General features: G+C 38.7%; 5 protein-coding genes across 14 annotated transcripts; 2 read left to right on the forward strand and 3 right to left on the reverse strand.

The window, feature by feature from the left end:
* The first annotated feature begins 20,218 nt into the window (after nucleotides 1-20,218).
* caskin2 (CASK interacting protein 2) lies at nucleotides 20,219-96,864 on the forward strand. 7 transcript variants are annotated; one of them, XM_077211599.1, is made up of 22 exons: nucleotides 20,219-20,752; nucleotides 27,635-28,195; nucleotides 53,013-53,064; nucleotides 63,334-63,431; nucleotides 64,463-64,608; nucleotides 66,096-66,191; nucleotides 71,035-71,165; nucleotides 75,927-76,035; nucleotides 78,219-78,327; nucleotides 80,707-80,801; nucleotides 82,273-82,390; nucleotides 84,473-84,658; nucleotides 88,429-88,506; nucleotides 89,027-89,166; nucleotides 89,680-89,743; nucleotides 90,774-90,868; nucleotides 91,071-91,181; nucleotides 91,280-91,381; nucleotides 91,471-91,609; nucleotides 92,274-93,920; nucleotides 94,653-94,902; nucleotides 95,040-96,864. In XM_077211599.1, exons 2-22 carry the CDS (start codon nucleotides 28,102-28,104, stop codon nucleotides 95,134-95,136), a joined length of 3,957 nt encoding a protein of 1,318 aa, XP_077067714.1. In that variant the 5' UTR covers nucleotides 20,219-20,752; nucleotides 27,635-28,101; the 3' UTR covers nucleotides 95,137-96,864. The 7 variants fall into 7 exon arrangements, with proteins under 7 accessions (XP_077067714.1, XP_077067715.1, XP_077067716.1 ...); XM_077211600.1 differs by having other exon boundaries at nucleotides 91,474-91,609; XM_077211601.1 differs by lacking the exon at nucleotides 88,429-88,506.
* A 1,977-nt stretch (nucleotides 96,865-98,841) lies between these two features.
* On the reverse strand, nucleotides 98,842-137,974 carry nherf1b (NHERF family PDZ scaffold protein 1b). Of its 2 annotated transcripts, XM_077211630.1 has the most exons (7): nucleotides 137,228-137,974; nucleotides 123,884-124,000; nucleotides 120,296-120,466; nucleotides 111,558-111,711; nucleotides 105,791-105,834; nucleotides 102,084-102,194; nucleotides 98,842-100,748 (listed from the first exon to the last, which is right to left on the reverse strand). In XM_077211630.1, exons 1-7 carry the CDS (start codon nucleotides 137,714-137,716, stop codon nucleotides 100,602-100,604), a joined length of 1,233 nt encoding a protein of 410 aa, XP_077067745.1. In that variant the 5' UTR covers nucleotides 137,717-137,974; the 3' UTR covers nucleotides 98,842-100,601. The 2 variants fall into 2 exon arrangements, with proteins under 2 accessions (XP_077067745.1, XP_077067746.1); XM_077211631.1 differs by lacking the exon at nucleotides 123,884-124,000 and having other exon boundaries at nucleotides 137,228-137,901.
* Nucleotides 137,975-140,989: 3,015 nt separating this feature from the next.
* LOC143721342 (ras-related protein Rab-37) lies at nucleotides 140,990-180,220 on the reverse strand. 2 transcript variants are annotated; one of them, XM_077211636.1, is made up of 9 exons: nucleotides 177,922-180,220; nucleotides 167,859-167,969; nucleotides 151,696-151,737; nucleotides 151,097-151,163; nucleotides 148,895-148,947; nucleotides 148,665-148,730; nucleotides 146,246-146,302; nucleotides 146,084-146,160; nucleotides 140,990-142,047 (listed from the first exon to the last, which is right to left on the reverse strand). In XM_077211636.1, exons 1-9 carry the CDS (start codon nucleotides 178,120-178,122, stop codon nucleotides 141,945-141,947), a joined length of 777 nt encoding a protein of 258 aa, XP_077067751.1. In that variant the 5' UTR covers nucleotides 178,123-180,220; the 3' UTR covers nucleotides 140,990-141,944. The 2 variants fall into 2 exon arrangements, with proteins under 2 accessions (XP_077067751.1, XP_077067752.1); XM_077211637.1 differs by lacking the exons at nucleotides 167,859-167,969; nucleotides 177,922-180,220 and adding exons at nucleotides 160,699-160,809; nucleotides 163,649-164,277.
* xylt2 (xylosyltransferase II) lies at nucleotides 178,393-207,452 on the reverse strand. Of its 2 annotated transcripts, none has more exons than XM_077211633.1 (11): nucleotides 207,242-207,452; nucleotides 196,173-196,695; nucleotides 195,415-195,590; nucleotides 192,041-192,243; nucleotides 190,332-190,412; nucleotides 188,531-188,747; nucleotides 187,231-187,407; nucleotides 186,005-186,261; nucleotides 185,369-185,564; nucleotides 184,525-184,858; nucleotides 178,393-182,052 (listed from the first exon to the last, which is right to left on the reverse strand). In XM_077211633.1, the coding sequence occupies exons 1-11, from the start codon at nucleotides 207,395-207,397 to the stop codon at nucleotides 181,730-181,732; spliced, it is 2,643 nt and encodes an 880-aa protein (XP_077067748.1). In that variant the 5' UTR covers nucleotides 207,398-207,452; the 3' UTR covers nucleotides 178,393-181,729. The 2 variants fall into 2 exon arrangements, with proteins under 2 accessions (XP_077067748.1, XP_077067747.1); XM_077211632.1 differs by having other exon boundaries at nucleotides 178,393-182,049; nucleotides 207,242-207,397.
* Nucleotides 207,453-207,946: 494 nt separating this feature from the next.
* Nucleotides 207,947-232,399, forward strand: LOC143721372 (uncharacterized). The gene is made up of 6 exons (XM_077211682.1): nucleotides 207,947-207,988; nucleotides 208,129-208,548; nucleotides 209,792-209,901; nucleotides 219,436-219,534; nucleotides 219,799-219,969; nucleotides 231,939-232,399. The coding sequence occupies exons 2-6, from the start codon at nucleotides 208,470-208,472 to the stop codon at nucleotides 232,104-232,106; spliced, it is 627 nt and encodes a 208-aa protein (XP_077067797.1). The 5' UTR covers nucleotides 207,947-207,988; nucleotides 208,129-208,469; the 3' UTR covers nucleotides 232,107-232,399.
* The last annotated feature ends 55,959 nt before the right edge of the window (nucleotides 232,400-288,358 follow it).

The raw sequence follows: 288,358 nt of genomic DNA on the forward strand, positions 1-288,358 counted from the left end.
CTTTCTTTCTAACTAATCTATCTTTCTTTCTAACTAATCCATCTTTCTTTCTAACTAATCTATCTTTCTTTCTAACTAATCTATCTTTCTTTCTAACTAATCTATCTTTCTTTCTAACTAATCTATCTTTCTTTCTAACTAATCTATCTTTCTTTCTAACTAATCCATCTTTCTTTCTAACTAATCTATCTTTCTTTCTAACTAATCTATCTTTCTTTCTAACTAATCCATCTTTCTTTCTAACTAATCTATCTTTCTTTCTAACTAATCTATCTTTCTTTCTAACTAATCCATCTTTCTTTCTAACTAATCTATCTTTCTTTCTAACTAATCTATCTTTCTTTCTAACTAATCCATCTTTCTTTCTAACTAATCTATCTTTCTTTCTAACTAATCTATCTTTCTTTCTAACTAATCTATCTTTCTTTCTAACTAATCTATCTTTCTTTCTAACTAATCCATCTTTCTTTCTAACTAATCTATCTTTCTTTCTAACTAATCTATCTTTCTTTCTAACTAATCCATCTTTCTTTCTAACTAATCTATCTTTCTTTCTAACTAATCCATCTTTCTTTCTTTCTAACTAATCTATCTATCTTTCTTTCTTTCTAACTAATCTTTCTTTCTAACTAATCCATCTTTCTTTCTAACTAATCTATCTTTCTTTCTAACTAATCTATCTTTCTTTCTAACTAATCTATCTTTCTTTCTAACTAATCTGTCTTTCTTTCTAACTAATCTATCTTTCTTTCTAACTAATCTATCTATCTTTCTTTCTAACTAATCTATCTTTCTTTCTAACTAATCCATCTTTCTTTCTAACTAATCTATCTTTCTTTCTAACTAATCTATCTTTCTTTCTAACTAATCTATCTTTCTTTCTAACTAATCCATCTTTCTTTCTAACTAATCTATCTTTCTTTCTAACTAATCTATCTTTCTTTCTAACTAATCTATCTTTCTTTCTAACTAATCCATCTTTCTTTCTAACTAATCTATCTTTCTTTCTAACTAATCTGTCTTTCTTTCTAACTAATCTATCTTTCTTTCTAACTAATCTATCTATCTTTCTTTCTAACTAATCTATCTTTCTTTCTAACTAATCTATCTTTCTTTCTAACTAATCTATCTTTCTTTCTAACTAATCTATCTTTCTTTCTAACTAATCCATCTTTCTTTCTAACTAATCTATCTTTCTTTCTAACTAATCTGTCTTTCTTTCTAACTAATCTATCTTTCTTTCTAACTAATCTATCTATCTTTCTTTCTAACTAATCTATCTTTCTTTCTAACTAATCCATCTTTCTTTCTAACTAATCTATCTTTCTTTCTAACTAATCTATCTTTCTTTCTAACTAATCTATCTTTCTTTCTAACTAATCTATCTTTCTTTCTAACTAATCCATCTTTCTTTCTAACTAATCTATCTTTCTTTCTAACTAATCTATCTTTCTTTCTAACTAATCTATCTTTCTTTCTAACTAATCTATCTTTCTTTCTAACTAATCCATCTTTCTTTCTAACTAATCTATCTTTCTTTCTAACTGATCTTTCTTTTTTCTAACAAATCCATCTTTCTTTCTTTCTAACTAATCTATCTTTCTTTCTTTCTTTCTAACTAATCTATCTTTCTTTCTCTTTCTTTCTTTCTAACTAATCTATCTATCTTTCTTTCTTTCTAACTAATCTATCTTTCTTTCTCTTTCTTTCTTTCTAACTAATCTTTATTTCTTTCCAACTAATCTTTCTTTCTTTCTAACTAATCTATCTATCTTTCTTTCTTTCTAACTAATCTATCTTTCTTTCTTTCTAACTAATCTATCTATCTTTCTTTCTTTCTAACTGATCTATCTTTCTTTCTAACTAATCTATCTTTCTTTCTTTCTAACTAATCTATCTTTCTTTCTTTCTAACTAATCTATCTTTCTTTCTTTCTAACTAATCTATCTTTCTTTCTTTCTAACTAATCTATCTTTCTTTCTAACTAATCTATATTTCTTTCTTTTTAACTAATCCATCTTTCTTTCTCTTTCTTTCTTTCTAACTAATCCATCTTTCTTTCTAACTAATCTATCTTTCTTTCTTTCTATCTAATCTATCTTTCTTTCTTTCTAATTAATATATCTTTCTTTCTTTCTTACTAATCTTGCTTTCTTTCTAAGTAATCAATCTTTCTTTCTTTCTTTCTTTCTTTCTTTCTTTCTAACTAATCATCTTTCTTTCTTTCTTTCTAACTAATCCATCTGTCTTTCTTTCTTTCTTTCTTTCTAACAAATCTATCTATCTTTCTTTCTTTCTAACCAATCTTTCTTTCTTTCTAACTAATCTTTCTTTCTTTCTTCCTAACTAATCTATCTTTCTTTCTTTCTAACTAATATATCTTTCTTTCTTTCTAACTAATCTATCTTTCTTTCTTTCTTTCTAACTAATCTATCTTTCTTTGTTTCTAACTAATCTATCTTTCTTTCTAACTAATCTATCTTTCTTTCTCTTTCTTTCTTTCTAACTAATCTTTCTTTCTTTCTTTCTAACTAATCCATCTTTCTTTCTAACTAATCTATCTTTCTTTCTTTCTTTCTATCTAATCTATCTTTCTTTCTTTCTAATTAATATATCTTTCTTTCTTTCTTACTAATCTTGCTTTCTTTCTAAGTAATCAATCTTTCTTTCTTTCTTTCTTTCTTTCTTTCTAACTAATCATCTTTCTTTCTTTCTTTCTAACTAATCCATCTGTCTTTCTTTCTTTCTTTATTTCTAACTAATCTATCTATCTTTCTTCCTTTCTAACTAATCTATCTTTCTTTCTTTCTAACTAATCTATCTTTCTTTCTTCCTAACTAATCTATCTTTCTTTCTTTCTTTCTAACTAATATATCTATCTTTCTTTGTTTCTAACTAATCTATCTTTCTTTCTTTCTAACTAATCTATCTTTCTTTCTTTCTTTCTAACTAGTCTATCTTTCTTTCTTTCTAACTAATCTATCTTTCTTTCTTCCTAACTAATCTATCTTTCTTTCTTTCTAACTAATATATCTATCTTTCTTTGTTTCTATCTAATCTATCTTTCTTTCTTTCTAATTAATATATCTTTCTTTCTTTCTTACTAATCTTGCTTTCTTTCTAAGTAATCAATCTTTCTTTCTTTCTTTCTTTCTTTCTAACTAATCATCTTTCTTTCTTTCTTTCTAACTAATCCATCTGTCTTTCTTTCTTTATTTATTTCTAACTAATCTATCTATCTTTCTTCCTTTCTAACTAATCTATCTTTCTTTCTTCCTAACTAATCTTTCTTTCTTTCTTTCTAACTAATCTATCTTTCTTTCTTTCTTTCTTTCTATCTAATCTATCTTTCTTTCTTTCTAACTAATCTATCTTTCTTTCTTTCTTTCTAACTAGTCTATCTTTCTTTCTTTCTATCTAATCTATCTTTCTTTCTTTCTATCTAATCCATCTTTCTTTCTAACTAATCCATCTTTCTTTCTAACTAATCTATCTTTCTTTCTTTCTTTCTTTCTTTCTTTCTATCTAATCTATCTTTCTTTCTTTCTAACTAATCTATCTTTCTTTCTTTCTTTCTAACTAATCTATCTTTCTTTCTTTCTATCTAATCTATCTTTTCTTTCTAACTAATCTTTCTTTCTTTCTAACTAATCTTTATTTATTTCTAACTAATCTATCTTTATTTCTTTCTTTCTTCCTTTCTTTATTTCTTTCTACTTAATCTATCTATCTTTCTAACTAATCCATCTTTCTTTCTAATCTATCTTTCTTTCTAACTAATCTTTCTTTCTTTCTAACTAATCTTTCTTTCTAACTAATCTTTCTTTCTAACTAATCTTTCTTTCTTTCTAACTAATCTTTCTTTCTTTCTAACTAATCCATCTTTCTTTCTAACTAATCTATCTTTCTTTCTAACTAATCTATCTTTCTTTCTAACTAATCTATCTTTCTTTCTAACTAATCTATCTTTCTTTCTAACTAATCTATCTTTCTTTCTAACTAATCCATCTTTCTTTCTAACTAATCTATCTTTCTTTCTAACTAATCTTTCTTTTTTCTAACAAATCCATCTTTCTTTCTTTCTAACTAATCTATCTATCTTTCTTTCTTTCTAACTAATCTATCTTTCTTTCTCTTTCTTTCTTTCTAACTAATCTTTATTTCTTTCCAACTAATCTTTCTTTCTTTCTAACTAATCTATCTATCTTTCTTTCTTTCTAACTAATCTATCTTTCTTTCTTTCTAACTAATCTATCTATCTTTCTTTCTTTCTAACTGATCTATCTTTCTTTCTAACTAATCTATCTTTCTTTCTTTCTAACTAATCTATCTTTCTTTCTAACTAATCTATCTTTCTTTCTAACTAATCCATCTTTCTTTCTAACTAATCTATCTTTCTTTCTAACTAATCTGTCTTTCTTTCTAACTAATCTATCTTTCTTTCTAACTAATCTATCTATCTTTCTTTCTAACTAATCTATCTTTCTTTCTAACTAATCTATCTTTCTTTCTAACTAATCTATCTTTCTTTCTAACTAATCTATCTTTCTTTCTAACTAATCTATCTTTCTTTCTAACTAATCCATCTTTCTTTCTGACTAATCTGTCTTTCTTTCTAACTAATCTGTCTTTCTTTCTAACTAATCTATCTTTCTTTCTAACTAATCTATCTATCTTTCTTTCTAACTAATCTATCTTTCTTTCTAACTAATCCATCTTTCTTTCTAACTAATCTATCTTTCTTTCTAACTAATCTATCTTTCTTTCTAACTAATCTATCTTTCTTTCTAACTAATCTATCTTTCTTTCTAACTAATCTATCTTTCTTTCTAACTAATCCATCTTTCTTTCTAACTAATCTATCTTTCTTTCTAACTAATCTATCTTTCTTTCTAACTAATCTATCTTTCTTTCTAACTAATCTATCTTTCTTTCTAACTAATCCATCTTTCTTTCTAACTAATCTATCTTTCTTTCTAACTAATCTTTCTTTTTTCTAACAAATCCATCTTTCTTTCTTTCTAACTAATCTATCTTTCTTTCTTTCTTTCTAACTAATCTATCTTTCTTTCTTTCTTTCTAACTAATCTATCTATCTTTCTTTCTTTCTAACTAATCTATATTTCTTTCTCTTTCTTTCTTTCTAACTAATCTTTATTTCTTTCCAACTAATCTTTCTTTCTTTCTAACTAATCTATCTATCTTTCTTTCTTTCTAACTAATCTATCTTTCTTTCTTTCTAACTAATCTATCTATCTTTCTTTCTTTCTAACTGATCTATCTTTCTTTCTAACTAATCTATCTTTCTTTCTTTCTAACTAATCTATCTTTCTTTCTTTCTAACTAATCTATCTTTCTTTCTTTCTAACTAATCTATCTTTCTTTCTTTCTAACTAATCTATCTTTCTTTCTAACTAATCTATATTTCTTTCTTTTTAACTAATCCATCTTTCTTTCTCTTTCTTTCTTTCTAACTAATCCATCTTTCTTTCTAACTAATCTATCTTTCTTTCTTTCTTTCTATCTAATCTATCTTTCTTTCTTTCTAATTAATATATCTTTCTTTCTTTCTTACTAATCTTGCTTTCTTTCTAAGTAATCAATCTTTCTTTCTTTCTTTCTTTCTTTCTTTCTAACTAATCATCTTTCTTTCTTTCTTTCTAACTAATCCATCTGTCTTTCTTTCTTTCTTTCTTTCTAACAAATCTATCTATCTTTCTTTCTTTCTAACCAATCTTTCTTTCTTTCTAACTAATCTTTCTTTCTTTCTTCCTAACTAATCTATCTTTCTTTCTTTCTAACTAATATATCTTTCTTTCTTTCTAACTAATCTATCTTTCTTTCTTTCTTTCTAACTAATCTATCTTTCTTTGTTTCTAACTAATCTATCTTTCTTTCTAACTAATCTATCTTTCTTTCTCTTTCTTTCTTTCTAACTAATCTTTCTTTCTTTCTTTCTAACTAATCCATCTTTCTTTCTAACTAATCTATCTTTCTTTCTTTCTTTCTATCTAATCTATCTTTCTTTCTTTCTAATTAATATATCTTTCTTTCTTTCTTACTAATCTTGCTTTCTTTCTAAGTAATCAATCTTTCTTTCTTTCTTTCTTTCTTTCTAACTAATCATCTTTCTTTCTTTCTTTCTAACTAATCCATCTGTCTTTCTTTCTTTCTTTATTTCTAACTAATCTATCTATCTTTCTTCCTTTCTAACTAATCTATCTTTCTTTCTTTCTAACTAATCTATCTTTCTTTCTTCCTAACTAATCTATCTTTCTTTCTTTCTTTCTAACTAATATATCTATCTTTCTTTGTTTCTAACTAATCTATCTTTCTTTCTTTCTAACTAATCTATCTTTCTTTCTTTCTTTCTAACTAGTCTATCTTTCTTTCTTTCTAACTAATCTATCTTTCTTTCTTCCTAACTAATCTATCTTTCTTTCTTTCTAACTAATATATCTATCTTTCTTTGTTTCTATCTAATCTATCTTTCTTTCTTTCTAATTAATATATCTTTCTTTCTTTCTTACTAATCTTGCTTTCTTTCTAAGTAATCAATCTTTCTTTCTTTCTTTCTTTCTTTCTTTCTTTCTTTCTAACTAATCATCTTTCTTTCTTTCTTTCTTTCTAACTAATCCATCTGTCTTTCTTTCTTTATTTATTTCTAACTAATCTATCTATCTTTCTTCCTTTCTAACTAATCTATCTTTCTTTCTTCCTAACTAATCTTTCTTTCTTTCTTTCTAACTAATCTATCTTTCTTTCTTTCTTTCTTTCTATCTAATCTATCTTTCTTTCTTTCTAACTAATCTATCTTTCTTTCTTTCTTTCTAACTAGTCTATCTTTCTTTCTTTCTATCTAATCTATCTTTCTTTCTTTCTTTCTATCTAATCCATTTTTCTTTCTAACTAATCCATCTTTCTTTCTAACTAATCTATCTTTCTTTCTTTCTTTCTATCTAATCTATCTTTCTTTCTTTCTAACTAATCTATCTTTCTTTCTTTCTTTCTAACTAATCTATCTTTCTTTCTTTCTATCTAATCTATCTTTTCTTTCTAACTAATCTTTCTTTCTTTCTAACTAATCTTTATTTATTTCTAACTAATCTATCTTTATTTCTTTCTTTCTTCCTTTCTTTATTTCTTTCTACTTAATCTATCTATCTTTCTAACTAATCCATCTTTCTTTCTAATCTATCTTTCTTTCTAACTAATCTTTCTTTCTTTCTAACTAATCTTTCTTTCTAACTAATCTTTCTTTCTAACTAATCTTTCTTTCTTTCTAACTAATCTTTCTTTCTTTCTAACTAATCCATCTTTCTTTCTAACTAATCTATCTTTCTTTCTAACTAATCTATCTTTCTTTCTAACTAATCTATCTTTCTTTCTAACTAATCTATCTTTCTTTCTAACTAATCTATCTTTCTTTCTAACTAATCCATCTTTCTTTCTAACTAATCTATCTTTCTTTCTAACTAATCTTTCTTTTTTCTAACAAATCCATCTTTCTTTCTTTCTAACTAATCTATCTATCTTTCTTTCTTTCTAACTAATCTATCTTTCTTTCTCTTTCTTTCTTTCTTTCTAACTAATCTTTATTTCTTTCCAACTAATCTTTCTTTCTTTCTAACTAATCTATCTATCTTTCTTTCTTTCTAACTAATCTATCTTTCTTTCTTTCTAACTAATCTATCTATCTTTCTTTCTTTCTAACTGATCTATCTTTCTTTCTAACTAATCTATCTTTCTTTCTTTCTAACTAATCTATCTTTCTTTCTTTCTAACTAATCTATCTTTCTTTCTTTCTAACTAATCTATCTTTCTTTGTTTCTAACTAATCTATCTTTCTTTCTAACTAATCTATATTTCTTTCTTTTTAACTAATCCATCTTTCTTTCTCTTTCTTTCTTTCTAACTAATCCATCTTTCTTTCTAACTAATCTATCTTTCTTTCTTTCTTTCTATCTAATCTATCTTTCTTTCTTTCTAATTAATATATCTTTCTTTCTTTCTTACTAATCTTGCTTTCTTTCTAAGTAATCAATCTTTCTTTCTTTCTTTCTTTCTTTCTTTCTTTCTTTCTTTCTTTCTTTCTTTCTTTCTTTCTTTCTTTCTTTCTAACTAATCATCTTTCTTTCTTTCTTTCTAACTAATCCATCTGTCTTTCTTTCTTTCTTTCTTTCTAACAAATCTATCTATCTTTCTTTCTTTCTAACCAATCTTTCTTTCTTTCTAACTAATCTTTCTTTCTTTCTTCCTAACTAATCTATCTTTCTTTCTTTCTAACTAATATATCTTTCTTTCTTTCTAACTAATCTATCTTTCTTTCTTTCTTTCTAACTAATCTATCTTTCTTTGTTTCTAACTAATCTATCTTTCTTTCTAACTAATCTATCTTTCTTTCTCTTTCTTTCTTTCTAACTAATCTTTCTTTCTTTCTTTCTAACTAATCCATCTTTCTTTCTAACTAATCTATCTTTCTTTCTTTCTTTCTATCTAATCTATCTTTCTTTCTTTCTAATTAATATATCTTTCTTTCTTTCTTACTAATCTTGCTTTCTTTCTAAGTAATCAATCTTTCTTTCTTTCTTTCTTTCTTTCTAACTAATCATCTTTCTTTCTTTCTTTCTAACTAATCCATCTGTCTTTCTTTCTTTCTTTATTTCTAACTAATCTATCTTTCTTTCTTTCTTTCTAACTAATCTATCTTTCTTTGTTTCTAACTAATCTATCTTTCTTTCTAACTAATCTATCTTTCTTTCTCTTTCTTTCTTTCTAACTAATCTTTCTTTCTTTCTTTCTAACTAATCCATCTTTCTTTCTAACTAATCTATCTTTCTTTCTTTCTTTCTATCTAATCTATCTTTCTTTCTTTCTAATTAATATATCTTTCTTTCTTTCTTACTAATCTTGCTTTCTTTCTAAGTAATCAATCTTTCTTTCTTTCTTTCTTTCTTTCTAACTAATCATCTTTCTTTCTTTCTTTCTAACTAATCCATCTGTCTTTCTTTCTTTCTTTATTTCTAACTAATCTATCTATCTTTCTTCCTTTCTAACTAATCTATCTTTCTTTCTTTCTAACTAATCTATCTTTCTTTCTTCCTAACTAATCTATCTTTCTTTCTTTCTTTCTAACTAATATATCTATCTTTCTTTGTTTCTAACTAATCTATCTTTCTTTCTTTCTAACTAATCTATCTTTCTTTCTAACTAGTCTATCTTTCTTTCTTTCTAACTAATCTATCTTTCTTTCTTCCTAACTAATCTATCTTTCTTTCTTTCTAACTAATATATCTATCTTTCTTTGTTTCTATCTAATCTATCTTTCTTTCTTTCTAATTAATATATCTTTCTTTCTTTCTTACTAATCTTGTTTTCTTTCTAAGTAATCAATCTTTCTTTCTTTCTTTCTTTCTTTCTAACTAATCATCTTTCTTTCTTTCTTTCTAACTAATCCATCTGTCTTTCTTTATTTATTTATTTCTAACTAATCTATCTATCTTTCTTCCTTTCTAACTAATCTATCTTTCTTTCTTCCTAACTAATCTTTCTTTCTTTCTTTCTAACTAATCTATCTTTCTTTCTTTCTTTCTTTCTATCTAATCTATCTTTCTTTCTTTCTAACTAATCTATCTTTCTTTCTTTCTTTCTAACTAGTCTATCTTTCTTTCTCTCTATCTAATCTATCTTTCTTTCTTTCTTTCTATCTAATCCATCTTTCTTTCTAACTAATCCATCTTTCTTTCTAACTAATCTATCTTTCTTTCTTTCTTTCTTTCTTTCTATCTAATCTATCTTTCTTTCTTTCTAACTAATCTATCTTTCTTTCTTTCTTTCTAACTAATCTATCTTTCTTTCTTTCTATCTAATCTATCTTTTCTTTCTAACTAATCTTTCTTTCTTTCTAACTAATCTTTATTTATTTCTAACTAATCTATCTTTATTTCTTTCTTTCTTCCTTTCTTTATTTCTTTCTACTTAATCTATCTATCTTTCTAACTAATCCATCTTTCTTTCTCTTTCTTTCTTTCTAACAAATCCATCTTTCTTTCTAATCTATCTTTCTTTCTAACTAATCTTTCTTTCTTTCTAACTAATCTTTCTTTCTAATCTATCTTTCTTTCTAACTAATCTTTCTTTCTTTCTAACTAATCTTTCTTTCTTTCTAACTAATCTTTCTTTCTAATCTATCTTTCTTTCTAACTAATCTTTCTTTCTTTCTAACTAATCTTTCTTTCTTTCTAACTAATCTTTCTTTCTAATCTATCTTTCTTTCTAACTAATCTTTCTTTCTTTCTAACTAATCTTTCTTTCTAACTAATCTTTCTTTCTAACTAATCTTTCTTTCTTTCTAACTAATCTTTCTTTCTTTCTAACTAATCTTTCTTTCTTTCTAATTAATATATCTTTCTTTCTTTCTTACTAATCTTTCTTTCTTTCTAAGTAATCAATCTTTCTTTCTTTCTTTCTTTCTTTCTTTCTTTCTTTCTTTCTTTCTTTCTTTCTAACTAATCATCTTTCTTTCTTTCTAACTAATCCATCTGTCTTTCTTTCTTTCTTTCTTTCTTTCTAACAAATCTATCTATCTTTCTTTCTTTCTAACCAATCTTTCTTTCTTTCTAACTAATCTTTCTTTCTTTATTTCTAACTAATCTATCTATCTTTCTTTCTTTCTAACTGATCTATCTTTCTTTCTAACTAATCTATCTTTCTTTCTTTCTAACTAATCTATCTTTCTTTCTTCCTAACTAATCTATCTTTCTTTCTTTCTAACTAATATATCTATCTTTCTTTGTTTCTAACTAATCTATCTTTCTTTCTTTCTTTCTAACTAATCTATATTTCTTTCTTTCTAACTAATCCATCTTTCTTTCTAACTAATCTTTCTTTCTTTCTTTCTTTCTTTCTATCTAATCTATCTTTTCTTTCTAACTAATCTTTCTTTCTTTCTAACTAATCTTTATTTATTTCTAACTAATCTATCTTTTTTTCTTTCTTTCTTACTAATCTCTTTCTTTCTAACTAATCTTTCTTTTTTTCTTTCTTTCTTCCTTTCTTTATTTCTTTCTACTTAATCTATCTATCTTTCTAACTAATCCATCTTTCTTTCTCTTTCTTTCTTTCTTCCTTTCTTTATTTCTTTCTACTTAATCTATCTATCTTTCTAACTAATCCATCTTTCTTTCTCTTTCTTTCTTTCTTTCTTTCTAACGTATCTATCTTCCTTTCTTTCTAACTAATCTTCCTTTCTTTCTAACTAATCTTTCTTTCTAACTAAGCTATCTTTCTAACTAATCTTTCTTTCTTTCTAACTAATCTTTCTTTCTAACTAATCTATCTTTTTTTCTAACTAATCTTTCTTTCTAACTAATCTTTCTTTCTTTCTTTCTAACTAATCTTTCTTTCTAACTAATCTTTCTTTCTAACTAATCTTTCTTTCTAACTAATCTTTCTTTCTTTCTTTCTAACTAATCTTTCTTTCTAACTAATCTTTCTTTCTTTCTAACTAATCTTTCTTTCTTTCTTTCTAACTAATCTTTCTTTCTAACTAATCTTTCTTTCTTTCTAACTAATCTATCTTTCTTTCTAACTAATCTATCTTTCTTTCTAACTAATCTATCTTTCTTTCTAACTAATCTATCTTTCTTTCTAACTAATCCATCTTTCTTTCTAACTAATCTATCTTTCTTTCTAACTAATCTTTCTTTTTTCTAACAAATCCATCTTTCTTTCTTTCTAACTAATCTATCTATCTTTCTTTCTTTCTAACTAATCTATCTTTCTTTCTCTTTCTTTCTTTCTTTCTAACTAATCTTTATTTCTTTCCAACTAATCTTTCTTTCTTTCTAACTAATCTATCTATCTTTCTTTCTTTCTAACTAATCTATCTTTCTTTCTTTCTAACTAATCTATCTATCTTTCTTTCTTTCTAACTGATCTATCTTTCTTTCTAACTAATCTATCTTTCTTTCTTTCTAACTAATCTATCTTTCTTTCTTTCTAACTAATCTATCTTTCTTTCTTTCTAACTAATCTATCTTTCTTTGTTTCTAACTAATCTATCTTTCTTTCTAACTAATCTATATTTCTTTCTTTTTAACTAATCCATCTTTCTTTCTCTTTCTTTCTTTCTAACTAATCCATCTTTCTTTCTAACTAATCTATCTTTCTTTCTTTCTTTCTATCTAATCTATCTTTCTTTCTTTCTAATTAATATATCTTTCTTTCTTTCTTACTAATCTTGCTTTCTTTCTAAGTAATCAATCTTTCTTTCTTTCTTTCTTTCTTTCTTTCTTTCTTTCTTTCTTTCTTTCTTTCTTTCTTTCTTTCTTTCTTTCTAACTAATCATCTTTCTTTCTTTCTTTCTAACTAATCCATCTGTCTTTCTTTCTTTCTTTCTTTCTAACAAATCTATCTATCTTTCTTTCTTTCTAACCAATCTTTCTTTCTTTCTAACTAATCTTTCTTTCTTTCTTCCTAACTAATCTATCTTTCTTTCTTTCTAACTAATATATCTTTCTTTCTTTCTAACTAATCTATCTTTCTTTCTTTCTTTCTAACTAATCTATCTTTCTTTGTTTCTAACTAATCTATCTTTCTTTCTAACTAATCTATCTTTCTTTCTCTTTCTTTCTTTCTAACTAATCTTTCTTTCTTTCTTTCTAACTAATCCATCTTTCTTTCTAACTAATCTATCTTTCTTTCTTTCTTTCTATCTAATCTATCTTTCTTTCTTTCTAATTAATATATCTTTCTTTCTTTCTTACTAATCTTGCTTTCTTTCTAAGTAATCAATCTTTCTTTCTTTCTTTCTTTCTTTCTAACTAATCATCTTTCTTTCTTTCTTTCTAACTAATCCATCTGTCTTTCTTTCTTTCTTTATTTCTAACTAATCTATCTTTCTTTCTTTCTTTCTAACTAATCTATCTTTCTTTGTTTCTAACTAATCTATCTTTCTTTCTAACTAATCTATCTTTCTTTCTCTTTCTTTCTTTCTAACTAATCTTTCTTTCTTTCTTTCTAACTAATCCATCTTTCTTTCTAACTAATCTATCTTTCTTTCTTTCTTTCTATCTAATCTATCTTTCTTTCTTTCTAATTAATATATCTTTCTTTCTTTCTTACTAATCTTGCTTTCTTTCTAAGTAATCAATCTTTCTTTCTTTCTTTCTTTCTTTCTAACTAATCATCTTTCTTTCTTTCTTTCTAACTAATCCATCTGTCTTTCTTTCTTTCTTTATTTCTAACTAATCTATCTATCTTTCTTCCTTTCTAACTAATCTATCTTTCTTTCTTTCTAACTAATCTATCTTTCTTTCTTCCTAACTAATCTATCTTTCTTTCTTTCTTTCTAACTAATATATCTATCTTTCTTTGTTTCTAACTAATCTATCTTTCTTTCTTTCTAACTAATCTATCTTTCTTTCTAACTAGTCTATCTTTCTTTCTTTCTAACTAATCTATCTTTCTTTCTTCCTAACTAATCTATCTTTCTTTCTTTCTAACTAATATATCTATCTTTCTTTGTTTCTATCTAATCTATCTTTCTTTCTTTCTAATTAATATATCTTTCTTTCTTTCTTACTAATCTTGTTTTCTTTCTAAGTAATCAATCTTTCTTTCTTTCTTTCTTTCTTTCTAACTAATCATCTTTCTTTCTTTCTTTCTAACTAATCCATCTGTCTTTCTTTATTTATTTATTTCTAACTAATCTATCTATCTTTCTTCCTTTCTAACTAATCTATCTTTCTTTCTTCCTAACTAATCTTTCTTTCTTTCTTTCTAACTAATCTATCTTTCTTTCTTTCTTTCTTTCTATCTAATCTATCTTTCTTTCTTTCTAACTAATCTATCTTTCTTTCTTTCTTTCTAACTAGTCTATCTTTCTTTCTCTCTATCTAATCTATCTTTCTTTCTTTCTTTCTATCTAATCCATCTTTCTTTCTAACTAATCCATCTTTCTTTCTAACTAATCTATCTTTCTTTCTTTCTTTCTTTCTTTCTATCTAATCTATCTTTCTTTCTTTCTAACTAATCTATCTTTCTTTCTTTCTTTCTAACTAATCTATCTTTCTTTCTTTCTATCTAATCTATCTTTTCTTTCTAACTAATCTTTCTTTCTTTCTAACTAATCTTTATTTATTTCTAACTAATCTATCTTTATTTCTTTCTTTCTTCCTTTCTTTATTTCTTTCTACTTAATCTATCTATCTTTCTAACTAATCCATCTTTCTTTCTCTTTCTTTCTTTCTAACAAATCCATCTTTCTTTCTAATCTATCTTTCTTTCTAACTAATCTTTCTTTCTTTCTAACTAATCTTTCTTTCTAATCTATCTTTCTTTCTAACTAATCTTTCTTTCTTTCTAACTAATCTTTCTTTCTTTCTAACTAATCTTTCTTTCTAATCTATCTTTCTTTCTAACTAATCTTTCTTTCTTTCTAACTAATCTTTCTTTCTTTCTAACTAATCTTTCTTTCTAATCTATCTTTCTTTCTAACTAATCTTTCTTTCTTTCTAACTAATCTTTCTTTCTAACTAATCTTTCTTTCTAACTAATCTTTCTTTCTTTCTAACTAATCTTTCTTTCTTTCTAACTAATCTTTCTTTCTTTCTAATTAATATATCTTTCTTTCTTTCTTACTAATCTTTCTTTCTTTCTAAGTAATCAATCTTTCTTTCTTTCTTTCTTTCTTTCTTTCTTTCTTTCTTTCTTTCTTTCTTTCTTTCTAACTAATCATCTTTCTTTCTTTCTAACTAATCCATCTGTCTTTCTTTCTTTCTTTCTTTCTTTCTAACAAATCTATCTATCTTTCTTTCTTTCTAACCAATCTTTCTTTCTTTCTAACTAATCTTTCTTTCTTTATTTCTAACTAATCTATCTATCTTTCTTTCTTTCTAACTGATCTATCTTTCTTTCTAACTAATCTATCTTTCTTTCTTTCTAACTAATCTATCTTTCTTTCTTCCTAACTAATCTATCTTTCTTTCTTTCTAACTAATATATCTATCTTTCTTTGTTTCTAACTAATCTATCTTTCTTTCTTTCTTTCTAACTAATCTATATTTCTTTCTTTCTAACTAATCCATCTTTCTTTCTAACTAATCTTTCTTTCTTTCTTTCTTTCTTTCTATCTAATCTATCTTTTCTTTCTAACTAATCTTTCTTTCTTTCTAACTAATCTTTATTTATTTCTAACTAATCTATCTTTTTTTCTTTCTTTCTTACTAATCTCTTTCTTTCTAACTAATCTTTCTTTTTTTCTTTCTTTCTTCCTTTCTTTATTTCTTTCTACTTAATCTATCTATCTTTCTAACTAATCCATCTTTCTTTCTCTTTCTTTCTTTCTTCCTTTCTTTATTTCTTTCTACTTAATCTATCTATCTTTCTAACTAATCCATCTTTCTTTCTCTTTCTTTCTTTCTTTCTTTCTAACGTATCTATCTTCCTTTCTTTCTAACTAATCTTCCTTTCTTTCTAACTAATCTTTCTTTCTAACTAAGCTATCTTTCTAACTAATCTTTCTTTCTTTCTAACTAATCTTTCTTTCTAACTAATCTATCTTTTTTTCTAACTAATCTTTCTTTCTAACTAATCTTTCTTTCTTTCTTTCTAACTAATCTTTCTTTCTAACTAATCTTTCTTTCTAACTAATCTTTCTTTCTAACTAATCTTTCTTTCTTTCTTTCTAACTAATCTTTCTTTCTAACTAATCTTTCTTTCTTTCTAACTAATCTTTCTTTCTTTCTTTCTAACTAATCTTTCTTTCTAACTAATCTTTCTTTCTTTCTAACTAATCCATCTTTCTTTCTCTTTCTTTCTTTCTTTCTTTCTTTCTTTCTTTCTTTCTTTCTAACGTATCTATCTTCCTTTCTTTCTAACTAATCTTCCTTTCTTTCTAACTAATCTTTCTTTCTAACTAAGCTATCTTTCTAACTAATCTTTCTTTCTTTCTAACTAATCTTTCTTTCTTTCTAACTAATCTATCTTTCTTTCTAACTAATCTTTCTTTCTAACTAATCTTTCTTTCTTTCTAACTAATCTTTCTTTCTTTCTAACTAATCCTTCTTTCCTTCTAACTAATCTTTCTTTCTTTCTTTCTTTCTAACTAATCTTTCTTTCTTTCTAACTAATCTTTCTTTCTTTCTAATTAATCTTTCTTTCTTTCTTTCTTTCTTTCTTTCTTACTAATCTTTCTTTCTTTCTAAGTAATCAATCTTTCTTTCTTTCTTTCTTTCTAACTAATCTTCTTTCTTTCTTTCTTTCTAACTAATCTATCTATCTATCTATCTATCTTTCTTTCTTTCTTTCAACCAATCTTTCTTTCTTTCTAACTAATCTTTCTTTCTTTATTTCTAACTAATCTATCAATCTATCTTTCTTTCTTTCTTTCTAACTAATCTATCTTTCTTTCTCACTAATCTATCTTTTTTCTTTCTAACTAATCTATCTTTTTTGCTTTCTAACTAATCTTTCTTTCTAACTAATCTTTCTAACTAATCTATCTTTCTTTCTTAACTACTCTATCTTTCTTTCTTTCTTTCTTTCTTACTGATCTTTCTTTCAAATCGATCTTTCTGTCTTTCTAACTAATCTTTCTTTTTATCTATCTTTCTTTTCTAACTAATCTTTCTTTCTATCTATATTTCTTTCTAACTAATCTTTCTTTCTTTCTATCTTTCTAATAAATCTTTCTTTCTAACTAATCTTTCTTTCTATCTATCTTTCTAACTAATCTTAATTTCTAATCTATCTTTCTTTCTTTCTAACTAATATTTCTTTCTTTCTAACTAATCTCTTTCATTGAAACTAATCTTTCTATCTATCTATTATTTATCTATCTTTCTACCTAATCTTTCCTTTCTAACCAATCGTTTTCTTTCTTTCTAACTAATCCATCTATCAAACTTCAAACTACTTTAAACTTCAAACTACTTTAAACTTATTCAAACTCTCTGGTCTGGCTTTCTCAAGCCAACATAAAGTTTGTCTCATCAAACTTTTTTTTCTAGTTATTATTATGCTTTGAACTATGCTGTATAGCTGTGTTTTGTGGTGTGTTTGTTGTCAAACTAAAAAAAATGTTTATTTATTCTTTCTAACTAATCTATCTTTCTTTCTCTTTCTTTCTTTCTAACTAATCTATCAATCTTTCTTTCTTTCTAACTAATCTATCTTTCTTTCTCTTTCTTTCTTTCTTTCTAACTAATCTATCTATCTTTCTTTCTAACTAATCTATCTTTCTTTCTTTTTCTTTCTTTCTAACTAATCTATCTTTCTTTCTCTTTCTTTCTTTCTAACTAATCTATCAATCTTTCTTTCTTTCTAACTAATCTATCTTTCTTTCTCTTTCTTTCTTTCTTTCTTTCTAACTAATCTATCTTTCTTTCTTTTTCTTTCTTTCTAACTAATCTATCTTTCTCTTGCTTCTTTCTAACTAATCTTTCTTTTTTCTAACTAATCTATCTTTCTTTCTTTCTAACTAATCTATCTTTCTTTCTAACTAATCTATCTTTCTTTCTTTCTAACTAATCTATCTTTCTTTCTAACTAATCTATCTTTCTTTCTTTCTTTCTAACTAATCTATCTATCTCTCTAACTAATCTATCTTTCTTTGTCTTTCTTTCTTTCTAACTAATCTATCTTTCTCTCTAACAAATCCATCTTTCTTTCTAACTAATCTATCTATCTTTCTTTGTTTCTAACTGATCTATCTTTCTTTCTAACTAATCTATCTTTCTTTGTTTCTAACTAATCTATCTTTCTTTCTTTCTAACTAATCTATCTTTCTTTCTTTCTAACTAATCTATCTGTCTTTCTTTCTAACTAATATATCTATCTTTCTTTGTTTCTAACTAATCTATCTATCTTTCTTTGTTTCTAACTAATCTATCTTTCTTTGTTTCTAACTAATCTATCTTTCTTTCTTTCTAACTAATCTATCTTTCTTTCTTTCTAACTAATCTTTCTTTCTTCCTTTCTAACTAATCCATCTTTCTTTCTAACTAATCCATCTTTCTTTCTAACTAATCTATCTTTCTTTCTTTTTTTCTAACTAATCTGTCTTTTCTTTCTAACTAATCTTTCTTTCTTTCTAACTAATCTTTATTTCTTTCTAACTAATCTATCTTTCTTACTAATCTCTTTCTTTCTAACTAATCTTTCTTTCTTTCTTTCTTTCTTTCTTTCTTTCTACTTAATCTATCTATCTTTCTAACTAATCCATCTTTCTTTCTCTTTCTTTCTTTCTAACGTATCTATCTTCCTTTCTTTCTAACTAATCTTTCTTTCTAACTAAGCTATCTTTCTTTCTCTTTCTTTCTAACAAATCCATCTTTCTTTCTAATCTATCTTTCTTTCTAACTAATCTTTCTTTTTTAACTAATCTATCTTTCTTTCTAACTAATCTTTCTTTCTTACTAATCTTTCTTTCTAATCCATCTTTCTTTCTAACTAATCTTTCTTTCTTTCTTTCTAACTAATCTTTCTTTCTTTCTAACTAATCTTTCTTTCTAATTAATCTATCTTTCTTTCTTTCTTTCTAACTAATCTTTCTTTCTTTCTTTCTTTCTTTCTTTCTAAATTCTAACTTATCCATCTGTCTTTCTTTCTTTCTAACAAATCTATCTATCTTTCTTTCTTTCTAACCAATCTTTCTTTCTTTCTAACTAATCTTTCTTTCTTTCTTTCTAACTAATCTATCTATCTGTCTTTCTTTCTTTCTAACTAATCTTTCTTTCTTTCTTTCTAACTAATCTATCTATCTTTCTTTCTTTCTTTCTAACTAATCTATCTATCTTTCTTTCTTTCTAACTTATCTATCTTTCTTTCTAACTAATCTATCTTTCTTTCTCACTAATCTATCTTTTTTCTTTCTAACTAATCTTTCTAACTAATCTATCTTTCTTTCTTAACTACTCTATCTTTCTTTCTTTCTTTCTTTCTTACTGATCTTTCTTTCAAATCGATCTTTCTGTCTTTCTAACTAATCTTTCTTTTTATCTATCTTTCTTTCTAACCAATCTTTCTTTCTATCTATCTTTCTTTCTAACTAATCTTTCTTTCTTTCTATCTTTCTAATAAATCTTTCTTTCTAACTAATCTTTCTATCTATCTTTCTAACTAATCTTAATTTCTAATCTATCTTTCTTTCTTTCTAACTAATCTTTCTTTCTTTCTAACTAATCTCTTTCATTGAAACTTATCTTTCTATCTATCTATTATTTATCTATCTTTCTACCTAATCTTTCCTTTCTAACCAATCGTTTTCTTTCTTTCTAACTATTCTTTCTTTCTAACTAATCCATCTATCAAACTTCAAACTACTTTAAACTTATTAAAAACTCTCTGGTCTGGCTTTCTCAAGCCAACATAAAGTTTGTCTCATCAAACTTTTTTTTCTAGTTATTATTATGCTTTGAACTATGCTGTATAGCTGTGTTTTGTGGTGTGTTTGTTGTCAAACTAAAAAAATGTTTATTTTTATTTATAAAAAAACGCCATTATTTTATACAAAAAAGTTAATCATTTTATTGACAAAATATTTTAGTGTGGGGCTATTTGTCTCATTTCGCTTCCATTATTTCTAGGTAAATCAAGATTAAAGTAGCCTACACTGAATTAATCAAACAAAGCCACATAATTATACTAGACGTGTAAAATTTATGTGGGGAAAAAAATAAATACTAAAATATTAAAAATAAAACCCCAAGGGGATTTATACAACTGATGCCCCACTCTCCTCTACTATTTTGCATCAGATTTTCCCAAAACCAATTGTGACCCTGGATCACAAAACCAGTCACATGCAGTAGCATATTTGTGGCAATAGCCAACAATACATTATGGTCAAAATAATCGATTTTTCTTTTATGCCCAAAATCATTAGGACATTAGGTAAATCTCATGTTCCATTAAGATATTTTGTAAATTTCCAACGTAAATATATACAACATTTGTTTTTGATAGTGGATGCAGCACAATCGCGAACATAAATGGACAACTTTAAATGTTTCGATTTTTTTGCACCATCATTCCAGATGTTCATTTAATAGTTGTATCTCGGGCAAATATTGTCATATCCTAACAAACCATACTTCAATGGAAAGCTCATTTATTCAGCTTTTAAGCTCATTTATACATCTCATTTAAAAAAAATCGACCCACGTGACCCATGGTTGTGGTCCAGGCCAGGGTCACATATCTCAAGAGCTGTTCTCTCCACACCTAATTTTATAGCTCTGTAAACAACGAACAATATTGAGTTATTTTTAAGTATCTATAACTGTGCTTAACGAATGCACCAGATAGGATGAGGGTGAAGGAGCTCAGGTTAGTGTCGGCGCATAGGTCCCAGAGGGCGGCAGAGCGGCACAGCTGATGCCCCGGAGCGCGTCGCGTCGGGCGGCAGGGCAGCGCTGCTCCCTCCCCCAGGAGGAGGGCCGATCCCCCGCACTCGAGCTGCTCTGACTACCTCTCACACTCACAGGGCTGGAGCTCTCCAAACACGCACATGCAAATCCATGGATTGCAGACGTTCAGTTTGGGAGAAAATACTGTCGAGAAAATAACTCGAGACCGAGATTAGCAGTAGTCGAGGTTGTTCTCACTTAGGCTACAAGCGTGTTTATCGGCTAGGAGTTGACTAAAGGTGACTTTGAGTTGGCTGTTGTTGAAGAAGTGTCTGGACTGGAGCGAGTGAACGCCACTGATCCTGAACCCGCTGTTATGAACTCTTTACACTAATGTAATGGTAAGTGTGTTTATCATAATTGACGGGGAGGTATTGTTTGTCCTGAACATTGGGTTAAAGTCTTACAATGTTGTTTAAAGCAAGGTGTATTTTTGTTCGTTTGTGTTTAAATCGATAGATATCGCGCCACTTGATGTTATTTCAACGCATATCGTTTCACTTTCGTGTTTTCTCAAACTAAATCACCGTACTAACTAGTTCCCGCGAAAACACAATGTTTATTGTTTTTGTAGTGAAGTTTATGAAGCTTTATGATTATTTCTTTCAATACAGCGGCAGATACCAATTTACCTTTCAGTTAGCTGTAGTACTGGTATTTTGGCGGACACTAATGTTACAATGTGATATTAGATGTAGGCTACCTTAACTTTGTTTATGGTTGTATGGTGGTGTTATGAAGAAAAGTGTTATGTCATTGTTTGTTTATTTTGGCACATATGTGATGTCCGTCCTCAGGGACTTGCTGACTTACTATATGGATTGAAGGGGTTGTGTAGTGAACATCTAGGCTGGTAACCTAAAGAATATCTGTAAACCCCTCAAGAGCTGATCCTTCATCAACCTCAGGTTACCTTTCAGAGATATCTGTTCACAAGGGCCTTGTTAAAAATAGGGTTGTAACAGTATGACATTTTCACATTATGATAATCTTCTCAGAAAATATCATGATTTCACGATATTCGGTATTAAACAATCGATTATTAATATAATCATCAGTTAAAATGACCGTTAAATGAATGAAAACAGTTTTTTGGTTGAACAGATGCTTCATAATAGCAGACTTGAAACCATCTCTTTGTTTTGTTTATTCACATTTCTATAATCAAAATCATGTCTAATCAATTGAATGTAGGCTAATAATTGAAAATGGATTTGATTAACAACTTATTTTAATCAATCATTTATTAAAATTATTAAGAATAATAAGAGTCCTAATAATAAGTGGGTGTATTTTATTTAGAAAATATTTTTGTTATGATTTAATACAAATATATTATAAATGACGGTGATAATCAAATTAATGCATACAACTAGGGGTGTAATGATACCCTTGTCACGATTCGATACATATCACGATACTGAACTCACGATTCAATATTATTGCGATACTCCTAGACACATGATAAAAGTTAACAGAAAATATACTGTTGATTAAAATGCTAAATTTGGTTTTACATTGTGGGTGTAAATGAATAGGTTTGGACTTGGTGCTGGAAACCGAATGCACAGGACAATAGTGACACTAGAATAAAAATATACATGATTCTTTCAGAAGCTGAAAATAGAATTATTTTAGATGAATAAACTTGCACTCTTTCGCTGACTAGATATATTTAAAATAATGTAGGCCACTTTTACGGGTAACATAATACATTTGGCATTATCAGGACCCACAAATATGCCCCCATTGCATTATTATACATTATATTCAACATTATATATAGAAGTTTAATATAGTACGGACACTGAAACTCTGAAAACTTGAATTTTATCTCATACAGTAATTTTTATTTTGGGTGAACTATCCACAATACATATGGTCACTATCCACTATCCATACATATTGTTGTGATACAATATATTGTTACACCCTTAAAACTAACAATTTAATTAAGACATTTAAAATGTAATCAAATGAAAATTGAACAACTTTTATCCTTTTTTTTGGCAAAGTGCAGCACAACAGAGATAAACATGGACAAAAAAGTATATTCCTTTAATAATGTTTAAATAAATTGTTATTATTATTGTTGTTAGTATTATTATTTATTGTATTATTATTATTATTATTATCATTTTGAGAAGTACATTCTATTGTACAATAGTAGGCTAATATTTCTGTCATGATTTCTTCAAGTTAAACCAAACTATTTTTTGACGGGTTCGTTGTAGTGAAGACCTTCGAGTTTCAGGGTGTATTTGACAATGTTTGTTCTCAAATAAAATGCTGAAATGCTCCTCAAGCGTTCTCTAAGAGCAGCTCTGGATGTGCTCATGTGTTCACATCCTCATATTGAGAGACGGCAGACGCTGAAAACACCATGAGCGTCAACTCGTACTTTAGTAAGTAGTAGATGAAACGGCACAGCTCTTTCACACAGAGACACGCAGAACAAGCAGATTATATGTTAATAGCAGTATTTTTGCGTTTTAATATTCACAAACCATGTCACGCTTTGATTTATTTTGCAGCTCTACTTTCAATTTATTCATCCATCAATCAATTTGCACATTCTACATGACATCTGCGTTTATAGACCTTATTCACATCAGCGCCATCTTTGATTTTTAACAGGAATGAAAGCGAGGCTGTGAGGGATAGACATGCATCTCTTCAGTGGATTGACCTGTTATTTAATGTGTTTTTGGATTGTTCTGCTGACAAAACACTGCAAAAATATCTTTCAAAGAAATTTCAGTAGACAAAAAACCCCAGGCAACATGAGCTGTTGAAAATTATAAGTGATCTCAGAGCTTTATACAGCTTTTTACAGCGGATGCCATTGAAAACATGGTAAGTCTATCCCTCACAGCCTCACTTTCATTCCTGTCATGGGGCTGCTCTGAATACGATCTATTGCTGTAAATTTCATTTTCTCTCAAAATTTCATTTTGAAGTGGAAAGATGCTGCTTATGCAGGTGAAATTCTCTGCCTGATTAAGTTTTCCCCCCAATAAGAAATTGTGCACGATATGATAATCGTATACCGTGATAAATACCGGTATACCGTTACAACCCTAGTTAAAAATAGAGATTTCGGGATATTAATAAGCCCTATTCGGACGTTAATTGTTTCTCATGTGGACGTCTGTAAAAACAAATTTGCATGGCACCTCAGTGATAAAACTCAAAATGCATTCGGATGGCGATTTATTGATGCTGATTTATTGATGGCGCTGCTCATGTGGTCAGTCGCATGATTTTCTGCTTTAAATAAAATGTCACATGCTTGGAATCATACGAATAAATTCATATTTAACTTAATAATAGGAAAATAATGTTCTATTTAATTATTTAAATCTCGTTTTTAAAAATAGAAAGCTAGACGCGCTTGAAATGGCTTTCTGTCTTGCATTTTGTCTCAAAAGGTTGTCATTTTAAAAATATGGAAATAAGCAAAAACAATTTAATGCAGTCTCTTATTTACATGAGGTAAAAATAAAAGCTGTACAATAACGGCCCATTTCAAATGTTTACATGCTTTTTTTCTCTTCTGAGGTGGAGCGGTGATGAAATATTGTTCTTGTAAATACTTTCCATCATTTCAATAATATAAGTGTAGAGTGTAGCCCTACTTCTTTAAAATGCGTGCAAATTACAGTGAAGCGCAACAGTAATCGTACGTATGGTGCTCGGCATTGATCAAAACATTTAAACAGTGAATTTTGAAGTGATCTCTTCTTGTAAACTCAGAGATGTGATTCGGACAGCAATTAAATCAACACGCGATCTTGGTGTTTGTAAAAAAAACAGTAGGTAATTCGGCCTGGGATTTTTACACGGGTGGTGGGAGAAAAACCCTGACATTCTGGATTCGGACGGCAATAAAATCACCAACTAACCCCTCTAAATGTTGAAAATACCATGAGAAACCATTACCATCCGAATAGGGCTTTCGATTCTCATTTTTAAGAACCGATATTGATTTTTTTTAAATTCCAATTACTGATCTTTTAGTCTATGCTGTTTTTAGATGGTGCATGAACAAAACTTCACTAAACATTATTTGTAGTGCGCATACGATTAGATCTTTTAATCTAAAAAGTGCTAGTATCATACAATTGAGTTTCAGTTTACAGCACCTTCAGAAACCGCAGAAACACACCTGATGTGCATTCTTCATTCAGCATTTTGTAGAAGTAGGACTACATTTTCTTGCTGTATTTTTCTAGAAAGGGTAAAGTGAAAAGTGATCTGAACGCACCTGACTTCGTAGGCTACTTACGGCTTCCCACACTGAAAAAAATTTGGAGTAGGATTTACTTGAAAAATCTAGGCAACTTTTTCCACTCAGAAAATGCTAGTAAATTTACAAAGATTTGCCAAGTAAAAACCTAAACATATTTATCAGTAGCTTTAATTAGAAATCTTTAAGTTAAAATTTACTTGGAATATGGAATTAAGTAAACTTTACTTAACTTAGTTAAGTGAAAGTAACAAAGAAAATAAGTAATTTAAACTTGGCTAGTAAAAGGTTGATTAATATCGATTTAGTTGAAATTTCCTTTGTATTACATTTCACTCAATCAATTTTATTGAATTATACCAGTCATTTATAGTATGTGTTTTACTCAGAGTATCTAAGTAATTTATACTTCATCATGTCAGATGTTAAGCATGATGTGAATGCAAAGACCTCAATACTTGGTAGACAATACACAATGACAGTAACATTTGATGGATCGTTTTTGTGTTTGAATGTGTCATTTTGAGCAGAAAATTTACTCGAAATGTTACAAAATGGCAAGTTACTAAATCCTGACAACAAAAGCAATGATAAAACAGTGTAAATACAGCTGGAAACCAGTGAAAAATGAACCTCATTAATTATGCAAGGTCCAGTGCATGATGGGAACCCCAGTATCAGAAAAGCTGAGTAATTTTTACTTAATTTTATTGAGTTGATATTTACGCTTTCATTTCTACTCGCTTGAATTAAGTACTGATATGAAATTTACTTAGTTTTTTTTAATTCTTGCCTTAACTAACTTTTTCTTGTAAATTACATTGTTTTTTTTTCAGTAGTATTTACCTCACCAAAAAATATTTTTTTACAGTGCAAAAGGACTTGAAAGCACCATGAACAGTGACCACCTGTTCAGGCAACCCATCACTTATTTCTTTTCATCTCTAAAATGCATGGTTCATATAAACGAGGGCCAGTTACTGGGCTTTTTCGACCATTATTACTGTCTGTTAGTTGTTTTCATTACTCAAAGCTGATTCATCTACCGTACCTTCACGTTCACCTGTCCTGTTTCTCTTCTTTCTTTTTTCGAATGGTGGATTTCCTCCCAATAAAGAGCAAATTTCAGGCAAAACGTTAAACCCATCATAACAGCACTCCACCCTGGCTCAAAAACTCACATTATCAGCGGTTTGGCAGCGGCGTGTGAAGAGTTATTGAGAGCACATCTATTGAGAGTGGCAGCTTTGCTTACTCCCTCAGAGTGTTTTGGGTGTGTAGGGAAGCCAAGATCGTTCAGGGTTATGCAATGGAGGAGTGATTATGAGACGGCATTTACTGCTCACGCTGTGACCGAGACACCGGGCAGCCTGACCGCTGAGTGTGAAGTTGCCATGTGCTGCGCTGCATATGGTTATCGTTGTTTTTTCCTTTCTTTCCTTTACTGACCACACTTACCATTAAGCTTGTGCTTTTATTCACATTTTTTGTTGCTTTGACAGCATGTTTGAGATAGTATGCTATCAAGACTTTTTATTTCACATGTCATTCTTAGACTACGAGTCTCAGCGTTTTTAAAATAGCGGTGTTAAGGGAATTACTACTACTACTACTGCTCATACTTAGGGTTAGGCATGCAAATGCAGATACAAATGCTTGGCCAACACATTTTAAATGTGTAGGCGCATACGTAAATGCGAAGTCTCACTGGCGATGGTTACAGACCGTTTTTGCAAAGATCCCATCTTCTTCTGTCTGGTGTATGTGACACATAAAGATTTAAGCTGAAAGTAGGGTGAATTTTGGCTGCACCACATTTACAACCTGAACTTACATTGCTTTGTTGATAAAAAGGTCAAGTAATGTTATATTTTTAGAGGCTTATTGATCTTGACACACATTCATGCGGGTCTGCAGTCTTTTCTGTGATACTTTGATTTGGCGGACAAAACTTTTGATGGTTAACTTTTGAAGACTTCAGATGTTTATAATAATGGAATAATATTTTCTTTTCAAGAATTATTTTTTCCCTCATTATCCTCCCTGACATTTTTTATTTTATGCCCCCAAAAAACATCAAAATGAATTGCATGAGCATCATGTCATTGACACTGACAAGACAGATATATTGGCAGGTAAAGTTAGCTTAAAGGTTTAGTTCACCCAAAACTTGAAATCCAATCATCATATTATGTAATAATAAAAAAGGTTTTTGTCAATGCAATAATTGTCAATGGGGTACAGTGTTATTTTGAACCTCACTGACTTTAATTATGGACAAAAACAGTTCAAAATAAACTACCATTCAAAAGTTTGTGTTCGCTAAAATGTTTTACACTTTTCTAAAAGAAGTCTTCTGCTCACCAAGGCTGTTTTTATTTGATCAGCAATACAGTAAAACTATAATATTGTGCAATATTATTACAATTTAATATAATTGTTTTCTATCTGTTAAGATGTAAGTTATTCCTGTGATCAACTCCAGTCTTTAGTGTTACATGATCCTTCAGAAATCATTCTAATATTCTGATTTGATGCTCAAGAAACATTTCTGATTATTATCAATGTTGAAAACAGTTGTACTGCTTAATAGTTTAGTGGAAACAATGTGAAAATCTAATGTGAGAGTCTTTTTGGATCATTAATGCATCTTTGCTGAATAAACCTTTTCAGCAACATTTTTGAACAGTAGTGTATCGTCTTTTGTGTTCAACAATAGAAAGTCATACAGGTTTGAACTGACATGAAGGTGAGTGATGGCAGAATTTACATTTTTGGGTGAACTATCCCTTTAAGCATGAAAAATCGACCTGCAACCTTTCCTTGAGAAGGAATTAATCAAGTGTGAGAGGTGAAAAGAGTCTCTAAGGCTTGCTCTTTTCAGTGTAACTTTCCCTGTCTTGCTGCTTTGCTCATGCACTGTAATTGGCTGGTGTATTAACAGTGCTATTTTTCTTGCCGACTCCTTTTTCAGGTCTTGGTCTGCTGATCCAAACTGTCCAAAACTCCAGTCTTAGTTCTCAACCGTCTAAACCACAGCATCAACAGGGCCCCTGCGTTCCCAGAATCTGAGCTCCACACGACCCAAACCGACTCGGTTACTCTGAAAAGGCTCTGGAAAGTTGAGAACGAAAAACCGGAAGGCAATTCATAAGGCAAAATAGATTTTCCATTCCTCCGGCCTTCCGCATCCATAACCAGACGGAGAGCTGAAGTAGACGGTCTGTTGATTTTGATGACGCGATTGTTGGAGAAATACGGATATCTGGTTGCTTGTGGTTCGCTCAGACGTCTGGCTGTCACGTACCCCGAGTGAAGAAAGCACTACCGAAAGAGAGGATTCTGGGATAGGTTCATGCCACGGTTGCGCCGCTGTATGGAGGTGTGAGGGAGGAGCGGGACTCTTGTGGGACGCTGGTGGAGTTCTGGCTGGTGGAGATCATGGGAAAAGAGCAGGATCTACTGCAAGCAGTCAAGAATGGAGATCTAGCTACTACACAGAAACTGCTGGCCAAGGTCAAAGCCAGCAAAAGCAGTGAGTAACAGTTCATTGCTATTCTAACACAGCTTTTGATGTGTCTCCATGAGGGTCTTTGCTTTCGCAGGCCCTCGTCGGCAAATAGGGAGCTAAAAGATGGGCTGTGAGACGTTTGAATATTTCTTCTGATGATCCTGGTTTGATATTAATACACACATGACTAGGGCTGGGAAATATTCTTGATATGCATGTATTTGCTCTAAAATGGTCTGCAGTGGTAAACTGTTGAACAGATTCTGCGTCTTTTTCACATTTTCTCCATGAATTGTTAGAGACATTATGCAAGATTTTAAAGAGTAGTTTAACCATAATTCTGAAAATTGCCATTATTTATTCCCCCTCATGTCCATTCAAACCTGTATGACTTTCTTTCTACCATAGAAGTTTAGCATAATGTCCATGCTGCTCTTTTTTAATACACTGAAAGTAGATCATAATAGTCAATTTTATTCATAGACTATATTCAGAGTTTTCTTAAGCCATACAATAGCTTCAAGTGAGGAACAGATATTTAGGCTCAAATTCTCCTGTTTTGTTCCACTGAAGAAATGAGGTCATGCAGGTTTGGAATGATGCAAATAAATGATGAAAGAATTTTAATTTTGAGTTAACTAGCCCTTCAAACGTGGTTAAGCATGCTAATTCATGGTAAAAAGCGTGATCAAATTATCCACAATATTTACTTAATAAGCATGCAATGTGGGAATGAGAAGAACTTTGAATTCAGCGCACGCTTTCTACAGAATTGTTGCAGAATTCATGTAGACATACTTATGACAAAAAAAAAAAGCCATTGGGAAACACATTTGCACATATTTACTTACACATAGCCCAGTTACACAGATTTATTTCAGGAGGTCAAAGTTCAGGAACCACTTGTCTGCTCAGCAGGGATCAGTGGTGACTGTTGTTTTGGTTATGCACTTGAAATGATCTAATAATCTAACATGAATGAATGAACTCACTGCTCGGAGAGCCCCATTCATGCCTTTTTTCCCCCAGCCCCACCAGTTGGTCTTTGTTTGAGGTTTATTTTATCTCCTGGTTTGTGTTCTTTAAGAGCAATGCGATTGGCCTTTGGAACATCTTGCCAACCGGGTCCTGATAACATCAACAGACTCTGCTTCGTGTTTGCGCTCTACTTTTATCTCTTTATGGCAGCCCATTTAGAGAGAGCTGTATGCACTCGACTCCAGTATAAAGAGCCTATGCTCTCTGTGATGTGGTCGAGTCTGTAGAGGGGAAGAGAGACAGATGCTCCCCCAATAAGACCTCACAAACTGCCAGGCATCAGAAGAGAAACGGGGTCTTTTCTGTGGGATAACATATAAAGACAGTTGTAAAAGCAATATGCCACTGAAGTAGGTTTGTAGGTTTTAATTATGGTAAAGAAGTGTTGTTGTGCAAATCAGTTGTTACATTTTAAATTGAAATTTTATTTTTTTGTAGAAACTTGGGATGTTGATGTTTAAGCGATGATTAATCAATGACTAATGATTAACAATCGATTAATTGGTACTCAACCTTAAAAGTTGAAACACGTAAAGCAGACATGAGAAAAAAATGGAGCGCTGGAGTTATGTTTGGTACCATTTTACCTTAAAAGACTAGAGTTAGACCTTTATGACTTTGCAGGTGCATTCAGAATTTTAATTTCGATGTGTCCCTAGTTTAATGTATCCTTGCTGAATAAAAGTATTCATTTCATTAAAGGTGACACATTATGCCCCTTTTCACACGATTTTATATAAATCGATGGTGTCCCCAGAATGTGTCTGTGAAATTACAGCTCAACATATAACCCAGATCATTTATTATAGCTTGTCAAAGTTGCCATTTTTTGGCTGTGAGAAAAATCGTGCCCTTTTTGTGTCCCTTTAAATGCAAATGAGCTGCTGCTTCCCGCCCCGTTCAGAAGACGGACGATCCTTTACATGAGCTTCGGATACTCCATCAATAACAAAACACTAGGGCTGGGTAAAAATATCGATTCATCAGTGCATTGCAATTATCTGTTTCTCAATTCAACATCGATTCATCAAATCCTATGAATCGATTCAGCCCACCGGTCAGTGGCGGCGCTGTGGGCAACACTCTAGTGAGAGCGTTCAGCGTTGTACAAGCTTTGTCTATTAGGCCTATTATATAGGCCGTCGTTAGGCCTATTTTAGGGGGGCTGAAGCTACCCCAAAATGTTCCTAAGCCCCCCTAAATGATAATAAGAACAACAATAAGTCTCTGGGAGTCTCCAGGATATTGATAGCGGCTCCCTGATGTACGCAAATTAGTTCAAATCTCCCGAAATCTAGAGCTCGCGAGCTCCAAACCACGTAGCGTGTGCACGACAGAGAGGGAGAGAGAGTGTGTGTGCAAATGTGCGCCCGTGTGCCTCACAAAGCGCATTTTTTTATGAGTATGCAAATTTTGTTTTTCTGTTTACATTTCTTTTATAACTTGAATAGGAAGAAAGAAATATACTTTCTACTACTTACAGTTACATGCACTTTAGAGGTGTGTTAATAAAGCACCTGTTTGTTACAGTTGTGGTTTGTATTCAACACATGTACAATATTGTACAGTTTGTTCTGCTAAATAAACCATGACAGGAAACATGCTGGGGTCAATTTGTTCTTAATCATTGGTAATACTGCACATTATTTTAAAATATACTCAGGTACTATAATTACTTGTGTATTTACTTATTATTGAATCGATATCGAAGCTAATAAATCAAAATCGAATCGAATCGAAGCCTCAAGAATCGAAATCGAATCGAATTGTGAAATTCCTAACAATACCCAGCCCTACAAAACGCGCAAATTTCAGTCAAATTTCAGAAATAAGAATCGGAGTACGGCCTTACGGAGAGACTCAGGAAGAGGTTGCAACTTTTAGACTTAACCTGGACGTTTCTGAATGGTTAGTGGATACAGTTATGTAGGTGTTGTGGAGTTACATTGATTCACCTCATCGACTTGCATGTGCCGTCATGCTTAACTTTTACACAAGTTGACACAGTTCCCTTAGGTCTTTATAAGACAGCTGTGACATTTTTTGGTCAAATAGGGCTCTGTGCAGCCAACGACAGAACAGTTGCATTGTTTGCTCGAACTTTTGCCATTGCGTTAGAACTGGTTACCCTGTTGTCGCTCACGAAAACCAAATCGCAGATTAAGGGGGATTAATATTATAACAAGATCCCCTTCCTACGTCAGAAGGGGAGCGAAATCTGATCGGCTTATTTCTTGACATGCTTGCAGAGAAAGGCTTACCAACCCAAAGTTACTGTGTTGTCACTTTTCATGTTTTCTGGGTTGGTAGATGCACCGGGGACCCGATTATGGCACTTAAACATGGAAAAAGTCAGATTTTCATGATATGTCCCCTTTAAAATAAAATGTGCTATTCCTAAACTTTTGAAGATTACTGCACTGTGTATACACATCATAAGGTAATTGCTGCCCTGAAAGGAAAATACTCTCATGTGACTTCACACCTGGGGCGACCTTAGCCCTAAATATACCTTTGTACCTTGCAGGTGACATTTTCACATGTTTGCAAACGTACTTGTAATTATCCATTAAAACACAGGGAACTTTGTCTTTTGAAGATTGTGTCCTCTTGTTGGAGAGGTGCCTGTATTTATCACTGGTAACTTGGCAGTATGTTTGTCTGGGGCTCATGGGAAAGAGTAGGTCTAAGAAAAAGGCTGAATCTGAAATCGCCCCCTTAACCCTCAATCACTATTCCCTACGTTAGTCCACTAATACAGTTCACTTGAAGGAGTGAATGAAAACAATGGAGCGAATTCAGACATCATTTACATTGCCTGTACACTCGTTATTGCAGTGCAATGTGGGATTGAATAATATACTCAATAACGTCCACTATGGTTTCGGACACCACTACAAATGGCTGTCCCCTCAAATAATGCCCTACTTGAGGGTATAGGGGGGCGATTTCGGATTCAGCCTTGGGGTTTTTTGTTTTCTCTACACCTTGCCGTCTTAACACCTGGTCATCGAGACTTCTACCTTTACAATTGACTGTTGGGTTTTTGTTTGAATTTAAGCTTCAGGATTTGATTTCCAAGGCCAGCGAGAGGTCAGTATGATAACCCAACACCACCTCAGCTATTTTTTACCCGAGTGTGTGTAAACACACACAGATAACACAGCTACTTCAAGGCAGGACAAGGTCACAAGTCGATCTCGTGTATACCCTTCTCTTTTGTCTTTTCAGGCCAGAATCAAGACCCGAGCCATTGTGTGAGTGGCACACAGGCTGAGTAATTGCTCTATAATGTCATCTTTAGTGCGCTAAGGGTCATAATTGCTTTCATACAGTCATTAACGTGCGGCGGGTTTTTGTGGCCCTCATCCTTCAGGCTGGGGAAGACCCGGCCAGCTGACTAGCCTACCCAGCATGCCTCCGCCCCTTCGTTCCCGCCGCTTTGTCTCAGTCCCTCAGGGGCTGCGCCGCAGCCTGTCAGATTACCCACGACCCTTTGTTCCAGCTCGCAGCTTTACTAATTCATCACCTTGCGCTAAACACACGTGCTCACCAAGGCTGCGCAACCCAACAAACATTTAATGCATCCATTGATGATGAACGCATCCGTTGCTCCCCTTGACATCTGCCACCGCAGGTTTGCTTTCACCCCACTTCAGACTCTCATAAATCATGATGAAGATCCAGATGGTGGCCAAACAGATTATATGGTATTACATGAGACCCTTCTTATTATGTCCTGTTCTTATCATGACATATTTTAGATCTCCTTGTTTGTATGTATGTATGTTGATAAAGTTCTCATGGTGAGTCTGGAGCACGTCTGATATATGCTGACTTTGGTTTTGGTAGGATGGATTTTTTTTCTTCTTGACCTTTTTTCATTCCAATAAAAGATGGAAGTCTGAGGTTTGGGTGGAATTGTAGAGTAATTTGTTTGTGTGTGTTAGTGTGATAATGTTTTGGGTTAAATCCATGGAGTAATCCTTTATGATTCCTGATTTATGGCAGATGTTTGATCCTCTAAGTCCTGTTGTTTTTAGTGCTGGGATGTTTGTAGGCATATACATGTTTTTCAAAGGAACAAGATACAACATGATAAAGTGACAAATATTAAAAGTTATCTCTTCCATGTAAATCTGAGTTTTTGTCCCAGCCTGCCGTGACAGGCACATTTTGTCGTTTGGTTTGTACTTTTGCTGCTTCAACCAGAGTGAAATTTCATCTACATAAATTATTTCCTTTGTCTTTCCAGAAAACTGTGTCATAGTGTTGGGTCAGTAGGATTTTTTTGTTTAAAAGAAATTAAAAAAAGAAATACGTTTATTCAGCAAGTACACATGAAAATTATCAAAAGTGACAAAGACATTTATAATGTTACAAAAGCATGCATGATGATTATCGACAATTTTGTACATGCATCTACAACCGAAGTGTCATTTACAGTCTTTAAAGATTGTGTTTCTAAATACTTCTTGAACTTCTATGGTTTCTTGCTCTCGGCACCCAGTAATTCGCAACACAAAGCACATTGTGGTCGGCACAAAGCATGTTTATCCTCGTTGCTGAGAATGTACTCAGATTAAGTACCATTGTGAAGTATTTAATTAACTGGATTATCCAAATATAGGCATTACCTCATAGTTATTTGAAAAATAAACCAATTTTCTTTTTAAGTTCCTCAGAGTTTTTACAGAATAAGATTTTGGTCATACCACCCACCACTAACCTCCAGAAGTTCCTCATCAGTCTTTTCTCTTGTTTAATACTCAGTTCAGTTAATGTGGTTTTGACCTCAAAGAGCCGGTGGTGGTGGTTTCTCAGTTTGTATTGACGCCACTCAACATCAGAATCACAGATGATTTCATTTGATCCTCTGAAAGAGCCACTGTAGTGGTTTTTCATTCATTACTTTGTGGTTAAACTGCATGTTAATGATGCTCCTTAATATCAAGCAACCCCCATCACAACTAGTGAAGAAAACTAGGGGAAACTAATGAGATTTTCTCCTGTTGGTTGGGGGGGACATATTAATGGGGACGTGTTAAAACCCTTTTTGACAGACTGTGAAATTCTGTCTCTGGATGGTGGTTGTCTGTCAAGTCTGACACTTGCCTGCTAAATGTTTAATTGGCTCGCTAAAGAGAAACGTCCTGAGAGCATGTCAGGTGCTGTTCAGAAGATGAGAAATATTCCTATATAAGGCTAAGGCATCTGCTGTCACTTGAATTATCTCTGATCATTTCAACCAAACAGCCATATATATATATATATATATATATATATAGCCTATGATATGATGCTAAAGAAACTATGGAAGCTTGTTTCCGTCACAAAATAAAAAATAAAGTAAGTGCGATTTTTTTTTGGCGAAATTTTTACCTCGCAATTCTGACTTTTTTTCTCAGTATGGCATGATATAAACTTGCAGTTATGAGTCAGTCTTTTTTCCCTCAGAAATGGACTTGCGAGTTTATATCTCACTATTCTGACAAAAGAACTCGCAAATTGTGAGAAAAAGTCTCAATTATCTTTTTAAATGTTTTATTCCGCTGCGGAAAAAAGCTTCCTTAAGAAACGCTTCTTTTCAATGTGAAAACAAGTTGTGCTACTTAATAAAGGAAACTGAAACATTTTTTTCAGGATTATTCGATTAATAGACAGTTCAATTTAATGTGTCAAATAAAAGTATTAATTTCTTAACAAAATCTTACTCACTCCATACTTTTCAATTGTAATGTATATCTTAAATATTTGATATAGACCACATAGATTTATTGACAATACCACTTTTTAAAAAATATATATTTTATTGTTTTCTGAGAATATCAGAAAAAAATGAGTGACTCTCCACATGAAATGTGTCTGTTAGAGGCCTGAACGCAATCGTATTACATTCTGAAAGTAGTAAGCCATCTGAACAGTTGATTAGTTGAAATCATCCTGTTTGTGTACGTGTGTGTGCATTTGACCCATGCACTGTTTATTTTCTGTAACGGTCTTATCTCCTTATCCTGCATTTGTTGTGTCCGATCAGACTCGCAGATGCAGTCTTTAGTGTGTCACAGAATAGCTTTGAGATTACGGCAATTATTCTCTGCCTATGAATGCGCATTCAAACGTTATCTTCCTGACACAGAGGACTCGTGCTGAGAAAAGTACTACAGTCTTGCCTGAGGCCAGAATAATGCTGAATAAACCCCTGAATAAACAGAACAGTCCCTCAAATGCCGCTTTGCTGTCGTTTAGCTTACATGCTCAAGCAGCCTGCAGTATCCCTGCTTGGGCCGGGGTTTTTTGTCTGTATTTAGGAATGGAAAGTTACTATAAGTGCCCACAGCTTTTTCTAAAACCCCAACAGAGCTTCATAACACTAAAGTCAATTAATGCTTAAGTCCCGTTGCATACGACCAGTGACTACGCCACGTTTCTTTTCCACACAGGAATGCGGGAGCAGAATCTGGTATGATTGTGGAAAATAGGTCAATCTTACCTCAGAACAACGTTTGCAGTGACTTATGAGCCACAGCTGCCTTGAGCTGGAGCTTAATAGTGTTTCACAGATACTTTTCTGGCACTCTTCCTTCTCCGAGCATGCCAACCATTGTCAAGGCTTCGACATAACACTCCAAACTTTGAATGAGGGGAAAAAAATGCACAAGAATAGGAGAGATGATGTCAGCTAGAGGGAATGTACACCCCACAGCGCTCTCTGTGTCCTGTAATAGAGATTGAATGAGTGCGTTCAACAGGTACTGCAAGACTTTCTGTGCAGAGACAGTCGTCACAACACAATACTAGTGTTCTGCACTGCACAGGGTGATATTTAAAAAAAAAATAATGGTTGATAATGGTAATCAGACAATGTTATGCCGAGTGTGTTTTTGGGTTTGTACTTTGGCTGGTTTAAGCCTGTCATTTATTCAACCAATTCATTAAAAAATGTTGATTCATTTAAGAACGAAATAGAGAAATTTTAACCGCTCTGTTGTGGCTTTATTTGGATATATTTTTGTTGGCAAAATAGAGCAAAAACAGACAATATTGGGTCTAAAATGTAACACAAAATTACATTTTTGTGGCTATCTGGTTCTCTTTGCGTGGCGGTCAAAAATTACCCTTTTTTTATTATTTCAATGAAAGGAATGTACTATATTTTAGTTTGATGTTTTTTATTTAATAATTTGTATTTTTAGGGGATTTTATGCTACTTCATTATATTTATGCAGTAGTTTTGAGCATAGACCTGAAAATTAAATGTCCTAATTAAACTGTGATAAATCTTGAATGCTTTAGACCACAGACTTGAGTTTGATCTCTTTTTAAAGGTGAACTTAAAAAAAAAAAAAAACGAATTTTACGTTTATTGTTATGAAAATTGCAAATTTAAATGTACTATTTAAATGTTTTATATGAAATCTATATTTTCAAAAATGCTTTTTACTCTAAAACTGCAAGAAAATCAAAGCCACAAATCTAAACAAGTTGTGTTCCAAATTTGAACTAGATATCTAAAAAAATTAGCTTTTCAGATTTTGTTTGGCCGCAGTACCAAATGTCTCCACTAGATGAAATCTGTCTACCATTTTATTAATGGCGTCATTTTTGACCGCGAGCACAAGTGTGGCTATTTTTTTCAGGACCATTTAACCTTTTCGAATCATGTCCATGATTTTTTGTGTGTTCACAGCAAGTGCCAAAACCTTTACCAAATTTCGTACCATTCCCATGAAGTAAAAAAAAAAAACTTTCCCAAGAGCACCAGTGGGTTAAACTGCTGTTAAATTGCCCTGCACTCTCAAGGCGTGTCTGTTTTTTGCAAAGTAAGTGACATACTCGATATTGTCAGCTTCTGTATCGTTAAAACAACAATTACGATATTATCGTCGATGATACATAATGCACATCCCTAACGATAATGGTGATATCAGGGTTGGGGAGTAACTAAATACAACAGGTTTACATGCATCAAAGGTCAAAAAAGACTTTAATTTTTTTATAATATACATTGCAAATCTCTTCATTTCTCAAAGAGTCTAAAATTACTTGCTCGAAGATCCTCTAAACTCTCTAAACCACTCCTTTCCTCGAGTCTACTCTGCTCTGATTGGTCAGATGGCCCAGTCTGATGTGATTGGTCTACTTTGCTCTGATTGGTCAGATGGCCCAGTCTGTTGTGATTGGTCTACTCTGTTCTGATTGGTCAGATGGCTCAGTCTGATGTGATTGGTCTACTCTGCTCTGATTGGTCAGATGGCCCAGTCTGTTGTGTTTGGTCTACTCTGCTCTGATTGGTCAGATGGCCCAGTCTGTTGTGATTGGTCTATTCTGCTCTGATTGGTCAGATGGCCCAGTCTGTTGTGATTGGTCTTCTCTGCTCTGATTGGTCAGATGGCCCAGCCTGTTGTGATTGGTCTACTCTGCTCGGATTGGTCAGATGACCCAGTCTGATGTGATTGGTCTACTCTGCTCTGATTGGTCGGATGACCCAGTCTGTTGTGATTGGTCTACCGCTCACAGCTTATGTCAGAAATAAAATGCCAATTACATATCTGAATTTTAACTCCAGAGGTCCCGGAATTCTCAGCTATTGTACACACTGTAAAAGCAGTAACAATAGCTTCGATTTTTACCATGTCAATTTGAGCGCAAGTCTGATGATGAAACATTGGAGGAACTAGTTATTCAACTCAAACCTCCATTGCAAGGACAACTTGAGCAGGACGTTTCTCAGTGATACGTTATTACTCAGTTTGTTGTACATTATGAAATGATTCAACTGTAATTCCACTTTATCAGCATTAACCAATATATACCGATATATAATATACCGATGTGTATATTTCTGAATTATTGAGGTGCACCTCAATAATCGTTTTCTTTTTCTTTTGGGAGACAAAAACTTTATTTTTTGTGCCCTTTGATCTTGATTTTACATACATAAACGGCTATATTACACAGTGCATGAAAGGCAAAATCTGAAAAATATGTTATAGGCACTTTAAATGCTGCTCCTTTTTTTGAGAAAGTCATACAAATTACAACTGTCTAGTGGTGTTTGGTGTTAATTGAGCTTTTCAAATGTCGTTTAATTCAATGAATGATGTTTAATTTAATTCTGTTTAATTAATTTGTCAAAGTGTATTTGCAGCAAGGAAGTTTGAGGCAGGATTTAAATCCAGCAGTAAGACTTTATTAAACAATAAAGCAAAATAACAAACACCCAGGAGATTATCCACACGCAGAACAACCACTTAACACAGACAAGAACGGACAAAAACAAAAAACAAACTGAAAATGAGGGCTGTATATAGCAATCATTGAGCACATATGAGCACAGGCATCCAAGGAGACAGAGAGGGATAACAGGAACACAGGAAAACTAAGCAGAACATAATCCTTACAAGTTACTAAAGATAGATATATTTTATTTCAACAAAAATGTGTGTACAGTCCTTCGAAAAGATCTGTATGTTTGGTCTGCTTTCCTGGAAGAGAAAATATCTATGCTAAAAGTTTTTTTCCTTTTCAACTTCAAGAACTACTAGTTTATAGATGACCTAAAAGCTAATAGATGTGGACTAAAATCCACAAAATACCGATTTAGATTTTATGGGCTCTCTAATGTATTTTAACGGGAGAAATGGAAATGCTTAGCTCTTTTCATATGTAGATGAACGGACGTGAGCCAAAGCACAGATATGGCAGGAGAAGCGCTCTGTTGTTAATCTGTCACCTTATCTCCTGTAGCGCCTGCGTATCTGAGACGGATACGGTCAATCACATGCCAGCAGCACGTGATCTCTGTGGAATAGAGTGGGAGTGGATTCTGGGTAAACCAATGAAAGTTTTGGATAGAAGGAAAAAAGCCATTCTGAACAAAGCTTGGGGTGTGAATTTCCTTTTCATCATTAGAACAAAATGCATTCGTGTGTGTGTGTGTTTGTGTGTGTGTGGTGTTAAATAACAGTTTTAGCTGCTGTATGCATTCTAAAGAAAAATACTTTTCTGGCCAAGAAATTAATTCTAAAATATTTTATATTTTTAATAAGTGAATCTTGTGAAAACAGAGTATTCGTATTACTGTAAGTAATACAAAGTGTCTGTTTTTTGTCATTTAAATGAGCACAAATTGAAGGACATTCAACATATACTATCAAGGATGTGCAGTATAAATATCTTTATAATCAATTTAATATGTATTTTTTTGTGTCACAGTAATGGGAAATTAGTACTTTAGCTTTGCTGAAAATGTGCTTATTTGTCATGAAAATGTCAGAAAATATAATTTTTTTGTTGCTTTTTGATATTTCTAGAAACTAAAAATACATTTGACAGCTGTATGCTACACAATTTACAAACAGTGAAGCTTATGTCAAAGGGAGTGTGACGTAGCGGCCAAAACTCTGATTTGCTTATTTGGGTGTACAAATTACACCCATTATTGATTGGTCAGTTCTTGATGAAGACACTTAAAGGGATAGTTTACACAAAAATGAAAATTTGTCATCATTTACTCCCCACCCTCATGTTGTTCCAGATCTGTATGAGTTTCTTTCGTCTGTTGAACACAAAAGAAGATATTTTAAAGAATGTTGGTAATCAAACAGTTGACGGGAGCCATTGACTTCCATAGTAATAATAATACTATGGAAGTCAATGGCTACCGTCAACTGTTTGATTACCAACATTCTTCAAAATATCTTCTGTGTACAACAGAAGAAAAAAACTCATACAGATCTGGAACAACATGAGGGTGAGTAAGTGATGACAACATTTTCATTTTTGGGTGAACTATCCCTTTAACCTCATGGAAGACTGAACCAGCAATAAGCAAACTGTTAGTCAAGTTGGATAAAAGTCTTAGCTAAATGACTACTGGCTGAACATGCTTAGTAAACCACCTTCATATTCAGCAGTTTTGATTGGTCTCATCCTCCATCATCATCATCATCATCCTCATCATTAGTGTCATCACCTGTGCTAAAGTGACACTTTGAGTGTTTTGCTGAGTCAACAAACCGTGAGAGAAGCCACACAGAAACAGGCCTGTCATGGTGTTGCAGCTGTTCAACACTGGAGCTGTGACTCTCTTGTATTTGCCTTGTCCACGTGTATCAAACACACCCACATTCAGAGCACTGATCATTTGCATGCTACGCAGCCTCTGATATGAGGCTTTGCATTCTACCTTATTACCCCTAAAATATGGTTTCAAAATCTAAAGCGGTCTCAAAATGTTAAGCTGTTTAATTTGGGCCAACATTTGAGGGATTGCATCACACTTCTCTTTCAGAAATACCACAATTCTTGACATCACACAGAGGTGAAAACCATTTGTAGCTCCTGCTAATTGAAGATACATTATTTCACTCAATTCTTTGTAGTTTAAATCTAATCCTAGATTGTTTTCTCTAAAAAAACACAATAAATGTTGCAGATTCAAGATCAATGACTTAATGTGGAGTGCTGCATGAATATGAGTGTTATTTTCAGGTTATTCTCACATGCCTCCAATGCTATTGTCCAGATCCTCTGGTTGTAGTGGGAAAACCCATGACTGAAACAGATGTTTCCCTCTTGTTGAATAATCTCCACCTCTTCTGTTGTTGCCTTTGAGACATAATAGGAAGCAGCAGGAGGAAATTACGGCTTGTTTGAATCCTAGTTGAAATGCATTCCCCTTGTGTGCACTGGCACAACCTTGGACCTGTGATCTGGATGGTGGTTTTGGCCATTACAAATATTAATGAAAAGCAAAGTTTTTCCGCCATTCTAAAATTCTTTATTCAAAGCGTTGGTTCAGAAAAGCAGCTGTAACTCTTTCACGTAATTTGGAATGACAGCATCTTATTTTTCTCTGTCTTGACAGGCTGCACTTTACATTTATGGTTTGTTTTATTACTAGCTTCATAACCTGTTTGCACTTTACTCATCAAATTGTAGTTTTGGAGCTCTTGCACACATATAATTAAGGCGGCCTCTTGTCATGAAGTTGGGAAGTTTTTTTTTTCTCTTTTGGAATAGCGAGAACATTTCCTTGAGTCTGCTAGCCTATTTCTTCATCAGATGTTATGGGTCTACTCTTGAGACATGCAGAAACACCTCATCAGCAGCCCCAAACTTTTTTCCAATTTTTCTGTTCTGATTTTTAGGGAAATTCTGCCTAATATATTTAGGGCTGCAACTAACGATTATTTTGATAATCGATTAATCGGACGATTATTTTTTCGATTAATCGATTAATCGGATATAAATTAAATTAGATTTTTTTTTTATTATAACTAAATAAAACCGTAAATCAGGGTATTTATGTGTAAAAGTGTACTTTAAAAAGTGCAAAAGCCACACATTGAGTTTTACTAATATCAATATTTGCATTGTTTTTAATGATAATTGCTGATGGCAAGTTGACAAACATGATTATTGTTAAAAAAATGATATCCAACATATTATGTTTTAACACAATTTTTGTTAAAACAAATTTACACAGACATGTTGTTCAGATGTGAATATCTGAACTAAAAACAAACTAAAAACGTCTAAAATATATAATTCATTTAATTTTTATTTAAAATTAATTATATATAAGGAATATAAGGATAAAGAATATAATATATATTATATATAATATATTAAAGAATAATATAAGGATAAATTGATTAAATAAATATAGAAAGACTGAAAACAATTGTGTGAACGTAGAGCCGCAGTAGATCGCGTTTGAAAAACAATTAAAACTTAGTAGACAAATGCTATAAAAAGAGAACGGAATGGAGGTAACGTTACCCAGCAAGCTAACAGGCTTGAGTAAAGGACAGGAGAAATTATGCATTAGTGCACAAGCATTCGCTGAAAACCACTGAGTACAGTGACTAAAAAACAATATTTTACTGCTGCTGTTATTAACTGCCTTTATATTTAGTGCTTCGCTTTGTAAAGACCGTTTTAATTTAACCTATTTCTGCGGTAGCGCTATTTTAATCCATCACTTACGTTGCGAGCGAACTGATTGCGCAACCTGATGCTCGAGACAAAATACAGACATCCCAAGATCCCGGAAGTCCCGGGAGTCTCCCGCATATTGATTGCGGCTCCCTGATGCCCGCGAATTAGTTCAAACTCCCGAAATCTAGAGCGCGCAAGCAAGAGCGCGCATGCGAGACAGAAGAGACTGCTCCAAACCGTGTAGCGCGCGCGCTCGGCAGAGCGCCTGAGGGAGAGAGACCTTGCGTGTGTGTGCGTACCAGTAAACGCTCCCCGTGACGTAAGCAGACCAACTAATCGATAATGACATTCGTTGACAACGATTTTCATAATCGATTATAATCGATTTTATCGATTAGTTGTTGCAGCCCTAAATATATTTAACATGGCACATTGTGTTAAATGAAGTGACAGTAAATTACAACGACAAAGCACCATGAAGTCATTCATTTTTTTAATGAGATTTCTTGAAATTATTTATCATTCTGATACCTGGATCAAGTATCTTCACAGGAGTTCAATGCAAATTCAATACTGTCAGTTGACCGATTCAATCAAGGTACAAATGTGACAGAAAAACACCATTTGCACTTTGACGCTTCAAAAAGTTCATAAAGAGAACGTCAAACTAATCCATATGAATCGAGCGCTTCAAACAGGTTCGGTTGAGCTTCTGTTTATGTTCGCTGACCAATGTTTATGTGAATAATAGACTGAATAAATCTGTTTATCATATTAAGCGAAGAAGCATCGGTTCTTGTTTAAGCACAAACGTGCAGCATAACATGAGAATAAACCTCGTTGATTCTTGTTGAAGCACAAACGTGCTGCGTAAATGAACCTCATTGGTTCTCATGCATCAAGAGAACATGCTTGAGCTTCCGTTTCCCTCAACTGATGTGTGAGTTGATGAATGTTTATATGTGAATAAAAGTCTAAATGAAATCTGTTCGTCATATAAAGTGATTGTGTCTCTTTAGAAAATTTGGACTAAACCGCTCAATTCATATGGATTAGTTTTACGATCAAATGGTAGTTGCATAGAATGTCAATAGAGGGACAGAATTGTCTCGGATTTCTCCGAAGTTAAAAAAGATCTTCATTTGTGTTCTGAAGATGAACAAAAGTCTTGCAGGTTTGGAACAACATGATGGTGAGTAATTAATGACAGAATTTAAATGTTTGGGTGAACTATTCCTTAATATCCTATCCTAACCCTAACCCTTATAATACAAAGTATCATTTTAATACAATACATATTTTTCCAAAATTAAATTTAAATAGGATTTTCGTGAAGTGATAGTGAAGTCTGCAACAAGTGTGACATAGCCATGTGCACTTACTGGACCGTCCTATTCTAGCATTTAATGCTGAGGAGGACTCTGGACTATGAAGGACACAGCCACACTATGATGCAGCCTTCTATTTGAGAAGACCCTTTTTTTTTACACACCAGGTTCCGATCATCAGCTTGTTTGGAGAGAGCACCATGAATTTAACTGTGAATGTGTCAGATAAGAGAGACACTCCTGTGCAGTGGTTCCCCAAGACCAGGACTGAAAACCACTGCTCTCCTACACTTAAAGAAGCAATATGTGAACAATATGTGAAGAGCAGGGAATGTGTAGAACTTGGTGAATGAAAGGCATTCCAGTTTGAAAATTGGCATTCAGCATGTACATATTTGCAGAGGACCTGCTCATCAGTGATTTTACAGTTGTTTAAGAAGTGTTTTGCTCTCTTGCGAGTTTCAGAGCCTCCTCTCTGCTCTCCCCAGTGGCCGGCCCCACAGCTGCCGGGCCCCATCATTTGGCACAGAGATGAAAGCGTGTCTCACACTCTGCTCTGTCCTCTGTGACACGGCCTGACCACAGTGCAGTCACAGACGTGCCCATTAACTGCACCGCTAGCCCTGTGACAGCACGACTCCGCTGACACAACAGACTCCCCGAGACTGAGACTGAGCTGAGAAATCTGTCATGCATGCAGTCTGCGCACCCACGGACTTCTATTACTGATTTATTAGTATGAGATTGCTTCCTCCGTCTCTAGAGATCATTTTGTTTTTATCTGAATTTAAAGGAAAACCAGGATTGGTTTCTTCAGGACATAAAAACATGGAATGTGTTTGGTTTGGATATGCATAGCCTTCCAGAGGCCACAGATCCAGGCCTTGGCAGCGGCAGTCTGCCACAGTCTCTCTATAGAATGGCAGCGCTCTTTGAAACGTTTTGTGATTTGATGCCATTTCAAAAATGCAGTCTTGTGTTTAAAGTTGAAGGCGTGGCAAAAACCGAATGTGAATTCTATTACTTTCCTCGGTGCATGTAGAACTAGATCTCACAAAGGGCTTTTGGTGAAATTGGATGCTGCAGCTGTGCATTTTATCTAATATTCTAAAAGGTCTTAGCTTGAAAGCAAATTTAATCATTGCAAATTACTTTGGCATTTGCGTTAAAGTAGTTTGTTACAATGTGAGAGACTTCATTGAGGAGACAAGGATTGGGTCGAACTTTGAGTATACTCTGTAGGAACAAAACGTTGAACTTTTACATTTTGTTGAAAAAGGCCAACGGTCATTTGATTTGTTTGTTTTAGCATTGGTTTGTCACCATGGAATGAGTTTGAACACTCTCCCACAAAAGCAGTTGGAACTTGCTTTCCTAAGCTTAAGACTGTGGTGTTAAAACTAATCTTGTGCTCAACCTTTGCCCTCTGACTCCTGAGATCAGCTCCAACCTACATTTACTGACCCTTTTAGGGGACGTCGCAACCCTGTTCCTAACTCCTCTTCTGCTGTGGATGAAATGACTCTAATCCTTCAAAACTTACAATATGAAAGCCAAGATGAAAGTTTTCTCTTTTTCTCAATTATCTAGTGAATGGTTTTTCTTTCCACATTTAGAGCCCTGTTTTATTTCTTGAAAACCTTTTGAGACTCTAGTGGCCGATTACACCCCCGTAAGTTACTATTTAGCTTAGCTGTGGTGGAAATGGGCTCACCAATATATTAGTAAAATTGTATGTAAATGAATAATTATATTATTTCATGACTATTTATGCACCGTACTTCAATGGAAATGAATAATAATAATTTTACCAATTAAAGATTTTCTCAATTTCTGTACAGAAATTTGATGGCTTCTTATTGTATAGATAAATATAAAAGTCATTATGTGACTACAAATTACTTAAAACCCACTAGCTAAGTTCTACCTTCAGAAAAAAAAAATGGTGGAACCAAATTAAGAACAGAGCTGAGTTTGTTACAAACTAACCAAAGAGTTCGTAGTAGTCCTAGCATGAACTGTCTTTCCTGTCTTTTCCAACTTTAGCCTTTTCTCCAACTTTTTTCAGAGGACTCATACGTATGTTTAAAGGGAGAGCTCTGTGGGGTGTTTGAGTTGGCTGCATGCGTGACCACATGTGCCTCTGGGACCATCTGCAACGATTATTTATTTACACGCTGTGATGCTTAACCCCGAGCAGGCAAGGGCATCCCAAACCTCAGCAGCAGCACTGCTGACGAACTCTGTACGTTCTCTTTAAACTTTATGGCAATCCATCCTCTGTACCTCCCTCAATCATACTCTGAGCCCTCTTGATTCTTCCCAGACGTCATTGTTGATATTCTCAAGGCTCCAGAGTCAAGAAAAATGAGCCGCTGCCTCCTAAAATTACTTTTTTGTAGTAGGCAAATTACAGAATAGCGCTAAATAGATGGTGGTTAAGAGGTAGTGTCATCTAGGGGTGACAAGAAAACACTAGGCTTAGGGTTATGTTAGTGGTGTAGAAAACACTGGAAGTAACTAACAAAACAGCTTCTTACCAGATGAAATATGTCAAAATAATGTGTAGACACAAAGTTTTCCTGACTGTCATCATTGACACGACTTGATTTTAAACTATAGTTGCATATATTAATTTTTTATTGCATCAACAGCCATTTTAGTTGCAAGTAATTTAGTATGGGGTTTTCTTTCTTGCATGCAAAGTTTAAGGCCTAAAATACTGGATAGACAGATATAACACAGATAAAGACCGGCTTTATCTCTCACGGATGACCTGACTCTTTGTTATCAGTGCTTCATCAGGGTTCTTGAGAACAGGCTGACGTGAGTCGTAGAGAGGTTTAAGTGTGTAAAAGGTCTGCCATCCCTCCTAAATGTGAATCACTATGAGCTGGGCCAGTTGTTCACCTTTAGCTCCTTTCACAGGCAATGTTTTGCCGGTAATGCTGCGGTGATCATCTCAGGGGAACTGCTGGGGATAGTGTGGAACAAATTACTTGGCTCAGTTTCCTCTAGCTTTGTGTTTCATTTTCCCCCATTTTTTTCTTAGCTGCATATGAAATGTAGAGTATGAGTAATCCAGTGAGAGCACACGTGGCCAATTTGTGACACAAGGAACTGCCATGGAATAAGTTCAAGCCATAGATAAGTGCCATGGCACATGTGCTAACCACTAGAAGCAAGAATAACAAAAGTGTTTCTTGAGTGAGCTCACCAGGAGATCTTCTCACCCTCTGGATGGAGACCTGGAAGTGTTTTACTGGGGAAGACTGAACGTACACAATAGTCTAAGTGATCCTACTTTTTGGAACAATGGTCTAGGGAAGGAAGTGCAATAAGGGGCCTATCCCAAGTCCTTGAAAGCCTGGCTGCTTTCGATGGGGCCTGTGTCAACAGACCCCCCACCTAATCTCACCAAGGGTCACACTTGCTTTTGCACCCTCTGTCCCCGCTCTAACAATCCCTTCGTCTGTGCGGACACCCCCTCTTCCCTCCCCACCTCTGGTTTGGGATAGCACAAACCGGAAAAGTGGCTCACAAAGGGAAGTGTATTCTTCCATGAAGGAAACAACGTGTAAACAATAAAGACCACCAAAGACATGGTAGGTGAACTGAAATGGGTTTGTCTTTGCCCGCTGGTGCAGAAGTGCACTGCGCCTCCCTGTCTCCCGTTGTGCACGGTATCTATGTGCGCTTCACAAGAGCTAGAAAGATGACCAAAACAATGAAGATGGGTTGGAATTTGGTGTCATTACGTAACTTGAGACTGGTTAAGAGAAAGAGCTTGACGGTGAGAGGGATGATGCATTTGGCCTGATCAGTGTCTAAGAATTCTGTCTGTAGATGTGGAAAAGATCCCAGATGTTCACTGAAGTGCTGGAGGAAGTCTTGATGACAGGATATGATTGTTACCTTAAGTACATTCTAGGGCTACTATAGGAAGCCTAATTCCTTCTTCTTATGATCTCATGCTTCCGGTGGCATAATCAAGTAAGTGCTATGAAAATGTGTACTATATGGCCAAATGTGTATACTACTATATGGCTAAACGTGTATACTATATGGCCAAATATATTTTGTAGTGTACATGGTAGGGCTGTAATGTCCCAGTCGATTAATTGGTCAATACGTTCTGGTTCGACTTAAATTCTGATTGGTCGATTTTTTGCGCATTCATTTCATAAGCTTTGCCGCGCGCATTTCATCAGGGGGAAAGCACTAACTGCTAATGGGGGTGTTTTCAGAGTACCCCTGTTTCACAGTTAACAGTCTGTCTTCAGAACACCCCCCTGTTTTCACTTTTTTTGGATTAGCCCAACCCACTGGAGAAGAGAGACAGATAAGTAACTTAGGCTATAGAAGGTTTGATGCTGAATATTATTTATTTAATTGTGAGAGCGTTTAATAGTCAGTCTTCTTCTGACATGTCAACAACAATGGCATCGACAGTGTGGCAGCATTTTGTTAAAATTGATAACGGAAAAAAAGGTTGAATGCAAAGTTTGCAAGCAACAGTTTGCCTTCCACAGCTCGACGACAAACATGACATATCATCTAAAAGCGTTAAGCTAACTTGTCTGCGTTAGGTTGCCCTGTCTGTTTTGAGTAAGTTAGGCTATTATGAACATATCTGAATTGGCGTATCAGTTATGCACTTTATTTCGTTTCTGCTCTTGATCTGGTTTGTTTAATAAATATTCTTTTTTTATTAAAGTGGACGTGCCTTTTGTTTTTATTAAAAGTAAAAGCTTTAAGTTAATAGTCTATTCCTGTCTCAGTTATAACTTATTATTATAACATATGACAAAAAGTATTGTCTAAATTATGTTGCATATTCCTCAACAGTTCTTGTGATATCACTAGTTGACAACATAGTACTATTTTCGGAAATCATAGGCTATAATATTGCGCTGATGCACGTGATGCAACACTGTCAGAGCCGACAGACTTGTGTGTCACTCATTTCAGTGCAAAATAATTAGGTAAAAAATGATTTAATATACTGCAAATAGCCTACTAGTTTTTTATGTTTATTTATAATCCATTTAGGTGGACAACAAGGCTACCAAGTAATGTGCACAGTGCGCAGCTAATTAATTTAACGTTTTTTTTTTCGAACTTCATTTTTAGTCTAAAATTTCAGGACTTCAGTCGACCAAGATTTTCTTTGGTTGAGTACAGCCCTAGTAAGTGGTTTTTGCAATTTGTTTTCTTGGTGAAGAATCTTGTTGCACCATTGTTGTTTACACTGCAGGGCTCTGAAACAACCTAGTTTTGTTAGCAAGAATCAGTTTCCCAGTGATGATATGGTACAAACATACAGAGGGGTAGCTGTCGCCAGCCTCATTTACACAGCCGATAAGAGGACCAGTAGAAATGCATTTCTCCTTCTCCCAACATGTAATCTCCCAGCAATGCAAGCGTTCCATTGTCAGGTCAAGAGGACTGGAATGGAGCTGTGAACTTCCTGGAATCTGCCACCTCTGACTTTCTGTTGAAATTCTTCAGGCCTCAAACATTTGAAACAGCCACAGATGCTAGGCAGTCCACCCCTTCCTTTTGACTGCTTTCTTTCTGTTTAATCAAGAAGTTTCTTAAGTAGCCATTACCGAAGAGGAAGGTTGCCAGTCATTAAGCTATTGTTCAGTGGTCATGACTGCTCAGGGCGGGTTGGTGTGCAGGAAGGAGCCGGTTGTATGGAAATCAAACATTCAGCTGAAGGATCAAAGCCACACTTGATGGCAGTTTGTAAAATACAGTAGCAGCTGTGAGTGCAACCTTAGGGAAAAGTAAGAATCTCCAAAAGCTTCTCCAAAACTGTTTTCCAATTCATTTTTTGAAGTCCATCTACTGCACCTGCATGTTCTGGAATAAAACGCACAGTAATAAGTTTACCAAATAGGTCAGGGGCGTCCAGTCCTGTTCCTGCTGGTTCAATTTCCTGAAGAATTTTGCTCCAACATATCTGCCTGAAAGTTTCTACTGATCCTGAAGACCTTTCTTACACCCACCATAGTATTGTGTTGGAATTTTGGCTTCTAATGGTGCTTTTCCACTACACAGTACCAGCTTGACTCGACATGCCTTTGTTTGGTTTTCCACTGTGTAAAAGTTGTACCTGTACCTGCTTTCGGGTGCTTTTTTTCGTATCACCTCCGGCGAGGTTCTAAGCGGGCTGAGGCGATACCCTAAAATGTGATGTGAAAACACTGCAGACTGCTGATTGGTCAGAGAGAATCGTCACTATTCACCGCGTCATCATTGCACGCGCCAGACGGAGCTATTTCTTTCTTTGCTGCCCTCAGCCTCTCCTGAAACAAAGTTTGTCTTCTTCCCATGACAAATAGCCACATCCCGAGGATCAAACACAGCATACACTCGATTTCCTCAATTGTCCTGTGTGTATGTCGGTAGCGGGTGTGTGTCGCGTAGTTCCTGTGGCGTCGCTATGACGACCAGGTACTATTGTGGAGGTACTTTCTGTAATGGAAAATGGAGCGAAAAGCGAGCCGAGGTAAGTCGAGTCGAGTTGAGCTGATACTGGTAATGGAAAAGCGCCATATGTAACTCTCCATTTAATGCTGCACAACTATGACAGAAAGGTGATTATTGTTTTGTTCGGGTATGCAAGGTATGCAAAACTAGCGAACCGTACAGTTTGCAGCAATACTGCCATGCGTAGATGCAAAGTTTATCATCAATAGTGGTTTACATCCGTAAAGTTTCAGTAGAAGTACACATGTAGCGAAGCCTGACCACTTGTTCAAATGCACTCAAAAATAACCAAATTAACCAAAATCAGACATAAAATAGACTCCAGCTTCCAGCTTGTATCTTTAACTGCTGTGCCAGTCTCAACTCATCAGTCACAAAGTTCTCATTCATAGACCTGTCTGCATGTTTCTGAGTGCGTGCAGCAAAACTCAGTCTAGAATTTAAGCCATAAATTCTAGACCATAGCCATTTTGCTTTGACTACCTGTGCAACAAAGCCTGTGATATTTTAATATGGCAGCAAAATCTATCTGAGTGACTCCAGCCAAAGTAAAATCATGAGCCATGCTTTTCCTTTGGGTGTGTATGTTTACAGCTTGGCTCCAACACATTGTCAGTTATAGTAGTGAAAGGCGTTGGCTCTTCTTTTGTAAATGAACATATAATTGTGTACTTTTGATATAAGCAATGGTTGTCTAAATTTAGTGCTTTCTTTTTTACAAAATACTTCACAAAAACAAGCAGAAACCTGAAGTCAGCATTGCTGTTCAAGAGCTTGATTCTCAATTGTGCAGAGTTGAGCATAAATGGTCAAATGCATTCTTGTGGTGGAAAACCCTTTCTGCTTTAAGCCTGCCACTTTTAGCATAAAAAAATAAGTAGTTATTCTAAGCCTTACCAGTGTGGTAACCAAAGAGGAGGTGCTTTTTCTTGCTCATGAACGACATTAAAAATAACTTGAACAAATATTTAGCAGATGAACGTTTTAGAAGGTGTTTTTTTAACACGACCAGTGTAGTCCGGTTTACATACAAATGACTCTTTTTAATGAATTGGTCAAAAAAACTAAGATCAGTCGGATACAAATCAGCTCCCTCAAAAATACTAAAAGCATCATTAAGTGAAGTAACCTAAGCAAATTAACGATTCTGGTTCAGATTGTTTTCCATTCTCTAAGGAACAGCTCTTCACTTCAAAGCTTCTCATTATGTATGGAAGGTAACTAGGTTTCATTCCGACCATGTCAATTAACCGCTCCTGTGGATTGAGGTTATAGAGCTTGACTTCAAAGGTTTTTTTATGTTTTGGTCACTCATGGCTGTGACAGCTTCATAATAAGGACGGGCGATGGATCATCACTGTGACACCACATCGTGGGTGTATCCAGTGTCTGTGTTCTAGGTCCAATTCTATCCCAATGCCCCCTTGTCTTGAACTTTGACCTCACCGAACTGGGAATACAAACAGTCGATTCACCTTTAGGCGGACACTGTGGTTCCTATGACGTTCCTGTGGTCTGGTTAAATTGCTCATTACTCGAAAAGGATTTGGAAGTAAAAAATGAAAGCTGGTGTAAAACAGACCATGTAGATTGAATAATTAAACAAAATATAATAAAGGAGCATGGGAAAGAATTCAGGCCACTATTCCTAGTGTAAATTAAAGCTGAGTGATGTGGCTAAAAATAGTATCTCTGTATCTTTTTACCTTCTGACAATAATTAACATATCTGAAAATGATTTCAGTGTTTCAACAAACCAGCCATGCAGGGTAGTCAAGTAGATTCCAATTTCAGTTTCAGAAGATGTTTTCAGAAGCTATAAAAATTTTACAAAACTTCTGTGAACATTTTGAGGGATGTGTTGAATCAGGGTTTTGGCATATTAGCTTATGGTCTTCAGACACTGTCCATGTGCTGCAGTGAAGAATTGTCTCCCTTAAGGGCAAAACCATTGCTGAAGATCAAAGACTCCAAGATCACTATTGAGTGGTCTCTTATTTTCCATTCTCCTGCCAGTTTAACGCCCCTTGAGCTGGCCAGTGAGGTCAGGCAGAGGTCAGAGGTTAATGAAGTGCCCTTTGTTGTTCACAGGAAGAGACAGTGTTATTTAGTGCTGTATCTCCTAGTAAGCCAACAGGAATCTCCAGAGGTCCTCAGACCATCTCATCAGTCTGGATCCCAGACGCCCTCTGGGGCTCTAATGGGAAAGACCAATGTGAACTACCTACCTAGCAACTCGTTTTTAGCATGAAGTTATGAACCTGAAAGTTAAAGGTGCAGTCATTTCTGCACCGCTAGTGGCACCAAAATATATCTGTCTAATAACCACCTACAAACCATCATGAACACTCTTAACAACGGCCTTGCAGAAATCTAGCGTCCACTCATAATACATATTTTTTTCCAGAGCAACCACTCGACACATTAGCAACTATCTAGCAAGGCCTACAAACACTTCAAACCCTTCGAACTCTCCAATTATTAGGACTTTTTTAGGTACAGGTTGTTGTAAAATTCAAATGAATGTCTGTTTCTGTACGTGGGACCTGATTGCTGATCCTGTGTATTAATGAGACTATTAGAGAGTAATGTCACACATTACACAGCGTACTGTGAATGAAAGACAGCCTTTCAACACACAACCCTCTTATTTGCTTCATGTGGCATATCAGCCGTGAGTCTTTAGGATGTACTCAGGACCTAGAGACAAACGGACAACTCGAGAACCAGACCGAATCAATGAAGATTTACAGCCACGCTGGTGTGATGGCATTGGTGATAGTTGAAATACTAGCCATACCAAATAATAAAAATATAATTGGGCACCCTGCTTTCTAGTCATTAGTATCAGTTCACCATCAGATCTAAACAACTATGACTTTCTTTACACTGTACACAACTTAGTTCTCATATGTAAGGTTTTGATGCAAATCTCAGCCCTAGCATTTTGTTTAGCTTCAAAAGTATAATTTTTCAATTGACTTTCTTGATGTGAAGCTGACGTCTGTGCACTTTATCTTGTGTTGTAGAGTTACTGGGCTCCACCAAGAGGCTGAACATCAACTATCAGGATCCAGACGGGTGAGTCAGTGTCTTGTTATGGGTGAATCTCATAAGGCCGTGTCCAGGTCAAAACACAAGGATTCTTAAGTGCAGAGTCAGTGAACACTTTCACACCATTGTTTGAGCTTTATATTTATCTCACAGCCTCACGTTCCCTGAGAGTGTCAGTGTGATCATGTTCATGCATGTTGACTTCCTGTGTGATGCATCATGATTAGTTTGGAAATTGACAGGGACAAGCTTTTGGGAAGTTGATGAATCACATCAGCACATTCGTGGTATCGTCTTAAAGGAACACGCCACCGTTTTTTGAAATAGGGGTTATTCACCATCTCCCCTACATTTAGATAGGTGGGCAAACGCATTTTTTTCTCAGTGCATGCATTGTCTTAGTCTGGCCGCGCCGCTGCTAGCTTAGCTTAGCATAAAGAATCGAATCCTTTGTTGCCAGATAGCATGTCGTGAGTAAAAGTGATCCACAAACAATTACAACTAAAAAAAAAACCACTTACACATATTTGAGAATCGGAATAGAAGATAGTTGATGACATGGTAAGCAAGTTTGTTAATATTTAGAAATAAAATAACACAGATATTCTGTGATATCTTTGCGCCCAAGTAGCAGTGCTTCGACTGTGCTTCACCCCAATATAGTCCCAAGTCAATATATGCCTAGAAAATCGCCTAGTCTTAATCTGCATTCCTATTTGTACACGTTGTGAATACGCAGGCCTCAAGAAGCAATTAGCTTCTTTTTTTTTTCCGGAGCACTTTTACTCGACATGCTATCCGGCAACAAAGGATTCCATTAATTATACTAAGGTAAGCTAGCGGCGGCGCTGTCAATACGACAAAATCCATCCCCTCCTATCTAAATGTAGAGGAGAACCTTTTTTTTCCCCAAAAAACCATGGTGTGTTCCTTTTTAGCTAAAATGCTGTAAATGTCCTCTCCGCACACCTCTAACCTCTCTGTTTGTTCTCTGACAGACCACTGAATAATAACTCGGCCGTGTCTTCATCCATCTTTGCTGAAATTATCATGTTTGGCCAACTTCATATATACACTAAGTGCACTATGAGCTATTAGCCTGTGTTTATAAGACTTAGATCCCTTACCTGGGGCTCGTCTTAAACTGACCAAGTATCGTTGCTCCCCCAGTCCATTAAAACATGCTATGTCAACAGTGTCTTTGAGATAAGATGGGCCTCTCTCAGGGCTGTAAAACGGTACATTGACCTCATATATTTAAGTCGAGACTTTGGTGACATTTAGGTGCTTGTTTTTGGGTTGAACCCCCCCCCCCCCCCCCTCCTCTCTGTCATAAAGAACAGAAAGGGGGGTGGGCCAGTCGAGGGGTCAGAAATGGCCATTCGTGGATAAGGACCGTAACGAATTAGATAGGATTGTTTACAAAGCACCGAACAGCCATTATTGAGGCCGGATGGGAAAGGCAAAAGGAAAACAGGGAATGATGGATGGAGATTTATGGGAGTTGTTGAGTGCTGACCTATGCTTTCTTGTGTAGCTGGTGTGAACAAATCTGCCACTATATGGCATTTTTAATGGATAACCAGAAATATTCAAGATAAACTTTGGATTAGACTGACTGACGTCTCGGTCCACTCTTAGTTTGAACAAGATGCATCAGTCACGTTGTTTTATTTTGTTCGGTTAAGTTGCCATGGTATCTACTGACTTTTGTTATATAACATCTCTATCCAATGGAAACTTACTGACAGAAGAGGAAAACAGGAAAAAGGTTGAAAGGATGTAGTTGAACTCACTCAGAGTGTGTGTAACACAGTCATGCAGAGACCTGTATCAATTAATAGGAATAAAGTACATAGACTCACCCATGTGTAGGCAGAGGAATCTGAATCTTACGAAATCTGCAACATATGAGTTTGAGTTTGATTTTATTTGACATAAAAAGTAGCAGTATAACATTGTTACAACTTCTATGTGAAGGATAACACAGTAAAGTTGTATTAACTTATTTTCCTTATGGTCCTTGATTTTTTTTATCTATTATGCCAATATTTTTATGCATTACATTATTAATATATTTATACATTTTATAAAGAAAATTAAGCGACTTTTTACGACCATTAGAATTGTTTGCTGTGTGACAATGAACCCTGCACATGACATGTGGTAAAAAATATGTATATTGTGGACATGAATGAACAAATAGTTCCCACAACTTGCTATTATGTCAGCACATTTTACTAATTCGTTCCCTTGTTGTTTAAAGTAAATCATGCACACAGTATAATAATTTGTTCCATGGTTTTAGTTCAATCAAAATGGATGAACGAATTAGTACAACATGGCTATGATTTACTAAAAGAGAGAACAAATGATTAAAGCCACAGTATGTAAGTTTCACAGCTAAATATTGCTAATTCAAAACAATAACAAAGGCGTAGCGTTGATGATGGCATGAATGTGTGTGGAATCATGGGAGTGTCGTCTTCACCTCCACAGCCGATGGAAAGCAGTCCGACGGGACTCGGGCAGAAATCATGTTCTTGGATGAGACAATTTATTCAAGTTTTATTAACGCTACTGTGGTGTAAAGCAGGACTGGAGCGAGAGTATTTTACATTGCTGTTTTTGCTATTCTTATATGCCGCAGTCACCCGCTGACTCGTTGGCTCGTTTTGATGTTTATGTTTATTTTACGGATAAAGTTACGGTTAAAGTTGCGATTAACTCTCGCCTCATTCATCCCGGAACTTGAACTTTATTACAGTTACATTTGATCACTTAAATTCACATTATTTTATTTTATTCTAATGAAACGGCTACAAGTGCTGAATTACTACTCATACAGGCCACTTTATTTTTACGAATTAAAATTGTGAGGTAATGCAGCGCTGTTTTACTTGGTCAAAACAACAAATTACATTTGAGTGTGTTGAAAGTTATAACTTTGTGCGTTCATTCTATGACTAGCATGAGACACGTTGCAGCTGCAGTAATCTAGATCAATATAAGAATATTATATTAATAAAAGCTGGATGACTTTTGTTGCTAAACGACATGCAACTCATTTTATGATGTATTGTAAGGTGCAGAAAATGCTGTATTACTAATGTTCTATGTTAGCCACTTTACAAAATACACAACATGACACAAACATGTTACTCACAGTAAATCAAGACAATGAGAGTTTCAAACAAATAAGGCTATCCGTGTTGAGATGTATAACATTGATTAGTTTTCTGTCTATAAAAATATCCAAACAGTTCCTCATCTAATAAAACATAATGTTTTAAAGAGTCGCTGGTGTTTCCATGGTTTCTACAGAAGTAAACCTGAAATCGAGTGTAGCTAGGGTATGACGTCATTGACAGCGACGCAATGACACGTTCCGTTACACTGGTTAAAATAGCTGATTTTTCTGGATTTAAACATTGTTGGAAACATTTGGGATAATGTAAGTACACAAGTCAACAAAATACAGTATATAACATTGTTCTAGTGGTTCTTGGATATTTTAATCCCAAATTCGTACATATTGTGCCATAATTTGTGGCCACGATATATATATTTTTGTCTGCATATGATGTGCAGGGCTCCATATAATTAAAGGGATAGTTCACCCAAATATTTAAATTCTGTCAGTATTTACTCACCCTCATGTTGTTTCAACCCCGTAAGACCTTCGTTCATCTTCGGAACACAAATTAAGATATTTTTTATTAAATCTGAGAGCTGGATCACTCCTCAATAGGCTTCTTCAGGGATTGAAACTTGCCAGCCCCGAAAAGTTATTAAAGATATCATTAAAATAGTCCAAGTGACTACACTGGCTCAATCTTAAGTTTATCAAACGACGAGAATACTTTTTGTGAGCAAAAAAAATTAATAAATGAAATAACGACTTAGTTTCAATTAATAATTTCCTTCTCTGTGGACCTCGAGTCAGTTCACTAGTGTAATAGCGTAAGCTTCTGTTTTTGTACGTCACACGCATCACACACACGACCAGCGTCGGCCAATAGTGAGCCTACGTGTGACTTAGCTCTACGCTATCACACTAAGTTAACTGACTCGAGGCCCATAGACAAGGAAAAGAATAGTTGAAATAAAGTCGTTATTTTTGTTTGTTTTTGTGGACAAAAACTATTCTCGTCGCTTGATAAATTTAAGATTGAGTCACAAGTAGTCACTTGGACTATTTTAACAATGTCTTTCATAACTTTTCGGGACTGGCAAGTTACAATCCCTAAAGAAGCCTATGGACTAAGTATGGAGGAGGGATCCAGCTCTCAGATTTAATCAAAAATATCTTAATTCGTGTTCCGAAGATGAACGAAGGTCTTACAGGGTTGAACAACATGAGGGTGAGTAAATACTGACAGAATTTACATTTTTGGGTGAACTATCCCTTTAACATAAAAAAAAAATCACATTTCTCACCAAATTTTCAAGACTGTAATGACTAATGAATAATAATATATTTTTAAATAATAAATATTTAAAAATATATACAATATAAAATAATATCCACAATATTGTAAAAAGTGTAGCAGTATAAATATATTATGCCAATAAAAAAACTTGTATTTTAATAATACAGTAATTAGAATGAGATAATGGGAAATACAACTGAGGATAAGAAAAAAAAGTCATTGTGGCAATGAGAATTTTTGGACAAAGCTCAGAATGTGCTTAGTTATTATAAAAAAATCTCAATAGTGATACAATAGTCTTCATTTACTCTATGCTACACTATTTTGTTTTGATTTTGGACCTGAACATGCATTCGTCAGATACACCCATCTAAACTATGTTGGAGTTGCAACACTGTTGGGAAAGCCCTTGTTTCTGCATGCCACCTAATGATGACCTCAGCCTGCATCATAAACTGTACTTTTGATTGTGAAAGTATGTAATAGTTTTGCATGTCCATGTCTGTTAGTGAAAGTGAAAAGAAATGAAATGCATGGTTTGGGTGGGTGGTGGGGTGTCCAGCAAATAATAGCGGTGTTGCACTGAAGGTTTTGCTTGTCTGTGAGACAAATTAGTATTTGAGCCGCCTTTGACTTTCTGGGGAACTGTTGTGATTTGTATGGGGGGCGTTTCCATGGCAAACGTCCTGGAATGTGTGTGAATGAATGGCCGGGCCGGTGTGAGAGGGACTCTTTGGAGCCCTGTCCTTTGTCCACCCAGGGCCGCTCTGCCAGGACGCATCAAATCCGTCCTGACATCCCACGAAATGAAGGCGAAAGTGGACAGGGCTTGTAACACAAGACCCTCGCTGAGTTCTGGGAACTTTTCCGAATTGTGTGTTTGTGGGTAAATCAACAACTGCTCAATATCGCTGCGGGCAGTCATCGGACTGTCTGACCCGCTCTTGATATTTCCCGGGGTGCAAAACTCTGTTTTTGTCTGGTGTGATGGCGAAATGCAGCCAAATCTTGTAACTGATGAAGAACATGTTAGAACATGTTTCCAATTAATTGAACAAGTTTCATTCTATGTTTGAAACATTTTTAGTATTAGTATTAAGTGCAGTATTAATCCCTCATTGACATTTAATTGTTGTTGAATGTGTTTACAGTGTTCTAAAGGTTTAGAAACCGCTTTAGGGTGTACCTGTATTAACTTATTTCCTTAAATGTTTATTGTGGGCAAGGCTTAACATTAAGGATGGCCTAAGGCTAGTACTCACACTTGATGACAGTGCTCACACTTGTCCTGTCGGGCCAGTGCTCTATTGTCACAGATTTTTGTTTGTTTGTTTTTATACCATTTGTTTTTCTGTCATGTATCCAAAATTGTTGCTAAGTCATGTATCCAAAATTGTTGCTAAGTCATGTATCCAAAATTGTTGCTAAGTCATGAATCCAAAATTGTTGCTAATTCTGCTCATTTAAATATGTTTTTTTTATTTTATTTTTATTGGTAGCCATTCAAATGTATTTATATTTTAAGATATTTCATGTATTATTCTTTTAACATGTAAGTAATAAGTTAAAAATTTTTGTGACTGGGTCAATGAAAATGTTGGAAGGGCAAGTTGAGCTGCTGTCCTGACTGGGAATGCAGAAATTGAAAATATTAGCATCTACCCTAGCTCTTCATGGCATATTAATGTGAGAAGCAGTGATGTCGTTTTTTGAAGAAATTATTATTTTGAGTCAGATCTTTTTAATGATTTGCTTCTTCTGGTTCACAAACAAATTGTGAGTTGACAGGGTGAATTGTTCACAAATTTGACCGATCTGGTTCTCAACTCAATGGTCCAGTTTTTAGCAGTCCACTTTTATGATAATTTAATAGTGGTTTTGAATTATTTTTAGGCTTAACAGTTTCAGTCCACATTCATTGTAATTAAATAGAAAAGAATAACCTGCCCATTTATCAGATACTTCATATGAACTCTAAACAACATGAGGCTGAGTAAATAATGACAGTATTTACTGTTCGTGCCCCCTAATCATCTATGTCATTTTTATTTGGTTATATTGTTGATTCAGGCTAGCATGAATTTCATCCTGGTTCCCTGGTAAAGTGGGCGTCCACTCTAGATCCAATGATTAAGAGAGCTGAAACAACCTCTCACTACAACAACCCATCTCTCCTCAGAGCTCACAGTTAATTTTAGTTTTTTTCTTAGAAAGCTGATGGAAGTGTGCGTGGACGTGTGGAAGAGAAGAGTACAGTCTTCTGTTCGCAAGAGAGAGAGCTCTTTCACAACACAGGATTCTTTCACCATCTACATCCCCTCGAAGGGAACTCAGCCCGGCCATCAGTGGGTCAGGTAGAGGTACAAAGGAAGACAGCACAGGGGAGTGATTGTGCCATCTTACCCAGAGCCCCACACCTCACAACCCGACCCACGCGGAATATGCAGACTTTCCAAGCACTGTTATTGGGATAAAATCTGCGTACTTCTGTGGAATGAATATAAATGTGGTAAAGTGCATTAAACATAACTGAGAGTAATTGTGAGAATATGAGAAATGCACATTATCCGATGACCCCTATGATGGTGGTTCCAATGCTGCGTAAAGTTGTGTTCTGCGGGCACATGACCTGTGTGGGCCTGCTCGTGACACAGCCAGGGCCTGAACTGACTCTCTTCCTCTCCTCAGACACAAAGCTCCCAGTTGTGAGGCCGACGTTGCCCTCCTCAGATTCTGGAGAGTTAAACTTGTGATGTTATGCCTATTGCTTTGTGCCACGGAGCCTTTGGCAGTCTCCATTTCCTGCCTTAACCTGCCCTCTTGTCGTAGTGCCGTGGAATGTTCTCCGACTGTGGAGATTTTTGTGTAATATTTGTGTATAATGAACTCTACTTTAATATAATCTTTTTATTGGTAAAATACCAAAAAATGGTGGAATGTTTTTCTGGGACTTTCATGCAAAGATTCAATGTAGAATATGGTACGGGGTGTCAGGGTTCTGTCACTTCTGTCTAGTTTATATCTTGGTTAGGTAACAGAGCCCTGACACTCCTGGTTTGTCATGTGCTTGTGTTATAGTCCTGTTTGTTGTGAACACATGGCTTGTCATGTGTTTCCTTGTTTCATGTGCCCTCCTGTCGATTGTCTAGCCTCTCCCATCTTGTTATCTGATTATTGATTCATGTGCCCAACCTGTCCTCCCTCGTTACCCTCTTTTGTTTGCTTCCCTATTTATTCTCCCTGTGTTTGCAGTCCTGTGCTGGTTCGTCATCTATGTATCCTTCTGTTCCTGTTTCCTGCCATAGTTCTGTTGTATCTTGAGGCCTGTCCGGTTTTCCCCCACGGGGAGTTTTTGTTTGTATTTTGTTTCATTTTTATTATTTAATACCTTCATTCCTGCACTTGAATCCTCGCTTCACTATTTCACCATTCCGTGACACAGGGATTGTCCCTTTGGAGCAGGGATCTTGCAGCAAACTTCTGGTTTCTAGTCCTGAGTTTTAACCACTATGCCAAATCACCCCCGTTCATCCACCACTGAAACCTTAGAATAAATTATTCATTTTTTCAAACCTTCGCATCTGTCACCCCATTTCTCATGAGTGCCAAGAACGTCCACGGTGAAGACACTTACTCAGTTGATTTACATCCAAGCGTTACCGCTAAGCATGGCAAACTGTGTGTCCTGTGTGATTCAACACAATGTGAGAGTTTGACACCAGCTTGTGTTTCAGACGGTAGAAAGACCTTGCAAAGATTCATCTCTTCAAAGGCCCAGCCAGCAAAGTGTTTTCCCTCAGCTGGAGCCTCGGTGTGTTCATGAAAATAATCAACTTTAGTCATCATATTTATCCAGTCTGATCCATTTCCACTCTATTTGTCTGTACTGTTCTAATATAAACATTGTATATTTGTTACAATAGGGTTAGTAATATAAACAGCTGTCTGCTCCAAGAAGTCTGAGGTCATGGGTTTAGGAAATGAATGGCTCCTTTGGCTAACCCCATTTGGTTTCTTATTGAGTAAAAGCATCTGTTCCTCTACTTTTAGTTTGATCAAATGTTGGGCCAAAATATATCCATTGCAAAGTAGACCGCATAAGATGTTTCTCGATGATTCTTGATAAGATAAGTCAGCCATGTTGTGGGTCAAGGCAAAGTTTCCAGACTGATGCTGCAGGCTTCTAGAAATGTAGGATTTGCTTCTTGTCCAAGACTTCCAAAACCTTGTGAGCAGCTTTTTAAGGCTTTGTAGGGACTCCGGACATAAAGTCTGTTCCCAAAGATCAGCAAAATGATTGCTTTGCCTTTTAAGACACCTTCTTTTGGCAAATTTCTAAGGCAGCATTTCACATATTATTTGCAATCCCAAAATGCACTCTTTTGAAATCAGTTTTAAGTTGAGTCTTTTAAAGTTTTCCTTCACAAGGTTCAGTTTCCTTGCAATGCTGCTTGAAATACACTACATGACTTTTATGAACAGATTTTAAAACACTAGGCATCATATCCTTGCCAACTTTACAAAAAGAATTAACAAAGAATAAGCATCATACACTAAATGACTGAGGATCACACAATACCAGACGACTTTTAAGTCATTCCGAACGCAACAAACACAGAAATGTGCACTTTGTTGCTGGAAGACGCATGACAAATGACTACAATATGTGTTCTGAAATCAGCTTAAAATATCAAGCGTGTTTAAAATCCTCTAAATGGATGGAATCAAAGTCTGAAGCTAAAACATCAGAGTCTGTGCTAATACACTATGCCATTTTCTGTGAAATCTGTCAACTCCAACTGACAAAATCTTTGACTTCTGGAAACTAGAATTGACTCGTCCAGACTGCAAATTGATTAAAAAAATGTGTAGTGTAATCGAATGTATCTATTTAGGCGGCTCATTGGTTTTGCAACAGAGCTTACCTCTCAGGCATAAGAGCAACAAGTCATAGTCAAAGGTCATTGTTTTAGTAATGACAGCCAAGCTATGACTTGACATTTAAAGATATTAAGGGGGATATGTAGGCTATTCAGCCACCGGTGCACAGTTTATTCCAAAAGCACTACAGTAATGTTGTACCTGCCAAATCAAACTCTGCTCATTCTTTATGAGGCCACTTGTGCCTCAAGTGACAGCTTCCCCTTCTAAAAGTGATATGTTTGCAGTAATGGCTGTGGGTGAGGACTTCACTAAGACAAGATTCTGGAAGGAGATTTATGTCCGGGACGTCTGAAGTGTTTGAGGAGGGGTGGTTGAAGACAGCCCTGTTACTCTTCTGTTAGACGTCTTGGTTTCGGCATGTCCTAGCAAAATGCATCCGCCCCAGACAAGTAGCATTTCAATTTGTCATGCATTTCAGTAAACATCAGATCATATGAGGGCGTCTGTGCCCAGAGGACACAGTTTTTTATTGCCTAAACTTGTGCTGAATTGAATATATCTCCCCCTTGTTGCCCTTATTCTTTTTTTGTCTCATGAAACCTTGTAAATTTCAGACTTTAGTCTCTAATTGTCCCACAGCTTGAGCAATACGAGGCACTTTTACAAGACATTGGTTTGTTGGCAATCTCATATGTGCTAGAGTTTTTTATTTTTCCATTCTCTTTATGACTACACATGGACTCAAGTGTGGAATGATGAGAGTGTGACTGTGAGCTTTGGGATCAAATTAAGCTGATAAAAGTTATTTAGTGGCTTCTTAATTATTTGGCTGTAGTCTGCATCTTTCCCAAAAGTATTGTTCCTTAGTTGTCAATGTTTTTTTTTTTTTTGCATGTTTTTTTGTTGTTGTTTTTTTGCTTTTGGCAACACTCTCTCCACCTCTTTTTAAAGTTTTCTGTTTTTTTTCTCCTCCACTCAGGTTTTCATCGTTGCACCATGCTGCTCTCACAGGCACTACGGAGTTGCTCTCCCTGCTGTTGGAGGCTCAGGCTGTTGTGGACATCAAGGATAGCAACGGTTAGCACTGCCTCCTTATTAACACCAAGAATGATGACTACAAAATAACGATAACTTAGAGCATGTGCCGTCACCATCGGCAGGAGTGACTGCGGTTACACCCACTGAGCGGCAAAAATTGGTTTTCAGCGTGAATGCTGCGACAAACACACAAAACGCATCAAAAATGGGAACAAGCTTTTAGATTGACCGTTTAAATAGATTTGACAAGAAATCTGAGGAATATTTTTACAGACTGCCGAAAGCTACAGAAAAGAGAAGCAAATGGATCGCTGCAATTCACAGGAACAACTGGACTCCAGGCAGCGAATTGTAGATTTGCAGTTATCATTTTGCTGAATTTTGGGGTAAAATCATACCCTATGTAAGTGATCACTCGGATTTAGACCTGCATGTATTGTATTTATATAAAGCGTTCATGGGCAAATTTGCTTTTATATGTGCCTGATTTCGATGCCAGGGAAATATATAATGTCAGGAATCACGATTCCTGGCTGGATGTCAATATCCATGGATCACTGGATCTTTAATAAGTTGTAAGGAACACAACATATCGAGTCCAACCTTTAGTTTAAACAGATTATCGTTTGTTTTACTCACATTTTCGCAGTTTCCCCTATTAAATCCAGTCATGTTGCACACCATCTACCGTATATTTGCGTCCACACCAATGAACGATATTGCTCTGCAGTTTTGTCGTCTTCACTTTAAACAGGTTTTTTAAAAAGGGTGGATTCTGATTGGCTGTCAATGTTTTTATCGTTCATCAGCTGGAAAAGTGAAAATGTTTCCAATGTCATTATTTCTGTGTTTTGTAATTTGTTATCGTTTTAGTTGTGGTGTGGACTCTGCTATTCATTAACATTTAGAACCATTTTTAAAACTATATCTGTATCGGTATCAGTCATCGTCCTTGGTGTGAATGAGCCTCAACACAAGAATTGAAATGGAGCCAATTCTTACATTTTGCTCAGTCTTGTACACAGCTCACAGAAGTCAGAGGTTGAATTTTTGCATGTTTTGTTCTGCAGGGATGCGGCCGCTGCATTACGCAGCATGGCAGGGTAAAGCTGACTCAGTGCTCATGCTGCTGAGATCAGGGGCTGCGGTTAACAGCGCGTCTCAGGACGGGCAGATTCCACTGCACCTGGCCGCTCAGTACGGACACTATGAGGTGGTGCGTATCCTTTAGCCCGCACTCAGATGCTTCAAAACAGTTGCTGGTCTCAGACATGTCACAAACACAAACGGCAGAGCAGTTTATGCCTTATGGAACGAAAATATATTTCCCATATATGAATGATCAATATATTAACTGTGTATTTGAAAATATACAGAATAATGTATTGTGTTAATATATTGCAATATACTGAATAATACATAAGGAATTGCCGCTTTTCATATATTTAAAAATATGTGACAATATATTTACTAATATATCATAATGTATGCATTTTTTTATTCAGTAATACAGTTCATAATATATAGATGTATATGTGATCAGATATGGTACTGCATGTGTAATATATTGCAGATATATTTACTCAAGCAAAATAAACACACATTTATAGAGAAATATATAATGTAATATATTATATGATGTCTAATTTTTTATTATTTATATTATAAGCACAAAGCACATCTGTATGTACTAAAGTATTTAACAAAGAGACTATCACTGTACTGAGGAGTGCACAGCCATTACTTTTAAAATATAGTAATTATACTCTTATAATGTTCAGCCAATCGTCAACCGAACCACAGGCTATACTCTTCAGCACAATGATAACCCCAAAAACTCAGACATCCAAAATAATAGAACATTAAACACTAACAGATCTCCACCCTATATTAATATTGAGAACACATTAAATAACACTTCATTTTAACATTTTGCTTTCCTTTAACAGTCAGAAGCAAAGCATGCTGGGAACTAGAAATCTGTTGTAGCTCATTCCGTGAATGTTTGTGTATATATATATATGTGTGAACGCCAATTCACATTTATATGGGAACATGCATGTGCAATATATGTACACAATAAAGGATACAACTTTGTGAATATTACAAATAATGCTATTTTTGTCTTCATTTATAAATATTTTATATTCATTAATATATAGCCATACATGGTAAATGCATATATTGCAGTAAATTGAAAAAATATGCACTAGTTTCCCATATATGGAAATGCATTATGTAATATATCACATTATATTTTGCAGTATATTCCCATATATTTTTGTTCCGTAAGGGATCACTCTAGAATCAATAGGCTGGCCTGACATTATTCAATGTTTTTTCTATTGAAAATCTTTCCATAATTACTTTGTTTAAAAATTTGGTTCCAAAAGCCAGCCCAGTCAGCCCTACAGAGAAAACTGGCCAGTCCATCCCTGTTGGAGAAGCAGTGTTGTTGGATACAGCACCTGTGAATCATCTGACATCAGCTCACTAAAATGCAAAGAAATATGATATCTGTGTTGCGACATCAACAAGTGACCCCAGATTGTTTTTTCTTTTCTTTTTGTGTGTATGTACAGTATTAGTGTGGGATAAAGATAATCTGCCTGTTTTTATGATTATTTTCTGTCTCTTGTAACAAGTTGGATAGTTCTTAACAAACATAATTAATCTATTTCTTGCTCTCTTTCTGTTTATCAGTCTGAGATGTTGTTGCAGCACCAGTCGAACCCGTGCGTGCTAAATAAGGCTAAGAAGACTCCTCTGGATCTGGCCTGCGAGTTTGGCCGGGTGAAGGTCAGTCATCTCATCTCTGTTCATTTCTAGCTTGTTTATGAGCATTCTTCATGTGGGATGTCATTCGTTACATCACTGTCACTATGACAACTGGGATCTCATAAATTGTGTTATCTGATGTGCAGTTGAATCTCACAATCTGATAAGAGCATGTCCAGTAGAGCTGCACGATTCTGGAGAAATTGAGTTTTTTTTGTTTCAAATAGAGATCATGATTCTCCCATGATTCTACATAGACAACTAAACATAATAGCATGTGATTTACTAGAGTTCTGATACAAGTATTGAACACTTCACAAGTACTGAAAGAATTTAAAGTATCAAGAGTTTAAAAAACAAAACTGCATGCATTTTGCAGAAGAACATTGTTCTGGAAGTGCTTTGGCTGTGTGTGTCTGTGCAGATGAATACGATTAATCCACTGCTCATACAACATTCACTTCTAGGCTTAAGAAATATAACCAGTTTAGATGGAAAGGATCTCAAGCTGACTAGCTGAAGACCTTACTGTAGCTTTACCCATTAATGGACACTGTACTTCCTAGAAAATAAGTGCCAACACAGCGCTACAACAACCATAATGAACCATAATGACCCTTCACAATAATGCTTTACAATGAAGAGATCTGCAGTTTATCTGTTCAATAAAATGCCTTACTCGCCTGTTGAGTGATAAAAACACCATCATCCCTGCATCGCTTTTACATTTTAAACCGCTCAGTTCTCGCCATCTCCAAAGCCAAGCCAATGTTGATTCTTGTTTTATTACGAGCTCGGTCTCGTTCTCTTTTTGCCAGCAGACTCTCCTCTGTTTACCGTTTGTTTATAATTTTATTATAATTATAATAGATTTAGGGCCAGATTTACTAACAGCTTGCGCCAGCAAGGGTGGGAATTATGTAATTTTAGGGGCAAGGCCATTTGGCCTCCACCTTTTCTTTTTTTGGGAGGGCACCAAGGCCATATGACAGGGCACAAAGGCCATTGAGTACAATTCGATGGTTTTCCCATTCAGATTGATACCATAACATAGTAATTGCCTGTACATCATGGTGAGCCTGACTGGCCTTACTGCAATGGATTCAGAGAAATCAAATTGTTCAATTTACAAAAACACAATCGCATTGGGAAATGCACATGTGCTGGTCTGCAATGTATTGTCTATGGAGGCCTATACGCTTGTACAAATAAGAAAATTCAGCTTGAGATCAGGGCTTGTCAATTTCAGCAACCCTTGAATGTATTGAAAGAGGTCTCTGTTTCCAACTACAACCTGTTAAGCTGCACCACCACTTTTGAAGAATCCCCAGAAATGGCATACCCAAACTGAAACAGATACAGTTCATGAACCCTTTGTACTAAAAGCACAAGTATGATCTCATTTGAAAGCTGACACCTGGTAGTTTATTGTAAATGTAGAATTAATTATTGTCATAATGAAAAAAATAGTTATAAATAGATTTAAAAAAAATCATGTTATGAGAATTTTTCTCTATGAAACATCTTCATGAAAATAAATATGAAGTTGGCATTGTATCAGTCTAGAAATGCACTGCAGCTAAAGCCACATGTCTGACCATGTTATACTTAAAATCTGAAGATGATATGTCTAAAACTCTGTATTTAGGTAAATGTTTTTCAAGATCATGTCATATGACTTTATTTATTAGCTTAGCACACCATCAATACACGACAATTTATGAGATTAAAACCATGTTTGTGCTCCAAACTTACTTTATAACTCAAGTCGAGTGTTCTAAATAACCTTCTGTGATCTGATTTGGCTTTAGATAAAAAAAAAAATTCAGACAGAAAATATCATATTTTATGTATAATGCAACGATGATAAAGTCTATCGATTTTAGCATAATATTACATATAATCTATTATTATGAAAATGCCTGACATGGCTTGAAGAACACAGGTAAGTCAAATATCATTGCAAACATGTTTATTGTCTTCAAAACGACATAATCTGCATGTTACAGCGATCTGTTAGCTCTGTTTGTGGTCGGGGATTTGGGATTTCCTGCATTGTCGAACGCTCTTCTTCATGTGTTTCAAATATGGACTATAATGTTCAGTAGAGCGTCCTCAGGCTGCTGGCATGAATTGAAAACACAGCACATCAGTATACAGCGCTCATAATGATTACATCGACGCATTGGCGCGTTATACATGGAACTTGGACAGGGGCAGGGCACACAGGCCACTGTGGCCGTACGACGATTTTTTTTTCACGGGGCATGAAGGCCAAAGTGTAGGGCAACGGCGGCCATGGCCGCGTGGCCGCGGTATAATTCCCATTCCCAACCCTCTTTTGCCGTTAAAAAAAACTACTGTCAGGATTTACTAAAGACGCACAGTGAAAAATTAGTGCTGAAAAGGTGTGGACAGGGTTATTTTTGCGGCTGACGTTATTGCATATGCATTTGACGGAGTTTCCCTTTCAGACACAAAATGTGTGGGAGGAGAGTATTTAAATGAATCACGCAAGGTGATTTACTAAGGTTTGCGCTTGTCAATTTACTGGTATTTGCTCTATTATTTACCGGCCAAAAAAGCATGTCTTAAACCAAACGCTAATTTGCGCTGATCTTGGTAGATTGCATTGGTCATTATGGAATTGATCCTGTGTTCTTTAATTTGCACATCGTCAGTAGATCAAGCACAGAACTTTCCTCTCCGATTATAGGATTATGGGATGGCGCTCTCACACTAATTTGCCCTGTTTTGTAAATCTGGCCCTTGGCTGCTCCATGTCAAACTTTCTCGCTCGTTGTGACAACTAACCAATGCCACTCCCACACCATACACACGTCAAAGTAGTCGGAGCAACTTTTCTCTATTTATGGATATGACAAGACATGCATGAGCGAGTGACATATGTATGCAATTTCCCATGAAAACTGTCCCGACAGGTTTAAAATATAAACACAGTCTTATCAAAGTGAATCAGGGTAAGACGAAAACATGTTTTGGAAGAGGGATTGATGATGTGCTTACTCATTATTTACATTTTATAAATTATTAACAAAAAATGTTACATGGTACATGAAAAATAAAAAAATAGACAGTTTTCGTGGAAGAGAGCATCATTAAATTAATTTTCCTCTTCTCTCTCTTTCTGCCCTGACTGTGATTTGTACTTTTCCTGTCTGTCTTTGTGTGTCATTCGTTCACTCAGTGAATAAGAGCTCAGAGCTTAGTTGTACATGTTCTCGCACACACATGCCCAGTGGTGTTTGATTTCAGTTCAGCTGTGTATTAGGCCTTTTGGAGGTGTTACTTTAAGGGCAGTGTGTTTATGTGTGGTATTTAATCAGCTGCTGTATTGAGGTATCAGGGTGCGGCTGAAGTCTTTCTCTCTCACACACTACTCAGTGCTGCTGCTTAGGGGAATGTGCTAGGGTATGTACAGCATCTTCAACATGACAAATGATCGCTTTCAATGCGTGGTCTAGAAAGACAACGTGAGCACGATTACGGATAGAACAATTCAAACTTCATTACTACCTGTCAAAAGTGTAGTATATCTACTCAATATGTGTAACTTTATAATAATTATAACTTTATAAGTACTGTTTTCTGCATTTTTGCCATGAAAACTAAATTAAGTATTTAATTACCAAATAATTGATTTTGCTCAAAGCTTTTACTTGCTTTTACTTTTTAAACAGTTTTTCCATGCATGCTCCACTTCACTCCACACTATCCCATAATCCCCAGTGCAAGACAAGTCTGACGCAAATCAATTCAAACTTCTCCTCAGCTCTATTAGTTTGTGGCCCATATGTTTTTGGGTGTTTATGGTCACTGGGACACATTAGCATGAGCTCATCTTCACCTGTGATACCTCTTAACCCCCTTTTTTGGATACTTTCGTCCAATAATTTTTCTCTCGATTCAGTTTTTGTATAAAAAAAAATAGGTATTAGGTACTACATATGAATTTGCCTTAACTTCGCGACCGTTTAAAAAGTATGTTCTATAAGTATGAATGTGTGTAGTATGAATGAAATTCAGACGTACTAAATCCACTACGTTGTCACTGTCATGTCACCTACCAGCGTCAGTTGCATCACTTCACTTCCATTCACAAATCCTCACCAGTGGCCTCATGGGATAGTAAAGTGTCCATCAAATGCACACTTCAGAATCTCGCTGGAAGTCATCCAAGGACTGACTCTTTTATGAGTACTGTTAATTAGGACATATTACTCTTTTGGCATCATGTCTTTTTCACATACTATAGTAGGGAGGTGTCCAATTTCGGACACAACGTACAATGGTGTTTGTAGCTTACCTATACCATTTATTCCGTTTAATGCCACAGTTTATGTTAGAATGGTTTTGTTTAAGAATTTATTATGTTTGTGCTTTAGGAATGAGACCTATTGAGAATAGTACAAAATGTGTAAATACATACTGTAGTGATGTTTAAACAGGTAATTTTATCAAATACAATAAAATCTTTTTTGTGTAAAAATGTTATTTTAGTTGTTATTTATACACTGATATTGTGTTTATTCATATTTAGTATTTTTTTTCAGTTTTCATTTTAATTTTTAGTCCTATTATTATTTTTTAATATTTATATTTGACTTTAATTAATTTGATTTATTAATTTCTATTTCAGTTTTAGTAATTTAGAACTACAATTTAAACTTATTTCAATTAGTTGACAAGGCACCATTTCTCATTTGTAAGTTTTTTTTTCATAAAATTGTTATTTTCTTGTATTTCAGCATTGATTTAATTATGGAAAACTATTTTTAACAGTTTTAGTCATCTATAACAACACTGGTGCAGAATATGCTAATGATCTCGGTGTCTCTTCTAGGTGGCTCAGCTGTTGTTGAGCAGTAATATGGTTGCATCTCTATTAGAGGGGGATCGGAAAGACCCTTCGGACTCAAACTGTAACACTCCTCTACATCTCGCCGCTCGCAACGGACACAAGGATGTCATCTGGTGAGCTCTTGAATAACTTGTGTGTGTGTGTGTGTGTGTGTGTGTGTGTGTGTGTGTGTGTGTGTGTGTGTGTGTGTGTGTGTGGTTGTGTGTGTGTGTGTTTGTGGCACATCTGTAGGCATCAGTCTCAGCTGTGTCGGGCTGTCCTGTCTCTCCCGAGAGCTGCATGTGTGTCAGCTCTGTTGTGTGTTTAATGCATTGACGCAACATTTAATTATTGGCTGATTACAGTGTTTGTGCAGAAACATATTGTAAAAATGACCCTTATAAAAAATTCTGATGGGATGAGCCACATTCAAAACTGATATGTAAACCTGTGAACATAAGTTCAATTCTGTATTGTTTTTACTCAGTTGATTTGACACATTTGTCCAACTGAATGAAGAAGCTCTCAAAACAATTAACACAGCTAACTAAACACACTCTTATGTTGGCGAAACAGTTCAATATTCACTGCATCAGGAAGCACTTCATGTTATTCTATTAATGCATTTATCAAAAATAAATAATATCAGGTTCACAACGCGCTTACGACACTCTTTACAACATGCTTATATCATGCTTCACAACACCAGACGACACTCGGTACAACATGCTTATATCATGCTTCACAACACGCTTACGACACTCGGTACAACATGCTTATATCATGCTTCACAACACGCTTACGAGACTCTTTACAACATGCTTATATAATGCTTCACAACACGCTTACGACACTCGGTAAACATGCTTATATCATGCTTCACAACACGCTTGCGAGACTCTTTACAACATGCTTATATCATGCTTCACAACACGCTTACGACACTCGGTAAACATGCTTATATCATGCTTCACAACACGCTTATGCCACTCTTTACAACATGCTTATATCATGCTTCACAACACGCTTACGTCACTCTTTACAACATGCTTATATCATGCTTCACAACATGCTTACGAGACTCGGTACAACATGCTTATATCATGCTTGACAACACGCTTACGTCACACTTTACAACATGCTTATATCATGCTTTACAACACGCTTACGTCACTCTTTACAACATGCTTATATCATGCTTCAATACACTCTGTACAACATGCTTATATCATGCTTCACAACACGCTTACGACACTCGGTACAACATGCTTATCATGCTTCACAACACGCTTACGTCACTCTTTACAACATGCTTATATCATGCTTCACAACACGCTTACGTCACTCTTTACAACATGCTTATATCATGCTTCACAACACGCTTACGACACTCGGTACAACATGCTTATATCATGCTTCACAACACCCTTACGTCACTCTTTACAACATGCTTATATCATGCTTCACAACACGCTTACGTCACTCTTTACAACATGCTTATATCATTCTTCACAACACGCTTACGTCACTCTTTACAACATGCTTATATCATGCTTCACAACACGCTTGCGAGACTCTTTACAACATGCTTATATCATGCTTCACAACACGCTTACGAGACTCTTTACAACATGCTTATATCATGCTTCACAACACGCTTGCGTCACTCTTTACAACATGCTTATATTATGCTTTACAACACGCTTACGTCACTCTTTACAACATGCTTATATCATGCTTCACAACACGCTTGTAAGACTCTTTACAACATGCTTATATCATGCTTCACAACACGCTTACGAGACTCTTTACAACATGCTTATATAATGCTTCACAACACGCTTGCGAGACTCTTTACAACATGCTTATATCATGCTTCACAACACGCTTACGACACTCGGTAAACATGCTTATATCATGCTTCACAGCACGCTTACGCCACTCTTTACAACATGCTTATATCATGCTTCACAACACGCTTACGTCACTCTTTACAACATGCTTATATCATGCTTCACAACACGCTTACGAGACTCGGTACAACATGCTTATATCATGCTTCACAACACGCTTACGTCACACTTTACAACATGCTTATATCATGCTTCACAACACGCTTACGTCACTCTTTACAACATGCTTATATCATGCTTCACAACACGCTTACAATACACTCGGTACAACATGCTTATATCATGCTTCACAACACCTTACGTCACTCTTTACAACATGCTTATATCATGCTTCACAACACACTTACGTCAATCTTTACAACATGCTTATATCATGCTTCACAACACGCTTACGACACTCGGTACAACATGCTTATCATGCTTCACAACACGCTTACACCACTCTTTACAACATGCTTATATCATGCTTAACAAAACGCTTACGACACTCGGTACAACATGCTTATATCATGCTTCACAACACGCTTACGCCACTCTTGACAACATGCTTATATCATGCTTAACAAAACGCTTACGACACTCGGTACAACATGCTTATATCATGCTTCACAACACGCTTACGCCACTCTTTACAACATGCATATATCTTGCTTCACAACACGCTTACGTCACTCTTTACAACATGCTTATATCATGCTTCACAACACACTTACGCCACTCTTTACAACATGCTTATATCATGCTTCACAACACGCTTACGACACTCGGTACAACATGCTTATATCATGCTTCACAACACGCTTACGTCACTCTTTACAACATGCTTATATCATGCTTCACAACACTCTTACGTCACACTTTACAACATGCTTATATCATGCTTCACAACACGCTTACGCCACTCTTTACAACATGCTTATATCATGCTTTACAACACGCTTACACCGCTCTTTACAACATGCTTATATCATGCTTCACAACACTCTTACGCCACTCTTTACAACATGCTTATATCATACTTCACAACACGCTTACGACACTCTTTACAACATGCTTATATCATGCTTTACAACAGGCTTAGGACACTCTTTACAACATGCTTATATCATGCTTATAAGGCAAAAATATAGTAAAAATTATAGTGCAAAAATTCCACACTAGTATTAATACAGGTTTCCAAGGCCCCACAGAATGATGCTGTTTACAAAGAGGAGCCAGCAGTAGGCGCTTTAAGGTCCTTGCACACTGAGTCCGAAATTTTCGAATGCGGTTTTTTGTATCCGTTATTTGGTGGCTCTGAATTGTCAAAACATCATTCAAATGCTTGTTACGGATGTGAAAAACGCAGAAAATCTATCCCGATCTGAATTTTTTTTATGATGGACGAAAGTTTCGTAGGCAGTGTGTAAACGTGATTGACATAACGTAAGGTCGTCTTTATTTTTTAACGTGTGAAAATTTCGGACGCGAATTTCTGACTAAACAAAGCAGCGCAGCGCTCAAACCCTGCTTTATCAGAAAAGATAAAGAAAGATTAAATGTAAATAACATTGAAACTTTTCTAGACAGTCAGTTCCCTTCAAAGATACATTCATTTAAAAACACCCGCGCCGCATTTTGACTTTGAAACATGCAGTGCTCATGTTTATTCAACGATGTCAAAGCCTTTTGGTAAATCTATTTGTGGCGGGCAGTGTTGATATTGTGACAGTGTTGAAACACTGTAATACATTTTGAAGCTATCAATTAGCGAATTATTGAATAGCTATCAATTACAATTATCTTAAAAGCAACCCCTCTCTCAAACAGTATCGTGCCGTGTTCTGATCGTTGTTAAAGCGACATACACCGGTATTGTGAGATATAAAAAATTCAAACACCGGTATTCGGTATGAACCGGTATACGGCCCAGCACTATGCCTATGTGACACTTCACAACACACAACAACACAAGTCCTGGTGCCAACAGACAGTCAGTGTTCTGTCTGTCTCTCTGACTCACGTTCCCCCGCTAGATCGTCCCGAGGGAGGGGAGTGTCCCAGTCTCTCTAAATATGTGTGATCACCTTTGTGTGTGATCTGTCTGAGACGAGTGTGCTTGTGAGTGGATTAAACACTGCTTTGACTCAATCTTATTCTCGAAGACACAGCACTTCCTGTATCAGATCAAACTCTTTAAAATCATATCAGAGAGATTTACAGTTTTAAAGGACATCTGTGGGGGGTGATTCACATGAAACACCAAAATCAAACAAAATGATAATATATTACACTGAGCCAAATTAAACAAAGCCTGTTTTAGGAGAACTATGATTGTATGCATTATTTTTATTTTTATTATTTATTATTCAACATTATTTTCATGACAATAAATCAAATTCTCATGATTAATTGAGAAAACCTTCGGTAAATCATAATTATGACATAAATCATTTAAATTATGTTAGTCAAAATTTTAGAATTATGACTTTTTTGTGTCATATTTTCAACATAATTACGTATTTTTTTCTGTTATAATTTTAACCTTTTATCTTATAAATATGACTTAGTTATAATTCTGACTTTTTATATCGTGAATCATGCTTTAGTAAATCATATTTTTTTCTGGTGTGACAGTTATACATATTCCATACATACTCATTTTGTATTGTAAAAAATATTTTATAAATATTTAAATTGTAAAGTAATTATTTGATATAATATCATGGAGGTATTTATTATATTGCACTTTATCTATTCTAATCTAAATAAAATGTTGTACCAACGTAATGAGACTGTAATGAAAATCACCACAACAAAAAAAAATTACCAAAATACATCCTGATATATTACAGTAATGACAATTTTAAAGGGAATATTGGCTTAATTATCATGAAAATAATGGCAAAATGCCAAAAAGTGTGTGTACTACTCCAGTACACTACTGGATCGCAGGATACTGCGTCCAGTCCATTGATTGGGTTTCCATCTCTCTGTCTTCAGGCTTCTTCTGAAAGCAGGCATTGACATCAACAGAACCACTAAAGCTGGCACCTCGCTCCATGAGGCTGCCCTCTACGGGAAGACAGAGGTAGTGCGGCTACTCCTGGACGTAAGTTCATCCTTTTTTCCAGAAATCTCTCTACTGCAGGGGTTCTTACATTAAGTGTTGTTTTTTTCCACAGTTTTTAATCACTTTGCCATATTACCCCCCCCCCCCCCCCCCAAAAGTGACTTTTTAATGTATTTTTGGACATTTCTTAGTAAACATCCCCTCATGTGCATCTTTTTGAGAATATTGTTTTGAGAGAAAGAAACACGAAAGGATGATAAATCAAGTCCCACCATAACATTTGTTTTCACTGAATGATCTGTTTCACTTGGAAGTAAATCACATTGTAGTAGTGACTGTTTCATGTTTCAGGTGAGTTTAAAATGTACATTTATATTTAAGGTTGATAATTATATCTAAATTAATATTTTATATTCATGTTTTTATTGTAATACTGTTCAAAAGTTTTGGGGTCAAAATAATTTTTTTGACATTTATATTGTTATAAAAAGTTTCTATTTATAAATGCTGTTCTATTGAACTTTTTATTTATCAGAGTTGTGTAAAATTGTATCACGGTTTCCACAAAAATATTATGTAATAAATAATGATATTTCCACATGATTTCCATTACACGAGAGTAGGTGTTAAAACTTCATGCTGATTTGTACTCTTTACAGTAACCTATGCTTCTCCATCCATTTACGCTTCTTTCCATCTGGTAACGTGAATCTCCTTCTGTCTGGTGTTAATAGCTGCAGTGTATTGCGCGTCAGCACACACAGCGGCTGCAACCACAGTGCGGTCCCTCCATAACAACCCGCTGGATTGAGCCGAGTAGGGGATATCTCTAGGGTCTTCAAGTGGGCACCTTCCGTCCTCAGTGTTTTGTCGACTAGCCCAAAACACCTCAAGAGGGCTCGACAGTGACTCTGGCGTCCCAGAGTCACCCCCCTCCGTCCCCCACTCAACTCAGCCCAGCTTACTGACCTCTACTTCCCTCTTGCTGCTGAGACCTAACCACAATCTCACAATCTCTCCGCAACCCAACCATACGCGCCAACCCGTTTGACTAAGGCTGTCGAGCCCCACTGGTGCGTTAATATGCAGTTTCAGTGGCAACGGTTCCGTATGGCATACCACCTACCGCAAAACACAATATCTGCCCAACCACCCGTCATTCACGCAATATACACAGGAACGTAATGACTGTAAATACTATACAACCTATACACATAAACCAACAGACTCTTCAAGTTTTCAAGAATTCTACGAAACCGTAGCATGGCGGCCTGTACACAGCCAGCTAGAATCTTTCCGTCTCAACCACAGCCAGTTGCTGCTCCTTTCTGCTGCTTCAGATAAGTTCTTTACTGTGCGACGCAACTCTTTGCCACTGAATCCGACGTCTCTGAGGAACCGGATTGTAGAGTGTGCCACAAAACCTGGACAACCCACTTCCACTGGATAAACCCGGACTCTCCATCCTCGCTGTTCTGCTTCAGTGGCCAGATGAGCATACCGCAATTTCTTCCTCTCATATGCCTCATCTACAGCATCCTCCCATGGCACTGTTAACTCTATCAGTTGAACAATGCGTGATGATCCAGACCACAAAACAATATCTGGTCGTAGGTTAGTGGTGGCAATCTCAGGTGGAAAAATAAGCCGTTGATCAAGATGAGCCAGCATTTTCCAGTCCCTAGCAGCTTCCAGTTGTCCTGGGCGAGAATTGGTGTTAGCACCTTTTCTTGGTGGTTGCTCGCCTGGGCGGAGGAATATTGTCTTCTGTGTGTAATGTTTTGCTAGAACAGGCGGCAACTCATTGGTCATTCTAGCTTGCCTTCCAATGCTAAAGCCAAACATCGCAATACTTGGTCATGGCGCCAAGTAAACCGACCCTGGCTAAGAGCCACCTTACATCCTGTCAAAAAGTGCCTTAATGTGGCAGGTGATGAACACAAAGGACAAGAGGGATCCTCTCCTACCCAGAGGTTTAGGTTCTGCGGTGATGGGAGAACATCATATGTTGACCTGATAGGGAAACTGATCCTACTCTCTTCCATTGACCAAAGGTCTTGCCAGCCCATTTTGCGTTGTTCCACACTCTCCCATTTCATCCACTCTCCCTGCTTGGCCTGGGGAATGGCCTTTATACATCTCATCCTCTCCTACTGCTTTCGCACCTCGTTGACTACCAGCTTCCTCCACAATAATATTATAAATGTTTCTTATAATGGCAGGCTGGGATTGATGTAAATATCCGCAACACTTACAATCAAACAGCCCTGGATATCGTCAACCAGTTCACCGCATGCCATGCCAGCAAAGACATCAAGCAGCTCTTACGAGGTGAGATGCAATCTGACATTTATTTATGTGCCGTTTTGTGAACCGAAGTGTGTGTCTTTGTGTCTAACAGTGTGTATGGGAGACGTTTGAGCTGCCATTTAGTAAGCAGCTGTTTAAACTCAGGATTATATTACCATGCTGATTTCTCTGGGGAGATTTGAGTGCATGAAAGAGACAAAAGACTTCTCTTGTGTGTGTTTGTGTACAGATGCATACCACAAATCTATGGAAAACATATTTATGAAACATAAGACGGGCCTGCACACATGTACTGACTTCAAATGCAAACGTTTTTTTGAAACCGTAATGCTGAAGGAAGATTTCTCCATTTTTAATTCGATTATGCTGTTCGCAATGCTTCTTAGTATTGTCGTTTTTTTTTTTAAACTTGCTTTTAATTAGTCTTCCCATTAGAGGCGTCATTTTGTTAATTCAGACTGATTCGCGCACAAAAACAAGAGGCGGGATTTATCTCATTAACCAATCATATCCAACCATAACCAATCATAGTCTCCCCTCACGTGACTTTTACAGTGTAAGGCTCCTCAATCTGGTAACATACATGAGCTTCGAGTCTGGGGAAGAGAAAGCAAGGGAAACCATTTTTTTCCAATGTTTCAACTGCTAGCTGTCAAATATTACATACTGCACCTTTAACTAACGTCGATAAACTAGCCCATCAAGATTCTCCTCAAACAGTTTCTCCAATTTGACCTGAAAGAGAAACCTGACCACAGAAGCAGACTAGTTTACAGTAATGGTCATAGTGGTCTTTGAGAGTTCATTGCTGGCTTGGGTTGTGTTGTGAATTGTGTACTGATGGATTGTGGAATCAAACTTAACTTGCACATCAACCAAATGAACAAGTCTAGCATCAAACAGACTCGGCCCACACTAAAAGCTCTTAGTCTTTGTAAACACACTTGTGTCCTTGACATTAAAGTGTCTGACATGTGATCTGCATGTGTTTTATAACATCTGCAGGATTTATTTTTATTTATTTATTTCTGTTTGTACCGGCGAATTGAAAATAAAAATTTGAAGTCAATGTTTATATGAGCCACTCATCTCTGCAGCTTTTAAACTCAGGCAGTTAACAGACAGCTTTTTTCATAATGAGCACAGAGACAGGCCCGTCTGCTTTTACCAGAGCTGCTCTATGTGGGGCACATCGCTTCCCCAAATCCCCAAGTGTTAATTATTGATTCAGCGAGCCTGCCGTGTGTCCATGAGTCAGCACATTCCTTCCACTGAAAAAAAAAAAATTTAGAGAAATGACACACTGAGAAGTCCTAATGGCGGGATCTGGCTAAACTATTTTTAGGAACATTACGTTTTCTTTGCATTTGTATTTTTATGATTATTGAAAAGAAAGTCTCATTAATGAAAGCTGTAAAAACAAGCAAAAAACATAAATGAAAGCACAAAAAAACATATATAATTGGAATATGTGCATAAAAATGAAGAAAAATATACAAATAAATGTACCTAAAAGTTAAAAGTAAAAAAAGTAAATAAAACATTTGTAAAATGTAAAAATTCTATACTGTATATACTTAGAAAGTACGCTTTTTTCCTCTTGTAAATTTTATAATATTAAACTTTTATCATTTTAAAAATGAAATTGAACATTTGAAAATGAAAAATGATAAAGAATGTGCATTTTATGATTATTCAACAGAAATTCTCATTAAGGAAAGCAGTCAAAACTAGCAAAAACATGCATGAAAGCAATATATATATATATAATGTAAATGTAATGGGAAATATAATGGGAAATGTGCTTATACAAAATATTCATTAAATTTAAACATTACACGCACACACACCCACACACACACACACACACACACATACATATATTCTTATTTACATTTTTTAATGATATGTATGTAATAGCATTTTATATAGTGATAATAAGCTTTTTTCTTTCTAAATTTTTAAAATATTACACTTTTATAATTTTAAAATTCAAAATTTACATTTTTATTGTTTATAAATATAAACGTGTTTTGAAAATTCAAATTTGGGGAGGAATGTTTTAAATAAAAAAAAGTAATGTCAATAATGCAGAAACATTTAATGGACCTATGCTTTAAAAAAAAAAAATACATGTATGAAATACTGTTTGTATATGTGTGTGTATCATTTTTTATTTCTTCCTTTCGATTTTGGTCTGGATGAGTTTCATTAGAATCAGCGATGTAGTGTAATGTTTGTGGTATCGTCCAGTGTCTGAACTCTCTGAACTATGTGAACTTGTGGTGTTTTGTATTAACACATGTGTGTGTGTGTGTGTGTGTGTGTGTGTGTGTGTGTGTGTGTGTGTGTGTGTGTGTGTGTGTGTGTGTGTGTGTGTGTGTGTGTGTGTGTTTTCAGAAGCTACGGGAGTTCTTCAGGTGAGAGCTCTGAAAGACTTCTGGAATCTACACGACCCCACGGCCCTCACCATACGCGCCGGTGACGTCATCACGGTACGGCTGCTCACATGACTTCATTAAACATTTGCTGTGTCCGAAATCGACCACTATACCCTTAAATAGGGGACAGCCATTTGTAGTGTTGTCCGAAACCAGGGTGCACTCATTCAATGCCACAATGCACCCCAATAACGAGTGTACAACCGATGTACACTCAATGGCTTGAGAATACCCATAATGTACTATGAGAGTGAAGCGCTGAATGAATTCCCGTGTCTCGCCAGAAGTTGGCGTCCGCCGCTGAATCAATCATCCATGCATTTTCCAAACCACGCTGTTCCAGCGTAATATCATACAGAAATAAATTCCTTTTTAATTTGTTACTAAATTGTTTTATTAAAGTTTACATACTAGTTTCCATGTCAGAGTTCAAGATAAATCTTTTCATTTGCTGCCAAGTTTCCTGTTTCAAATGATTATCATTAACAGCAAGCACAAACAATGCAAAAGCATCGGCCCTTCCGGCGCACTCAGAGTCCCAATTCATTCACTCGTTTTCTTTCACTCCCTCAAGTGAACTATACCAGTGGAGTAATATAAAGAATAGTAAATGATAGTATAGGGGGCGATTTCGAACACAGCAAATATGTGTACGTTAAACATTTATTAGACAATTCTGGATACATTGAGAATCATAATTTTTTTTTTTCAAACTGAGATCACGATTCTAACAATATTCTGAACAGACAACTAAACAAAAAACATTTCATTTATTAGAGGTTCTGACAAAATGTTAATTGCTGCAGCCTATTTAAAAATATTTAATTAACTTAAATTAAATAGTTTGAGTGAATAATTCAATGACTCACTCGTAAAGACTTTACTTGTTTCATTACTGGATGAATCGGCACTCTGAATGATTCAATGGCAAATACATTTTTAACAGTCACTTGTTGCCACCTATTGGTTTAACAATGTAATTGACAGTCTTTATTTGACCCCTGTGTTTAAACTGGCCAATCTCTTGAACTAGAGTTTCAGAAGCAGTTTCTGACTTGAACTCCGTCAGGAGGCCAGATTTTTCGCTCTCTTTCTCCTCCTTCCACCAAGTTTTAATGTCTCTTTCTGTTTCATCGCCTTGGTTTTTAAAACGCGCTGAAGATAATCTCACAATTGTTTATTTGTGAACTCGAACCAACGCAGATTTTCCCACAGAATTGTTTCACAGGAAATGGTGGGCAGAAAATAAGAAGGGTCGTTTACTGGAGGGTTTGGAGATGTGTTTCGTGAGCTGCTGTAATGTTGTCGGGCCTGCAGCTATTGTATGCTTGTGAGTGTTTACTTAGGGTGGGAGGCTGGGGTCATGTTATCTAACTTTCAAAAGCTTTCAGATCATGCATTGTCTCTGAACTCCCGACCTCCTCCTCTGTTTTGACTGGTTGTCAAGGATGTGAAAAACTGCTGGATTAAAAATCGGATGAGGTCAATGTGACGTCAGAGTGTTCTGCTGTGTTATGATTGGCAGGTGATAGAACAGCATGTGGACGGACGCTGGAAGGGCCACATTCATGACACTCAGAGAGGAACGGACCGGATCGGCTACTTCCCCCCCTCCATAGTTGAGGTCATCAGCCGACGCTCAGGTACAATCATAACCTGAATTCTGATTTGGTAGTCCTTCTTTTTGGAGCTTCACAGCCTGTGGTCACTGTATTTTTTAATTTTAGGGATTTAATTACAGCCATTAACCCCACAAATAACAGTGTTTGCTTTCCTGAATCAATAACATGCTGACTTTTACAACCTATGCGTGTCTCTTTCTTCCATCCCGCTGCTTCCCATGTAATAAATGGCTGCGTCCGAAAGCTGAAAAACTCTGCCTCCGCAGGCAGCATAGTGTGTTGATTTTAGCAGCATCTAGTGGTTCGGATGAGAATTGCATCTAACGGCTCAGCCCACCGCTCACCCCTTCCAATTGAAGAAGCTACGGTGGCCAAAACAGGACAAACATGTCATCGTCAGAGACAGCAGAGAGTAGCCAGTCAAGCAACAAGGTTTCTTCAAAGATAAAATAAGAAATTATATTTACTTAATTATTCAGTAAAACGATATGTTATTGCGAATATTATTGTTACAATGAAACGTTTGCAATAGGCATTTACCCTTTGAATGACCAAGTTACACCTTTGTGTGCACAGTAGCGAAGCAATGCCAACAAATAAGTTGCACTTTATTTATGCAAATTCTGAAAGTAAGCATTATTGGTCACTTGATGGGTACACTGTCCTGTAACATGAAATTACAATTCAATGACATTTTTCAACATTGACAAGGGAAAAACTTTACTTCTCATGGTTATAATTCCCATTTTGTAGCTAAAGAAACCAGTTTTCACTTAACATTGCATTGCTAATGTTGGACTAACTTGCCTGTCCAGCAGAAAACATGTAACTTCGCTGTCGTTTAAAAAAAATAAATCCTGCATCAGCATTTTACCATCCGGAAAAAGGCATACTGATGTTAATCCGGGATTTCTGCCGTCGTCTAACTCGACTTCGTCTGGCTGCATCAAGTTTTCTTTTCTTTGCAGACGAAGATTGACGCTCTGTTGGGTCTTGTGCAAAATAATATGTGTGGTCCTCCATTTGTTCAAATTTCACTATTAACGTTACTACTACTACTACTTCTTCTTCATGCGTATTCAGTTTAGTGACGGTGCAAGTTGCCTCTAAAAACACCAATGAAGAAGAAGAAAAACAACAGAGTGACGAAACGTGTTCTGTAGAGAAGTTTGTCCATTAAGGCCTACCGTAGAAACATGGTGGCACAAAATGGCGACTTAATGTGTCAGGTGACCCACAGTGTATGTAGAAAAGGTAATAAAAACATAACGGTTCATTTTGTAAGGTCTTCATACACCACTCAAAACATATTTATTATAGTGCATTTCTGACAATAGATCCTCATAAATTTTACACACTGCACCTTTAAATCTTCGCTTTACTATCATCAAAACTCGCTCTGTTTATTTGTCGATTATTAAACCATTATGCTTCCTCAGTCTGTCTGAAATGAGGTACCTTTGTGTGCAAACACTGCCCTCAAGGTCGTTGCCTGATCAGTCAGCTGCCTAAGCGTTCGGACCATAGACTGTAAAAAAAAGATGGACGACGCCCCCTTCGCTCTCTTCCGTTGGTGAGAAGTGAAGCCGCCAGTGTCCCGTTATGGCGCTGACATCTTGGGACTTGAGTCTGCACCAGACCTGCGCAGTAGTGTGCAGGAAGTTAAACTGCGAAATCAACGCCCCGCCCTCACTCTCGCCGAATACACTCTCCCATTCACTGCATTATTTTTTTAAGTGGCCTATGTCTGCTCCGTTCCTCCGTTCTGCTCCAATTTTGATGTCTGTTGATTGTAGAACGACAAGAGGCTTGTTAAAATAAAGTAAATACAATCTCCTCAGTCCTCCGAAGATCCCGAAGTCCGTTGGTGCATCAGTGACTACTTCGCTCAGAGAACCTGTCAATCACAGCTGCCAATCATGACGTCACAGCACCCGTTTTTATAGCATCACGTAACTAACTAAAAATAACGATCGAGACACTTTGGCTTCACTTTTCATGGCTTGTGCGGCACGCTTGGTTCGGACGCAGCCAGTGTTCATCTCTAACCTCCATCCGCTTGCGTTAACCCTCTGCTCCTGTCATGTGTGTGTTGTCCTGTAGGGGGCACCCTGTTACGACACGCCTCTCTGCCTTCCCAGAGGCAGCAGCTGCTCTCCAGGTCCGCCCTCAGTCCCAGCGTCAGTCTGAGCGGGGGCGGGACCCTTCAAACCGACGACTCCTACAGTCTGTACACCCCTAACCCACATCTGGTCCTCCCCCACACCAACGGTCTGAGCACCAACGCAGGTATACCACTCGCACCCACCTCTAAGGGTGCTTTCTCACCAGCGCGCTGTTTCCACCCCGTATTAAGATGCGTTTTCAGTGATCTGATCACTAGTGGTGAGCTGAGACGCATATTGTTTCCACCTGGTATTAATACGCAATTCAAATGCCTCTCCTGTGGCCATTTGTGTACGTATTTCATTGAGACACTCTCCTCTTATTTTGTCACACTCTGCACGAGTGCCACATGCGTCATATGAATATACACTTAAATTAATAACAAAAAATAAACTATCATCATATATATCGTTATTGTGAAATAAAATCTCTCATATCGTGAAATAAGAATTTGGTCATATCACCCACCGCTAGAACAAATCATGTAAGCTTGAATTTCCCTCCAGATCTGACCTGAAAACTCAGAATGTAGATCAGTACTGCAGGCTTTCCATAGTGAAACAGGATAAGACAAGAATGCGGTTTTTAAACTGACGTTACATTAAACTGTGTTTTTTAATGTACTCGCTATTTATGTTACTTTTTAATTCTTAATAATAAAAAATAATAATGCATTGTTCATCTATTATTTTTTATAATTATCTATATTTATACTCGCATGTCATTACATCCCTAAAAAAGGTTCCATGGCTGGTAATAGCAGTGTTTAGTATGACCAATACCACAGTAATGATTTATTTCAATGGTTTATATATTAAATGACAAAGTGGTGAGGCCTATTTCTTTAATAATCCAGTTAATATGAGGTTATTTTTTAAAGTTTGTTGTTTTGTTTCTTGGGTGTAATTGAATAGGTTAACATGCTTTAATAATGCTAAAAACAAAACACATTATTTTGCAGCACATCTATTCCCAGTCTGTCTGAAACCCTTTATTTTTACTTTAGTTCACTGAAGCATCACCTTCTTTCTTTGCGTATGCCTTTTGGTGGGCATTATGCTAATATTTCACATTGTGACATAGATGTTTGAGGAATATTTGAACTTGTATAAATAGTTCACATATTCAAAAAATAATATCTGAACTTCGATCTGAATCAGTTTTTTCTGTTAGATAGAATAAATCCTGTTGTGGGAAACTATTAGCATTATAACTGTGCAGATCTTACACATGCACAAACAGAAACATTACACACTAAAGGAAAACCTTAAAATGCAGCATATGCATCATCTTTTTCTCAATTTAATATGTAAAACTTGAACGAAACAAACCACAGGATGTTTCATAATTAATGAATGACAGTCTCACATTATGTAACACTTGAGTTAAAAACAAAAGGCTTAAACAGTAACACTAAAGCAGATAGTTCTGACTCTAAATTGTGATTGGATGAGCCACATACTTAGCTGTAAAATGGCCGATATAATGTACACATATCTTTAAATGCTATATTTATGTTGCAGTGTTGCCCACACATCTTGTATTTCTCATTGCTCTCACTTATAAATAGCAGAAAGTCCTGAAAAGTCCTGCCCTACTAAAAACTCCACAAAAATATCTACAGCAATATACAGATCCTTCTAAAAAATTAGCATTTTGTGACAAAGTTAATTATTTTCCATAATGTAATGATAAAAATTAAACTTTCATATATTTTAGATTCATTGCACACCCACTTTGCATATTTAATCCGACCAATAAAAGAAGTGTGTTTAATACAAAAAAAGTCAACCTTCAAATAATTATGTTCAGTTATGCACTCAATACTTGGTCGGGAATCCTTTTGCAGAAATGACTGCTTCAATGCGGCGTGGCATGGAGGCAATCATCCTGTGGCACTGCTGAGGTGTTATGGAGGCCCAGGATGCTTCGATAGCGGCCTTAAGCTCATCCAGAGTGTTGGGTCTTGCGTCTCTCAACTTTCTCTTCACAATATCCCACAGATTCCCTATGGGGTTCAGGTCAGGAGAGTTGGCAGGCCAATTGAGCACAGTAATACCAAGGTCAGTAAACCATTTACCAGTGGTTTTGGCACTGTGAGCAGGTGCCAGGTCGTGCTGAAAAATGAAATCTTCATCTCCATAAAGCTTTTCAGCAGATGGAAGCATGAAGTGCTCCAGAATCTCCTGATAGCTAGCTGCATTGACCCTGCCCTTGATAAAACACAGTGGACCAACACCAGCAGCTGGCATGGCACCCCAGACCATCACTGACTGTGGGTACTTGACACTGGACTTCAGGCATTTTGGCATTTCCTTCTCCCCAGTCTTCCTCCAGACTCTGGCACCTTGATTTCCGAATGACATGCAAAATTTGCTTTCATCCGAAAAAAGTACTTTGGACCACTGAGCAACAGTCCAGTGCTGCTTCTCTGTACCCCAGGTCAGGCGCTTCTGCCGCTGTTTCTGGTTCAAAAGTGGCTTGACCTGGGGAATGCGGCACCTGTAGCCCATTTCCTGCACACGCCTGTGCACGGTGGCTCTGGATGTTTCTACTCCAGACTCAGTCCACTGCTTCCGCAGGTCCCCCAAGGTCTGGAATCGGTCCTTCTCAACAATCTTCCTCAGGGTCCGGTCACCTCTTCTCGTTGTGCAGCGTTTTTTGCCACACTTTTTCCTTCCCACAGACTTCCCACTGAGGTGCCTTGATACAGCACTCTGGGAACAGCCTATTTGTCCAGAAATTTCTTTCTGTGTCTTACCCTCTTGCTTGAGGGTGTCAATGATGGCCTTCTGGACAGCAGTCAGGTCGACAGTCTTACCCATGATTGCATTGTTGAGTAATGAAACAGGCTGGGAGTTTTTAAAAGCCTCAGGAATCTTTTGCAGGTGTTTAGAGTTAATTAGTTGATTCAGATGATTAGGTTAATAGCTCGTATAGAGACCCTTTTCATGATATGCAAATTTTTTGAGATAGGAATTTTGGGTTTTCATGAGCTGTATGCCAAAATCATCAGTATTAAAACAATAAAAGACCTGAAATATTTCAGTTGGTGTGCAATGAATCTAAAATATATGAAAGTTAAATTTTTATCATTACATTATGGAAAATAATGAACTTTATCACAATGTGCAAATTTTTTGAGAAGGACCTGTATATAGTGTATCAAAATGCGTCTAACATTGCACTGCACGTCACCTCATATGTAACCCTGGACCACAAAACCAGTCACAAGTCACACGGGTATATTTGTGGCAATAGTATGGGTCAACATTGTATGGGTCAAAATTATAGATTTTTCTTTTATGCCAAAAATCATTAGAATATTAAGTAAAGATCGTGTTCCATGAAGATATTTTGTAAATTTTCTACCGTGAATATATATAAAAAAATATTTTTGTAAGTGAATGCAGCAAAATCACAAACATAAATGTGCATTAAACACAACTTTAAAGGCGATTTTCTCAATGTTTCAATTTTTTTGCACCGTCAGATTGCAGATTTCCATATATTTAATAGTTGTATCTCGGCCAAATATTGCCCTATCCCAACAAACCATTCATCAATAGAAAGCTTATTTATTCAGCTTTCATTTGATGTATAAATCTCAATTTAAAACCCTTGTTGCTTGGTAAGGCCCTTGTGACTGGTTTTGTGGTCACATATTTATAGCCAGTAAGTGTTCTCAATGTGTTGGGCAGTTGAGTCAAACGGTTGGTTTTGGACCTCGTGGTTCTTCTGCACGACTGCTATAGTACAAACACTATCTTTGCATATAAACACTACACAGTGGCACACACTCATCTGAAGGCCCTGATTTGGGACGCACACCCACATTACCCTCCCCCACTAGACTGAGGCCAGTGGCCGAAAATAGTGTTTGTGTCCGCTAGGTGGGCCTCCCGGCAGTCTGTCCCAGCACATAAGCCCCAGCATGGAGGACGTGTGGGTTTTGCGGAACTCCTGCGCTGGTAAGAACCGCTGCACTCCCCTTTCGCTGAAACGCTCCTCCCCTACGCCCCATAGTGGCTGCCACCCCCCTCCCTGCTACAGACAGACCCCCTTATTGGCTGGCCTGTCGGACGCCACACAAACCCAGCTGGTGTGTCCTTCTCTCCAGATGCCAATTCCCTGTTAGCATACTGTGAACCCTCCCGCTCCCGTAGCAGGCCGTAGGTTGTGTGCTGTCGTCTGTAAACCCCATCACCACATGCCTGTGGCTTTGCCCTGCTCCCCCCACCCCACCCTGCCTGCTGCTTAAGTAGAAATCCAGTGGGTACGGTGTCCTCACGGCTGTGGAGTGGCACACTGGCATGGCAGTGCAGACGGCCGCTGTGATGCCATAGCCGCGGGCATGTTATGATTACAGTTACTCATTGGACTAACGCCTCCGTCTCTCTCTCTCTCTCTCTCTCTCTCTCTCTCTCTCTCTCTCTCTCTCTCTCTCTCTCTCTCTCTCTCTCTCTCTCTCTCTCTCTCTCGATTTCGCAGCAGGGGACAGGAACAGTGTGGGCAGCACTGGCAGTGTGGGCAGCACCCGCAGTGCAGGCAGTGGCCAGAGCACAGAAAGCAACAGCGCCCCCAATGGACCACAACAACACCAACACGTCACCATCCCTGACACCAGCAAGGTAACCACCCATGATGCTTTGAGAGAAAGATAACCCTAAGGCTGAATCCAAAACACCCCCTACACCCTCATATAGGGCATTATTCATGGGGACATCCATTTGTAGTGGTGTCTGAAACCAAAGTGGACGTTATCGAGTGCACTCATTCAATCCCACATTGCAACGTAATAACGAGTGTACTACCAATGTACGCTCAACAATTGTCCAAATTCGCTCCCTCGTTTTTATTCACTCCTTCAAGTGAACTGTATTAGTGGACTAATGTAGGGAATAGGGACTGAGTGTTTAGGGGGCTAATTCCGGATTCAACCTAAGAGTATTGAGTCATGATCTAAGGACAGTTGCTATTAGAGGTAGTGAGTGATAATGAAATTTGTTAAATTAAATAATGAAATTTGATAATGAAATTGATAGAGCAAATAAAATGAAACATACCTTTACATTACATTACATACTTTGTGTTTTATAGGTAAGGTTTTAATATTTTTTTTAATTTTCTCTCATTTTACGCAGGCGGCGCCCTCTGCTGTGGATTTACTACAGCCAGACCAAAACAAACATCCTGACGCATCCACAGGTAATGAGCTAACTGTGTGCATCTGTATACAGCTTACATTTGCCTTGTCCAAATACCCACACTTGTGGTCTTTGCACTTGACCACTTGTCTACTTACATGAAGTATTTCCTCTATTTTGCCCAAGTGTTCTAGTAGGCGTAAAGACTGTAAGTGTGTTTAGAACTTTTGATTACTCGATGGGATTTTGATTACTCGATTACTCGATTTATTTTAAAATAAACTACATGTCTGTTCAGTAGTTGCTATGTAACTAACAGAAGACACAAATTTAAAATCGTGGTGCTTCTAATTAAGTGATAAAAACAGTTGCAAATGTTGTACAAAATAGGCCCACACATACCATAATCATCTTTGCACCAATAAAATGTGCAACACTTTATGTTTTTTACTACCAAAGTATATGTATCTAATTAATTTAAATTACAGTTCTAATTTCGAATTAATGTAAATTACATTAATTTAAATTAATGTTTTCCTTGATGTCTCGCGATTTCGGGGCACATGAGTTCCCGAATATAATGCATGATGGTATACTCTTAGCCTCTTGCACTTAGAGATGGTGTGGGTTTAGTGTGCATTAAGGACACTTCACTTTGGCATTTTTAAGACATGGGACAGTCTTGCGCACTTACTTCCTGTCATGTGCACGTGCTCTCAAGTGGTCAAGACCGCAAGTGTGGGTATTTGGACAAGGCAAGTGACAGTATTTGGACACTTAGCCATATTCTCAAGGGACTAAATTAAATGAATGCATGCGAAACATTGGTGGACGAACGGCAGCTCAGGTTGGTCAAAAACACATGAGGAGAAGTGTTAGTATAATGCTGCATTACACCATGTCGTAATTACTGTAATTTTGAGATGGCAACATGTGATTTCTCAGAGGACCGTTGAGTTAGCGAAAAACAGTAGGTAATTTGGTAACTCTAAAAAACATTTTAAAACTCCAGCTGATTCAAAGACATTGAAAATGCTGTTTGGTAAATCCATGTGCATATATTAGCGTGATTATGTGTGTTGTTTTTGAAGGAGTTCCTCGCAGACCGGTGCTGCCCACACAGAGGGCAGGAGAGCAGGGTTTCTCTCAACAGTTTGTACATCCTCAACAGCTGCTAGAGGGAAAGGTCAGAAAACACCATTACAGTGCACAACACCAACCTGAACATATTTTGATACTGCAAATTACCAGTAGAACTACAGCTTGCTCTGCCATTGGTTTTGTAGACAGCAGAATTAGTGATTAAAAGTTTGATATAACAGCAATTCTCTCCTGCATCATGTTTGCTCTCCTGCCTTCATTTTATGTCATGTTTTTATCACTGTCAGGACGCAGAGGCTATATATCAGTGGCTGAGTGAGTTTCAGTTGGAGCAGTACACTACAAACTTCCTCAACGCTGGCTATGATGTGCCTACAATCAGCAGAATGACCCCAGAGGTACGATCAGAGCGCCAGTTAATTTGAAGAGATACGCCGTTCAGTCTCATTGCCGTAGGTGGGGTTGATGTTGATTGGGTATTATGCCTATTTTTCAGGATCTCACGGCTGTTGGTGTGACTAAACCAGGCCACCGTAAGAAGATTTCCCTGGAGATCGGCAACCTCAGCATTCCAGAATGGCTCCCAGAGTACATACCAGTAAGTCACTGTAATTTATAGCTTGTATGCATACATGTGTGTCTTTGGCGTTTTCTTCAGTTCACTCACAGTCAAATCTCTTCTCTTAGCAGGATCTTGGAGAGTGGCTGAGTGCCATAGGCCTGCCTCAGTATCATAAGAAACTCTCGGAGAACGGCTATGACTCGATAAACATTGTCCGAGATCTCACGTGGGAAGATTTACAGGAGATTGGCATCACCAAACTAGGTGAGCTTAACTTCAACACAGAACTTAAGTGCATTGTGTAGTTATATAAAGGGTTAGAAAAGTCAAAGAATAACAGGGAATGTTAAAATTGTGGGTTCTTGTTGAGCTGTTTTAAATAATTAATTTGTTAAATACAGCTCTTGTGTTGAACAAAACCTGATTTTAAACTAAAGCAATGTACGATTTGTTTACAAATGACTCTTTTGAGACCGTTCTTTTCATTGAGTAGGTCGAACTTCCATATGTTATGGAACCTCCATATATGTTAAAATTGTGTATGTGTGTGTATATATTTACTAGTCTTAGCTGGTGGGTAGCTTTTCATGTTTTTGTTCTTACCTTGACTAGGGCATTTTCAAGTCAAAATTTCTAGTTCAAGGTTTCACTTGGTTTCTATTCTAGCAGCAACATGCTATGTTGACCCGTACACATTTTAATCAGGTTGATCCAGTTACATATGACTGATGATCCAGCATCAAATATGCCCTGAGATCGTATAGGGTCACACAGCATTCTCACCTTTGATGTGGACAGATTACTTGTTGAGATAAAAAGTTGTTGTGCAATGCTTGCTAAGGACATAGTGTGAGTTATATACTGTGAAGTATATCCTGTTGCGTTAAGTTCATGTGTGACATCTACAATAAATGTGTGTCTCTAACAGGCCATCAGAAGAAGATGATGCTTGCGGTGAAGAAGTTGTGTGATGTTCATAAGGCTCTTCTGCAGGCAGAATCAGGGCACGGCACTCTGCGGCGCAGAACCCCTGCTGCCCTGGACCTGGTCACTATCGAGCCGCCCCCTGAGAGTATTGACCTCCCCTCACCCCACACGACCAAGATGATGACTTTCCAAGACAGTGAGCTGAGCACTGAGCTACAGAGTGCCATGTCCTCCCAGTACAGTGGCTGTCAGGAAGGACTGGCAATCAAAAGTGTAGTAGGCATGTCCTCCAGTCAGGAGAGCATTGACACACGCTCTCGAGGCTCCGGCCGCTCTCAGGAGCCCCCCAGCACTCCCTCCTCCACTTCAGGAGCAACCCCTTACAGCCAGTCCCGAGAGAGTTTATCGAGCCCAGACAGCAGTCCTGGTAAAGAGCGCAACATTCCAGAAGGCCGTGACCAGGTCCCACGTCCTCAGCTACCACAGCAGCTGCCGTTCAGTGCTTCTGCAGGCTTTAAATACCCAGCGGTGCCTGCCAAACCCAAACTGGGCTCTGTTCCTTCTCCGCAAGGTTCTCCTGCTCATAAAAGCCTCAATTATCCTCGTGTACTATATAACAGTGCCACTCTCGACCGTCGCTCTCCTAGCGTGACCAAGAAGCGCACACAGAGTCTGTCCCGGTATGCTTTGTCGGACGGTGAACCAGATGAAGAGGATGATGATGAAGCAGCACAGCTTGCCAGTATAGCCATGCCCTCATATGCCACACTGAGCCGTAAGCTAACCCGGGGCCAGCTGGCACGTCTTCACTCCGCCCCTGAGCAGTCTATCGGCCGAAGCCACTCTTTCGCCATTAGGGCTCGGCGTAAAGGACCTCCTCCGCCGCCACCTAAACGCCTTAGCTCCGTCAGCAGCAGCACTAATGGCGAAACTGTCTCGAACACTCCATCGCCAGCTTTTGTAGGAGTCGAGAGCGGCAGACCTGGGAGTGTAAAGAGCATCACAGCTGCATTAGAAACAGTCCTACCTGTGCCTACGGTGGAGCTCGTTCAGGAAACCACGACAGCCGTCACTAGCACCAACGAAGAGTCCAAGCGCAGACCTCTGAGTCAGAGTGAATCCAGCCAGGTAGCAGCCAAAGCAGATACTGATAGAGCAACAAAGTCTGACTCGGAGGAAGATGATGGGACGAAGGATTCTGTCCTGGAGAGCTCATCCTCTCCCCAGAACAGCTCCAGTGAGTGCATCCCCTTTGCGGAGGAAGGCAACCTCACCATCAAACAGAGGCCCAAAGTTGGTGGGCCACTCAAGGTGGAGACCACTTCTGAGTCTCTAGAGAAAGCCAAACCAGCCAAAACCCCCGAAGTCCCAGAGTTCAACTTGAAAGAGTCAGACACAGTGAAGAGACGGCAGAAGCCAAAGGAGAAAGAGCAGCCAAACGCAGCGTCTGACAGCAGTGCAGATGGCACACCTGTTTTAGAGACTCAGGACACGGTGAAGCTCCGCATCAGTGAAACAGATATGGGTCTGCCATGTGTGGATCTTCCAGCCAAACCAGTGAAAGCACCTCCACCTCTTGCCCCTAAACCTCCCAGCCCCCTGAATCCAACACGGCACACCTCTAAACCCCATCCTGCTCCTGTAACAGGTACAGACTACAGATACAAATAAAGTCAGCTGGCTTGATATCGCTGTTACATGGGAAGTGTCGCTAAAATTCCTTGACCTCAAACCTCATATTTTAAATTCCTCATTTGTTCGCTATATTTAGCAAATAGGCCCATCTTAATGGTTAGATTTATTAGTAGTTCCTTGAAGTCCTTGACAGAAGCTCTGTCCCAATTCAGAGTCTACATCCTTCGAAGGACACAGACTTCACAGTCCACAAGGGTCGAACCGAGCATTGTTTGATGGGACGGTCCAGCCCAGGGTTCCTACCTTGCAGAGTTTAGTTCCAACCCTAATCAGAGACTAACAAGCTAATAAAAGGTCTTCAGAGTCACACTTAGGTGAGTTTGATCAGGATTTGGCTAAACTCTGCAGGGCAGCGGCCCTCCAGCACCAAATTTGAGGAACCCTGGTCTAGCCTACGGAGCATTGCTCTTGTTGCTTAGCGGCTGTAAAGTTTATACTGGACTGGTCTGAAAACAAAACAGGGTTCACAACATTCAAAGGAGCCTTTGAATTGGGACAGCCTTTATCGCGCCACTGTGACGCATTCGGCCTTCGAATGCAGCCTCTGAATTGGGATGAAGCTTAATACTGCTCTGATTTTATAAATGGTTAAAGCTATTCGTAGCAACCCTTTGCTAGTAAGTTACAGTATATGCAGAGGACTGTAAGTTTTGCATTTATTCTGTGTTTCTTGTTCTGTCTGCAGCTGTCGGGTCCAGTGTCACTCTCAGTGTTGTACAGAGTGTTGCCTTTGCAGCCCCTCAGTCTCCAGTGCTGTACTCCCCCTCAGCAGAAAACACGGCTCAAAGTGTGACATCAGGAAGGCCCCAGGCTCTGGTGGAAAATGGTCAAGGGTCAACACTGAAGCATCAGAGGCTGGAGAAGACCAGCTCATCCCTTGAGGAAGCACTAAAAGCTGTGGAGAGAAAACTCACTCTTGAAAACAACAATGTGGGGTGAGGGACTCTTTCCACCAGCTTTCACACAAATATGATGGGGGGATGAAACTATTCCTTTCATGTTTTTTAAATTTCCCTTTAATTGTTGTTAAATGTACCACTCCTAATTAAACATTATGTTGTGTCTCTTTTAGCACTTCTCACATAGTGAAGTCTGCAGGGAACATTCTGGATGACATTGGGAACATGTTTGATGACCTGGCTGATCAGTTGGATGCTATGCTGGATTAAAAAAGCTGCTGGATTTGGCTGTTTGGGTTTTTTTTTTGTGCTGCCCCAGAAACAGGAGGGTAGAGATCTACGTATAGAAGCATGGGTTCTTCTGCCTTATATTTCAGATGGAGAGCAGAGAAAAACTCTTGAACACAAAAGTGGGGATCTCCATTTGCAAAGACCACACAGACATTTTGGAACCAGTCTCCTGACTAATGTCAGTCTAGGTGTCATTTGTAGTTGTTTGTTTATATTCCATTTTCTAATCAACCAGCATATATATATATATGGTTTTGTGTTTTTCATTTTGTCCTGTCATTTGTTGTTCTTTTTGGGGCTGAACCATGGACTCGACTAAGTGTGACCCCAATTGACTTTATATGATCTTCCCAGATAGAAGAAATGCAAAGGAGAATCATTTGTAAAGCAATATACATTTCAAAACACTATACTGATTCAAAACATTTCTAGAAAGTTTAAAGGGACAGTTCACCCACAAAGTGACAATTCTGTCATCATATACTTGACCTAATGCTGATCCAAACCTGTATTGTCTTTTTTTTTTTGGTCTGTGTAACACAATAGCATAACGTTTTGAATAATTTTACGCTGCCTTTCCATACACTAACATGCCATCAAGATAAAAATACAGAGTGAACAGTTCACTTTTTAAGTGAACTGTTCCTTTAATATAACTACATTTCAAAGCATTTCAGCTCTAAAAAGTATCTGGTTTTGTAAGGAGCACAGGTGACTTTTATCCATTTCAGCAAGTAAAGCAGGTTTCCATTTCCTTGCCTTTGGAATTTTTGGTGCTTGTATCTTATTTTTTCTTAATGACATTGCAAAATTTGCAGGTTAAAATACATGACTGACATTTATTTTTGTATGAAAGTGTGGTTTTAAAGGGAACATGTTGAAATGAAAACAGTAACACTGCCATGTGTAATGAGCAGGATCAATGTACAGCAAGCAATTCAGGTTTAAGTTACCATGAACTATTTTGAACATCTTTAAACTTATATTAGTCCAAATAGTATTTAAACTTTATCAAAATATGTATATTGTACACTAAAGGTATATTTGATTGGGAAGCAAACCTGTTTGTTGTACCAAAGCATATGTATATTTTTATTCAAATGTTGGATAATGCTAATGCTAGCAGACTTATCTTGCAGTTAAACTAATGAAAATGAACCCAGTGGCATTTCCCCTTTGCACATAATTTGATATGACATATCTGATGTGGAATATTTCTACACAGTTCTTGTGTGCCATTCGGCTGTTACATTTAGGTTCTGTCTCCCAATTAACCAATTTGTAATTAATGGAATTTGGAATCTGAATGCCGTTTTAACATTTAACCAGTTTTAGAATTGCATTTAAGGCCCGTTCACACCAAGGACTATAACTATAAAGTTTAAAATTATTGTTCCAATTCCATGAGAATTGTGTCCACACCAAGTACACTTCACAACTATTATGGTAACGACACAGAGGAACGATATTGTTGGAATCACTTTCAGACATAAGACATAACTGCAGTAAACGGTTATCGTCCACTGTTGAGGATGTGAATGTAGTTATTATAGTTTTAGTCCTTGCTATGAACAGGCCTTGACTTATGTTAATGCTATATACTAGTGATGTTTTTGATTAGATAAACATAACACTGATATGGTTGTTCAGTACCAAGCCTGTCTTTGTTCTAATTTGTTAACATTTTCTATTAAATATATGTAGCTATTTTGTCCTTTTTTTGTCTGTCATTTTCAGCATTTACATTGCAAAATAGAAACATCTTATGTCTGGTTTGTCCAGATTGAGCTCTTTTTTAAAGTAACCCATAGTTGTGCATAATACAACATTTACCTTCAATGATCCAATAGCAGCCTTCAAATAGAGTGTTTGGTTCCTGAAGTAAAAATCCCATTCATTTTCTCCATAGGGGAAATGATTTTGAATGCCAACCTTTTAAGTCAGAACAACTGTTAGCTATGAGGATGTTAATCGATGGTATATGCTTTTGTTGGTGTCATGTCTAGGAAAACTTTCCAGAGTATTCAATGTAAATTATTTTACATGTTATTTGTGCAGAGATTTTGCAAAACATTTGAAAATGAAGCACTTCAGTAACTTAGTGATTGAGTGAGTGTCCCATTGATTAAATAAAAGTCTTAAAACACTTGCGGTCTTCACGCCCACTTGAACACTTTGGCCAACCTCTGAAAATTCGTCATGCAAGTGGACAAGTTTATTTGGACTGGATAAATAAAGTTTATTTAACTCTGCATAACCTTGCGAATCGAGCTATGCCAAGGTATGTAAATACATATGTTGGCAGGCAGGACATTCATTGTATTCAGACCGAACCAGTATAAAAAAAGTGTTGTTTGTAATGCAAAACATACCTTTAAGCTACATGTTACAATGTCTATTAGCGCTACATCTGATAGCACAGACAAGATAAGAGAGCACTAGCACACTGTTAAATTTAATGAGTTCGCCTGCCCATTCAGTCATGATGGCTAATGATAAACGTGGATGGATGGATGAGTAGATGGACAATCGTCTGGAGGTCTATAGGTTACTGAAGAGTTATTTTTTCTTGTTCCAGTCCATGGGTGGAGCTCTCTTATTGTCTTCCACTGATCAGTCAAATTGTATTCCCGTGCTGACACTAGCCAGGTGACTAGTGAACCTCAGAGACATGCCAGTCAGGGGAATGTGGCCAACAGCACAGGAAAGGCCCATCGACTTCTTTCCATTAATTCACAGGCAAACCTTTCCATGAAAGAACATGCATATCTCCAGTACATTGTGTGTATTATTATTAGTCTTGTACAGTGTAGTTTGCATTGTAGGCTACACTGTTTTATGCATGCTTTATCATAAAACGATTAGATAATGTAGCCTCATGGTATCATGCTTCACACAAAACTGCCAGCCCAATCTGATCATGCAGATGAGTCAGCTTCATTACACCCTCTTCATTGGGCTAGCCAAACTCGAGAGGTGTGACCTCTGCAGAAGTTAAAAGGGGCACTATCTCAGTAAACATCTCCCTTCTTGCTGCTGTCGCGTGCAACTTCACGAACTTTTGTTTCGAATCAGTGTTTCGGAGCACGTATCAAACTGCCAACGTCACATGATTCCTCTAAACGCGGCTTCGTTACGTCATTACTCTTTCGAAACGTTTCACAATTTCAATGGTTCGCCACTGAACAAGCTATGGATCTTACCTGACCTCTCATCGATTTTATAGCCTACATTTGTTGACATTTTAATGAGACAGTAGCATAATTCAAATGAATAATAGTAGTTAATAGTCTCTTGACCTGTTTAGCTGAGCCATCCATGGAACAAACAAAACAAGCACTGGAAATGTATAAAATAAGACATATTTTATACAGACACATGATATTTAATCTTATTAAATGATTAGTTAATTGCATTTGATAGATTTTACTTTCAATAAACATTTGCAGTGGGGTTGTAAGAGGTGTTTTAAGCATGTTTGGACTGAGTTTTTGTTGTATTTACACTGTTTTGACCAGCAGGAGTCACCAGAGTGTGCAGTATTTCGAATGCTTCGAAACAGTGAATCATTTGTGACGCAATTGGTTCAATTGATTCGAAGCTTTGAAAAGTTTCGTTTCTCCCATCTCTAGTAAACACAGCGTTAGTATCATGGTGTATCAAAAGCATAAAACACTGCAGAAATCATTTGTCCACTATAATATATTTCTAAACAAAGTGGGATGCTCTATAAACGTATTGTTACATAATATAGAAATAACATAAATATGAAATGACATGACAACGTAGTAATCAGAAGTGCAGGATAAAAAAAATAAATAAAAAAAAATAGCAGGTGTCTCAAAATACCTCACTGGTTGGAACAAGACCATGATACACTAATAGGAATTTACAGTGGGCTCCAACCCAGACAGCAACATAGTGTCGGCCCAGATCCAGCCCACATCTGGCACGCGTTGAATCCACATGTACCAGATGTGGCCTGGATCTAGGCCCACACTATGTGGCGGTCTGGGAAATTTCTCAGGCCACTTGTAAAAATCCCTTTCTCTAATTAATGTTGCATTTTAATACAAAATGCTTCATTGCTTATTATTGGTTTCTCAGACTTTTTACAATAGGAAAGGTGAGATTCCTGTGATTACAGTGACAGTCAGGAGTTTAGGATGCAAGTCTTCATTTGTTCCTTAATTATAAGACAATGAAATCCTTCTCAACAGAATTGGTGAAGAAATGAGCTTAGGATGCTCAAGAAATCATGCATAAATCAAACTACATTGCGTTCACTCTAAGAAGATACGGTTCTATATATAACCTTAAAGGATTCTGTCAGGCACTTCCTATATAGAAACTTTTTTGGCATTAAGGGTTCTTTAAATTGAGTGAAGAACCCTAGAGTTCTATATAGAACCACACTGAACCTTTTTTCTAAGAGTGTAGTACAGCCTCATACATAAAACTCACTGATTATACAAAACTCACTGATTATATACACACACACACACACACACACACACACACACACACACACACACACACACACACACACACACACACACACACACACACACACACACACACACACACACACACACACACACACACACACACACACACACACACACACACACACACACACACACACACACACACACTGAATTAGGCTCTGTTCAGAATAGCATACTAACATAATATCACTATTTCTGTATAGTATGCACACAAATCTACAGTGTTACAAATTAATTGGAACTACAGGCAAGAGTTTTAACATCTGTTTTTACTCATTGTTAAATCAAATTGCCACCAGACATTAAAATACATATTTACACAAATTGAATTAATAAAAAATAAACTTTATTCTCAAAAAGACAACTGGTTACTGCCCATTAAATTAAACATGCAATGTAGTGGTCATGTGATAACAGTATAGCACACCACTGTATGCAGAACAGCATAACACTACTACTACTGTTTTACTATATTTAACAGTAAGCAGTATTCAATGTGTAATAAACAGTATAAAGTGAACGGTAATATTACAATAAGTACTCCATTCTGAACATAGCCAGTGATTGTAATACATCACAGTTGTAGAATGTTACATTCCATTTGCCCCGTAGCTGATGTACTAATATAATCTGTTAGTAATTCAAATACATAATTCTGAATACATATAAATCTGTGTGTGCATATATATATACACACACACACACTGTACACACATCATATTGAGCCTACTTTAATGATAACCTTATTATAAGATCTGCTCTGTTTCATCAAGTCTTAAACAGAGCTTATGGATCCCAGACAGCAACAGTGTCGGCCCAGATCCGGCCCACATCTGGCACACATGTATTCCACACGGTCCAGATGTGGGCCGGATCTGACGACACTGTGTTGCTTCTGGTATGGATGGATGATTGGATGGACAATCGTCTGGAGGTCTATAGGTTACTGAAGAGTTCATTTTTCTTGCTCCAGTCCATGGGCGGAGCTCTCTTATTGGAGCGTTTCTGGTGCGCGCGCTCTTTCACCTGCTGTAAGGACAGACTGAGCTCTGGGATAGCGTCTCTGATGGACGGCTCCACAGTCTGCAGAGAGAAAGACAAACAAACATAAAGTTATGAAATACCCTAAAACAGTCACCTGCTACAAGCATGTGAAACAACTTTCTAATGGAAAATGTTTTCCCAATATTTCATTAGGGTAGTTTCAGAAAGTGTTTACTGTATACTGTTGACTATTTTAAAAAATAGTATGTGAAACAGTATGCATAAATGTCAAAGAGTGAAAAATGGGATTAATTGTATTGAATGTGTACTTCAAATATTAAAAGTATATTTTTTATTAAACAAAAAACTGTATGTGCAGATAATATAATATTACTTAAATAAAACACCACTCAAGGGCACTTAAAGATAGACACTTTCATGGCTATCACACTTAAGTAGACTTTTACAAATTCACTTTGTAATAATGCTAAAAAGTTTTACTTTCATGTTTTAATAACATTTTGTCATACTTTAAAGTGCACTTATTTTTATGTGTTGCCAAACATACTAAAGCACATTTAAAGTACGTGATTAGAATTAAAACTGCAGTGTGTTATTCAATATTACAATTAAAGTTAATATATTTTAAATGTGATAAAAATTTTAACTTCTTCATAACAAGCGTGTAATTACAAATATATTTAGATACATAACATACAAGTTTCAATAGAAATTACATTAAAGTATATTTTGGTTTATCATAAATGCTTGTCAGCTCATTCAGCAGTAACTTTAACCATATTTCAAAAACAATAATAGTAATTATGAAATTACATATAATGATGTTCTTAAGTCCTACTTGAGTGGGTAAAAAAAACAATCGAAAGTTCAGCTAATATCATTTAAAATAAATGTAAACTATAAGACTTTTTCAATTAATTACAATTATTATACAATTAAGTCTTAATAACATTACATTCAAATTGCACTTAAGTATATTCTTTTAAAGTGTATTATTTCCTTATTAAGTACTTTTAAAAAAATAAAGAGCATTTTTATTTCATAATGTCTATTGCATTGTGCATGTTTAATTCTGCAAGTGCCGTTTTGGTTACTGTCTTGTAAGCTGTTAATAACATTATTTTGTATTTTTCATTCATTTTTGTGTAAACATATCTTAACCCGAATCAAAAACATGAGAAAATATGTATTACATATTACTTCCACTTTATTTTTTACACAGGAAATGTAATGCTTTGTATTGTGGGATACAGTGTGTTTACTGCAAATTTTGGCAAAGTAAGAATCTGCATGATGCAAACAGCATAGTCGTGCTGAATTCAGAACTGCATATATACTCTTGTGATTTTCCCCATGTCTTTCTATGGCAGAAAAAGTGAGAGTAGTATGTTAGTATGCGGTTCTCAGTCTCACCTCAGGGGGCGGAGTCACGAGAGAGGCGTTGGAGGAAGCGTTGGAAGGGGACGGACTGACTGATATCTTTGAGTCCTTCAGTCCCACCTCTTTTGCCACATTCCCATTTACCTAAACACAAGGCAGATTTCAGTCAGATATCCTGTGAGCGATATCAGGCCCTATTTTAACCATCAGATTGTAAGCGCCTTGTCTAAAGCGCAGTGCGCAAGTGCACTCAGCTCGTGTCCTAATCCACTTTTGCTAGTTTAACAACGGGAAAAATAGTCGGTGCACCCGGGGTATGGTCTAAAAGTGTTGTCTATATAAATGTAATGAATTATTATTTATTATTATTGTCCCTATTCTCTTAATGAGTAATGGGTGTGTTTTGGGCATAACGTGCAATAAACCAATCAGAGTCTCATCTCCCATTCCCTTTAAAAGCCAGTTGCGCTAAACGCGTCTCCAGAAAGGAAATGGATCTGCTCGTGCGCGAGGTTAAAGCGTGCAAGCAAACCATCTACGGGACAAGCCGGATTCAACCATATTTTATGTTCACAATAATAATCTATTACATTGTAATCCTTTCATTTTTAATATTCAGCATGTTTGTGTGCTGCTGCGCGTCCCCGTGTGTGTGTAATAAGCAGTGTGCGCGCATTGTGGACCCGCCTATAGGCGCACATTACTAATGCGCCCTTTAAATAACAAAAACGCCATTGACTTTAGACCAGGTTTCAGTTGCTCAATGACGCAGTCTATTTCAGTTACCCTCAAAATAGCAACGCGTCAACAATGCGCCTGAACACACCTCGTTTTCAGACCAGCAGCCCATGTGCGCACAGTTGGGCGCAAATGCATTTGCTATTTAAACAACGTGGCGTGAAAATGATAACTGTGTCGGGCAGAAAAGAGCAAGAAACACTTGCATCGCGACTGGCGATGCATTGCACCGTATGTATGGTAGGGCCCATCCTGTGGTTTGTGCACTAGGGGTCAGACTTGAGCCTGTGTTGAACCGTGTGACAGCTGCAGTGTGTGTGTGTGTGTGTGTGTGTGTGTGTGTGTGTGTGTGTGTGTGTGTGTGTGTGTGTGTGTGTGTGTGTGTGTGTGTGTGTGTGTGTGTGTGTGTGTGTGTGTGTGTGTGTGTGTGTGTGCCTCTGAGACTGAGCTTTATTAACTCTATGAGTGGGCAGCATTAGCCAGGCATCAGTACTCCTCCTCTGACAGCTGACAGCACCCCCTTATTCCCTCCAGCCAGATATATCTAACACGTCAGCCATTAGCCAGAAGCTGAAGGATCCCTGCATCCCGCATCCTTTCCCTCTTTAGAGAAACCGTCCCCAGCGTGTCTCTATTTCTCTCTCTCTCTCTTTTCTGGAGACATCTCCAGTGGTAGGTGCGCAAAAAATTTAAGGAGAATTCAGAAAAATTGTCATAAAATAAATATTACCAACCACGAAATAGTATTTTTGCCTCATAATCTCGTCTTATTTTTATTGAAAATATATTTTTTAGCCTGTATGACAGTGTGTCTTGCATATTAGTGTCGAACAGCGCAAGACATAGTGTCACTAGCGGCGACATATACAAAGGCAGTCTCTGACTCGCAGTCGAACTGCTCCTGTCACAGAAAAGTACTGATATATCATGATTATGTTCCTTAGGGTTCAGTGTGGTGGCATAATATGAGAAATATTACACATGTGTCACCACATAGTCCTTTTACTGTGCATCAGCTCTAAGCACTATAGTTAAATTAAATCGAATAGTGATTAATCGTGTCAATTTCTGAATAAAGCATTGATCTTCAACCTCTAATGATCTTCTGTCGTGCCTTTTCTAACTTTCATCATTGGCATAACCACAATTAATTGTGTTTAATACACAGTTTTAGCCACAGGTATCCCTTCATATTTGGGATGACTTTACTAAACCCAATAATAGGCTAATATCAAAACATGTAAAGGTTTCCAATAACCTCTGAGAAACTTGCTGTTGTAATTGTGTTTTTCTGCTATGAGAACTAGGTTCAGGCATAGGCCAATACAAACAATTCAAGTCGTTGTGTTAATTATTTATTAAAGAGCACACAGAATGAATGAAACAGTCTCTTCTTCACTCCAATTGAATGCGTTTAAATGCACGTTCTTAACCCAATTGCTTAATAAGCCGACAATGCACGTGATCATGTAAACTGATCGTCACAGCTAGATTTGCATGTTAGAGAGTTTGCATGTAAACCTGGACATTTCAATAAGCTGATTTTGTGAGTTATCAGCATACTGGGATGCATGTAAATGTGCTCAGTGTCACGTTTTCTGTCGCCGTTTGAAATTTTTCCTTTCAAGTGCTGAAGATACTGTTTTCATGACTGACCAAAGGCAGTTGTTGGTTCCTAAGCATCTGGTCATAACATCCTAACACCGCTTTGTTTCACACTGTACAAGTTTGGCACCGCAATGCGGGGTTAACACCAAGAAAACTAGTGCTAGCCTTGCTCCGGAGAAGGGATTCATATCCCCGGGTAAAAATCGGTGCTAATTCTTCATCACAAGTGAGAAACGTTTCTTTACCCAGGTTTAAAAGCGGGGTTTAGAACGATGATAACCCGGGGTTAAGCGCAGTGTGATAAGCCCTTTAAAAAGTTATTTTGAGAATATATGATTTTTTTTTTGTCCATACAATGGAAGTCAATGAACACCAAAACTGATTACAGTACCAACATTCTACAAAAAAAAAAATATATATATATATATTTAGTACACAACTAATTTACAACATTAAAGTCCCCCTGTAGTCAATAAATGTATTCCTTAAAACTCATCTTTAATCACCAAAATTACATATTTAAGCGTTTTTTTCCTTGAAAAAAATGATTCATGCCTTAAAATAGCTTGAATGTAACTCTACACCCTTGCCTCATTTAGTATACGAGCTTCTATGAATATGCAAATGAGCCCCGCCTCCACTCACTCACACCAGCTCAGAGATCCACTGGTTGACGATCACACGTTGATCTGATTGGTTACAAGGTATTTTGTGACGTCAGAAACACCAGCGATTTCAAACCGTGCTTTTGAGACTGTCTTTGGTTCACTGCAGTTTTAAGGAGAAAATACTCAGCAATGGTGTCGACTTATGAATTTACACATGGTTTGTCTTAAAGCTTATTAAATACACCACATAGACATTTAAACAACATTTAAAAGCTTGATTTTTACCACAGGGGGACTTTAAGATTTTCTTCTTTATTGCAACTATACGATGAACTATAATACAAGTAAACTTCAGGTATACTGTTAGTTTACTAGCTATATACTTCAAGCTCACTTCTTAGTTTCTGTAAATTCACTTTGAAGAATACTCTCAGTAAACTAATAGATCAATAGATTTTACACTGCAGGTTTACAGTAAGTTTTCTTTAAGTGAACTTAAAAGCATACTTATAGTTTTTGGTTTTTAAGTAGGCTTATACTACAAGATTTCTATTTAAGCATTTTGTGTGTACTTAAAGTAGACTTGAAATTAACTACAGTGTATGCCACATATACTGTATTTATAAACCAAGTACAGAATACTACGGAAGGATAATTTTGTATATCTCTGATAAGTACATAAAAGTAGACTGAAAGTGAGAAAATGATGACAGAACTTAATTTCTTTTGGTGAATTATACCCTTATATGGCCTGCTAGTATTCTGTCGTTTGAGCGGGTGTCTTACCTTGTCCTCCATGTCTCCGTTGACCACAGGTTCAGGCAGGGGTCCTGCGGGCAGAGAGAAGCAGCACAGGTCAGTCACAGACCAAACAACTGCGCCTAGTACATCTGCATCTGCCAGACGGGACACTTTCTCCAATAATGCTCCTCATCAGAGAAAGCCAGGACGCAAAGATTAAACAAGACACTTCCAAACACCAAGACAATAGCTAGTGTGACATTCACTCCTTCTCGGGTTGCAGTAAGCAGATGTCGACTCTGTTACATACTGCAGCACAGGTATTCGCTTCATTTATTATTCAGATGCCGATAATCACCGTGGTGAGATCCGTGATACCTGGATACCTGTCGACCCCCGCAACTCCACAGGGAACAAAATCTAGAGGCCTTCATAGTGGATTACACTTTAACAAATGAACTTGACATGAGAGATAAAGGACGTATGTGGAGATAGGAAGAGACTTCGCTTGCGAAAAGAAGTACACGTTAGCATACTTCTACTTCTGTTGTCTTAAATACGGGTAAAGTTACTGCTGAATGTACTGACAAACATCTTTAGTAAACTAAAATATACTAATCAATATAACTTCTATTGAAACTTGTGTCGTGTATTTATTAAATATATTTGTAATTACACATTTGTAATGAGAAAGTTACAATTTAGTACATTTAAAATATATATTAACTTTAAAAGTAAGGTAATGATGAGGAAACATTAAAATGTACACTGCAAAAAAATATTTTCTACTATTTGTGTATTCTTTCCAGTCCATATATATGATATATATATATATATATATATATATATATATATATATATATTTATAAACTTAAATCAAGATGCATTTACTAGACAAGTAAAATGACGTTAGAAATTACGTCTTGTTTTCTGAAGAAAAAAAAATAAAGTTTTTGCTTAAATCAAACAAAATCATCTGCCAATGTGGTAAGAAAAGTAATCTTGTTTTCTGTTCTTGTTGTTCCTTTTTCCTGTGGTGATTCTGCTCGTTATCATCAGGTGTCTTTACTAATGCTCAATAATCACTTAATTATATTTATGTATATTTATGGACATCTCAGGTTAAACTTCATGACATTTACCTTTATTTAAGGAAGAAGGCCTGTTTTTTCAGTGGTCTGAATATCTGTATTTTTAGGAGAAGTTAGAAGTTTAAATATTTTTAAAAAGTGAAATCTTAGTTAAATTTTACTGCATTTTTTCTGTAAAAATACATTTATTTCCCCAACTCTGAGATAAAAAAAAAATTCTGGTTAAAATTACATTTCTGCACATGAAAATCATGACAATTGCCTTTATTTTTAATAAAAAATACTTTTCCCCAGTAAAAGTTTAGTTCCCCAGTATAAATTTTTATTTTCTCTGTAAAAATACTTCCCAAAGAGTGTGACAGTTTAAAACATTTATTTGTGGTGTACACTTGCCTGATAGGCCACAACTGTAAGTCTTTTACTGTAAACACCGTTAGCCGTTTCCTTATACGCTGGAGGTCAAGTCGAAATTATACTCAGACTATTTATATTTGTGTCAAGTGTCACAATTTGCTGAATTAAAAGAATTGAATAGATGTGCAGTCAAAAAATGTATTGTGATCATCATGAGTACCTTTCACTTGTAAAGTAATTAAGTGATTGGGTTATGAAAAAATATACGTAACTTGGTACTTATGTAATATTAAATATGTTTTGGTTCCAACAAAAAGATGTTCCTACCACAGCCATATAGTTTCTAGGAAGAAGAGTTAAGCAGTAAGGCAGAAAACAGAATTTGAAAATAATCCCGACACCCTTATCGCCTACTTGTCTCTAAATCTCTATCTTTCTACCGCCGTCTGAAGGATATATGAGTGGCAGAAAACTCCAGGGAAGGAATGATAACACAGATTCATCTGGCAACTGATCGGCACAAAACACAAATCACTGGCTGTTTGGACACTTCAAATGCCCTTCAGTCCCAATACGGCAATCTGAGAGCCACTCCAGAACAGCACCTTGGAAACCACACAAATCCTCCTTCCAAATTTGGCTGACAGGCAGCAGAGAGAGACAGTGTGTGTGTGTGTGTGTGTGTGTGTGTGTGTGTGTGTGTGTGTGTGTGTGTGTGTGTGTGTGTTCAGACAGAGCAGTGCTACTGTGTGTGAAAGAGTAGAGAAAACAGCTCAATGTACGACTGTGTGTAAAGAGTAGAATCCTATAATCTGAAAAACCCATGGCACAAAGGAACCATTTTGGGTTCCACAAAGAATCTTTCAGCGAACAGTTCTTAAAAAAAACACATAATATTTTAATATTCGAATTAACCTTTTTCAACAATTAAGAATCGTTTGTTCGAATCGTTCGCTTCCTGATCACTAAATGTTTTCATTTTTCAGAAAGTCTGATTTTCACAAGTCTGAGCATCACATGGTCATCAGCACAATATTTAAACGCATGCATAACAAAACACACTTCTGATCAGTGATTAGACTGCAAATGTGATCCTTGAATCAGACCACATCCTGATGATGTCACCATTAATTAACAGCCGAGCCGACATCATATGAAATTATTCTATCTCAAATTAGGCCTTTCCTAACTGAGCATTTAACACAACTTCTCATCCAAAACCTGGTTATTTCTAGGCTTGATCGCTGCAATGCTCTTCTGGCTGGACTTCCATCATGTGCAACTAAAGCTCCAGATCCAGAACGCTGCTGCTCGTCTTGTCTTCAATGAGCCCAAAAGGGCCCACGTCATTCCTCTCCTCATCTCTCTGCACTGGCTACCACTCGCTGCTCGCATCAAGTTCAAGGCATTGACGCTTGCTTACAGTTCGACCACAGTCTCAGCTCCCTCCTACTTCCACTCGCTCCTACGAGTCTACATCCCTACCAGAAGCCTACGATCCACACTACTATGTTTTAGTTAAGAAACGGAGACCTTTTGCTACGTTTGCTCCTCCCGTCCAGACTAAAACGGCAAAAACGAATACCTAAAACGGAGAAGTTTGGAAACGCTGCCAACCCCGTTTTGCATTTTGAATCTCCGGAGGGCGTTTTAGTGTAGACGGGTCAAAACGGAGAACTTTAGAAACGATGACGCCGAGGCTCACGCTCGGCTCTCTGATTGGGTGTCATACAACGGAAGAAAACATACAACAACAGCCTGGACTACCAGTTACGTTAGTGCAAGTAAATTCTGCATTTTACAATGCTATAACTGCCTACATGCACCGGAGGCAAGCTATTATTCCAGCGATCTGTGACAGTTCCCGTGTGCAGCGGCGGTATCGACCGTACATGGAGCATCGGTTTTGGGTTAAGCCGGGAAGAACCAGCGCATGGTTGGATAATTTTATCAATGAAGTTGTGGTTCCTGAGGAATGGTGCGAAAACTTTCGAATGTCCAGATCGGCACTTATCAACCTCGGCGACATCTGAGGAATAGTCAATCTGATTCCTGTTCACACCAGCACGCGCATGCCCAGTGTAGGTGAATGGTGTCGTGATCCGCGTTTTCAGTTGTTTTAATGTGGACGGAGATCAATTCTAATACGCAGCTAAAACGCTGGTGTGGACGGAGATCGTATTTGTTTGAGTTCTCCGTTTCTAAACTAAAACGCAGTAGTGTGGATGGGGCCAGAGAGACGGCTCGTGGTACCATCACAGCGAGGCACTAAATCACTCTCCAGAACATTCTCATTCCTGGCGTCATGCTGGTGGAATGATCGTCCCACCCTCGTCCGGAATGCAGAATCCCTGACAACATTCAAAAGACAACTGAAAACTCATCTCTTCCGTGAGCACTTAACATAAAAAAAAGAAAATCTTTCCCTTTACCTTTAAATCCTCCCTTATCTGGCTTATGCTACTCTGAGCAATGCCTGAACTTTGTATTTTGAGCACTTCTTGGGTTGTTCTTGCCTCTTCACAATGATTCGACTTGTCTTTAGTCCTCAGTTGTAAGTCGCTTTGGATAAAAGCGTCTGTTAAATGACTAAATGTACAGTAAATGTAAATTCAATGTTTTCTGAACACACTATTAAAGCAGACAGAAACAAACTAACAGAACAGCCAAGGGTCAAGATCCCAACTACAGGAATCGTCACAATAGTGACTTTTACTCATTAACATCAGGCGTCATCATCACTAATGTTCACGGTGAGTGTTCATTAAAGGAACAATATGTAAGATTTTTGTAATAAAATATTCAAAAACCACTTTACAGTGTGATATATTTCATGCAGTTATTGTAATTGAACAGATTAATACTGAAATTGAACATGTAAAAATCTACACATGTAAATATTCGTATTATGATTTATTCTTATCAAAGAAGCCAAAGACACTTTATAAGTTTATAAGACACTGGTTTATAAGAGCACAATTATAAGCATAACGAGGACTGAGTTTGCCTGTTCAACGTGATGATGTTTAATCTCCTCGACCGCCTCTGTAGTCCCATTTAGCCACTTGTTAGAAACCGCCTTTTTCAAGACATGTAACAGCTTTAAAAAATCACGAGAGGGCACTACTGATGTATTTTATGTCGTAGAATAAAACGTGAAAGTGTCTTGAGCTTGTGTTCACCTAAGACCTTTTTTCAGCCACTTAACCAAAATCCCATTCAAAAAACCCATTGACTTCAGGGCGATGGAACCGGGAGTGCTAAAATGCAAACTCGCTTTATGTCATACCTGAAACACTCTATGTGAAATGTTTAGTTTTTTTATACCAGCTTCAAAGCCTTGGTGCCAAATGTCACACCTTTAAATTTGATACCTTAAAACTCATCTTTGATCACCTCAATGACACATTTAAACGTTTTTTCCTGTGAAATATTTTTTGTCATGCATTAAAATAGCTTGAATGTAACTCTACACCCATGCCTCATTTAGTATAGGCGGACCCATAAATATGCAAATGAGCCCCGCATAGACATATAACCAACATTTAAAACTTGATTTTCACCACAAGGAAACTTTAACATTTGAAGGACGTTCAAAGAATGAAGACATTTAAAAAACTTTGACAAACAATCCATAAATAACGTTTTTGTGCAAACCTTTTGTGAACATTATTAAAGACCGGATAATATTGAACAAACACTCTGTTAACGTTACTGGAAGAACATTTGTTCATAACTTTGAGAGAACCTTGCCAGAACGTTAGCCAAAGTTATGGGAACGTTCCCTGTTAGCTGGGTTTCTAGTTGTTAGCTAGTGCTTCCTGTTGACAGCTAATCCCACGGCCTCACTGTGAACAGAAAAGAGCTATTCAAATCGAAACGCAGTGATTCTGGCCGAAAACAGACTGATCATGAGTATTAAACGAGCCTCGCTGAGAACAGCAGCACCTGAGAAGCCTAAAAGCCTTCATCTGGTCAATCCTGCCATTTTTACTCAAACAGATGTTTACTCAAACTGATAAAACGTAATAGCCGTGATAGCAGCTAAGGAGAGTTTCCACTAGAGCTGACGCTAACAACTTGCTTGGTAAATAAAATGAGTAAACATTGTGTCTCCACTCACTCATGACTAATCTAGTTGTGTCACACACACACACAAACACACAGTTTCCATGGCTGCATTTGTAGATTGTAGGCACGGGGTAACAAAACAAGACGGACGAACTAAATTGCTTAATAGGAAACCCAAAACCAGCGCAACGAGAGAGAAACGCTTGCCTGAGTCAGATGCCACCTAGAGGGATGCCATGGAGAGTTACAGCTGCTGGAAACCTGTTGAAGTTTTACTTCATGTTTTGTGCATGTACCTGTGAGGTGTTCTGCAGTGGGCGTCACTCGACACTTCTTGAAGAAAGCGTCTGTTTCTGGATCTACGACCAAGAGTGTGGTGTCATCACCCCCGGCTTTAATGGCAGCCACCACATCTGCATGCTGCTTCCCATCCACTGGAACCCCGTTCACCTGAGGACAAACAGCACATCAGAAAACATTCACATGCACCAGTCACTGACTCACACTTAAATGGATAGCTCACCCAAAAAATTCCTGCCGTGAAATGTCGGTCATTAATTACTCACCCTCCAAACCTCCAACTTTCAAGGCTCAGAAAGGTAGTAAAGACATTGTTAAAATAGTTATGTGACTAGAAAAAGAATACTTTTTGACTTTATTCAACAATCTCTTCTCTTCCACATCATTCTCCAACGCTGTTGACGTAGTGCAGGGCTGTAGTACTCGACTCCGGTCTTGGACTCGAGACCGTTTTTCTATGGTCTCGGACTTGTCTCGGACTCGCTGGTATTCGGACTCGGACTTGTCTCGGTCTCGGCCACTGGTCTTGCCAAATATGGCTTTTGGTTTCGACCGAGTCCAGGTGTCTTTATTATGTTCCCAGTAACGTATTAATGTAGCATGCACCCGCAGACTTCCGCAGCAACCTCTGCAGATTGTAGTGCCTGTCATTGACAAGTACGACCTGCGCGTGTGTGATTTATTTCTACTATTTGCTACTGCAATACCGGCGCATAGCTGAAATAACAGATCTCTCTATTCACTGCCGATCATAATATGAAATTGCTATATGGACTAGTGACTGTGAATATTAAAGACTGCTATCAAATCTGATTGTTCACCGAGTCTCTGCAAATGAGTGCCGCAGGTTCATGTACTACACATACTCAAGTACACGCATATATCTTCAGCATTTCATCGTCAGATACACTCAGAAACCCGTCAAAATAAAAGTTCGGTTTAACGTGAAGGAATTACCACAGATATATTTTACTGGAGTGAAGCTATATTGTCATTTAGTTGCTCACATGCTCAGTAGGCTACTAGTAGCCTACCTAGCAGTGGTAATAGTAGTGGGTTAGTGTTTGTATCAGTTCTAACACTGCTATTATGAGGAATCACCATATGTCATCATTCTTTTTTCTTTAGATTAGAAGATTATATGATATCAAGGGGAATGTTTATACTTAAAAATCCTGGGTGTTGTGACACTGTTTTTGCTTTTAGATCAACAAATAATAACCCAAAATGATTGACTCATAATGCCATGCATAATACTTTTTCCCTGTCCTGGACTCGGTCTTGACTCGGACTCGAAACTTTTTGGACTCAGTCTTGTCTTGTACTCTAACCTCTTTGGACTCGGTCTTGACTTGGACTCGACTAGTCCTGATCTTGGACTTGTCTTGGACTCGACAAAGGTGGTCTTGACTACAGCCCTAACGTAGTGTACTCTACTACGTCTCTTCCGGGTTCTACGTCAGAACGCCGGCTCACTATTGGCTGACGCTGGTCATGTGATCACCACGACACATGCGTTTGAAGCAGGAGCTGGCCAATAATGAGCCGGCGCTCTGACGTAGACCCTGCACTGCACTGTTTACACTACGTCAACAGCGTTGGAGAATGACGTGGAAGAGAAGAGATTGTTGAATAAAGTCGTTATTTTTTGCACACAAAAAGTATTCTTTTCACTTCATAACATTAAAGTTGAACCACTATAGTCACATGAACTATTTTAATGATGTCTTTACTAACTTTCTGGGCCTTAAAAGCAGAAATGATGTTACTGCCTATGGCTGGTTCAGAAACCTCTCGGATTTCATCAAAAAATATCTTAATTTGTGTTCTGAAGATGAAAAAAGGTCTTACGGGTTTGGAACGATATGAGCGTGAGTAATTAATGACAGAAATTTTATATTTGGGTGAACAAACCCTTTGAAGGGTTAGTTCACCCAATGTCGTTCCAAACCCATGACACCGAGTCCTCACCAAAGGTTTTTTCCATGTTAATCAGGGTTTTTGTCCTAACCAGCCGTGACAACGATATTATGCAACAATTCTATTTTAAAAACATTTCTATTTTTCTATGACTTTGTGGCTGGAACAACAACACAAAGTATGAGAGAGATAATCTGGGAGATAATGACTATGTGCATTATTTAATGGTAAAAGAACTGAATGTGAGTTTGAATATCATTTTGTGGGACATTTATAGCCATACTGAAAGAGACAATGGATTATTCGTCTCCGAATTAAGAATGGTCAAACTGTGAATTGTATTCTATAACAAAGGTTGTTTCAGTCACTCGGTTTGTATTTTTAATAATGTTAAAATGGTGTAACATTTAAGTATTCATCATTTCATTGCGAATGCAGAGAGGTAACAGAGAGGAACTCTGACAAAAATGAACAAATCTTTTTTCGAGTCTCGAAAAAAGATTCGTTCATTTTGATGAACGAGTTCGAACAGGAGAGTCACGAACGTGCATCGCAGAACAGAGCAAGGCGAGCATTTGTGCTTATAAAACTTCAACTTTTTTATTTGTTTTTGAAATGACCGATCGTTTCGAAAGATAAGACTCTTATGAATCGTCTGGTGTCGTTTAAAGCCATTTGAAGGTGCTCTGAAACTGTCATTTGGACCTTGGACCGTTTGGTACCCAATGAAGTCCATTATATGGAGAAAAATCCTAGAATGTTTTCATCAAAAAAAAAAATTTATTTTCGACTGAAGAAAGAAAGACATGGACATCTTGGATGACATGGGGGTGAGTAAATTATCAGCAAAAGTTTTTTAAAAAGTGAACTACTCCTTTAAGCTTTTATTTACATTGATTAGAAACATTGATCAGGGCATGTGCGATCTAGTCTCTTTAGAAGACTTGGATTACACCGTTCGATTTATATAGAATTTTAGATATAAAACATAGAACAGAATAGTTTTACAGAATTTTTTTTTTTTACTTTTTGAAGCATGAATCGTTTGGTTGTGTGGACTTTAAGTGGATGGACAAAAATGATGGGAGAACGTTAAATATCTTCATTTGTGTTTTGAGCATGAGTAAAAGTTCTATGGGTTTGGAATAAACAATTTTTGGGCGACTTAGCTAAATAAATAACTAGAAGAATAACAAATTGGGGTAAACGGTAAAACTATTTGCGCTACAAACAAGTGTTTATTTTTACAATATAATTTAAAATAATATGATATCAAATACCCGTTTGCAAGATCAAATAGCATAATTGACTGTTGTTGTACAGCTAAGTTACAAATGGCTGCACCCACTATTAGATTAAAAATAAGGTGGATATAGTATCGTTCAGGTCATAATGTGCATACAGTATGTAACAACAAATCAAAATGGATCTATGTGCTCAATTCATCAGTGCACGTTATTGGAAAGAAAAAAAATATTGTAAATATTTTTTTAAATATTTAAAACAACAATGAGCTCCTCATCTGAAACAACGTCGCCAAGCCATTACATTTTCCATCCCCCAATTTGTCACATTATGGAAGAAAACTGGGAACGAAGTTTCATGCAGGCTTTAATGTAGCGCTCTTTTCTATACTGTAAGGCATCAGGATATTCCATGCATGCAGACAACTTGCATATTATGCACAGTAAACAGTATGTAGGAGAAGTATGGTAGTATGCAACTCAACTCTAGTTGCTCTACTCTACAACAGAGATCTCATTATTCAGCCAGGATAACCGTTGCTCAAAATAAGACAACACTTCTTGGCGTCACCCTGAAATCTATTTTTAGATGCATTATTCACAACTTCATTGTTCCAACAACGAAAGTGTTTATCAAAGCTAGGTTTAATTTTTCAACATTATCAGTCTCCTTTCCTTCTGTCCGAGGGAAGGATATCCTGTGTCTTCAATCCACCTTTGTGTGAACTGATTGCGGAGGAATGTCAAGGACAAATCTGACAGGACAGGATCCCACTGAGGCATGAGTTTAGAAGAAAACTGTGATATGAAATATTTATTATTTAATATTTAACTATATGAAATATTCATAAACACTGATTTATTATTCATAAAATATGAATATGAGTGAGAAATCAACGTATGCTTCATTTCAGGTGGCATTTAAAGGAAAAAGTGCACACAAAAAGGAAATTCTGTCATTCTTTACTCATCATTTGGTTTTTCTGACCTAATATTTTCTTTCCTCTTTGAAACCCAAAGAAAGTACAATGTGATGTATACTGCCAAACAAGCCAGAGGTGGAATATACAGGAGCTCACTTTAATAGTACGTATTACACTTTAAAAAAAGGAGGTTTGATTGGGTTCTAGTTAGAACCCTTGGGTTATTGTCTATTAAATAATTTTAAAGAACCCTTTATGCCAAAAAGGTTTGACACTTTTAAAAATAAAGGTAATTTATTGGCATTGAATAACCTTTCCATTGCAAAAAAGGTCCTGATATGGGAAAAAGTTTATTAAAATGTTCTACACACTATGAAAACAAAGTTCTTTTAAGAACTGGTCACTGAAAGTTTTTTTTTTTTATAAGAAGAAATGTCAGAAATGACTGCATTTCACTGACATGTTTATAGAGATATTTTTTTTCCAGTGATAAATCATGTTTATGAGCTGTTAAATTCATAAAATTCAATTAAAATAAAAATTCATGTAATTTTTTTTGACTGTATTAAAGCACCAAATTACCATATTATGTTTGCAGATATTTAGTTCACTTCAAAGTTCACACTTGTTTCTACGAAAAACAATGCAAAATCCTGTTATTCTACTTTGAAATGTGCGTTCTGTTTGGGAATGTCTGTTTTTATTTTGATCTGCGTGCTTCCACCAGCTGCCAGTTTACCAGTACGTATTTCGACACCCCAGGTTGCCAGTTGGTGGAAAACACATTCTATTACAGCGATGGAAGCCGGCAAACAAACCTGGTCAGAGATCGCAGATTTTAACTGACCTAAAAAGCATCGGCATCCATCCAGAAATCTCTATGACCAGAGGCATATATAATGCGGATAAAAGGCTTGTCGCCTTCCATTGTCAATTGCATTATTTCCTCAATCTGGCAACCCGCATGAGTGTGGAGGAGGAGGGGGCGGTGGAAACAACTCTCCAATATTTTGAATTTGAACTGCAGTACTCATTTCAACCACTAGCTGTCAATGTTATAATTTACACTAAATCCTTAAAATGATTCTATGATCTTGTATATATATAGAAAATGTTCTATATATGAAGCACCTGACAGAACCCTTTAATGTTCCATATAGACCCTTTCCTTCTAAGAGTGAGGGTTATAGACAGTATCTTTCATTTGTGTTATTGTGAACAATTTTGAATGTTAGAATTAATTTAGGTGTGATGCGAGGCACTACGGGAACCGATCAGTCCGCCTGTGGGTCTATATGTGGAATTAGGGTGTGTCTGTTAGTGGAGCTCAGTCCCAAAGAGGAAACGGACAATGTGCGCTCAGCAGGAACAATAGCAGCCCGTCCAACACAAAGAGCCCGGCTCGCAGGAGGAGGCCTGGAGGCCCCTCTGGGACAACAAAGACCCCTCCGTCCCTCTGCTTCCTTCCCTCCCTTCACTCGTTCACTGGTGGCCTTTCCGTGGCTCTCGCTCCGGATGGAGCGGCCAGACTCAAGAATTACATCTCACACAAGAACCGGACAGAGAAAAACCTACAGACACATACACCTACTCTTTCTTTATTTTTAGTATTATGTACATTGTCTCCAGGATTATTACGTATAAGCATCTGAATGCATTTGGGAACGAAACACACACTGTGTTGCTCGAAGGCAAACAACAGTTCTGCTGTGGCTTTGTTTGGAACCATTTTCGTTGGCGAAATAGAGCAAAAACAGTCAATATTAACAAGACTGTGTTTAAAATATAAATTTCTTAATATAATTTTTTTTTTTTTACAGTAGTTGTGTTTGCTGGGCTGTTATATATAAAATCAATATCAAGTTTTGTTTTCAGTTAAGCAGAAACACAGCACTCTTGTTCATGTGATTCTGCTTAACTCCAAAATACACATTTAAGTGTTTATATTATTACACGTTATCTATACGCATCTGTAGGTTTCAATTACAGTACATACAGTATGTTTATAGGCAGTTCTCAAAATAGTTTTAGCATCTTAATGAACATGTTAATTGTTCATGTATTTGGTCTCTGCGGACTAGATCTGATATCCATGCCGCTGCTGCAGAGCAAGTATGGACCTGCTACTGTTAATAGATACACGGACACACTGCTGAGAGCATGTAAGATATCCTGCTGTTGCTGCATAAATAGACATACATAAATCCAGTCGCAGATCTAGGCAGGTGGAGCTGGGGAGGTGGAGGGGTTCAGAGGAGCTACAGCAAACACTGAACCAGACTATTTTAATGCTGAGCAAGCAATCTCATTGGCTGCAGGATCAACAGAGGCCAATCAGCTTGTGCCATGCGGTAATGATGTGATTCCTTGAAGATTGCATGTAAAGGACTGATCAGCCTGCGCCCTCTAGAGTTTCATGAGTTTTTTATCCTGACGGGCTGAGCCAGAAATCTCCACTTTAGTAGCCCTTACATACACCAAACTTTACAGGTCTTTACAATCTATATTCTGAAGTTTTTTTACAGTGTATATATCATTCATCTAATTCATATAACATTTTACCGATTGTTTACCAAAAAACTTATTTTCTGGCCGTTGACAGAGTGAAAATATGAGAAATCAAAAATTCGATTTTTGAACCTGGCTTTATCCAATGTTCAGGTTTCTGTTCTGAAAATTATGCAAATTGGTGCATATTTACTTAGATAATGCCTAATTTCCATATTTAATCATAACATTTCACAAAACCTGTAATACAAAATAACTGTCTTAATGTACTGTGATTATCTAGGGAAGTATGATGATAGCTATTAGTTAAAATTCTCTCCCTATTCACCTGAAGTGTCTTGCCTTAAACCCTTGTTTAATTTGAGGGTCTGATAGGAATTTGAAAAGTACGATTTTATACCAAATGTAAATAGTTTCCATCACATCATGCTTTGAAACTGGTCAATGCTGCGCTGTTCATTATGCTGTGACATCCTAAGTGTTTTTTATAGCAGTGTTTAATAGAAAAAAGGTGGGCAATCCTCAAGTTACTTCACATTTTTGTATTTAGACATTCTGGAGCCCTGACATAAATTCACATAAATTCAGACTGGTAAGGTGTATCCTACACAGTACACGCTTAAGAACAAAAGAAGAGTCTCAAATTTTAGTATAGTTGTAGTATGATTATTGAGTATTGCTCATGGCTTCTTGCTTGACTCTCTAATGTCCATAAGGGTTTATGTGCTCTTGCCCATGTTCCACCTCTGTCTCATTTATCTCTGCTTCTCTGTTCTCAAACAGGATACGCTTAAAAAAAGTGGCCCAATGTACAAATTTCCCTTCCAGGAACAGTGTTTCCAAGTCATAATAACACTATACTTGGAAAAGAATAAATCTATCATGTTTTATTCTAACACCAAATACTTTTCTCACCAAATTTATTTAGTAAAGCCATGCCATTGTGATAAAGAAGTATGCTTAGTTGCATTGAATGTGTACTTTAGATCTTTTTAAAAAGTGTACTTTTAGATTTAATACTAGTAAAATTAAAGACCACTTAAGTGCACTTAAACGTTGCTGCACGTAAATGCACGTAGTAAGTGCACGTAAATGTTTCTTAAACTTGAGTGCACTTAAAAACAGCACACTTACATGTTTCTTAACACACTTAAGTGCACTTAAAAAGAGCACACTTACATGTTTCTTAACACACTTAAGTGCACTTAAAAAGAGCACACTTTCATGTTTCTTAACACTTAAGTGCACTTGAAAAGAGCACACCTTCATGTTTCTTAACACTTAAGTGCACTTGAAAAGAGCACACGTTCATGTTTCTTAACACTTAAGTGCACTTGAAAAGAGCACACGTTCATGTTTCTTAACACTTAAGTGCACTTGAAAAGAGCACACGTTCATGTTTCTTAACACTTAAGTGCACTTGAAAAGAGCACACGTTCATGTTTCTTAACACTTAAGTGCACTTGAAAAGAGCACACGTTCATGTTTCTTAACTCTTAAGTGCACTTGAAAAGAGCACACGTTCATGTTTCTTAACACACTTAAGTACACTTGAAAAGAGAACGTTCATGTTTCTTAACTCTTAAGTGCACTTGAAAAGAGCACACATTCATGTTTCTTAACACTTAAGTGCACTTGAAAAGAGCACACGTTCATGTTTCTTAACACACTTAAGTGCACTTGAAAAGAGCACACGTTCATGTTTCTTAACACACTTAAGTGCACTTAAAAAGCACACATACATGTTTCTTAACACTTAAGTGCACTTAAAAAGAAGTGCACTTAAGTGTTTTTTTTTAAAATGCACTTTGTAACAATGTCTAATCAAGATTTAATTTAACATACATTTTAAAACACTGCAACTGTTTTTGTAGTGCTTTAAAGAAGTACACATATTTTGATGCATGGACTAATATACTAAAGCACAAGTAAAATTATTTATTTTAATTTCACCTGAAGTGTGTTGTCCAAAATTACATTTGTTAATGTATTTGAAATGTGTTTATTGTATAATATATACCGTGGTAACCTGTAGTAAAATATGTTTATATTTAAAAAAAGCTGTACTTGTAGATAATATAATATTAATTAAATAAAAGATCACATAAATGCACTTAAAGAGAGAAGTGTGTCTTGTACCTGTATTATCCGGTCTTTGGGTTTTAGGCCGGCCCTCTGTGCCGGCGAGTCCTCATCTACAGCTCTGATGTACTGGCCGGGTCTAGACTTCTCGCTGTGCAGGTTAAAGCCGAAGCCATTGGAGCCTTTCTTGATGGCACAGAACCGCGGTCTGAGCTTGGGCTTCAAGTCCTGCAGGACAGACACAATACAACAAACACAACATCAGCACAATGAAACACAAGCGAGCGGGTGCCACTGGAATGCAGGAAGTTCGGCGTCAGAATGTCTGTGCCCTTCATCTTATAGAATATAGTATTATCTTAAAGAGCAAGGTCAAGGTCAAGGTCAATGTTATTTATATAGGACCTTAAAACAACATTTCAGCTGACCAAGGTGCTTCACAAAAACACGATAAAAATAACAGCCACACAAAAATACAGAGTATAAAAATTCTAATTAGCAACTTAAACCATTTTAAAATCAACACTAAGAATTTTACTCACTACTATGAATAAGGCCTAAGAAAAAAATACACATTTTCAGAGATGACTTAAATGCAGATAAAAAAGAAGATAGCAGATAACTGATAACAGATTGAGGTAGCAAATTCCACAGCTTAGGGGCAAATACAGAGAAGGCTCTGTCACCAAGGTGGTCCCCGAGAACTAATGGTTCCCCTAGGAACGTTTTCCTGGTTGCATTCGCACCACCAGTAGGAACTCAAATGACGTAAGTCGCGCTTGTTGTTGTGACTTTTATTTTGACAGCGTTGAGAACGCCAGAGCCACACAGTGCTCACATTCTCCGTGTTCATTAGTTTACGATCTGTCTATATTCCTGTCTAATACGTTATTATATAGAACTGTTATACATATAAAGTAGAGAGTATATGAAAAGGTATTAAATATTAAAATATTAAATATTAAATTAAAACAAATTTTGTTTGCCGTGTGGTGGATGTCCAGTGTTGCTGAGCAGAAATACATAATCATGTTTCTCTTGGTCACCTCAAAGTTGCGTAGGATTTTCTCCTCAGTGTAAAGGTTAAAAGGCCCATCTATCTCTGTTTTCCATGTCCGTAAAGTTAGTTTCTGGAGTAAATATATAGGCTATAATCTGTGTGTTTACACAGCTTTTTTAAGGTACTGGTGTTTCTTGTGCGTTCGGCGAATCAGTGTACACTAACGTCACGGATAGTTCCTATAGTGCTGGTTTAGACCCGACTCTGAAGTAGGAGCTAAATTAGTTCCTCCAAAAGGAGTTCCTAGAACTAAAATCGTTCCCAGTTCCTACGGTGCGAATACGCCAAAACCCGGGTACTTTCGCCAATAGTTCTAGGAACTATGAAAAGGTTCCTCCAGTGCGAAACTAAACTAGAGGTCAGGTCGTCTACCAAATGAGGGAAGCCAAATAAAATGACTTCAGTCTTGTTTTCATTTAACTGAAGTAAACCGACAAACTGAGCAGTTTGTACTTACCGTCAGAAGCCAAAAGACCTCATTAAAACCTGTGGCAGGTTGCATGAACTGCTCAGACTAGTCTTACAGTAAAAGTTAAGTGAATTTCTTTCTTTAAGACTGGTCTAATTTGAATCCAAAATTAGACGGATTATCCATTGTCTAACTTCTAGTTGGTCAGACTAGTTCTCAAGACGCAGTCTTAACATAGAGTGTTTATGTAACTGCTTTGAACAAATCTAAGACCGCAGTTATATTGCATTAGGCACAAATAAGAACACGTAATACCTAATATTCATGTCTGCCGGTTGAGAACCTTCCCCTTGTGAAACAGAAGTACACTTAAGCAGTCTTTTTTTTTAAAAAGTACTGATTACATATATATATATATATATATTGAAAGAATATACTGTATTTAAAGGGTTAGTTCACCCAAAAAATGAAATGTATCGCATAATTTACTCACCCTCAAGCAATCCTAGGAGCATATGACTTTCTTCTTTTATCCAAACACGATTGGAGTTATATTAAATAATATTCTGGCTCTTCCTAACTTTATAATGGGAGTGAATAGAGCCTGAGTTTTTGATGCCCAAAAAAGAGCATCCATCCGTCATAAAAGTAATCCATACGACTCCAGGGGGTTAATAAAGGCCTTCTGAAGTGAAGCGATGCGTTTGTGTAAGAAAAATATCCATATTTATAACTTTATAAACTAGAACCACTGGCTTCCGGTAACGGAACTGACCCGACATATACAAGTCATATACACCCAGGATGGCTTGAGTAAATTATGGGATAATTTTCATTTTTGGGTGAACTATCCCTTTAAGTACAAACTGAATGTAATGTTTTCAGACACTTACAATTTTATATAATATTAATTTGTTTAAAATGTATTAAAACTATAATACATTTTATTTTTCCTTGTAAAGGAAATTAGTTGAGCTCAAGAGTGCATTTTTTTACTGCAATTACCATAAGTAGGACTGAAGTACATCTTTACATCTAATTTCATCTATTGTCTTTGAAATATGGTCAAAGTAAGCGCTGAAGTTACCGACAAGCAGTAAAATAAAATTGTATGGAAACTTATTGTATTTATACATTAGTGATGAAGTTGCAATTTAACACATTTAATATACATTAAATTTAAATGTAATATTGAATAACACACTAGAGTTTAATTATAATTGAGTGCTTTACATGTGCTTTAGTATGTTAGTCATCATCAAAGCAAGTGTACTTCTTTAAAGAAAAAAACATTATTTAAAATGTACCTTTAAAATAAAACTTTAATTTGGCATTATTGTGGACTCTCTTTAAGTGCACTTAAGTGGTCTTATATTTCATTGATCAATATTACATGATCTTCAACTACAGATTTTTGTAAATATTATTGAGATTGGAATGACACTAAATGCTCATTCTAAGCACACTTCGTTTACACTAGGGTTGTTGTACTGGAATAGACCCAGACAGAAGGATGTTTTCTCTTTGTCCTGAATGCGATGGAAGTGGACAGCGCACCGGATGAGGTCACATGATCACGAGCCGCCCCTCACTGTTCTCAGACGGCACATGGTTCAGTGCATTGTCATGCAGGAAAATAACACCCTTCCGCTACGTTCAGCAAGTTGTGTCTTTTTATAGTTCTTTGGACAGTGATTCAAACTGCTATTTGATAATTTTAACCGCTGTTGATAATTTTAACTGCTAATTTTAACCGCTGTTGATTGTATCTAGCCAAGAGAACTGTACAATGAAAAAAACCACACAGATTTCAAGTTTATTGTGAAGACCATTACCACCAATGTTCTCTACGATCAACTCAGCTAGACGCAGCCCTGGTGTGCACAATTATCATTATTCAGAGTCTGTGCCATATTAAGTTTGATGCAAACGCAAATTATTCTTCATATCTGTAGCACAAACAATCCTGGGAGAGCTACTGTTCAAGTTCATGAAAACATGATTAGCATTTCCAATCCTCCCAGTATTGTCACTCTTACACACAGTGCTACGGCAGCATTTCCTCTCTGTTTGGCTCAAGCGCAGGAAGAGCTGGACTTCCTGAGGGCCACACCGGCTTTACACTGTCAGAAACAATGCGGAAACACCACCCGCCCTGAACCACAGCACAACTCACAGGCTCCATCACAGCGCCGTCAGTCAGGACATCATGGAGACGAATCAGTCTGTGAGGGGTGTAGCCTGCCCTGATGAATAGCTCAGCTTCTTCCTCATTTCGCCTCAATTCTGCAATCTATAAATAAATTACAACACAACAGGGTCTGATCATTCTGCCCACTTGATTAAACCAATCAAACATTTCACAGTGGATTGTATAATTATGGATCAAACACATTGAAAACACCCGTGCTAAATTTGGTTTCATAATGTATATCGCTTAATCGCATAATGACTTGAATAGCTCTTAATGTGTTAAGAGCCAAAATGATGTTTATAACTGAGGTTTTAATAATGGTTCTAAATGTAAAAGAATAGCACACCACAACTATTACGATAATGATAAAGATATAGGGCCCTATTTTAACGATCTAAACGCATGGTCTAAAGCACAGCGCGCAAGTCCACTTAGGACGTGTCTGAATCCACTTCTTTTTTTATTTATTTTTTGTAAATGGTCGGTGCGCCCGGCGCATGGTCTAAAAGGGTTGTCCCTATTCTCTTAATGAGTAACGGGTGTGTTTTTGGGCGTAATGTGGAATAAACCAATCAGAGCCTCATCTCCCATTCCCTTTAAAAGCCAGTTGCTTTTACGCCATGGCGGATTTTGCAAGCGGAAAAACTGAACGCGTCTCCAGAGAGTAAATGGATCTGCTCGTGCGCGAGGTTAAAGTGTGCAAGCAGACCATCTACGGGACAAAGTGTACACGTGTTGTGGACCCACCTATAGGCGCACATTACTAATGCGCCCTTTAAATAACAAAATAAAATACTGTGCCATTGACTTTAGACCAGGTTTCAGTTGGTTAATGGCGCAGTCTATTTCAGTTGCCCTCAAAATAGAAACACGACAACAATGCGCCTGAACACACCTCGTTTTCAGACCAGCACGCCTATGGGCGCACAGATGGGCGCAAATGTATTTGTTATTTAAACAATGTGGCGGAGGACGTGAAAATGATTACTGAAACTTAAACTAGCAAAAAACACTTGCGTCGCGCCTGGCGCTGCAATGCCCCGATAGGTATGATAGGGCCCAAGGACTTGAATAGCTCTTGAGGCCCGTTCACACCAAGAACGATGTCTTTAACTGAGGTTTTAATAATGGTTCTATATGTAAAAGAATAGCACACCACAACTATTACGATAATTATAAAGATATAGTTATAAAAATCGTTCTAAACAGGGCCTAAAGTTAACTTTTTGCCATACCTTACTATGGCCGGTGACTTAAGAAAATGAACCGGAAAATTTATATTTTTTTACCGACCATGAACATGTTTTTGCAAGGTTTTCTTCATTTAAAATGATGATTAAATCATCAAGCTTTTATTTTGTCAGAAAACAACAGGGGGTCAAGCCTCTTCTTTGTTGGCAATAGTATAATAAACGCCTCTAAATACAAATCTGGTGAAATGGTAGGTGCATGTTGCGTTCCCAAATGTACTTTATAAGAGACCCAAACTCACAGTTTGGAGCATTTACTGTGAACGAGCCACTCTGAGATGGCAAAACACCAGATCATGAGGTGCTTGAGTGCAAATTAGCACAGTGTCGAGCATATATTTATTGAATAAAATCGCAGCTATTTGATAGACATATCGCAGTTTCGATTCATTGTTCAGTTCCCTAATCAAAATGAAATGACTGATCCCAATGCTCAGCTTCAACTGTACATCTATCCCTGGTTCACACCGGGCCCGTCAGCAGCGCAACAGAGCATGTATTGTGCGTCTCGCGCGGAGGAATCTTAGAGAGGGCAGGGAATCTGAGGAATCACAAAAGCCTGTCCATCTCGTGAGGAGGAACCATTGAAAAGAAAATGGGAGGAACCAATGTTTGGCTCCAACAGAACATCCTGTGTACACAACCTCGGCCTTGACCTGAGATCAGCCCTGCCAACCCGACACAATCACTGCAGCTGCCAACACCAGAAGATCTTAAACTCTGAGACAAAGTAATTTGGGTTGTTTTTACTACTTGGGGACCAATGAATTGTGTCAAAAGCCTAAATATTTGACAACACAGCTGAGTTTGGGCCAGTCAAAATCCAAGAAAAGATCCAAAACATGGTAGTAAATCTCTGTTCGTGCATAAACAGAGGAATCCGTCCTGACCTCAATTCCACAGACATGCTGTGCTGTGATCTGAAACCAGCTGTTTAAGCAAGATCACAAAAATATGGAAAAAGATCATGAAACAGAACACCTTTACCTTTTTTTTTTGTGTCTTTTTGGTTCTCAAACAGTAGAGTATTGATGCTTGCAACGCCAAGGACATGGGTTCGATTCCCAGGGAAAGCAAAAACTGATAAGAATGTAAAATGTTCACCTTGAAATGCAATGTAAGGCGCTTTGGATAAAAGTGTCTGTTAAATGTTCTTAAGTGCTGCTGATCCTTGGTCTGACTAATGTGGATTTGCAAAGAATGCACATTAGCCAGATCAACCAAATTTTTATTTTTTATTTTTGCTGCATCAGCACTATAGAACCAAAATGTATAAAACCATTGCATTTATAATACCTATGTAGCAAATAGCTGTCTAGAGGGCGTTGATATTCTGACTTACTGTAACTTACCAAGTTAACTTACTGTATGGTAACAACATTTATATATTATTACAATAAATTAGACAAAGAGCAGATCATATTTTGTGCAGCCAAACGAGCTATTTCTGCATATTCTAGAATATGTTCTCATGGCTTCAATTTCATGACACAGCAAGATCATATTTTGAAAAACTGAATCGGCTGATTTGATGTTAAAGGAAAGCTGATGTATGTTTCCTGCTACACTGGGGAAAAAAATGGTGTAGAAACAATTTTCAGTCTTAAATTTCTAGTAAATTTCAATACACTGTATTAAATGTGAAATTTTGACATTGGTATTTTCTTGTAAAATGTCCTCCAATAAACTTACTTTTATTTACGACTTAAAAAATAATTATATACAATGCTATGCATTGCAGCACTAGCAAAAATGCAGAAATGTAGGCCTAATAGCTCTTGCTCAGCTATTTGAAATGTGTAAATGTATTATGTATTCTGGATTCTTTAATGACTGGTGATTCCCCGATTAAAGTTTGCTCAGGACATTACACAACACAGTAGACACAGTGAATCATAATGCTTGAAACCGGCCTTAATTATAGCTTTACATATTCAAATGAGTGTACCCGATACTATGCAGCTTTGACTAGGCAAACATTTAGCAAAGGAGTGCTAGTGTTTAGCTGGCTGTTTACTCTGTGATATGTTTATCAGTCATCTAATTCTACTGTCATGTCATCAATGAATGTGAAACACCTACATTGCTTACATACTTTAAAAAAAAGTTATTTATTCTCTGTGTAGTTTGCATCCTTTGTTCCTGGCAAAACTATTCCTGCAATAAAAAAAGTTTTTCCTTCGCGTTTTTCACGTACAAATGACAACATTGTCCCCGCCCCCCGATCACACGGATCTGTGAAAATGGATAAAACCGCTGTATTATTCGTGCCAGGCCAATGGCGACGTCACTAAAAAGTTCCACTGTACGTGCCTATTATAGACTGAACACATAATAAAAATGAAATCCGTTTTCAAAAGTTTGCGTTTTCAAGCCTCACATTAGATGAGAAGCGCCGTGTTGTGTAATATAAAAAAAGGAAGTCTTCAGTCAATATCTTGATTACGTGTTGAAAAAAATAACGTTGTTCTTTCCAGCAAAACTGAATTTAAAACCAGAATATTGGGCCTCATATATATTGAAACAAATTAGGCTAAATATTTCAAGAGGGTTACCAAAGATTGTCTTTAGGGTTAGGGGTTGGTTAGGACAATATATAAAATAAATTTAAATAATTGAACAAGTAAATCATTACTGAAAATTAATAATAAAAATACAGAACAGAATAGTAAGTGCTCTAAAATTATATAAACTGCTAGTACATAAAAATGCTGTCCCAGGACTGCTCACCTAGGACAGCGGTTCTGAAACTGCAGCCTCCAGTATTACAGTATTAAACCTGACCAATCAGACCTGCCTGGAATTTTCTACTAATCCTGAAGACCTTGATTAGCTGGTTTAGGTATATTTGATTTGGATTGAAGCTAAACTCTGCAGTAGTCCCTCCAGTGTTGTAGTACTCGAGTTTGGACAAGACCGGACTGAGGCTCAAGTCCAAGACCATACTTTCTATGAACAGTCGAGACTAGTTTCTTTGAGTCCGAGTCCAGACCGAGGGACCATTCCTGAAAATATGGTCATGGACTCAGACTTGAGATGGACTTGAGTCCAAGTCTGGTCCTGTCTGGACTACAACACTGGTGTTTCCCTGTCTAAGACCCGTGACTCTGAGATTGGCATTACTGCGACTCGACATAGAACAAGCAGTAAATGTGAAAAATTTGAGGTGGTTTACTAGTGTTTCCCAACCCTGTTCCTGGAGGCACGCTAACAGGCACACCAAACTCTTTTCAAACTCTTCCTAAACAAACAGCTGATTCAACTCATCAGCTGACTTTAAAACCTGAATTGTATGGATAAGGGAGACATAATAATGTGTACTGTTGATGTGCCTCAGGAACAGGGTTGGAAAACTGATGTATTATCTAGATATATATGGTAGATGGGTTGTGATGACGCTATTCTCTGTGGGTTTTCTTATTCAACAATCTTGACCAACAGTTTACTAGAATGCACTTGCAAGTAAACCCACTGACAATAAATATTTACACCTAGCCTCTCATGACTCTATGACACAAGTCACATCTGTTCAGAGATATCAAGGCTTGATAAGTCAAATTACAGCTTTCTTCACAGAAATTAAAGATGTTTCTCAACAAGGTGAAACACATTTCCATTCACAGCTTCATTTCACCCTGTCGGGTCCAAAGTTCACCCATATTAGACCAAATGGCCTGCAAATTATCAACCTCACTGTCAAGCATGCCCAGCTCTAGACAACATGACTACAGATGACGTAAATCAAAAACAAACAGCATGTGTTCTTAAGTCAATAATGATCTTTATTATTGTTCTGGTAGCAGGTGGTTTATTTCTGATCTTTCCCCGGAATGATATCAGAGCTATTGAATAGACAAACATGTCCCACAATTGAGCCCTATTGTGTCTTTAACTGAATCAAGACAGCCCAGAGTCTATTCCTCTTATCTGGCGCAAATCTATCACTCTCCTTCCACTCGCCTGGTTTGAGTCCGACTTCATGGGTAGATCTTTCATGGTATCCTGGGGCCGGTTGCATAAACCACTAAGACTAGTCATACAAGTTAGACACCAATTTTTATTCTTTAAGACTGTTAATAGCCTTTTTAAATCAGTTACATAAAAATGTAGATTAGCATAATTTAATACCGAAAAGTAAAACTGACTGCCCCAGACTAACTGATAGTGGGTCACACTAGAACTTAAGACACTGTCTTAACATAATGGCTATGTTTATACAACCTGCCCCCGGAAGGGAGGAATGTCTAAGGGCACATTCCCACTAGCGTTTTTGAGTCACTTTACAGGTATACTACTGTAGCATTGTCTCTTCCTAAGTCTGCCTCATGGCAGTATTCAAGTTCAGGAAGCAAGCATACCATGGTTCTGACTCAAATGCACTAACAGTGAGAAAACAGCCTAAATGTTATCTGAAACCCACTCGGGGTACCTCAGGGTTCGATACAAGGCCCTTTCATCTTCTCTATATACACTCTCTGGGACCAGTTATTTACTTAAATATCTCTTATATCTTAACACTTTGCATTGTAGTGCTTCTTATGTTGCTTTCTTCCCTTGTGAAAAAGGGTAACTGTCAGTAACTGTAGTGAATGTGCACTTGTAGTTTACTTCTAACTTAATAACACAAAGGAACCAGAAAGTACTATAGTACTACTACTTTTTTGTACTTGGTAGTTCCATGATATTCTACTAATAGCTTTGTGTGCTTAATTGTATTGAATGTGCACTTGTAGTGTACTATAAATCTTAAAAAAAAAAAATTATACAACTGTATTTGCAGATAATATATGATTCATGAAATAAAATGCCACTTAAGTGTACTCAGAGAGTACACATCATGACTGTCACTTAAGTACAATTTTTAAAAGTGCACCTTGTCAAACAAAGATTTTTACAATAGAAGTAATTATGAAATTACTTGTAAAGATATACTTCAGTGGGTCAAAAAAGCACTCTTAAATTCAACTAATTGCAATGATAATAAAGGGTGATAGCAATACGAAATGTCTCAGTTTTTGCCAAACTTGAATTGCTCAGGTTAATCAACCTACTAAGATGAAACAGTGTGTTGTACAGTATGTCATTACACTAGGTGTTGCATGCATTTACATAAATGTGACCCTGGATCCCAAAACCAGTCACAAGTAGCATGGGTATATTTGTGGGAATAGCCAACAATACATTGTATGGGTCAAAATTATCGATTTTTCTTTTATGCCAAAAATCATTAGGATATTAAGTAAAGATCATGTTCCATGAAGATATTTTGTAAATTTCCTACTGTACATTTATAAAAATATATATTTTTGTGAGTGAATGCCGCACAATCTCAAACATAAATGGACAATTGTAAAGGCTATTTCCTCAATTTTTCGATTTTTTTGCACCCTCAGATTCCAGATTTACAAATAATTGTATCTCAGCCAAATATAGCCCTATCCTAAAAAATCATACATCAATGGAAATCTTATTTATTCACCTTTCAGATGTACAAAAAATTGACCCATGTGACTGGTTTTGTGGTCCAGGGTCACAAATGTGTTCATAATCCTGATCTGAGCTGGTCTATACAAGATAATTTCATGTTGGTGTGCTTGTAGCAGTGCCACTGACCAGGGTGGAGATGCTGATTTATTTTAGGTTGATAGATTTCCACATTCCAGTCAGGCTTTTCTAAAGGAAAAGGATATTTTCAGAAGACGTTTGTGAACCCTGCATAGAAGAGGAAATGTAATGTAACAGTGTAGTAGCTGCTATCCACAAACCCAAAGAGGCAAAACCCCCATTCATCTGCCCTTCCTCTGAGCATCCACCCAAAACCACTGCCCTGCCAGGAATGTGAGGTGGGTTTGGCCCAGTGGCACAATAGAAAGACCTGAGAAAGACACACACACACACACACACACACACACACACACACACACACACACACACACACACACACACACACACACACACACACACACATTCTATCCTGACTACCTTCAGAGGAACCTGCATCCACCCACCTCTATCCATACAGTCTGTGTTTACATGTTAACAATCATCTGTTTCAGGCAATACCACACAGAGACTGGTGTTTGTTTATTAAAGGTACAGTGTAACTTACATGAATCATTTGCTTTCACAATGACAACATTGTAGCCAGTCATAAATAAAAGCTACAAATCTAGGACAGAATGTTACTAGATGTTCTAGTCTAAATGAAACCGAGATGTACCACCGAGAATAAAATACATTTGGTTTGAACATTCTGTGAGCAGCACACAAATAAATGAGTCTGAGTTTGATGCTGTTTCACATTGTACTTTATGTCTGAACAGCATCAATCAATGTTAGTACCAGCGTGAGAGTTGGTGCACAACTGAGTTTGGGAAACTGGTTTCATACCAACCTAACAAAACAATATCTGATGTAAAACAGATCAAAAGCTCTATTGTGAAAGTGCCCAACTAAACCAACCATCAGAAGATGGAAACCATTTAGAGTTCAGTACCCCAGGGTTCGATACATGGCCCCCTCCTGTTCTTTATATGCAGACCAATGTCTTTTGAGTACATTTTTAAAATGTGAACTTTGTCAAATTAAGCACTAGACCAACTAAACCAACCATTAGAAGATGGAAAAGTTTGTTGCATGAAGTTCTCAAATAAAACTTATTTAAAACTTATTTCACACTACAACTAACAAATGCTTCTGGATAAATACTGAGACAAACTAAAGAATGTAAGTGACATGGATGCAGCCACAAGACCAAAGGTATTTCCTTTGCCTGGATCCTGAGCTTGTTTGTAATTAAAAAGGACAGCTTCAGGACCAGATGTTCTTGTCGTTGTTGATGGCCCGAGGGTGGGAGCACTGCTCCTAGATCAGTGCTTACAGACAGGGGAAGTGTGTGATATCTGCACATCCATGAAAAACAATCAGAGGAAACCACTCTCAGCTTTCTGGAGTGCCTTTTCTGTCAACGGCTCCAAGAGCAGATACCCACAGACTGACTACTGCCTCTTTGAAGATTCGCTTTCAAAAAAACACACCGATCACATGATCTTGTCTCTATGGAGCAGTGCTTATGCTATAAATGTGATTATATTTAAAAGCTCGAAATCAAAATGTATTGAAGTTCATTTGAAACAGAATTGAGCCTATAAATCCAACAGGGTTCAGACAGCTTTTGACCGTATTAGAGTAAATTGATTAAAAAAAAATGAATAAAAAAAACATTTTATTTCAGCAAGTTGACAAGGCATTGTCATTCTCATTTTCAATTAGTTTAACTTGATGTGTTAAAATAAACTGAAATAAAATATATAAAATAAACTATTTAGCTAGGCCTATGTTTTTAAATCAAATCAAATTAAAATGATAAAAACTCACAACAAAATTGCTAAAACTTTAACTACACTCGAAATATTGATAAAAACTATGATGGAATCTCAATAATGCTGCTTTTGCCAAAAAATTTTAACATTCATTGTCCACTCATTTTGAGAAACTAAATCTAAAAGGTTAGGTTAGGAAGGTCAGTGCTAAGCATAACTAGAAATATCTATATTAATATTGAATGTTCACAATAAACTATGATTTTAGCTATTGTAGCTATATATAATATTGAGAAAGACCATGATATGACCATAGCGATGATTCATAATTTTTTATTTAGTGATTCATTCTTAAAGCGCATTATTACACCAGTTTTGCGACCTGTAGGACAGTTTAAATAGTGTTCACAATTTAAATTTCTGTTACGAAACGGCATTAGAGTTAGAAAAGTTAGATTTATTTCTGTGAATCAGTTCATACTGTCCATGTAATTGAATTGCTTCAAAACTCTGATTCAATCATCACTCAGAAAAGTGTACATAGAAGGTTCTGTGTGGCATTTTTTTACTGTTTAGTTGTTTTGTAGTTCATCGCCATGTCCTGTTTTGTTACATTGGTTAATAAACGTTAATACAAAGAATAAAAAAAAACAATGTGGAAAACTATATTTCCAGTTTCCTAAGTAATCTTAGTTTTAGTTCTAATTGATTAATTTTGAATCGATGTCTGTTGGTGGTTCCTCTGAACAAAAACAACGTATAGTTCAGCCCAGCCTCCAACATGGCTGTTGACAGGAAATGTTTAAGATCATTATAGCTCAAAGACTCCAAGTCAAAACCTTTTTATGTCAACCTGCTCTTACAGAAAGTCAAAGTACATCAGAGAGCTTCACTGAGATTAATATGCAGGGTGACGTACCCGTGTTTCTTCCTGACAGATGAGTTAGGCAAGAAACAGCAGTTGACCCAGAGAGTCACAGTCGATTTCACCCAACACAAAAGCACTTCCACTTAAGTAATTGCCTCAGAGAAACGGCTTATGTAAGACCAGTCATCTGTGCACGATTGAAAAACAGCCCTGCTATCTTCCCAGATTTCATTCGGACTTCCCCTCGGAGCAGTACAGGAAAGCAACAGGCTTTTAAAAGAAAAAACATGGAAAGAGTCATGTGGTGGTCGTGAAAACATCTGAACAGACCAGGTTTTCTCAATTATTTTCATTCAATCACTCCTTTTGTAGCACAATACAGAATTAAAGCTCTTGTATATTAACAAAAGAAGGAACTTGCAACATCAGCAGCAGGTTTTAAAGGGTTGTTCTTTAACTGAAGATGTACATTATATAGTGTATTTCTGTAGAGAAATGATTTGGAGAAGCGGAAGGGACTCAATGTGTCGTAGGACAACATGACTGTATCGTTTTAACAGAAGACATTTGCTATCGCTTATCAAATACAATTAAGTGCACTTTTTCTCAAGGGTGTACGACCTTCAAACTTCCCTTCAAAATGTTTTAACTTTGAAAAGGGAAGTTTTAAGGTCGTACACCCTTGAGAAAAAGAAGTGCACTTAATTGCATTTGATAAGCGATAGCAAATGTCTTCTGAAAGGTTGAGAATAAGACAGACTGGATTTGAGTAACAGTCACCAGATTTCAATAGAAATCTATGGAATATTTAGATTATCAGCTACGAAGAAGTTTGATGCAAGCCAAGTTTGCCAACATAACTAGATTGCAGGTTTGTATTGTTTAAAGCAGCAGTTTCAACAACGTGATCACTCTGTAGCATCTCTCTATATTCTCTCTATTACACGATTAATAATTAAAAGATCGCATATCTTGATTCAAACATCAACGCGATCTCATTCAGATCTGTGTTAGCGCTGCCGCTGAGCCTGAGACAAAGAGAGCAGTCGTCATGTACAGGTATGAAACAGATTTTCAACCACATAGTATCATTATTTCTGTGTTACAAATATTCAAATCAGTCCCTCCAGAAAAACGCGATTATGCGATCGCATGATTTAGTGCATAATCAGCCAGAGTCTGCATATTCGTGCGGGGGCCGCATTTTTACACCGCACTTTCACCGCATAAATTGCCGATTTCTGCGCAAAATATGCGGGGCTTGCATAATTTCATAATCCCCGCATTTTCGTTGCAAAAAGACACACATCTTAGCAGAAAGTTGAAAGATGTTGTGTTTACTTGACACAAGAGCAGCCATTTCCCCCTGTTGCCATGGGAACGTTATGAAGTGACGTAATTACGCGACGTGAACATCATCGAAAAGCTGCAAACCCCGCGACGAAGTCATGATGAAGCCCGCAAATCATTTTTGTAAGTTTTTTAAGTTTGTGTTTAACACCACGTGTTTATTAAGGTCTGAAATAAAAAAAGATGAGAACTTAAATATTCCCAGCACTTCCTGTGATGTAGTATGCTTGCTTATCATAGGAAGTAATAAGAAATGACCCTTACATTAAGGTAGTAGCCTAGTGAGAACAGGGTGTTGGGGAATCACTTTTTTTTTTCTTCATCAAAAAGTTTTTGCAAGTTCCCGCAGTTTTTGCAAGTTCCCCGCAATTTCATCGCATAAAATTGCATAAATATCCCGCATATTCCATCCATCGCATTTTTTAAGAAAAAGTGCCGCATAATCAAGGATTTTTGCCCGCAACAATCACAAAAAAACTCTGCGTTTTTCTGCAGGGACTGTCAAATTACCACAGAAGTACTGGGATAAACGTCCTATAGTTCAGATATAAACACTGATGTCTACGATAGCGATCAAAATAGAGCAAATCACCTTTTGAAAGTAACTTAGTGCTTCAAATAATGATTGTATCAATTACATTGTTAAGCCATTGTTAAAATATGTATTTGTCATTGAATCATTCATTCAAGCGTTTCGGTCAGAAACGCTGATTCATCCAGTGATGAAACAAGTGAATTCTTTATGAGTGAGTCATTGAACCATTCATTCAATCCTATTTTAAAAAAATAATGCATTCAAATTAATGAAATTAAATAGACTACAGCAATTAACATTTCACAGAGGGCAGTTGGCTTAGAGAACAGATCAGCACACTCTGGGTATTCTGGGTAATTTGGTTATGCAGATGACATGAGAATGAATAGGGGGTCTAAGCGGTAAACAGGACTGTCACCATGGGGAGCCCAGCTGTTCTGGAGTCTGGCCTTTTTCCTCGTTGAGTAATGTGCAAATCATTACCACAGGAGCAGCACACACACACACACACACACACACACACACACACACACACAAAAGACACCGGGGTTACAACTGTCTGAACAGAAATTAGAGCGACGCTTGAGAAAACCACAACAAGATCTTTCTCAGACGGCTGGACAAAATAATCCTCCAGCTTGTGAACACAAAGATGATCTGTTCATCATATGATCAGCTTTAAGTGGTGGTAATAATGTTCCTCCTGGAACTGTGTAATTGGCTGTGGTGTGAAACTGTGTATTAAAAGTGTTTACTCAAGGATGGAGGCTGAATGGAGTTGTTTGTCTTCTGTGGGAACTAACGTGCAGTGGAGGTCGTCCTCAACATGCCAGCCGCCCACAGTCAATAACTGAAGAAGCACTATAGGTGTGCGACCTGCCAAGTGCACTACAGTGTGTAGGTGTGTGTTTCACAGTTGTCATAGCGCTGTTATAATTGCTTGGGAATACAAAGCCATTTTTCAACTGCACATATGGACAAAAAAAAAAAAAAACATCAAAGCAATGAAACTGAATTGTATGGTGGATGTAATTAGACTTCTCCAAGAATAAAGTATGACCAATTTAGATTTAAGGGTTAGGTTTAGGGTTCAACTGTGGTAGGACCATAAAGTGATTACATTAATATACAATTACCATATTCATCATCCACCCATACTTTGGCATGGTGCTCCAAGGTACTAGTTCAAATACTATCATGGAATTACCAAGGATCATGTACAAAAGACCATATCATAGTACTTTGTTGTTGTATTTTACAAGATATTGCATGAATGTACCAGTACACTTACAAAAGTATATATTTTGTGTGATAATACCATTAAATCAGTGTATTTTAATATATTAAGGAAATTACAATGCCACATATGTAATCAGATGTTCAGATTAGTGTTGTTCAACCAATACTTTTTTTCAATGGTTGATTCGAATTATTACATAACTTCCCTTGTGAAAAAGAAGTAAACTTTAGTATACTTTTAAAAAGAGCACTTACTATGAATAACAAGAATACACTTAAGTGTGAACTGAATGTAATGTTTTCAGACACTTAATTGCATGTTCAGTGCACTTAAATGAAAATGTAATTGTTTAAATGTATATGAAATGAAATTCAACTTTAAAAAGTTTGACCCAATTAAGTAGGACTCTTTATATAGCCTAACTTCATAATTACTTCTATTGTCTTCGAAATATGGTTAATTACCAATTTCATGCACTGACAGGCATTTTTATGATAAACTAAAATATAGCCTACTTTGATGCCATTTCCATTGTACACTTAAATATATTTGTAGTTACACATTTGTAACAATTAAGTTTAGTACCTACATGTAAAATATATTAAATGTAATATTAACTAACACACGAGTAAAAGTGACACACGAGTAACACACGCAAAAAGTGTTATGGCAAATATTGCAAGAGTAGCCTGAATGATTACTTTATTTACTTCTAAGAATACCAAGGTACTTTTTAATCATCCTAGCGCGTGGTCTCTCACCGTATCCGAGCTCACGGATGTTCTCAGTTTCTCCACCGCGGGAATGTAAACGGGGATGATCTCTCCGTTCCTCTCCGGCACCGGGGGCGGCGGCGTGTCGTCCCGCATCATCTCGTCGCTGATCTCGGGCTCATCGTCACATTCGGGCACCGGAATCCCCTCCGTGACGAACTCCCTCACACACTTCAGCTCGTGTTTCTTCAGCAGCAGGTCGGTGTCCACGTCCACCACTATGAGCTCCAGGTTCCCGGCGCTCGCGCGTATCCTCGCCACGACCTGCTGATGGCTGTCGCTCTCCACGCGCTCTCCGTTGACGAACACCAGCCGGTCGCCCGCGCGCAGACCGGCCAGCTCGGCGGGGGAGTCGGGCTCCACCAGGCGGATGAACTGCCCGCTTTTGCCCTTCTCTCCGTGCAGATGGAAGCCGTATCCGTTCTCGCCCTTGTCCAGGACGCACAGTCGCGGGCGCTGAGTCTGGCTGGGCATCATGCGAGTTCACCAATGGATTTAATCTGACAGCCTAAGAAATTCAGAATAACCGAGGGTCCTGCGCTCAGGTGCTCACGGATGAAGCATGTTAACCCGCGCAGTCTCAGTAAATGAAGGGATTTGTTGTTGATAAAGTCTGAAGAGAAAGTTCGAGTGTTCGAGAGTTTGATAGGCAGCACATCAATACAAACCCAGCCCATGGAGGAGTGACTCCTCTGGATCCTCCTCTTCTGCTGCCCGCTCAGGACATGGTGAACTGGGGTCATCGCATTCTCTGGGACTGCACTTTTCGCACTTTCCACTTCTGTTGTTTACTCTGATGTCACTCGCACACTCATTTTTTTTCCTTTAACAGAAATTAAACACATATCTGGAATGAAATCAGATATTTCAAAAACCTCTGATGCTCTTCGCGTGTCGATTTTTTTTCTAATGAAATGAATGTAGCTGCTGTAGCCTATTTTAGTTCGATAATTTTTTTTATTTAATATTTTGTATTTATAGGTGATTCTACGGTACTAAATTGTATGTACGCAGTATTTATAATCTATTTTGCTATTCACTTTTTGAGACCTGAAAATTAGCTACATTTCAAACTTAAACTGTCGTAAATCTTGAATGCTAGAGCACAGACTTAAGCTTGATCTCTTTTCAAAGACGAGAAGACGACAGATTATTGCTTAAGTGAAAAAGGTTTTAAAAAGTGAACTTTAAAAAAGTTTCAGAATTGTACGTTAATTGTTATGAAAAATATGAAATATATATTTTCAAAAACACGTTTTACTCTAAAACTGTGAGAAAATCAAAGCCATATATCTACACAAGTTGTTCAAAATTTGAGGTTGATATGTTAAAAAATAACTTTTTCAGTCAGATTTTACTTTAGGCCGCAGTACCAAAAGTTTCCACTAGATGAAATGTGTCTCTCATTCATTTCCAATGCCGTAATTTTTGAACTCAAAGAGCACAAGTGTGACTATTTTTTTCAGGACCATTTAACCTGTTCGAAACATGTTCATGAATTATTGGTTGTTGTTTTTTTTCACATAGCAAATGCCAAAACTTAAAAAAGTTTCATACCATTCCGATGAAAAAAATAAATAAATCGGTCAAACATGACCGAGGAGCACCAGAGGGTCATGTCGAAATGTGTAGCCTACACAGACTTCCCCATATGAAGGAGTCTATGTAGGCTACACATTGACGACCTAATGATCCGTATTATCTTTCCTCTAGGTCTACTGCTACAGTAGGCTATATGGGGAACTGGGGCTAGTTGTCACATAGTAGGCTAATACGGTTCTGAGGCAAACTACGGTTCTGTGTTTCCATTGTGACAATTTACCCCTATTATAGACCTACACCACATGTCGCACTGTTCAATAATCTTTCTGCAGGGCAATAGCAGAGGAAACCAATTGAGTTATAGTCCACATGAAACTATCTTTTTAAAACTAAACTTATAATGTGAGAAATATTCGCTGGACTGTAAAGTTACACAGTCTCCTTTATCTACAATCCTAAAATATGAATTTAAAAAAAATTAATCATTGGTAGTGTTGTAATCGTGTTAAAATAGAAATCTAAATCACCATCTTCTAAAGAACAATTAAAAAAAATCAGGATTACAGTTAATTTGAGATGCATCATAAACTGCAACATTACAGTAACTATAATAAGCAATGCCTATACTTTTTTTGTTAAAGATCATTTGTATTTTGACATTCATGACACTGCCTCCCCTTTTCTCATATCATGCATGATACAACTGCATTACTGTAATGCACAGATAATTATAAATATTAAATTCACATTAGGCTGTATTGGTTGTACTGCCTTCGAGCTTTTGCTGACTTGTATTTTTAAAATACAGTATTTTCTTTAATTAGCATAGGCTACTTAAAGGGATAGTTCACCCTAAAATGAGAATTAAGTCATAATTTACTCACCTGGTGCTGTAATGCTGAATGCCCTTCTTTCTTTTATGGAACACAAAAAGATTATTTAAAAAAATAATAATGTCCTGCTCACGCATGGCAGTGAATTGCGACCAGTATCAAGCTTTTTAAAAAGTAGCCTTTCTGCTCAGTTTACCAAAAACGCGACATGAAAGACAATCAATGTAGCCTAACTTCTTTTCTAGTCCTATTGTGTTCGTCGTAACAATTGCGTTCACATCTCTCAACTGGTACAACATACATTTAATGACATATTTCAAATTACATGAATACATTTCTCAGACACAAACATCACCAAAACGTAGCCTACCTACAGGCCAATTTGCACCTCTTTTCAAAATGGTTAACTTAAGTTCAAAAACATAACAAAAATCTAAAACTAAACACTGAAAGACTAAAATCTGAATCTAAACACTCAAAATATGATCAAAACAATTAGATTTAGCTGCACACCTACACAAGTGTTAGTCTTTCAATTTCACTGCCATCCATTCTCAAGGTGAAATTTAGGAATAATTATGTAGGCCTACTGGAATATAAACATGGACTAAACAGACTACAGACACACAAAAAAAGGTTTCTGCGTTAAATTAAGGACAAATAACTTTAAGCCCAAGTCAAATCAACTTAAATTAGGCTACATTAAACTTTTTTAAAAAATGAGTTGAATCTTGTTTAACTCATAAAGAAGTTGAAATAGCTTATTTTGATGAGTAAAACCAATGGATGTAATTGAAACAATGTAAAAATATAGCATATTTGTCATAACTTATTGATCATATAATTTTTACACTGCAATGAATTATAAACATCAGAGGGTGTCATTCTTGTTTTGTAAATAAACTTTACAAAAGAAAACGCTACCTGTTGTATAGGCTAGTGTTCTTTGGGCCATTGTTTTATGAGTGTGTATTGGTTAAAAAACCTGGAAGAATGAGTTGATTTGAGACATGTAGCACGAAATGCATTTTGAATGTGAAATTCACTGTTGTGCCGTGCTGAAGTTGAAAACTGTGTGAAGAGTTTTGAAAGAGTGACTCAAGCCTATTTAAAAATGCTTCCTAGCGATTGTTAAAAAAAACAAACAAACAAAACACACCATCTTCCAAATGATCGTCTTAAATTGAATGTCCGATTTAGTGTTAGAAAGGCAGCCTTCTTTACTGAGACCTGTTTCTGCAGAAGGTGAATATGCATTAAGCTTAAAACAAACAAACGGAGTCGCAAGTCCCAGATATTTAGCGAACAGGTGCAGTGTGCGGTCACATGACTCAAAATAACCAATAGCAGTCCACAGACCAATGTCTCGCCAAGCTCAAATAACGTTTACATTTATTAATTTGGCAGATGATTGTATGCAAAACAACTTACATGGTACAACACAAGCATTTGCTCATTCAAATAAGACTTGTTCATCTTCTCTTAGACCCATCGGTCAACCTGACTTTCACCTAATTCACTTTATTTAAAAATACAGGACACATATAAACTGGAAAGATAAGGCAACAATTAAATCGATAAGCTCATTATTTATTCGTACTTCTCGGTGTGTAACACCGCCCCCCTGTGGCTTTAAATACTAACAAATGAATCGATGGAAAACACCCAAACAAAGCACACAAAAAGCCCTCTCTTACAAAACACATGTGATTACATCGAACTTTCTCATGGCACTTTGTACTGTGAAAAAAATTATATTTTACAATAGGCTACAGCCCATATTCACATTAACCCCTGTGAATGTCAAACAATCATACTAGTGAGTGTGACGTGAAATGAAACCCATATTACGTAATGATCAAGCTCTGACTCAGTCAAGCTGTGCTATGATTGTTTTGAAGTCAATATATTCTCTGATTGTAAACATAATACTTAACAGAAGCTGATATTTTGACTCTGCAAGAAACTCAAATATACAGGATTTTATAAACACTAGACAAGCTCACTGCCCGGCACATTTGCGTGGCGTATAATGTAATGTAACAACAATATATTTTATACTGCGTGTAGACAGAGGCTATAACCATCAGAGAAACCTGGAAAAATCATGTTACACAGACAGACGTACCTGGATTAATGCAGTTTATAAAGCAAAAACCACCTCCAGAAGCTTATTACTCTGATGTACCTCAGCAGTATTTTGGCTGTATATTCCTGACTAGAAAGCGAACAGGGTTCTGGGGGATCATAGGACACATCAAAACAATGTTCACACACACACACACACACACATCTTCGTATAGAAATATCTTGGACGTGGAGGAGGTCCGTCACACGCGGCAACAGCTGGACTTCTGCTTCTGTGAGTCGATGTAATCGTGGATCTTGAACTTGGGCTCGTGGGGCTGCTGGAGATTTCTGTGCTTCAGTTCTCTGTGTGGAGATTACAGAGTGACGTTTTAAATGTTGTGTGGCAAACTTTAAGTGTTGGTTTGACAAAGCCTTAAAAACAGATTTAAGTCCTTATGCAGTTTCAAGGCCCGTGTGAAAAAGATGAACATCAACACATGACATATTACACCGTGCATGCCAATTATTTTTTGAACAAAAACCAGGCCAAAATGGAAAAGCCATGTGTGCAAACTAAGTGCAGCCTTACTGTTTCTATAGGAATTAAGAGAGTAAGAATCAATCAGTCACTGCTGATCAAATGTCTTTGATTAGGCTAATTGATCATCAGCAAGTATGATCTCCTCTATAAAAGCAGAAGTCTTGTCAGTTTGCTGGTCTGGATCATTCAGGTGTGTGTTCACACAATAACAAGAAGGAAAGACCTCAGCAATGATCTTAGAGAAGCAGTTGTTGCTGCCATTAATCTGAGAACGTTTATACGGCAATTATCAAACCATCTGAAGTCCATCATTCTACTGTGAGGAAGATTATTCACAAGTGGAAAACTTAAGACAGTTGCTAAACTTCACAGCAGTGGACGTCCCAGCTAATTCACCCAAGGTCAGAGAAATCCCAAAACACCCAAGAGCTACACCTCAGACTCTACAGGCCTCAGTTAAAGCTCCAGTAGGTAGCTTTTGTAAACAGATATTTGTTAAAACTCTCATTATGTCCTGAAAGTAGAATATGAGACAGATAATCTGTGAAAAAATCAAGCTCCTCTGGCTCCTCGCTGTGGTCCTACTGCCATTTGCAGAAATACACCGCTCCCGGTCAGAAACAACCAATCAGAGCCAGGAGGAATGTCTTAGCAGTGTCAATCACGCTGGTGTACGCGCTGATCACCCCTCTCTTGCACAGCGCGAGCGCGTACCGTCGTTCGTGACTCTCCTGTTCGAACTCGTTAGGCTTGTTCGACTTGAACCAGCGTTGCACAGACCGATCGGTTGATGACATCAAAGTACCGCGAGAGCGATTAGAGAGCAGACGGCTCCTTATGCTTTTGAATCGCTCTCGCGGTACTTTGATGTCATCAACCGATCGGTCTGTGCAGCGCCAGTTCAAGTCGAACAAGCCTGTTCATCCAAATGAACGAATCTTTTTTCGAGTCATTTCGTTCATTCAACGAACGAAATGACTCCAAAAAAGATTTGTTCATTTTGAACAAGTCTTTTTCGGAGTGATTTCGTTCATTCAACAAACGAATGACTCGAAAAATTATTTGTTCATTTGGATGAACGAGTTCGAACAGGATCACGAACGTGCATCACAGAACAGAGCAAGGCGAGCATTTGTGCTTATAAAACTTAAAGTTTTTTTATTTATTTTTGAAATGACCGATCGTTTCGCTAGATAAGACCCTTATTCATCGTCTGGTATCGTTTAAAACCCTTTGAAGCTGCGCTGAAACTGTCATTTGGTCCTCGAAACGTTTGTGTCCTATTGAAGTCCATTATATGGAGAAAAAGCCTGGAATGTTTTCATCAAAAACCTTAATTTCTTTTGATTCGACTGAAGAAAGAAAGACATGGACATCTTGAATGAAATGGGGGTGAGTAAATTATCAGCTAAAGTTTTTTTTTAAAGTGAACTAATCCTTTAACGTTATCTTAGTAGCTATAACTTATAGAAAGAGTGCAACCTTATAAAGTTACATGTATTGCAAAATACATAATGATTTATGGACCAAGTTTGTAGTCAAAGTATGGGCAGGCCATAGTCAATGTAAAGCATATTGTTGATGTTTCGTCCCTATTAATGAATGTTCCATAACTGTTTAAAATCCGCCGTCATCGGTGGTCCTGCTTACTAGCCTGCGCGTTCACGGCAGGCTCCGCTGTGGGGGAGGAGCTGTGGAGGGAGGAGCTGTAACGCAGCAGAGAGCAAGGAGGTTGGACCTGTAAGTTGTGCTTGTTCAAATTTTCAGGCTAAGTCAACATTTTCTCAAAACTCCCTACTGCAGCTTTAACATGTTCAACCTTTAAGTTCATTAAAGTAAAGACGGTACAAGCATGGCATGTACAAGCATGGGAGGGTCGCCGGGAGAAATAATCTTCTCTCTAAAAAGAAGCACAGCTTAGGTCTGAAAAGTTGCATCTGAAAAAAACACAAGACTTCGGGAACAATGTCCTTCAGACAGATTAGACCAGAGTGGAGATGTTTGGCCATAATGCACAGCACTAAGCTAGGCTTAAACTAAACACAGCATATCAGCACAAACCCCTCATACCAACTGTCCATCACACTGATGGAGGGGGGATGATTTTGGGCCATTAACTCCTCTGTAAACCAAAGTATTCTAGAGTCAAATGTGAGACTATCTGTTCGAAATCTAAAGCTTGACTGAAACTGGGTCGTGCAGCAGGACAATGATCCCAAGAACCCCAGCAAATCTACAACAGGATGGCTGAAAAAAGAAAAGAATCAAGGTTTTGCAGTAACCCAGTCAAAGTCCAGTGCCCGGTTGCACAAAGCACCTTAAGGTTTTCCCTTAAGTATGATACTTAAGGGTCGATTTCCCCTTACCCAAGAGAATAACTTAAGGGTGTTGCATATAATCTCTTAAACGGTTCTCTTAGGTAAGGGAAACATTTAAGTGTTTCACGACAGAGATCCTGGATTGACGTTATAAACGTCTGTTGTTGCCATAGATAAGCAAAACACTATCACTAGCAATTTCACAGTTTCATCAAATAAAGTAGGCTAGGATATCGGAATGGATAAAGAAAAAAAGAAAGAAAGCCTAATTGGACAGAGGAGAAATGCATTCTTCTTGACGAATACAATTTTGAAAAGCAAACGAAATCCTAATGTAACTGCTGCTGCAAAAAAAACCCAGAAACGATGGGAAGAAATAACGGGAAAAAAAATCAATGCAATGAATCTTGACGTGAAGAGGACGGTTCAGGAAGTCCTTAACAAATACGAAAACATCTCTGTGGTCGCAAAAAAAGAGCTGAGCGCTTTATAAGAAAGAAGCCAACAAAACAGGTAAGATTAAGCAAGACTACGCTTTTAAGATTGTAGCAGTTATGCACCGCACCATGGTGAAGAGTGTGCTTTATTGCTGTACATTGCACGTTGATCAAATCGGTATTCTTGCAACAATTTTTCATCGCTAAGATGGTCCAAAGGGTTCTCCCTATCCCTAAAAATTCTTCTTTGCACAATGATCTTCAGCTGGTTCCATAAATTCAGCAAAGTCGTCTTATTTTTGTCCACGTTACTCTTAAGGTTACGATGTCCAAACCTTAAGTTATACTTAGGGAAATGACCGTTAAGGGGTTTTATGCAACACTTTTTTTAAGGGATTACTTAAGTGAAAAAACAGCATTTAAGGGAAATTCTAAGTGTTTATGACATTTCACTTAAAGAAACCCTTAAGTAACACTTTTTATTTTGCAACACCCTTAGGTTTAAGGGAAACATAAGGGCGAACTTAAGGGCAAATTACACTTAAGGTGCTTTATGCAACCGGGCACAGACCTCAGAGGAGACCTTACGAAAGCTGTGCATAAACAGATGCCCACAGACCTCAATGAACTGAAGCAATGTTGTAAAGAAGAGCGTGACAAAATTCTTCCACATCAATGCGAGAGACTGATACTGTCAGAGAACAATTCCTTAAACTTATTGCTGCTAAAAGTGGCTCTACAAGCAGTTGAATCATAGGGTGTACTTAGTTTTTCACACATTGCTTCTCCATTTTGGCTTTATTTTTGATAAATAATGAAACTGTGTAAAATGTCATGTGTTGTTGTTCATCTCAGTTTGCATTTACCAAATTTTAAGACCAGATGATTTTTATTGTTCTGATACGTAAAAGCATAGAATTCAACAGGGTGTCCTTTCTTTTTCACATGACTGTACTACACAATAGAGAGGAAAAGACTAGCTCAACTTCAGTTTCATGCTAACTTTAATATGTGTTTATACAACTGTATATGATCAATAGTTATAGTGACACTTGTTTAAAAGTTAAAATTCACTTAAAGTATGAATAAAGATAGTCTCAGACCTTGCTATGGCTTGGAAAGCGAGTTCCACATTGACACCGGTCTTGGCACTTGTCTCCATGAAAGGGACTCCATATTGCTTTAGTAAAGAAAGTGTTGAAGTTAAATAAAAATAACTGTTCACTGATCATTTGAATGAGTGTTAAATACACATCCACTCATACCTTCGCCAGCTTCTCCCCTTCTTCGTGTGTGATGACCCTCTCAGCAGCCATGTCTGACTGGAGGAACACAAACACACATCAAAAACACATTTTATTACCGATAATCGGGCCTACATACCCATGTTATCCTACAAAGTCAAACTAACCAACAAGAGTGTGAATAGAGGTCCAGTTTTGAATATGCTGCTATGATTTTAGTAAAGAAACATTCTGAGATAAACAAGTTAACCCTGTAAAGCCTGACATATGTAATAATAGTGATGGGTAATGGCGTAGTGTAGGATGATTCTGATACTTTTCCTTCAGACTTTGATTCCATTCAGTTAGAGGATATTAAAACATATTTGATATTTTGAGCCGATTTCAGAAGACACATTGTCGTCATTTGTTGTGCGTCTCCTAGAACGGAGGCGTTTGTTTTCGGAAAGGCATAAAAGTCTGTCTTATGTCATCCTCAGTTGTTTAGTTTATGATGACCAGTTTTTCTCTTTAAACATTCACAAAGTTGGCAAGTAACACACTGAATTAAACGTAAAATTAATCAGTAATCTGTTTTATGTCAAATCTTTTTTTCGTGTAGTGTATTCCAGCTTTAAAGGGTAAGTTCGACGTTTTACAAGTAAAGCCCTATTTTAAGATCGTTTCTGATTAAATCAAACGGTTAAGATATATATATATATATATATATAAGATATATATAGGTGGGGGGGGTGCTAACACAAAAACCTAAAATTCTCGGGACAGCAGCATGTCTCCAAATTTTAATCTTAACCGTTCGATTTAATCAGAAACGATCTTAAAACAGGGCTTTACTTGTAAAAAGCCGAACTTACCCTTTAAAGGCACTGTATGCAAGTTTCGCCACTAGAGGTCGCTTATTCAAAACAATGACGCCGTGAATGAGTGCGGAATCATGGGAGTTTTGTCTTCACCTCCACAGCCGATGGAAAGCAATCCGACGGGACTCGGGCAGAGATCATGTTCATGGATGAGCGAATGGATTAAATTTTATTAACATTACTGTGGTGTGAAGCAGGCCGGGAGCGAGAGCCACAGGACATTTTACATTGCTGTTATAATTATGCTTATATGCCGCAGTCGCACCTTTCTTTTTGTTGCTTATGTTTATTTTACGATTAGAGTTACGATTAACGTTCAACCTCATTCTTCCCTGAACTTTATGACAGTTATTTTTTATCATTTAGATTCACATTATTTTATGTCATTCTAATAAAACAGCGAGTGCTGAATTACTACTCATACGGGTCACTTTAGACAAGATATTCAAACAATACAACTAGTCGTATTGAGCTGTATAACAATGATTATTTTTCTGTCGATAAAAGTATCCAAACAGTTGCTCACCTGTAAAACATAATATTTGAAAGCGTCGTTAGTGAAGTAAACCAGAAATCGAGTGTAGCGCGGATATGACATCATTGACAGGCGACGCAATGACACGGTCCGTTACACTGGTTAAAATATCTGATTTCTCTGGATTTAAACATTGTTGGAGACATTTGGGATTATGCAAGTACACAAGTCGACAAAATGTATAACATTGTTCTAGTGGTTTTTGGATATTTTAATCCAAAATTCTTATATGTTGTGCCTTTATGTTTTCAATAAACGGATACATGATCCCTTAAATATGGAGGGACTCACTTATGTAACTTTTTGTTCAAAATGAATAAAGTTTAAATAATATACGAGTACATCATAAATCCATCTTTCAAACCCTGTTTTCGTCTTGATTCACTAACATATTATAAGTGTTAATATGGTAACAATAAGATCGCATTTGTTAATATCAATGCATTAACTTGAATGAACAAAGAGCAATATGTTTTTTTACAGCACTTTTGAACCTATGTTAATGTTAATATCAATACAATGTTTGACCTTATCAGACTAGCAATCTTATGTACGGCCATTAATTTAAAAACATCAGCGTTTCCAATTATTCAAAATAACAGCATAAGTTATGGCACTTATATGCTCATGCAACATTAAGTCTTGTGGACAATGTACTTTGGCTGTGTGCATTTATATATTCCCAGTCCCTTTTCATCATTTAGTCCATTACCAGCGATTTATAATATAAATGAGGCTCTCTGGCTCAATCAGTCCATTAGGGGGCGCTATCTAATCCAGCGCAAAACCAGTTAGTGCAGTTACACCAGAACACACCCAAATGGCACATCAAACAATGGAAGAAAGATGACAAAAGGTGTGTGGTAAAAATGCTTGGAACAAAAATGAATTACTCGCTAAAATGACAGTACAGTAATAAAATGATTTTTTTTTTTAAGTGAAAAAAAAGTGAGTGTCTGTGTCTGCATATGCATTAAAACACGATTTGTACCTTTCAAGAGGGTCTACTTATCTCGGTTCATTCCTTTCAGGAAGTCCCACTTACCTTGTTGCCAAGCAACATGATGACCACATCCTTCTGTGCGTACTCATAGATTTCAGTCAGCCAGGCCTGCATAGCAATAGACATGCAACAACAACAAACACACGCTTAGAAGGACAAGAAACACATCTGCAGTAGAAATGTCTTACACACAACCCACGCTAACAAAAGCAGGGAAATAAGAACCTCAAATGAACACATTTTTAAATGTCTCAAATGTTTGTTTGTCTTACTCTGATGTTGTCGAAGGAGGCCTTTCGTGTGATGTCATACAGCAGCAGTAGAGCTGAAATGGAAAGGACATTATGTTCAAGTCATGCCGTATGATTCAGAGCTGAGCTGACTCAAGTCTGCACTGTGGGACTGAACGTTTTCCACAGAGACTGAGATTCAAATGAAACCGTGTAAAGATTGATTGTAAAAGATCGTTCAGACCAGTGGATGACCAATGTGAGCTTTTCATTGATCGAAGAAATGCCAATAACTAGAGAGCAGAGCTAATTATGACTGATATAATGCCAATATACACTCACCGGCCACTTTATTAGGTACAACTGCACGTTAATGCAAATATATAATAATCCAAACACATAGCAGTAAGTCAATGCATTTAGACACGTAGACATGGTCAAGACGATCCGCTGAAGTTCAAACTGAGCATCAGAATGGGGAAGAAAGGTGATTTAAATGACTGTGTAGTTTTGGGCTGGTCTGAGTATTTCAGAAACGGCTGATCTACTGGGATTTTCACACACACCCATCTCTAGGGTTTACAGAGATTGATCCATAAAAGAGAAAATATCCAGTGAGCGGCAGTTCTGTGGATGAAATGCCTTGTTGATGCCAGAGGTCAGAGGAGAACCCGTTCAGCGGATCGTAAGGCAACGGTCACTCAAATTACAAGTCGTTTACAATGGAGGTCTGCAGAAGAGCATCTCTGAACACACAGCATATTTAACCAGCAGAAGAGCCACAGCAGCTGAGAACTGGAAACTGAAGCTACAATTCACAATAGCTCACCAAAACTGGACAGTAGAAGACTGGAAGCACATTGCCTGGTCTGGCGAGTCTCGATTTCTGCTGATACATTCAGTTTGTCGGATCATAATATGACATGAAAGCATGGATCCATCCTGCCTTGTATCAGTTGTTCAGGCTGCTGGTGCTGTAATGGTGTGGTGGATATTTTCTTGCCACACTTTGGGTCTCTTAGTACCAATTGATCCTCGTTTAAAAAAAAACAGTTAACCTGAGTATTGTTGCTGACCGTGTCCATCACTTTATGATCACAGTGTATCATCTACTGATGGACACTTCCAGCAGGATAACACACATCACAAAGCTCAAATCATCTCAGACTGGTTTCTTGAACATGTTCACTAACTCAAACGGCCTCCAGTCACCAGATCTCAATCCAAGAGCAGCTTTGGGACGTGGAGGAACGGGATTTGCATCATGAATGTGCAGCCGACAAATCTCCAGAAACTGCGTGATGCTTTCATGTCAATATGGACCAACATCTCTGAGGAATGTTTCCAGCAGTCTGGATCTCTGCCACGAAGAATTAAGGCAATTCTGAAGGCGAAAGGGGGTTTGACCCAGCACTAGCGAGGTCTACCTAATAAAGTCGCCAATGAGTGTAAATACATATTTTAATAACCGAACAATTTACACAAAATTGCTCAAATGCAATGAACATGCATTTTTGGCTATATATATTGAATAAAATAAAATGTATTTAAACTGGAAATTACCAAATAATATTTAATGTTTTTTTACTGAACATTGGTATCAAACATTAAATTATATTGCTGTTACCACTATTTTATAAAAGAATTAAGTCAGTCAAGGGTGTATATTTGATTGATTTAACCACTGTTAGTTTAATTGCTTCTATTGTTCTCATTTGTAAGTCGCTTTGGATAAAAGCGTCTGCTAAATGAATAAATGTAAACCAGTTTACTACTCTTTGTGGTGCACCTAAGAACAGCCATTTTCAATGACAGACACACAGAAAATTAACAAGTGCTGAAAAGCAATAAACATTTTTTGTAAGCAATATTTATTCAATACACTTTTCAAAGCAAAAAATAAATATAAAGTAAAACAAAACAAAAAGCAAAGCAAAAAATAAAGCAAAACAAAAAACCCCAAAGAAATTACCATAAATACCATGAATATGTTTATTGAATTACTAAACATTTTATTATATTGTTGTTACCGCTTTAGAAAAAAAAATTCACTTGAGGCTAAATATCACAGTGATTTGACCAGTTTACTCCACTTTGTTTCAGGCACAAGAAACGCCGTGATTCATGGTAAAATCATGGTAATGCATGGCCTCTCGTGACGTACAGCTTTAATAAGACACGGCACCAATAATGAAGTCTATCAGACGGTGTCGTGTGATTTCTCAGTGAAGGTGTGATATTTACCCTGAGCGTCTCTGTAGTACGCGTGAGTAACGCTGCGGAACCGCTCCTGCCCGGCCGTATCCCAAATCTGCAGGAGAGGAGCGTTAACAGGTGAGGCTTCATTTACAAGTCAGGCACACAACAACATGAATCACATCCCAGACACAAACATAGTGTCGGCCCACATCTGGGACATGTGGATTCAACACGTGCCAGATGTGGGCCGGATCTGGGCCGACACTATGTAGCTGACTGGGATCTCAAATGTGGCAAAGAGGGAAACCTGAAATGCATTTAGAATATTTTGATTTGTGGTTTTGTCCTGATGTAATAAACCTTATCTGTGAACCGGCAGGAGGCCAACCGAATTCAGTTTTCTGAAATAAATGTGACTGGTGCTTGCCTGTGCAAAACACACACCTCCACGATGCTAGAGCAGTGATGAGATTTTAGTAATCCGTTTTTTTTATCTGCCAGCAGACGTCTGTTCAAGTCACATGATTTGAAACACCATTCAGGACGAGTTCAATACAGTCCTCCCATACTGATGCTTGTGTCAGCAAACACCACTAACAAGAGGTATAAATATGTAAATAGACTATGAACTTGTGTTTGCTTACCTGGAGTTTGACCTTCATGTTATCCACAGTCACCACCTTATTCTACAGGCAACAGGAAGAAGAAACGCCCATTAAAACCACAAAATAATGAACAGTGAATACTATGTTATTCAAGGAAATCACACACACACAGGAAAACAATTTAGCTATACTAAAGTGAGATCTCCAACTATGCTATTTCGCTTTTGTGAGGCCAGTCTCTCCACACAGACTTAATTATATATTGAAGATGAAATAACAGACCAGCTCCCTGCTTAATTTCCTGTTGACGTCAGCCGTTACTTCCTTTGTGAGCAAAACATTTTAAAAATCGCACCTTCTGCACTGAGAGAACCAGACTTATCTTTTCATGCACCAAATGGCAGTGCAATCAGAGACGTCAGTCACACAAATGGAAGTGAGATTTCCAGAGATGAATAATTATCATCCGCAGACATTCACAAATAACATCTACAGGAAACCATTTAGGCCCGACCAATCATTCAGTGTAGTTAATGCTGACGGATCAAAAAGCGTAGGTGTTTAAAGGTGAAGAGAGGCATTTGTTCGTTACTTTCTCTTTTCTTGGCAGACACGACTGAAAGCATGTGGATTTATAGGTGCCACCAGTTGGATAGAAATTACACAACATGTCTGACTTAATGTTACCCTACATCATCCTTTAATTTCCATTATCAAACAGTTGTAACCCTCAGACCAAAATGATAATGCTTGAACACCAATGAAATGCCGGAGTGCTCCTCATCTATTAACTAGATACCCTCAAGAAAGTGACAAAGAATAGGCCATATTCTGTCATCATTTATTCACATTCATGTTTCAAACACGTATGACTTCTTCCATGGAAGACAAAAGGAGAAATTTGTTGAGTAAAGTGTTGTTATTGTTAACGAAAACTAAACCTATATAAATTTTTTTTTTTTGGCAATTGAAATAAAGCTGAAATAAAATATATATTTTAAATTGAAAAACAAACTTTATCGACCCGGGATGTCATTCACTACCCTCCTCCTCATTCATTTTTTAAAGTTAGACTTCAACAAATATTCCTCAATTCATTATAAACAATATAACAAGAAAAATAAAATAAAATCATAAAAGAATGCCCGTTTTCCCATTAATTTTCTTTTTTGTAAAAATTGTATAGGGTCGTAAACAACTTGAGTATATTTTTTTTCTGCACAACAATAATGGAAACTTTGATGACTAAATAAGCACAATTCACATTTATTCCTCAAGGTGGCGATGTCTGCTACACAATGATGAAGTGACGTTTCACTCATAGTCACTACAGGCAGAAAACAAAAGAATACGAAGAATCATCAGCAAAACCTGAAATGACTCTGATGAGGAAACTGATGATCGTATGAAACATCTGCTTAAACTGAACCCTTCCAAGCTCCAAAAGGTCACAAAATATGCTTCATTTAATTCTTCTGTAATTGTTACACTAATATCAGGAGAGTTTTATATTATCACGACAGATAGAGATCCATACGTGTTATGTTTACATCTGGATTGCTAAAGACCCGAATATGTAATGATTGCATTTAAGGGTTAAACGAACAGTTAAAATTTGGCTTGGCAACTAAAAATAATGTTAACTAAGAATACTAAAATGTAGTGGTGTTCAATTCCAGTTTTTTTTGCAGTCGACTCCGAGTAGTAAGAATGGACTCCTCGGCTTCATTTACTTTACATCGAAACAGGATCAGGAATAAAACAAGACTGCAGTCGTTGTTACCAGCGTTGGGGGTAATTCAATACAGTGCAACTAATGCAAGAAATGTAATCAGATTACTTTTTCAAGTAACTAAAATAAAAAATTACTTTTAAATTCACAAAATATCTGAGCTACTTTTTCAAATGCTAGAAAACACCTACCGTACAGGTGTGAATTTGCATTTCCTTCAGCCTGAGGCACAATGATTTCACTTTTGGTGTGAAAGGGCCTTTATATTTGCCAGAAATATCACTTTTTTTTCCTTTTCTTATTAATAAACAAGCAAGCCCAGCTCAGGTGCAAGAAAGTAATGCAACGGTAACAACCCAACTAAGTATGACAGAAAAGTAACTAAGTAACGCATTACTTTAAAAAGTAACTTTCCCCAATTTTTTTCCTTACATGAAGGCTTAAATTCCCCTTATTTAAACACTTTTACATGACAGTCCAAATGAGTTAAATTTAGCCATGACATTACCTTGAAAATTGATCAGTAGTTATTGACGTCGTGACCTATTACCGATGCATAATTTTATTATGGTGGTCGAATATTATATCAGGGTTAAATGAACAATAAAGAAAGTGTACTTTAATTAATTCATGTCATCATAACAGTGACGGCGCTAAACCAGTTTTATATAAATATTGCATTAATATAAATACACATTTGTCAATTAAACTACAAAGCTGGCACAGAGGTATGAGGTATTAAAAGCTACAGTTACTAAAGTGGAAAAGATGAGATTCAATTTCTGCTAAGTTTCTCCTTTTGTGATTCACACAAGGAATAAAAAGGCATGTTAGGAGCAACAGGGGAGTAAATGACAACAAAACAGTTTTCACGGTTGACTATCACTAATGCATGCTTCGGCTACTTAAAGCACCTTCCAGGACGTTCTGCATAAAAAATTAAATAAGAGCACAGCACAAAGCCATTTGAGAAGAACATGAACCGGTTCAATAAGAGCGCAGGTATGTCTCTATTGTTCCTTCAATCTGACGGGAATGAAAACACAATTCTTTTTCTTGACAAAACTGCGTTCAGCAGAGCTCAGATGTCTCATTCTTTCTCTAAGGGCAAAACCATCACAAGCTGCAGAAAAAGATAAATTGAAAATCCAGTGACAAAACTGGTATTGATGATTAGGCTCGGGAATTGAGAAATGCTTCTTTTTCAGAACCGCTTCTACTTTTTTTTTAAATGAAGGAATGTTCCATTCATAATGTTCTGTTAACACTTCTTGATTGTATGCATTCTGGAATTGAATGCATTGAAGAATGCATACAATCAAGATAAAGTAGTCGACAATTGAAATGGGTCAAAATCTTTAATCAAAGTTATACATGAATTTTGAACAATACCCATTCTTGTCTTAGGACAACTTTGATAAACTTTTTTGATCCACTTCAAATGTTGACTACTGTGTGTGTGTGTGTGTGTGTGTGTGTGTGTGTGTGTGTGTGTGCGTGCGCGTGCGTGCGCGTACGAACAAATACATACACGAGTGTGTGTGTAGGTCTATGACTTAAAGTTATATTAAAAAACAAAATAGTCTTCATTCTTATGATGTTCCAAACGCATATCATATTACTTGTTCCACAAAATGCAAAAGGTCGAAGCAAAGTTCCTTCAAGTCAAGTCATTTCACTCTGCGGTCATCTTTAGTCAACTATTTCAGTCATTCAAGCACAGCTCCCATCTCTTTGAATTAGGAAACAAAATTCTTCAAAGCTGTTCACCAAGCTTACGATTAAATTTAATTTATGAAATCACCACTGAAATCTGACAACAGCTATCTCAAACTTATGCTCAAATAGTGTTAAAAAGTCTTCTACAACAGTTCGTTCTGGTTCTTGAATCTAATTAGCAAAGAGCCTTTTCCAGTCATGCAATCTTAAACCAGTCTGTCACCACGGTAATCTCTTAACGGTGTGTATCACTCCGCTTGCAGCGAGTGTCATTGCGGACGAGCAAACACCATCATTTTACAAGTACTACTGTTGTTGTGTCACGGAATGTAATTTTTAGGTGAGAATGTAGTTATTTAGATCTGGGGGAAAAAAAACAATACTTAGGCCGCGTGTCCACCAAAGCATTTTTAGCCAGCTGAAAACGCTAGACGCTCTGCTGAAAACGCCAAGCTGTGGGCGCTTGAGAGCGTTTTGGCAGCGCAGCGTTTTTTCAGTTCTTTGCTATCATACAGAATATCCGCAGCTCAGTTTACTTGTAACCGATTTCACAGATAATTTGTTTCATACTCAAAATTTATTTTTCATCCATTTTGTTCGGTTAGCTCTGCTGGTTGACGTCGTTGTACAGAAAGAATGTTGTGACAGTTGGTCGGTGTGTTTTTTGTCCCGCCCCTCCTCCACTGTGATTGGACGGCTCGGTAAAAAGTGACAGTGATGAGTGCAGCGTTTTACCCAAAGTTGAACATTCTTCAACTCTCGGCGACCAGTAAAAAACGCTCAGCGCCTCGTTACGCTCATGGCGTTCTAAGAACGTGGCGCTCCCATTGAAAACAATTGAAAAAATACGCCAGCCACATGAAAAAAATACACTTTGGTGGACACACGGCCTTATGTTTTTATAGCAGCTGGAGCTTCTAGCGACAGCTGCAATGATTTTACCAACTGGCGATTGGCTCTTTAATTTAGAAGGCGGGACTTATTCCTACATTTTACGAGTTGCACTCTCTCATTCATAAAAAGGATACGAGTGCACCGTCTTTGTGTATATAAAGTCTTTGGTAGAATTAGATTATCGAAACTGCGATTCAACACAAAATAAAACAGAATGGTGACCAATATTTTCAGTGAATAACACACACAAAGCTATTGGATAGTTAGCTAAAAGGATAGTTTTTCTGTGAACTATCCCTCTAAATCAGTGTCAGTCAGGAACAAATATCGACGGGCACTTCTTCGAAAGTACTAAAATAATCAATTGTGGAAATGTTAAGAAATACCGGGATCAATTCATTCTTTACCGTTTCCATTCATATAGCGATGATGGTATATGACTATAGGATTTTCATTAGACAGTTGCTCTAGGAACCTGCTTGATTTATCCAAGTCTTAACCTATTATTTGAGAAATGGACAAATAAACTGTATCAGTTTCAAGGACCTTTTGACACTGGAAAGGATATCGATTTATGAAAAACGTTCATCTTTCATGCCCTCTGTCTATCCAGCATAAATCAACCATAGCCATCAATTTGTTGTAAAGGCTTTCCATTTCTCTGGCATCAGACTTGCTCCGCTCTGGCTCCCACACATCCTCATGCTGAGCAAGTGCTACAAGGAAGAGCCCAAAATAGACACAGGCTATAGTGCTGCCGCTGTGCCATTCAAAAAAAATACCAGCACTGAAATGCTTCACTGTTTCCCTGAGCCACGGCAGATAAAATGCTTCATTTCCGAATAATTTTAATAGTTGTTGGCAGGCAATCAAAAAAATAGGCTTCAAAGGGGTTTTTGAACTTCCTAATCACACCCGTTTCAAAGCATGGCACTTTTTCCTCGATTCTGACGTTAGAATCTGTTCCACGCCATATGCAAAACCTTCACCATTTCAAGGTCTTTAGCCAACCCTCACTTCCCTGCAAAAATACATACTGTGAAATCAAACTGACTATCTTGGCTTGAGGGCAAATATCTATTTGTGGAGCATGACAAACTTTATTTTCCTCCAATAAAACACATACCATTGACGCCAACTGACAGAACAGCCTCTGCAATAACAACTGTGTTTACCATGATGACTCAAAAAAACAAACCCCAGAAAGCCACCCAAACTCTTTCTCTGAGAAAATAAGATATTTAAATGACTCATCTTAGGGGCTCACACACAAATTTTTTTATTTTTTTTTGTCCAATCAGATGCTCTCTACAACGAGAATGTCCCTAACATTAACAACTAGCAAATTATGGTTTCTGGAAGTGATGTAAACAAATTCCATCTGGCTATTTTTTTTTTTTTTATGGGATGTGCTCTTTAAAACATCTCAGTTCAGCTTCCTGCTAATAAATATCCTATTAAAAGTGCCAAACTATTTCATGCGGTCTTTAAAGTCATGGTCAAAGAGAAGTATAGCAGCATATCTTCTTCTGAATTGTGACGTACATCCGAGTGTAACTTGGTTCTATGCATCGATTGTGATTAGATTTTTTTGAAATGTGGCAATGCTCTTGATGAATGCAAACTTGTAATCAATGAGGAGCAATGGCAAAGAGCCAATCAAGAAGCCATCACCCAGCAGATAGGGAGGAGAAAGTGGGGCTGGATTGGACACACATTACGTAAACCAACGAGTAATGTGACACGCCAGTCCCTCACTTGGACCCCTCAAGGAAGACGAAAGAAGGGATGGCCCAAGAACAGCTGGAGGCGAGACACTGAGACTGAGCTGAAGAAGAGTGATATCATCTGGACTCCAATAGAAAAGACCGCCCAAGACCATGCCCGCTGGAGAATCGCTGTTGATGGCCTATGCTCCAGGAGGAGCGATGGGCCTAAGTAAGTAAGTTGTAGTCAATGGTTAAAGTCCCACTGAAGTGCCTTGGAACGAGCAGCTTTGTGTCATGCGTTGTAGTATTTTCCACTGAACCGGGAAGCTAAGGCGGGACATATTGAAGGACTCCTCCCCCTTTTCAAATAGCCAATAGCATTTAGTTTACCTCACAGACTGCAAGTTGTACTTGGCAGCACAATGGAAGCAAATCCGAGCGATGATGATACGTTGGATTCAATAGTAGAGGTGTGAATAAATTCTAGCCATGGAAAACGGAATAAAACTTGAGCGTTTGAGCAACCGAACACACATATCCAACCCATATTACTCTGTGACGGGTCAGCGGTCGGTTTGGCCAGGTGGTATTTACAGTATAGGGGTGGAGCTTTAGATTCTAGAGAGCATTTGTTTGGACAGAAGATGTGATGAGAAGCTGGAGTCCGCGGTGATGTCATACAAATCTGTGATACATTTTAGCGGAAGTGAAAGACTAAAGGTGATGATACACAGGGCAACTTTTTGGGTAATGTTGCTGGGCAATGTTGCCTTCAACGGGCGACCAGATGAGACACAGGGCCCACAACCGAACTAAATTATCCAGAGAGAAAATTATTGCCCATTTTCAATGTGTAAGTGCCCAAGCGGCAATCTCTCGGCAAGATTGCCCAGCAACATTGCTCAAAAAGTTGCCCTGTGTATCATCATCTTTAGTTTTGAATGGTTATATCTCCTAAATGCAAATTTTGTTATTGTTTTGGAACACACCAGCTTTTTCATAACCTCAAGGCTTACATATTCATGCTAAAAGCTAAAAAACAACAACATACATTTTGATTTCAGGGGGCCTTTAAGAAAGGAGCGGGGTTTAAGAAGGACTACATGATGGGAGAAGTCCTGCATATGTCACCAGAGAGAAGTCTGACATTTAAAAAAAAAAACAGGTCAAAATATGTATGAAAAATAAACATATACCTGGATAAATAAATTTGGAATAAATTGAATAGATTTAATTTCATGCCAACTTTGAAAACACCCCAGGTAAGTTTAAACCAAAAAAACAGCTCGTTTACTCCCCAACAAGTGCTGGCAGGAGCAGCTCAAGGCCCAAAATGTCACGGGGCGACTGGTTAATCATTTAGCCAGACTGAAACGTGAACGAGCATCAGATTGGCCTGTTATATTCTGACACTCCAAGACGTCTGGAGTGCAGAGACTTCACAGATTTGAGATGCTGGTGGACCAATAACACTTCAGAAGACCACAGAGATTTGCACAGTTAAACACCAATGGACAGTCAACACACACACACACACACACGCACGCACACACACACACTTTATGATGGAGTGTCTGAACAGCTTTTTGATTAGATGCTGAAACTAAGTGTTAAACGGATAATTTTCAAGAATTATATTTTAATAACTTTTGCCTGAGGCCCACTTGTAATATTAATTTTTTTGAGGAATATTTTCCTCCCTCTCACTGACCCTGAAGACTGGAGGAGCCATTTTTGGGAACACAAATATAGAAATATATTTGAAGAATATTGGTAACCAAACAGTTTTGGTGCCCATTGACTTTTCAATTGAATGGACAAAAACAAAGACATTTCTCAAAATATCTTATTTTACGTTCCATAGATAAAGACATCATATAGGTTTGGAATAACATAACAGTGAATAAATGACAAAATTTTCAATTTTGGGTGAAGTATCTATTTAACCCTCTGGTGCATTTCGGTCAATCTTGACTGAAAAGTGGAAACATTTGGTACTGAGCCCAAACAACACCGGACTGAAAAAGCTCATTTTTTGAGATATCAAACTTAAATTTGCAACACAACTTGTTTAGATTTATGATCTTCAGGCAATTTGAGAGTAAAAGTGTGTTTTGGAAAATATGTATACGTCATGTAAAAATTGCAAATAGTATTTTTGTGAATCTTTAACTTTAGGTTAGTTGAGGTTTGCTTTCAGTCTGATATATTTTATTTTGATGTTCAATAATTTTTTTTAAACGTTACTACTCGTTTCAGAACATTTAGAGAAAATTCAAAAGTAATGTTCCTATAAAATTAGCAAATTGATAAAATGAAAATGTTCCCTTAATCCTCTTTAATGTTGCACAACCAAGAAAACCATTTTAAAAACCATTAAGATAACTTTTGAACGTTCGGAAATAGCGTTTTCATAACTTCCACACCACAACAATAACAATAAAAACACAAGAACCATATCCAGGAAATCACTTTCAGAACTATTCTTTTCCAGTGGATGAACGATAAAAACATTGTCAGCCAATCAGAATCCATCCTTCTTTAAAGAGCTAGAGCATTTAAAGTGTCAGGCAACAAAAACTGCAGTGCATGCCTATAATGAAACAGAACGAGATTGCACATTGGACTGGGCGCTTATATAGTTTTCGTTCTTTATGTGAATAGGTTTCAACCGTTTGCTGTAACAGCATATATCCTCCTTCCTCATCACTTTCTGAACACCGAAGGTGTCCTTTAGCCTACCTGCAAATGTGGACAATCGTTGTGAACATCAGATCAGGAATACTACGATTTTTAGAATGTGTCGTTTTTTTTCAGCTTCGTTTCAATAAATATTCTTTCTGGACTAGAGAAAAGCTTTGAGCTCCGACACTTACAATGCATCAAACACAGTTATTTAAGGTATAGAAAAATGTATATGATCCCTTTAAACAATATGAAAATGCTGGAAAAAGAGAAGCAAACCAGCTCCTTCCACTGCTGGCTCACCCTAAAGTCTATCCCCACTGTTGCAATGAAGTTGCCTCCCAGAAAGGCACCATCTTTAAAGCGCACCAGGACGCAGGTCTTCCCCACTGCCGAGTCTCCCAGCAGCATCACCTAAAGGCATCAGGGTCAGAGACAGCTGTTAGGCCTGCAACCCATTGATTACACACATCCTGGTTTGATTTAATGAGCTCTAACTGTTCACCAACACCATGTTAAAGTCAACATGAAATGACGTTCACAACCCACTGTACTTCCATCAAATTATACATTTCCGAGCGGAATGAGGCAAAACCTTTTTAATCCATCAAGATTGTGAAAGGTTTCTCTAATTAACAGGTTTTAGAAGAGAGCTTGGCAGGAACAAATAATTGAGAATAACTGCTACGTTTACATGGACACCTTTTGAATTGAATTCAAATTAATTCATTTTGATTGATGAATCCGATTGTAGCGTTTACATGAACGCTATAATGTGCGCGTTTATATCCCTATGTTCACACTACTGTCAGTCCAAATCCAATTATTTGTGTATCCGATTAGAATCCGATCTAAAATGATTGATGTCCACATTGTGTATCGCAAATGCGATGAGTGTCCATATTGCTCTTTGCGTTTTCCAAAATATCTGCATTGGTTTCTATGGCAATGACGACACTGGATTGGTAGGTAAACGCCAAAAAAACAACAGCAACCGCAACATGGAGGGGGGTTTGCAATACAGATGTTGTATTATTCACAACATGAGTGTGTAGCCGGCTGATATGAGTGGCTTTATTACGTGCTGTTGTCTCCATCGGTTTACAAATATGAGCGTAACGGTCCATTCAAATGTTCCCGCACCCGTTTTTTAAAACACTTTCAAATCAAACACTTCCGTGTGCTCTCAAACGCTCCCGTGCGTTGATCATTGTAGGCAATCACAGACATATCCGATGAGCGCGTGAACACAATGGCCAATGCGCTTACGAATCCGCTCAACGGAGCGCAAAGCATAACAAATTTTTTTTTTTTGGATAACTCTAGTCTCCGTTATATTGTAATTTTCTGCTTGTTCGGCACTTTGCAACAACACAAACTTGTTTCTGCAGCGACTTTGCATCGGATTCAAAACACATAAGGATGTAGCTCGAAACGGATTTGTATTTCATGTGATTTTTTTTGGTGTTCACACCAGATAAATCTGACTGGATTTCAATCTGATATTCACAAAAATCGGATTTTGACTGACAGTCTGAACTGGTCACAACCCAGATAGCAAATGACATCTGGCTCATTTGTGGCCCACAGCCTGCATAAAATGACGTTGATAACTCAAGTGTGGCTGGCAATACGATACATATACGGGCTTCATCTGGACCAACTATGGCACAGTTCTGGCAGCGGCACAGGTCATATGGGCCGTATCTGGGCCACACACAGCAAGCTACAATTCACGTTAAACCCGGCTTGATGTACGTGGGCCAGATTCGGCCCATATGACCTTTTCTCCTGCCAGAACTGTGCCATAGTTGGTTCAGATGAAGCCTGTATATGTATTGTGTGCCATAGTTGGCCCAGATGATGTATCTCAGACAGCAACATAGTGTCGACCCAGATCCGGCCCACATCTGGTACATGTGGATTCAATGCGTACCAGATGTGGGCCGATACTATGTTGCTGTCTGGGATGCTATTTGGGAAGCTTCAAACAATAAATTATTTTTTGACATGCTAACTTTTCTCCTACATTGCTTTTTTTCTTTGTTATAAAGAGCAATATATTTATCTATTTCGGGTCCTAATTAAGAGACGACAAGCACATGAACCATTGTGCCGTGCTGCTTATATTTTTCAAGCAGTAAAAACGCCTCTTCTCACGTCCAAAACAAGGTGCCTCCGAAATTATTAAGGTCCATGTAAAAACAGTTAGTGACAATTATGCACACTAAAACCAGAAACAAGTATTGAAATGGGGTCATTTCTGCCTTGACTGGAACACCTCCTTTTAAAAGGAGAAAATGCATTGTAACGAACAGGAAACTTAAATTGTGAAATGAGTGTTTACCCAATTGTGTTTTAGTGGTATTGCATAATATTTCTCAGAAACTTTCAACTCCGACATTGAAAATTGTTCATCATTTTTAATCTATGTACTCTCCTTACTACAAAATAGCTCATTTTATTGGACTAAAATACATAATTTTCACTGTAAAAAAAAATATTTTCTTGATTTCACAACTTATCTTTTATCATATCAAATTAGATAATGTGATTTGCATAACATAATATTTTTAGTTTCTATTAACCCAATCTCCTTTGGTGTATTAATTTTAATTTAAATTAACTCAATTATAAGGCAAACGGGTAACTTACTTTAATTTAAACCAACACTTTTTTTTAACAGTAAACCCCAGAGACGAGATGTTTTATATCATTGAGTCTCTTCAAAATACATCAATGGGGTTTTAAATGCGTAAAACTGACTCCCTCCTTGGCTCAATATTTGTCCTCCAGGGAGTAAAAGTCAAATATGCACATTACTCAGATACTATGCACGAAAAGACAAATGGGTGATATACTGTATATAGCTTAACTTTTAAAAGGGAGAAAACAACTATTTTATGTCAATATTTTTGCGCAGTTAATTGTAAGAACAATTTAAGTTACTTTGGTGCAATACAAATTTAGTAAGCTACTGCGTTTGGTCCTAAAGTAACCAGTTGAAAGAACCGCTGCTATATTTTACCATTACACAGTAAACAACTGTATATTATCCATGATTGCAGCCATTTAAAGTGAATTCTGATAGTTGCATGGCGGTTAACATGCCTTGTTGAAAACTAAGTAATTTCAGAGGAGAAGACGCACGCACGCGCGCCACAGGTGCCAACTAACACAGGGCACTTGTTTCAGACACAACAATCGTGATAACAACAATGAATTATACAGACAATAAAAAAATAACTCACACCTTGAAGGCGACATCAAAATACTCGTTGACCGAGGCGCAACGCTCCAGCATATTTCTCGATGTTCCGTTTTGAACCCCATTCTCCATCAATGTTGCTTTTTTGATTGACATCGCGGAAACAGATAGCGAGGATGTTTTGCTTTCGATGTTCTTCTCGAGACGCGCCGCGGTGACTATATCACAAATGCATCACATAGTGCATCTAAAACGCGCCCAAACTTCATCAGATGCTGGCGGAGGATGAGGATGGAGATCAATGAGCATGAAGAAACACAAAACATGCATTTATCCGAAAAGCGTCCACTTCATTATTGTTAACGCGCAAAGACGCAAAACACATGAGCGTTATAGCTGAGTTGCGCACTGCAAAGAAGCAGCTCCAAAACACACATGAGCAACAGGCTCTCGTGGGTCACACTCAAACACACACACACACACACAGACAGGTGCGAGATCACACTGATTGAAAGGAGGAGACCGACCACTGACAACCATTAAGCGACGTGACAAAACTAGACGCGCCCATTGTAAGCTGCCGCGAGCGCACGGCTTGTTGCTTTAATTCGTTGTGGTTTTTGTCGCGTCGCGTCTGTTGAGGTGCAAACGCTTCCCAACGTGTTTTGTCGTGTGACATAAACCCATTCTTTCTGCAGGGGGCGCGTCAGGGCCCCGAGAGCCAAATCCTCAATCCAACCTCATTCAAATCTCAGGGGATTTTTGGCTTTATTTTTGGCATTTGCGCACAATAAATTATAATCATTCAAACCTATTGATTCCATTCATTGAAAACGGACAAACAAATGAAAATCCACCCAAGCGATCTCAAAAACATTATATGATAAAAAAGGCCCTCACAAATGACTGTGATTGGTCCATCCTACACAGTGCTGTGAAAAGTATCACGTACCACGTGACAACAGTGCCTTTGCATGGTGCTCCAGAAGATCTGGACATTCATAATGTATGTCTGAATAATAATACTGTGAACATTTAATAAACTTCTGTGAGTTGAAAATACAATCTCAAGCGTTCAAGTATATGAATTATTGTTTGGAAACATCGTCCCTGACCAATTAGAGTAAGAGGCATATTACAAGCCCCACCCACTTTGTAATTTCAACGGCCATTCTACCATTTTATTCTGTGTGTGTGTGTGTGTGTGTGTGTGTGTGTGTGTGTGTGTGTGTGTGTGTGTGTGTGTGTGTGTGTGTGTGTGTGTGAGAGAGAGAGAGAGTGTGAGAGAGTGAGAGAGAGAGAGTTTCGCCGAATATTTGTGGTTTGTCGCGACGCCTGCGGCCAATGCAGATGAGGTTTGACAGAATGCAGAACATAATATAAAATCTAAACTGTAGTTTTGAATAACAAATTGCTCTGCAGGTTGCTTTATGATAACATGACCAAATCAATTAAGTAGTGGTATATAAATAATTCCAATGGTGTATTTTAAAACTTCCACAACATAAACCCCCCGGTTTCATAGACAAGGTTTAAGCCTAGTCCTAGGCTAAAATGCATGTTTGAGTTGTTTTAACTAAGGGCAACTTGCACTGACAGATATGTCTAATAAAACATGTGCCGTTGTTTTGTCTGAAGATGCACATCAGTAATGTTTCTTTCTTTCTTTCTAGGACACGTTTATAAAAGCTATACTTAAATGCCCTAATTGAACTAAGACCTAATCCTGGCTCAATCTAAGACCTGTTTGTGAAACCAAGTCTTTGTGTTACAAATTCATTTAATTTTCGTTTAAAAAAAAGTTTAGTTCGCCCCCTACTGACCAACAAGTGGACTGACATCCAGTGGCAGAATCTCATAAAATAGCCTACATAAAACAGCAAAGTTATAGGCCTAATAAAAAATATATATTATTTAGGTAAAAACACAGCACTTTATTATTGGATGATGTTTAACAGTTTTACAGATGTTTACCAGTCCCCCCTGTTATGATCCCTTATGATATGCAGGAATATTTGCCATTTTTTAATGTTATGCACTCATATTAAACACCCTGTCACACACACACACACACACACACACACACACACACACACACACACACACACACACACACACACACACACACACACACACTGCAAAGAAATAATGAAAAACAACAAACAGTGATGATCCAAGCGAGGCCAGACAGATCCCTCTGTAATTATAATCAGAGCCCCCAGTAAAATGATCATTATCATATTATTGTAATCAGACGCTGTGTGCTGAGAAACCCCGTCGGCTCTCTACAGGGAGTTATGACAGAAGACAGAAAAGCAAATCCAGCAGGCAAAGCCATCATGGAAGCCATTGATTTGTGCCAATCAACATTTTCAGAGATATGGGGAAGATGAGGGAACACACACATGTGTGTTTACTTTACTAATAAAAGTCAGCTGTTTCTGATTTTAGCTTATATGATTGCTAGGGAAAATCATAATTTTTCCCCTTGCATAAAACCCTAAATTTATACTTAATATAGCCTAAATATAAGTGCAACAATATGATATTATATATTATTTGAGGAAAAGCACGTTGTGTGTCCTGCTCCCTTCTTACTTTCCCAGCAGTTCTGTTATAATATTGGTCTTTGCTGTTTGTCCCATATATAAAAAAATACATTAAACCGTTTAATTCACTCAAATCACAGTCAAAGAATTAAATCTAAAAGACAAACTTAATGCAGGATCTTTATTGGCACCTATAATTCCACGAGGAACCACGGAATCTTTCCATTCCACAAAAAGTTCTTAATAGTGTGAAAAAAAGATTTGTAGATTATTAAAATGTTCACTGCTCACTGAAAGGTTAATTATTTGGGGAACCCGAAATACAGTAGGCATTGCTCTGAAAAAACAACAACCTAACACTTTGCAAAAATGTTCCATTAGTTAATTTATTTACTACACTGTAAAAAATAATACGTAATTTTTACGGTAAAAAAAACGGCAGCTGTCGTTACCAGAACTTTACCGTCAAAAATACGGTAGCAACGTTGTTGGTTTTACAGATTTAACTTAAAATTGACAGTAATAAAACGTATTTCATTATCTGATATAATGTTACAGTAATTTACGGACCTATTGGAGTATTAATTTCTGTTTTGTAACATTGTAATACACTGACAAACAACAATCATCACAGCAGTGATGAGAGTCACATGATCTATCAAAGCTCATCACAAGGAGTTCTTCCACAAGAAATATAATTCTACCAGAAAGTGCTATATAGAAGTTGCACAGTCTCATTCGCACAAACATTAAACACCATCATGGTAACACACATGCAATTTTAAAAATGCAATAAACATTAATTTAACAACATTAAATGTAACATAACACCCTAATGTGCATAACTTATCAGAAGAAAACTATGAAGAAACAGTTATTTCAACAAAAATAGTTCAAATGTGAAGTGTCACGCAGGGAATTGTGGGAATGTCATTTTACGTTTTTTCACTGTAAAGTGAGAGAGAGTTTTCTTTTTCACTTTCAAAAACTGTAAATTTAACGGTATTTTACAGTAAAATTACATTAAATGTACGATCTATCACAGTTATTTACCGTATATAGTAAGGAAACTTTTTGTTAACCAATTAACAGTTTTGCACTGTAGCATTTTTACAGTCTTTTACTGTTAACGATCATTTTTTTTACAGTGAACTAACAATGAGCAATACATTTGTTACTGTATTTGTTCATCTTTGTTAACGTTAGTTAATAAAAAATAAAGCTGTTCATTGTTTGTTCATGTTAGTTCACAGTGCATTAACTAATGTTAACAAGATTTTAATAAAGTATTAGCAAATGTTGAAATTAACATTAAAGATTAATAAATGCTGTATAAGTGCAGGTGTTTAATAGTTCATGCTAACTAATGTAGTTAACTAATGTTAACTTATGAACCCTATTGTAAAATGATAACAAAAAACTTTTTTTTTTATAAATGTTTTTTAAGATTGTGCCTAATATAAATTACATGAAATTAAAATACATTTGAAATATTATTTAATGAAAATTATGATTAAAGTATTGTTATATATATTTGATTTCAAACATTTTTGTCTTGTTTAAAGCATAAAAAATGCAGCGATGTGAAGTTTTAATATTCAATGTCATTTTGCGTCTCGTTTTGAGGATGTTTGTTAATTTTGCAGTGTAAAGTGATGTCATCCGAGTGTCTAACCCGAGGTGTGACCTTCTGCTGAGAGACTCACCGTGAAGCCGATGCCCACAGTAGCAGTGAAGGATCCTGGGATGAATTTACCCTGGTCAAACTGCACTAACAGAGACGTCTTCCCCACTCCACTGTCTCCAACTAGTATAGTCTGCAACAGACAGACAGGAACAGAGGGATGGTCAGAATGAAGATAAAGGTATTGTGACACTTTTGTGGTTATCAAACGTTTGTGGATCATAGATACTTCTTTCCCTGCCAGCGTTTTTGATCATTTTCTCAAAGTTTTCATGGCCCCCAGAATATTTTGTTGTATGAATTCATGATATTCATATCTAAACACACAATATATAAAAGAAAGAACAGATCATCTGCTTTTAAACAACAAAACCCGTTTTATTCTAGCGTCATGCATTAATTTATGATCAACATTTGAATGTGGGTAAGTTTCATAAAAAAAAAAAAGCAGACGAAGAAAATCAAAGAGTACATCCAGATAGGATTCAGAACGATGATGAAAACACAGATGGAGTAGATCGAGTCCATCAACACCCCCAAAGCTTCACAGTCCCAAAGCTCGTCCTGGGTCGACATTTCATTTATTAATATTAGGCAGTTTTGATTTATATGCTGTTAAATGTTAATGATCGCATTATTTTACATGTGCACGTGATAACATATGATATGTTTCTGCATCTTCTTCACCTGTGCTTTGATCAGGAGTTTCTGTACTCATTCAAGATGTCTAAAAGCCCCCCCTACTGTATAAGGGGTCGTTACGTTTTTCCATTCCAATGCGCTACCATTTCATTGTTTTTTCTATGTAAACACGCACTAGACGGACGTTTATAACCGTTGCGCTCGTGTCTTGCGTCTTTTGGAGTGTCTCGCGCATGATACGGCGTTCTAAAAAACAGTTAAAATCAGTTCAACTTTCGAAAAATGCGTTTTTTCCCCATTCCACAGATGCCACTTAGTTTATGCGACAACGATGTACTAAAAGCGGAAATGTTTTTCCTTTGCGTTTTTCACATAGCCTACAGATGACAACTTGGTCAAAATGATCCTGTTCAAACTAATCCACAAAAACGCTGCATTATTATTAATGCCAGGCCAGTCGATGCCTATTGACTGGACACATATGCATGCGTATGACGTCGCCGTTTTCACAAATTCAAAACGGTGTCTTTTCAAAAACTTGCACTGTGATAGGCCTACACTTTTTAAAAAAATTGTGTTTTGAGGCCCCCCAAAACGCCGTTGTTGTGTAAATGAATGGCCAAAACACATAGGCTATAAGGTTTTCCATTTTAGTTGAAAACGGAGTTGTGTAATCGGCACCTTAGACAACATAATTGCAAACTGAGGGACCGTTTCTTTACACGACACGGTTTTAACTAAAATGGAAAACTTTTTATGCATTTTGGCCGTTTATTTATTTACACGACAATGACGTTAGTCGGTTCCACAGATCTGTGTGAATGGGGATCGTTTTGACAACGTTGTTTTTCTGTATGCAAGAAAAAAACGATAAACTTTTCAGTTTTTAGTACATCGTTGTCGTGTGTTCACACCCTAAGGCCAATTCACACTGCCACAACAAACTCCAACAAACATGGTTGTAGGGTTTTGCTGGATCAGTGTGTTCACCGGGACAGTGAATTGGCCTTAATGTATGTCTAAATTCTGTTTGGGGCTATTGCATTTTTGTTGCATATTACATTATTTCTTCTGTGCTTAGATATGCAACTACAATGGAAAACATTTGAACATAAACAGCAAAATAAGCGAAAGGGTTCAGATATTTTTTCACAACCTTCTGCTAAAAACACAGTGTAAAGTACATATATAAACAAACACAGGGAATAATAATCAAATGTCTTAATTTCCCTTTTGCTGCATTCTCTCATCTATGTAGCGTGATTTAAATGTAAAGAAAAACGAGCCTCAGCTTTAGGACGGGAGAGATGATTATAGCTAGTGTTGTAGAGACAGATTAGTCACTTTCATGTTGTCACCTGCTATTGGCATCAACAAGAATTAGTTGGGGGGGACAGAAAGAAGCTCTGCTCACTCACAGCTTTCTCATCAAGAGATCAGTCAGGGTGTTTGATGATGCTGTTTTCAAAGGCAAGCATCACTAATACTATCACTAGACTGTTGCTCATACGTGCGGTTTAACCTATGAAATCACGCAGCTTTTTGAGGAGAGTTGTAGTTAAAAAAGTCAAGTCATGTCACATTTATTTATATGGCGCTTTTTACACTACAGATTGTTTCAAAGCAGCTTTACAGAGATATCAGGAAAATAATGCAAAAAAGTTTGTTTCCAGAAGAAATTAGCGTCTCAGTGATATTTCATTTTTGTTGTAAAAAAGTTATTAATTTAGTTAATTTATATATATATATATATATATATATATATATATATATATATATATAGCCACTCTGGAGAAAACCGTGATGTCATCGTCCAGCTCAGTTCAGTTCTCATATAATAGTGTCAATGCAGGCAGATCAATAATATTGTTGAAAATTAAATGAAATGTCCCCAACTAAGCAAGCCAAAAAACATACCAGACTTATAAAAGGACCCGTGTCATATTTACAGACAATAATATCATAGATTGTGAGATCTGAGGGTAGGTTTTTTTGACTCGGGCCAGTTAGCAATCACTTCAACAACCCAGAACCATAAGCAGAACACTCTTGAAACCACTTGGAGACGCCCTAGCAACAACCTAAAACATCTAGAAACAGCATAACAACATGGCAATAAACCCTAGTTACCATCTAGATATGCCTTGAAAGCACCAAGAATGATCTAGCAGCCACCTAAAAATGTCCTAGAAAATGTCAGAAATGTTTTTACATATGCATAGCAACACCCTGGCAACCACCCAGTACATCATAGCTACTACAGTGCCCACCAGCCCGAAACGCCCCCTTTTCTATCTGGAACACCCTAGCAATCATCTAGAAATGGCACTCTAATAGCACTTTAGCCACCACCTAGAAATGCCCTAGCAACACTCAGAACACCTTTACCTCTGCATAGCAACACCATGGCAAGCAATAGTACATTATAGCCTGTACATTATAGTCTAGAAATGACTAACATCATACAAATGATTCAGAAACATTCACACAACCCCAAGAAAACTTAGAAATTCCCTAGTAACATTTGGAGAAGCTGAACATCTGCAATTCTGCATAGCAACACCGTGGCATTCTGGCAACCACCCAGTAAATCATAACCCCTTATAAATGCTTTAGCAACCAACCTAACATCCACACTACAAAGAAATGCCCTAACATCTGGAGCACCTTAGTAAACACCTAGTAACACTCTAGCAACCACCCAAAACCCCATCTAGGAACACTGAGCAACCATCAAATCCCCCCTAGCAACACTCCGAACACCTTCACATATGCATAGCAATACCCTGGCAACAACCCAGTGAAGTATAGTTAACACCTATAAAGGACCAACACCCTACAATCTACTTAGACACACTTTAACAATCACCAAGACCCTAGCCACAATGCTTCCTGGTTATACGTCAGAACGCCTGCTCAGTATTGGCCGGCTCCTGCGTCAGCATCACACGCAAGCGTCATGGTGATCACATGACCAGCGTCAGCCAATAGTGAGGTGGCAATCATCTGAAATTATCTTTAAATGCTGAGCCGCTGTTTTCATTCGGCCTTCTTTTTTTGTGTGTCTGAGTGAAAGGCGTAAGGGGATGAACAAAGAAGGACCACGTAATTTCCTCATTAGCTTCACGTTACCACAACAAAGCTAGGCGGCGACAACAGGAATATATTATTATTGCTGTTAATATGATACATTTATTATGACGTTTTTAAATACGCTTTATATACTGCGTGTCTGTAGTCTGTGTGTCTAGTCTGTGTGTCCCTGGTCTGTTTTTAAGTCCCCCTGTAGTCAATCATTTTATCCCTTAAAACTAATCTTTGATCACCAAAATTACATATTTAAACGTTTTTTAGCTTGAAAAAAAAATCTTAATGCCTTGAATGTAACTCTACACCCTTGCCTCATTTAATATATGCGGTTCTATGAATATGCAAATGAGCCCCGCCTCCACTCACTCACACCAGCTCAGAGATCCACTGGTTGACGATCACACGTTGATCTGATTGGTTACAAGGTAGTTTGTGACGTCAGAAACACCAGCGATTTCAAACCGTGTTTTTGAGACTGTCTTTGGTTCACTGCAGTTTTAAGGAGAAAATACTCAGCAATGGTGTCGACTTATGAATTTGTAAATGGTTTGTCTTAACGCCTATTAAAAACACCACATAGACATATAAACAACATTAAACGCTTGATTTTCACCACAGGGGGACTTTAACTTTATAAGATAAGTATTAAACACATAAAGCATTAAACACATTTCTTACCTATGAAACTTTTATAAAAATAATCTGAAATGCATGACGAAAATGTGAGTAATATATCACAACAAAACAAAAAGACTTGAATTATTCTGTTCCTACATTAACTCCAACTCTCCTGCCATGTCTAATCACAAGTGTTATAGGGGTTACAACACAACACAGGGGACTTTAAGAAAATTTATGTAAGTATAAAATTTGATTATTCGTGCCTGTTATGAACTGATCTGATCATTATATTTAGAAGACTTAATAGGTTCATTATATCACTAAAACCTTCTAAAACCAGAACCGGTCACAATTAACAAAGTTTATTGACGATTTAAAAGTTATCATCCAACGTGATGACAAATGAGCTTTCCAAATAATGCAATGCATTATTTGCACAGTATAATAGTAGTAAATTTATCTCTCACACACGTGTCCCGCATAACCATAATCAACTGTCTTGCAACAGAGCGATAACCAGGTGGTCACCCTATGGTGAAGGGAATCGGTTGTTCACTTTCGTTGGGAACGTCCCTACAAATGGCATCCTGTTCCCGAAGTGCCCTTCAAGGGTTTAATTGTCCCATGTCTCACACTCGCCCCCCTATAAAAGCTCCACATCTCTGTGGGGTCTGACCGAGGACGTGGGCATCATCCTGTACTGGTTTCCATGGTTACCACATCCGGCCAGAGCTTGCAAAAACACGTTCGATGGCATTTATCAGCTGGAGGGCAGATTGGTAGTTGTTTTAATCTCATCCAATCCCTGCAATGCCACAGGCAGCAACAATATTATGTTCGGTGACTCTTTCTGTGTTAAATAGATCTTTTATGATTGTTTTAGAAACAATGTTATCGTTTAGAATATAGGAAGTTTTTGAGAGTCAAATGGCATTGTTTCACACGGCTAAACAAACGAATACCTGCGGGATGATTTCAGGAAATGAATCGTGTCGAACTCAGAGCCCACAGCTAGGCTTCCAAACTCTTATTATTATTTCATACAAATCTCATCCATGCTTGAAATTCCTTAAATCCCTCATTACTCATTCAGCTTTGAAATGCTTGATTAAGGAAGAACACAACGGAACAAACCACACGAGGCAGGTGACGGGGACACGAGATGCTATTACCATGGCAACGCATGCATTTACACAAACAAAGTCTCTGCTTCTGTAGATATCGCTGATACTTATATTCATTAATGTGACACGGCCTAAAAGCTTGAAAAATGAGTGATTTGGGTTCACAATATAATTCATAGGAATAATCAGCAATATTTAGGCCTACCTAAATATATTTGTTCTAAAGCATTGTAATACAGGTGCTGGTCATATAATTAGAATATCATCGGAAGTTGATTTATTTCAGTATTTCATTTCATTTCATTTTATTTTTTTATATAGCACAAATAAACACAACAGAAGTTGACCACTGTGCTTTACAAGGCAAGAGTCCAGGAAACATAAAAGGAATACTATTAAAATATAATATAATAAAACCATAGTTGAGATTTAGTGAAAAACCCGGTCAAGAAGATACAACTTTAACTTAAATTTAAACTCATGTACAGAGGACAAGGATCTCAAGGATACAGGGAGGCTATTCCACAGCCTAGGACCAACAACTGCAAAAGCACAATCCCCTCTCCACTTTAGCCGTGCATGTGGCTGGGACAGATTATAGCTGCTTGTGGACCATTGATACCTTACAGGTACGTTCAAAGTTAAAAGTTCAGATAAATAAGAAGGTGCAAGGCCATTTAAGGATTTAAAAACAAACAACCGTATTTTTAAATCAACTCTATGACGCACCGGCAACCAGTTCAGAGATTTTAAAATAGGAGAAATATGTTCATGTTTGCAAACCCCAGTTCGGAATCTGCATCATTTTGAACCATTTGAAGCCTCAATAATTCCATTCAAAAAGTGAAATTTGGATATTATATTCATTCATTACACACAGACTGATATATTTCATATGTTTATTTCATTTAATTGTGATGATTAAAACTGACAACTAATGGAAATCCCAAATTCAGTATCTGCGAAAATTAGAATATTACTTAAGACCAATACAAAAAAAGGATTTTTTAGAAATGTTGGCCAACTGAAAAGTATGAACATGAAAAGTATGAGCATGTACAGCACTCAAAACTTAGTTGGGGCTCCTTTGGCCTGAATTATTGCAGCAATGTGGCGTGGCATGGAGTCGATCAGTCTGTGGCACTGCTCAGGTGTTATGAGAGCCCAGGTTGCTCTGATAGTGGCCTTCAGCTCTTCTGCATTGTTTGGTCTGGCGTATCGCATCTTCCTCTTCACAATACCCCATAGATTTTCTATAGGGTTAAGGTCAGGCGAGTTTGCTGGCCAATTGAGAAGGGATACCATGGTCCTTAAACCAGGTACTGGTAGCTTTGGCAATGTGTGCAGGTGCCAAGTCCTGTTGGAAAATGAAATCTGCATCTTCATAAAGTCGGTCAGCAGCAGGAAGCATGAAGTGCTCGAAAACTTCCTGGTAGACGGCTGCGTTGACCTTGGATCTCAGAAAACACAGTGGACCAACACCAGCAGATGACATGGCACCCCAAACCATCACTAACTGTGGAAACTTTACACTGGACTTCAAGCAACGTGGATTCTGTGCCTCTCCTCTCTTCCTCCAGACTCTGGGACCTTCGTTTCCAAAGGAAATGCAAAATTTACTTTCATCAGAGAACATAACTTTGGACCGCTCAGCAGCAGTGCAGTCCTTTTTGTCTTTAGCCCAGGCGAGACGCTTCTGACGCTGTGTCTTGTTCAAGAGTGGCTTGACACAAGGAATGCGACAGCTGAAACCCATGTCTTGCATAAGTATGTGCGTGCTGGTTCTTGAAGCACTGACTCCAGCTGCAGTCCACTCTTTTACCCCTTTTCCACCAACAAGAACCAGGTGCTGGTTCAGAGCTAGAGCTAGTGCCGGTTCGGAGTTGGTTCGACTGACGAGCTTTCAAAGAACCGGTTTGCCTTTTCACAGGCTAGAGAGCCATAACAGAGCCAGATCTTACGTCACTGTATACATCTCATGTTGCCCAGCAACGCTAGCGCGGCACACACAAACACACCAGTCTTACTTCGAGATGGTTCGGCAAGGCGAATCTCGAACTGCGAGAGCGATCCAAAAGCAGAAGGAGTCGTATGATCTCCAAACACTCCCGCAGCTCCGATCAGTCCATGCCGCTCCGATGCATCTCGAACAAGCCTTCCATCAACAATGGCGGTCGTTGCATTACTATTTATGCTCATGGCTTTGCAAACCTACATCGGTATCCAAACACGGCGAATCCAGCACGTTCGTGCAGCTCGCCGTAACTTGCATTAACGGAGATTACAATCGAGATGCTATTAGCACGATTAGCTGCTATTTAAAAAATGGCGGTCACAAGTTTCTGTTTGTCTTGTTGGTCACGGTAACCCCGCCCCCAGCCGCTGACGTAAGCGGTTCTTACTTCTAGACCAGCAATGATTTGGTGGTACTTAAGAACCACTTTTACTGGTTCGGAGCTGGTGCTTTGATGGTCGAAAAACAAAGAACCGATTTGAAACTAGGTTCTGGCTCCGAACCAGCACCAGCTCTGCCTAGGTGGAAAAGGGGTATTTGTAAATCTCCCCCACATTTTTGAATGGGTTTTGTTTCACACTCCTCTCCAGGGTGCGGTTATCCCTATTGCTTGTACACTTTTTTCTACCACATCTTTTCCTTCCCTTCGCCTCTCTATTAATGTGCTTGGACACAGAGCTCTGTGAACATCCAGCCTATTTACCATTGACCTTTTGTGTCTTGCTCTCCTTGTGCAAGATGTCAATGATCGTCTTTTGGACAGCTGTCAAGTCAGCAGTCTTCCCCATGATTGTGTAGCCTACAGAACTAGACTGAGAGACCATTTAAAGGCCTTTGCAGGTGTTTTGAGTTAATTAGCTGATTAGAGTGTGGCACCAGGTGTCTTCAATATTAAACCTTTTCACAATATTCTAATTTTCTGAGATACTGATTTTGGGGTTTTCATTAGTTGTCAGTTATAATCATCAAAATTAATGGAATGAACACTTGAAATATATCAGTCTGTGTGTAATGAATGAATATAATATCCAAATTTCACTTTTTGAATGGACTTACGGAAATAAATTATCTTTTTGATGATATTCTAAATATATGATATTCTAATTTGATGATATTCTGAGATGATTAATGGCTAATCATCTCAGCTAAAATAATCTCATTGCAGTGTACTTTGCTGTTTAATTGAATAACTACATAAAACATTTTCTAAGCAGTTTTGACCGAGTGTCATGATTAGTGAAATTTTGCCATGCAGTGTTTAAATAATAGAAAACAACATGAAACAGAGTCAACACAGAGCAACTAATGCTCACGCAGAGCAACTAATCTAATGTTTCTTTAATAAACTCATTTCCTGTCGTCCTTCCTCACCACATCCACGTAAATGCTGAAAAAAGGAACAAATCATCTGTAGATAGCTATTTGGTAAACACAGTAAACCTCAAGTTTTGGAAACAATAGCCCAATATGAGGTTTACATTCTTAAAAATTGTTCTTTACTAGGTATAGTAAGGAATCATCTTCTTAAGAAGAACCTGATTCTGGTTCTTGTGTTGAATCATTTATGATATTACATTATAGGTTCTTCAGACCAATTTATTGGTAGGCTATCTATTTAGAGAGAACCAGAGAGTAAACACTTCTTTAAGTAACTTTAAAAGGTTCTTCATTCACATCAGGCTGTTTTAGGATTGAACTGGAATCCTATATATAAGTAGTTGGCCTGGTTGGTGATCTCAATGCGACAGATGAAGAATCCCACAAAACCCCCATCACCAATAAATCGATCGCACAGATATATTGAAGTCACTTTTGTTCATAAGTCACGTTTTGTTCAATATACAACACGACCTCACTCACAGCGCCAGTCACCCCTCAGGATGTGTACAACACCTCATGGACTGAAGGCGGTGTGCAAATCATGCAGTCGTGTCCAGTGTTGTACTGGTTTAGTCTCTGGCACTGACTGTGAGACTGTGGGAGTGTGACTTCCTGCCCGAGAGCCATAATCACAACTGATTCAGCTTTTAATAGAAACTAACAGATAGACAGACATATATATATATATATATATATATATATATATATATATATATATATATAGATAGATAGATAGATAGATATATATATATATATATATACATAGATGCAGGACAGAGCTACCAACTATACACCCAGAGACACTGATATAAATATTAGAAGATTAAACATTTTAATTGCTATGTTCATTTATGTAAAGTTTTTTTTTTTAAATTATTATTATTTTACATTTTTTTAATTGTATAGTGTTATTAATGCTTTGGGAATGTAAAGATTTATTTCACCATGGCAATAAAGCTATTTGAATCGATAGATAGATCGATGGATAGATAGACGGATAGATATAGATAGACAGACAGGCAGATAAACAAACAAACAAACAGACAGATATAGACAGACAAACAAACATAATAGATATAGATAAATAAATATATAGACAAACAGATAGACAGATAGATATAGACAGACATATAGATACAGAACAGAATCAACAGATATAGATAGACAGATAAACAGACATAGACAGATAGATAGATGGGGATGGTAGTGTTCACCTTATGCATGAGCTGCTCATTGTATGTGAGTGTGAGTGAGCTGGTCTGTCCCTCCTCGGTGTCGGTGTCCACTGGAGAGGAGCCGTAAGCGCTGTCAGGATCAGCGGGATCTCCCCGCTCCACCGGCTCCAGGTATGAAGAGCTCTCCATCTCCAGCTCCATGTGTGAGGAGCTCCTCAACAGCAGATCTTTCACAGTCATTGAGAGGAAATCAGCGTCTCTTATCTCGTCCCGTCTCTGATGCGTGACTCACGCCAGAGTCTCTTATAACCTGATGAAGTTTACGCTGATAAATATTTAACAGTAGTGCTTCCTGTGGCGTGCAGTACAGGACGTTGTACAAAACTGTGACAAAACGTTCTGGGTCATTCCTGCGGCATAGAAACTTTTGAACAAGGAAACTTTTAAAAATGTATTTGCTTGCATTGTACCAAGTGAAACTTTGCCAGACAACAAATAAACAAGGCTGACTTGATTTCACATTTTTATTGTGCCATCATGTGTCATCTGTTGCTGTCCATCACCCCTAAAATAAGGCTCTGGTTCAGCGTGTCCCCAACTTTTAGTTTAGGACTGGTGTTTGCGTCCCACAGAGACCCGGTGAGACTGAAGATGATGAAGGTAAAACAAAAGCTGAAGTAGCATTCTCTCAAACTCTCGCGGACAGGTTAAAATAGGACTTTAAATACAAAAATAGCATTCATTCATTCTTTACATCCTCATTCCACTTGTTTCTCTTGATACCACAAAAGCTTCACACAAAGCTTGTACACGGTGAGAAAAAGGTACAACAAAGAAATTTTTCTGATCAGTAAATCAAAACCTGAAAGAACCCCTTTGAAACACGGGGCACTTATAATCTACCGTAAAAGAAGCATGATATGAGTAAAATGAAAGCAGCATGTCGCACAAGACACATTTGTTTTGACTTATTTTTCTTAGTGACGTCTTCATTGGAAGGCGAGAAAGCAAATTAGGACACATAATAAGTAATGGACAAATGTGGGTGGTTAAAAAAAGTGGCAACCAGCCATGACACATTTAAATAGAAACGGATCTTTTCCAATTCCAACTGTATTTTGTTATTTAAAGGGACAGTTCTCCCAAAACGTTAATTCAGCCTTCATTTACTCAGCCTCATTTTCCAAACCCGAAATACTTTCTTCTGTGGAAGGCAAAAGGAAGCAGAATGTATATGAGCCGATGTTTTACATCCTGGTGCTGTCAGGCTCCAAAAAAAATAAATAAAGACAAGACGACCCCATACAGTTCATATGACTCGTGCACTATATTTCAAATCTTTCACATAGCTATGTTGTTCCAAAGATTTCCATTCATCTTTGAAACACAGATGAAGATATTTTTGATAAAACCTCCATTAAAAGTCAATTGAAACAAAATTTTGAAAACATCTTCTAAAAAAGGCAACAATCCAAAGGCATCGCAAAAGTAATCCATGTGGTTCCAATTTTATGATGCAAATATCTTTACTTCCCCATAGATCTCTGATGCGCGTTCATGAGAGAGTCATGACCTCCTCACGATACTGTTCCAGAAGCTTTAAGTCTTCGTTTATTTTTCAAGATCATGCTTAAGTGTGAGATTCCTGAATACCAGAAATCAGTGAGAGTATGTAGGTGCACACTATCTATGTAGAAGTGGTTTGAATGTACCTTCAATGAAAGAACAGAAACCTTGAAGGTTTCATTAAAGAGGACCTATCATGCTTTTTCTTTACTGTGTAAAGTTGCTATTTGAGTATGAAAAAGGTCTGCAAAGTCCCTCCAGCGGGAGTTATTCTCTATGTCAGTGTCCTGTTTCTGAACTCCCTGAAACGCCTCCATTGTAGTCTTGAATGATCACGTCACAAAATATTCCTCATTTAAATAATTCTCGACCAAGGCATATACACAAAATAAAGGGGCGGGAGCTGGTTGATTGGTTAGTAGTGTGTTAAAACTTGCGGTTATGTTAAGGTGCGGGACATTTCGCAAACACTCTGGAAGCGGTTGACCAATCACAACACACTGATCCAGCTGACGAATCAGAGCACAGTGTTTTCAGAAGGAGGGGCTTCATAGAGACAGGAACTAAACGGAGAGTTACTGACAGACTGGGGGAGAGGAACTGCAACTACGGAGAACATGAGAAATATAATGTGTTTTTTGTACATTCAAGCATGAAAACCTTTTCTAGTAGTTCCCAAAAAAGGGCATAATAGGGCCTCTTTAAAACTGTTCACTTGTGTTTCAAAGATGAACGAAGGTCTTATGGATTGAAATTACATGAAGGGGAGTAAATATTGACAGCATTTTCATTTTTTGGGTGAACTAACCCTTTTATAAATGGCTAACCCTCCATTAAAACTGAAATTGAACCTTGCTTTTGTGTAGGTTCAAAACCATTAAACCATTTTAACGAAAATGGGTGGTGTGTGAAAGTTGATGGAAACTTGCATTTTCAGAAAATGTGCTTAAAAAGGTCAAATTTTGTTTCTCGCGTCACGTAACTAAACGTAATGCAGTAGCTTTGAATATCTACAAGTGCGAATGCAATTTTGTAGATATGGAGTAAGGAGAGATTTTCAGCAAATAACTTGAAATATTGCACACAAGTCATTTTTTTTGTTCATTCAACAATGTTAACATTATTTTTAAGGTCTTCTTTTGTGTTCCACAAGAAAGTCATATAGATTGACATAAGGATGAATGTAATTTTTGGCTGAAATATTCCTTTAAAAAAGTGGTATAAAACAGCAGCTAGCGTAACTTAAGTCTCCAGCTCTTGTGCTGTACTACACCAATTGCAGTTCAAGAAATAGTGAAAAATTATGCGTAGTTGAGTACCAAACTGGTGGAAGACCAGAATTAAGTGTGAAATACTGTAACAGGACCAGTGAGTGACAGATATCAGACTGATGTTCAGCAGGGTCAGTTCAGGCAGTCTCACATATTTATATCCACATCTTCGTACTTTGCAATCTGTGCGCGGCTGAGCAAACTGCAGTAACAGACGAAGCAAGATCCTCCAGATGGGGTGTTTTTCAACTCAAAGGACAAAACAAAGACAAAGTCACAGTTTTATAAAACTCAGATTCTTGTTTCCTGACTGACGGCTTTCGTTAGTGTTCATTTTGTTGCTGTATACAATAATTCCATGCAACGCTGCATCCGAAACATGTGAACGACCAATAGCATTGCTCCATTGGCAGAAATTCATGATGATCCTACAAGCTCCGCCAGACCGCCACCTCTGCTCAGATTCAGCCAATCAGAAGGGAGCTCTGCTTTACAGTAAAGTGCACTTCAATTTGCTTCTGAAGTTTTGATATTAATGCTTCAAAATAAGCATAGCAATAGAGCCAAAGGTTTCCAGCAACTTGCCTCCAACAGCTTCAAATACGAATTTTGGCCACTGTTTTACAGAGTAAAATAATGTGCACAGTTTTTTAGTTTTTCTTTTAACAAAAAATAAAAATGTAAAATTGTTGAGATTTGGGTCTTTGTTTCATAAACCCACACCGTAAACTATGTGCTAAGACTCCGAACCTTGTAACAACGTATTTAGGCGACATCAGAACATTGATTTATAAAAGCAAGACTCGTACATATCCACGTCTGGCAGTCTTTTTGTGCAAATTTAAACGTTTTCTCTCATAAATTCACCCTCAACCAGTTTCAAACCCTCAATAGGAGGTGCCTCAACTAGTAATGGGATGGTCTCAAAGACCACGACTCGTAAACATCACTCTTACGGACTGTTCTTCAGGACTTTTGCTGCTCTGCTCCATTTATTCGAGCTTTTAAGGCTACCTAATACGACCGCCACTTTTGACTGGTCCCAGTTCTGATTTGGGGTCAGGAGACAAGGAGCTCCAAGAGGTCTTGGTGCAGAGTCCAATGGAGGGACAGGAGGAGGTCTTCTCAGAGCAAATATCTCCAGTGACCCAGAAAGCCCCCACAGAGCTGTCCACCCAGGCCTCCAGCGGCTTCCCCACCAGCGAGGTCTTCTTCTTCGCCTCCTGCAGGGCGGGCTCGCTGGGCGGCAGCTTCAACACGTGGGCGAGCTGCTGGAAGCTTTGCTCCAAGTACACATTACCTGGAGGACCCGCATGTACCCAGCCATGGTCTTCTGAAGGGAAGGGAATGAGAGGGAAAGATAAGTATATGAATATTTATTTTCATTCAGAATAAATCAGGATGCAATAACCTTGATCATACTCAAGATATACAACAATTTAGGAGGATCTGGCTCTTCCTATCAGAGCATTTTACACAACTCCTTGTCCAAGCTCTTGTTCTGTCCAGACTGGACCAGGATTTTTTCCTGCACAGAGAATTACGAGGCATGCCGCCTCCGGCTGTCGACAAAACTATGGACTAAAGTCACATGCTCCCTTTTCCACCGACACGGTGCTGTTGCGGGTTCCCGGCCTGTGTCCCTTCTCTAAGTTCGATAGTGATGCGCGGATAGTGGTTACATTTGCGGATACTGCAGATAATCTGCGGCTCAAACAGGCCAAGTTATAAAAAATAACAAATTAATTGTGGGTTGGTCGCGGGACGAGATATAAATTACTAATGTAAGACACAGAACTCTCATTTCACGGTAAAACGCAACAATGCGCGCCACTTTTACTTTCGTTATCACCAATGCATCTCTCTTCAGGAAAAATAAATCAAGGAAAAAATTCCTAGAGCATCTTCTCTTGCCCCCGTACCCTCATAGCAGGAACAAGGTCCACCTGCCACAGTTTCACAAAATCCTTTGGGATTGTATACGATAGTGTCCTCAAAATAACGATCTAATTACCTTATGATGACGATTATGATGACGCAGGAAGGCGGGGCGAATTCAGATGGAGGACAGGAAGTAAACATGGAGAATACGTCTATTGAGTAAACCGTTGCGGAGAGTCCGTATTGAGTCTAATTTACCTTGATCATTTAATGTCCCATTCCCACTGATCCCCATGAACGACAACCTAATGCTATATAAACACAGACACAAAAAAACACGTTGGCTAGCTAACATACCGTCGCTGCAGACACGGCATTAAGACTCTGCTCCTCCCAAACCGCAGACGTAACGTTACGTTAAAAATCCACATTTTACGGCGTTGTTCTGTGAGCTTTTTAAATTTCTCACCTTTATGAATGACAATCTTTGGTACTCTATAAAAACCCTTTCCCTTTTCTCGATTAGAGCAGCCGTAAACTACACAACATTGATGGCAGATCCTCAGCTATTTCACTTCCTGCGCTCCAACTGAATTTTCGCGCTCTCGCGATGCTGCAGCGTGACGTCACGTGAAGCCAACCTATTGCCGCTCGCATTAAATTAAGGCACTGATGTTTTCCTACAGAACAACCACTAGCTCTGCACCCCTATATCTTAACTCATTACTCCTGACCTACGTGCCATCCATAAGCTTGCGTTCTGCAAGTGAACGACACCTTATGGTGCCATCTCAAAGAGGCACAAAATCACTTTCACTGACCTTTACCTCGAGTCTGTTCCAAGCTGGTGAAGTGATCAGTCCAGCTCAACCCGAGCTGCTGAGTCTTTAGCCATTTTCAAGAAACGACTGAAGACTCATCTCTTTCAGCAACACCTGACCCATTAATAATAACACATACTATTCTATATCTATTAAAAAAAAAAAACCTTGCTATGTGTGCTCCGCTGGTCTAACTGGGGACTGGTCACTTGCATATTGTTGCCCTATTGTTAGTTTGCTTGCTTCTTTTGCTCTCCTCATTTGTAAGTCGCTTCGGATAAAAGCGTCTGATAAATTACTAAATGCAAATATATTATTATTCTAAAATTTCAGAGGATCCAATAACGGTCATTCTTACCAAGTAGGTTCAAACCATTGGATGCAAGTAAAATACAGTAAGAAAAACAGTTGTTTTAAATAGGGCTGCACAATTATTCGCAAAGAAACCGCACGCTATTTGACAAAGGCTGCGATTATTTTATGCGCAGGTTGTCAGTGCAGCACAGCTGATCGGCAGTAAATGCTGCTCCTGAAAGCCAGAGGGCGCTCTCACGCAGACACGCCAAATATCCCCCACCGCAGAAGTACGATAATGCACATCATTCCAGGAAATCCCTATGGGCATCATACTAGCTGAGTTAGTAGCTGAATTAACAGAAGATTGAAATGCTTTGATTGATTAAACATGACTAATAAACACACAACTGCCTTATTCTGTGTAAGAAGCCACATAATCTCACAGAAGGATACTCAACTGTCATATGAAGCGAGTTTGGAGTAAGAGCATGTTATTAAATGTTGTCTTTTGTTGGACAAATGCCTCTCATGTTTGGAAAGATGTTTGACGCGTGTTGCTTTTTCAAATGCACGTTATAAGTGACTAAAACTCGCAGTGCTTTCAGATGGAGCAGCGTTTACTGCTGATCACAGAGCCGTACGTCACTGACAAGCTGCTCATAAAAAAATAATAATAATAGCAGCCTTTGCGATTGCATAATGGTGATAAGCCAAATTGATTTAAGTGCGATTTCATGTAAATTGGAATAAATCGTGCAGCCCTAGATTTAAATTGTAATAATATTTCACATTAATGTCTCTCTCACCTATGCGCAGGGGCTCACGTCCCTTGAAGGCCAGAGGCATTACCAGAAAGCGAGCTTCTGCCACACGCTCCCACAACCGCAGCACACGCACCGTCCACACTCCAGGCCTGAGGGGGCGCTGTAGGGGCGGCTTGTATTGCGTGAACTCTGCCTCAATGTCTATGCTGATGTCATAGGAGGCTGCTACTATTTGAGCTGGATCAATCCACACAATAGTGGCTGTGAGGTTGGGCCCACGAGCCCACTTCTGAACAGCCACTGGCTCATCTAGAGGTCCCATCAGACCCCCAAAGTTACGGAAGATACGCTCCTTTGGATCCCACTCAGTTCCAACCTAGTACAAAACAGCATGAACAAAAAAAATAGTGAAATATAAGACCTACACAATAAATGTTAGAGAGTTACAGAATGAGTTGCGAATGGTCTCTCATGTTGACTTTGCCAAAGTTGGCATGAAATGGAAATTCACTATTTTCTAAATGCATTTTATTGATCTTATCGTGAAATATTCATCCATCAATCAGTTTTATTATAACTAAAATGTTGATCTTGTAATATTTAGTCAAAATATCAGAACTGGATCGTCAGTGAAATGACAATGAAATGTGATATGACTCTCTGGTAACATATGCAGGACTTCTCCAATCATTTTGTCCGCTTAAACCGGTCCCTTTTTTAAAAACTGACCACAAGCTCACATTCAGATCTGCCTCAATCCAATCAACAACCCTTTGTTTCTTTTTCGATAACCTGTTTCACTACAGTGTGCCACAATGCAGAATAAATGATCTGTCGCATTAAAGTGTTCAAAATCCTGTACAGTGCGTATCCCTGTTCCTCTCACCTCAAGGTGTTTGAGGCGTTCAAACTCATGAAGGTTGTGTTCCAGCTGCAGTGTTGCTTGAGGAACAGCCCACACCTCCAGTATCTCACGGGACCTGGTCACCCCATTCTGCACCTCCTGCCTGACCAGGTAACCCTGGAATCGGTCATCATAAAAATACAGGTGCACCAAGATGGGGTAGCCAATGGGTTCAAACCTGTGGGTAAAAAAAAAAAAAAACATCAATCAAATGGATGGATGGATGGGACTGTTATTGGATGGGACTGGACTAGGATTGGACTTGACTGGAATGGAACTGGACTGGAATTTAATTGGATGGGACTGGAATTTAATTGGATGGGACTGGAATTTAATTGGATGGGACTGGAATTGGATGGGACTAGAATTGGATGGGACTAGAATTGGATGGGACTAGAATTGGATGGGACTGGAATGTAATTGGATGGGATTGGAATGTAATTGGATGGGATTGGAATGTAATTGGATGAGATTGGAATGTAATTGGATGAGATTGGAATGTAATTGGATGGGATTGGAATGGAATTGGATGGGACTGAACTGGAATGGGACTGGAAAGGGACTGGACTGAATTGGAATTGACTGAAATGGATGGATTGAATTGGATTGGACTGTCACCTGCAGGCCTCAGAACTGCTTTGAGTGGTCTCCGGCCTATGGAGGCCCAGTCTAAAGAAGGAGGAGTATGCCGTGAGGGCCACATCATTGAGGGATGAGACCCCATCAGCCTGTTCGAACAGGCTCTCCCAGTATGCTTTCAGTGCCACTGTGCCTGGCGGGTACTGCCCATACAGATGATTGTCCAGGATCTCAATAGCCTCTTGATTCACAGTGGACTCAAACTTACGGGCGAAGAACGTAGGCCGCGTTAGTTGCTGTTGTGGGGGGAAAAAAGTGTGAGGGTGAATTGGTGCTAAATGAAAGGACAATTTCTAAGAAAGACACTGGGTCTCGTTCGCTAATAATTGTGTGGATAATTTGTAACTGATTCACAACACATGCACACACACAAATTATTTTGTTCTTGAATTTGTTCTAATAATAAATTTAGAGTTTTCTAAATATGTGACCATGTGGGAGAGGTTAGTACTTTGCATAAAACTCACCCAAACAATTTCCATATAAGGGCTTTCAGCACAACCTTTCCTTTAAAGCCTTCCGTCACTCTCAGCAAACAAGTCACTTTCTAAAGACGATCTCACAGCGATGCTTGAGGATCCATCCTCAAAACCACAAAAACTCCTTTTATACAGACACAGATTATACAGACCTATCATTAGCCTGCTGTATATATGTATCTGAAAACTTCATTTGAGTCAAATACCGCTTTGCTTTAGTAGGAAATACTACTAAGTAAACTTGTAGTCATAATGCTGTCGACATGTATTTAACAATTCAAAGAGTAAACGTTTAGTGGGAGTGAGTTTCTTTCTTGGCTGAGTACCACCGGTGGTGGTCCACCAAAACAATTTTTTTTGTATGTGAATGCTAATTTAATATTTAAAAATAATTATAAATGTAAGAATTTGACATAAAAGATGACATTTAATAAGATTATAAAAAATGTCCCTACAAAAAAGGACTGTGCTTCGAAAAAGAAATGTAAGCACAGAGCCTTGACTGTTTATGATGTAATATATTTACGATAAAATATAGTTAACATAGTTAAGGTCACTCAGAGTATGTTTTCAATGAAAACATTTAATTTCATGAATCATGAAAACATTTGTACGCAGATTTCACACACAACTTGCGCTTAGTGAACGAGACCCACTGTGATCCTTCAAATACTGCGTGGCTCCTGACTTAATATATCTGAAGGGAACATTTATCAGTTCACAGACCTGTATTCTGATGAGGTCTGAGGGTTTGAAGTCATTGGGTGAACAGCCACACCAGTCCACTATGTGCTTATACTGGCACTTGCAGCCCAACTTCCGGTTCCAGTTGGTCACACGCAGGTTATTGTCAACCAAAGTATCACACATGTGGCTGTTTCCCAGCACTGTGTGAAAGAAAGACTGAAAAGCAGACAGAGAGGAATTATATAATATACCCTCAGGGACACAGCGCTTAATGTTTACTGCTCACTGCCGTACCAATTAAATTAAATAAACTAACATGGAGTATCACATCAACAGTCTTATAAATTTATAATTCAAATTTAAAACACAATAACAGTGGCCAGATGTGCAGGATATGATACAAGCTGCTTCTTTAAAGGGGTCATTTCACCATTTTTCGATGACAAAAAAAGCCTGTTTTTGGTACTGTACCTTAAGGCGAGACACAACAGGCAAAAAAAAGTGTTTTTCATGCATAGGTCAATTTTGAGATTTTGAGCTTTTTGTATTTACATAGTGTTTTTTCCAGAATACTGGAATGAAAACTTGGTAAGTGCTCTTAGAGCACTTTATCTTTTTGCGTCTCTAGATTTCAATTACAGTATATCTTTAAAGGCCGTTTTCTCAAAATGAGTTTTTCCTCCTACATTGAGCCAGAAATCTCCACTTCAGTAGCAGTTACATACACCAAACTTAACAGTTTTATTCTTATCTATATTCTCAAGGTTTTTACCGAGAGGTTTGTTAATGAATAATTTTCCTGATTTTATAAAACATTTCATTCCTAAAAAAATAGAGATATCCAAAATCCCCTCAGTAAAAACCTTTGACTCTAATATATTCAAACCTATATGAACCTGACTTCATCCAATGTTCAGATTTTTGTTCTAGAAATGTTTGCAAATTGATGCATATTTAATTAGATAACGCCTCAATTGCATATTTAAAGATAACATTTCAGAAAACTTGTAATACAACATTTTTTTTTGCAATTATCAATGTAATAAATTAACTGCTGAAGTATGTTGATAATTGATATATATTCGATATATTTTTTACCTTGTTCACCTGGGGTGTCTTTTTTTATGTCAATTTATGTACTTATTTTCTGAAATATTAATAGTCCTAAAATAGTCTTCATTTTCTTTATGAATAATAATTTATTTTTACTATGTACTAAAAAAAACAAGGGGCGCTGTAGGGGCGGCTTGTATTGCGTGAACTCTGCTTCAATTCGTCAACAACGAATTTTTTTGTGCCGGCACGACCTGAAGATGTACATGTGTCCAAAAGGCAGTACCTCAGCAGGCAGTAGAGCGTAGGTGTAAAACTGCTTGAGCCCCGTCACCAGCTCGTCCTGCGAGTTCACCACATACTCCACAAACTTCCGCGTGAGGGAGAACCAGTCCGAGCCTCCTGACACCTCCAGCCCCTCAGGGATGCTGCGCTCGCCCAGACGCCACATGTGGTTGTCACATTCGTGGAACAGGCGGTCCAAACCCTGCTTCTTAATGAACCTGCGTGACAGGAGAGAGCAGGATGATGACTGATGTCATCGCAAACCCTGTCACGGCTGCATTATTATGTAAGTGAGGCATGTCAAAAGTGTCAAGATGGTATAAATATCTAGAAATCATAATGATGACAACAGGAGCCTCATTAAAAAGCTGAAAAAACAAACAAAAAAAACAACGTTATAAAGTAGTTCGGTGCAGATTTATTAGCATTTCTCAAGCTATCTGATTGCTTTTTTTTTTTTACAAACAAACAGGATCAGTAAGTATTTAAAGGTTAGTGCAGACTTTTGCAAAAAAAAAAAAGAAAACTTTGATATTCATGATTAAAACATTTCATATTTTTGAAAATGTGTATTCAATGTCTAAGAAAGAACTTATTACTTCATTATACCACTTGTAAATAAATTAGTAAGTCTATAATCAAATATAGTGCTTTTATTTTCTTCAAATGCATGAAAACAAATATCACATTTTTAAGAATTGGGCACAGAAATTTTAAACTAATTTTAAACCTTTTCTTTTCAATGTCTCGGACATCCTTATTTATCATGGACCCACAAATGGAGCTGGTCAATTTTTTTGAATACTTTTTGTAATAATTGTGGCAATATGCACTACAGTTCAACAGTTTGGGTTCAGTAAGATTTTTATTATATTTTTGAAAGAAATCTCTTCTGTGCACCAAGGCTGCATTTATATGATCAAAAATACAGCAAAAACAGACAGTGATATTGTGAAATATTATCAGTTTAAAATAACTGTTTTCTATTTTAAACCATTGTAAAATGTAATTTATTCCTGCTGTGATGGAAAACTGAATTTTCAGTAGTGATGGACAGAAATGAAATTTCAGAAATTAAGATTAAATTAAATATTTAATATTTCATTTATATAATTTAAATGATGGCTGTTAATCATTTGTTTTTAAGACGGATTTATTCAAACATATATGAAATAATGAACACACCACTAATAGGTTAAGTAAAACTACAATAAATATGGAATACAGTGCATATATTTAGCAAAATACTGCTCTCTATAGTTTATTTTTCTAGCTGACTATCGAGTTTATGGTCATTGAATGGCTTTTCTTATGTAAATGTGACGTTATGTGGAATTTTTTACAAGTGGTTTTATTGATGTCTTTCCCCGGTTGAAACACTGATTGAGCGAGTACATGTGACAGGATTCATTTCAGTTAGTTGTAATGTTTGCTTTACTATACCTTCTGATGTTCACCTATGTTTATTTCATGCTGTAACTAGTACTAAAAAGGAGATGAGATGATCTGTTCATCGTTTCATATTAAAAGTAACAAAGCTTATAGCAGGCATTGTGATTTGTTTCAGGCTTTTAAAATCGAGAAATTGATAGTCAATAAGGATTCTGATTTAAAATTCAACAGCAAAATCAGTGCAAGAGCTGGTAAATTTGATTCAACGAATGAATTCATAACTCTGATCCCAAATGTTTTAAATTCATATAATCCCCACCCATTTTAGAGCCTCACTAGATGTGGACAGTATATCAGAACTGCTAACCCTACCTGGAGTAACCTCAGAGTTGAATCGAAAATGAGCTTACCTTGCGTTCTCTCTGCCGTGAGACTTCAGGAAGTTCTTGTCACGGTTCTGGGAGAGAAAAGCCACAAGCTCATCATTGGTCCTGTTTTAGACCGATAGTGAGAGAGGAGAGAAGAGATAAAAATGAGGGATTATGACAGAAGCCCAGCGCTGACTGCAGGGTGGCGTGGGTGAAGTCTTCATCTGGAAGGAATTAGCTGCTGCTGACAGGATTTTGGTCGGTATCAACGTCTACATGTGCATCGGGCCACAGACACAGACTTGGCTTATTTAGCTCACTTTAAAAAAAGAAAAAAGCACCAACAGCTGGAGGGATTGTGAAATTATAAGGCTCTGATGTGTTGCAGAAATCCTCCCGAAACAGATTGCAGAGAAAGAGACAGATTTGCCAGCAACATCACGCTTGCACACAATGAGAACGGCTCAGACATAAACTCACGAGAAGGCTCCTCGATACGCATAAAAAACAAATTTCACTGAGTTTATTGCAATGAATGTTTTTAGGATTGCCTTCTCCAGGAAGCACTGAAGGCATTGTTCAATATGGTTTCTAATACTGGGGTTCGCAAGGGATTTCATGAGTTGATTAATTAATCAAATCAAATGCAAAATTGCAAAAATAAATCCTGTTCCTTTTAAAATTATAGCTTATTTAAATTAATGCTTTTGATTTGGTAATTGCACTAAGTATATTATCTGTTGCACAGCATGTTTTAGAGTGAAGTACGGCACTGTTCATTTACACGCGTGCAGCTCATGATGCAGTGATCTCAGAGCGGCTTTATTTGTAAATTTGATGCATCAAATGCTGATTCTCATCAAACTGCATCTCTTCATGTGCATTTGAGAACACAATGTGTGCTAGTTTCTCTTTATTTACATTCACATTATTCTGAACATATTTGTGCACAGAAGTTTACAGCTTGATGGTTTGAACTTTTAAAAGGGAAGAATTTAAGACGTAAATATGAGTATTCTAACTTGTAGCTTGTTCTAAAATCTAATTTAGAATTAATTCTAATCAATTCTAAACAGTAATTTTTTTCTTCACTCATAATTGGAGTTTAAACTACATATTTTTAATTATTTAATTAAAACATTTAAATAAAAAACACACACAAAAAAAAAAAAATACCCCCAAAAATATTAACATTTTATCTGTTTACTTGCATGTCATGTGACCATAAACCATCATTAGAGAACCATGAATATCTGAATATTCGTCACAAATTTTTCAAAATCTTAAACTTAAAAATGTACATTAAATGGGTTCACACAAAATGTTTGGGAAATCCTGGAAAAGTCTATTAGTGAGGTCAACTAGTTCATGTAGGTTTTCTTCTAAACCCACTGAAGTAGCCAATCAGATGTACTTCCTAATCCACATAATCATTTATTACCATTCCCTAGCCGTTCAGCAGCGTGATATGAAAACTCTTGTTTTACCCTCCTCCTCCCCAGCTCCACCTGTATAGATCTGCTAAGGGTCTTCTCTAATTTTCTTGCAGCAGCATGTTTCCTTATTACGCCTGTTATTTTAACTAAGCAGAACAAATCCTCGGATTTGATCAGCTGCAGCATAGTAGATCTCATTTGCCAAAATCAAGCATATGTACATCGCATGCCCCAATAAATGCTGGTTAGAGAGTTGTTATGACCTAAGATCTCCAGGAACAGGATTGGGCACCCCTGACCTAAGGATATGCTGACCTGGTGGGGAAGTCGGTGGCACTGAGGTTGATGAAGAAGTCCCACTTCCAGTCCAACATGGACAGCAGATCATGCATGCTGCGCAGGTAGGCCTTCAGCAGGCTGGCCCCGCCCCAGATGGTGACCATGCGCCAGGGCGTGGCTCTCACGTTGGAGTAGAGCTCCGCCATCTGAAGCACTTCCCGATGCATGTAGTTTGAACGCTGTAAGGGACAATATAACAGTCTTCAATGACAGTCAATGATCTTGAAGGTGAGTATATTATAGGGATGTCAATTTACACAAATTCCCATGATCGATCGTAGTTTAAATTAACGACAAATTAATCGTTAGGCATTTATTAGGAATATAACCAATTAGGCATATAGCCAACAGCATGACAGGGAGTGCAAATGCTGCTCAAAATGGACACCTCACCAAGGTGTTCCTCACCAAATGAATGAGAAGGGTTTTTAATCTAAAAATATAGGGCTAGTACGATCTAAAAATGAGTCGAAATGATTGATCATTTATTAAATTACTTCTTTAATTATCAAATATAACGACTAATACAACGTGTCACCAACGCCACCTTTAATGGTTGCTATTCAGAATGTGCACAGTAACTTAGATGTTAACACGCCAACTTAACCCCAAAAATTCACAACGATTTATTAAAATAGTGTTCTCATTATAATGTTGTGTGATATGACAGTCCCAATAATAGTTATTATTAGTCATGCACTGCTGTTTGAGCTGCACATGCTGAATGAACACCGGTAAAATGGAGCACTTTGCTAACTCAAAGAAATGGTGTATATGCGATTAATCATATATATATATATATATATATATATATATATATATATATATATATATACACACACACATATATACATATTAAATAAACATAATATTACAAATTATATCTGCAAAAAATGAACTTGAACTAAGTTACGTACGATTCAGAATGTGTGACTAATGTTGTGGACGCTCTTTTCTGGAGCAACGCGATGAAACACGGCAACTGAACCCAAATAATTCACAATGTTTTATTACAATATTGTTCTCTTTATAATGTTATGTAATATGAAACTCCCAATCATAGTTATTATTAGTTGTGCATTGCTGTTTGAGCTGCATGTGCTGAAGATGATCACGGCACGCTTTACTACAGCGTTAGAAAATTTTCAGCATGTTCAAGCATGTTACTGCAGCAGTGCAGTTTTAGCGGTCATAATTCTTCTGCTGCTGGGTGAGGGCAGATTTCTTGCCAGGAGTTTAGTTTAGCTCTGAAGAACTTCACTTTTAAGAGGCTAAAACCTGAAATAACTTCAAATGAAATGGTAGAATCAAACGAGACAGGCATGTAGAGGAAGAGACAGAGCAGATGTTGTTCCAAATCGTATCAAGGTGTGAGAAGTGTTCCTCCAGTAAAAGACCTGGTTTACCACAAGTTCTGACAAACCTCAGCTCTACACACATCTTCGTTCTCCAGCATTACCCCTTTTCCACCAAAGCATTTTGAGAGCCGGTTCGGAGGCGGTGCCTACTCGCGAACCATTTCTTTGTGTTTCGACAGCCAAAGAACCAGTTCTCGGACAGGAAAACTGGTTCCAAAGCGGCACCAACTCTTTGCTGGACTAGAACCGTTTTTTTACCACGTCATGCTTACGTCGGGGGCTGGGGGCGGGTTTAGATGTGTTCTAAACATCTTTTCTGACCATCTTTTCTGACCGCAAAGCCAGGAGAAACATTTGCAGAAGCACGATGTAGTCCGCCATTGTAATTGTTATGCTTGAAGTTGGCGCAAGCGTTTATAGCTTTTTTTTTTAATTTTTTTTTAATTTTATTGAAAACATTATGTAAGCAAAGAAGAAAACAGTCACTATATAGAACAAATAAATGGAGAGAAAAAAAAAAGAAACTAATCTTTAGTTAAAGATAACTAATCAGAAAAGATTACCGTATTTTCCGGACTATAAGTCGCTCCGGAGTATAAGTCGCATCAGCCCAAAAATGCGTCATGACGAGGAAAAAAACATATATAAGTCGCACTGGACTATAAATCGCATTTATTTAGAAATTTATTTAACAAAATCCAAGACCAAGAAAAAGTTATTTAAACAGACTTTAATTCATTAAAACAGAAGGCATTTAAGTTATTCAGCTACACACAATAGCACAAAGAACAACAGGCTGAATATGTGTCCGGTATGTTGTTAACGTAACACATCAACAGTTAGCTACACAATAGCATAAAGAACATACCTGAGAGGCTGAATAGGATCAAATAAAATAAAAAAAACATAAGCAGCGAGTCCAACAGTTATCGGTAAAGCAATTTCGCCAAGCTCCCGCGATCTTATTCCACATCACTGAAGAGAGATTTTTTCAGCGGTAAAACTAGCTGTAGTATAGAGCGCATAGAGCGCTCTCTCGTGGCTGTAGACGGTAATGTCACCCCCAATTTCGGCGAATGATGCATTCACGTCATACCACAAATACATCAAAAACTCGCAAATAATAATCTGGGGCCGTCAGCGATCCTGTGACGAGTAAATCTTGGTAATTTTGATATATAAGTCGCACCTGACTATAAGTCGCAGGACCAGCCAAGGTATGAAAAAAAGTGCGACTTATAGTCCGGAAAATACGGTACATATCAAAGGAAAATATTAAAAGACTTACATATTTCAATTGTTTTTAAAGCCTTCTTGATACACGAGTTAGAGATAATCCCAAAGTAATGTTGCAAGCGTTTCTAGCTAAGGCGTGTAGCGACGTACATAGTGACGCAACAACATCGTTCGCTGGGCGCTCTAGTCAGTGGAAAAACAAACAGGTTCTGAGAAGGTTCGCAAGTTGAACCAACTCCGAACCAACTTTGAACCACCACCAGTTCCGAACCAGTTCTTCTTTGGTGGAAAATGGGTGAGCTGACGGCCACTGAGTTTCTCTAACACTCAAGTTTAATACAAGATTTAAACCCACAGGGCTGTCTTTAAGGGCACTAAAGCTTATGGCATGGAACAGAGACATCCATTTGATGTCGGAGTTCGGTTGTTTTGGGGTCAAAGCGGCTTTCTGAACTCCTGACTGTTTGAACTCTGGTGTGTTTGCTCTGGTGTTACTTCACAATTGACCTTATACACATCAGCGCCATCTTGATTTTTAACGGGAATGAAAGCGAGGCTGTGAGGGAAAGACATGATTCTCTTCAGTGGATTGTAATGTTATTTAAGGTGTTTTTGGATTGTTCTGCTGACAAAAAACTGCAAAAATACCTTTCAGGGAAATATGCTGTTCTTACTTTGCCTACATATAAATTCTTAGCAAAATTTTGTTTTCATACCATTTCAATTTGTGAAAAATCCTGTTGGGTTCTAACTTACCTTATCCACATGGATGTAGTAAAAGTGGTCTTTGTGATAGATGGCTTTTAGGAGACGTTTCAACTGTCGGACTGCTCGTCCATGAACCACCAGCACGAAAACCACCCTGACCGGGTTCTCAACCTTGGAGAGGTCAGTGTCAGAAAAATCTGCATGCTGGAAGGCACTGGAGATCACTTAAGATGGACAGAGAGAAAACAGACAAACTATACATATCAAGTCAAGCCACCTTTATTTATATAGCGCTTTTTACAATGCAGATTGTTTCAAAGCAGTTCTACAGTGATAACAAGTAATTAATGCAACAACGATTGTTTTGGCTGTACAGCAGCTCTAGAATAAAGTCATTATCCAGTTTTAAGTAAGTCCAGCATTGAATTACATACCAATTAAAGGAATAGTTCACTTGAAAATGAAAATTCTCTCATAATTTACTCACCCTCATGTTGTTTCAAACCTGTATGAATTTCTTTCTTCTGCTGAACACAAAAGAATATATTTTAAAGAATGTCGGTAACCAAACAGTTGATGGACCCCATTGACTTCCATAATATATATTTTTTTCCTACTATGGAAGTCAATGGGGTCCATCAACTGCTTGGTTACCGACATTCTTTAAAATATCTTCTTTTGTTTTCAGCAGAAATAAAGAAATTCATACAGGTTTTAAACAACATGGGGGTGAGTAAATGATGACAGAATTTAACTTTCAACCATGACTGGATGTAGATATATGACGGATGAAAGAGTGCAGTTACCATGCTGTGGGCAAAACTGAGGCAGAGACTGAGGCATGAGCTGTCCTGCTTGGTGCTGGCAGACGATGTTGGCAATCTCCTGTCTGCACTGTCGTGAACCAGCACGTTGGAGGGCAGACAGGGCGTCCTTGCCCGAGATCTCACATTTGGGCACAAAGTCACTGCTCGGGACTTGAGGCGCACCCTCGACGCTGCCTGGCTCTCCAGGTGCCACTAGATGGATTTTGGCCATTTCCCCTGGCCGAGTCTCACTGAAGTTACGGCTGCTTGAGGGATCGTAATGGGCAACTTTTTCAACCGCCACTCCATCTTCCAGCCCGCCAAGGCTCTTGTCCTTCAACGAGGGCTTGCTTCTCCGTCTATTAACCCTCCTGATGATGGTGGTCACGGCGGGCCGATCGTGACGCTGCCTCCACTGAACGTGGTTCGCCCCGGACAGGGCATTTTGCCTGTCAAAGGCCACAGGGTCCATTTTCTGCTCCTGCCCATTGTGGTCGGGCAACTTCGACCGCCTGTGCTTCCGCTGAGAAGGAAACAAATCAGTAGGCTAAATAAATCATAGATGTGATACCAAATCCCTCCACATCTGTGCAAGAGAGAAATCAGGATCAAATCTATTTTAGAACAGACATGATGATTTACTCTCTGAGAAAAAACTTGCTGGCGTTTCAGGGAACACAGAGGCACATCATGTTTGCTTTATTTCCCATTTGTTGCTTCCCTGTCTCTAGTCGTGGTTATTTTTATCATCGTTTAGTGGCGGGAATCAGAGGAAGCAGAGATTCATAATTAGGATAGTGACTCACAGCTCGGCCAACGCAGAAAAACACTAAGTGCCATTATCACAAACAGCATCTACAGGGGTGCAAGGCTGAATCTCACAAAACTTGCCAAGACCATGTTTATAAAAAAAAAAAAAACGAAATTGGTAACAATTTACAATAAGGTTTCATTTGTTAACTACATTAGTTAACTTTTACTAACAATGAACACTTCCCCATTTACTATATTAACTAACAATGAACACTTCCACATTTACTATTATCAGGCCTTCCTGCTTGGGTCTCTCTCTTAAAGATCTTGCCTGATCATAATCCTTCTTTTTCCAGTGATATTCCTCAGAGCTTCTCCTCATTGGTAATCTCAGCTCTATCATACAGTCTTTCAACAAATGTCCCACTTGCTCACTCTATCTCGTCCCCCTCAATGAGCAAACACGCCCCCTACTGCTGATTGGCTACAAGAGTGTTGTGGTGCTCGGCCTGATTGGACCTCAGACATCCAGCAAATATTCACAAAATTGTTATTTATTTATGTCACATAATATATATATCGGCCATCAAAAAAATGATATTGGTCGACCACTAGCTTCCAATGTTGCAAAAAAAAACTACATATGCAAACAAACTAAAACAATCTAGTCCTGTGTTAAGAAAAAAAGCAAACCACAACCACAATGACATGCCAATGTGGTGCTGGAAGTATGTAATGGGAGAGAGAGAAAAAACAAGCAATTCCCACCACTTCCTGCTGTAGGATCATTACACAGCAAGTCTGGGTCTATGCCACACATCTGCTGCCCAAAAACACCCAAAAAACAATGGATTGTGGGCCAGCACCAGTGTCAGATGATACAGCACCAGTAGGCCCCGTTCTCTGGAATCGTTTGGACTTTTAAGCTCAGTTGTTTTGAAGTGAACCAACAGCTTTGTTTCAAAACACCAGTTAGCATAGACTTACCAAAGCTGAAAGCTGTTTCACAAGGACAGCAGGATTGTATGTGTTCTTTGTGAAGGTGAGCCCAGAAAATACAATGTAGTCAGCACAGGGAAATGAATCCTTAAACATATTGTATCAATTATGTATGTATGTATGTATGTACAATCAAACCAAAATTTATTCAGACACCTTCAACATTTCTCACATTTTCCCAGTTTATTCGCTATAGTTTAGAAAATGGTAATAAATTATGTAAAAAACTCAAGAGTTATTAAATCAGTTGATATTTCACTGATTTTGGCCCTACTTCTGTTAGACGGTCTCACAGATGAATTATGTTGAATATCTGTCAGCTGTTAAATTTAACTATCCAATTAGATAATACCAATTTAGGTCAAACAATTACCAAGCAATGCTTAATTTTGTTCAGTCTGTGCTGTAAAAATGTCTCATTAGCAATTAAAGAAAAAACACTTAAGAAAAATATGGTCAGGTCAAAGTTTTGTCTCAAATTTTTATAAATTTACTGGTAGTCCACTGTATGAAGGATTGTTGGGTATAATATTTCACAGTTTACTTTATTTTGCCATCCTCACTTACATAAATGAACTATAGTGTCCTGCACCCACTAATGAAAAAATATCAAACATTAAATCTGGTGTCTGAATCATTTTTGGTTTGACTGAATGTATGTATGGATGGATGACATTTTAAATATGCATGATACTAATATAATTCATTACATTTTAGAAAAGTACTATAAAAAAAATAATGTAATATCATTGTAATTGACGATTTTACAATACATGTATGCGCTGGGTAGAATATTGGGCTGTTAGCTTAGCAATGTTGGTATAAAGCTTGTGTTATGTATTTTATACTCAGTAGATTGCACAAGACTTACAGCAAAAAGGGCAACATTAAACAACATCCTTTTATAGCTAACAGCTGTTCACACACGACCTCTCACCAAAGTTTACTTCATAACCTTAAAATCAACCCACAAAACAGGAATGTTTGAGTCGTTGTCAAATGCGCCTACACTGGGTGCAACCTACACGTGAAGTACAGAGGTTGGTGGAACAAAGAAATAGATTTTATTCAGAGCCTAGAAACAAATGACTTGCAAATGGCAAATCAAGCAAAAGAGTCAGACAGTTAAATCAGTGAAGATGTTGACTAGTTGTTCATATGACAGTAAATTTGAAAATTAATGCATTTTTATTTGTTTAGCATTTGCATTTAATAGTCAAGTCACCTTTATTTATATTGCGCTTTTACAATACAGATTGTTTCAAAGCAGCATACAGAGATAACAGGAAAATACTGTTGTAATAATATTGTTAAATATAAAATTAAATGTCCTCAACTAAGCAAGCCAAAAGCCAATGGCGACAGTCTTGGCAGGTGACATATGGCAACAGTCTAAGGGTCGTAAATGCAATGAAAATGATAAGAAATATTTCTCGAAAGTACTAATAGAATTGTTAAAGGAGTCCTTAAAGAAGTTGAACTGTTAAAAAGGAATCTGAATCAGACCCAGAATCGCTAACTTCCTTTAAGCAGCACAGGTCACAGCAACATCAGATGAGCTGCAGTATTTGATTCTTACAGTCTTAGAGACCAAAGGCTACAAACTCAATGGCCTCTTTCATCGCACTGAGACTCGCCACAGAGAGAGACAGAGGTCAAAGAAGCCTGTGGATGTGCTGTGGTTGGAACAAGGAGAACTTCTTGTGCAGGGATCAGTTAGGACGGTTGACTCGTCATCAAACAATCAGTTAGTCGGCTAGTGCGTAAAGGTACTTCATTACTTTTAAGCGGTGGTGCTGTAAAAGGGCTGAATAGACTCATTCAGAGGGGATTTTAGCGTGCTAATGGTCAATAAGTTCACACAAACAGCAATTTGCTAACAAAGCAGCAATAAGTCTTTCAGTAGGCGCGTTGCTATTACAGATTTTTTTCTAAATGTTGACAAAAAACTATTGCGAAATGACGGCGTTTCCATTAACCCATGTTATGTGACTAACTGTACGTTCACACCGCCGCCGACTTGAGCGGCAAAGAAGCTCTGGCCGCCCTGTCAGGGACGCTTGTCAAAAAGTACAGGAAAGCTTGTTGACGCTTTGGTCGCTCTGACGTAGCAGGGAGAAGAGAAGTGACACAAAATGAAATTTCACATGAGATTGGTGTTTTTGCATTCCACTTCACTGCTTTTCTATTTAACTATTAGGGGTGTCGAAATTAATCGTTTCTACGATGCATCGCGATTCAGACGAGGACGATTCGGTATCGGTTCAGTAATAGACCATAACCGGTTATACTGACGCTTTTCTGACGTCATTTGTCGCGTGTGTGCTTTGTCGCGGCAGCATACAATGGCAGAGGAGGCGAGACGCGAGTGCGAGTAATTAAAAATGCTCCGAATACTTTAAAAGGCTACATCTATTCTGGGCACATTTCGGCTCTAATGAACAACCTGGTAAGCACGACCTGAAGAAGACACGCGCTGTGCGCGCTCATGTCACGCACACATAGAGCTGATTTAAGTACCCGAACCCGATGGTCAAATTACAATTATTCTGTGTTGTTACGCGTGATTATAAATGGATGATCGTTACCTTCAACAGCGGGCTCGGCGACGGTTGATGTGCGCATCTCTATGGTAAAATTATACACTGATGAATTAGCGCTGCTTTGAAATGAACATTTCTTTACAACAAAATTGATTTGACAATTTCATTTACTAAATGGCATAAACAGGCTTTACTCCCTTGAAACTTAAACTGGAATGTCACTGTTTCTGTCAGTGCGACTTCCCGAACAGGCAAACACGCGCGCACGCACGCACACATCACTTTTGGAGTAAAAATGTAAATTGTAGATGCAGTGCACCGCGATATCAAATTGAACTGAATCGATGACATGATAATCATAATCGAACCGAACCGTGAGACCAGTGTAGGTTCATACCCCTATTAACTATGTAAACACGCGCTAGATTGTGTGCTCGAGGTTTGTTTTGCTTTTGTTCTGCCGCTGAACCGCGTCATAACTCATTACCATAAAGTTGAGCTACTTTCAACTTTCTGATTGACGCTCAAAACGCGACGCCGATGGATTTGATGCTCCTTGCAGCTGAGAGAAGACAGCTTCCATTGAGAATGAATGACTTCCGGTAGCTTTGGAAGCTCAAGTCGGCGGCGGTGTGAACGTACAGTAAAACGTCATTTTTTCCTCTCTCACTCCAACAATCATGGCGACGGATGTTGGTAGGTAAACGTATTTCCCAGCCACAGCATTATAATTATATTATAATTGTAATTATAATATAATTATAATGCAGTGGCTGGGATATATGTTATAATTAATCGAAGGAGACGTATGCGTGTTATCCAAGCATTATTGGTAGGGAAAAACTCTTATACTTGAGAGCGGCACTTTACAGCAAATCAGCATTACAGTGATTTCTGTAGGATCTGAAACTCCAGATTTAGACACCATATTAAAATAGAAAGCAGTTACTGTTTTTACTGTACTTTTTGATCAAATAAAGTAAAGCCTTGTAGTAAGTAAGCCTTGGTGAGCAAAAGAGACTTTCAAAATCATTAAAGGTCTTACTGACCCCAAAAATGTTTACGATGGAACACTTTTTACTGAAAAATACACTACATAGTGAGGGGCTGTTTACACGACACCGTTTTCAACTAAGAACGTAAAACTTTTTATGAATTTTGGCCGGTCATTTACACGACAAAGGCGTTTTGGGTGCCTGAAAACGCAAACTTTTGAAAAAATGTTTGAAAGTGCAAGTTTTTTAAAACGGTCTTCGTGTAAACAACAAAAACGTGAAACTCGAAAACGCGCACATGCGTATTTGGCGTTCAGTCTAGTGTTTCATCACCATCTAATGGCCCGGCAGCAGAATACAGCATTTTAAGTCGTTTTCGTGGATCCGTGTGAATGGGGATCGTTTTGACAATGGTGTTGTCTGTATGCGGAAAACTCAAAGGAAAAACTTATCCGTTTTAAGTATATCGTTGTCGTGTAAACCTATCCTCAGTTTACTTTTGAACTTTTCTGCTGAATACATTCATTGATCATGTAGGGAATCTATTCGACTGCAGGTTGACAGAAGTGCAGACGGAGCAGGAATCCAGACACGACAGCATGCACATTCCTGATACTCGTCACAACTCGTAACCATTCACATATTATTCTAGAGACCTTGAACAGCAGACAGTTAAACATTTACTAATTAGCTATGCAGGATTCTTTAAAGTTTACTTAGTTACAGTTAATTTATTACAGGATCAGTCATCCTGGACAAACCAGAGGTTGTGTTTTGATCAAGAGCACAATGATTATCATTCCTGAAACCCCCCTGCTGGGGTTTGATCCGCTTGAATGTTTAACCACTACACTACAATATTAGCTGCAGTCATCCGAGAGCAGCAAAACGGTCACACATGATCATTTAATTAACAGCAGTTTACAAACCCTGTCTGTGACAATAGAAATAAAGCACACGAAATGTCTGTTACACATCAATACAAATCAGACTACGACATGGATCTCAGTGTTTCCCCTAGGATTCTTTTTTAGGGGGGGGGGGGGTGTACTGCTAGTGTTGCGGAGCGGGCGTGTTACGGATACGTGGTGTAATTTTTTTGCAATCAAAAAGCATGTCTAATTAATTGAAATCATGTATTATGAATCATTAAACAATACTTTTTTTTAAAATATATGAAAAAAAATGTCACACTAATTAATTCTGCGCTAATTCACACTAACACTAATTCTGTGTTGTGTTTTTTCTGGTAATAAAATGAAGACATAAAACAAAAATTGTATCATTTATCATCAATTTTAATCATGTGAAATTAAATAAACTTTTTGTCAAATAACTTGCTGCACAATGAGCTTTACTGTTAAAATTAAAACATGGATTATTCCTTAAAAATTTCAGTTTTGATGATAATTTATTTGGATTAGTGTTAGTGTATTATTACATTGGGACATATCTAAATTCTAATGTACAACAGTAATATATTTCTGTCAAGTTAAACCGAACTTTTATTTTGACGGGTTGCCGTGAAGACCTTTTGAGTTTCTGTGTGTTTATGTCATGATGATAGTTGTTCTCAAATGAAGCGGTTAAATGATCACGAAGTAGGGTTGGGAACATACTGTCTATGGTTGGGAATCGTAAGAAATTTTTCGGTTCCGATTCCGGTTCCGCCAAACGATTCCGGTTCCGGTTCCCATTCAATAAAAATTATTAAAACTAATACAAATAGTAGTACGGGGAAAATACACAATCCTTTTTGTGTTTTATTTCTGATAGGCCCTACTTGTCAAATGAGTTTAACAGACTGGCAATGTCAACAAATGCAACATATTATTTAGCAATATTTTTTTCTGAAGGAAAATAAAAAATGTTGCATTCTCAAGGATAATTTGGGACCTCTCCTATATCTTATTGTATATCCAGCAGTGGAATACCCTCTCAGAAGGGGTAGAATATGCTTGAACACACATGTAAGATCCAGACAGGTGAAACATAATATTTTTTAAATCGGTTTGAATGATTGATTTCTGTGAAACTTCACTTGTTTCCTTACTGGATTAAAGTGCTCTAGCAGTTAATAAACAGAAATGCATGCGTCTTGCGGAAGAACATTGTAGCCGGAGCTACTTCTCTATGTTTATGTCAATGACGCGAGTGAGTCACGCAGGCACTGGGCTACTCCGCAGCAGTGCCGAACCGACCAGTGTAAAGTAGTCTGAGTCTAAACGCTTATTACAGCCTTACCGTAGTGATTCAGGATAAGACAAAAACACGTTTTGAAAAAAGGCATTCATGATGTAATCGCTCATTATATACATTTTGTAAATTCTGAAGCGAATTTTCGTTATTTGAAGCGACTTTCAAAAGGTGATTAACTGTTTTAACATCAGTGTTTATTCGCCAACTTTTATCTCAGTACTTCTGTGATCATTTGAATATTTTTAACACAGAAATATCGATACTGTGTTGTTGAAAAGACAGAAAGTAAAGCTAACGTTAGATGTTTCATGTCAGCGACAGCGCAAACAGATTTGAATGTCCCGGTGTGAAGTTTTTGTCATTTAGGAATAAGATCGCATGGGTGTTTGAATCGAGATCGTTTAAAGATTAATGGTGCAGCTCTACTGTCTTATTCTCTCTCTCTGCGTTGATATCTGACGCAATTTTTTTAACTTGTTATACGAATAGCGCGAGGGACAGTGCATTCATTACAATTTTAATATTTATGTGGTGAGACGTCGCTATTAAAGGATAAGCTCCCAGCACTTCGTCCACACATCGCATCAGAACCAAAAACACTACCGGTTCTGCATAAGAACCGGTTCTCGGTTCCCAACCCTATTACGAAGTGACTTTCAGAGTGGATCTAGAGCCTGGAGAGGAAGTTCATGCGTTTGTGTCTTCATATAGGCCAAAAAATAGCGCAAGCGTCACACGTGCTTCAGTGTGTGTGTGTGTGTGTGTGTGTGTGTGTGTGTGTGTGTGTGGTAAATGAAACTGCGCGTCGGCGGCACCATTCATTCACACAGAACATGCAGGATTCGTATTTAAATAGTCTTTGTGTTTTAATATTCACACACACTAGTCTACATCGCGATTTGATTTCAAGTGTACTGAACTGCTTTCTATTTTTTCCTCAAATTTACAAATTCCGTGAAATTCCGCGTTATACACTAAATTCCTTTTTTATGACTGGATTTCGTCAGCATTTTAGGGGGGGCGGGGGGTCGTTTTGGGGGGGCGGGGCGCCCCCCCCAAAACAATGGTAGGGGAAACACTGGATCTAATAAACTTGGGTATGACATGTATGTAGACTGTACGATGATGACACCTATTGAACCGCAAGTTAGTATAGAACAATAAAACGCGTACGCCAGTGGTAAACACAGAGCAAGATGAATTGCACTTTGGCAATTGAGCAATTTACGTTGTAGCACCATCTCCAGTTGAATCAATTCAAGTTGCATTTTTATTGGTTAGTCGGTAGACGTAGATCGTAGCAGCAAACACACTGTGAGATGATCATGCTAAATTTCGCACAGAAAATGATCGCAGACAATTTTTGGGCGCAAGACCGTGACAACGTCCACAGACCACAGAAATCGGCAAGATTGTCATCTTTCATCTGGGACAGCCCAAAATCATACAATGTGAACCGGGCATTAAAGTCGGAGACTAATGTGTATGAATTCGTACAATCTCATTTGTACGTTTTCGTACAATATGTGTTTGTGCCACTGAGATTCAGGTTTAGGGTTGGACCTTTACCCTGACTTTTTGCTAAAAAAATCATATGTTTTTATATCGTATGAATTAATTCGACATCGCCATCTCATATGCATGGACAATTGTTCAGAATAATATCTATAACATCCATTTAAGGGTGAATTTTAATAGAGCCTGAAGACACTGAATCTATGAACAGCTGGATTTAATAGTCAGTTGTGTCTCAAAACCAAGCATGCTCCCTACCTAGACAACAACTTTGGCTACGTTCACACTGCGACCCTTAGTGCTCAATTTCGATTTGTAAGATCCGAATGTGGCCAATATCAAATTCCAGTGTGAATAGATCAAGGTCAGCAATTTTAAACATTTATGATAGGAGCCCTCGTGTTTTGCTTGTATACTAGAGCTTCACTATAGTACTTAAGAGTTCTGACACATCACTGTCTTTTACGGACTATATTTCACTACTGTCTTGATAATGTTGGGTATGTAATATCTTTGAAATGACACCCATGAGTGCAGAATTGTTATGTATGTTGATCTAGAAATAGTAGGGGTATGTAAAAGTCGCATGAATTCCGATTTCACGGATCAGACTGAGGTGACATTGCAAACACATATTTAGTACCACATATGGAAGTGACACAGATCGGAATTTATTCCATCATGTGGTTTGTGCCGTTCACAAGGTCATGACAAAAAAAGACCTGAGTCACAAATATGCACAAAATCGGATTTGGGGCACACAGGCACATTCCTTGTCAGCAGCATTTTTATTCTAGAAAGGTAGTACACTATTGGTTTTAAGACTATGATGGCCAAAAATGCTACTAGACTATACTAGACAACATCAAAACACAGTAAGCGACATCTACGCATTCTCGAAATTGACTAATCTTGTTTTTTTTTAAGGAATATTGCATAATTTATCTTAAGTGATTTTTCCATGCACATATTTTTTTTTTAATTCATGACATGTGCATCAATTTTTAATCAGAATAAGTTTCCCTTCCTCTTGCAGCTCTTCTTTTCTCTGATGATGTTTGCTGGCGAGAGGGCGGGGCAACCTGTCACTCACATGAGATCAGCCAATAGCAAACCACAACCATCCAATCAATTCCCCATGGACAAAATCAAGCGCCGCCCTACATTTGCTCTTGTTCGAGAAGCCGTTACACTCGGATACAGTAATAAATAGAAAAGGCTAATCAAAACTTCAGTTAATGGCAACTTTAAAAAAAAATAAAGGTTCTTTATAGGCACTGATCGTTCCATGAAGAAGCTTTAACATCCATGGAATCTTTCCATTCCATAGAAGATTATTTGTGGGGAAAAAAGTTCTTTAGATTTTCAAAATGTTCTTCACACTAAGAAAAAAATGGTTCTTTAAAGAACAGTTCATTGAAAGTTTTTTTGGGAAACCAGAAACGGTTCTTCTGTCATCGCTGCGAAACAACCCTTTTGGGACACTTATTTTTGGGAATCATAGTCAAAGTCAGTGACCTATGGTGTTAAAAAGTGCTGTCTAGGTAGGACACTTTAGACTAGTCCTACAGATGGCCAAAGGTAGGAGGCTCACTAGAGTCTCATACATTGAAGCCCAAAAATCCTGCGTATAACGGCAGTAATATAAGAAATACGGTATGTATGTGGCCCTCTAGGTTAAGACTAAGATGACCAAAAATGCTGCCTACGTAGACATCTCACTAAGTTTCTACACAACCATAGAGTTGTTGTAGGTGAAGTCAGTCCAGTCATTTAAAACCCGACGCCGGTCAAAACAAACCACTTCTAAATGACCGCCTACCCTACACAACACTTGACCATAACAACTTCAAATATATTTCATACACTACGACCTTTTCAGGTATTGCAATAAACGTGTTTGTTTACACTCGGTGTCGCTATTACTGGAATTACAGTTCATCTAATGTGATAGGAGTGACGGATTTGGCTTAGCTTAGCATGCTATCATAAACCTTCAGATCAAATGGCGTAACGTTAACTGAGACACGGGGGACAGATTTACCCACATGAAACAGCACCTTACCTCCGCCTCTCCCTCCTCCAGACTCCGCAGACTCCATACTACCAGCCCCTGGATCAACAGGATCGTTAAACCGGCCGCGATCGCGAGTTTATACCGTCTAAGGAGCTTCTGTACACGGGTGCTCGCGACCATCTTTCCCCCGTGAATCGCACACATCAGCGAGTCGTGGTAGCCGCGAGTCACAAACTGGAGGGAGTCGACTCAGTGAATCAGACTCTGAACCGGTCAGTGACCGTTGAGAAAGCTTCGCGGCTCCGAGTCTTTTAACCTAATGATTCTCATTCAACTGAATCAGACTGATCTGAATTCATGTTCAGAGAGGAGATGCCGAGGTGGCTGTGGAAATATTATAAAAGTGTACGATTCACAAATTCACGACGGATTGTTTATGAAATGATTTAAAATATATATATATATTTTTTTTAAATAAACTTTTTAAAGCATGAATTCTTCAACTTCTCCTGTCATCCTAATTATCAAATATTTAAGTTTCAATATGTAGTTATATTAAATGGTAATTTCCGTAGAATTAAAATTAATTAAATTCGTATGAGAAAGATGAATAAATGAACGTAATACTGCCAGCCCTCTGTGGCAGTAGCAGTTTAAAAACACGCTGAAGTTCTTTGCTAACGTTAGGTGGCGCTCAGCGCTCTATAAAAGCGCAAAGTCCTTATCTCCAAGACAACCTGTAAACGTTCAAGGAATGTTTCAGCTTGTCTATTTGAGCGATACGGAAGAGACTACGTATTGGCATATCATTAATTATTATTATTTTTATTATTATTTTATTTTTTAAGATTACGTTAATGTCAGAGTTCCTAAGCTAGGACATACAACACAATTTACAACTTTATTTTTTGTCTATTTCACATCCTCCTTACCAGAAATGAACTAATCCTACTACGGTGAAGGATCAGCTCATTAATATTAATTAGTCTTTGCACCCGTTGCCTAGCGACATCCCGGAAGCGTCCAGTCACGAGCTTCATTAGTATTCATGAGCCACGCCTTCGCCATAGTAGGATTCTCCGTCCATTCACCGATGGCAACAATGTATCCGCTGCTGCTGCTTTGCGAGGACTAGGATGTGAGTCGTGACTGACGTTCAGTTCACTCAGCTGAAGTCCTCTCGTGTCTGAAGATGAAGCTGGGAAGAAGGAAAGAGGACACTAGTGATGGCTTACTATGAGACAGCTTGTTAGAAGAGTTGTATTTGTTGTCAGAGATGTCCAGCACTGTGTCCCCAACTGTCGCCTCCACCTCGAGCCTCTCGGCGGACCAACGGACAATCGTCGTGGGCGCATGTGAGTATCACCATCAGATGTGTTAATATCCATATAAATACTGTATTTCTCAATGTTAAATGTCTTAATTGGGCTGATGATGTCGTTAAATTTCTTGGACAAAATTATTTTACTTTTCTACTTGTATATGGTTGAGACCATAAATTACGTTACAGTAAAATATCTTAAAGGTTGTTCTTAAGACAGTGTTCAGTGTTGGGTAAGCTACTGTAAAAGTAATGAATTACTAGATACTAATTACATCTTCAACAGTGTAATTAGATTACTGTATTAATTACTCTTTCTATAAAAGTATTGGATTTCTAATTACTTAAGAAACCCATTTCAATCTCGACCAGTTGAACAAAACAAGGATAGACATGAAACGGCTCTTTTAATTCTTCAGATAAATAATATAAAATTGCATTAATTATTCTTGAACTGACCAAAGTGTGTAAAGGGAGAAGGTTACATTAAAAACATACATTTTAACATTAGACGTTGCATTCTGATACTATTGTTTTTATATACAATTGTTCTATATACAGAATTTAATGCAATTAAATCAGAAGTAACTGTAATTAAATGATAAAAAATTCCAGAGTAATCCCGTACTGTACTTTTTCAAATATGGAAAAGTAATTAAATTACAGTAAATAATTACGTAGTAATGAGTTTCAGCCAACACTGTAAGTTAATATATTTGAAATACTAAATTACAACTGTCATCACAAACGTGTAATTAAAAATATATTTAAATACATGACATACATCTTTCAGCAGAAATTACATTAAAGAATATTTCGGTTTACCATAAACACTTGTCATTATGCAGCTCATTTTAACCATATTTCAAAGACAATAGAAGTAATTAGATATGTAATATTTGTGTATATGTACTGTATATATATATATATATATATATATTAGTGCTGTCAAATTAATTGCGATTAATTGAATCTAACAAAACTATATGTTTATATATATATATATATATACACACACACACGTGTGTGTGTGTGTGTGTGTGTGTGTGTGTTATTTATATACATGAGTGCTTACAACACTTTATTATGCAGAAATTATATTTGCCAAGATTGTAAAGACTCATGCTTTATGCTTAAATGTTTCAAATTACATAAATTGTGCCTATCTTTAATCTTTTCGAATCTAAAAATGTACATTTTAATGGATGAGTTCAAAAGAGAAAAAGCAGCCAAAGTGTTTCTGAAAGCTTAGGTGATTGTCTGTTGTCTTTCTCTAGTCTGTTGTCTGGTGTTTTTCTTCATGATCGTGGTGCTGCTGTTGATCCTTTACCGGAAGGTTCCTCTCTGCTGCAAAATGAGGGTTTATCAGGAATCTCGTACTGACATGGTGAGGAAAATCTCATTCATCAAAGCTTACTTTCATTAAGTGCCTATAGGTCAAGTGTTTCTCCTACAAACCCTAGCCTTGCAAATGAATGCAGCTCATACAGTTTGGTTTTGGTACAATTTAATGGGAAATTATATCTCTGGCTTCCTCTGAACACAGTTTGAGACGTTGTTGGGATTTCTTCTTAAAACTTTAGAGACATGTGCGATTACTGAGGAAAAAACGAAACTACAAGAGGTAGGAGACTTCAGCACAAGTCGTCCAAATCTCTATCTCCTATGAGGGACAATTGAGATATTAATAAGATGCCGTTTGTGATTTTCTTTTCCAATAGGACATGAAATCAGATTTTATGCCGTTTAACGCCGGACAGTTTTAGGCGACTGAAAGTATCAAATGTAGTTTGTTACAGCTGACCTAGTTTGAGATTTTTTTTTTTTGCGAATGAAGAACATCTCCCACTGTTCAGTACACTGACACACAATCAGAGATTACATATTATCTTTCTCTTGACTGTGCTTATCTTTCAAGAGCTTTGCCATGTGCTTTGGCAAACACTGTGACTCAGTTTGGATGTTGCAGCTGCGATGTTAAGCAAAACAAACTCAAGCAACGTAAGCAAGAAAGCTTCAAAAACTCAAAGATTTGACGGTGAAGAGCACAAACTGTCCAGGTTTAGGTGAGTCAGATTAACAAGCCGTTCTGTTTGAGAGGAGCACAATACAGCGTGACCGTTCCCCTGACTATCATGGTCACAAGTGCCCTGGAAAAGTTACACAGTAATCAGATCTTAAACTGAGTGGAGGAGTAAAGCTTTCTGCCCTCGTACGCTTTTCAAAAGAGCAATTATTACGGAAATTAGGCTATATACTTAAACGTAATGTTTTCTGAAAATAATTAAATGTGAATTGCAATTCAATGAAAATGTATAATAGTTTAAATTTACATTCAATTGCAATTAGTTTCATTCTGACCCACTCAAGTACTACATCTTTATATGTAATTTCATAATTATATATATATATATATATATATATATATAAATATATTGTCTTTAAATTATATTTAAAGTGAGCTGCAGAATGACAAGCGTTTATGGTAATCTGAAATATTCTTTGATAGATGAAAGATGAAAAATATATGTCATGCATTTAAATATATTTGTTATTACACGTTTGTAATGACAGTTGCAATTTTGTACATTTAAAATATTTAAATTTTCAGTTTTGGATGTAGCTCATTACTAAGTAATTAATAACTTTTATGTAATTACTTTTTCTTATTTGAAAAAGTAAAGTTTTTGTAATTTAATTACAGTTATTTCTGATTTAATTGCATTAAAAAATGTATATAGAATAACTGTATATAAAACAATAGTAACGTCTAATGTTAAAATGTATGTTTTTAATGTAACCTTCTCCCTTTACACTCTTTGGTCAGTTCAAGAATAATTTATGCAATTTTATATTACTTATTTGAAGGAATTAAAAGAGCCGTTTCATGTCTATCCTTTTTTTGTTGTACCTGGTCGAGATTGAAATGGAATTTAGAAAGTAACTAGTAATGCAATACTTTATATTGAGATAATAATTAGTACAGTAACCTAATCAGCAATAAGAGCTCCAATAATTTGATCTTGGGAGAATTTGATTAATTCGTATTGAATCTCGGTTGCACTTCATTTTACAGTGCGTGCACTTGCGTGTACTTACAGTGTGCTTACCTAAGTATGTACATGCAGAAAAAGACTGCAAAATAAAGTGACATGTTGTCTTGGCATATTTGAGCACAGTTTGAGACATGTGAGATTACTCGGGTCTGAATAGATTAAAACATGTTAAAGTGTGTTAAACGGTGTTCGGTTCAAAACTGAGGTCACTGAAAATAAAGTTGAATTATGCAAAAAAAATGTAAAAACACACGTGTTAAAAATTGATTGCCGTTTTAACCCTTGCATGTCGGTCGAAAATTACTTCTTTTTTTCAATGGAACGCATGTACTATATTTTAGTTAAATAATATTTTTTTATTCAATATTTTGTATTTATAATCCTTTTTGAGCATAGACCTGTAAATTAAATTTCCAACTTAAACTGTCATAAATCTTGAATCCTGTAGAGCACAGACTTAAGTTTGATCTCTATTCAAAGACGACACCTGGCAGATTATTGCTGAAGTGAAAAAAAAAAAACTTAAAAAAAGTTTGAGAATTTTACTTTTATTGTTATGAAAAATGCACAGAAATACTATTTTCAATTTTTATATGAAATCTATATTTTCAAAAACACGTTCTACTCTAAAACTGCAAGACAAATAAATCTATAAATATAAACAAGTTGTGTTCCAAATTTGAGGTTGATATCTAGAAAAATGAGCTTTCAGTCAGATTTTGTTTTGGCTGCAGTACCAAACGTTTCCACTAGATGGAATTTGTCTCCCATTAATTTCCAATGCCGTAATTTTTGACCGCGAGGAGCACAAGTGTGACTTTTTTTTAGGCCCATTTAACCTTTTCGAATCATGATCATTATTTGTTTTTGTGTTCACATAGCAAGTGCCAAAACCTTTACCAAGTTTCGTACCATTCCCATGAAGTAAAAAAACAAACAAAAAAAATTGTAAAAAGAACAGCATCAGAGAGTTAAGTGCAGGAACCTTCCATTGTGGGCTGTGAAACCTCACCTCATGTCACAGCTTTTCTCCTTTAATGTGTCCAGTCCTCAGGATGTGTGTCGTGAGAGCAGATGTTAGATTAGACCGAGAGAGTGCAGCATTTATCTGATGTGTTTTACTCACACTTCAGCCTGAAGTCATGCCTCATCCTCAGCATTTCCTTTTCCTGTTCACTTTCAGCCCTAATCGTCCCCCCTCTGAGGGAACTTTAACCTTATCTTAGTAACACAGAGAAACTGCCTCCACACAGAGGAAATGCAAATACATGTCTGCTAAGTTTAATCTGTGGTGAAGATAAGGATGCATGAGGTACATGTAACTACACACACAATTGACCATGTACACAAGTATCGGGAGTGACCACCATATTTAAACCCACTAAGTCCCCAGTTCCCAGTCCCATTCCTGGAGACCCGGCTTCCTCAAGATTTAAAGTCCCCCTGTAGTAATAATATGTCCCACCAAATAATATTTTTTTTAAAATTCCTTGAAAAAAAATACTTTAAAATAGCTTGAATGTTACTCTACTACACCCTTGCCTCATTTAGTAGGCTATATGCGATTCTATGAATATGCAAATGAGCCCCACCTCCACTCACTCGCACTAGCTCAGAGATCCACTCGTTGACGATCACACGTTGATCTGATTGGTTGCAAGGTAGTTTGTGTCGTCAGAAACACCAGAGATTTCAAACCGTATTTCATCTATGGTTCACTGCAGTTTTAATGAAAAAATACTCAGCAATGGTGTCGACATATGAATTTGTAGATGGTTTGTCTTAAAACACATTAAAAAACCACATAGACATATAAACAACATTAAAAACTTGATTTTCACCACAGGGGGACTTTAAGATCCAACCCTGATCAAACACACCTGTCAGAAATAATGAGCATGTTTACACGCACACCAATACGCTGATAACAAAAGTCAGGTAATTGAAATGACCAGCTTTCATGCAAACCATTAATCTGGCAGAGCATGAAGACCACGTTTACAAGACTTGCATGTTATTTGTCAGTTTTCATGTAGGCCCATAGAGCGCTGCAGTGATGATTTTTTTATTTTATTTGGCCAAACTGTAAATTAAGCATCATCCTGATTTTTCCACTGCCGTTTGGATTATTGCAGTGAATAAGCTCTTTGACCTGACCAAAGGTTTATGACTCTTGCACGTTTTGTCCATCATGGTAATCTTCACAACTTTTATGAATAAATTTGGAACCTAAATATAATCGGCAGAAGTCAAAAGCTTTCTCATTAAGCATGTAAGTTGGAGTTATAATAGTTTGCAAGCGCACGATGGGGCTCACAATAGGGCTGTGAAAGCAACTAGTGAGTAGATGAGTTTACCTGTTTGGATGATTACGTTTAATGTCCCAGACAACCTCTGTTGTCCCATTTAGACACTTGTTATCAACCGCCTTTTACAAAGCAAGTAATTGCTTAAAAAATCACAAGAGGGCATTACTGATCTATTTTATATAGAATAAAACATGAAAATCCCTTGAGCTGGTGTTCACCACAGACATTATTTCAGCCATTTAACCAAAAAAAACTTTTTGCGATGGAACAGGAAACATTTGCTCCGGTAGGATGCACTTAAGGACGCTTTCATGTCACATATCACACATGTGCACTTCAATAAGACGAAAGAACGCTGGTAAAGGTGTTTATATGGGGGTGAAATCATCCATAAATCTATCTGTCGATCGTTTATGACCCTAAATTGATAAAGGAGACCGGTTTAATGCTTTTATATGACCTCATCCAATGCTTTATGGGAAGGTATATCTCCAGAAGCAAGACTGTGCACCCCTGACCTTAAGTATCATTGCATGTATGCACAATATACAGCAGTCACTTCTGAAATGATTTTCCAGAGCAAAGGCTGTGAACAAGAAACTGGTGTTTTGCTTAAAGAGGATCTATTCTGCTTTTTTACATGCACTGTCTTTAGTGTGTAAAGTTGCTTTTTAGCATGAAAAAGGTCTACAAAGTTCCCTCCATACGAGTTATTCTTTATATGTGCAAGTGTTTCTGAACTCCCTCCATTGTAGTCTTGAGTTTTCTTCCGGGAACAAACACGTCACAAAATTACTTATTTAAATAATTAATATGCAGGATAAAGGGGGCGGGGCCTGGTTGAGTGAGTTAGTAGAGCATTGAAACTCGTGGTCATGGTAAGGGGTGGGACATTTCCCAAACACGCTCAAAGCGCTTGACCAATCACAACGCACTGATCCAGCTGACCAATCAGAGCACATTTTGAGATGTTCAGAGTTTGAGATTGAATTAATGGCAGAATGTTTGCTAAAAAATTACGGACATGGCATCTGAGGACTATTTCTAATTGTTCTCAGTTATTTTGCTTTATTTCCAGATTCAATCTAAGCTCACTCTTACGTACTAGAGCACGTTTGCACATGTGCACTCTTCAAAAACGGCGCTTTAAATCTCTTGACAAACTAAAAGACGTAAATGACATTTGTATATATTTGAAAATAAAATATACAGATTGTACTGAATGTCAGCTTGCTTATTTATTGCTCAAGATAAGGATTTATTGAGTCCACACGTCATGCAAACAAGAAACTATGCTTCTAACCGCAGGCGGGTTGAGAGCTCTCATTACAACCACACAACTTTGCGATGCTGTTTGCGAATGTTCGTTGAAACTGTGGTTTCGGGAAACACAGACTTATTGAACTATCCTGATAACTACAGAACTTGCGAGCATACATAGTTGGCAGACCAGGAAAGAGAGGAGATGCAACAAAGTCAAATATGATGAAAAATAATTTGTTTTTTGAACATTCAAGCATTAAAATGTATTCGAGTTGAGCCCAAAAGCAAAATCAAGACTTAGAAAACGCGTATAATTGTCACGGGTGGTTGCAGGAAGGCAGACGGAGGTTTCCAACACAAACGTTTAATGGTAAATGTACAGGACATCAGAACAGACAGCAACACACACTAAATACAACGGAGATCGGACAAAGACTGACTGAAAAGACGGAACTTAAATGCAATCACATGACACTGATTATCAAAACACAGGTGATACAGCTGAACTGATGATGACTGTCAAGATGACACGTCACACGTGAATACAAACAGACAAGTTCAAATGAAAACAAACCAACCCAAACACAACTGTGACAATAATACTGTATGGCCTCTTTAAAGACAACTAGTGGCATAATATAAGGTGTCAGTTGTTGTCTAGATGCTCCATGGTTTGTTAATACTAGTCGCAATGAAACAGAAGTAGCATCAGCTCTTTTCTTCCATATTGTGACGTACTTCAGAGTGAAATGGATTATTGAAGAAAAAAAAGGGGCGGGACTTGATACAATCCATCGGTTTTTGATTGGATGGCGGCAGATCGACTGAATGCGAGTTTGCAGGCGATTGTAAGAAAAGGGTGAAGTTTAAGCGGACGAAATGATTGGACAAGTCAATTATGATTTTCACCTTGTGGATAATTAAATGGATGAAATAATCTCATACTTGCATTGAAGAAAAAATCAGTTTTTAACATGGTAAATCTCTTATGTTGCATGGCGATTCTTAAACCTTATGACAAAGGAAAGTTTACATTCTGTGGACCAGCTACACCAGCTCAGTTTCCCTTGAGAACAGCACGACGGTGTTGGTCCACCAGCTAGACCATTATAAACCAGCCTGGACCAACATGGAGTTCATGCTGATCTACGCTGGAATTGTCAGCAGGCCAATGCAAGTGAAACTCTTTAATCATCTCTCCTATAGAAACGCGACTCATTTTGAGACATATGTCCTCTTACTGATGGGGTCTTCACCATCTGATCGTTATGTTCAGTGTTTTGGTGGGGTGGATCACAGGAGACAAAGGTTTTACTTTAGGTCAGGCACTGAAAAAGGCACACCGCTGAAGAGGTCCTCCCCCGATTTCAGAATTGATTTTACACGCTTTTTGCTTTTTCACACTGCCTGAATCAGAGGAGCAAACAAAAGAACGTCTCTTTTATTGGGAGACTCCGAGACTGTTGAGAGGGAAAACCAGCGAGGGAAGGTGACCCCTGACCTCACATTTACTAAACGTGTCTCCCGGTGTCCCGAATAAGAGGGGTGATGGGAAAGGTCAAAATACGTCACTGTGAGTGATGTCAAAGCTGTCAGGAGCTCTTGCCTTGAGTCCAAGACATCAGCTGTGTCTCAGATTAGGGCCCGGTTTCTATTAAGGGACGATGTTTGCCTACTGGAATTGCTTGACGGGCATTTTTTTACCTTTAAGAGGGCACTTTTTATAACAATTTATAAACACAAAGCATGTTGACTATATAAAAGAATATACTTTTGTATATTTTTTGTATATTTTTAAGAATATACATCAGTGTGAACGGATATTAAATGCATGTTAATTCAAATGAAAATGTATTATAGTTTAAATTTACATTAAATGCTATTAGCTGAATTTTTAAATGCTTTTGAATTAAGTACATCTTCATATGTAATTTCATAATTGCTTCTGTTGTCTTTGACATATTATTAAAATATACTTTAAATATAATATTGAATAACACACTACAGTTAAAATTATAATTAAGTACTTTAGTATGTTACCTGCTTTGGTAGTCAACACATCAACATAATTATTAAAACATGATTTAAAATGTACTTTAAAGCAACACTTTTAAAAACGTGCACTTTTTGGTACATTCAGCCATTTATTATTGCAAAATAAAAAGTTTTTTTTTTTACATAAGGGTGAATCTCATCTGTATCATGTTTTGTACCCAAATTTTGTAAAAAAAAAAGTAAGTAAATGAAGCCTATTTAAAAAAATAAAAAACACACGGACATTTTTTGCCGTGGTGACAATATTTCATTAGTAAAGTATTTATGGTAGAATTTGTTAATTCTGATAATTCTGATAATAATAAAAACTGCCTTTAAAAATGTATTGTAAAATGTATTACAGTATTTTAGGAAAAAATAATAATGTGAATAACTCACTCTAATTAAAATATCCCAACACAGTAACGGTGGAAATTTGTCACCCAAAGTAATTGTAAAGAAAATAATGTCTTAATGTTTTTAAAACAGGTTTCATTTTCTTTGTCCAAAATTTCATTTCTTATTTTTTTCTTTAAATTTTTGATGTGAAATTATGTAAATAACAGATAATAATACATAAATGAAGGGGCATTTTGTTTGCATTTTGCATTTACCTCAAGCCCTGGTTAATTTTTAACCCTTCTCTGCACATTTTGGCCAACTAGTGCACTAATGACTTGTAACACTGTTAACTGACTTGTCCGGGTGACATATGGGCCTGTAAAAGGGAGTGCGCTCGTTTAGTAGTACCTGCCACAGAAACAAGGGTGCAAAACAGAGGCAGACCGTTAAAACGCCAGTGTGGGGATTGTTACTCAGCACCCTGATGACGCAGTAAGACACTGTATTGTCCCGGGACACAAAGGGATCTATTTAGGTGTGGGGTATTCACTGAGTGTCCGGCTGGGCTGGAGGAATTCCTCGGCCTCACGCGGGGCCCGCCTGCCTAATCTAGCGCTGGATGGGAGGGGAGGGAGCCGTTGAGGAAGTTGCTTGGTGGTCTTCTCCTTAGCGGCGTAATTTATGACCATCCAGAGGTCTGGCTCTAACATTGCAGAAGTACGAAGAGGAGGAGAGACACTGCGGAAAGACAAAGACGGGGGTGTGAGACTTTAAATCAAGATTGGTGAGGGTTTGACTCGCAATCAATATGAAAACATTGTAACTATTATGCTGGTGGTTGAGCTCCGGAAATGACAATAAAGCTAAAACTACGAGGCAGTCAGTTTTCAACATTGATCATAATCATAAATGTTTTCTTGAATAGCAAATCATCATATTAGAATGATTTCTGAAGGATCAAGTGACACTGAAGAGTGGAGTGATGCTGCTTAAAATTCAGCTTTGATCACAGAAATAAATTACATTTTACAATATATTCACATAAAAAAAAAAAGATATTTTAAATTGTAATAATATTTCTCAATATTACCGTTTTCACTGTATTTTTGATCACATACTAAATGCAGCTTTGGTGAGCAGAAGAGACACAAGAACAGCATAAAATAAATCTCACCCAAACTCTTGAACGGTAAATGTCATACACTGTTAAAAAATTGTTTTTGTAATTTTAACTGTAGAATATGGTAAAACGCTACAGAATAAACCTGTTTATAGGTTAACAGTTAGTTCTCATACTATATAGAGGGGGAAAAAAAACTTTAAAAGATCTCATGTCATTTTACAGTAAAATACTGTTAAATGCTGTTTTTTAGAAATAAAAAAGCTAATCAAATTATACATTTACAGCGGAAAAACTATAAACTGGCATTCCCATAATTCCCTGTGTGACACTTCACATTTAAAAGTATTTTGTTTAAATAATTATGTTTCATTTTTGTTACCAGTTCTGCACAATTAGGTTTTATTTGACATCTTCCGTTGTTTAATGAATGTTTGTTGCATTGTTATAGTGTCTGTGTGTTAGCATGGTGTTTTGTGTTTGTGTGATGAACTTCTTCATGATTCTTCATGTGGATTCCTCTTTTACCAGCTGTTATTATGGTGGTTATCAGTACATGTTAAAGGTACAAAAGAGATTTTACTAGTGTGCGTCATGGATTTACCGGTTTAAATTGCAATGTTCTTGTTTGTAAATTACAGGTTTATTCTGTAAAATGTACAGGTTATTCTGTAAATATGTTTTTACTGTATTTTTGTACAGGATTATTCTGACAACCACAGCTGGCAGGATTTTATTTTTATTTTTTATTTTTTTACAGTGTATTAACAGAGGTTTGTCATTTCTTGGTTGAACAGGAAGCCCCTCCTCAGTACTACAACAGCAGACAGACTCTAGTTGCTTCATCTGATTTTGAGCAAACACACGACACAGGTCATGATAACGTCAATGCACAGGTAAGCGCTATGAAAGAACCTGCATCCTTTCACACTGTATTTCCCCCTGCCATCATTTACTCACCTTCATGTCGTTATAAACCTGTATGACCAATAGGCACCAAAATACTTTTCCTGAATAGAAAGATATTCACTTTTGTTGTATGTTGTCATTGTCTTAACGGGAATGCAGGTTTGGAACAACATTGGTAAAGGGTGAAAGCTTGTCGTCATTACTTTCAGTTCCTCATTTCATCAGTTTTTTTTTCTGCTTGTGGCTGTCAGTCGGGCTCTTTGTTCCTCATCGGTGTGCCCAGCAGCTACTACCTGTCCTCACTGGAGCCTCCTCATCCTCGTCTGCCCTCGTACGAGAGTGTGCGCAAGAAAGACAGACAGCGACAGATCCACATGATGATAGCCGACCGCTTCGGCCTCAGCGGACCTATTGTGACCGAGGTGACTCATTTAGCCGTAGAAATCATATTCAGTGTTGGGGTGAGGCACTACAAGTAACCTGAGCTACGTAATCAGATTACTTTTTTTTCAAGTAACCAGTAAAGTAACGAATTACTTTTAACGCATTACTTTTAAGTTTACAACAAATTACCTAAGATACTTTTTACAAATAAGTAAGGCAAGTTATTTTGCTTTCCACTTATTTTTCTTTTTTTTTGTTGTATTTTTTTATGTATTGTATCTACTGCACAGGCCTAAATTCACATTTCCTTTACCATAAAGCTTATTCATTAAACGAGTAATGCAGCGAGTTACTTTTTTTAGGGAGTAAAGCAATATTACAATGCATTACTTTTAAAAGTAACTTTGATCATATTCATCTACAAATGACCAGTTGACATGAAATGCTATCACTATCCTAAAGAAAAGCATTTTTATTTAAATGTAATAAAAGCAAAAGTATTTTTTTTTATATAATTTGGCTGGATAGAATCGAATAGATTTTTCCCACAATCATAATATTTTAATGAAAATATATTAATTAGAATAAGCCTGTATATTTTTTTAATTGTCACACTCTGTTGCAGCAATGAGTTGCCGAGGCAGGACCTAGGCTATACACAGCAGTTACTTTATTTAACAATAAACTCGCAGGAGAAACACAACCAACTGAAAATAAACGAGAACGGACCAAGAATGACTCCAACTGAGGGCTATATATACACAGAGTAACTAAAGAGCTAAACAAGGAGCCGCTGGTTCAAATCAATCAAACAATGAGTTGCCATGACGACAAATGAGAACCTTCTAGAATCCATAGAAACAAAAAGAAAATAAAGAGTTACAAACTAAAACTCCATACAGAAACTAAAACTGAGTTTTACACAAGTATGACTGGTCATGAATTTACAAATTACTTTTAACTGTAAACAATTCTGCACAATTGCATTATTGAGCCTTGTGGATCCCTTGTGAAAATTAATTTGTTAAATAGACTGCCTGGAAAATTAGCACTTTTTTAAACTGTTACACCGCAGGACCTTTGAAATTAACTAGTAGAATCAAAGTTAATTAGTTGTCACAGCATCTAAAAAATACACTTTTACAAATGTATACAAATATACATTCGGACATAAACTTTTCATAATGGGAAAAAAAAAGATTCACGTTAGTTTGGCAGCTAAACAGTAGTGAAGTTGCTTTATTGAAGGCCAGTTATGACAGTTTTGTCTATTGGCAGTGTGTGGCTGCAGTATAAGCTGGTTATCTGCGGCAGGTGTAGTCTAACTGAATTAAGAAAACAATAGGTTTTCAATATGAATAACCCTCAATGTTCTGCTCCGTAACATGATCATATATCATGTAAATGGCCATTCACTGCCGCACAGACAGGCTGATGCCGTGACGCATGCATGCTGCCCGCATTTCATGGCCTTTTGATGTTGACTTTGTGCCAGGAAACGCATGGGTACACACACTAAGGGAAATTGATGCACATCAAACATAATAACTGTCTTGAAAGGTAAACATTGGCAGAGAGTACGGCTCTTTGTCCGTCTGTCCTCTCCTTCACTCTCCCAAGTTTCAATGGGTGGATCGATCTCTCACCAATTAACCATATTCCTAAGCTAAGTGAGCTTGTTCTCCATCTAAAAGCCACAGTTTTGTCTGTCCTATAATAGCTCGGTTTATTTTTAGGAGGCTAAAGGGAAGGCTCGGAGCTCAAAGATTAAACATTATAAAGAGATAGCGAAGGAGAGACAGATAAAATGGCAGTAATATCACTAGCTGAATTTGTTTAAATAAATGTTGTGCACTGTATTATGAATTAGCATAGTGCAAAGGTGTTTATATTGTGGGAAAGTACTGACCCTTAATATTTCTTGCTAAGCTGCAGAAATATTACATAATAAGAAAATATATTTTGGTAACACTTTACTTACTGCCTTTATGTATAAAGCATTGTAAAAGTATTTTTAATGCATTAATTATGCCTTGTAATGAACCGTATCATGCATTCTATGATTTCATGAATAATCGTCATCGCAGTTATATTGTAATACATTGTTACACCTTTATAAAGTATAATGCAGGAAAAAACACACAGCCAATTTCAGATGTAACAAAGAATATGCAAATATTATAATGCATTTTAACTTTGGTTACAATTATTTATGAAATGATTTAATGCATTACAAGGTATGATTTTTTTCATAATGCATTATGCATAGAGGCTTTAAGTAAAGTATCACTGATATTTTCAGTGTGTTGCGGGCAGTTTTCAGGTTATAGAGTGCAACAGTCAGGTTATGGAAGTAAAAACTCTATTCATTTTCTCAATAGGGAAATTGATTTTTAATGATAACTGATAAACCTTTAAAGGCAGACAGACTGTGAGCTACAAGGTTGTTCACTAATGGTATTTGCTTCTGTTGAAGCCGTCAGCCCGCAGTATTTCAACTTGGTTTTAAAATAATCATGTTGAACAGAGGAATTTGCAGTGAAAACTACATTACCCATGATGCTGTACAAGCAGAACATGCCATATTTTGCAATAAACTTAAATAAAGTTTTTAATTAGATTATGTTGTTCGCAATGCTTCATGGGATTGTAGTTCTTTCAGTCTTGTACCTTTTTCTTTTTGTTCCTCCAAATATAATTTTATAATGCCTTAAAGACTTTTTTGAAATCCCTATGGGAGAGAAGGATGGAAAAAATACTTCCGGAATCAATGCCGCTCAAAAAGTGGGCGGGCACTAGCGCACTCTACTGGTTTAAGGTTGCTACAGTGTTGCTAGGGTATTCATAGTGGTTTCTAGGTCATTGCTAGAGTTTCTTATGGACTGTAGATGTGACTCAAAACTTTAAGAGAATCTACACCTTCACTATAAAGATCTTGACACATAGGAACGACATCACTTTGACAGCATTTATTTAACCAGCAGATGAACGATAAAAACATTGACTGCTCGGTCAGAATTCTTCCCATTTGAAACCACACCCTGCAATTGTGGCCGCGTCCGAAAGCTTAGGCAACTGACTTCTTCCCTCGCTGCTTTATCAGGCAATGACTTTGTTTGCACATGAAGGTGCCTCACAAAACCTCATGATACTGAATAAAAATAGAGAGAAATATAGCGAGCTTTGGTGAAAACTAAGTGAATATTTAATTAGGATAATAGTAATTTCTCACTAATGACTTCAAAAGTGGAAAAAGTTGTTCAAAAACGATACTCGGTTACTAACGTAACCTCGATTCTCTCTAGAGAGGGAACGAGTATTGCGTAAGTTTAGCTTACGCTACGGGAAAGATTCATCTTCTCGAGATACTGAAGCCAAAAATTATCCTTAATTTTGTATAACTTGTCAACGCAGTGCAGCAGCTAGCAGACCTAGAGCAGGCCATCTCGCGTGCTCATTGGCTGCCCTGCGGGCAACTGCTGCAGCCTACCAGTGCGCCCGGCGTGACGTCACGCCCAATGAGGGGCGCCCGCGCCTTTATAGCGTCACACCCCGCCAGATAGGCGTGGCTTAGCATATAAAATAGGGGCTGTAGGCTGAATTCTCGGGTTTTTCGACGACTGAAGCGAAGTCGCTCGTGGCTCGAGCACAGCCGGTTACGCAATACTCGTTCCCTCTCTAGAGAGAACCGAGGTTACGTTAGTAACCGAGTATCGTTCTCTTACGAGAGGTTCTCTCGTATTGAGTAAGTTTAGCTTACACTACGGGAACACTTTGTCAACGCCGTGCGCGCCAAGCATCCACATGAGAACCCCGAGCTTGAGGGGAACCCCATAAGTGGAAAAAATAAGGTGGCCAGCCACGCGGGCCATCACTTGTACATAAGCACACATAGGGAATACAGAGCAGCGCGCCGGTCTGTATAGTCATATGGCACATACCCTACTAGTGCAGCTCAACCAGGAGAGCTGAGTCATGAACGTGATCTGAGCAGGAGATCTGGGCAAAATACACCTCTTTTTCAAACTGACAATAGTTTAGCCTGCAAGGCAGGAACTTGTAGGTTATAAAACCTGACAAAGGTAGACGGGGAGCCCCAGCCCGCCGCTACACATATGTCATGGATAGAAATTCCACTGGACCATGCCCACGACGAGGCCACGCCTCTCGTGGAATAAGCCCTGATGCCCGGAGGGCATTGCAGACCTTTTGACGCGTAAGCTGCCGCTATAGCGTCCACTATCCATCTGGACAGGCTCTGTTTCGAGGAGGCAAGCCCCTTGGCGCGCCCACGAAACGAAACGAAAAGCTGTTCTGAACGCCTGAAGGAGGCGGAGCGCGTAATGTAAAACCTCAGCGCTCTGACAGGGCAGAGGAGATTCACATCACTTTCGCTGTCAGATGCTGGGAGAGCTGACAGCGAAATAACTTGCGCTCTGAATGGAGTGCCCATCACTTTAGGGACATAACCATGTCTCGGTCTGAGGATGACTTTAGAGTCATTTGGTCCGAACTCAAGACACGACGCGCTGACAGACAGCGCGTGCAGATCCCCTACACGTTTCACTGACGACAGTGCAGTCAGAAAAACGGTCTTTAGTGATAGATATTTCAACTCCACGGAGTCTAGTGGTTCAAATGGAAAAGCTTTCAGGGCCTCGAGGACCAGTGAAAGATCCCACATGGGAACCGACGGGGGGCGCGGCGGATTCATCCTTCTAGCTCCTCTAAGGAAGCGGATGACCAACTCATGTCTTCCCAGTGACTGGCCGTGCGTCGATTCCGCGAATGCTGCTACGGCCGCCACGTATACTTTGAGCGTGGATGGGGATCTTCCCTTATCCAACAGCTCTTGTAGGAAGGTGAGCAGATGCGCCACCCCGCATGTCCGCGGGTCCAGACCTCTGTCGGTGCACCATCCAGAGAACACCGACCATTTAGACGCGTAGAGCCTTCTCGTGGAAGGGGCTCTAGACTGTGTGATCGTGTTCATTACTCCTTCTGGCAGGGCAACGAGTACCCGTTGATCAACCATGCATGCAGAGACCAGCGCTCTGGATGGGGATGCCAGATTGTGCCGCGAGCTTGAGAGAGGAGATCTGCCCTCACCGGAATCGGCCACGGAGCTGTATGTGACAGCCGTGCCAGTTCCGGGAACCAAGTCTGATTCTCCCAACGCGGGGCTATGAGGAGCACCGAATGGCGCGTTTCCCTGATCCTCTTGATCACCTGTGGCAACAGAGAGACCGGAGGGAAAGCATATAGCGGGAGGCTGGGCCAAACCTGGGCCAGCGCGTCCTCGTCCTTTGAGAAGAACGTCGGGCACTGAGCGTTGTCTTTTGACGCAAACAGGTCGACTTCCGCCCTGCCGAATAGGCGCCACAGTTTCTGGACCGTTTGGGGGTGCAGGGACCATTCCCCTGGGGGAACATTGTCCCTGGACAGTCTGTCTGGGCCGTCGTTCAAATGGCCAGGCACATGCGCCGCCCTCAGCGAGCGCAGGTTCGTCTGTGACCAAATAAGGAGGCGTTCCGCCAGATTGCAGAGATTTCTGGATCTGACATCTGACGGTTTACATAGGATACCACAGATGTGTTGTCCGAGCGGACAAGAACATGCTGGCCCTGTATGAACGGGAGGAAGCACTTCAGCGCGTTCTCGACCGATATCATTTCCAGACAGTTTATGTGAAAACCCTTCTCCTGGTCTGACCACTGGCCAAAGGCCGGTCTGCCCTCGAACAGCGCGCCCCAACCTGAGTTGGACGCGTCTGTCGAGATGACCTTCCGATAAGAGATGGTTCCCATCATTACTCCCTGCTGGTACCAGTCGGCCACTAACCAGGGCTGCAGAGCTGTTATGCAGGTCTGAGTCACTCTGATTTTCTGGGCGCCAGACACCCAGGCTCGGCGAGGCGCGCGAGCGTTCAACCAGCGTTGGAGTGGGCGCATGCGCAGTAGGCCCAGCTGGAGCACCACTGCAGCTGATGCCATACAGCCCAACATCCTTTGAAATGTTTTCAAAGGGAGAAAGCTGCCCTTCTGGAAAGATGCGGCGATGTGGCGAACACGGCGCGCGCGCTGTGCCGATAAACGAGCCGTCATGGTCACCGAGTCCAGTTCTATTCCTAAAAAGGAAATTGACTGGCTGGGCAGTAATGAGCTCTTGGTCCAGTTGACCGTGAGACCCAAGCTTTCCAGATGACTGAGAAGCACTGTTCTGTGAGATAGTAGTTCTGTCTCTGATTGTGCCAATATCAGCCAATCGTCCAGATAGTTCATTATGCGCAGCCCCTGACTTCTCAGGGGGGCGAGCGCCGCGTCCATGCACTTTGTAAATGTACGGGGTGCCAGGGACAGGCCGAACGGCAGGACGGTGTATTGATATGCCTGACCGTCGAAGGCGAATCTCAAAAATTGCCTGTGACGGGGTACTATCTGAATCTGAAAATAGGCATCCTTCAGATCTAGAGAGATAAACCAGTCCCTCGGGCGAACGTGCGCGAGGATTTTCCTGGTCGTAAGCATTTTGAACGGTCTTTTTGCAAGCACTTTGTTCAAATATCTCAGATCTAGGATAGGTCTGAAGGCTCCCTCCTTCTTGGGTACGAGAAAATATCGGCTGTAAAAGCCTGACTCGCTCAGAGAAGGCGGCACCTTTTCTATAGCCCCTTTGCACAGCAGCTTTGCTATTTCTGCGTGAAGTAGGTGTGCTACTTCCGCATTCACTGTCGTCGCGGTCCGGGCTTGAAAGCGCGGGGGACGGCGAATGAATTGAAGTGCATAGCCCTGCTTTATTGTGCTCAACACCCATTCTGAAATCCCTGGGATAGTTTCCCACGCAGCTATGTGAGCCGCCAGGGGGCGAATGGCCTCCGGGTTCAGACCGCCGCCATTTGCGGGCTTGTGAAACTGAACCGGAGCCGAGAGCGCGCGCTGGGCAATGGCCACTCGCTGACCGCCGAGACCGGCTGACTTATGTGAGATGTCCCGATCATAAGGGATGGGGAACATACTTTTACCACACTTTGACGCGCAAGCAGCGCTCTGGGCGGGAGAGCTCTCTGTAAGCGTGAGCGCGCGCACGCGGGCACGAGACTTACAACTGTATCTGACGCCCCGATCATAGTAGATGGGGAGCGCTTTATTAACGCCCTGTGTTTTGTGATAACACTTAAACGCACAGGCGGGGCCCGGGGGGAGGTTTGTGTTAGCAAGCGTGAGCGCTCTCTGGCGGGCACGAGACTTACGTTCATAACCTGCTTCTTTGATCGTGTAACAGAGCGGGCAGATAGTGGGCACAGACCTGTGGACACATTTCTTACATTCAACACTCGAGCGGCTTTTCTGCGCTTTATGAGAGTGTGCTCTGTGAGTGACACGGGGTTTGGAGTGCTTATGTGTAGGGGTGAACACTGGGGCGTGGGCACATTCACTACACTTAAAACACTGACGGCGTGAGCCGGACCAGACATTATACTCTTTTTGAGAATCCTCTGGGTCGCCGTGAAAACGGCGTTTGTGTGCAGGCGAGAGGGTGAATAAACCGGCTCGTTGGCTGCTAGTTGAACCACTGCAGTAGCCTGTTCGAAGGGGACTGACAGGGAAATGAACTTTGACGGCGGTCCGGCCGCAGCGGGACACGCGCGTCTTTTCTCTCTCGCTGTTAGGAGGGCTTCGCGTGCTCAGACTTCAGCGTGAGTCTCTGCCGAGGCCCTCTGGGGGGTGGCGGTCTGCGACGGCTGTCTGGGCGCGATCTAGGGCGGCCGCCCTGACGTCGCTGCGAAGGCTGATGCTGAGGCTGTGCTGGACGCTGGGTGCTGGTTCGCACAGGAGGCTGACTTTGTCTCTCGCGAGAGCGGCCTGTGGCGGAACTCGAGCGTCGCGGCAGGAAGAGGTTCATGGCCTGCGTGGTCTTTTGCACCATAGAGAAGCGGTCAACGATCCCGTTCACCGCTGGGCCGAAGAGACCAGTGGGGGAAAGCGGCGCGTTTAGAAAGGTGGCTCGCTCAGTTTCCCTCATATCCGCGAGCGTTAACCAGAGGTGCCTCTCCGTCACGGTTAACGCGGCCATGGCTCGTCCAATGGCTTGGGCTGCGGCTTTGGTGGCGCGGAGAGAGAGATCCGTAGCGCTTCTCAAATCCGTAACCGCAGCTGGGTCCCGGCCCTTCTCATCCCATTCACGGAGGAGGTCGGCTTGCAGGATCTGAAGCACAGCCATCGAGTGTAGAGCAGACGCGGCCTGGCCGGAGGCGGCATAAGCGCGGCCGACCAAGGCGGAAGTGGCTCTGCAGGCTTTAGACGGGAGGGCTGACCGTGACCGCCATCTCGCGGAGGGCGGGCAAAGGTGCGCTGCGACCGCCTCTTCCACAGGGGGAATCGCTGTGTACCCTTTCTCGGCGGCGCCGTCCACTCGGGAGAGCGACGCGGAGGCCTGTGACTGAAGTCTAGCAGAAAACGGTGAATTCCACGACTTCGTCAGCTCCGCATGAAGTTCCGGCAGGAATGGAGCGGGCCTGGTTTCTGAAACTGCGCGGCGGCGACTTTGAAGGAAGCAGCCGTCGAGCTTGTTCGGCGCGGGTTCCTTCGGCAGCGACCACTCGAGCCCGAGACGGTCAACCGCTTGCGTCAGCAGGCGCATAAGTTCCGCGTCAGCTCCAGCGCGGGTACGGGCGGATTCCTGGATTGACGAGGAGGCGGAGTGAAGCGACCATTCCTCGCTGTCTGATGCCAGGATAGAGCAGCAGTCTTTTGTGACATGTCCCACGGACTCATCCTCCGAAGTGACGGCAGTGAGGCTCGTAAGCGGCAGCTGCTCGTCGGTGAGGAGAGGTGGGGAAGGCGAGAGCGAGGCTCGAGGGAGGTTCTCCGGCGAGCGCGTCACTGTGGCCACAGGTTCCGCTGTCTCAGGGAACGGCGCTTCTTTCTGCGCGGTCCCACAGGAGGCGGAGTGACCGCTGTGGTGTTGAATGCTTCGAGTCGAGCCCGCAGGGTCGACAGCGGAAGCTCCTCGCAGAGCTCGCAGCCCCCGGACGCGAGGGCGAGCTCTGCGTGTTCCAGGCCCAGGCAGAGAGCGCAGATCAGGTGGCGGTCTCCGGCGCTGAGCGGGGCTTTACACGAGCCGCAGGAAGTGCGAGGCATCTTTAAAAAGACGCTCGCTGCTCTTTTAGAATAATAGCAAAAAAGGATACGTCGCCGGATAGCGTAGCTCGCACGGATGGCTGAAGGTGGCGAAGACGGCCGGCTTCCTCAGCGCTGTCCTAGGCTGGCTGTTCGCTGTTCGACGGCGGCGGTGGCTTCTCTCAAATCCAGCGATGCGAAGAGCTCGCTGAAGAGTCGAAAAATCTGAGAATTCAGCCTACAGCCCCTATTTTATATGCTAAGCCACGCCTATCTGGCGGGCTGTGACGCTATAAAGGCGCGGGCGCCCCTCATTGGGCGTGACGTCACGCCGGGCGCACTGGTAGGCTGCAGCAGTTGCCCGCAGGGCAGCCAATGAGCACGCGAGATGGCCTGCTCTAGGTCTGCTAGCTGCTGCACTGCGTTGACAAGTTATACAAAATTAAGGATAATTTTTGGCTTCAGTATCTCGAGAAGATGAATCTTTCCCGTAGCGTAAGCTAAACTTACGCAATACGAGAGAACCTCTCGTAAGAAAACTTACATTTTTACATACAAACTGACCACTAGCCCCAACTTTCAGGCGCCATATTTATTTTTTAACTCAACTGTCATAGGCCTCGTTCACACTGCAGGGGCTTAATGCTCAATTCCGATTTTTTGAAAAAATCTGATTTTTTTGCAAGGCCGTTCACATTTCCAATTAAATGCGACCTTTTGTGATCTCCTGTGTGAACGTGAAATGACCCAGAAGTGACCTGCATGCGCCGAAGAGTACTCAACGGTCAACGACGTCACTTGCTGTTTGCGGAAGTAGCTAAACATGGCCTGAATAGAGCTGTCCCCCCAAATATTAATTAAATCAGAAACCTCGCTTCCCTTCCATTGACTGGTCTCAGCATCGTCCGCCATAGTTGTTGTTTATCTTCTCATTCCTGCCTACTTCAATTCAGAATTATGACGTTTGTCGCATCTCAATGACGTGTGGGTCGGATACATGTGACCTGGCCGTTCAGATTGAAGTCGCATTTCAAAAGATCAGACACATATCGGATTTGGACCACATACCCAGGTGGCCTGGGTCGCATTTGAAAAGATCGGATCTGTGTCGTTCAGACTGTCATGAAAAGATCAGATACAGGTCATATAGGGGCAAAAAAATCGGAATTGGGTCGTTTCAGCCTGCAGTGTGAACGTAGCCATAGACTGGAATTCACAGGATTGTGGGATATCGTAGGATACATCTATGCTGCCTTCAAAAATCGATCAGATGAAGTTGCCTCAGTAGACAAGATGTGACACGATCACTGGATTCGGACGTGCCTTGCTGCCTGCGGAGACAGCGTTTTTCAGCTTTCGGACGCAGACAGTGTAACTGAAGTGCAAGTGTAGAATAAACAGAATGGCTCTGTCCCAAATGGAAGCCTGAGCCCTTGTTATCTTTCTCCGAGTCCACACTTTCTTGACGTAATGCTGCTTTAAAAGTCGGGTAGAAGTCTTCTGTGGAGGCTTGTGTTATTGGCATAAGGGGGCGCTCGCGAGCACCCTTCTGAAACCTGAAATGGGACACCCACGGCGGCAATTGTAAGTCCACAAGACTGCAAGTGTATATGAAGTCTGCCATTTGGGACAAGGCCAATGCCATCATCCATTGGTGTGACTCTTTAGAGCTGGATGGATTCTGATTGGCTGTCAATGTTTTTTATTCAAACTATTATTCGTTCATCAACTGTCTCAAATAATTCTGAAAGTGGTTCTGAAAATTTTGTTACTCTGCCATTATTGTTATAGCTGTTGTTTGGACTTCTCTATTCTTGCAGAATTAGAATGATCATTAAAGCTTTATAGTTAAAGGGTCATGAAACCCCAAAACAAATTTGTTGAGAGGTGAACAGATATGTACAGGTTGCATTGCACATCACTGAAAACACTAAAAGCACTCATAAATGTTATCAGTAAGTGTAAATTGGTTAATTTTGCGTTTTTCCGAGCAATTTAGTTCTTCTGGGTTGAAAAGCAAAGTCGAGGCAACATCACAGAATGTGAGGTAGAACAGGCCTTCGGAGTGTGTGACTGTATGCGGGCACGATTCTACCTCAACTGGCCCTCAAGTTAATAGGCTTTATAATACCATGCATGCGCACATGTTTTCTTCAAATGAAATGTGCAGATAAGGACACTGATGCAGCCGTAGCGCATGAACACGATGACACGATGGATTATACTGATACACAGAAGACAATGATGTAGACCGACAATTAAAAGAACAACGGACAAAAAAGCAACTATGCCTTTATTCTTTCTGTTAAACTGATGCGCCATTTGTTCAGACTGTAGTGTTCGCAAATGAATATATTATTATTAGACCTTTTAAATTTTCTTCCGCGTTTCTCCCTTGTTTTGGCAGTTGTTTTATATATATATATAGGGTTAAATTTTAAACCCTCAACTCCTTTATTCATGTGTCCGTATAATGAGTGTGTTGCAGGTCTGTGTTTTATTGGTCATTGTCTCCCCTTTTCCCACCCTCTACACTCCCACTTTTCCACAGCTTTACACAGCCATTTTTTTTTTTACTTTTTCCAACTCTGAGGTGTGAATGACCAGGTTAAAACAGGGGGGTTTAAAGTGACACTTTAAAGTTATTGTTCATTGTGAACAGGCTTGAAGTCTTGAAAAAAAATTTTTTTTCTCAGTAATTATTAATTATCAATCATTATTTCAACAAGAATTTCTTAATCCTAAATGTAATCCATGAAGCACCTTCCAGGTTTTGTACTTTTGGTTAAGCACTAAAAATGTGTGAAATAAGCAGAATCGCTTTTTTCAACATTTATCTTGTGTCAAGCATATGTTTAAGTCATGCTTTATCTCTGTTTTTACCACAGCTGCCTCCCACATATGAGGAAAGCATTCGTCAGTCCGTCCAGTCCATTGACATCCTGTCACTCGAGGATTGTCCGGTTACGGTCTCTGAGCCTGGCACAGATTTACCTGCTTATGAAGCTCTACCTCCCATCACAGACTCACAAGATCCCAATAACCCTGTTAATTAAACGCACTCACGCAAAGGGAAGAATGCAGTCCGTCCTCGGTGGAAAATGAACAGCTGTTGAGCTATCGATGCCCTGACAGCTGATCGCTCACCCTGACACTGAGCAGACGTCTGTGTGTGTGTGTGGATACGCTGTGCTTGCAAAAGACACCAACATATGATAAGACCTAACCTATGACATTGTTGCATTAGCACACTATGAAAGGAGAAATATAATGCATCACTTCTGGAAAAAGGGAGAAAACAAGAATATGCAAGAATTTAAGTTCTGTCTGTTAAAACCAGCATCAAACTACTTCTAGAATTATACAGACATGAGATAATTCCATGACTTTTTCCAAGCCTACACATTTATGTTATATATATATATATATATATATATATACACACACACACACACACACTGCAGAGACATTTATTAAGAAAGCAAATAAAGTCTATTCATGTTTGATTTTTCACAGAGATGGCTGGTTCATCTCATACCAAAGTAGCAATTTATGTACTGTACCGATTTATATGCTTAAAAGGGACATTTGAAGCCATGTTTTGGACATTACAGGAAATATTAAGCTTTTAGCAATTCTTTTTTATTTACCGTTTCATCATATGTAATCATTATGTGCTTTTGTATCAGGGTTAGGCTATATTCTTTTTTTTTCTTTCTTTTTTTTTACAAAATTAGATTCTTTAGACAGACCAGATTATCATTATTTTAGGCAGAGAGTATTAAAATTAGCTTGAATTCAATTTAGTGTAACCAAACTGCATGTGTTTTTTTTCCTTTGTAAATATATTGATCGACCAAATGATGCCTTGCTGAAATTCTGTTTGTTGAATCTCTCTTCTTCAACTACCATTTACGAATGTGCTCATTTTCCCACTGTGAATAAAGGTGAAAAAACCTCACTATCTCACTGGATGAGAAAATTATCCATATAACAGAACTAAAACAATGCAAATATTACAAAAATGTGACATTAAAAGGTCACCTTTCACCTTTATTTATATAGCGCTTTTTACAATACAGATTGTTTCAAAGCAGCTTTACAGAGATAACAGGAAAATAATGTTGTTATAATATTGTTAAATATAAAATTAAATGTCCCCAACTAAGCAAGCCAAAAGCTAATGGTGACAACAGAGGAGTAAAAGTCACTCGGTTTTCTAAAGTAACACGGTCCAACAGTGACACCCGCAGGTATAGTTGCAGTGGGAGGCTTGCTTGGTAAACAGACCACCTGAAGCGTGTGATGGGCAGTGTTGGGTAAGTTACTCAAAAAAAAGTAATCCACTACCTACTAATTGCTACTTTAAAATTGTAATTTGCTTACTGCATGTAAAAAGTTATTTCCGTAATTTAATATTACAGACATCCAAAGTCTCCCGGGGCTCCCTGATGCCCGCAAATTAGTTAAAATCTCCCGGAATCTAGAGCGAGCGAGCAAGAACGTGCATGCGAGACAGAGGAGACTGTGCTCCAAACCGTGTAGCGCGTGCACATTGGAGTGGGAGAGAGCGAGAGACCTTTAGTGATGCCGTATATCGATACTGACGTCGAGAATCGAAAGTATCGATACTACGACGAAACTGGCCTTGAAAGTATCGGTATCGAAAACAAAATAAGTGTGACCTTGCATGCGTGAGTGCGTGTGTGCCTCATGAAGCGCGTTCTCCGGTAATTCATTAAAGTGCATGCTCATTGTGTCACGATTCATAAATCTGTATGTTCATTTCTTGAGTTTATGTCGGGTGTGTATTGGGATGTGGGTGTGTCAGTGCGTGTGCGTTCCCTAGATACTCAGCTGATCACTCTAATGAGAGGCTCAGCTGTGGCTAGTTAAGCTGCCTTTATCTAGCTGGCGTGTACACTGTGTGTTGTCGGTTCGTCACTCTTGTTTGTTCTCTCACCTAGTTCCTGTTGGAGTCTCCTTGCAGGTTTGGCTCTTCGTCTTGCTTCCGGACATTACGGATTCCAGGTCGCCCGCCTGCAAACCGTGGCGTTTTGAGTATTACATTTCCCGCCCGGACATTGCGGATTCCAGGTCGCCCGCCTGCAACCTGTGGCGTTTTGAGTGTGTTTCCCGCTTGCCTCTTTAATAAACTGTTACTTGCACTTCAATCTTGGGACACGTTATTGTGACAGAACGAACCGACCATGATGGATCCAGCGAGTATGGACGAATTGAGGGAAATTCTGTTGAGGAGCGATACGCACATGCAACAGCAGGAGGAACAGATGATGGCCACGGGTCGCGCTGTCCAGGCGTTGGTGACCCAAGTTTCGGAAGTAACTACCCAGCTGCAACAACTAAGGACTGAGTCGACATCTGTGCAACATCAAGTCGTCACCAGCGCACCTGTTTCTGTCGCCCAGACCACTCGTGCTACTGATCCTCGTCTGCCGACTCCAGCATTATATTCCGGTGAGCTGCATTTATGTCGTTCGTTTTTGACTAAATGTTCCCTGTACATCTCTCTGCAACCTTCATCATTTCCCACGGAGGAGTCTAAATTGGCTTTTGTTATAACTCTCTTGTCGGGTCGAGTGGCCACTTGGGGAACTACTGTTTGGGAACAGCGACTACCTTGCTGTGTGTCTTTGGAAACATTTTCTCACGAGATCTGAAAGGTCTTTGATCGTGCCGCTTCCGGTCCAAAGACAGTCCAAACTACAACGCGAAAATGGCATTTTCAAACGAAACCGTATAATTGTGTACAAGGCCTAATGCCTGGTTCAGATTACACGTTTTTTTTGGTCTGTTACGATAGTCACTGTGTCAGATTACGCGATTTTGACTGCTAAAATCTTGTCATTGACAGCAAACATGTCAGACTAGATGCTTCCCGACCAGTCATCGCATGCTATATCACACGCAGAGATAGCCACACATTCACTTGCACACACTAGGGCTTTGACCCCGAACTTCGTTATTCGAATATAATTAGAATATTTAAAAAAATAATGATATTCAAACGAATATTAGGCAGCCTTTAATATTCGAACCTGTTATGGGCATTATTTTGTGTAAATGTGTTTGGTTGTAAACGTTGTTTTCAATTCAGATTCCGAGGCTTTTTCACGCCTGGTGAAGTTGTGAATCACAAGCTCATTAGCAAGGCAATTATTGGTCATCTGGGCTCCTGTAGGTGACGTTAGTTTCCTGGTTAGCGCAGCGCCTATTTTGTATATCAAAACAATGGCCGTGTCAACGCCTACAACAACTCCTGACGAGGAGTTCGAAATCTACACTCCTGACAATTTGAAAAGCAACGTGTGGCGCTACTTACATTTTAACAGGTATTCGTTCACTGTTAACATCCTTCTGTGAACGGTAACTTAAGCCCTGGCTTCTTTAATCATTTTGACATTGATGAGCTAACGTTAGACCGCTGAACTTTTAGTCATCATGACAACAAACAGAGCGGTGCGTAATGGAGTGCATCAGAGCAGCATCAAGAATATCAAATACGTTGCCGAGAATCTCTTATTTGCATCTTAAGTTTATTGACTATAATAATGACAGGTTTTCGAAAAGTGTAGAACTCAGTGACTGTGAGCTCGCGCAAAACACCTCTTCAGCACAGGAACGCATCTGATTGGCCGATGCGTTCAACAGACATGTCTGTGTCAATGCTCAACGCTGCAAAAGCACGTTGCAAGTACCTTTAATGCAGAGGTAAAAATATACATAAAACTGTAATAGCCTATGCACTTTTCATGATTAGGTAAGTTAATCGCGGCAGCTGTAATCTTATTCACATTTGTTTTCCTGATTAATTGTTTTGCTCGATGAGAAAGACAAGGTAACAAAATATTTGGGGCTTTACTTAAAACATTCGGGGCTTAAGCCCCCTTAGCCCTAGCGCTGTGGCATTTAATGGTCAAAATATTAATAATTAATATTCAAATATATTTGAATATTAATATTAATAAACAAACGAACTTCGAATATGATTTTTGGGCAAAAGTCAAAGCCCTAGCACACACTCAAACTTACTTGCTCACACTCTGTTACGAACTGTTCTGAGACAAGAAGGTTGAGATTCAAATGCAGCTTTTAATAATGGGGCAATCCAGACACATAATCCAATGTACATTGCAACCCACAAGGTTGGGAACAAGGCAAACAGGTAATCTAGAGGTAGGCAGAGAGTCCAAAAAACAAAATACATGGAACCAGAGAAATGCAGTGCAACATACAAAACTTTGCAGTGAGTGATAGGGTGAACCAGGCTTTTATAGAGTGAGCAAACAAGATAAGACAGGTGAAAACAATCAGTGATGATGAGTCCGGGCAGTGAGTAATGGGAAATGTAGTCTGTGAGGGAATGACAATAGTCTGTTGTGGAGTGCCCACTGGTGGCTTTCATGGGCACTTCAGCTGGTGACCATTCCAGACACTCCTAAAATTGTCCAGGAGAGAGGTGGAGCGGAGGCGAACCCGGGGGCGGGATGGAGGGCCAGGCCCGTGGAGACTGAGGCGGAGCAGGCGGCCGGGGCAGAGCAGGCCTGGCAGGTGTCCAGGGCGTAGCCGACGCTTCAGGGGTAGAGGCGGCCATCTTGACCGAAGACACCGGCGTGGAGGTGGTCATCTTGGGACGAGACTCTGGAACGGTGGAGACGGCCATCTTGGGAATTGTAATTGAGAAATGATGTGTGTTCCACGTGGAATAAAGACGCCAGCACCATCCATACCTTTTCTCTTTATTTGTTGTCTCTTGAACAATACATGGTACCAGGAGTGGGGTCAGAATAACGCAATGGACGCCATTAAACCAACGGGGTCTTGAAGTTGTGTGGAAATGTTGATGCAAATTGGAGGATTTTCAAACAGAATTTTGGGTTGTATGTTGCCGCTATTGGACAAGGAGCTGCTGTGGATGAAAGAAAGATTGCCCTGTGTTACCATTGCCGTGGAGGTCTATAACACCTTTCATTTTGAGGAAGAGGCAGACAAGAAGAAACTGGATAAGGTATTGTAAAAATGTGATGCTCTTTGTTCATCAAAGAAGAATGAGACATATGAACGTGCCAGACAAATTGTGCCATTCCAGAGAATTAGCGAGACAGCAAGTGAAGCAGTTTGATGGGGCTAATTCATCAGCGATGCCATTTCAGAGAGCAGCAGTAGATGCCATTTCATTCAGAGACATGAAAATAGGTAACTCAAGAAGTTTCAGAGATAATGACAATGAAACATTCTCTTTCAAGCGTTGTGGGACCAAACATAAGTTCAGACAGTGCCCTGCTTTCGGTAAAAGGTGTTTAAAGTGTAATCGCCTGAACCACTTTGCAAAAATGTGTTTTTCAAAAGACATGAAGGGTGCAAAGAAAGTGCATGAATAGGGAAAATGAAGTGGAAGAGGCAGATGACAGTGACTCTTCGAGTGACTCATTTTATGTGAATATGGTTTCCGAAGAGAATAAAAATCAGTATGATGCCAAAGGTGTTTTCAGTGAAGTTTTCGAAGTGGATTGTTCCTCTTGTGGCTAATGGGACAATAGTGCCTTTTAAATTAGACACGGGTGCAAAAGTTAATTTGATAAACATCAGAGATGTGAAAGCATTGAAATAAAGACCTCTAATTCAAAACCGTACAGTTCCCCTCAAAGCCTACTATGGACAACCAATTGAAACAAGGAGTATGCAGATTAAAAATAAGTAAAAGGAAAGATGAAAAATGTGATGTGTGTAGTAGTTTTCAATGGCCATGAATCTCTTCCAGGAGATAGAGCTTGTTAAGACCTTCATTTGGTTAAAGGAGTGTATCAAGTCAACAGGGAGACCGTTGTCTTACAGACTGTTTGTTATAGAGTAAATGACATTGTCAAACAATTTCCAGATGTTTTTGAAGGTCAAGGCACATTACCATTTACCTATAAAATACAACTGAAAGATGATGCTACACCAGTCATACATGCTCCTCGGCGGGTTCCTGCACCTCTGCGAGAGCCCTTGAAGCAGGAGTTGCATCGCATGACCCAATTAGGAGTCCTACAACGCATTGAACAACCTACGGATTGGGTTAACTCCATAACTTGTGTGAAGAACCCTAATGGTGAATTAAGAGTGTGCTTAGACCCTAAAGACCTCAATGATAGGATCAAAAGAGAACATTACCAGATACCCACCCATGAAGAGATCAATAGTGAAATGTCGGGTGCTATGTTTTTTAGTAAATTAGATACATCCCAAGGGTTCTGGCACATCCGATTGGATTCTGAGAGTAGCAAGTATTGTACATTTAATACTCCCTTTTGAAGATATTATTTTCTTTGATTTCCATTTGGGATCAAGTCAGCTCCCGAGATATTTCATGGAGCCATGAAAACGCTTATTGAAGGTCTGGAGGGTGTTTGTGTATATATTGATTATCTTGTGTTGTGAGGGTCCACCCTTCAACAACATAATCAGTGATTAGTAAAAGTGATGGAAAGTTTGAGCACATGATCTAAAGCTCATTTAGAAAAAGTGCCAATTTGGAGTCACAGAGATAACATTCTTAGGTGACAAGCTGTCTGCAAAAGGTGTGGAGCCACACCCAGCAAAAGTACAAGCTCTCCTTGATATGCCTCCACCTAGTGACAAGAAGGGAATTCTGCATGCCTTGGTAAGGGTAAATTTCCTAGGAAAATTTCTTCCAAATCTCTCAGCTAAAACCACACAGATGAGAAAGTTGTTACAAAATGATCGAGAGTTTTAGTGGGCTTCTGTACATTATCAAGAATGGAAGAGGTTAAAGGAGAGTTTTACCACTGAACCTGTCCTTGTTTTAGTTTTTTATCACACACGGCTAACTAAGATCTCTACAGACACCTCTCAGGATGGATTGGGGACGGTGCTTCTTCAGGCCATTGGGGATTCCTGGAGACCTGTGGCCTATGCTTCTCGATCTATGACAGAGACTGAAAATCGCTATTCTCAAATAGAAAAAGAGACCTTTGGTTTAGTATTTGGCTGTGATAAATTCCATGGATATATTTATGGATTATCTACTATTACAGTAGAGACGGATCATAAACCATTAATATCTATTATTCAAAATAACTTAAATGATATGTCACCTAGAATTCAACGCATGATGATGAAATTACAAAGATGTGATCTGAATCTAGTGTATACAACTGGGAAGTATATAATCGTGTCTTAAGCACCAGTAGCTTCAGAGATCAGCAATACAGACGAAGTTGAGAGACATGTGAGTATGGTGGTTTCATCTCTACCAGTCTCGGATGAGATGGTAAGACTCACTGCGGAGGAAACAGCAAAGGACGCTGAACTACACAGGGTTATTGCACATCTTCGCCAAGGATGGATCAAAGGCATGTGTCCACAGTATTTTCCATTACGGGCAGAACTGAGTGTGGTTGAGTGCATGCTGTTGCGAAAAAACACAATTGTCATTCCAGTGTTAATGCGCCAAGACATGCTTTGTCAAATTCATGAGGGGCATCTTGGCACTGAAAAATGCAAGAGAAGAGCTAGATAAGCTGTTTTTTGGCCTGGAATTAATGTGCACATTGAGAAATTAATCCGTCAGTGTGAGATCTGTCTGAGTTATTATTATAAACTGGCTAATGAACCTATGATGATATCTTCTCATCTTACTGAACCGTGGCAAAAAGTAGGAACTGATCTTTTCCAGTTGAATGGTAAGGATTAGTTGGTGGTTATCGATTAGGCATGGAATTCCTCATATTGTGCAAAGTGACAATGGTCCTTAGTATAATAGTCATGAATTCAGGCTGTTTGCAGAACAGTATGGCTTTAAGAATACTACTTCAAGCCCCCTTTATCCAAAGGCAAATGGTATAGCAGAAAAAGGGGTACAAATAGTAAAAAGACTTTTGAAAAAGTTATCAGCAAGCAATTCTGATGAAAATCTGAAAACATTCTCTTTAGTTGTTGTCTCTTGAACAATACAGTGTTAATGGCAAATAAACTCGACATTTTATTTGGAAACTATTTCCCAGTCTTATTTGCCTGCTGATATGCTGTTAAAATAAAGTCCCAAAAACTCAAGTGCAAGACTGAATTAACAGCGAGCAAAAACAAGGGTATCAATAATCATTTGATACTTGGCTAAATACTTGTACCTCTAAAGGTTGACAACAAACTCCAAATTAGCCAGTGTTTAAACACACCACATAAACTATTTCTTACTTTCAGTTTACGGGTAAGCACTTCTTGAGGGTCTGGTGCCATCTATTTCCAAATGTAAAAATGAGTAAAATGTAAATTCAATTTTAGATAGGACAACCCCATGGCTGGAAAAGACAAATAACATTCTTACCATCACTTCTATGCTCTCTCCCGAATGCAGCTGTCAAGAGGCAAGACAACATTAGGAAATTCTGTTATTTATGTTTCTGGACCATCGTGTAGATTAGTTTTAACAAGAATGTCTGCTAGTCCGCTTACAATTAACTGAATGGATAATGCAAACTTAAAACAAACACAGACTTAAATAAGAGGGTAGTTAAATAAAAAACAGCAAACAATATTGTATTATTTCAACTACTTTGTGGATGTAGCAAAGATATAGACTTCTTGTAATCCAATTCTACATAGTCAACTATTGTAGCCATATACTGTAATAATCATTCGCAATGACTAAATCCAAGGTAGCCAGCCCTGGTCCTTGAGAGCCACTCTCCTGCTTGTTTCCAAACTATCCCTGCCCTACTTACTGCTGATTAATAATGGATCAGGTGTGTTGTCAGTCAGAAGCTGGAAGGGCAGGAATAGTTGAAAAACAAGCAGGGCAGTGGCTCTCGAGGACCAGGGTTGGCTACACCTGGTCTACATACAGGTCCTTCTAAAAAATTAGCATATTGTGATAAAGTTCATTATTTTCCATAATGTAATGATAAAAATTAAACTTTCATATATTTTAGATTAATTGCACACCAACTGAAATATTTCAGGTCTTTTATTGTTTTAATACTGATGATTTTGGCATACAGCTCATGAAAACCCCATGAAAAATCTCAAAAAATTAGCATATCATGAAAAGGGTCTCTAAACGAGCTATTAACCTAATCATCTGAATCAACTAATTAACTTTAAACACCTGCAAAAGATTCCTGAGGCTTTTAAAAACTCCCAGCCTGTTTCATTACTCAAAACCACAATCATAGGTAAAACTGCCGACCTGACTGCTGTCCAGAAGGCCATCATTGACACTCTCAAGCAAGAGGGTAAGACACAGAAAGAAATTTCTGAACAAATAGGCTGTTCCCAGAGTGCTGTATCAAGGCACCTCAGTGGGAAGTCTGTGGGAAGGAAAAAGTGTGGCAAAAAACGCTGCACAACGAGAAGAGGTGACCGGACCCTGAGGAAGATTGTGGAGAAGGACCTATTCCAGACCTTGGGGGATCTGCGGAAACAGTGGACTGAGTCTGGAGTAGAAACATCCAGAGCCACCGTGCACAGGCGTGTGCAGGAAATGGGCTACAGGTGCCGCATTCCCCAGGTCAAGCCACTTTTGATCCAGAAACAGCGGCAGATGCGCCTCCGTGTTTCAGACCAATCACAGCGCTTGCGTCCGCGTAGAATTGACGCGTTGTTACATTTTTGGAGAGGTGCACGTCAGGGTACGCCGAAGGGTACGCGCGCTACGCACAGCCTACGGCGTAGCTACGGCGTAAGTTCGACGCAGAAGTATAAATTGGACTTGAGGGTTAAGGGGGATGATTTTGAACACAGCCCAGGTGTTTCGTGTCATAACTGTTATTAAATTGTATAATAAAGCATGACTGTATTGACGAATCAGAACTACAATACCGCTGGATGTTGCACTATAAATGTTAAACAGCCCAGGCTTCAGAATCAACAACAAGGACATTCACTTAATTAACCCACATGAGATTTAGATGTTCATAAAACCGTAGTTAGCCTACCATTTAAAAGTTTGGGGTCAGTAAGATTTTATTTAAGAGAAATTAATACTTATTCACCAACCAAGGACACATTCAATTTATCAAAAGTGCCAGTAAAGACATTTACAATGTTACAAAAGATTTCAATTTTAAATACGCTGTTCTTTTGAATCTTCCATTCACCAAAGAATCCTGAGAAAATGAATCATGGTTTCCACCAAAATATGGAGCAGCACAACGTTTTTTAAAATTGAATAAGAAATGTGAATAATGCATTATAGAAATAAAAGTGCACTGTGTGCGTGTTAGGATTCTGCCCTGGCAGCCTTGTCTGTGTTGTTAATAATAATAACTTATATTTATATAGCGCCTTTCATGAGACCCAAGGACGCTTTACACATAACTACAAAGACAGAAGAAGAAAAAGTCATTTCAGGTTAAATGCCTTTGTAAAGAGGTGTTTTTTAGGGGTTTTTTGAAAGTGTCCAGAGAGGGAGCATTTCAAATGTCTGTGTGAATGGAGTTCCAGATGGTGGGGGCTGCGACGTTGAAGGCTCTGTCCCCAAAAGTACGCAGTCTGGCGTGAGGGACAGAGAGCAGGCCCTTGTCAATAGACCGGAGGTTGCGTGAGGGGATGTAAGGGCAGAGAAGGTCCAGTAGGTACTTGGGGGCAGTGGCATGGAGAGATTTTTCGGTTAGGAGGAGGATTTTGTAGGTGATGCGAAATTTGACCGGAAGCCAGCGAAGCTGAGTGAGGATTGGAGTGATGTGTTGCCATGACCTAATGTGTTTGAGAACCCTGGCAGCTGAGTTCTGGACATATTGTAGCCTGTCCAGGACCTTGTTGGGTACCCCATACAGGACACCATTGCAGTAGTCCAAGCGAGATGTAATGAAGCCGTGAATGAGTGACTCTGCCACAGAGTCTGAGAGCAATTGTCGAAGTCTGGAAATGTTTTTGAGGTGGTAGAAGGTGGATTTGGTAATGAGTTTGACATGTGACTGGAAGGAAAGGGTGGAGTCCAAGATGAGACAAAGGTTGCGGACCTCTTTGGATGGAGAGATGGAGCAACCATCTACTTTGAGGAGTAGATCACCTACCCTTGAGAGGAGCGGCTTAGGAGCCACTACCATTAGCTCTGTTTTGCTGCTGTTTAGCTCGAGTAAGTTAGATGACATCCAAGTTTTTATTTCATTCAGACAGTCAACAAGTGACAGTGGGGAAAGCTGAGTGGATGGTTTGGTGCTGATATACAACTGTGTGTCATCAGCATAACAGTGGAAACTGACACCATGGTGACGTATTATCTGACCGAGGGGGATCATGTAAATGGTGAAGAGGAGGGGTCCAAGCACAGAGCCTTGAGGCACACCTTGTTTGACCGGGGCCGGAGGGGAGCTAGAGTCTCTAAAGGTGACAAACTGTTTCCTATTGGAGAGATATGTCTGGAGCCGGGAGAGTGCTGAGCCGGTCAGACCAACACATGAAGGTGCGTAACCATGAAGGTGAGTTCTGGGTAGAGGGTCAGGAGTAGGAGGCAGCAGTTGTTGATGGATAGAGTCCACTTTTGCCTGAAAGAAATCCAGGAAATTAGAGCCGAGATTAGTAGTGTCAAAGGGGGAGGGGGCATCATGAGGGCGGAGCAACCGGTTTATGGTGGAGAAGAGCATTCAAGGTTGCTTTTGCTGGTTACCAATGAGGGTTGAATAGTAGTGTGTTTTGGCCTTGGAGAGAGCATCTTTATAAGACCTCACATGGTCTTTGAAGGCCTCGAGGTGGACAGTGAGGCCAGATTTTTTTTAGAGCCTTTCGACCAGCGGCCTTAAATGAGCGAAGTTCGGTAGTGAACCAGGGGGCAGGATGGGAGAAAGAGATGGTCCTGGTCTTGAGGGGAGCAAGAGAGTCCAAGCTGAGAGACAACGCCGTATTATAGTGTGTGACTAGGCTATCCACCCCGGGGTCCTGGATCTGAAGACAGGTGGGTCCTTAGAGTGCTGGTTAGGGATGATGTATTAACAGACTTGATGTTCCGGAATGTGATAGTACGTTTAAGTTGTTGCCTTGGCAGAAGGACTGGAACATAAAAAAGGACGGCACTGTGGTCAGATATAGCTAGGTCGATGCATTGCAGCTGGAGGGGAGTAGCACCAATTGAGCACACCAGATCCAGCGTGTGACCTTTGGTGTGAGTGGGACCTTTGACGTGCTGAGTGATGTTAAGGCAGTCCAATAGTGACAGGAATTCAGCAGCAAAGGGACAGCTGTTAGAGTCCACATGGATATTGAAGTCCCCGAGCAGGAGTTTGGATGGAGACATGGAGCAGACGGAGATAAGTAGCTCTGATAACTCTGCCATAAGGATGGTGGAGATTTTTGGCGGGCGATAGACAAGGACCAACTGGAGCTGTGCAGGCCCAGCCAATGTGAAACAGAGACACTCAAATGAGGTGATATAAGGCACTGGAAGTTCTTTCACAGGGATGTCAGCTCGATGTATAACAGCCAGACCACCACCACGGCCCGTAGAGCGAGGCTTCTGTATGTGCACATAGCCTGATGGGGTGGCTTGGTTGAGTGTCATGAAATCCTGCTGATTTTGCCAGGTTTCTGTTAAGCAAAGAAAATCCATTTTCATGTCAGTAATGACGTCATGTATGAGTAGTGCTTTATTGTTTAGGGAACGAGTGTTCAATAACATGAAAATTGCAGGCCTGTAAGTAGGTGCTAAGGCAGGCAGTGTAGAAGAAACAACATCAACACAGACTAGGAACCTTAGATTGACAGAACGCGCGTGTGTTTTGTTGTGATGACGTCGTTTCCCTGCGACAGAGCGTCTTCCGACAGAACAGTGGGAATAGCATGGTCCAGGTAAACAAACTTACATCGGGAGCCCCTATGTACATAGCTGGGGCGATGCAGGAGTTTGAGTGATTTGATGGTATCAAGACAGTTTGATAAAATGTGACAGAAGAAGTTCCGAAGTTCCGTGGAGGAACGTTGATTAGCGACATGATGGTACGAGGAAGCATCCAGCTTCGACCACGTCAGCAGTATTACAGTGAAGACGAGACAGAACAGTCGACAGTCCAGGTGCGTTCAGGTGCGTTCAAGTCACTTTCACAGGAGTAAGATGGCAGTGTACTGTATTAATTACAAAACAATACATCAAGTTTCTTACACTCTAGTCCTAGAAAATGAAGAACACAGATTTGCATAAGTGCTTTGCATTTTTATGTTTTTAGTTAATTTATGAAGCCACTGCAAACTTTATTGTTACATATTACATTGTTATTTTATAATGCTATCATATTCTGTCACAGCCGGCCCGAGCCTTTTGGGTGCCTTAAGCAGAATTTGATTTGGGGGCCCCTCCCACTACGCGGAGTCACCTGTGCTTGACATTTATTGACACAAATATCACGCAATAATGATACATTATAAATTAATACACTGAGGTTATGTATTAATACAAAATAAATACTTAAATAAAAAATAGATAGCCTACTTAAATAAAAAAGTTTTAACTTTTACTTTACTCTTTTACTAACTCTCTGAAACTTCTTAAAACAAACTGTCTCAAAACATATCAAATAAATTATTTGCTAAAATAATGACAAAACTGAGAAATCAGAAACATAATAAGAGAAAGGGTTCAACAATGACAATTATTGTTGAAAACTGTAAATATATTATTCTTTCTCAACTGTCTCAATAGTGTAATTGTCCTCAAAATCTTTTATTATTATTATTATTATTATTGTAACAGGCTTTGTTGGATTTTGACAGAATCTGTTACTATAATACCAGTAATGATGTACTGGCGCTCGTTGTATGTGTGTATGCAATCTATTTTTCCCCTCGGGTCTTGCCGTAGGTAGGAATGGGTCAATTGCTGCACAGAACACACCGTAAATAATAATGCAAACATACTTTTATCTTGCTCTTTTTCTCCTCTGTCATTTTTTTCTTTCTATTTTCAGCACCAGAGGGATACGTCCTTTTTTGTGACATGGCTTAACATTACGGTGACTATGCACAGTTGCGCACGAATTGTCTATGCGCGCGCGAGGTGTCTAGATTATGCGCATGACTTAAACGCTGGCAGACACAGCAGCAGTTGTAGGCAGGTATATTGATCATGAAATCAGAATTTTCTTGTCTTTAACTATTCATTCATTCATTCATATTAATTCATTCATTTATGTCACTATCTAAAAATTTTTTTTTCGATTTTTCGACTCGATTGGGGGTCCCCTGGTGGCCAAGGGGCCCCAAGTGGCCGCTTAGTTCGCTTATGTCTCGGGCCGGCACTGTATTCTGTGCAGGCAATTAGCTTACTGCGATGTAAATAGAAAAGCCTGACAATATCCATAGCTAAATACCTTGAAGTATTGTGGTATTCCGCCATGTTCTCACTGACACACTCCCAACTCGTAAGGATCGGGATCGGGATCGGGACTTAAAGAAAATCACGAGCTCCCCACTCGAGCTCCCCACTCGTGTTTACGACATTGTGCGTTCATGTGCATTCAACTCGTAAATACGATCTATACTATACTAAATGACTTGTACGCACCATACGTTTGCCATGTGCTCCTCATGTTCCGCCTCCTTGTTTCCTGTTACCACGCCCCCTTGTTTAGTCCACGTCTTGTCCTCCTTTCACTAATTGTGCTCACCTGATCCTCATGTGCTCTGGTCCCTTTATATTGTGCCTCTTCCCCTCATATCTTTGCTGGTTTGTTTTGTGCATGTACTTTGTGATCTTGAAATTATCCTAGTGCTTATGCTGGTTTGAAATCCTATTCCTTGTGTCAGATTATCCTTGTTGCTATTTTGTTTTGCTTAGCCTTGTGCTTTAAAATCTAGTTAGAGTTCTCTTTTGTTTTAGAATTTTATTTTAGTTATTTTCTTTAGTTCTTATTTTCCCTGTCAAGTGGAAGTCTTGCTTCTCTTTAAATGTCTCTGAAATAGATGTGCTACCTTTCAGCAGATTAAGTGACACTAAAACAGCAGAGCTGGGCTTGAGCTCATCAGCTTTTCCGATCACTCACACCACTCCTCCACCAACATATTCTATAATATTTGACAATTTGGACTTTTTCATGCATGCTCATCGTCAGTCCACCTTCCACAGCAACAAATCCATACACTGGATTCATCATATTGCAGTACAAGATAGAATCACGACATATCACCTTGGCAATGACAGGCCTGACCATGACATCCTTCAATACGACCTTTGCAACTCACTCACCGGACTAGAAACCCAAGCCTATATGAGGCGTGAGTTCATTGTTCTTGGCAGCCACATCTTTACCCAGTACCTGGCTGTGTTTAAACCTTTTCCAATGTAGAGGTTCAACACATGCCACATCAATATACAGAGGAAATGGCTAAGTGCTCCACTGATGTAAGTAATTAGTAAAATCTGAAACAATAGTAAAATACATACACATAATTTCAACTCAAACATTACTGCAATGCCATTTAATATTTAATCATTTTAAAGTATCCACTGGGACTGCTCTTCAAAGATGAGAATAAAAGGTCAGATTTGGTGGATGTACTTCGACACCTTCAGAAAGAGTAAGAATATAATCAGGCTCCACTGTCACTTTTTGGCTAGATGAGTGCTTTTTTGAAGCTTATAATTCCACCGTTTACTTTGAAAGCATTTAGGTATGTTCCAAAGGGACCAGACGGGGTGTCAAATGTATTAGTAGGAGGTGACCGGCTGACTGAGGGGAACTGCCGAAACATACAGTGGGCCTTCGCAGATGGTGCTGCAAAGGAGGACAGTCTGGAAGTTCTCATCTTTAAGTTTGAGGACTGGCATGCCATCAGAAATCTCTTTGAAGTGAGTATAAAATATATAGAATAATGTAGATTAGTAAATACATTTTTGTAACACTAATATTTTATATACATATCTTTATCAATTGTTTAAAAACTATTGATAGATCACTTCAAGTGCTTGTGTCTTAAGTTATGTTTATCCTTTGTTAATCACAAGTCTTCAATGTTGATTAAGATTTATCATCTGATTTTCTATGATGTTGCATCTTTAAAAGACCATGGCACACTTTTTGCCAACATGACGAAGTTAAGGTACGTATTTGATCTGCAATACCATAAATACATAGTGTACAATTATTATAGTTTTTTGAACAGTTGTCTTTTTCATTGCATTGAGTTTTTTTAGTATAAAAAGTGCATTTTAGTATAAAGAGTAAAGTAACTACAATATTTTTAAGCACTTTTTGTTATCCATGCTTTCCACAGTTGTTTCACAGAAGTCCAGTTCACATGCCTGGATATTTCATGAATTGGGTTGTTATGGGATGGGATGTTTATTTATTATAATTCATTACGAAACCCCTTTTTTGTCACAGCAATAATGGCTAGGAAGCAATATGCAAGTAAAACTTTTCTTTATTAATAAATGTAGAATCTGATGGTGACTGGACACGGGTGTGGTGCAGGGACGTTGTAGGGTATGGACCAATCAGACACATACTAATTATTCATTATATACAAAGGTTTATGAAACTCCTCACACAGCCCAAATGAACAAACACAAGGGCAGAAACAGTGTCATGTTACAGGGCATGATAAGGAGATTTTACGACCTCCGAGGAATGTGGCCACATACTCAAGAGAGAGACTATGAAACAGAAACCCTCTTTAAAACAGACTTTGCTGCATTAATCATAGACTAACTGATCTATAAATGAACATGCATAAAACTGTGAAAGAAACAGTGTAAATGGTTTACTGTTTCGTGTACTATTAGGTATATATTATGGTATGCATCCTGGTATACAAACAACTAACGATCAATGTAACCTCACCTGTATCATGCCTCCTACCTAATTAATCCTCATTTATTGCGTTCCTGGAGAGAGAGAACGCTCAACTAACTTCCACTTGACACTGCCGGAACCATCAACGACTTCAATTTTCAACAACTTCAAGAATTGTTCCCATTACAAATGCAAGTATTCAATTCAATGAAATGTGAAAATGAAATTCTGATGGTTCTTCTCATAGACCCTCTTCCGGTTTCCAATTTCATCCTATCACTAACCTATTTATGTATTCATGTGTGTATGTTGTTTAGTTTATTTATATTCATATAAATATCTATATTTAGTTAATAAAACTTGTACATAATATGTATTTGGTTCTGTTTTGTTTGCAATACAAGTCACTTTACGATCACGGTTTTTGCTACTGGCTCAAAGTACTGTACAGGCGAAGAAATAATTCTTCTTCTGTGGCCATGGAAGATACCCTTTTCTTAGAATAAATTAATAATCAAAAGAGTTCGTTGGAAGAACTGATTAATTGATTGTAATATTAATTCAGCCACATCAAGTTAATCCAATTAACTGACTCAAATATTTATAATTAATAATAACAAGATATTATTGATTATTAATATTTCCAAAAAGCTGAGTTCCTTACAACGTCGATGGCCAATAGAGTCAGGTGGAATGATGAGAAGAGGTGACGATGATGATGGTGGTGAGTAATCCAGAACACGGAGACGAAGACACGACCGGAAACCAAGGACAGGAACAAAGCACATGAACTGGACGCCAACCGGGATCAGGAACACACACGCGACAACACCAAACAACGATCTGACAAAGGAGAGGACAAAACGGTGAGTATAAGAAGGGTAAGGTGGATGAGCTGCAGCTGGTGTTGAAAGTGAAACCAGCTGCGCGCTGATCAGCGATGATGGGTTGGTCACGCCCCCTACTCACACACCCACACACGTATAACAACAAAGACACGAGACAAGAAGGAAACAGTGAATTCATGAATCGTGACAGTACCCCCCCTCCTAGGAACGCCTCCTAGCGTCCCCAGACTCCCTTACCTGGCGATTGTAATCATCAATAAGGGAGTGATCCAGGATGTCCCTAGCAGGTACCCAACTTCTCTCCTCCGGACTGTAACCTTCCCAGTCCACCAAGTACTGGACTCCGCGTCCCCTCCGTCTTGAGTCTAGAATACGATTGACCGAATATGATGGTTCCCCATCTACAAGTCGCGGCGGTGGGGGAACCGGGGCTGGCGGATTAATGCGCGAATAAAACACGGGTTTGACTTTGGACACATGGAACACGGGATGAATTCTCCTGTACGCAGGACGAAGGTTAAGGCGGACTGCCACCGGACTAACGATCTTGGTGACAGTGAACGGGCCAATAAATTTGGGAGCCAGCTTATTCGAAACGGACCGGAGAGGAATGTTCTTCGTTGAAAGCCACACTTTGGAACTGACGACGTATACAGGAGGCCTCCGCCGGTGGCGATCGGCTTTGGCCTTGGTGCGATCCCCCACTTGGAGTAGAGTCTCACGAGCTCTAGTCCAAGTGCGGTGACACCTCTGGACGAATGCGTGAACGGAGGGGACCGCGAATTCGGACTCCAGACTGGGAAAAATAGGTGGCTGGTAACCTACACTACACTCGAACGGAGATAGGCCCGTGGATGATACTGGTAACATATTGTGGGCGTACTCCACCATTGACAGTTGCTGACTCCATGAGGAAGGATTCTTGGAAACCAAAAATCGCAACGCTCTCTCCAAATCTTGGTTGGCTCTCTCAGTTTGACCATTGCTCTCGGGGTGAATCCCTGAGGACAGACTGACAGTCGCCCCCAGGAACTTACAAAACTGTCGCCAAAATTTGGACACAAATTGGGGTCCTCTGTCGGAAACCAAATCTAGCGCTATATGGGACCAGGGTCTTGAAGGGACCGGCAGCGGTTGAAGTAACCCATCAGGAGGTCGATTGGAAGTCTTACCAGTGGCACAAACTGAGCAAGCCAAAACAAAACTGTGAATTTTGCCTGCCATAAGTGGCCACCAGAATCGTTGCTTGACTAAAAATCTAGTACGACTGACTCCTGGATGACAAGCCACATTGGAACAATGCTCCCACTGAATAACGTCGGACCGTAATCCCTCCAGCACAAATAAGCGTCTCGGTGGTCACCCGGGCGGAGGCGTTACCCCTTCTAAGGCCGTCTTGACCTTCGATTCGAGCTCCCATGTGAGTGTGGAGATGAATAGGGTCTCGGGTAAAATGTACTCGGGAGTAGACAGGTGTTCGGAACGGTCAAAAATGCGCGATAAAGAGTCGGGTTTTACATTTTTGGAACCCGGGCGGTACGAGAGACAAAAATCAAAGCGACCGAAAAAAAGTGCCCACCGAGCCTGCCTGGAGTTCAACCTTTTGGCAGTTCTAATATATTCCAGATTCTTGTGATCGATCCAGACAATAAAAGGTACCCCTGACCCCTCTAACCAGTGACGCCACTCCTCCAATGCTAGCTTGACTGCCAACAACTCTCTGTTACCAAAATCATAATTACATTCAGCAGGAGATAAACGATGGGACAAAAACGCGCACAGGTGCATCCTGTCGTCTATGGGAGAATGTTGGGATAACACTGCACCTACCCCCACCTCTGACGCATCGACCTCCACCACAAACTGCCGTGAAGAGTCAGGGGTAACCAGGATGGAGGCTGAAACAAAGCGGCCTTTGAGTTTGGCAAACGCAGCCTCGGCTGCGTTTGACCACATGAACGGAGTTCTGGGGGAGGTCAAGGTGGTCAGAGGTGCGGCTAGTTGGCTGAAATTGCGAATGAAACGCCGGTAGAAGTGGCCAAACCCCAGAAACCTCTGTAGGGCCTTATGGGAATCTGGACTTGGCCACTCCACCACAGCCTTAACCATGTCAGGATCCATACGTACTCCCTCAGACGAAACGATGTTCCTAGGAAAGGAACAGACTGTGCATGAAACGCGCATTTCTCCGCCTTGACAAAAAGCCCATTCTCTAGCAACCTCTGAAGCATTCGTCGGACGTGCTGCACGTTCCTGAAGAGAAGAAGACAAAATCAATATGTCATCCAGGTAGACATATATGAACTGATCGAGCATCTTGCAGCCAGCATTGACGAGAGCCTGGAAGACCGCTGGGGAGTTCGATAATCCGAATGGTATTACCGAAAATTCAAAGTGACCCCTGGGGGTATTAAAAGCGGTCTTCCACTCATCCCCCTTCCTGATGCGGACCAAATGATAAGCATTATGTAAATCCAATTTTGTGAAGACCGACGCTCCCTGCAACCTCTCGAAGGCTGAAGACATCAACGGCAAAGGATAAGTATTCTTTACCGTGATGCCGTTCAACCCTCAGTAATCAATACAAGGTTGCAGAGACCCGTCCTTCTTCCCCACAAAAAAGAACCCCGCCCCCGCTGGAGAAGAAGAAGGGCGGATGAACCCGGCTGCTAGAGAATCAGAAATATATTTCTCCATAGCCTCCCTTTCTGGAGCAGAAAGCGAATATAACTCGCCCTTAGGCGGAGACTTACCTGGCAGTAAATCTATGGCACAGTCATAGGGACGATGCGGAGGAAGAGAAGCAGCACGAGACTTACTGAACACTTCCTTCAGGTCGAGGTACTCTGCGGGCACGTTTGACAATCCACTGTCTCCTCCTAAAACATAGGAACAGAAACAGACGAACATGCAGACACAAGACAAGACTCATGACATTGACTGCTCCATGACACAACAGTAAACTGCTGCCAGTCCACACGGGGGTTGTGTTGTATGAGCCACGGGTGACCGAGAAAGATGGGAGCAAGGGGGGAGTCCATGATGAAGAAGAAAGCTTTCAGTGTGATTGCCAGACGTGACGAGAGTGATGATTTCAGTGGTGAATTCGATGGTGGGGAGATCTTGACCGTTGAGTGCACGAACTGAGATCTTGTGTGTGAGGGGTTTGATGGGAACATGTTTTAAGTTTTACAAGTGAAAAGCTCATTCGCGTCGCTTTTGCCGCTGTCAGTGTCAACCAACGTGGTCCGGAGAGGGTGTGTGAAACGTGCAACCATAGCTGCCCGGTTAAAATACAAATACAATGAACACTATGGTTATTATGTTTTATAATTTATTTTATGTACATTTTGTTCAAAATGTTTTCAATACCCTTTTGCACATTTTATTTATTTTCAGTAGCTCTTTCTACAGTAGCTCTTTCTAAGGTTATTTTTTCCAATAACCTTTTGCACATTTTATTTATGTTCAGTAGCTCTTTCTACAGTAGCTCTTTCTAAGGGTATTTTTTCAATACCCTTTTGCACATTTTATTTATGTTCAGTAGCTCTTTCTAGCTCAAGCAGATCCATAAACTAATAAAAGGATTTATTATTTTTTATAAGGTCTGTTGACTGCTGTATGTAAAAGTCAGCAAAAAAAATAAAAAAAATAATAGAGTACCGGCACCTCTTTGGGGCCCCTTAAAGCACTGGATGTGGGTGTAAATCTCTCTCTGGATGCGGTCAGCCAGCCCATGCAGGACCATGTCCCACTGCGCCTCCTCGTTCCATTGACACTCAGCCGCTAATGACCGAAGTTCGATGGAGAAATCTGATACGGATCTCTCTCCTTGACGTAGGTCAGCAAGAATTCTAGCCGCTTCTCTCCCAGCCACCGCCCAATCATCTACATATACACACGTATAACAACAAAGACACGAGACAAGAAGGAAACAGTGAATTCATGAATCATGACATTTTTACCCTCGTACCCCCGCCACACTACTCTTTTTTTTCTTTCTAATTTTATTTACAATTTTTAATTCTGAAGTGTGATGTTAGTGTGATGTTAAAATGAAGTGGTTTAAAAATAAGATTGTGTAACTTTACTCATCATATCACACAAATAACTAGGGCAGCATTTTCCAAATTCATCTGTTGTGAACTTTTTCTTCTAAAGTGTAGGCAACTCAGAAGCAAAGACCAGGAGACTCGGGGGTATATTTTAAGCAGTTCTTTATTGCTGTTGCATCGTTGTATTCGTCCAAGTCTGAACTCAATAGCTAAAACACAGTGTTTATATCTTTTCAAGGGGGAGGGATTTACATATGTAGATGGGGACAATCTGAAAAAAGCATGTAAATGAAGTACAGGAATCAGCACGTTACCGGAAATTCCCCAACCCTGATCTTCATCAGCATAACTGTAACAGCGTCCAGTCTTCCTAATTCTGCCATCTCTCAACCACGAGCGCCATCTCCTGAGTTCTAGTGGGTTGCATACTTTCCCATTAGTATGCATCATTTGCGCTGTGATTATCTGTCACCTGTTCTGTATTACTACTCATCTCTAAGGCTTTATCTGCCTCGTTAACTGAGCGTCCTGTGCGAAGTATTGCCTCTCAACTTGTGCATGTCCGAGCTGTTTTCTGTAATTAAGTAAACCTTTGTTTCTGACCCTCGGCCTGCCTCTTGACACTCCGCCTGATCCGGATTCTGATTCCAGCTGCCAGCCCTGAACTCTAGCCTGTCCCTGGTTCGGCTCGCTCGTCGCCTGCCTCCTACCTACTATCTGGTTCGTCTCCGCTTTCAGCGCACCCCATCAATAACTCCTGTGTTTCCTTTATTCTGCCCTTTCTGTTATTAAACTTGTTGCAAATGGATCTGCCTCAGCCTTCTGATTCGTTACAATAACAGTGTGATTCAAATGTAAATATTCAAATCCACTCAGCCGGACTATCCAATGACTGGGACAGGTGCTCCTAGAGTAATTAGAACAAAGGGTGAGAGTCTCAGTAATTTGACTCATTTAACTTAAAATAGAGAGAACATGACTGGCAATGAATCTCTTGCTGATAATTCATTCATCATTCATCATTTATACTTCAAATGCTAAATTCAGTCTACTAAACTTTCTCAGTTTATATACTATTGTATTGGAACCTAAATTAAAACATTTAATAAATTTGCAACACTACACATCGTAGGCCTGTGTGTGTGTGTGTGTGTGTGTGTGTGTGTGTGTGTGTGTGTGTGTGTGTGTGTGTGTGTGTGTGTGTGTAGGCATATGTGGTTTATGAGACCAATTTTCAGGTTTACATACCAGCATTACAAGACCAGTCGGTTTACGAGACCACTTTTAGTGACCTCGTAATTTGGAAAATTTTAATTGTAATAATTACTGACTAATAATAATAAAAAAAAATATTAATGCTTGTATGTTTTCTACATTACTACTTTTGTTAATTAATGTTTCCATATGAATCTCCCTAACTTTCAAAAACATTATTTGTTTTGCTGGTTGAAATTCTCTTCACATCCCGTGCTCTAAATGTATTTAAATCATCTGTGGATGGCGTAGGACCATAAAATGTTCGTCTAATCCAAATTTTCGGTCTGAACATTACGATAGGCTGTCCTGCCTGCCTGTCAAATATGTACAGTATTTGCATATCTCTACGCACCCTGTTTACGCAGACATGATACGTCATCAGTGCGTTCCAGCGAGAATGAAAGCCGCTATTATTGTAACATTATGCGCTTTGTGCTGTAATGTTTTCTCACCGGTGAATGAGACATGAGATAATCTTGACAGCGTTGCCTTCAATCCTCCGCCAACGCTGTCTCTCATCGTGTCACTGGTTAGTCTCTGGTCTACCTGAGAGTGTTCAAGTGTTTGATGAGGCATGGCTTTGCAGAGTGATTATGCTAGGAGGGTGGATTATGCTTGCTATGGTTATGCTTGCTATTGCTAGCCTTTCCAAAATTTCCTACCCTACCTTTACGTAATTTAAAATGTTAAACAGATTTGATCTTTTGACATCAAAATGATCTTGATTTAATTTCATTTAGGTCAGGGTGTGTTTGCCACAAACCTTATCTTGAAAGGTTCCTTTATTCTTCAATATAAGGGAACATTATTAGAAAAATAGAAATTGGAAAGAAAAAAAAAGATTATACATACATACTACTTCAAACACAGAGGGCGTGACTACTGGTAAGTAGCCTGTATTTTGCTGTATGTTAACTCCTGTGCATCTTTTGAAATATGTTTCTCAACCCTGAAACCAAATACCACACACAGTTTTGGGGCAGATTTAAGTGATAACTAATGATATATTCCTTTCTAGAGCATAACTTTAGTGAACATTTGTAACAACTACATTATTTTTTCGTATAGCATTGATGCCTCCTTTGATGACCTCTCACTTGGGAGACTGGTGAATGACAGTCAAAAGCCAAAGCTGGAAGGAAAGCCTCATCTTTGTTTATTTGCTGTGAAAGACATCAATAATGACTTTGTTTTTTGTCTTCCAGCTTGTCCATGAGCCTGTCGATCCAGCCTTGACAGGAAGTGAAGTCACATCTCCTGAAGAGGTTCGTTAATACTTTTGTCAATTAAGTTATAACATGATCTGAAGTCAAATTCTCTTATTGCTACTAAATGTGATTTAGCAGTACACTATTGTTAAAAACATTTGTGTGTTAACAGTACCATTACTAAAGCATGAGTAATCGCACACAAGTGTTTTAAAACAAGTCTACTGCTAAGTCACATAAAATAGTCATATGAGTCCTCATTAAACCAAATCATGTCTTCATAAACCATGAGTAAACACACAAGTGTTGTAAAACAATAGTCTACCGCATTCACATACAATAGTCATATGAGTCCTCATTAAACCAAATCATGTCCTCATAACCATGAGTGAAAACACACAAGTGTTGTAAACAATAGTCTACTGCTGAGTCACATACAATAGTCATATGAGTCCTCATTAAACCAAATCATGTCCTCATAAACCATGAGTAAACACACACAAGTGTTGTAAAACAACAGTCTACCGCTGTCACATACAATAGTCATATGAGTCCTCATTAAATAAAGCAGAGATTAACTACTCCACAATAGAGAAAGAGTGCCTAACAGTGGTGTGGGTACTTGACAAATGGCAACACTACCTGGAACACCGTTTGTTTACAGTGGTTACGGATCATTCTTCCTTGCAGTGGGTAATGAATTCCACTAAAACAACTAGTCGACTCATTCGATGGGCTCTTCCACTACAAAGATTTGATTTTGTGTTGGAATATCGGAAAGGAAAGTCGAATGTTGCTCCTGATGCTCTGTCACGGATGTACCACTTACCTGAGTGTAATGTGTACACAAGTAAGAAGGAAGATCCAGAATTTCCCATCACCCCTGAACGCATCTGGGAAGAACAACATAGTGATCCTGAAATCACAAAAATATAAGTTGTGGCCAAAGATGAACTTACTGAGAAGGAACAGTATGCTGTGGTAGAAAACAAGTTATATCATGTTACTCACCTGACTGATGGTCAAATTCAATACCACGTTGTCATACCTCGCATCCTTATCCCCACCATTCTCAAATTCTATCATTCAAGCCCCCTCAGTGGAGACCTGGATACCTATAAGAGAGTACAAGATGTTCCCTATTGGTATGGTATGTGGACTGATGTCAAGAAATATGTCAAGAGTTGTGTAAAATGACTTTCGGTTATGACGTGTAGCTGAACAGTCGCACGAGTTAGGCTCGCAACTAAATACTCACAAAAATTATTAGAAAGACCACCATATCTCGTATAAAGGTTTTTGGAAATCACTTATAAGTTTGGCGGGGCGAAATGCCACAAAAAACATCAAATCTGGACACCATTCGAAGCCGTCTGTTCAATTGGAGGAGGAAAACGTGGAGCTAGCAAGCAAAAAGCTAACTGAGGCACAGGTTGTACTTAATATGGCTACAAACGATGGCATCCTCAGCGCAATCCAGTCTTTGAAAGCTGACTTTACAAAACAATCTTCTGACATGCTCGATGCTATAAATAGCATACAATCAGACTTACTGTCACAGTCGCAAAGAATAGGTGAGGCAGAAGAGGGAATTGCACAAACCGAAGAGGACGTCTCAACCCTTCAACACAAAGTTAAAAAACTTGAAGAAACAACAGAATTTCTACGAAACAAAGTGCAAGATCTGGAGGACTGCAGAAGGCGTTCTAACCTGAGATTAGCCGGCCTGCCCGAAAAAACAGAAGGATCTAATATGTGCGCTTTCATTGAAAACCTGCTCCCCAGAGTTCTGAACGACACATTCAGTTCCGCACCTGACATCGAACAAGCTCATCAGGTAGGACAGGTTAAAACAAATCCATCAGCCGACTTTAAGAGCGATAGTGATGAAGTTCTTGAATTACCAGGATAAGGAGAAAGCTTTGAGAGCAGCTAGAAAAATGAAGGAATTACGATATGAAGGACAACGGATCAGCCAGTTCCCGGATCTGTCAGCCGAGACGCGTCAGCGGCAACGCCAGTTTGATGGAGTGAAGGCCCAACTTAGAGACATGAAAAATACCATCACAAGTGATATATACAACTATACAATTTTAATTTGACTAGGAATTAGGCTCAAAAGAAATGTTGGGAGAGTGTTTTTATATTACCACAGCAGTGTTCAGTGGATTAAATAATTTACTAGATTAACGATCTATCAATCAACAAATTAAACTCACTCATACTGTCATAAATTACTAAAACGTCATTCGAATTTGGCATATAATCAATTTTCTTGTCCCTATAGTCAACACAATGCAGGGGAAACAGTAAAATGAACTGCAGCTAAACTTGCATCATAAAATTACACCACTCGAACTATAAATGTATGAATTAACTCACTGAGACTGTCGACAGTTTCTTTTCCAAGCATCATTTTTATATATGTGGTTACAGTCAAATCATATAAAACAGTGAAATCATCCTCGAACTCTTCTGTCTTGCCTGCACTCGAGACGGTGACGTGAGCTCCACTGAAAAGGCTTCTTTCCTATTGGTTGTCGCTCGCGAAAATCGCTTCTCATTTGTATAATGTTGAAATGTGTCAACTTTTGTCGCTTGTCTCTTGACGCTTGACACGCCCACATTCTGTCGCCAACGGTCAATGTCGCTCGTGTCGCCGGAAGTCGCCAGCGCTCCATTGAAATGAATGGGATCATGTCGCTTTGTCGCTGCGTGCCGCTGGCGGTGTGAACGGGGCTGCATGTCGCCAGTGGCTGGCGATGAGGTCGCTAGTGGGCGTTCCCACTACTGGTTGCCTTTATGAATGACATCCAATGATGTGGAGAAGGATCATGCGCGCTCTGCTCCTATTGGTTGTCGCTTCCGAAAGTCGCTCTTAATTTGCATAAAGTTAAACAGATCTCAACTTTGTCGCGTCGCCAGACACGCCCCGTCCGGTAGCCAACGGTCGCGACCGCGCGTGTCGCCGGAAGTCGCCCGCTCACCATTGAAAATGAATGGTATCGTGTCGCTTGGTCACGTGTAGTGTGAACGCAGCTTTAAGGGATGGTCTGCCAATTCCGCTAACTGCGTTCAACGTAGCCTATAATTTGTATTATTTAAAATTACTTTTCAAATTCCAAAGCTTGTAGAAGGTTCCTATTGCCAATGCTGATCTGGTAGCCTTGAGTAAATTTTCTCGGGGGACCATGCCCCCGAACCCCCCTAACTACCTCACATTTAAATGCAAATGGCTGTGGGGGGTGGGGGGTAATGTGGGCTGATGTGGGTACATATATACGCTCCTAATAAAGACGACCCTTCCTTTTATCAGAACTTCTTTCTCACAATATCACCATATCCCGGAAATTATGTAATTGGAGGAGATTTTAATTGTGTGTTAAACACAGTATATGATCGCTCTTCAGGAATAGATAATACTCATCAACAATCTAAAAAAATGATCATAAAGTATATAACTGATCTGAATTTAGTGGAGATATGGAGGTATCTTAACCCAAGTAAAAAATAATATTCGTGCTTCTCAAACTCACACAAAACTTCCTCGAGAATATATTATTTTTAAATTTCTAACAGCTTAGTTTCAAAAGTATAAAATGCTGGTACGACAGTATATTATTATCTGACCATGCCCCTGTTACTTTTACACTCCAAGTGGACAATCTTGTATCTTCCCCTCCCAGATTTCGATTTCAAGCAAGTTGGCTCCTGGACCCTGACTTTGTTAAATTCCTGGAGGACAAAATAGACCTATACTTTCTAGTTAATACAAATCAGACAAGTGCTTCAATCAAATGGGAGGCCTTCAAAGCCTACAGGTCCTTCTCCAAAAATTAGCATATTGTGATAAAGTTAATTATTTTCCATAATGTAATGATAAAAATTAAACTTTCATATATTTTAGATTCATTGCACACCAACTGAAATATTTCAGGCTTTTATTGTTTTAATACTGATGATTTTGGCATACAGTTCATGAAAACCCAAAATTCCTATCTCAAAAAATTTGCATATTTCATCCGACCAATAAAAGAAGTGTTTTTTAATACAAAACAAGTCAACCTTCAAATAATTATGTTCAGTTATGCACTCAATACTTGGTCGGGAATCCTTTTGCAGAAATGACTGCTTCAATGCGGTGTGGCATGGAGGCAATCAGCCTTTGGCACTGCTGAGGTGTTATGGAGGCCCAGGATGCTTCGATAGCGGCCTTAAGCTCATCCAGAGTGTTGGGTCTTGCGTCTCTCAACTTTCTCTTCAAAATATCCCACAGATTCCCTATGGGGTTCAGGTCAGGAGAGTTGGCAGGCCAATTGAGCACAGTAATACCATGGTCAGTAAACCATTTACCAGTGGTTTTGGCACTGTGAGCAGGTGCCAGGTCGTGCTGAAAAATGAAATCTTCATCTCCATAAAGCTTTTCAGCAGATGGAAGCATGAAGTGCTCCAAAATCTCCTGATAGCTAGCTGCATTGACCCTGCCCTTGATAAAACACAGTGGACCAACACCAGCAGCTGACATGGCACCCCAGACCATCACTGACTGGGTACTTGACACTGGACTTCAGGCATTTTGGCATTTCCTTCTCCCCAGTCTTCCTCCAGACTCTGGCACCTTGATTTCCGAATGACATGCAAAATTTGCTTTCATCCGAAAAAAGTACTTTGGACCACTGAGCAACAGTCCAGTGCTGCTTCTCTGTAGCCCAGGTCAGGCGCTTCTGCCGCTGTTTCTGGATCAAAAGTGGCTTGACCTGGGGAATGCGGCACCTGTAGCCCATTTCCTGCACACGCCTGTGCACGGTGGCTCTGGATGTTTCTACTCCAGACTCAGTCCACTGCTTCCGCAGATCCCCCAAGGTCTGGAATCGGTCCTTCTCCACAATCTTCCTCAGGGTCCGGTCACCTCTTCTCGTTGTGCAGCGTTTTTTGCCACACTTTTTCCTTCCCACAGACTTCCCACTGAGGTGCGTTGATACAGCACTCTGGAAACAGCCTATTTGTTCAGAAATTTCTTTCTGTGTCTTACCCTCTTGCTTGAGGGTGTCAATGATGGCCTTCTGGACAGCAGTCAGGTCGGCAGTCTTACCCATGATTGCGGTTTTGAGTAATGAAACAGGCTGGGAGTTTTTAAAAGCCTCATGAATCTTTTGCAGGTGTTTAGAGTTAATTAGTTGATTCAGATGATTAGGTTAATAGCTCGTTTAGAGACCCTTTTCATGATATGCTAATTTTTTGAGATAGGAAATTTGGGTTTTTATGAGCTGTATGCCAAAATCATCAGTATTAAAACAATAAAAGACCTGAAATATTTCAGTTGGTGTGCAATGAATCTAAAATATATGAAAGTTTTATTTTTATCATTACATTATGAAAAATAATTAACTTTATCACAATATGCTAATCTTTTTAGAAGGACCTGTATATCAGGGGGGAGATATTAAGTTAGACAAGATATAGATCAAAAAAATATAAGACACAATTAGGAAATCTGGAAAAAACAAATTAAGGTATCACAGGAACACCTCTTTAGCAACAATGACCCTGTAAAGCGAAAAGAACTTATTGTACTAAAAGCCCAATACAATGAATTAACCAGTACTAAAATAGCTAAGAGCTTGATGTGGCTAAAACAATCCTATTACGATTAGGGAGAAAAACCCGGAAAGTTGCTTGCATGGAGAATTAAAAAAATACAAACAGATAGAGCCATCAATTCATTAAATTTAGAGGAGGGGGTGAATATAGATCCATTGGAAATAAATAATAATTTTAAATTGTATTATGAAAATCTGTACAAATCTGAACACACTAACAATTCCGAAGGGCAAGACAGCTTTCTTGATAAACTTAATTTTCCTAAATTATCAGAGGGGACAAGAAGTGACCTAGAGAGGAATTTGAGAATAGAAGAGCTCTCAGAGGCACTACAGGGCATGAGTAGTGGAAAAGCCCCTGGGCCTGATGGCATCCCAATGGAAATTTATAAAAGATTTGCAGGGAAACTTTTACCACACTTGCTTGAAATGTTCAACGAAACATTTGAAAAGGAAATGCTACTCCCATCATTGAGATCAGCACTAATTACCCTTATATTGAAGCCAGGCAAACCCGCTAATGAAAATTCATGCGATACAAAAATCCTCTTTAAGGCCCTAGCTAAGAGAATTGAAACATTTATACCGAACCTTATTATGAATGATCAAAATGGGTTTGTGCTTGGAAGATAAGCCCTCCATAACATACGTAGAGTCCTAAATATTCCTACAAGTTTAAGTTGATTCTCCTTTTTTCCAAGTCCTTATATGTCGTTGGTGTTTTTTTTTTATAATAAGCTATCCAGAGTTGTCACGACACACAAGAGAGAGAGAGAGCAGATCCAAGTGCAGTTAGATATATTTATTTGGGGCAATCCATAAAGCGTAATCCAGTCCAGGCAAGGGTCAAATACCATGTAAACAATCCAATAGTGATGTTACGTATGACACCGAAGCTTCGATGTGCGTCGATCACACATGCGACACAATTTCTATTGAAGCCCCGTATCGGGGTGTGTATTGGTTTCCCAGAGTCACATGATCGATGACAAATGAAGCCTCACTTTCTGTCCAATCACGTGCGCGTTTCGCTTTGGGTGTCAGAAGGCTCGAACCGCAGATCTATCTTAACGAGTCCTTGTTGGCTCAGTCTGGTTGATGGGTTTATGAGGAGAGTGCTGTACTTTGAAAGTTACATTTAAATAACCAAAACTATTTATTCTTTTTTTGTTGTTGTTGTGTCTTTTTGTTTTTGTAAAATCCTTTGGTGTTTTTTAGGTATCATTATTGTTATTTGGGGTTAGGGTGGGCTTAGAGGAGAGGGGATAGGGTGTTTGGTGAAGGGTTTGTATTTAGAGCAAGAATGGCAACTGACAAAAACAGGAAGACTTCCCCTATCTGGGAATATTTTGAGCTTATAGGTTGTATGCATTTCTAAAAAAGAAAAAGAAGAAAAAATAAATATTTATTTATTATTTAAAATTGTACTTATTTTAGTGTCATATTTTATAATTGTTGACCGTTGATGTGTCTTATATTCAGTCAATGTACATGTAAAGTCACTCCCAATCATTTTTTTTCTCATCACACTTCTGAGGTGGAAACCTTTGTCTTCTGTTGGACAGTGCTGTAGACCAGCACAAAAAGAGCTGAAGATCCACTGAATACTGGAAAGTGCAGAAACATGTCTACCCCCTTCTATATACTGTACATTGGCATTACAGTTTCTTTGTACCCCGGCCTCCTCTGTACCACGTGAAAGAGTTCTCTAATGCTGGGGAAGTACTGTCAAAGAGGAGAAATAGACTCAACACTGTGAAACAGCTTTTATTTCTTAATAAAAATCATTTAAAACTTTATCACCTTTCTGTCATTCCTACAGTAACATAAGCACTATCACTGCCAAGTGTCATAAGCACATTTAATAACAGAGGATCCTATCACACAATGTCCTTATTCACTATGTGTGTGTGTATATAGAGAGAGATAAGCCTACATTAGGTCTTATTGAATCATATAAGCTCATTTTATATTGTCACACTTTAATGGGTAAAAGGAATTTATTTAATTGACAAATCAAACACAAACACAAACATCTAAGGCTTTTATTTGTACATATAACATTGCCTCTATGGAGTGTGTTGTGGTTGCTTCATCTCACAGAGCTTCTTACAAAGGCTTCTGGCTGCTTTATTTTAAATAAGCACTAGATGGCGCTGTTCTCGACACTCTCGAAGCTTTGAATCTTTTCCGGGAACAGTCAGGGGAAAGGCTCATTGCTTCATGAGGCTTCATTTCCCCATCCCTACAATACGACAAGAATAACAAAATACAGGAACAGATAAGAAACCAACCAGGAAGTGTGAGGACATCTAACAAGAACTCGACAACTAACACAGAAACAGCCAGGGTATATATACACACAGATCTAACAAGGTGATGGGAAACAGCTGAGTGCAATGAACTGATGAGTGACAGACAGAATGCTGGGAATTGAAGTCAGATGTGAAAGACATCGTGAGAGAGAGGACCTCTAGTGACAACCAGGGAAACACAACCAGACACTGTGACAGGAGTTTACTTATTGCCAAGATTAAATGCCTGGCTGGCGCCCAAACAAATCAAAATAGATATAAAAGTAAAAATAAATGTTTATTGATGGGCTACCATCACTACAACTGACCAATCAAAACTATAACCTAGAATACGGTTGAATGTTGCACTATAAGTGTTAAACAGCCCAGGCCTCAGAATCAACAAGGACATTTACTTAATTAACCCACATGAGATGTAGATGTTCATAAAACTGTAGGTAGCCTACCAATTTAAAAGTTTGGGGTCAGTAAGATTTTATTTAAAATAAATTAATACTTATTCATCAACCAAGGACACATTAAATGTATCAAAAGTGCCAGTAAAGGCACTTATGTTACAAAAGATTTCAATTTAAAATAAATGATTCACTGTTCTTTTGAATCTTCCGTTCACCAAAGAATCTTTGGAAAATGAATCATTGTTTCCACGAAAATATTGAGCAGCCCAACGGTTTTTAACATTGAATATGAAATGTGAATAATGCATAATATAAATAAATGTGCACTGTGTACAGTGCTTAATAAAGGTACATATGACTCGCCGACTGATTGGTAGTCAATTATATCACACAAATAGTGCATAAAACCCTCCTCTTATATCAGATGGAAATGGAGCATATGTTGTAGTTGTGAATCGCACGTCGTGATTTTCATGGGGTTTGTTTAAAGTTTCTATAGAAACGCTGGGTTTTAACCCGCAGGATAACCACCAACTTCCCAAAAAACTTTAGTGAAACTCTCTGAAATGCTTTTAGAAAAACTTTATTCTATATGATAGTAACCGTGGGACACACGTGGGGGGAGGGATGCCTTTAGCTCCCTTAGCAAAAAGGGCACATCTTCACAATTTAAAGTATTAAGGCATCTGTATTTTTTGTGCATTGCGATACAAAAAATAAAAAAAAACGACATGTGGGTAACAATGCAAACATGCATAATGTAACGTGGGAGCAGGAATGAAGCGGAGAGCAAATCCAAATGCAAGCACAAATTGTATTAAACAATCGGGTAATCCAGGGTAATCGACAGAAACTCAGAACAGGAACAAGGAGACAGCTACAGGCAACATAAAAAGATCAAAACAACGACCGACAACCAAAAACTGAAGCACAGGGGTTTAAATACACAGGCAAACAAGCTAAACAAGATAACAAGGGGGCGGGGCTGATTAGAAACACCTGGAGAGACTAATAAACAAGAAAAACTACAAAGGACTACAACACATGGCACAGAACAGGAAATAACAAAAGTCAACATGAGACTATGGCAACGTTCCAGTCCAAAATTGACATGCCCTTCACTCGCCAACTTCCCTCCGTCTCGTTCACTCGGGTGTACGTCATTGCTTACGTTGCACGAGTGTCCACTTCTGGCGGAAACTGCAATGGGCTGAACTGGAACGTCCTAAGCCCTTGATCACTTGGAATCAGCTATGGATTTGATTTATTATTTACAATTTTTTTCCCTTTAAGATTTTGTTTAATGCAGCATCCAAATAAATATAGGTGTGTTTGGGTTGTTTTATATTATAAACATCTAACTAATATATCTTAGAGTTGTTTGTGGTGGTGGTGATTAGACGAGATCGGCGGTGACGTCACAATCGTGTTGCATTGTGGTATATGGAACTGCCTGAAGTGTACATATGAAGGAGAAAATAAAAATCTATTTATGTGTCGTGATTCTTGTCTGGTGTTCTCCTTTGCTGCGTTCCAGTCCACTTTTAGACATGCAGTTGCATGCAGTTGCAGTTGAAGTGGACGAGGGAAGTTTATATGGACAGACCCTCGCTCCCTCGATTTTGACCAAGGGAGCAAGGGTCTGTCAATATAAACTTCCCTCGTCCACTTCACGAAGTGGAACGCACTTCAAAAAAAGGCGGCAGGGATTCCCCCGAGGGGAAGTGCTTAGGGAAGTTCGCAACTGCATGTCTAAAAGTGGACTGGAACGCAGCAAAGGAGAACACCAGACAAGAATCATGACTCAAGAATCCTTTTTTTGCAGTGAGGGGAACAAGCCAGCATCCTACTGTGCACACTATCCATTCTAAATAGTATATAAGAAAATGCAGTATTTTTTTTAGTACGATAGTTGTTTTTACAGAACATCTCTGCTGTGAAAGTTTTTGTTTAAATAATTCCAAGGATATGAAGTAGATTGATTATTATTTTAACGTTATTACATTGCATTTCCACGTTTATTTGATGGCTTTTTTTATTCTGATGTGAGTTATGTACCATTTTTACACACTTATCTCATTAAAAGGGGGAAAAGTCTGTCCATTTTTATTTCTAAAAACGTGTAACATTTGAGACCCCAGCTCGGTCACATTCATATTTCACTAATGTTAATTACATAAGTTGCAGTTCAAAAACAAGTTAGAACTACCACTCGAGGTGTAGGAAACACTGGGACATGCCATTATGTACGATAATAGTCGACTTTGATTTTGATTAAAAATAAGCTACTTATGTGTACAAATTAAACATAAACATCTTCCACCATGTATTTTTTCTCTTCCACAGTCGGTGATGCAGGCAGTCTTGTTATTGGTTGTCAAGCCAGCCAATCAGAATTTAGCAGCCTCATCTCTGATTGGCTGGAATTATGGCATATTGTAACGCTGGGTTTTGTTGAGCAAGCAAGCTGCCTGCGCTTAGAGAGCGCTCTGGGCTGGTATGAAAGGAGAAAGAAAGTGAAACTTTATGGAAGGGGGGATACTGGTTCAGAAGCCCACCCACACTGACAATTGATCGGTTGACTTACTGAAACTGGCCAATCAGGATGCTCTCTGTCTTGCATGCGCTTCATGATGCGCACACACGCAAGGTCTCTCGCTCTCTTCCTCTCTGCCTTGTGCACGCTATATTGTTTGGAGCACTGTCTCTTCTGTCTTGCATGCGCTATTGCTCGCTCGCTCTAGATTCCGGGAGATTTTAACTACTTTGCGGGCATCAGGGAGCCACTATCAATATGCAGAGACTTGGGATGTCTGTAATCATTAATCAAGCACATGGTTGCGACTAGCACACATGTGTTGCTTATATCCAAATAATTGAAACAGACATTTTGGTCACTTGAAACTGTTCATTTGAATGAGTTACCGATGATTGTTTTGGCTTTGTTTTTACAAGGCCGGGTTTGTTTGTGTGTGTGTTTTATTTTTCTCTTTTGTGAGTGTCTGAAAAATTGCTGCTGTGATCCAGAATCCTGTCCTGGCTGTGGATTCTTATCCCTGGTTTGGACTGGTGAGCCATCACATCGTTTCGTACCTGGAAACAGAGTAAAAAGAGCTGTGAGAGTTGTGAGAAAAAGAGTTTTCTGATTGGCTTGGACATAACTGCATACATTGCGGTTTTTCAAGTTTTCCTGGATTTCCCTGAAGACAAAATTAAGTTCCCTTTCGTTGTCACTCCGAGTTACGTCGGATGACGACGAATGGGGTTTCGCTTAGAACACCTATCGACTTCGAGTATTACAAAACGAGCCAATGGCAAAGAAATGCCATGGGTCTGCGGAATTTGCATGGCGTAACTCCGCCCCACCTCGTGGGTATAAAAGGAGGAAGCCGGCAACAAGCAGATATGTTTTTGCTTCGGAGCCAAGAGTATTTCTTCACTCCACAGTCATCTCTGACTTCGTTCTACGAGACGAGCTTCTCTCTCCGGTGTTGGTGTGACGGCGATCTGCAGCGAGCTCACAGTGCCTGCTGATCTGTGCAGTAATCTGCCAGTGTGTGTGTGTCTCCCTGTGCGCTTCAACATCGCAGAGTATTTTCTCTCCTCTCATAAAAGAGCTCGCACGCGGCACGTCTTTTTAAAGACGGCTTGCCCGTGCATTTCTGGTTGCAGCGGACTGGTATCGGACTCTGATGGGCACGAGCGCTGTCTAGTGTGTTTGATCATGCTTGAACAGCGCTCGTGGGTGACTCATGTTCTCGCAAGGGAACGTGATCATCGCGTCATATATAGGTCGAGACTCGGTGAACTCGCAAGAGTGAGAGTCCCCTCATCCACCCCCCGATCTTCGGCGGGTGGCCAGGGTGACCTGAGGGTTACGGTCTGGAACAAGGCGCCGACTATGTGTCCGTGACCCCAGCCCCCCTCTTCAATGACGGTGCCCGCTAGTGAACTGCTGATTCCCGCGAGTCTACCCTCTGGTGGCCCGCGTGTTTCAGTTGAAGCTACAGAGGAAGATGCCATGTCTGTTGCAGCATCACTAGGTGGGCTTGAGTCTTCTGGAAGTGAGGGCTCGTCACAGCTGCCACCTTCCGGTGTGCATACGGCTGTGCCTGAGTCTGATCCGGAGATGACGGCCATGCTTTCCTGGGACGATTGGTTTTGGGTAAGGCCGCCGACCCTCGTCCGCGGCAAACCCCAATACCACTCTTCCCGGACGTGCATGATGAGATCTCGAAGTCCTAGAAGACCCCCTTGTCTCCTCAGGACCGCTCGCTGATCTCATCCGCCTTTCCTCCCCTCGATGGGGCCGCTGCCCTTGGGCACACTGGGGTTCCCCCGGCTGAACGCTCTGTTGCGATGCTATGTGTCCTCAGAGTGCTTCTTCTCGGCGCAATCCTAAGCACCCGCCCGTGGCCTGTAGTTTTTCGTCTACGCTTGTGGCGAGATCCTATAGTGCCACGGGACTGGCAGCCGCCTCACTGCATGCCATGGTCATTCTGCTGGTCCACCTGACCCAGATGCTCATGGACCTGCACGAGGGCGGGACTGACCCAGGGCTCTTCACTGAGCTGCGCGCCGTCACTGACCTTGCTCTCCGAGCGACGAAAGTGGCCGTACGCTCCCTGGGTCAGGTGATGCTCACCATTCTGTGGCTGAACCTGTCTGATGTGCTGGTTGTCGCGCGGACCCGTCTGTCCGACATTCCCATATCCCAGGTCGGCCTCTCCGGCGGTGCGTTTTCTAGGGCTTGACCAACAGCTCTCAGCCGCTCATGAGCAGACTGACGTTGATTCTGTCCCGACGGCCCCGCCGTCCGCCCAGATCCCTCGGTCTGCCCACCGCCGAAGGCGCCCTCCCACGGCTCCCACCCCGCCCGTTCACCCGGGCCGGCTCTGGGGGCCGCGGGCGGACACCACAGCCCCTCTCCAGCCCGACCCCCCGCTACACGCCGGGTTAAGCGGCGCTCCTGAAACGGGCTCCTCGGGGATGGAGCAGACTGAGGTTGACTCTGTCCCGACGGCCCCGCCGTCCGCTCAGATCCCTCGGTCTGCCCACCGGCGAGGGCGCCCCCCCGCGGCTCCTACCCCGCCCGCTCAGCCGGGCCGGCTCTGGAGGCCGCGGTCGGACGCCAAAACAGTCCTCTCCAGCCGCGCCCCCCGCTACACGCCGGGTTAAGCGGCGCTCTTGGGATGGGCTCCTCAGAGATGGGTCTCAGCTCTTTCCAGGAGCTGGTAGCAGGACCACTCCTTTCCCCGGGTGAGGGCCAGGGAAGAATCCTTATTCTCCAAAGAACTGACTCTCCCGTCTCTGAGCACAGAGAGTTCGGACGTCACAGAGCGCCGCCCACATGCCGTGCTCTCCTCGTCCCCCTCTGTCCCGGAGGTGGTTGACACGGCGTGCCGTCCACGACCGCTTCGCCCCTGTCCCCCTCTGTCGCCAGACCCTTGACAGAGCAGGCTCCCGTGGAACGCTGGTCCTTCCCTGGCCTCCTCTGTCAGGGTGCGGTTTGACCTTGCCCCCACACCGGGCCGCTATGCCGTCTACGTCTGGGCCGGTCATTCCGCTTCGCTGCACCACCGGGGGGACGTCTGTGGGTCTCGACGCCGCTGGCACAGTTGGGAGCCTGCCTAGAGCTTCCCTATCTGTTCCGCTGGGTCGCGCGAACCATCGGCTCGGCTATGCGATTCAGTTCGCACGGTCTCCTCCCCACCTCAGGGGAGTCCGCTCCACTTTGGTCGATGGCTATGCCCTATCATGAGAGCGGAGGTTGCTACCCTACTGGCGAAGGGTGCGATTGAGACTGTCCCTCCAGCCGAAAGGAGGTCCGGGTGTACAGCCCCTACCTCATTGTCCCGGAGAAGTCTGGTGGGTTACTGCCAATCCTGGTCCGAACCGCTCCCTTCACAGGCTGCCGTTCAAGATGCTCCTGGCCAAACGCATTTCTGGATGTGTGCGGCCACAGGATTGGTTTGCAGCGATCGACCTGAAGGACGCCTACTTTTATGTCTCCCTTCTCCTTCGACTCAGACCACACCTACGGTTTGCTGTCAGGGCACGCGCATATCAGTACGCTGTTTTCCCATTCGGACTAGCCCTGTCTCTTCGCGCCTTCACAAGGTTGTTGAGGCTGCCTTTGTTCCTCCATGGGAACACGGGGTTCACATCCTGAACTATCTCGGTGACTGGCTGTCTTAAGCTCACTCCTGAGACCAGGTTTGCGAATACAGGGACCCAGTGCTCCGGCACCTAGCTCGTCTGGGCCTTCGGGTCAACCGGGGAAGGAGTAAACTTTGCCCCGTGCAGAGGAGCTCTTTTCTCGGTTTGGACTTGGTCGCCTTCTCCACTCAGCCATTGCTGACTTGCCTGAGACTATCAAGCGCAAGAGTGCGGTTCCACTGAAGTTTCTTCAGAGGCTCCTGGGGCATATGGCATCTGCAGCCGCGGTTCGCCGCTCAGATTGCTTCATATGAGACCGCTTCAGCTTTGGCTTCGCGACCGAGTCCCGAGGTGGGCATGGCAACACGGCACCCTCCGAGTACCAGTTACTCCGACCTGCCGTCAGACCTTCACCCCGTGGTCGAACCTCAGTTTTCTACGGGCCGGAGTGCCCCTGGAACGAGCTTTGCGGCATGTTGTTGTAACGACAGATGCCTCCTCCACGGGCTGGGGTGCCTTGTGCAATGGACGTGCTGCCGCGGGCTCCTGGACAGGACCCCGACGCCTCTGGCACGTCAATTGCCTCGAGTTGCTGGCCGTACGTCTTGCTTTGCGCCGCTTCCGGGCCGTGCTCAAGAACCAACACGTACTAGTCCGTTCAGACAATACCGCCACTGTAGCGTACATCAACCATCAAGGTGGTCTACGCTCCCGCCGTATGTCGCAACTCGCCCGCCACCTCCTCATATGGAGTCAGAAGCATCTGAGGTCGCTTCATGCCATTTATATCCCCGGAGCCCTGAACTGTGCAGCCGACGAGCTCTCACGGCTTCAGCCCCTCCCGGGAGATTGGCGACTCCATCCCCAGTCGGTTCCGCTGATTTGGGACCAGTTCGGGGACACGCAGTTAGATCTGTTTGCCTCTCACGACTCGACCCATTGCGACCTGTATTATTCCCTGACCGAGGGCACGCTCGGCACGGATGCACTGGCGCACAGTTGGCCGCGCATATGCGTTTCCCCCAGTGAGCCTTCTTGCGCAGACCCTGCGCAAGGTCAGGGAGGACGAGGAGCAGGTAATTCTGGTCGCGCCATACTGGCCCGCCCGGACCTGGTTCTCCGAACTAGTACTCCTCGCGACAGCACCTCCTTGGCCGATTCCCCTGAGGAAGGACCTCCTTTCTCAGGGACGGGGCACCCTATGGCACCCTCGTCCCGATCTCTGGAACCTCCACGTGTGGCTCCTGGACGGGACGAGGCAGGTTTGAGTACCCTACCACCAGCGGTGGCGGCTACCATCACTTCCGCTAGAGCGTCGTCCACGAGACACGTCTATGCGTTGAAGTGGAACCTCTTCGTCAACTGGTGCTCTTCTCACCGAGAAGACCCCCGGAGATGTTCGATTAGTGTCGTGCTTTCCTTCCTTCAAGATAGGCTGGAGCGAAGGCTGTCTCCCTCCACCCTGAAAGTCTATGTTGCCGCTATTGCCGCACACCATGACCTGGTCGAAGGTAAGTCTGTTGGAAGGCACGACCTGATCATCAGGTTCCTGAGAGGAGCGAGGAGACTAAATCCTCCTCGCCCTCCTCTCGTTCCCTCTTGGGACCTCTCAGTGGTTCTAACTGCCCTGCGGAGTGCTCCCTTTGAGCCGTTGCAATCAGTGGAGCTTAAGTTCCTGTCTATGAAGACAGCGCTCCTGGTTGCATTGGCCTCCATCAAGAGGGTGGGGGACCTGCATGCATTCTCCGTTGACGAAGCGTGCCTGGAATTTTGGCCGGCTTACTCTCACGTGATCCTGAGACCCCGGCCTGGATATGTGCCCAAGGTTCCAACCACTCCCTTCCGGGACCAGGTGGTGAACCAGGTGGTGAACCTGCAACCTGCACTGCTCTGTCCAGTACGCGCCCTCCGCGCCTATGTAGACAGGACGCAGTGTTTCAGGACCTCTGACCAGCTCTTTGTCTGTTACGGTGGGAAGCTGAAGGGAAAGGCTCTCTCCAAGCAAAGGTTGTCTCACTGGATAGTGGACGCCATTGCTTTGGCATACCAGCAGCAGGGTCGACCGTGCCCCCTTGGTGTGACTGCCCACTCCACCCGGAGTGTGGCATCCTCTTGGGCTCTAGCGCATGGCGCCTCGCTAACAGACATCTGCAGAGCTGCAGGCTGGGCGACACCTAACACATTCGCCAGATTCTACAATCTCCGAGTGGAGCCAGTGTCCTCTCATGTACTCGCTTCAACCAGCTAGTACTGGACCTGCTCAGGTGTCTTCGCTTGCTCGCCATTCCACTCCACGGACTGGATACGTGCGATATTCTCCTCAGGTGAGCTTCCCCGAAAGCCCTGAGTTCCTCCAGCACTCCTGACGTTGGCGCCAGTGTCTATTGCCTGTGCGTCGGCTAGGTGCCTCCCGTGTGCATGGTCCCTCCCCTGAGCGACCCCCACATGTGTATTTCCACTGTAAGCCTCTTGAGCATTTGTCTTTCCCTTGGCAAGCCACCTTGCCACCCCTGGGGTTGAAATATTCCACCTGCGGCTGGACACCCCAGTGTTCTCCATGTCTCCTTCAGGTCACATGTGTATTCTCTAAGTCCCCCCCCCTCTGGGTTGGCAATAATTGCATATTTCCTCTAAGCTATGGGATATGCTCCCCAGTGTACCTTGGTATTCCTGTGCTAAATAGGAGTCCTTCATCCGTGCCAGTCTCACGACAAGGATCTCAGATTTACGCAGGGCACTGGAAGACAGCCGAGAAGGTGGCGTGATTAGACTGGTAACCCCATTCGTCGTCATCCGACGTAACTCGGAGTGACAACGAAAGGGAACGTCTCGGTTACGTATGTAACCCTCGTTCCCTGAGTAGGGAACGGAGACGTTACGTCTGCCTGCCACTTTCCGCTGTACCGCGGGGATCGCCTGAGCTTAGTCTTGGCTCCTCAGCGAAGAAACATATCTGCTTGTTGCCGGCTTCCTCCTTTTATACCCACGAGGTGGGGCGGAGTTACGCCATGCAAATTCCGCAGACCCATGGCATTTCTTTGCCATTGGCTCGTTTTGTAATACTCGAAGTCGATAGGTGTTCTAAGCGAAACCCCATTCGTCGTCATCCAACGTAACATACGTAACCGAGACGTTTTTTTCCCTCCTCTTTCTCTTCATGGACAGAACTGCATTCATTTTTTGTGAACATTCCTACTCAGTAATTTTTTGGAATTTACCTTAAAGGTAACACTTTACAATACGGGTGCACTAATATGCATTAATTCATGTTTAACTAATGCACAGATAATCATCGGTTAATGTATGATTCATGAAGAACTAAACCATTAATTAATTCTTACTGCATCAGCAACTAATAAAGAGTCTATATGATTAATAGATTAAGTAATACATGAATTGATATTAATTCAATGTGTCATTGTGTATTAATTCCATAATAACATATTTTATTAACAAATAGTCTAAATTAATGTGTTAATTACCACAATTAGTCAAAGCTATGCACTTCAACTACCAGTTGTCTGCTTTAATTAATCATTAGCTAATGATTTGCAAAGGTATCATTATGTTATGACTTTACTTGTTGAGGTACATCATTATTAACTAGTCATTTAGTAATTGTAGTAATTTACACATGAATTTGCACTAACAATGAAGTAATTAATCATGTATTTATGTGTACCTGTATTATCTGGAAGTTGAAATACAAGGCTTTGGCTCATTCTGGTAATTAACTAACAACTAACATCTGGTAATTAATTAACATTAATTAAAAAATGAGTTATTAGGGAATTTATTCACAATTACATATTTAATTAATAACAATTCATGTATGAACTAATACATTAACCATACAGACTCTTAATTAGTTCCTAATGTGGTAATCATTAATGAATAGCTTAGACAATCATTAGTTACCCATTAATTCAGTATTATCTGTGAATTAGCTAAGCATGAATTAATGCTTATTAGTGCACCCGTATTGTAAAGTGTTACCAAATTAAAAATGAACTTCAAAACATAAAATGCTAAATGGAGGATACCCATCTTGCAATTTGTCATCTCTCAGTTGCTAAATGTTGCGCAACAACGTTGCTACAGCCCTTTCGCAACAACAATTCTTTGTTGTTACAATGTTGCGAGCACGTAGACAGTGACGTTGCCATAGCAGAAATGCAATGTGCCACAGATGTTGCCACAATGTAAATGTGTCAGCTTGGATATTGTTCTCCAGCTGTTTTATTGACCTATTTCCAAGGTTGAAAAACATGATTGATCGATAATATTATGTATGTACTTAAAAATATACTAATGTCATAGAACCCTTGCAAAATTATTTTAAATAGATTAAGAAAGCCACCGCTACTCACATCTATGATTATATTGATTTGTTGATTTGTCTTTAGTACAATGGGGGAAGTTGGACATATCTGATTGGTCAGTTTGAACGTCTCACATTTGGATTTTAGTCACATGGTCAGGGAAAGGATAAAAGAAGATTGTAACTGTTGCTCTGTCTCTTTTTATGCTCTGCTCTTTTTTATGCTCTGGCTCTCTTCCTCTCTCTCTCTCTCTCTCTCTCTCTCGCTCTCTCTCTCTCTCTCTCTCTCTCTCTCTCAGGTAAAATTTTACATATATGCTGGGTACAATTAATATAATAATATAAGATATAATCATTTCATACATCTGTGGTGTAACTATTTTAAGTGTAACCATATTTTGTCATTATACCTTTTCAATTACAAATAATGTGCTAACTAGTTTTGATTTGGTATTGACTTTGAAGTGCTACCTATTGCAATATAATATTCTCACTCTATATAGCAACGCTCTCCCACATATTAAGCATGTAACAGTGCTTATCTAGCTAAAGTTAGAAAAGCGAAATCGTGTTTTACCACCCCTTTAACTATGTCTCTATCTTCAAGTATAGATGCTAAATGTAAAGAAGTGCAATCTAAAAATGCAGAGGCACGAAAGTGTGAGGCATAGATTCAAGATCTCCAATCACAGCTAGATAAATTACTAGCTGAGCAGTTAGCCCTGACTGAAAAGTGTAAAAATCACAAAGGGACCATTGCAGATCTCAAAGCTAAGCTAAATGCTAAAAAGTCCATGTCTCCCAAAATGCTTAACAGCGCTTGGACTAAAAAGCATATTCACTTCTTAGAGGGGGTGACTTGCTCTAATGAATCTGAAACATTTAGTTCAGAAAATGCATGTGCAACTGCTCAAGAAATTGTGCCTATTTCAGTTCTTAAGGTGATGCAGCACCGTAATAGCGCAGAGTCATGTACCAGAACGCATGGTGGACTAGCATTAGAGAGTCGTGAAAATCCTCAAACTCCAGGAGAACGTAGCAATCAACCCTATGGTAAAGAAAGCAGGTTTTGCAGTTTCTGTCAAAAACTAGGCCATAAAGAGGGAAAATGCTGGTCACTGGGTAGGGGTAGACCTCCTCCTTATATTCAGAAAAATAGCAAACCACTTTCTAAGAGCAAAAATCAGCGATCTGCAAGTACAGGTAAAACTCTTAGTGAGTTAACTGCTTTGTTCATGCAAAGCCTTCAGCTATTAACTTCACTTGCAGTGGTTTAGTAGCCCAATAGCTACAAGTTTAATATCCAAATTGCAATGATCCTGTTTGTATTTTTACATTTGTAATTATGCGTAACTCATTGCTCATAGAACACACTTTATAGTTGTTTGTGCTACTATCATGTGCACATAGGCTAATTACATTTATTCTTTAAAACACGTGATTGCTCTAAATGTTGTAGATGCTATGCATTCTAGGTCATGTATCTTGTGTAAACTGGAATAATTGTAGTATTAAAATTGCATAGCAATTTCAAGTTGCATGCGTGTCTATGTTGAATTGGTTGTGTCCTTAGTGGAAAACTCTGCTATTTTCCATATAGCTGCATTAAAACCATGTACAGGAGCACAGAATTGCCATGTGGCTTCAATGTGATTCACAATTGCATTAACCATGAAAATGCTTTCCTCACAACAGGATTCAGTAACTCTGTACTTTGCAATTTTTTAAAGAAGCTCCTTAACTGAAACATTGGTGAGGAAAGATTTTGAGCCCGATCACACCTTACATTATCATACTTACATTCTCATGCTGGCTCCCTGTTACAACAACAGGACCAAATTTACATGACAATTGTAAAACCCACTCACCTTTGTTTGGGGCATGATTGAATTTACACATAGCCACAGCTAAATGCAGCTGTCAGGATTCAGGCTCGGAGACAGAGGTAAGTGATAAACATAAATGTATCTTTATTTAACTCAGAGGTAAGTATGCAGGGTTTCAGGAGTTCAACTGTGATCTCGAAGAGGATATATGTGGCAGGAATGCATCCAGGTGAGTGAATCCTCTTCTTAAGGAATAACGTGGCGGGTAACACAGATCGATAACTTGAGTTCTTCTCTCTTTTCAGATCGTTCGTGGATAGGCGTGATTCGGGAAGGATTCCAGGTGAGTAGATCCTTTGAAGTGCACTTGACAATGAGCTCACCAGTTCAGTGATACTTTCTCTTACAGCTCATCCAGTGGGAAACGGGACTCGTGGCGGATTCCAGGAAACGGAGAACATGAGTCATGGAGCGGATCCTGGGAACATCAGAACAAGGACAACAAGGTTAGTTTCTTTCAGGTAAGTATACTTTACGTCCGTTGCTGAAGGATGGCTCAGAGTGAGACAAATGGTGACTGGTAAGGGTCGTTCCTGTTGGAGGCTTGACAATGACTGGGAGTGAATCGGGTGCTTTTGTGCTGGCTGGGAAGTGAGTGCTGAGTGGAAACAGGTGCAGGTGATCAGTAATCTGGGGACAGTGATCTTTGCGTGGTGACATGTGAGGGATCTGATTGGCTCCTGACAGCAGCCACATAGATGACATAATTTGATCTTCACACAAAGTTAAATCTGCATCTATCTGATTCTGCCTCACAAAAAATGAATGCATACAAGGTTAAGTCTTTACATCTAGACTGAATTATAACTGTGAATTTCATACAGTAATTGTTTGTTTTGTTTTTCTTTGGATTTACTTAATCACTTAAGTTAGCATTCGGCTCACCAAGTCAAATTTTAAACTGTCAGTATTTCTCATTTTTACCCAAGTACAACATTTATTATTCTCATTAATGCTTTTGAAACATTGCTGAAATTTATTTGATTTCTGCTTATTTTTATTTTGTCCATTTGACTTTCAATAATGTTTTTGGACATTAATTCAATTGAATATCTGTGTTTGGTTACAATGAATCATTTGCTGATACTCTTCAGGATGAAGATGGAGCTTGGCTTCCAGTTGAGCGAACGCTGGCGTGTTGACTGCCACTGCTCTTCGGTATATGTTTATTGAGATCTTGAGATCTGGACTTTGGACTATTTATTTTTTATTTTTTATTGCCTCAATACGACGACCCACATATTGTCTTGGATAATCCCTTCAAACTGGATTAACTGCCTAACACGAGCTTTCGCCACCGCGCAACGGGCTGTCCTTCCGTCTTCTGTGATTAAAGTAACACTTTCTTTCGGTTTATCGGTTGTCGGTTCATACGTAAGTCTTGTCTGAGGTGGTCTTAGAAAGGGTTGCCCTTTTCATATACTTGCGCTGTGAAGTGGTTTAGTTGCTCGATGTGCTGGCTAACGAGGTTTTAAAATCTGGCTAGTTTTTCTGCGAGTATACGCAGCTGTAGGATGCTTTTCCTTTTGATGCTCGTCGTGGGTCTTTTTTCTGCTTTTACTGATTCTTGTCCCAGGTCTCTTTGTTGCCTTCTGGCTTGTGGATTTATAATATGTTTTTTTATTCGTCTCTGGATCTGGATCATCTAAACTCAAAAGCCCGGTCAAAACTGCCTACCAGACTCTACAATCACTGTGTTGCTCTTGGAATTGCTCGCCGGCCTCGCTATATACACCGGGGCTCCCGTCGCAAACAGTGTGCAAAAAACGCTTCTACAATCTCAGCTGATGGATGTACTATCCCGGTTGTTTGGTCTTCCTCTCGCCGACTGCATACTACATGTCATGAAAATGGGAATGTCAACTTTGCGCATCTCCGTTGTCTGGAATATGTTTCATCAAGGGCTCCACTGGACACTCCCACATCATCAACGACACCTAAAATGGCTCAAGTCAATGCTAGGTCATTGTCAAATAAGACCTTCATTTTAAATGACTTTTTTACTTCTCATGCCCTGGATGTTTTATTTGTGACTGAAACATGGTTAAAAATGGTGAACAGTCATCTCTTTGTGAGCTATCCCATCTGACTGTTCTTTCTATAACACCCCTAGGCCAAGTGGCCCCCTACTCTGTGTCTTGGTATACAGGCCTCCTAAAGTCAATACAATCTTTATTCATGAGTTTTCTGAGTTTCTGTCAAATCAAGTGTCTCGCTGTGACAGGCTGTTGGTCTTGGGGGATTTCAACATCCATGTGTGCTGCCCATCTTAACCGATGGTTAAAAACTTTTTGAACCTCATGGACTCACTCAATTTTGTACAGTCTGTCTCCAGACCGACACATATTTTAGGCCATACACTGTACCTTGTTTTGTCTCGCGGTTTCTCTGTACAAATCTGTGAAGTATTTGATGCTGGCATTTCTGATCATTTCCCTGTGGTGTTTGAGCCTGCTATTTCATATATTCAGCCTATCCTAGTCCTGTACACTACTCTCATGTTTTTCATGCAACTACTGCTCTCGAATTTTTCTTATTCCAGTCTTATTCCAAAATACTTTCAAATTCCAATGTTTATCTGCCACCTTGTGTGGATACTGAAAAACTGGTTGAAACTTTCAATCCTGCATGTTGTATTGCTCTAAACACAGTTGCTCCACTTAAAGGGCACCTATTATGCAAAAATCACTTTTACATGCTGTTTGAACATAAATGTGTGTTGGCAGTGTGTGAGCAAAACCACCCATGAATGATAAAAATCCACCCAGTGTTTTTTTTTACAATCTCAATAATTCATATGCACTCTCTCAGAAAGAGCTGTTCTAAGATTCAGCTTTTTGTGACGTAGAACATGGGAAAGGGGTTTGATTGACAGTGTGGTTGAGGCAGACCCCACCCTCGGTGATCTGATCCTCCATTGTTGTTTCAACGACAGCCGGACCGCTGTTCTGAAGATTTGTGCTGCCTTCTAGAAAATGCCTCCTAAGAAAAATAAGTGTTTTGTTGTGGGCTGTAAAATTCGCATAGTTGTTTGCACTTGCTTCCGACATCAGAGCCACTGAAAACGCAGTGGGTGGATTTTATTTATGAAGGAAATGCGCCTCTTACACTCCCGAAGTACGTTTATGTTTGCTCAAATCATTTTGAGAGTGACTGTTTTTTGAACGGCGGTCAATACAAAGCAGGTCTTGCTACAAAATTAATCCTCAACGGTGGATCGTTGCCTAGTGTTCGCGATCCAACGACAATTCCTGAAGAAGTAAGTGTATTTTATGATTTCTGAGGTAACGTTAATAGTCATCGACAACAAATGTTGTTGTCGTCGTCGTTGTATGATTTATGTAATTTAAACCTTTTAAATAACCACACGTTTCCATATGTTTTTTAAGATATTGTATTAAAAAGTGTGTATGTTTTCGAAAAAGACAAGACATCAAAATTACTATGTTTCTACAAAGGCCAGCACATTGACACGAAGCTGTAGGGATATTGGCGTGCAGACACACACATCACAGCTGTGCAGTGTTGGTACACAACTATCAATGAGGACGCTTCAAACACACCACAGGAGTATCAGTATGTTGATGTTTTCTAACAATATTTATATTACATAATATAGAATATAGTACTATAAATTTGTATTAACTAAATGTATTTTTATATGTACATTTCTAAATTCATTTTCTGTAAAGTTCCTTAAATTTATTGTGAAAAACAATATACAAATACATTTGAATTGAATTGAATACTGTTAGAATGGAAATGAAATGGTCCAAACGAAAAGTGCCCCAAATCTTGGTCTTTATTATGAACAGATAATACAATATACCCGGCGCCGGCTGGAGTAAAAAGCTCAGCTCAATATCCTTTGTCTAGAGTTTATATAGTGAAAGTCTTAAAGAAAAGAATACAGGTCTAACCAATAAAATCAAACATTACATCATAGATATCATATAGACGTTATATAACAGCTTCTTAATATGGGCAATATCCTGTTAGATTCCCAACTTTGCCTTGAGCGCCCAGAAGCCTTTACAATACACATGTATAGAATGGAACGAACATTCAGGGGAGGAGGCGATTCCATCCTCCTTTAATGAATACCAGATGTTTAGCTTAAACAAAAGAAAAGAAGAATGTGCAGACGTGGCAGCTATGCTGGCCAGAATAAAGAAATGCACATAGACTGTTATATTGTATGCTGAAGGAGAAAGATATTTCTAACAATGGCCACTTTGATATGATAATTGTGATATAATAGAATTATCATATCACATCATACTTCAGCATACTCATGCAATATTCTTCAATCAAACATTTCCTTCAAAATCATTAATACTTGACAGTTCTATTCATTAAAGCATACTGTGAAGATACAAAAGTATTCATCGCACGATGAATCAACATCCTAATAAATGGAATAATACAACAAACAATAAATGCAAGGATTAAAAGTATAACTCCTATTGGGATTAAAGCAGATATAAGCATTTGTTTCCAATTTGTGATCCAATCTCCAAAACCACTTCTATCGCTCACTTCTCTTCTCTGTTGCTCGTCAGCAATTCTTGTCATATTATCTATTCCATCAGCTATAATGTGACCATCTGCATCATTGTCAGGGATGTACGTACAACACGAAATTCCAACAATCACGCATACTCCTCCTCGAGAAGCGGTAAATTGATCCTAGACTAAACGATTCTGTAACGCAGTTAAGCGAAGTGCTCGAAGCTCTTCTTTTACACCAGCTAAAGTGTTCCTTGTAGTTTTAATAAAGGAAATCAATTCATATCTGGTAACTTCTACTTCAATTTGTAGACTGGATACACCTATCACTGGAAAAATACCTTCAAAGAATTTTTCTGTACCAGTCCATAATCGGTGTTCTTTTGGTACTGGATTATCTCTACCCAAACTACTAACTGAACTGCGGTCAGAGAGAGCACGTGTGTTTCTTTGGTTATTTACCTTCTCATTTCTTTGTTGTCTAATGACCATAGAATATTCTTCTAAAGTTACGAGGGCACATCGTCCACTCCAGTTAAAAGGTAACGAGGTATAAACCATGTGCCCACATAACCAAAACCAATCTTTCAAAGCTCTTGTTCCTTTAACAGATGGCACATACCTATTACAATTTTTACCAGAGTACAGTCCACAATACTCATGACATAACTCTTGAAACTCGGGAGTTGCCCCTGCATAAGCATGTAAAGTAGTTAAAGGGAGTGAAGATCTTTTTGAGCATTCTTCCAAGTCAAATGTTCCTTCTCCAGACAAACAGCTCAAACAACAGGGCATATTTCGTACTTCACAACGGCGATATATTTGATTACATTTATACTCAGGAATTGAACACAATGTTGCGGCTCCTATTCTTCTTTCCATACAGAACAATGAATCTGGAATAGGACCTACAGTTGCCACTTTAACATGTACTTGTACCGCAACTGTCAGCACCCTATTACCAGGACAAGTCCAATTTCCCGTTGAATTTTGGGGAGCAAGTGCACCAATATTACTAAGATATAAGGGACAGAACAGTTCTTCTTCTGTCGTTGGCGATTGAACAGTTACATGAGGTCCAGAAGCACTTTGTGGCATTTTTGTACAAACATAACAGTCACCCCGTTTTCCTGTAGACTTAGCAGTGAAGTTGGCTAACCTCCACCACATATTGGAGGCAAACGCATGTGGTTCGTCTTCCTGTTTCAACCAAGTTTCATTGCCACTGCCAATAAGTGCTTGTGTATATATGAGCATGCTTGTCAGCACGATCAGGCATATTATCGACTTTGCAGACATGGCTTAATGGATTCACTGATAATTGTCGCTAATCTCAATCAGCAATTTCGTTCTTCGTCTACTTCTCTTCCTTGTTCTCCTTTCGATCACCGCTTCCGCATAGGCTCATGCGTTCCCCTGGGATGGAGATGCTTTCACTCGGCTGGCATGGATCCACTGGGGCTGGAGATCAGTCAGAACACCTGTCCTCGTCACAGCGATAACAGTGGATGGTCCTAAGTAGTTCGGCTCACCGAGTTTCGTGGGCTTCAGACACTTTATCAGCACCTGCTGTCCTGGAACAAAGGGGTGAGTCGGCTTTTCTGATGGAAGAGGGAGAGAGAGAGAGACATCACCATTTATGCCATTCAACGTTCTAACTAGGGAATCCACGTAATCCGCGATGATCACCTCCGTGTCACCTGTGGAGAGATTGCCAGCGCGACCTCTGACCCAAGGGGTCGGGAAGGGTCTACCCATCAGAATTTCAAATGGAGACATTTTTGTGGTTGTCGATGGAGACATTCTCATTTCCGTCAATACGGCAGGCAGCAAATCAACCCAATTTCTGCCTGTATCTAGACACGCCTTATTCAGACGTTCTTTGATCGTCTTATTAAATCTCTCGACATTGCCTGATGATTGCGGCGAGTAAGGAATGTGGAAGTGCCAATTAATATTAAGCTCTTTGGCTAATAATTGTGTGACTTTTGAAGCAAACGGAGTTCCATTATCACTTGCGATAACGGTCGGAATACCGAAGCGCGGTATAATTTCTTTTGCAAGAACCTTTATTACCGTCTGCGCGTTTTCTTTACCACACGGAAAAGCTTCTGGCCACTTTGAAAATCGATCAACAATCACGAGCAAATATTTGTGATTTCCACATGGGGGCATGTGTGTAAAATCGATCTGTAAATATTGAAAAGGAAGCTCAGGATGCGGTAAAGCATCATGGCGGGTTGCCTTGTGTCTGTTTGTTTGCGCACACACTAAGCAAGCATCCAATATCAACAAAGTATTCTTTCGAACAAAAGAATGCTATGCAATATGATTGATTCAAATTTTGAATCACTTTCTCTTTTGACACGTGTGATACACTGTGATAATGTTTGCACAGCATTACAACGGTGGATGCTGGTAGAGCGATTCTACCCTGTTTGTCTCTTAGAATACCAGCTTGATCTGGTTTCGTTTCGTTTGCGGCCCAATGAAGCAAATCGGCTTGTGTAGGATTAGCTTGTAGTACTTCAATGTCCAAATCATTAATTAGCGACGAATTCATCATAGGCACTTCGGTGCTCTTTTCATTTACATATGGACTAAGTATTACTTCTTTAGCAGCCCATTTTGCGACTTCATCTGCAAACCTGTTTCCCTTAGCCTCATCCGATTCACCTGTTTTATGACCAGGTACTTTAATGACAGGAAGTTTCGATGGTTGCTGTGCTGCACTGATGAGTTCGGCCACAATGTTATTATGGGAAATTGGTTTTCCGTCGGAGGTTTTGAAATTTCTTTCTTCCCACAATTTAGCAAAATCATGGACAACGCCGTACGCATATTTGGAGTCAGTGTATATATTGATGCACTGACCTTTTGCCAATTGGCAAGCTCTCGTTAGAGCAATTAATTCTGCTACTTGGGCTGATTTATATGGCAACGAATATGCTTCAATTACCCGATCAGGTAATTCAACAATAGCATATCCACACAAGTATAAATTGTCATTTGGCTTGAAACAGGATCCGTCTATATACCAATGATCTCCCTCCTCCAGGACAGATGTAGACACATCTGGCCTGCAGGCAGTCGAAGTTTGGATTCTGGTCAGGCAGTCGTGGTCATCACTCTCAAATTCACCATCCGTCAATAACCTGTGCAGATATACAGTAGGACCATGAATAACAGAAGTTACTTTCAACGTTAAATTAGCAGTTGCTAACAATATAGCTTCATAGCCAGAACGGCGTTGAGTCGTCATATGTTGAGTTGAAATGTTATGCATGATTGCTCCCACTTGGTGTGATGTGTGAACTATGAGTGGATGTGATAAAACAACCCTTTCAGCATCCTGTACCATGATCGCTGCAGCAGCCACTGCACGTAAACAGGCCGGGAGTCCCCGAGCCACTGCATCAAGAGTTTTAGACAAATAAGCTACCGGACGAAAGGTACCCCCATGCTCTTGGGCCAGGATTCCCGCGGCCGTGCCCCCACCTTCGTGCAAGTACAGGTGAAAATCTCGGGTGTATGATGGAAGGCCGAGGGCGGGAGGCCTTAACAGAGAGGATTTCAAATGTCTGAACGCTTGGTCCATTTCACTTGTCCATGTAATGTCCTCTTTGTCATCCAGCGTAGCGTCTCACAGGATTTTGTCATACATGGAACAATTTGGCACCCATAATCGGCAGTAATTGACCAGTCCCAGAAAGCTTTGCATATGCTTCCGTGTGGAAGGGTGCTTGAAAGAAGCGATGGCTTTGACTCTGTCCGCCGACAGGCGAACTTGGCCTTGTGACAGTTCATGGCCGAGGTAAGTGACTTTCTTCTGCACCCACTGAAGTTTCTCTTTAGATGCCTTGAAACCAGCCTCTGCTAAAACGTTGCAGACAATTGTAGTGGCAGCAGCACACAGGTCCGCAGAAGCACCAGTGACGAGAATGTCATCAGCGTATTGGAGCAGACAGGTGTCAGGAGGGAGTCTGACATTGTCACGGTAGATGTATTCGCTGGTTCCTTCTAGTCCTGTGTTTATGTTGTTGTATGAGTGCACGTGTGCAAGGGGCGTGTCTGTATGTCATTACCTGATCCACTCCAGCTGTTCATCATTACAATCACCAGCTGCAGTTCATCTCACCACGCTTCTTAAACTCACCGCTGTTCTCTCACCTTTGTCAGATCGTTGTTTGATGTTCCCCTGTCTTCTGGTTCGTGTTCCTGCCTGGTGTTTCCTGTTCGTCGTCTTCCGTGTGGATTTGGATCGTCTCACCGTTTGTCTGCACGTCACCGATATTGACCATCGAAGTCCCTGCGTCACCTATCTCCACCTGGCTCACTGCACCCTGGACTTGTGTGTTTTGTGCTTCTAATAAATTGTATTATACTCGCGATTGCTTCCTGTGTTTCTGCCTAATATGACAGAACGATCTGACCGTGGTATGGAAGCAGCGAGCGCCTCGTCATCCTCACTCGAAGAGTTCATCCATCACAGCATCCGTAGAATGGACTCGCAAGAGAAGGAGATTGGAGATACGGGCCGTGCAGTTCAAGCCCTGGTGACGCAGGTGTCCGAGCTCACCCAGCAGATCCAGCGCCTACGACCTCCCACTGCGCCACCCACACCGGCCGTTCCTCCCGCACCATCAGGAAGCCCCTCCCAGTCAGAACCCCGGCTACACACCCCAGAGGCATACTCAGGTGAACCGTCATTTTGTAGAGCTTTTTTGACTCGATGTTCTATGCACTTTGCCCTGCAACCTCACACTTTTCAGACCGAACAAGCCAAAGTGGCGTTTGTGCTGACGCTATTGACTGGGAGAGCGGCACTCTGGGGAACGGCGGTGTGGGAGAACCAAAATCCATGCTGTGCCTCGTTCCAGACCCTCGCCGCCGAGATGAGACTGGTTTTTGACCGTGCGGTCACTGGAAGAGAGGCGGCCAGAACATTGGTCGAGCTACGGCAGGGAAGAAGATCAGTGTCCGAGTTTTCCATCGAGTTCCGGACCTTGGCGGCGGAGTGTGGATGGAACGAGGAGGCGCAGTGGGACATGTTCCTGCATGGGCTGGCTGACCACGTCCAGAAGGAGATCTACGCCCTGGATCTTCCCACTACCCTCAACGGACTCATTGATCTGGCCCTGCGGGTGGACGCTCGGCTGTCCAGAGTCGAGCGTCGAGCCACGCCCACCCGCACACTTGAGGCAGCCGACGGGCTACGATCCAGCGGCAGGGACGTGGTCAGCCCCGTCTACGATCACGAGCCCATGCAGGTGGGTCGAGCTCGGCTTTCCCGGGAGGAGAGGGAGAGGCGGAGGTCCCAGGGCCTTTGCCTGTACTGCGGAGGAGCCGGACACTACGCCTACAACTGTCCGGTAAAAGGCCCAGCCCGATAGTAAACATGAGGCTACTATCGGGTGGGATCTCCGCCAGGAAGACCTCATCCACGACAAGATCTACCTCCACCCTCCTCTCGGTAAGACTAAGATGGTCAGTCCACCAGCACGATTGTCAAGCACTGTTGGATTCGGGGGCCGAAGGTAATTTCATGGACCATAATTTTGCACGCAAATTTCAGATTCCCATCAAACCCCTCCCACAGCAGATTGCAGTTCATGCACTCAATGGACACGAACTTCCCACCATCTCATTATCCACTGAAGAAATCACTCTCATCACCTCTGGCAATCACTCGGAAACTATTTCATTTTTTATTCTGGATTCACCCCTGGCACCCGTTGTTCTAGGACACCCATGGCTCATTCAACACAACCCCCGAGTGGACTGGATACATAGATCTGTGCTGGAGTGGAGTCAGGAATGTCATAGGTCTTGTCTCGTGTCTGCTTGTTCGTCTGTACCTGTTTCTGTGTTTCAGGAGGAAGCAGGGGATTTGTCTAACGTGCCCGCGGAGTATCTGGACCTGAAGGAAGTGTTCAGTAAGTCTCGTGCTGCTTCTCTCCCTCCGCATCGTCCCTACGACTGTGCAATAGATTTACTCCCAGGTAAGTCTCCGCCTAAGGGCAAGTTATATTCGCTTTCGATTCCCGAAAGAGAGGCTATGGAGAAATATATTTCTGATTCTCTAGCAACCAAGTTCATTCGCCCTTCCTCTTCTCCAGCAGGGGCGGGGTTCTTTTTTGTGGGGAAAAAGGATGGTTCTCTGCGACCTTGCATTGATTACCGAGGGCTGAATAACATCACGGTAAAGAATACTTATCCTTTGCCGTTGATGTCTTCAGCCTTCGAGAGGTTGCAGGGAGCATCCATCTTCACCAAATTGGACTTACGTAACGCTTATCATTTGGTCCGCATCAGGGAGGGTGATGAGTGGAAAACTGCGTTTAACACCCCTAGGGGGCACTTTGAATATTTGGTCATGCCGTTTGGGCTGTCCAACTCCCCAGCAGTTTTCCAGGCACTGGTCAATGACGTGTTGCGAGATATGATCGATCAATTCATATATGTCTACCTGGATGACATATTTATTTTTTCTGCATCTCTCCAGGAGCATGTGCAGCACGTCCGACGAGTGCTTCAGAGGTTGCTAGAGAATGGGCTTTTTGTCAAGGCGGAGAAATGCGATTTTCATGCACAGTCTGTTCCTTTTTTAGGATACATCGTGTCGTCTGAGGGGATGCGGATGGACCCTGAGAAGATTAAGGCTGTGGTGGATTGGCCAAGTCCAGATTCCCGCAAGGCCCTGCAGAGGTTTCTGGGGTTCGCCAATTTCTACCGGCGATTCATTCGCAACTTCAGCCAGCTGGTCGCGCCTCTGACTGCCTTGACCTCCCCCAGAACTGCGTTCAGGTGGTCCGACACAGCCGAGACTGTGTTCAAGAAACTCAAAGGCCGCTTTGTTTCAGCCCCCATTCTAATTACCCCTGATTCATCACGTCAGTTCGTGGTGGAGGTCGACGCATCAGAGGTGGGAGTAGGGGCGGTGTTATCTCAGCGTTCACCTGTAGACGACAAGATGCATCCTTGCGCGTTTTGTCCCATCGTTTATC

Source organism: Siphateles boraxobius, unplaced genomic scaffold (genome assembly GCF_051911475.1).
Source record: "Siphateles boraxobius isolate OS27281-9 unplaced genomic scaffold, OSU_SipBor_1 66, whole genome shotgun sequence".
In the NCBI taxonomy this organism is placed as follows: Eukaryota; Metazoa; Chordata; class Actinopteri; order Cypriniformes; family Leuciscidae; genus Siphateles; species Siphateles boraxobius.

Bases quoted from the DNA above. Each gene is read 5' to 3' on its own strand.
- caskin2 (XM_077211599.1), top strand. From the start codon at position 28,102: ATGGGAAAAGAGCAGGATCTACTGCAAGCAGTCAAGAATGGAGATCTA. The intron at 64,609-66,095 runs GTGCGTATCCTT...TCTGTTTATCAG, and splicing joins AGTACGGACACTATGAGGTG to TCTGAGATGTTGTTGCAGCA. The intron at 71,166-75,926 runs GTGAGCTCTTGA...CTCTGTCTTCAG, and splicing joins GGACACAAGGATGTCATCTG to GCTTCTTCTGAAAGCAGGCA.
- nherf1b (XM_077211630.1), bottom strand. From the start codon at position 137,716: ATGATGCCCAGCCAGACTCAGCGCCCGCGACTGTGCGTCCTGGACAAG. The intron at 105,835-111,557 runs GTACATGCACAA...CTCTGCCCGCAG, and splicing joins CACTGCAGAACACCTCACAG to GACCCCTGCCTGAACCTGTG. The intron at 102,195-105,790 runs GTAAGACACCCG...CCTTGTGTTTAG, and splicing joins ACGGAGACATGGAGGACAAG to GTAAATGGGAATGTGGCAAA.
- LOC143721342 (XM_077211636.1), bottom strand. From the start codon at position 178,122: ATGACTGTGAAAGATCTGCTGTTGAGGAGCTCCTCACACATGGAGCTG. The intron at 148,731-148,894 runs GTAAGACAAACA...ATTGCTATGCAG, and splicing joins CCTCCTTCGACAACATCAGA to GCCTGGCTGACTGAAATCTA. The intron at 142,048-146,083 runs GTCTGAGACTAT...ATCTCCACACAG, and splicing joins GCTTTCCAAGCCATAGCAAG to AGAACTGAAGCACAGAAATC.
- xylt2 (XM_077211633.1), bottom strand. From the start codon at position 207,397: ATGTGTGCGATTCACGGGGGAAAGATGGTCGCGAGCACCCGTGTACAG. The intron at 196,696-207,241 runs GTAAGGTGCTGT...TTTCCTTCTCAG, and splicing joins TGGAGGAGGGAGAGGCGGAG to CGGAAGCACAGGCGGTCGAA. The intron at 192,244-195,414 runs GTAAGTTAGAAC...TGTCCCTTACAG, and splicing joins ACTACATCCATGTGGATAAG to CGTTCAAACTACATGCATCG.
- LOC143721372 (XM_077211682.1), top strand. From the start codon at position 208,470: ATGTCCAGCACTGTGTCCCCAACTGTCGCCTCCACCTCGAGCCTCTCG. The intron at 208,549-209,791 runs GTGAGTATCACC...GTCTTTCTCTAG, and splicing joins GACAATCGTCGTGGGCGCAT to TCTGTTGTCTGGTGTTTTTC. The intron at 219,535-219,798 runs GTAAGCGCTATG...TGTGGCTGTCAG, and splicing joins ATGATAACGTCAATGCACAG to TCGGGCTCTTTGTTCCTCAT.